Source organism: Diadema antillarum, unplaced genomic scaffold (assembly GCF_040938485.1).
Source record: "Diadema antillarum isolate AM-2024a unplaced genomic scaffold, OU_Dant_1.0 scf00000001, whole genome shotgun sequence".
Classification (NCBI taxonomy): Eukaryota; Metazoa; Echinodermata; class Echinoidea; order Diadematoida; family Diadematidae; genus Diadema; species Diadema antillarum.
The window spans coordinates 3,093,469-3,338,454 of record NW_027270890.1 but is presented as its reverse complement, the minus strand read 5'-3'; the positions used below and the strand labels follow the sequence as shown (position 1 = coordinate 3,338,454).

At 37.9% G+C, this 244,986-nt stretch overlaps 3 protein-coding genes and 1 long non-coding RNA gene across 4 annotated transcripts; all 4 read left to right on the top strand.

Annotated features, from left to right (window-relative positions):
• The first annotated feature begins 63,466 nt into the window (after nucleotides 1–63,466).
• Nucleotides 63,467–167,853, top strand: LOC139722349 (uncharacterized). The gene is made up of 25 exons (XM_071633687.1): nucleotides 63,467–63,503; nucleotides 64,563–64,694; nucleotides 100,479–100,955; nucleotides 104,104–104,223; nucleotides 104,804–105,022; nucleotides 126,168–126,284; nucleotides 138,919–139,044; nucleotides 139,784–139,912; nucleotides 140,494–140,610; nucleotides 141,960–142,082; nucleotides 142,842–142,964; nucleotides 143,711–143,833; nucleotides 149,565–149,684; nucleotides 150,303–150,419; nucleotides 150,784–150,984; nucleotides 151,414–151,590; nucleotides 159,725–159,829; nucleotides 160,642–160,761; nucleotides 161,785–161,880; nucleotides 163,335–163,457; nucleotides 163,805–163,900; nucleotides 164,443–164,562; nucleotides 165,787–165,885; nucleotides 166,567–166,689; nucleotides 167,819–167,853. Exons 1-25 carry the CDS (start codon nucleotides 63,467–63,469, stop codon nucleotides 167,851–167,853), a joined length of 3,375 nt encoding a protein of 1,124 aa, XP_071489788.1.
• A 4,934-nt stretch (nucleotides 167,854–172,787) lies between these two features.
• Nucleotides 172,788–185,588, top strand: LOC139722242 (uncharacterized). Its single transcript, XM_071633588.1, has 7 exons — nucleotides 172,788–172,950; nucleotides 173,841–173,933; nucleotides 181,958–182,050; nucleotides 183,248–183,340; nucleotides 184,173–184,265; nucleotides 185,104–185,211; nucleotides 185,545–185,588. The coding sequence occupies exons 1-7, from the start codon at nucleotides 172,788–172,790 to the stop codon at nucleotides 185,586–185,588; spliced, it is 687 nt and encodes a 228-aa protein (XP_071489689.1).
• A 482-nt stretch (nucleotides 185,589–186,070) lies between these two features.
• LOC139717634 (uncharacterized) lies at nucleotides 186,071–188,021 on the top strand. Its single transcript, XR_011709992.1, has 3 exons — nucleotides 186,071–186,180; nucleotides 186,563–186,721; nucleotides 187,937–188,021. It is a non-coding gene; the product is annotated as an uncharacterized lncRNA (long non-coding RNA).
• A 43-nt stretch (nucleotides 188,022–188,064) lies between these two features.
• Nucleotides 188,065–239,364, top strand: LOC139722132 (uncharacterized). The gene is made up of 34 exons (XM_071633483.1): nucleotides 188,065–188,080; nucleotides 188,670–188,768; nucleotides 191,102–191,269; nucleotides 192,611–192,751; nucleotides 193,953–194,066; nucleotides 194,554–194,646; nucleotides 195,592–195,696; nucleotides 196,165–196,257; nucleotides 198,887–198,979; nucleotides 200,705–200,839; nucleotides 201,420–201,587; nucleotides 202,782–203,039; nucleotides 203,472–203,705; nucleotides 204,410–204,508; nucleotides 204,853–205,014; nucleotides 205,786–205,926; nucleotides 206,395–206,496; nucleotides 207,071–207,223; nucleotides 207,998–208,138; nucleotides 210,443–210,604; nucleotides 212,163–212,306; nucleotides 212,782–212,880; nucleotides 213,599–213,706; nucleotides 214,575–214,736; nucleotides 215,412–215,552; nucleotides 216,296–216,403; nucleotides 216,834–216,935; nucleotides 217,483–217,641; nucleotides 218,057–218,197; nucleotides 219,228–219,326; nucleotides 219,961–220,059; nucleotides 220,635–220,790; nucleotides 238,431–238,571; nucleotides 239,216–239,364. The coding sequence occupies exons 1-34, from the start codon at nucleotides 188,065–188,067 to the stop codon at nucleotides 239,362–239,364; spliced, it is 4,485 nt and encodes a 1,494-aa protein (XP_071489584.1).
• Nucleotides 239,365–244,986: the final 5,622 nt, after the last annotated feature.

The window sequence follows — 244,986 nt, the reverse complement described above, 5'->3', positions numbered from 1 at the left end:
ATACTGCAGTTATAGAAAGGAGTTTAAGAATGTATGTACATCACAAATACTTACTTCATATCTACGAAAGATTGCCTGCCTTTTGTATAATTATTCGCATGGAAGATAAACGGTCATTCATCTGTAATATTTATGTGTTTGTTTGTTTTTTTGTCATTGGTTTCTCAACACTTTGGAACAAGTATTTACAGTTTCTGTGAATACTCTGTGAAACAAGTAAGTGATATTCAGTGTATATTGAGATTAACCTTTCGAAAGGATCACTGTGTCTTTGAATGATAAGGGTGTGTGTGTGTGTGTGTGTGTGTGTGTGTGTGTCTTTGTGTCAGTATATTATATTATATATATATATATATATATATATATATATATAGATATATATGTCCTCACTGGTTAAATAGCTTTAACGATATAATCCTGAAATGTCCGCAAAACATCCTTAATTAATACCAAACAAGGCTTGTACAGGTGCATCGATCCCTAATCAGGTAAAATACATTTCATTTGTTTTGATTTGATTTACGCGGCCATGTATCTTTAAACCTTTCATAGTCCTCCCATCCTCTTGCACAGGTCTGCTCCTTGTTCTTTCTTTTTAACCTCAGCAGTCTCCGGCAGCCTCCTCCTCCTTCTCCTCCTCCTACTCCTCCTCCACCTCCAATTCTATCCTTCTTTCTCGTCTGCCATTTCCTCCTCTTCCTTCCTCTCGCCTTTTTCTCCTTCCCTTTCTCCTTCCCTCCTCTTTCTCCTTTCCACTGTTTCTTCACTTTCCCTTCTTCTTTTTATCTTTCTATTCCTCATCCACTATCTCGCCTCCGTTTTTCGTTATTCTTCTCATCTCGTTGACTCGTTGGTCTTTCCTCCTACCAATCTGCCTCCATCTTCCCTCAAATTCCTGACAAATCTCACTAGATAAAGTCGACCCTCTGTGAGATAATAAACGATACATGTGTTCACAGTCCTAGGGGGCAGGCCAAGGAATGACTCGGAGTAAGGAGTAAGGAGGGTATAACAGATGATGTCAGTAGGTGTGTTTAACATACCCCACTCCGAGGTGGCAGCCGACAAAATGCGATGCACTCTGGATACAACATGTACAAAGTGTTGCGCTTTGATATTGGGGCTACCCCATCCATAATCTATGACCGACGTCACGCACGTAACCCAAAGTAGGTCAACTACAGTGGCTATTGTCTTGCCCGAGGGGTCCTTATTCCACTATCGTTGGGACATGGACAATCTGACCTCCCATTTCTTATCTACAAGGGATGTCCTACCCAGTCAGAGAAAACTACATTAACCTGTCTTTAAACAAGATACAATTTCTTCTGGACGTTTAAACATTGAAACGGCATTACGAAGTGATTACAGTGTGATGGCAACACAAACAAGGCTACAAACAAAGTTTCATAGACTGATTATTAAGTTAATTATCAAACACGGCAAGAGAGTCGCCATCAGTTAACGTTTAGTGTAATAGAAATTCCTGGCATTGACACGATGAACTTGGAACAACCGGCAACTAAAGATAGTTCGGTTAGTGTTGCTGCCCGGAAAGCAGTAGATGACAGCGTCGAGTCCCGTGGTTCCTTTTCCCAGTTGCGAATTTACAAATTTCATTGGTAAGAGGGAGACAAAATGAAGAAAATTCACCCCTGAAATGTGGTATCATCCAGTATACTTTTCCTTAATTGCCATAATAATATAAAATTTGAAACTGAAATCATCAAAACGTATATATATAGCATAAATTAATTTTTTTTAGTGAACAATATAATACTACGGTCTCTTGGAAACAAGAGATACATATTGTATATGAAGAATTATGTTCTTCAATGTCATGGGTAATCAATAAAGTGGTTTTTTTTTTGTTCTCCTGTTGCAACTTTCTTATCAAGCGATGATGATACATGGAATTCAACGGAATTCACACTTGAAAGGATTGTTCGATTTTCTTAAGACTTCATTAATAATGTTCAACCAATTTTTCTGCATTTGCTAAGTTCACATACATATGAGGAGTCAATTCCTCTTTATTGAGACTTGTGAATTGAGTGTTTGTAATGTATACAGGTTCATGCACTTTTTCCCTCCTTAGTTGCTAATTTATGTTCCTTTTAAGGGTGTCTAGACGCCAAATGTTACGTAACACGTCATGTTACATAACTCATCACTCACCTCGTGTTCGTAACCTTACCGAATTTGACAGTCGACTTTCATGCAAAACACACCTTAAACCCCTGCTTTGATCATATAATCTAAAATAACGTTATTATTGACAATTAACACACACACAAAAAAAAACGGAATCCTACGTCAATATGAGTGTGTGTGCATTTCCTGTCGTAATAATATTTGTGCTGCTTTTACGAGTTTCTAAGATCAAAGCGTTTCAACTTGTAACTCATAGCTTCATAATTGTTATGTGTTGTATGTCTGCTGTGGTATCTTCTCCCCTCCCCTCCCCCACCCCCCTTCATTTTCCTCCTTTCTTCAGTTCATCAAAATCGCCTCGTTTGTTTTAACTTTTCATCTATCTGGCGTGTCAGGAAAATGCATGTCAATTTCGAATGTCATATGGCGATTGTGACGTAGTAAAACTGGGGTCAAGAAACTTGGCTTATTCCGTTAGGTTACAATTACAAAAGTGTATACGCGTTTACTTATCGCTGTTACGAAAGCCTAGACGTAAAGCGTTTGTAATCATAGGTTCATAATGTCTTGAAATTCATGAGAAAATAAAGGCCATCTTCTTCTTCTGCCGTGTCTCACCTCGATCCATCAATTATTACAGCAGGAAACCACTGGGGAAAGACATTGAACAAGCTACATGCCTAATTCAGTGGATGATGTTAAAAAATGCATGTGGCTGGCATTGTTCATCATGGATCGCTTTCGATAGATTTCAGCTCACTTGACGAAAGACGCGGCCTAAGATCCAGCAAGGGTCAACCATTTGTAGACACTTATTTCACCCACGCCTTTCTAAACGAGTCAGTCTTTAGGCCTATTCATCTTGTGAACCGGAGACAGTCGTGTGCTAAACCGAGAAAATTGCAGAATTAGGTGATGTGGCTGCAAATATCAGAAATTTATTTTGCGTTTGCTGAGAATGAAAGCTTGATATCTGAAGTACCTATTCCCTCTCTATTTCGAACTTTAAAGCTGTTTTGAGAATCAAGACATGTTTTGTGAAGCATCTTACCATGCTGTTCTGCATGATATGTATACTTAACTATCGGATAAGAATTGGACGACTTCACGTGATGATTGACCATGTTGTCATCACGTATTCCCTTTTGAGAATATGAATTTATATTATGGTAGACAATATCAACAGGATCGAACAATAGAATAATACCAGAGTGCGTTCAGTAGAGTAAATAATTGTATTCTGTGAACTGCGAAAAAGAATCCAGAAGACCAACGATAAAGTCGCGGCGTATATGCTAATCGATGTGATTATCAAGAAAACTGATTCTCCGAATTGCAAGTGTCCTTAAAAGGATGAATATCATTGGTTGAGATGAGGATTCAGCTTTTCACTTTTTTTTTTCAAAATACTTTAGGAACCACTTCATGAAATGTCAAAGAGCGTACAATTCTATAGTAAGTGGAATTCAAAGTTTATATAATGAAACTGGCTTTAAAAGGCAGTGATATCCAAAAACAAAGTAAAACAAAGCGACCCTAATAAAAGGTTGGTCCCACCTTTTATTAAGAGGATGGCTTTGTTTTAGATATCTCGGCCATTTCAAAGCCAATTTTTCTCAAATAAACTTTGAGTTCATCTTAGAATTATTATGCTCTTACATATTTCATGAGAGGTTTCTCATCATCTCACAAAATTATAATTTTATCCATTATACTTTTAATTAATTTTGCCAGTTTCCCTAGTATCTGATGACAGTGACTGTATAATACATAGGTGGAACGGTTTTTTTTTTTGGTCATGCACTACTATCTCCGTGGCCTTTCATCAGTGTCTGAAGAAACAAAACACTTCAACTTTATATGAGGACAAGAAAAAGACTTACCTGTTTACCTGTGTACTCTCTAAAAAAATAGAGGGAAAATATTCACTCTTGAAGGAGTGAATACAAAAAAAGAGTGAATTTAGAGTGAAATTGGAGTGAATTTTGAGTGAAAATGTTCATTTTCACTCGTTTGGAGTGACCTCCGGGATCACTCGAAGATTTTGGAGTGACCTCCGGGATCACTCGAAGATTTTGGAGTGATCCCTGAGGTCACTCCAAAAAGAGTGAAAATGAACATTTTCACCTAAAATCCACTCCAATTTCAATCTAAATTCACTCTTTTTTGTGTTCACTCCTTCAAGAGTGAATATTTTCACTCGATTTTTTAAAGAGAGTAGGACCTGTGTGTATCTTAAAATACCAATTTTGAATCTCTTGGTATTTTTGTTTCTTTTGGTATTTTTTTTCTTTTGATATATCACGAAGCGCCTTAAGCATTTACTTATACTCGTTAATGGCGACTTATCAATATCACGAATTTTTATTATTATTTTCTTATACTTATATCGTTGTCATTGATATGAATATTCATATTAATATTCATAGCAAAAATGTCGTACAATAATACAGATGATCACCATTTTTATATTCTTTCATGTCATATTATATCATATCAGCATACAATGATCTAAAATTGTATTATTAGGCTCAGCAGAGTTTTCAAGACAGCTTGTAGATACGTGCATTATATACTCAGAGTACTTTGACAAACCTACTAGATCCTACACAACAGAACGAAAGATGAGCTTTGCTACGTGGAACATGCATCATGTTTTAACTTCAGGGTTTGAGACGTTATTTTCGGTTATACGTCCTTCGAGCTTGACTTGTTACTGGCAATCTCCGTCAATTACATTTCACACCTGTAAGATTGTCACACATATTGTATGTTTCGTCACAGACTCGTCATTATGATTGATACACCAACCCATTCTAGGTCTCGTGGTGGGGGTGGAGAAAATAATAACAATGATACATTAAAAAAGCGCATAATAAGCGCATGATTCTCTACGAACTGTAAAAGAAATCAAGTCGAACACAGTTTGCAAGACATAACGCTTACCATCTATGATTGATATAGTCAAACCTGCTTTTAGCAGCCACCTGTCTTTACAGGCATTATTTACCATTTGCAGACGAAACAAAAAAACTCAACTAAAGAGCTTCAAAATAGTTCTGAAGTGAATCAGGGATAGAAACAACCGATGTGAAAATTTGAATCAGTATCACTATAGTAATCAATGGTATTGTAAAAGATACAAAAATACAAACAATAGGTATGAAAATGTTTCCAGACTAAACCGTCTACGGCCATGGTTTATGTAGAAAAATAGTGATATCTCCTTATAATTTAGGCTTTACTGCGAAATTCTTATCATGGTAGCATGGTTTGTGATACAGCTAACCTACACATATGCATTAAATGTGATATCTCGAACACTTTTTTTTTTCATATCACTGCTCCCAATAGTAAACTATAAGTTTAAAATTCACCTGCACAACTCTTTTTATGTGTATCTTTTCAGAGCCCTCAACTCATAATGGAAATGTCCTTTAAGACCAATTTGAATGACATGGCAAGAAAAAAGACAGACAGTCAACTAGTACAATGTACAGTCAAAGTGTCATATAAACAAGACAAAAGTATAAAAAAACAGGAAATTCTGAAGTTCATGCTTACAGATAGAAATAAGACATCGCGAAAATGTCAACGCTGATCAAGCCGCCCAGTGAGTAGTGGTTTGCTTAACATCCTTCGAGTTTTCTCGGGTGCAGGTCACGAGAACCGACACCTGCGAGTCGTACAGCTCAAGAGTTATGCAGCCCACGAGTCATACAGCCCATGATTTCGACACTAAGCTAACAAGGCCCACGACACCAACACATTAAACCCCATGTGTTGTATCTGTCGAACTCGTGAACTGTTTTTACCTCAGTGTCGAACTCATGGGCTTTATTTGCCTATAGTGTCGAACTCGTGCGCTGTATGATTCGTGGGCTGTATGACTCGTGGGTGTCGGTCTCGTGGGATGACCCGGTTTTCTCTTGTGTAAACAAAGTTTCATAATTCTGTTTGTTTGACTTTCACTGTCCCTTTTTGTTAAACTTAAAGTGACTCAATATTTTGAACTGCAAAATAAGGTCCTACTTTTAAGAAAGGCGACAGATAATATGAATTATTGTATTTCTTTTGGAACTGCATGGTAACTATTAAGCCTGTAAAAATATATTCTTCTTTTTCTAATGAACCAAGATGTTGGTGTCTTATCAGTACTTGATATTGACAACATCGGGTGTTTTTTTTTTGTAGTTTCATGACTTGTTTGTTTTAAAACTTTACATTAAATACAACTCCCATGCGTTCATGCACACATAGATGAAGTAACGCACATTGCGCGACAGAAAACTTTCCCTTGGTCTAGCTGAATCGAAACAAAAAACCAAACAAACCAACAATCTGACGACGCTTGAAACTTTGTTTCGATGTTCCTGAAAGTTTTACCAGCTTTGCTCTCCATGTCATTTTTTCTTTTGGCTTTTGATTTGTTTTCTGTCTATCTTTTTGTATTGTTTGACACATTTGTTACGTATTCTTGTCAAGCGTCCGATCAAAGTGGGTTTTTCCCAACACTGCCATTTACTCTCATGATCACATTAAAAGTTCAATCACGAACTTGATTTCCGCACCGCTATCTCTTTTTTCCCTGATGTGTACTTATCACAGATAACAATATCTCTTGCTTTACTAGACTTACTGCTGTCTGCACAGTCGTGTATGTTCATCTGGAATATTCCGTGTTAATAAACGCCTGAATATTGTCCTCAGTCTCAAATACGCAACAGAGACATACTAAATAAATTTATTCTAAGACTCTTTTGCAGAATCTTTCAAATTCATTGACGATGTGAGGTGTAATTCGACGAAACCATTGGAAATGAATCGCTCCTGCATTTAAGTCACGTGCTTGTAGAGACTTCGCCGAAGTCAATCTTCATCAAATTGCAAATGAGATTGAGAGGTAGGCCCTCTCAGCCGTGTCGGACTTCTTGTCGGTTGTTCTGCTATCAAGTACTGATGGAAGTCTGCAATTCATTTTGGAGCCTGTATTATACAGACCCATAACGCATGTTTAACCCTCTGACAGCGGATACCATACACGGTCATAAACCCTTCATTAACTCCATGGGGAATTTTAAACTTTCACAGGCTGCGAGGAAAATACCAGCTCTTGAAACTTGAACATAGATGTTTACAATTTCATTGCATATCATTGCCTGCTGCCTATAGGTATATCGCTTTAAGCCTTTTTTTTTTCATAACTAATTATCCCAGCGGGCAATAATTATGAGATTTTTGTTGTTTTTGTTGATGTTGTTGTGGTGATGGTGATTGTTTTCGCTCAAACGTTCACTGTACGATGTCTTTAATAATTACATTCATGATGCGGAATCAAAATCATTGTGTTAGATCATTACCCCGACAAAACGAACTTCATTAACGAACTTAATTTCCTTCATGAAGAAAATTATATCGTTTAATTCTTAACGATGGAAGAAAACAAATAATTTTAATGACACAGATAATAACAAAATCATAATCTGGGATTTTTTTTTTCTTTCACGCATGAAAGCTTTATCTGGTTCTCTTTGTACCAAATTAGGCAAATACACAACTAGGGAGTATCAAACTTCAAGAACTTTTTTTTTTTTCTCTTCTTCCTGTCCTTTTAGTCCATTACTCTTTTGCTTGGCTACCTCTTCATACTGTGACAAATTCACTTTGAGCTTATATTCGTCCACTTTGTGCTTATTTTCGTCCACACTTTTCATAAACATCAAAATTACTGAGCTCAATTAAATTTGAAATTCTACAGCTACTGGAACTGTAATGACAAAGTGGAATATAGATGAGTAAGCACACACAAAGACAATGATCACAGAGACACGCACACATGAAAATGATAGACCTACACCTAAGCACAATAACAACAATTTTTATTTAATCAGCATAATTAACAGCATAGATATACGCTACAAAGACAGACATACAACTGACCCAAGAGATAAGAATAACAAAACAATGCATGGAAAACAGTCAACTCTTTATTCCTCTACAGAATCATGAAACGGCCTATGTGAGAATGAGATAAGGTAAAGGAGGAACAATGCAGACATTATTTATTTATGCGAACTGAGTTTACACCTCGTCGGCGATATCATGATTTACAAGTAGGCCTATACATTACCATAAAGTCCATTACGAAGGAGCCTTATAAGAATTCAAACCCTCTTCCACGTATTCCATGAGGCCCGCCACCGAAAGCGACAATACTTTGAGCGAGTACTGTCATGATTGCGAGAGAAAGAGAGAAAAAAATAACAAAAACAAAACAGAAACCCAAGTACTCCAACCCATGTAGGTGTAGAAATTTCACATTCAATAGCCAGACATGAGTGTTATTCTAGACACAGGCATTCACTATGCTTACCTCTTCAAACTGCATAAACTCGGAGGGATCGCGGCGTAGCTTGACCTGGAGTCCGATGCAGTATCACCAAACGCGGCAATTTCGAAACACACCGCAGCTGGGAGGAGAAAGGCGTAGAAAGTTAGAGAGCGCCAACCACACAAAAACCCCAAGATAGAACCGACCTACTGTAGGCTGATATCCGTCTGACTGATCGCACTAATCGACCAATGTCGGCTGCATGAATGACTCGAATGGTGCAGTATAGAGAGAAACTTGTCCGCGAATAGAAGTTGATGAATTTTGAAATGGCACTATCCCATTCGTTTAACTCCCGCCGGTCTCTGGTGCATGAGATAAGATGCTCAATACTTTATGAGTTCTCCGTTGCACCACCTCGATGGTCGCACACGCGGAATCCGCTCGTCGTGTGCAGTGGTAGCAAGGAGTCACTGGCGCACTATTATGAAGATATAATAAAGTACATCACAGTAGCGCAAGGGGACGCGATCATAGTCTCTGTAACGTGCACAGAGACTCCAACTCTCCCGTTTTCGACGGGAGATCTCCCGCCGAAAACCCATTTTTGCAAAATCTCCCGTTCTCCCGTTTGAGATTTAATTTCTCCCGCCCTGGCTCTTTGTCTCCCGTTGGAAAGGATTTCTTACATATTTCTATCGTATGTTGAAAAAATAAGCCTTAGATAGCACCAGAGAGCATCTAGAACCCTGGGAATTTCGCGCTTCGCACACATCAACTTTGAGTCTCCCGTTTGCTAGGGGTTTCAGGCGAGAGAATCTCCAGATCAGAAGGTGCTTGGGGTTGGAGTCTCTGCATGCATTGTCTATGACTTTTGTGCATTTTTAATACTTTTTACAAAAGAATATTTTTTTGTTAAGTATATATTATATAATGATAGCAATGACAGTAATAATAATAATAATGATATACATAATGTATTCATGTGATATAAATTATGTTGGCCCTATATGATAAAGTTATAGGCCTACATGTATGCTTACTGTATGTTTGTATATTATAATATGTAGATCAATACATAAATACAGTTACAAATGTATGTAAAAATCCTGACATATAGTAAGTATACTTGCTACCTTATAATTAATCTAAAATTATCAACATAACAGATTAATAGTCAATCACAAATTGGATCAGACATTGGGGAACCAATTTCGGAAGAATTTATCGAAAAAGAAAAAAGAATGAATGTCTTGATTTTGTCCAGCATGATTTTATCATCCTCATTACTCGTAATGCTTCCTCATCGAAAAGTGACATCTCTGATTTTGCTCAGATTAAGATAAATATATTAATTTTCAAATTTATCTATAAGGACATTTTAACTTGCAGTTCAAATTTATCTATAAGGAAATTTTAACTTGCGGTTCAAATTTATCTATAAGGACATTTTTAACTTGCAGATTCGTTATCGTAACACGCACATAAACGTGTATGTGCGTGAACTGACCTGATGTTTCTATCATCAAAATCATTAAAAATACAGTGTACTTCCGTCGTTTATTTTTTGTTATTTGTTTACATCGCTCACACGAATCGTTGTCTGTACTATAAAGTTAAGAATGTTATGATGTATTGTGAGATAGAAAGAGAGAGATAGAGAGAGAGAGAGTGTGTGTGTGTGTGTGTGTGTGTGTGTGTGAAAAGGTAAGTATACATGCGTACGATACAATATGTAGGCCTAATAATCTTAATTGCTATTGAAGAAAGTCTGACAGATCATTGAGTGTATGTTGATAGAATTCTAGTCAAACCAATTTGTGATCTGAAGTCTGCCTGTCTGAAGTCAGTCAGAATTTAAGTATGATAAAGGATGATGTGTGTGAACACATTTCAGACATCTAAGAGAAGAATTAGGGAAGAAAAGAAATTAAAGACACTCAAAATATGATATGTTACTATTTTTTAGTATTTTTTGAAAATAAAAAGTGTCTGAACTGCCTGAAGAAAGACTACGGACTACCCTCATAGAAGACTGTGATGAAGAGTTCTTTACGCAATCAAATATTCATTACTTCTGGGGAGGGAGGAAGAGGCGGGCAGTTTGTATTATCACGAAGAGGAGCCAGAGTACGTGCCCGTCTCACGCCTCAGCGGGACTAGGGCAATCAAACTCCCCGTGACTACCGGGGTGGTCTCCTGAGACAGGTCCGCTCGCCCACAATATTCCTCCCTCGATCGCACTGTTACGGTTGGAGATGATTTCCAAATTAGTGCCTTCCGCATATTAAGCACTGTACCTCCCATGTTTTTAACTTACCCCTGTTCTGGGGGAGGTTGGCCCAGATAACAGAAGACAACGTGCCAGCTAGTCAATAAAGAATCTAAAGAAAACACGGCAGCAAGGACGGGGAGGCGCGTGCACCCCATCATAACTCTACCGAATAATAATCTTTCTCGACTTCACAAGGCATAACACGTATGCACGTGATTGCATCACTGCCTAGCAGATTCTCATTTTGCTATGGCAGAAACATGCAAGCCCTGAATTACACTGTCACCCTCTCCTACTTCCACTTGTTTTCTTTCTCTTCTCCCTATCCCCTCCTTTCCTTCTCCATCTCTCTATATTATATATTTATTTTTTGTTAGTCCTGAACTTTCTCAAATAAGAGGAGGGAGGATAGGCGTGCATGAGTGGGTAGGAGCATTACTATTAGAGGCATTATCTAAAGTAACAAAGCCTGCAAGTTTCTGCTTCTGAAAACACCAATGACGTTTTGCGCAACCACTTTGCCAGAGTAGTAAAAGCAGTGGCGGATCCAGGGGGGAGAGCACCGGGCGCCCCCCCTTTTTGTTGTTAAAACAAAAGAAATAAAAAGAAAAAATGGAGGAGGGCTGCGTGTGACCCTTTAATTTTTTGATGGCGCCCCTCTTTACGGAATTCCTGGATCCTCCCATTAAAAGGGTTATTTTTTTCAGACCGCTGGGTGAGATGACACTATTCTCTCTTTCGTTCAAGCATATTTTACTGGGCAGTGATAGGACTACTGTTATGTTCCGTTTTGTCTGAAAATGGAAGAATATTATGTTGGATGACGAGCTCTGATAACTTCGCTGTTGAATTTAAGAAAATCGAGTTGGATATTTCAATCAATTTTCTACAGCTGGTATAAAGGCAGTCTCAATACTACCCAGGCAAAGCTAAGCTTCCATGTTTACATCTTGGTGAGGAGACATTAATGGACAAAACGTGTTGACAATATTAACAGAGAGCCCTTGCCCATGCTCTTGTACAGATAGCACTATACAGAGTCCGTCCCATATATTCGCCTACTTGACCTACTCTTCTTCCACTCTTCCATACATTTTCAACCTATTCAGTTCCTTTGACTGGTTACAAAACAAAAACCTACAGGATCCCAGATGTATTTTTTCTTTTACTTTTTTTCTTATTGTGCTGAGCCCTCACAATACTGTCTGTAATTTGAAAACGTTTCATTTTTATTGTTATTTTCCTTTAATTTCAACAAGGCCTCTTTAATCAGTTTAAACTTCTCAATGGAGCCTGGTTTTCTGATTCACCCATGCGGTGATTTGTATTTACTGCCAGATCTTCAAATTACTGTTGGAAAAAAACAACAACAACAACCAAAAACAGACTGTTGAAAAAGGGGCGGTGTTCCATTATATACATCCCAGAATTCATGGAATACTCAGTTATGCATGCTATACATATATTACTGATGGCACTATAATCTGTTTTGGTGCAAATGGTACAAGTCCCCCCCCCCTTTCTTTCTCTCTCTCCCTCTCTCCCTCTCTTCTTTAATGGAATGTGCTAAATTTACAAACTTTGTTTGTTTGTTTGTTTGTTTGTTTTTTTGCAAGGTCCGTCTATATTCCTTACAGCAGGCATATCATTTCAGTTCGCACTGATTTCAGGAAGGTCGACATATCTTTTTTTTTTCAGATATTATCTACGTTATGTGCATGTGGTAGCGCATGTTTCTGCGGGTGTGTGTGCGAACATTCATTCATATACGATTGTTTGATATTTAGTTCATGTACGTATATTTGAATTTACTTTATTGTTCCTTTTCACCTGCTTGTACAACCGAGTATTGTTACTTTTTAATAATTTTTCATTGTTTTGCAATATGGAAAATAAAATAATGAAATGAAACTCAGAACTCCGGCGCTTCTCTGTGACAATCCGGATACTTGTACCAAATATACCACAGACCTACCTCACAAAATATAGGCCTATTGCTATAATATACTGATAGTATATTGTATATTATACAGTTATAATATACCAATTATAGTGTATTGTATATTATACAATTATGATATGCATATAGGAAAGAGTGTTATGCGTGTAGAGAACGTAAAAGGTGAACGCACTCCCGCCCACACTTCTTCTGTCCCGTTTCCATTGAATAATACATGCCCAAGGGACTTATCTTCTTACACTGCTGGAGTCTACCCACTCACTATGATTTGTACGCCATTACTTGCAGCACAAATCTAAGTAGGCAGTAGAGGGCTGCACCCCGTGTAAAACTGTGGTAAAATGTCGTATCCCACTTACTTCATTTGACTTCATAACCTAGTGTCTGTTTTCATGTTTAACTTTCTTCTTTTTGACGTTTACATAAAGAAGATTTACCGGTCTCTTCTGTTTCATTTGACGCTTCCAGGATCGGAGATGCTTGCACTTTACCTTAGAGGCCGCTTTATGAAGATGGATTTCATGGAGCTGTTGTTTCAATTCCATTTCAATTCCAATCAAATTTTTGTTCCAATATCAAATTTTTTCGCAGCTACATTTATACTAGATCAAAGGTTTTACAGTACAAAATATATAGATATACATTTGAAATCAGAAGAGAAAATGAGATAGTGAATAACCTTATATGATTTTTTTTTTCGTTCAAAATTATTGTGTTATTGGTCAAGAGAGGCCCACTCTTTTACGAGGACAACACAACCAGGCTACAAATTCAACTGTTCATGTTCCAGATATAAGTGGAAATCTGGATTCATTATGCGCAAGCAATAAACAAGTTTGGATACAATTTCTGTAAATTATCGGGCAGGCTTCTTGGTTGCCTGGGATAGCATGTTACGCAATGAAATACAGAATTTTACGTCAGCGGCTGGAGTTTGGACAAAGTAGAATTAAACAAAACAAGGACTCTATTTTTAGGCGGGAATTAGAAGCAATGCCTATTCCCAAAAGGGCAAGTAAACACGGGCACATAAATTCGAATAACAGATTCGACGATTTGTAGACACGAAACACAAATGAAGGAAGTATTCTATTCCCTATTTGAGTCGCATGGCTCTCCAGGCAATCCCAAATAATAATCATGTTTGTATACAATATATCATTATGTTCGTTGAATCACTTTTGTAAGTGTATTCGCCCGTAGCGACGGCCATTTCCAATTTCCGAATCCTGAATGGAACATATGACATTTCCTCCGATGATGCCCGCGGTGTGGAATAAATAGCATCTTCTCCCTAGCCCCCACAGCTTTCTCCCACAAGTGGACCCCAGACACAATAGCCTCCCGCGGTTGTCCGATCCCGCGAGGCGTCTATTACGTATCCCGCGCCGAAAGAGTGTCATTATGTACGACAATCACAATGACAAGCCACTGTGAGACGGAGCACGTGACACGGTCACGTGACGACAATTGCAGGTTCAACAACCGTCGTACCAATAGTGCATGTGGCAGTGGCCGATATATAAATATTAATGTTAATGTCGGTAGAGACTTCCCAAAAAGATTCCACAGCGATGCGATGAATGATAACAACATCGAGATAACTAGATGCTGTCTCATGGCAGCTTTCACGAATAAGCGGCTGCGGCCTAAATTTCTAAATTGAACCACCTAGCAGTCAGTCCTCTGTTTTTTGTATTATCGATGTCTTTTAATGTCAGCTCACAATATTCATTTAGAACGGTGGTAGGTATCTTGAATTTCAAACGTTGAACTTCACACTAATGAGATGTTTATTTTTTACCCCTCCCCCTCAAAAAGATACATGAATTATAATTATACATTATAGATAAATAGTCATATTCGTTATGCAATTTACCCCGTCAATCAATTAATTCATACATAGGCTCTCTCTCTCTCTCTCTCTCTCTCTCTCTCTCTCTCTCTCTGTATATATATATATATATATATATATATATATATATATATATATATATATATATCGCATTATGATACGTGTATATACATACATATGAACAACGGTTGATCGATTTGAGTTGATTTGATTCTTTCCTTCTGATATGAGATATTTGCGATTGATACTGCTATTGAAGATAAACAATGATGTTGATGAAATATGGAATGTTTTTACTCATAACTTCAAAAATATTCTTTGTAGACTTGTTCTATAACAAGATACTTCGAGAAGTGAGTCATTACCTAAAAGTATTTACAATGTATTTAGCTTTATTTGATGATGAAATTACTGTGAAATGTTTCAAAATGGCGTTTAACTTGTTTTGTGATTAAAAAAAATGTGTATGATTATATACTGAGTAGGCTTTGCATCCATATTTATGTATACCAGGTACACTTTTACATAACCCATGTCCAAAATCGGATTTCCGCAGACGATGTGGTACAGTGTATGTTGTTTCAAACTCAAGTTCTGCATAACTTGATGAATGTAATTTGTGTTAATAATACTCCATTATTTTCATGATGCATAAATCCACGTTAAACTGCAGAGCTTTATTACAAAAAAAAAAGAGATAAGCTAAGCGCCATTTTTAAACATTTCATGATCAGATATTTCATAGAGCAACCTTTGCAGTAATACCCTACTTGAGACATAACAAGGAATATTCTAGAAGTTATTATGATTAAAAATATCCTGCTTTTTATTTTCTTTGTTTTTAACAGCTTTAATCATACATATCTCAACTTAACAAGAATGGTGTAAGCTCGTTTTGCGATAAAACTCTTCATTTGTATACGAATATTACACATACATACCAATGTTGAGACACATACATATATGCACACTTACATAGCATACACATACATTCACTTGAAGAGGAATGCGACAGGCTAGCTGCACATATACAAGACGCATATTACAAGAAATTTGGACGTAGAGAGAGAACACACAATTCAATTCAAGTCAATTCAATTTAGATTTTGTTCTCATATTCGACAAAACACAATACACACTTCACCTACTGTTTTTGTAACAAATGAATAATGTAGGCGATACATCATGGGATGCACATCAGGGTATTACAAAAGTAGCCTAACATGCTTGCGAAACTATACGCCATAAAATCATTTAAATGAGCAATATGTTATGTACGAAAAATAAGAGAGAAAGAAAGCTGGTCGCTACACCAGAAAAAGGACAAGCTTAATGCGAATTATATCTCAGCAGAGATGGGCTCACGTACAGACGCCTCGTTTGGGGGCTCGGGTCGAATGGAGCCGTGTTATTCCCAATTCAATTTTGTACGCCGTGAATTATGAATGAATACTAACTGATAATCCAGTGCCCAACCAGTCCACTTTAATCTCGCCGGATGATATCACATTAAAGCAGTCTGATTCGAACGTAAACAAGAGGCGCGTTTTCGTCCAGGACATTTTCTTGCAAATCATAACACTGCTTTCCTCTGCTTATTATCTGCATTATATGTATATATATATATATATATATATATATGAATATATATAATTATGATTATATATATAAAGTATGTATATGAAGAGTTTTGTCGCAAAACGACCTAACTCCATTCTTGTTACGTTGAGATATTTGTGATTAAAGCTGCTAAAAACAATTAAGATGATAAGAAAAAACAGGATATTTCTATCATAACTTCTAAAATATTCCTTGTTATGTATTATGGGATATTATGGGAAAGCTTTAAACTTGCTGTATTTGATAATGGGCTTTCTTTGAAATGTTTAGAATGACACATTTTCCAATAAATCTCTTCATATATAATTTGTATGATTTTATACGTGATACGCGATTCTATACACGATATCATGAGAACAATATTTGTATATTTTGGCAGTTTTGCAAAGCACGTGTTGTTTACAATTAAGTTTTAAGGTGAAGTAAAGAGAAGCGGCTGTTTTGATATTGTCATTCTTTAAAGGTAGGGGATACCTTTTACAGACCTCCCAAAATGCAGCAAAACATTAAATATGAACCTCAGGGGACTTGTTTAGGCCACTGCTGAGAAATATGGAAGTCAACAGTTATCTACAATTTGAATAATGCACAAAACTCAACTACTCAGTAGTTCTGTGTGTCAGCCACACTTAAGCCTTTTTGTTGCAGTCTTCTGTATTTTTTATCTATAAACACAAATCTAAAAGTATAAGAGCTGATGTAATAACATATAGAGTGTGTGGCAAGAATGTATATAGAAATGTTTGTAAGTTTTGATGAACTTTCTTCACAAAATATACATGATGGACACACATGCAGTGCATGGGTCTGCAAAGGTAGCCTAGTAATGTACTGGAATTTACGGTGAGCCCCGAAAAAAAATTCAATTCAAAATCTAACGGTCAAAAAAGTGTACTAAATGTTACCTTCCACTTTCAATACTTTATGGGAGTTTCTAAAATGATACTCTCTTCAACATACCACTGTATTTATACAACTCTTCATTTAAGGCATGCAAATGGGATTCCCTACCTTTAAGCCGTTCGTCTTGACATCTCGTTTCATCATTTTCATCGAAAAATTAAAGTCCTTACAAAAATCACTACTTCTTGGAAATGTTGTAATGAGACAATCAAGGCCTCTCAGTGTTCATTCGCCTTTATAAGAAATTATGTTCCTCCCATATACTGTTGAGAGCATCCAATCAACGAGACAGCGTATTGATTTGATAACACCAAAATTATTACACTGTACAATCTTGCTTGTTACGTGACAAGAAACACTTTGGCTAGCAAAGCTACGTACTATTAATAGTTTTGAAACATGAATACCACATACTCATTGCCAGCATTATCCCCATAAAGTATCAATATCAACCAAAACTATTATGATATCACGAGAGGAATAATGCTGATGTCATAATATCAATTAATTCATGCGAACGTTCATTGCAAACGATCAATAGAGTATCGTTAAGTTTTATTTCCATGATTGATTATATGTGCATGCATGCACACCGTGTACATACACATTCCATACATCCTTGACTGCAGTGACGGATCCAGAGGGGAGCGCACCCGCGGGCGCGCGCCCCCTCTTGATTTTTCGTTAAAACAAAAGAAATAAAAAGAAAAATATGGGGAGGCGCACGCCCCCTTCCCTTAAATTTTGTCAAGGCGCCTCCTCTTTACGGAATTCCTGGATCCGCCCCTGCATGATACTTTATGTATAGAAATTATGTTTTGCACGATTATATTCTATATGTGACACCAGTGTAGATTTCTGAGTCGTTAATAACGAATAAGTGATGTAGAATGAGAGTTCATCATTTTCAAATCATACATTCCCGCAAGGCGGTTCTCGGAGTCCAACTTCAGCGTCCATAAGAGAGACAGCTAACTATGTAACGACCTGTCAAGCGTGCATCTTACAGGTGTAATGAACTCCCCCCATCCTGTTTCTTTATTTAAAAACAAAACAAAACAACAACAACCAAACAAAAACAAAAAGATTATACCATTAATCTTGAGAAATCATAACAGTTGTGAATGCGCCAGCTTGGAAAAGAAACAGCAGAATAAAGCTACTGAGTGTTCTTTGTTTTCTTAGCAGAATTAACACCATTTGGAGAATATACGTGCTAGAGTGTTCTTCAAAATTTGAGTATCGTCAGCGTGATCGTTGATAGTATTGCTTTAGAATGAATATTTTGATAAGTGGAAAATGCCGTATGAGGAAACAACTTTATTTGCAGTCATGTTGGAGACCTGAGAACAGGGTTTTAGCTGAACACCCCCCCCCCCATATTTCACAAATCAGGAATAGAGTGACACAAGTTGGGTTACTTTGACATTTTCTACAGCTCACTGAATCTTTCGCCTTATTTGGCAAGTTTTTTTTTTTAATTTCTTTAATTTCGTAATCATGTACATATGTGACAACTGTAGAAGTGGTTCCTTCTAAAAAAAAAAAACCCAGAGAAAGTATAGAAGCTATAGGAGTATCTGCAGTAGGCTATTCCACGCTGTTCACAAGATTCTATGGCTGTCGTCGAACCTCTACAACAACCCTCTCCGACGGGACGAAACGAAACCTGATTTCCACGAAGAAGAAAAAAGTCATTACGCAGTGCATAAACACGGCATGCATAATAGAAGACTTGATAAACACTTCGGTCAATCCTCAAGTGATGAAAAAATCACCCAGCGGATTCCTATGAGTTCCTGAGGTTTCAAACGGATATCTCGTCTTCACCTTCTCAATAAATCTATTACGACAGAGAAGAGCATGGATAGGAAAGACAATAGTCGGAGGATGGAACGTCAGAAGAGCTTTACCTTCCTTCCCTTTACAATATCATTAATTTTGTCATTAAAGTCTGAATTAAGTCATAAAGCATCATGTGATTTATCTTTTATGATGTAATATGATCCTTAACGGCAACTGAATATAAATATTGTGGATTTTATTTTTAGTCAAATTAATATGCCTGGACATGACTATGACTTATGATTTATTGATTGTGATAATAACTTCTATTCACGTTTTACGATGAATAATTCAGGTATCATGATGTACGATTATGCCTTATGTTTAATTTTTGGTGAATTTCAATTTGCAACTTATGTTTTATGTTCATCATTAATGATATGACTTATGATAGTCATTAATATGGTACAATCAGTATGTCTATATCTACTTAAGATAGCAATTAAGACGAAGAATTTATGGTGGTGTATTTCATTCCATCATAATTAAAAGCATGAGAAGAAAGAAAAGAAGAAGAAAGAAGGTTCATTATTCTAAAGGTTCATTAAACCGAAAATGATGTAAGGCTCGTTATTTCGAAGGTTCCTTGGTCTGGGAGCAAAATAAGGTATAATCCCGAAAGGTTCACAGCTTCTTTTCATTTTCGGATCAACAAATCTTTATTTTATTTTCAAATTACTAAGTCTTCGGAATAACGAACCATATTTCTAAACCTCATTTCATATTCAGTTTAACGAGCTTTCAAAATACAGAAAATCACCCTGTCAGCGTATTTCATGCAGGTCAGACAAGTGTCAGAGGAGATGATGTTATGGCTGTACATGTCACCCAATTGCTTTCTTTTTGACGTAAGATGTAAAACAAAAAAGAGAAATAACGCTTTAAAAAAGTTGCCTTCCCCTTTTAAAAAAAGTCTTTTTTATTGTGCAATGATGACTCTTAAAGGGGAAGGTCATAGTGACCTGACCACTGAGGCAAAATATGTTTTTTTTTTTATCATGTCTTTGTGCACAAATCAGTGGGAGTCTTGTGAGTTTGTGACGTCATCACGGACCTCGGGTTATTTGCGTGCATGCATATCACTTTTTGATCATTACATATGGAATTTTAGAATCACATTTTTTTTTCTTTTGGCAAGTTCTAAAACTTAATCAAGCATTTGTTCTCTGTATACTTTTTCTCAATCCATCAAAGCTATAGTTGAAGATGGTGTGGAAATACACAACAGCTTGCTCTTTTGTAATTGCAATACTTATTTCCCTCGTGAGTCACTGCCAAATTTAGGGAGAAAATGTAATAAAGATTGTCTTTACAACTTGTGATAGAGTGCCCCAGAAGCAAAACATAACTCTATTTTGACTTCACCAGAATTAAAGGACACCCTGACCTTTACCGCAATGAGATCAATATGTCAAAAAGACCTTAATACTTCTTCCCTGACAATCACTAGACAAATTCCATGACCATCATAATAAGAAACACGCCCAAAATTCCAAGCACGAAGAAGACGTGGTAATCAACGCTGAGAGAAACACGCGACTAGAATGGCGATGGTCCGGAGCGAGAGAGAGTCCAACACACACGAAATAAAAGATCAGAAACAAACGGTGAATTCCTGGAAGAGAGAAACGTTTGGCCAAAGAACACTCCGCGTAGCTGCGAGCGGTGCGTCTCCGTTATTCATGGCATTTTAGATTCACCGGAGTTATGCCTATCTTATAATCTGACTATGAGGCGGTCATCGCTCTGCCTGCACGCACGCACAAAAGCGCGCGCCATTGCTGATGGCACGGAGTGAGGTACACTCTGGAAGAAAAACCATAAATGTTTCTCTTGAGATAATCAACACAGACTGCTACACATATTAAAGGAGACCTCCAGACGATTTTCAAAATTTTACATTTGAACAACTATGAATTAGTTATACTGAGTACAGAGTTCAGAATTCATAGTGATTGGGATGAGGAATAAGAATGTTTTCAAAATTTATAACAAGTTGCAATGAACAGGGATGATGACATGGCGGCCTCACCATACCAGATGCATGAGTTGGGGCTTAAGGAAGCAGAACAAAAGAAAAAGGATGCAAAGATTCTACACAGGTGAAATTGTTGAGCAAACGGTATTGTAACGGAATTACACTGCTGCATTTCTGGAATATGTGAGGCTCTATGTCATCAACAGTGTTCAGTATAATTTGTTCAAGATTTTTCAGAGTATTTGACCCCGTTTACAGTGCGGGGCTGGGCCGAGCCGCGGCCGAGCCCAGCCTCAATTGTTGGGCCGAGCCTCGCAATTTTGTCCGTTTACACTGCCGGGCTCGGCAGCGCTTTTAATTCAAACCTTTCAATATTTTGTCGTAGTGGCGCTCTGCTTGTAAACAAACGCAATTTGGTATAGTCTGGTTTTCAGACCCTTTGCCAACTGGATTCCGTGGCGACGAAGTCGCCGTTCGGGCAAAGGCCTTTGCCGAAGGAAAAATCCCTTGCAGGACAAAACCACCTTAAACATTTACTAGTTTTCGACGTTGAGGAGGTTAATATCCTGAATAACGAAATAGTACGGGAAGAGGGTTTGGAAGCCAGACTAAAATTGGCCGCACATTTGGCCCGGTTTGCGTTTACACTGAGAAAAGGCCGGGCTCGGCCGCGGCCTCCAGAGCGAGGCCAAATGCGAGGCCAATTTGGCCCCGCATTTGGCCTTTTGCGCGTTTACACTGAAATGAAGGCGGGCTCGGCCGCTGCTCGGCCGCGGCTCGGCCCAACCCCGCTTCAGTGTAAACGCGCAAAAGGCCAAATGCGAGGCCAAAATTGGCCTCGCCACCGTCGTGCAAGTAGAGTAATAAAGTAAAGAAGTTCAGGAAACTGGCTAACATTCTCTATAACATTAGTCTGAGAGTCTGAGGTGATAGAATGGATTACACCTTCACACACACACACACACAGCAGGGGAGGGGGCTTTGGCCACTTTTTTTAACCCCTGAAGTGTTATGAAAAAAGGAATGACATTTGTTTTTGCGCTGAGATGAGCTGAATACCTTACTTTTTTTTTTCTTTTAGCTTGTCAAGTGATGAAACCCGAAAGTGCCCCCCCCCCCCCCCCCCCCCCACACACACACACACTTTCGAAAACGTGGCGCCGGCCATGCACTTTGCCGCTGTACGCCGCTGGCCAATCGCGATCGTTATACAAGCTGTTCGATCGTCCATAGGACCCCAAGTCTTGTGGCCGTTAGTGATCTTTATAGTTCATAAGTTGACATCGAGACCTCTTACTAGTATACATGATAGCAAACTTTAGGAAAAAGACGGACATTGCATCGGCAAAACTTGAATTGGGAGTCTATCATGTCTTTGATGTTGCCCTTTCCCAGGCATCAAAAAATGGCTGAAATTTCAGTTTGTTTACAAAAGTAATTCTTCTCATCAAGGTTCTCTAAAATTCCCCTTCTGGTCTTGAATAATATATGTCTGTTTTTTATTTTTCTTTAATTGAAACCGCCAATATGGTAATTCCAGGAATGCTGTCTAATATCTTGGTTCACGCCTACGGAGGCGCCGCTTCGGAGGAAGGTGTAACATGGTGTTCGGGGGAGAACACGCATGTTATGCATTCGGCTTACTCGCATTAATGGACTCATAGCCCGTAACTATTCATCCATGATCTGAGTAAAAGCGAAGAGGAGCGCGACGAGACTAAAAGGTTAGAGGTCTCACACCTCTGAATGATTATAACGATAACCTTTTCAGACCGACCCCCTTTTATTTTTCTTTGCCGTAGTAAAGGGAAGGGGGTCTGGGTCGCCATGAAGAAAGAGGTGATGTCACAACTTATTAGTCTTCTTCTCGTCGTATGTCACAGTGTGCCTGGTTGATGCTAGCCTTTTGCAAAGGCGGCTTGCAATCATGGACTAGCATACTCGCGCGCACACAGCGATCGGATGGGAGCTCGCCGGTCGCGCGCTGCTGTGTGTGCGTGTGCTGAAATTAAAGCGAGCTGCCTTGCAAAAGGCTAGATTGATACTGTTTTTTTTTTTTTTTTTTTTTTTGACTGTTGCTAGTCTGTGGCCTGGAGCTAACCACGAGTAGGCAACATTCGCCCGTTTTTCTCGTGTGGTTATAGGAGGATCACTTCACCGGGTTAGATCCTTGCCCTTTGCAATAATGCATGAATGAAGTAAGATCATTAAAGAACAAGTCCACCTTCGTAGACTGAGTGAAGGCAACAATTTTAGGAGAACACATTAGTGAAAGTTTGGGAAAAATTCATCCGTTCAAAAGTTATGAATTCTTAAAATATCTGTGCAATCACTGCTGGATGAGAAGACTACTACAGTGTATGATGTCACATGCGTACAACGATATAAGGAAAACAAAAAGAGAACTTCACAAAACTTTACTTTTTGAATAGAGTGCACATTTCTTCGATTTGTTACTGACGTATAATATGGTAATATTATTCCCCCTGCCTCCTGAAAGAAAGAAGTCGAGTGTTCTTTTGTTATGCGAGAAAATGAAAATATGTTGATTTTTCTTTGTTCTTTTTTTTTTTTGGTATTGTTGTACACACGTGACATCACAAGCTATAGTAGTCTTTTCATCCAGCCGTGACTGAGCAGAAACTTCAAAAATGTATAACTTTTGAACGGATTGTCCGATTTTCCTCAAACTCTCACTGATGTCTTCTCTATTATTGCTGCATTCACTCAACCCACATGTCTATGAAGGTGAACTTGTCCTTTAAGGGCAGAGTGTGAAAGAACAGACTCTAGGATTCAAGACGATAATCAATGGACAGAAAGTACAAGCTCTGGAGAAAGTCTTTACTGAGAAAAGAGCTACACTTTGAGGTTTGGGTCTATTCAACTGCTTAATCCCAAACCAGTTGTGCTAAGCTTTGCGCTTTATAAGCCAGTTCGGAGTTGGCTTATGGGCACATTACTGGGCCGAATAGCCTTTCTTTTTTTTTTTCTCAGTTGGTTGGAACACTTCACTCGTTTTCAGAGCGACATACTGCATAAGCTTTACGTAACAATTTATGGGATTCATCAATCCTGTTCAAACAAAGAATGAACTTGCGTAGATGACCAGAATTTTCAAATGATTAACACTTGGGAAAGCATCCATTTCATTATTAATTTTGCATTGAATGTATTAACAATATCTTTCTATTGATATTGCCAAATGCCACTTTTGCAGTCAAGCGGATGTGCTGGCAAGCAGCATTTGTAAGGATGAGATGAATAATCATTATATCAAGGATTCTTATCCCAGGGAATCTAATAACCAACATGCTTGTTGGTACAAAATTGCTCTTTTCTGCTCATGCGCAATGAGAAACTCCGAACTGGCTTTTTCTCATGAACAGAATGTGAGCTCTTCTTGTCAACAGCTTATGTCCGAGATGTACATTAGATCTCGAAGTTCAAGTAATGAAATGAACAGAGGGGCAATTTGAGCCTTGCTGTTTAGTTTATAGGAGGGGCGCGACAAAGTCAGCTTTGGTTTAACTTATGTGCCCATCAGTACAAAATGACCTTTCTTTTTTCTCAGTTGGATACCCGGTATGCGCTTCACTCGTTCTCAAAGCGATAGAATGCATAAGCTTAGTTGACATATTTTGGAATTCATGAGGCATGTTTACACAGAGGATGCACTTGCGTAGACCGGGTGACCGGAATGGTCCATCAATTGACTTTTTGCGAAAGCATGCACTTCCTTATTTCTCATTGAATGTATTAACGATCTTTTTTTTTTTTCTGTTGATATTGCCAAACACCATTTTTGCTATCAGGTGGATGTGCTGGCAGGCACATGACTAGTTATAGGGATTACTTGAATAACCATTGCATCACAATAATACTTACCTCAGTGAATTTAAAAACCTAAATGCCCTGATGGTACAATTAGTGACCATTTTCTGCTCATGCTTAAAGTTGAACGCCGAACTGGCTCATTCTATTCTTACATTTTACGCCTACGCTTGTCCTGTCTTAAATGCTAAGCGAATAACGGGCAGAAAGCCTCGACACTAAACCGTGGTGTTCTTACGCAATCCGCATAGAAATCCCGGCTTGCATTATCTGTTGTCCACCCCAGTCTCTTGAACTTCATTCCGAGATTATTCTAGAAGAATTCTTGGTGTCAAAGTTCCTTTTCAGCGATGAGTATTAAGGTTTACCGACAGGTGCAAATAACTGCTACCACTATTCACAACCTGTTGCACAAAGAATCACTCAAACTCTTTGATTGTGGATTCGAGGGGGTAATTCTTTCTTTTGTGGGCTCTTGATCTGGACAATAAAGGGTTTAGTCTCCACGCCCAAGTCTTTTGCTCATCACCCAATATAATGTGGTTGTGCTGTTTTACACGCTGACCTCTCTAGATTTTAGAGAAAACAGCTGGCAATACGAGACTAGGTTACTCAAGAATCATTCATGCAGAACACTCAGAGTCAATAAAAGAGATACAACCCCCGGATGGTCGGGCGGAACTCTCTCTGATAGTCGCCATGAGTGGACGTGCAGAAAAAAAGGTCCCAGGCCACGCCATCGAAGACACACCCACAACCACCACCACCACCACCACCAGAGCAACCAAGGCAGCAACGACCAGTCTCCAAAATCTACACGAAACCGCGCGACATGCAAAGTATCCGCAGCCTCAACAAGCATCGTCTAGCTCATTTTTGCTGACTATACGCGTTAAGCCGAGTGATGGCGCTATTTAAACCCATGACTGCGATTCCGAAAGCAGCTGCAACCTTGGAACTTACTTCCCACGTGAACGAGGGGGTAGCAGTTCTCGGGATCGCGCCATCACTCGGCTTAACGCGTATAGTCGGCAAAAAATAAAAATAAAAAAAAAATCAATATTCCAATATATCAATGGCTATATGGAAAAGTCTCCAAGATCTTTGCCATTTTCATTAGAGAATTGAGCAACATTGAAGACAAACACAGCATATCATAATTTTTAGTTCCAATGTTCGACTAAAATTCTCCGTGAAACACCCCCAGAACAAAACTATAATAATCATTCTTTGGCTGTGTCTGTTTTTAGAATGATATAAAGAGATCCCTGATAAAGATGTACTCATGAACAGAGACCGTGAAACCGAAGGAGCAGGGGCTGCATTAACCCCCCCCCCCCGCACACACACACACAGACATATAGACACACACACACACACACACACACACACACACACACACACACACACACGTTTAGGGGTATGTTAAAAAAAACATGGGGAAACGGGCAAAAAATCCATACGGAGTTTAACAACATAATTACCATTTCTCTACCTGCTGCACAGCAGAGATACAGGTTACAGTCCCAATAATGCTTTTGTGACGGCTGCACCCCGATTGTGGAACGATCTGCCTCGGTTCTTCCGCATTTCCCCATCCCTTAATGTCTTAAAGAAGAATCTTAAGACTTTCCTTTTTAATGCTAGTCTGTGACTGAATTTGTTGTGCAGTGCTGTGAAACCAGTCATTGACTTTGTAAGGGCGTTTTATAAATGATCCGATTGTATTGTATTGTATAGTGATTGCAGACTCATGGTTATGATTATAATTATAAAAAATAAAGATATTGCGTTATCATTGATTAATTCATGTCATAGAAAGAGTACTTAAACATCGGCATTTGTTATCATATATCTTTAATCATCTCTGTTTCAGACCATATTTCTATTGTAGACTACATAGATATAATAAATGCGTGTACACAAAACCATATCCCTTCCACCGAAAATAAAGAGGAATGGATTTTTATGTCCTTCACACACCTTCAGGTTGCAAAACGAGAGTGGCAGCTGTTATGGCAACTGTCTGGTTGCCAAGTTGATTTTTTTTTCACCAAACCTCTCTTTTTGTGCAAATCTATAATTATAATTATATCCGCATACATAATATTACATTCATTTTTGTATCTTTACTTTTTCCCCCGAGTCTACATAGTCTTTGTGTCCAATAGGCGTTTTCACATCAGCCCGATGTTTCGCTGCGCGCTATTTTCTGACTTGGGAAATTAACCCGATCACGAAATAGCGCGCTATTTGATAATGTGAACACAAATTAGCGCGCTATTTGTATTGCTTTGGTCGAGAAAATTTCTTGAGTCCAACTCGGGAAATTTCTGAAATAGCGGGATAGTAGCGCGCTATTTGATAATGTGAATCGACTCGAGAAATTAGCGCGATGCATCCCATTATGCCTAACGTGTGTGATCCGATCGATCGAGGCAAACTGCACACAAATCATGAGGAGCTTTTGAAATTGCATACATTACACACATGCTCAGCTGTCGAATTAGCTCGAAAAAATTTCGGGCTAATTCTCTTCGGGCTGATGTGAATAAAAGATTGAATAGCGCGCTAATTCGCAATCGCGAAAAATATCTCGAGCTTGGACTTTTATCGGGCTGATGTGAAAACGCCTAATGAGAACCCTATTTTTAGTGCTGTAGTACCCCGCTTTATAATTACATAATCTGTAAAACATGACATATTCGCGGCATGAATTTTTCACGAATTGGAGCCGACGGCCTTTTTGCGGCATGAAATTTTCGCGAACTGCCACGGGCATTCAATGCATATAGTGTAAACAAGAACTTTCGCGTGCATTTGAAGAGTTTGTTCGCAAAAACCGATAAGTCCATATTTGCCAAATGGAGATATTTGCGATTAAATGTCAAGAAAAATTAAGAGAATAATAAGAAAAATTTTGCTTCTTTTGACCATAACTTCAAAAATGTACCTTTGTATGTAGTGACCAATACATCATCTAAAAGGTACTATTTTGTACTTTATGACAGAGATCGTACTTCAAAACCTTCAAAAATGGAGTTATCGGTTTTTGCAAACAAACTCTTCATTTTAATTTCGCGAATCTTGGCGCTCGCGAAATTAAAATGCGCGCGGACTCTGTACGCAGCAAACAGGATTCCTTTATTGAGGTCTTACTGGACTCTGACAGCAAATGTGTCACAGCGCCATCTCTTGGCGTAATCATGTTGCACGTTCCAAAAACTTTGAACCACTCACGAACACAGACAATATCATTACGTGATCGATGATTTGCAACACTTTTGGAATTCTGCCCAGAGAGGGAAAAAAAAATCGCTCTTGGAAAGTGTGCCAGTGCGATGTTTGCGAAGTGACGTCATAATCATCTCAAGAGATTTCATAATGAAATAACATTGCCTATTTTTGTGCCGTCTCCAGCTAATTTGTACTAGTTCATTGCTCTCCAGAATATCGTAAATCATGTTACTGTAATGTCTGTTTGTCGTTGTTATCATCGTGACATTGTTTACTTCTAGTTATATGGTTGAGAGAGATGGACCAGGGGACACACTTAGCGGGAAATGCAGATATTCTTTTTTTTTATTATGAAGGAAATAATAGTTCCAGAAAAATGATTGCATCAAGAATAAAAATGAATAAGTAAAAATAATGAAAAGAAACTAACAAGCGATTTAGAGAAAAGAAGAGAAAATCGAATGAGAAGGTGAAGCAATGAGGGAGGAAGAGAAGGAGGAAGAGAGGGAGGAGGAGGAGGAGGAGGAGGAGGAGAAAAAGAAGAAAAAAAGAAGAAGAAGATGATGATGATGAAGAAGAAGAAGAAGAAGAAGAAGAAGAAGAAGAAGAAGAAGAAGAAGATGATGATGATGAAGGGGGGGGGGGGGAGAAGAAGATGAAGAAAAAGAAGAAGAAGAAGAGAATAAGGAGGATTAAGAAAAAAAATATCTCATGGTTTCTGTATCAAAAAGACAATTTGGCACACCTGTGATGTGATGATGTAAGAATAGTCTGTGGAGACTTCCGTCTGTTTGAACAAAGATCCAACATGAGCCAGAGGTTCCCAGACACTCTGAATAATAAAGTTATGTGCATGGTTGAAAAAAAAAAAAAAACAAAAGTGAGCGACTCCCAAGTAGAGACAGCGCTCCCCCACCCGGGTAACCGCAGCAGGTGCGGGTGTCCCCGTGCGCACCGTACAGCTAGCCACCAGCGCTGCGAGCTACTCCGGATCAGGAGCGGAGAAAGGCTCTCCCTATTACCCACTACGAAATCGTAACAGTGAACGTCTGCATTTGGAAGGTAATGGTTGCAGCACCGAATTCTTCGAAGATGTGCGACCAACTTCTCAACATGTTCACTGTCTAATCAACGGATTGTTTTCCTTGGAGGATCTGTTATGAAACACGTCCTCAAGTATTCCTTTGACGTCTGATTCTGTGATTATACTGATCTTTGTGACATCATTTCTACCTACTTGCTGTGTTGAGTGTTTAGAGGAAAACTTTCCCCAGAACCTCTCAGGACATCACACAGCGGTGCCACGATGGTACTGCAACGAGTTTGATATTTATTCCGGGGTGTTCTCCAACCGTGTCGAAGAGAAGCGCGCCTAGATTATATGGACTAAGTACCACAGGACTTTTGAACTCGAGATATGCTCCAGTGTCCCAAGTCAGGTAAGATCTATAAACCTTTAATACTTTTGCAAAGAGAATTAAACTTCATGGTAACCAAATCACTGAAAAAGTGTAGAATGGCCAGATGGGCCTATAATAGGCATCCTATTGGTGGTTTCAAAAAGTCAAGCCAATTGCTCCAAGGACAGTGAATATCATCATTTATTGGCTCTAATTTTCAGTCTTCGTAATGCATGTGAACAAGCCTTTTTTTCATGAGTGTGCATATTAGTGGCAACATTTAAAGGGACTGTACAGTACTGGTTGAGGTGGGGATTCATGTTTTGAACATTCCTAATTGAGATTATGAGAAACCTCTTATGAAATATGAAAGAGCATGTAATTTTAAGAAGGATTCAATGTTTATTTGATGAAAATTGGTTTTCAAATGGCTGAGATATCCAAAAAGTTATAATACTAAGTAAAAGGCGACAGGCCACGCCTTTAATTAGGATCTCTTTGTTTCACCTTGTTTTTTGATATCTCAGCCATTTCAAAACTGATTGTCATCAAATAAACTTTTGATACCCCTTAGAATTGCATGCTCTTTGACATCTCAGAGTGGTTTCTGAATATCTCGCAAAATGTTGAAAGCTAAATCCTCACCTCGACCAGAACTGTACACACCCTTTAATGTATCTGTTAAAAAAACCTAATTCGTAATTGTGCATCCTAGTGAATTTTGTAACTGGTAGTATACAGAGAGAGAGAGAGAGAGAGAGAGAGAGAGTAAATTAATAGAATATATAAATATTTTCTCTCTGTGTATTCTGTATGAAGAGTTTGTTTGCAAAAACCGATAAGTCCATTTTTGAAGATTTTGAAGTACGGTATCTGTCATAGAATACGAAATAATACTCTTTCAAATGATATATTGGTCACTACACATAAAGGTACATTTTTGAAGTCATGGTCAAAAGAAGCAAAAATTTTCTTATTATTCTCCATTTTTTTTCTTGACCTTTAATCGCAAATATCTCCATTTGACAAATATGGACTTATCGGTTTTTGCAAACAAACTCTTCATATATAGGCTATATAATGTGTATGTAACAACCTATCAATGTGTGTGATTATGTGTATGTGTGTGTGTGTTGGGGGGGGGGGGGAGGCTGGAGGGAGCTCCTGGAGTCTCATGACCTTTCTGTCTATTTGCATCTGTATGTGTTGTGTCTTAGGTTTGTTGATGCAACAGAGAGTAGGGCCTATATAAATACTCTGATCACACCTTCTTAACTAGCATAGCCAAAAGGTTTTTTTTTTCTTTTTTTTCCAGTAAACCCGTTGAGGACGGTCCAGAGTATACTCGGGCAGGTGTCTATGGGAAATGTGTGTTGTAGTGCAAATCAAACCGTCCTCAACGGGTTAAAGTTAATTCTGTAAGGTGTTATACCATTGCTCTACTTTGCAGCAGAGTATCAGAAATGCTGATTCTTCATCTATGATCATACAACATATAAGGCATTGTACTTGGAACCACAAGCAAGAAAAATTTATGATAGGTTTTTTGAATGTCTATATCATTTCTTGTAGGCATTAGTCTCTAAGTAACAATGGCTGATTGGTTCTCTCTCATGAGTCTTGTTATAGCTGATTTGAAAAAGATGTTAAAACTATGATTCAAGGTTTTGCTGGTGTTATTCAAGGACAGTGATTCTTAGTGCATTAATCCTGTGTAAGGATGTGTTCAGTCACTCAGCTGTAACATGTCATGCATTTTTTTTTTTAGTATTTAGATATTTTTTCCTCAAACTTGATCTCATTGTATTAAGTAAAACTAGCCAACTTGCCTCAGTCCAAAGGAAGTTCTTGATGAAACAATGGGGATTAAGGGGATTAGATAATCTTTATTAATTGGCATTAAGTTTCTGTGCATTTATGCCAATTTTTTCACAAGGCCAAGTAAAGAGTGTTTGTGCCTTAGTTTCAGCTGTATCTTTCTTTCAGAGCACAGTCAAGGAATGATTTATTTTGCAAGACTTTCTCAAAACATTGACAAAGTTTTGTAAGAATGCAGAACTTTATGAAGAATCAATATAATTATGTGAAACTTTATTTTGGAAATCTTTAAGATGCACTGCATGGTGATGGAATGGTTTTGCTGCGAATCCTGAGTGTTGATAAACCTTGATGATCATGGTTTGGGACTGTTACCTGGGCAGATCCAGATATTCCATAAAGGGGAGGCGCCTTTGCAAAATTAAAGGGGGTGCATGCATCCCCCATTTTTTTCTTTTTATTTCTTTTGTTTTAAACAAAAATAAAGAGGGGGGCACCCCCCTCTGGATCTGCCACTGGTTATATCAACATGACAAAAGTCGGCCACGCATTGCCCTTGAAGTGTACATGGTGTAGATCGTTGGCAGGAGACGAGTGCCTTGGTTGCGTTAGACCCGACGGGGTTGCCAGCGGTTTCCTCTCCCCAAGAAAGTCTTTCCTTCCACTCCTTCCTGACCTCTCCGTCTCTGAGATAGTCTGACTAATGAGTGTCAGTCACCAGGCCTTGGGCAAAATAATCATAGTTATCTCTTGTTGGTGGATGGTAGAGGTTTTTTTTTTTCTTTCCTTTTTTTTTAGGGGGGGGGGGTGCGGGCTGGATATGACTTATAGCAAGTGCGGCCAGAAGATTGTCATTTAATTTGGCAGGTCGTGCTTTGTGACAGGACTTACACTTGACTCATGGTAGGTTGTGTATCGATGTAGAGCAACAGTTTTGGGGGGTTTATATTTTGTTACATGACATCATAGTCTCCTGTGGTTTACTGGTCAATTTGTGCAACTGTTTAAATTTCTCACCTTCCTTCTCTCTCCATTATCATCTTCTCTTCTCCCTTCATTCTTTCACTGTCTCTCTTTCTGTCCTTCTCTCACTCCACGTTTATATCTCATTTTGTATATCCAGCTATCAGAAACCATGCAATAACAAATGGCAAAACCAAGCAATAACATATGAAGTATGCTAGTTATGATATCTTTTTTTTTATTTTATGTTTGAAAGGTTGATTGCAAAGTGAACTAATTCCATTCTCGTTAATTTGGGATATTTGAAATTAAAGTTATAAAAAAGAACAGAAAGATGATTAGAAAATTTGGAAGAGTTTGATCATAACTTAAAGAATATGATATTTCTTGTTAAAATGTAGCAAGTCAGATATAACATGTATCCTTGGAAAGGTTTCATTTTGCTCTATGTGAAAATGGATTTTTACTTTGCAATCATGTAAAAATGGCACTTACTCCTTTTTTGCCATCAACCTCTCAATTTCCTTGTCTTGTTTCAGGTATATCTACATATAAACTTACATTTGTCTGTGACACTATCTATGTAATATATTGCATATGGTGCAAGATATAATCTTGACTTATGATCATCTTCTGTCTGTCTGTAAGTTGCCTACCCTGGAATTTTCTCTCACTTTTCCGGCAAAAAACACAAAGACCCTGAATCTTCGTGCGTATCATATAGACACCAGTTGTATTTGAACCATTACAATATAAACAGATTGTATCTTAATGCCATTTGTTCAGCTGTCTATCTCCCTCTGGTCTGTATTATCTGCCCGTTGAATGGATCGTAAATATTGGAGGAGTCTCAACTTCCGTCTCTCCTCAAATGACCACATCCTTCCTTTTCCTAAGGCAATCTTCCTCAGCACTCACTCAGTGTAGATTCTAAGGTCCTTGGTGACAAGTTACGCAAGGTTACAGAAGATTGGTGAGGTGAGGTAACGATTTTGCATAACAATTGTTTGAATAACATCTGCAAATTGCCTCTCATTTGCAGATCCATTCAATTAATTTTCATTAAAATTTCATTGCTGTAAAATTAGTGGCATGTGGTATACATCCACTTGGATGATGCGATGGTATGAGAAAATTGAACTTAACCCACTGAGGATGGACTGATTTTGCTACAACACGCATTTCCCATAGACATCTGCCCAAGTATACTCAGGACTCGTCCTCAACGGGTTAATGATAGACTTAACATATTTCTCCTCTTGCTGCCAGTTTGGTGTAGAAAATTTTAAAAAGTCTTTGCAATAAAAATTGTCCCAGCCATTCTTATTCAGATTATCATGGAGTGTGTTGCTGTTTTAATGATGATTATGCTAATCTAGGTCACATTATAGAGATATGTTATAAAATCGCTTCCTCTCTAATCAAGTTCATTATCGTAATTGAATCAGTTATAAATCAGCTGCTTACCACTGCGTAAGATTCTGTAATTTTTTTCTTCTAATTCTGCTTCCAGATACGGCATTGATAAAGTGCATTTTATTTACCTATCATTGTATCATTATAACTGATTATATAGGCTTTTATTCTCTAGCCTGAGAGTATGAAAGATTTTCTATTGATTGATTAATTTAAAATGTGCGTATCTGCTGTGGGCGGAGACATTTTTAGCTGAAAAAAAGCAAAAGCAAAAGAATCTTTATGAAACCATAGGGTCATTTGCAGTAAGACCTAACCTTATGGTATAAAGAATAGATTTGATATGGAATGCATAATTTGCTTACTAAGTATGCTATCATGAATTAATTAATACTAGCGGTAACACCTGCACAATAATTAGAGACTTGATAGATATTCTATATGTTTCAAACCTTTCTTCATGTACAAGTATACTTGCTAATGTCAAGAGCTAGTGAATGAAAATAATTCGGTCAGATCGTAGTAATGCTTGGGAGTTTCAGAGCAGGTGCAAGTGGTATAATGGGAGCCAATTACTGCCTGGATTAAAAGAGGTTAATCTCATAATCCCAATAAGATTACTTGTAATGGATTACAGAAAAAGAAGTTTAATTGCCTAAATGAGTGAAGGAGGAATGTGTTCTGAATATGATTCTGAAATTGATTTTTTCCCTCTCTTTTGTTTTGTTTCTGGTATTGCACAGGCTATGTGATAACATTGTAGGAATATAGAGTTAAATTTCCCAGACCCTGGCTGTCTATTTCCAGGGAGATTATATTCCAAATAGGAAATCATTTTGATGGGTGTCTGTAATACATGGACCATTACTCAAACTATGTTAAATTAGAATGGAACCTACTAGAATAACGAGGTACTGTAAAACTAAAAGACTGAGGATTTCAGAACTTACTCAGGAAAAGACTTTACTGCATGCTAGTACCTTTTTAATGCAAGTAAGTCAGTTAGATAATATCTAAGCAGCATAAAATGTATCTGTTGTAGTTATGTTCTTAAAGTCGGACGATCGTCATCCCTATTGGTACGTAAACTCCGAACGACCGAAGTTTGTGCATGCAATTGCGCAATGCCCGACTCGGTGCTGTATAGGCCTATCCATAAATGTGTGGGACAATGCTGCCACTGAGACACGTGTGTGTGTGCGTGTGTGTGTACGCATCATACACAAACATTGTGACCGCGAGCTGCGGTGATTGGAGGAGAGAGGCCAGAAGACGCGTGGCCCTTTTGGCCTCTCTTCATGTGCATGCGCACTGAGAGTGTGCGTCAATTCGGAAGCTCTCGTGGCTCACTCGGACAGCCATTTTGGGTCAGGAGATTTGTAGCACAGAACTCTTGTAGTCTAGAGTGTTGTTCGCTGACCCATTGAGCCAGCGATATTCTCATTCGGGGGTCACTACATTTGATACAGAATGGGGGAGGCAGCGTGTTGCGTTCGTCTCCGTGCCGCACACACCACTCGCCACGATTGGGTTCCTTTAAAAGAATTATTGTGGTGCTAATCACACTTTTCCTTAACTCCTTGAGGAGGAGCTGATTTTGATGTTAACTAACATGCATTTCCCGAAGACACCTGTTTACTCAGGACTTGTCTTCAAGAGGTTTTTTAACAAAACAATCTCCCCCTGACTTTGTACACATGTAGAACATAATGGAAGTGATGATGTCAATAGCAGGTGCCTTCACTTAAAAAGAACAAAACAAAACATTAAAGTTCTGGTCATTTCCCTATTCTGGATCAGCTAAGGAAGATTGACTATACTTGTGATGTCATAGCCATGTGACCAGAACAAAAGTCTCTATAATGAAATAGTTCAGAATATGCAAGTAGTCTTAGCTCCATCATTCAAAGGGACTGTGCAGTACTGGTTGACATAGGGATTCATGTTTTGAACATTCCTTTAAGTGAGATAATGAGAAACCTCTTATAAAATATGAAAGAGCATGTAATTGTAAGAAGGATTCAACATTTATTTGATGAAAATTGGTTTTCAAATGGCTGAGATATCCTAAAAAAAAGTGATAGTAATAAAAGGCGACAGGCCACGCCGTTTATTAGGATCTCTTTGTTTCACCTTGTTTGGGGATATCTCAGTCATCTTAAAACCGATTTTCATCAAATAAACTTTTGATACCCCTTGGAATTGCATGCTCTTTTACATCTCATAGAGTGGTTTCTGAATATCTCGCAAAACGGTAAAAGCTAAATCCTCACCTTGACCAGAACTGTACACACCCTTTGATATCTATTAATTTTAATAAGATTTTCACTGGTTTTAGAATCTTAATATTTTCCAGTACTTGATGTGTTAAAGTATTTTTCATGTTATGAACTGTACTCTACCACAATGTGGCATACCAACATGATAAGAAAACATATCTCATGTATTTTGAGGATACTCAAAAACATATCTCATGTATTTTGAGGATATTCTAGCTGTCATATAAATTATTTTTTTCTCAATATAAAGTGTGTGTGTGTGTGCGTATTGTACAACAGTGTATGTGTACATGCTAGCGATCTGCAGAACGATACTAATTATTACAGACATTATGGATGGAGAGACATGTATTATATGTATAGATACATATCAATGAATATAAAATACGTCATGCAAGTGCCCTTATTGAATGGAATTCTCTCAGTGTGGAGTGAAGTTTGGTGCAGAAGTAGATCTGGAGTGAAGGCTATAGGATGTCTCCATTGATTTAGACTGGAAATTATTGTACAGAAAGTTTGGTGAAGAAGCAGGTCTGTCTGGATTGAAGGCTAAGGGATGTCGTCATTCATTTAGACTTGAGATTATTGTAGTGAAAACTTGGTGAAGAAGCAGGTCTAGAGTGAAGGCTAAGGAACGTCTTCATTGATTTAGACTTGAGATTATTTAGAGAAAGTTTGGTGAAGAAACAGGTCTTGAGTGAAGGCTAATGGATGTCTCCATTCATTTAGATGTGAGATGGTGGTAGGTTCGTGGTGAGAGATGGCACACCCCCTATCAGGCAGGGAAGTGCTTCCTGAGATCTGTCCATTGCAAGCCAGGATACTTCAGCTTGTCTCTGTTGAGATAACACCTGCTATGGGTACAAGGTTCCAAAGAGGACCTACACTGTAGGGCTTATTTACACACAAGAGTTCTTGGTTTTTGGATCACAATGCAACAATAGATTTTAATTTTTCCCCGCTCACACATGGCAAAAAATAAAAAAATAAAAATATTTGCCTGCAAGCAAAGCACTCTGAATGTCCAGACTGCACATGCCTAAAACAATGGCTGGAGCATGACCTTGGGCACCGTCATCACGACAAGTAGTGTGGTGAGGTGCATTATGAGATCTAAAAAAAATCATGCCTTTTTTTCTGTTGTTGTTGTTGTTTTTTTTTTTGTTGCTTGCTGTACATGTAGGGATTAGTGTGCGATGCAAATTATTTCCACCAGGTTTCGTCAAAAGAGTAAGTCCGGTACAGTATGCCAGTATGGACTGTTTTTTGCCTCATAATCATCATAGCTAACATTAGTGATTGTTTTTGAGTCCACGCACAAGATTTACATGGCATTGCAAAAATAGATTAGGCCACTAAAACCCCTGTTTTTTATATTTTGCTTGTGTGTGATGAACAAGCCTTTAGTCTGCACCCTATTTGTGGGTGGCACCTCTTGTGTGTGTTGCACTCTGCTGGATGGTCTCACCTTTTGTCCTTGTTTTTTTTAATGGTTTTTTATGATATCTTCATGTGTATTGGATTTTTGAGTGATAGTATGATGTGTGTAAAGTCTCAGGTGTATTGTGTCAGGTGTATTGTGTCAGGTGTATTGTGTCAGGTGTATTGTGTCAGGTGTATTGTGTCAGGTGTATTGTGTCAGGTGTATTGTGTCAGGTGCATTGTGTCAGGTGCATTGTGTCAGGTGCATTGTGTCAGGTGTATTGTGTCAGGTGTATTGTGTCATGTGTATTGTGTCATGTGTATTGTGTCAGGTGTATTGTGTCAGGTGCATTGTGTCAGGTGTATTGTGTCAGGTGTATTGTGGTCCCAGGTAAACAGTGAGTAATGTGCCCTTTTCACTCCTTGATCTTGATTTAGTATTCTTGAGGGATGGTCAAAATGGGATTGTGTGCATGTTTGTCAAATGTCAAAATTTTATTTTTGTTTGGATCATTAAAGACCATGTAAAGTGTGAAGAAAACAGTGAATAAATTCCATAAAGCATCAGGATGTTTTACAGTCATCTAGAACTGACACCAGGCATTTAAAAAGTACGCTCTACCGAGCGTGAGAATCTCCTTCCTTACTTTCACAGTATCACACTTCAATTCAGATCAGATTGCTGTATTGATAATCATAAAAAACAGAAATATGTTCCATTTGATATTTCAATTTCAATTTCAATTTCAATTTATTTTCATATTTCTCGATGAAAAATTACATCAAATATAACAAAATTAAATGAAATACATGACATACAAAGAATATTGCAAATATGTAAAACATAATAGTGGTCGATCTGTTCAGTTTGGAATCTGTGAATGAATGCTAAAGAAATATGAAGGAACCTACTTAAAAGCGAGCTTGTTGAGCGTAGGTCCCGGTTAAAAACGAGTTTAAGATTGAGAAGGGGAGCACGGGTACAACAATGACCGGAACATAAGAGAAAAACAAAATAGAAAAGTACAAATATACAGTTATATAGCAAATTCTTCTGTAGTGCAGGTTAGGGATTGGAAAAGCCAAGGAATTCACAGAGAAAGCCATAGGCTTGAGGCAAATGTGATCCCCTTTGTAGAGTTAAATACATACAATCACAAAAAATATTGATGCAGGGTCAAATTCAAAATACTTAGTGAAAGTAACAGATTAAATGTGCTAATGATATGAAATAAATATGAAACATATGCTGCGACATATAAAAAACAATACATACCTACAGAACAAACAGGCAGATGGACATATACATTTGGTATAACTTAGTATAGATGTTATTAAAGAATACTGACAACATGTGAAAGTTTCCTATATCAACAGAGCCAACTATAGATATATTAAAGACTTTTTGGTTGCCAGAATAAAAATTTTACAAAGTACCAACTCATGTTTTTGTATTCTATGACAATCATAATGTACAAGACAGCTTTCCTAAGAGATTGATAATGCTGTAAGACTAAAGAATATGTTTGATGTTTTGATGAACTTCAAATCGTTAATACTTTACAAGCACTTTTTTTTTCAAAGGTGATTCTGAAAATGGTACTGTCATTCCCCCTACATTACCTATAGGTTGAATGTGTGACAGTTATCTCTTTAATTCAGTGATGACATTCAAACAGATTTTATCATTTCAAAGAAAACAGTCGAGGGGTAAATTGGCACGAGACAGACACTACACCTTTAAGTTTTGTCTATCAATATGACTAACATGCATCATGTGGAATTGTAATCTTCTATGTTGATGGAATGGAATTCTTGCAACTCAGTCTGTTACCCTGGGTATCTCAGAGACCCCATCCGCGTGGGAACATTCATGCGCATTTTAACAGGGCTGCCAGGAATGAAGTTGCGGAGCATCCAAAATGTGACGATCAAAGCAAAAATTATTGCTCGAGATTGTCTCTACCAAAGGTCTCCATGGAACTCTTTTTTCTATCTTGTTATTCTACTTGATACTCTTTGACAAAGTTTGAAAATTGATGTCAAGCGCCTGCATGAAAATATGTTGCCGAGCATCAGAAAAACATTGCGGCAGTTTCACAACAATAAACAACTTCGTTGCAGCCACAGCCTGAAGGTGGCAATCAGGGCATGGATTAATCGGCTTCGTATTGCGTGGAAAGTAATCATATTTCGCAGCCAAAGATTTGATGTGCTTTGAGGATATTGCTGTTTCTTGAAGAAGACAACGTTCTTGATACCGTTGTGATGATGCGCTAAAATGAGCCCATCCTACTGTACATGGTGTTTGTGTGTGTATTTGTGAGTGTGTTTATGTGTGTGTGTGTCAAAGTTTGTGTTGGCCTATTAGGATTTTCCTTCATGTTTATCACCCCCCTTCGTTTGGTCTTGTGACCTTCGAGGTCAGGGGCGTTTTGAAGCTTGTCACCACTCCAACTGTGATGATCTGTTAATGCTACATGACAAAAAGCCCTGCTCAGAGCACCTACAAGTACTGTGTGGTACCAAGGAGCTATTGGTGGTACAGACCCCTTCACACGAGAAATTTTTTCCAATGAATTAAAACCCATTCGTACTGGAAACAATTGCAGCATCAAAATTTTTGTTGATAGACTTTTTCCACTCATGCTTCACTTGAAAATTATGACGTTAGTGCATTTGAAAAATCTCTTTTTCAGTTTGCTTTGCACGCAATGTGCTTGTGACTCTGTATAAGCAACTTTGTATGAAATCATCCAAAGTACACAACATGTAAACCTGGATAAGATGGGGAATTCATGCAACAAACATCACAAGTGTTCTGTGACAAGGTGCTTCACCCCTTAGAAAATTTCACATAATGGTAAGATCGCACTCCGATCTTTGATTTATGGGGCAAAGTTTCTGGTGGCTTTTGATGCAGTTGCTTAGCAACTTTAATCATGAATGTGCTAGTGAATTTTGTAAAAACAGTTAATTTCCACTGTCAGTGAAAGTGATTCTTGTGTACCCTTTTGTTCCAACTTACAATAATGATGATAAAAAAAAGACTGTGTACCACATGCACCATGCCTAGCATGTATAAAAGGCCATGTTAACAAACCCCTTCTGCATTCACGAAATAACTGTGTAGCAACTACACTCCTCAGACTTTTCAAAGTGCTGTGTGACACTCAGCACTTCACACTTCACGGAGTTAAGACAAGGATAAAATTTAATCTTCTGTACAGAGGACGTATATTATGTGAGTGTGAAGGCCCAGGAAGTGTTTCACTCAGGAGCTCAGACGAACTACCTCACAGACTTAAAGCCGCAGTGTGGTTAGAAGAGAGCAAAGTTTCCCCTTTAACACAGTGAGGATGAGCTGAATTTGCTCTAACATGCATGTTTCCTGTAGACACCTGCCCAAGCATACAGTAATTAGAGCGAGTTTTCAACAGGTTAAAAAAGATTTCAAGAAATTGTTTTTGGCATGGCTACTTTTTGAAATGGCACCTATCCTTGGCAGTTTGTACAAGGGAAATATTAAAATATATGTGAATTTGTTTGAGACTGGAGTGGCAAGGGTGCTGTGCTTATACAGGCAACTCCCATTGTAATTAAGTCCTCAGGATGGGCTGTCTTCTTTGTTATATATATTTTTTTATCATAGCCAAACAATAAAGAATATAAAAATGTAGATGATCTAGTTTGAGTCGACCTGAACTAGTAGGCCTACTTGTAATGACAGTTTCATTATTACCATGTTTGTCATAATGAGCTAAATTTGCTGTCACATGCATATTTCCTGTAGACACCTTCCCAAACATACAGTAATTAGGGCTAGTTTTCAACAGGTTAAAGGAGATTTCAAGAAATTATCTTTGGCATGGCTGCTTGTTGAAATGGCTCTTTCCTTGGTCGTTTGTACAAGGGAAATATTAGTTGATGATAATCACTTCAATGTAAATTTGTTTGAGACAGTGTTTGCAAAGGTGTGCTTAGTACAGTGAGTTGACTCCCATTGTAAGGAAATCCTCAGGATGGGCAGTTTTCTTCATTATAGCCAAACAATAAAGAATATAAAAATATAGATGATCTAGTTTGGGACCAGAACTAGTAGGCCTACTTGTAATGACAGTTTCATCATTATCTTGTTTGTCATAATGGAATTTTTTTTTTCTAGACACAACAGCAAATTCAGGAAAATGTTGGTTGTCACACATTAACCCATTGAGGACGATTTCATTTTGCTACAACTTGCATTTCCCATAGACATTTTGCCCGAATATACTCTGGTCTCGTCCTCAACCACTTCCAATTTTTTGCAGAATTGGAAAATAAAAAGACTTGTTTAGTAACTTATAAATCTAAATATTTATACAAACCAGTGATTTCAGGTTGAGATGCAATTTGAAAGCTAGTTTCTATTCCGTTTTAATAGGAATGTCACATATTTCACATATTCATGCGAAATGTGACCCGCTACAACAAAAAGGTCCTAAAGTCGCGCACGGTCGAAGCCGTGGAAATCGAGTTTGAAGTCAGAGCATTAAATTTGGTCAAAACTTACGATTTTCTGATTTTGATATTGGAGTCTAACATGTCTTCTATCTTCTGTCGAAATTTTGAAGCAAAATGATTAAAGGAAAGACCAAAAAATAGCGTTTTTCTGAGCCATGTTTTTTGGCGTTTCAACAAAGCAGAAACTGGTTCGAAAATTTGGATTGAGCGCCACAGATAGGTTCCGCCCCTAACAACGACCAGAGTGATCTCATTGGTCAGTTTGCTGCTTGCTGCTAACCGAAGCGTGAAGCTCGCACACTGCCCAGTCGACTGGTGCGTGCGGGCGGGGTGTGCAGCTATGCTCCGCCGCTTCTCACATCCTGGTCACTGATTGGTTGGTGAGGAGACCGCCGACGCTGATGTGCTTGAATGAACTCTTCGGGGGTTGCTAGGGCTTACCTTCTATTGTCCAGAGGTGAAGACTGACTTGCGTGTCCCTTGATCGCGATTGTGGCGAAAGGAAGACTTTTAGGGCGCTTTTCTCGAAACAGTAATTTTCCAGATGTCTCGACATGCTCTCTTGTAAACATCGATATCTCCGCAGCCGATTATTTTTATAAAATGTGTTATATATCAATTTAAAGCAGAAAGATTAGGGGATTATATCATGCAATTTTCAAATAATCGACCTCGCCCGACTTTAGGATCATTTTGTTGTAGCGGGTCACAAATGATCTGTGATCTATTAGAGGGAACTGATTGGGACTGAACAAACTTCATCTGATTCTTTGCACAACTAAATGAAAAACATCTGACAATTTGAAGATGCATTTAGTAGTGTGTGAAATAAAAATAAAAAAATCAAGAATCATTTTCACACTTTTCTGGTCAACCAGAATGAAGTTTGATCCAAGATTTGATATATAAACTTTCATTAGTACCAACTGATACCTACTCAGAATGAAAGAGTATAAAGAAACAACTTGGCACTCTTTTTTTTGCCAACCTGGATAATTTTTGACCAAAGCTTTGACATGAACACCATCTCATAGCTACCAATGACACCTACTCAGGAAATATGGTAGGCCACTAGATGACGACTACCACTTGTAACCAACGATGTTCACGTGTCAAACACCTTTGCCTCCCCTGTTTTGCTTGTGTGTGGTGGTTAGTGAGCATGAGTAATATTCTGCACACCCTGTGGTATAATATTGTGTTATGTACTTTGCCTGCTTACCAAACCAACCACAAGAGCTCTCCAGACCAACACCCATCTGCAATTAATACTCTTGTCTGTCAGACATCCTACTTCTTTACTGAATCTCATTCAAGCTAGTAGCTACGTTCACACGCCAGTTGCCAAACTTGAAGTTTAGGTCGAAACTTAACTGTTGATGATTAGCACACCTAAACTTTAAGTTACAACTTACAAGCGAATCTCACTCGATGATTACACCGGAAGTGCAGCGTCTTTGCTAGCATGTCCTTATGCCCATACAAAATAGCGCAGCTGGAGGTTGACCCGGATGCAAACGAGTAGCGAGGTTCCCGCTAACTCACAAGCTCATTGATTATTAGGTCCACACGGAGCAAAACTGTGGGGACCCCCCTTGGCTCGTGGAGAGAGCGTACGCCATAAGATGTCTCGTGGTTCTAATCATCAATTACAGTAAACTTTATGATTGCTAACTTTCAAGTGCGTCCACACGGTGCTAAACTACAAAGCTAACCATCGAGAGTTACAAAGTTTACCTAAACTTAAAGTTTGGGAACAGCTTGTGAACCTAACTACTATTTTCCCTTTCTGAAACTTTGAAGTGTTACATATGATGTCAGGTTTTATAATCTGCCTTCACCCGTTGAGGACAAATCCAGAGTATACTCTGGCAAGCGACTATGGGATATGCGTGTTGTAGCAAAATCAAACCATCCTCAGTGGGTTAATTATCAATTGTTGAGTGCATGAAGTGTGACTGTTTTCTTTCAAATATTGAGCACTTGTGACTCTGGGTCAGACTCAGGACCATGACAAGAACCGAACAGTGAATTTCTAATCAAAGAAGTCTGTAGAAAGTGTTTGTGTCAGGGCGATCCATAGGTGCAACACAAGCCACTATGGGGAATGGCAGCAGAAACTATAACAGACATTTGAAAAATGGAAAGTCATTATGTTGCTTCAAGTGAATTGATACTTTCATGTAGAATTTGGAAGTCATGCTCACACAAAGTTATGACTTGCATTTTCTTGGTGTTATGAGCAGATGAAAACAAACATTTTGCCAGAATTCAAAATACATTTAAAGGGTGTGTACAGATCTGGTTGAGGTGAGGATTTAGCTTTTAACGTTTTGCGAGATATTCAAAAACTGCTCTATGAGATGTCAAAGAGCATGCAATTCTAAGGGGTATCAAAAGTTTATTTGATGAAAATCGGTTTTTAAATAGCCGAGATATCCAAAAACAAGGTGAAATTAAAGAGATCCAAATTCGTGGCATGTAGCCTTTTATCATAATCACTTTTTTTGACATCTCAGCCATTTGAAAACCAATTTTCATCAAATAAATGCCGAATCCTTCTTAAAATTACATGCTCTTTCATATTTCAGAAGAGGTTCTATCTCACGTAAGAATGTTATAAACCTGAATCCCCACCTCAGCCAGTACTGTACAGTCCCTTTAAACCATCACATTAGAAAGCATTACACAGATTATCTCTTGAGAAAATGGCTTGCACTGAATTTATGTAGTCTACTGATTTTCAGGAAGTGCTGGTTCTTCATTTAGTTTGTATCACATATCACTGTCTTTCACTCCTACTCTGATTTTTACACATTGTTTGTGAATAAAGTCTAGTGTCATTTGAAGTCCTCATTCAGAATATTCAAATATTGGACAAAGGAGAAACTTAGAATTCATATTTTATTGCTTGAAACATTATTTTGAATTATACATTTTGCCATTATCTTTTCACAGTGATGTATGTGTGTGTTTCCTTTGATTTTTTTTTCGTTAAACTTTTGTATACTATTAATTGTGCACAAAAATATTGATATTTGTAGATATGTTACTCCAAATATGATATGTATGATATGTTTACTGCAATATGTTGACATACTGAGCATAATATCTTCATGCTTGTTTCTCTGATGATACGATTGTCTGCTAGTATTTTAATGCAATGATGGATGTATTTTATTGAACAAAACTTTCTTTTACACCTGTATATTGTTGGCTGAGAGCCAGAAGGCCGTTTGTGCCATTTTGGGGAGTATTGAGTCATTGGTATCAGTCACATTGTCAGGCTTGCTCTCCTCTACAATTTATATTTTCAAAACCACAAGGGCATTATTTTACCTGATATTTGGAACAATGCTTATACAGCTGTAAATCTACCCACTTTTGATTGAGTAAACATTTCATTTCATGAAAATTGGTTATTTTGCTTTTATTAATGCTCAAATCTTAAAATTCACTAGTGTCCTTCTGCTTCTGAGCTGATGATATGAACAGTGCTCTCTTGAATTTAGTAAGCTGTGCATTGAATGTGCTTTTATTGAAGATACTCAAGAGTCTCTTCTTGTAATGGGTAATATCAGGCCAGCTTCCTGTTCAAACCCTGGTTGGGGCCTCCTCCTGGACACCATAGGATGATGACAAATTGTTTTATGCTGCTGTCAAAAACTTGGCAAAGTTCTTAGAGCTGCTTCCTCCTGGTTTTCTGTGTTTTCTCTTTTTTATTTTTGAAGATCGGTGTTCGATTTAGCTTTAATTTATCAGACACTGGTACTCTCACATTTAAGATGAATGAATTTGGAATGTGTATTCTTATAAAAATCATTAGATCATCTGTTTAATCAGATAATACACGACATGCATTAAAGTGTATGTGTCATAACCCAATTAAGTTGCTAAACATCTATTATTCTGGTTTAACATTATTGTCATCTGCAATTCCATTGATGTATGAATTGTCCCACTACTTTTTATCCACATTCTACTACAGGAAAAATAAAGTGCCCCCAGGGTATCATGCAAACACAATTGTGAAGAAATGACTTGGGAAGTTGAAGAGATATTTACAAAGCTTGTTTAGTGGTAACCATTACAAGGATAGGGCAAACTGATCATATCTTACATCTTGTGATATCACTGAATTAACATGTAGGTGAAATGTGCAAAGTTTGGTAGTCCATTAAATATATCTCACTTGAAAAATTCTTGAAAATCAGAAGTGGGAAGCCTAATTTAAGTGAAGGTTCTTAATGCACAATGTGCATTGATATGTTTGTTTGTTTGTTTGTCTGTTTGTTTGTTTGTTTGTTTGTTTTTGTTGTTGTTGTTGTTGTTGTTTTTTTTTTTGGGGGGGGGGGAAGGGGTCATGTTTAAATAATATTGAATCAAAATTTGATGACTTTCTTGAGGTGACTTAAGCTAACTTGATCAAGGGCCTGTGTCTGAAATGGCTGCCATAATGGAAACATCCTGTTAATTATACTTAAATTGGATTTTCTGAAGGTTTCACAAAAATATGTGAAAATCTAAAAACTTGTAGTGTCTCAGTCTCAATATACTGCCCCAGTAAAATGAAATAAGGTTGCCAACAGTTATGGGAGGATTTTGGTCACCAAAGTCAAAGCACTTTTACATTTTCACAAACATTTACAAATCATTTACTGGGCAAAACTATGATCTACCTACCATTATGGCTGGATTGTCCTATTCTTTCCTTTAAAATCTTTAGAATTCACAGTGAAAAATCCTGATTCCTTGGAGAATGAATTCCTTCTGACTGTGAACAGAATCCACCAGGTATGGGAAAGAAATGGGTTAACCCATTTGAGGACCAGCTGATTCTTGCTATAACATGCATTTCCCATCTATAGGCACTTGCCGGAGTATACTTTGGACTAGTCTTTGACATGTTTAGGAATAGAATAAAAGAAAGAAAAGAAAATAAAAGGAAAGAAAGAAACAAGAAAAGAAAAAGCCTTTCCCTGATAATTTATGTGTATTATCACTGAATATGATTTTTGTTTTGTGAGAATCAGAAATGTTTTCAATGTCATGTCAAGGACAAATCACTGTCAGGGACTTTAAAGACTACCCTCGAGGTCTTTGTAGAAACAGTTGTGAAAAAACCCAAACGACAGGAACACACTTGCCGCCAACTGTGAGCTGGTACTGTTCCCGTGCAAAGCGTTGATGAACCATTCATCGTTGTCATGGCGACGTGGCAAACTGCGAGAGTTTCTCTTCCTCGCTGTGTGTGAGTTAAGTCACCGAGGCAGGAAAATGCGATTACCCCTTTCCATGACGAGGACACCCCATCGGCGCTGGGGGTGATTCAAATCTTTTATCCCTCTGTACAGTTCTCTCTGCATTCTTCTGTGTCTTGAAATATTAGTAATAATGGGTAGTATATTGGTTTGACTTTCATTCCAAGGTCCAATGCTATTTTATTCATTTGATTAAAACCTTATTTGATATACGACTCAGGGTACAACTTTCTGGATTGTGAGTCATGTGCTATACTCTCTGCCCCCCCCCCCTTCTGTCTCGCACTCTTTCCCTCTCTCTGTCTACACATATGGATATGAATATATATTATGTGCATATGACATATATCCATCTATCAATTCATCTCTCTCTCTCTCTCTTATATATATATATATATATATATATATATATATATATATAAAAAGATAAGTAACAAAGCTGCAACAAAGTTCATGCTGTATTCACCAACGGTTTATTTCTTCACACAAATTTTCGGGCGTCTCGCCGCCCTTTCTCAAGTGTTGATACTTGAGAAAGGGCGGCGAGACGCCCGAAAATTTGTGTGAAGAAATAAACCGTTGGTGAATACAGCATGAACTTTGTTGCAGCTTTGTTACTTATCTTTTTATCTTGCCAACACGTGGACTACCTTATCAACATATATATATATATATATATATTTATACATATATATCATATCTATACCTATGTACCTTCTGTAAAAGTGGATATTTTCACGCGACTAATTTTTCGCGCTCAGCCGGGTAAGAAGAGTTTCACATGTTTTTAATTCTGCGGTATTATCCAAATCAAGACATCAACTGCTCAAGCATATGGCAAGGAAAAATATTCGTGAGCTTTTTTTTTCGCGCTAGCTTCTGGTTGCGCAAAATGCGCGAAAATTTCAACAATGTGAAAATTTCCACTTTGACAGTATCGCTACATGTTTATTTCTATTTATTTGTCTATGTATTGATCTAGATCTATCTTGCTCTGTCTACTTTATATGTCTGTCTGTCTACCTACCTATATTTTCATTATCTTTTCATCTGCCTATAATTATCTACCTCCTTTCTATCTATCTATATATCCTTTTTTACCATCTGACAGTCTGTCTCTATATCTACTTACCTATTGTATGTATCAATTTATTGGAATCACACATTTCCTTATGATAGTATGCATACATATCTGTATATCATAAGCATCTAATCAAAAGTAATTATTTGTTTTTGATTTGAAATGTAATATGTTTATTTATGGTGTTTGTGGTATGTGAGAGGAAAAGACCAGATGAGATAGCCCTACTGACAGCGATGGTGTTATGTTTCAACTGGAAATATACATCTGCGTTCACACGTCCATTTCCCCCTTACGGCTTGGTGACATGTGTTTCCTTCCCAGCATCCTTTCGATTCCAAACATATTTCTGAAAAGTAGCTAACAAGCTGCCGAGTGCCGCACGTCAATTCCAACCGCCTGAAAGTTTCATCGTTGATCGCAAAACCAGCCTGTTTGAGTTCACGAACCCCCCTGTCTGCGACTGTTGTCCCACATGTGTAAATGTTGAAGCAAGGCCACCCTATCATTTGTTGGGAAAGCAAAGTTTGTTTGTTTTTTTCTTACACTTCCTCTGTTCAAAAGGAATGGATTAAGTGTGATAGATGTAAACAAGGGGTGAATATCCTATGTAACTTTAGATATTTGTTAACAAGATTCACTTTGAGGTAAACTAGCTAAACTGTGAATGAAGCTGATTGCCAAATACCTACAATGTTTACCAGTTAAACTTTAAAGAAATAATATTTTTTTTAACTTAAATTACTATTTTTTTGCAAAAAAAAAGCAACGTGGAGTCATGACTGGACTGTTTCATAGTCAATCACTGTTACCATGAAACTGTAGTTATGCATATTTATGAAATATCATGTTTCATACATGTCTATTAAAGACAGGAAAGGAGAGTTTCATAAAATTTACGTAAAAACACAAGTAGTTGTCTTGTGGGTGAATAATTCCAGCCTAAGCCCATCCATGTACAGGGCAGTTTATGGTTCTGAGGAAGATTTGCGCCAAAGATCCAACTTTCAGAAAATATCTTCCTTAGTTGTAATATCAGAATTATTTCAGTGATGGGAATAACTGATATGTTTATTTTGCTTCATTTGTAAGAGGCAAAGTGAAATGTTGGATTATTTGCCCAAGCACCATACTGGGTATCACCATTCTGTGTAAAGGGATGATATATTGTTCTGGTTGAGATTGGGATTCTGATTTTAACTTTTTGGGAGATAATGAGAAACCACTATATGACATTGGAAGAGCATACAATTCTAAGAGGAATCAAAAGTATATGAGATGAAAATCGGCTGATTTTGAAATGGCTGAGATATAAAAAAAACAAAAAACAAAACAAAACACAAAGTGAAACAAAGTGGACCAACAAGGTATTAACTAGGACCATTTGTTTTGTTATGTACTAGAATACCTTAGCCATTTCAAAATGAATCGTGAACTCATAAATGGAAGTGATATAAATGTAGAATTTTAATTGTTGAAAGTGGCAGTAGTCAGTCACTTGACTTTGATGTCACCAGAATTCTATGCTGAGAGAATTTGCACAAATCATGATATTAGCTATACACTGGAGTCACTATATGCTGTAATTTACAATAATGTCACAACATTGAATGTCTTTAATGTCCAGTGAGATGATAAGAGATTTGTGGGATTTTAAATAAAAGAGAGAAATAATTACATTATTTTTATGTTTCATGAAGGTTTTTAAATTCTTCTGTGAGTTTAACCAAATCATTTGAGGAAAAGTTGGAATAACCATGAAACTGTGGCAGGAGTTATTCCAGAGGGTGACTTCTGTCCTGCATTTTGTGAGGTCTCGTTTCTTCAGTACCGCAAAGTTTGTTACTAGACAGGGAAAAAGAGATTCTTCAGTACTGCGAGCTTTGTTACTAGACAGGAAAAAAGGAGATGGCTGTGTTATTCTTGTCATATTTCTCTCTGGCGGGTTAATTCCAGACAACTCGCCAGAGGTCAAGGTAATTTGCCCAAGTGGATAAATTCAGGCCGACATCGACACCACCGTCTGGGTTTTATGTCATCCTTTGATGCGAGGCTACACCTGATATGGGTCCCTCGTTTGAAAGCAATTCGCTGCACTTGACTTTGTCACGATCCAAGGGGGTTTTCTTTCCTCTGTTTTTACCCCTTCCTTCTCACTCCGGTGTGCCTGCTGAGGAACTTGATAGGTGTGGTGTGGAAAGGCTCAACAAACTTTAGAATGATTGATGGTGAGAAGAAAACTGTTTGGGTTTTTTACAGCTGCAGAGGGTCAAAATCGTTTGCACAAAATCCTGATATGGCATATTTCTGAGCATTTGTGAATGACAACAGTTCTAGCATTCTAAGCACTGACATTTCCTGGTTCCATGAAAGCAACGATTGTACTTGTGGATTCCCAACCTGATTTGCGTTCCTCTTTTCTTGCTGTGTTATTGGTCCTGGGAAAATTCCATTTGTAAATAGACTATACAAGGTTTTCTGGACATCGATACGAAGGGAAAATGCAGCAGTTATAACATCTTTGCCATACATTGTCCTTCTTTATCTTTAATAAAGATATAAAACAGCATCGTGATGACATATTCATATTTTTGGAAATTAATCCACTTATATTTAGGTAAATGATTTTCCATTAAACCTGTAATTAATGAGTCAATTTCTATAAATGATATGATGTCTACAGAGTGTGAGTTATTACATCAGTTATGGAACTGATGAGGTGACACACTTCACTTTAATGCAGGTATATGAACATTTATGCAGATAAGCAACCAAAGTATTTTTTCTGTATCAATTTGACATTCAAAAACTTGAATTAAGTTTCTACTTGTTTTTGTTTTTGTGCAGCAAGTTAATTTGTTGTCAGCAATACATCCTTCATTGGGAAGGTATGCAAAAAATGTCCATACTTTAATGTCAGTCAAAGGACTTCTTAGGTGTTATTTGAGGATTTTGCTTCAAACCTCTGTCATCATAGCATGCATAAATGTGAGTATGTTTTAACCCGTTCCTTCCGCAATTCTCTGAGTGCCTTTTATGCCCTGAAACGAGATTCTTTTCGCCCGTCGACAGAGAGGCACACAGGTTGGTGATCCAGCTGTGTGAAGGCAGTCAAGCGGTTCATTGTGACCCCTTTCTACGGTCAACTACATGTGCCCGTGAACAATGGAAATATCGATCGGGTGCGAGGTATGAATAGAACGTGCGCTGATGAGCTCTCAGAATCTTTTATTCTACACAAAACCAGGTACCTTAATGAGGTGACTGGGGTCAGCGAACCTGCATTTCTAACTGATCTCAGCCTTGATCATTATGTACATGTTCGTACGAGTTTACAGAGAAACAACCAAAAAACTAAATCAGGAAAAGGTTCATAATACTGTAAACCCCCCTTTTTTTAAACAGCAGGAGAACAAATCCTGATAGAATTAACTCTGATCTTTTTATCAAACCCATTTTTGTGGGCATTTTAACACAAAGAAACATGAATTTAGGCCACTGAAGCAGGCACCCTTGTCTTCATTTTGGGAACCTGGTAAACCAGGTTCCCGTATATCAGTTGCTCCCACGGGAACCTGGTAAACCAGGTTCCCGTAAGGAACGGGTTAAAAACTGTCAATTTTAGGTTGCTAATCTATACTACTTTTACAAAATTACTGGATTGCTAATTTTGCCATTTGTCATAATACTCATTATATCCAATGATATTCTCCTATCTGAACCCATTGAGGATGAGTCCCAAGTATACTTGGGTAGGTGTCTATGGGAATATGTTTTGTATCAAAATCAGTCCATCCTCAATGGGTTAAGATATCTCATTGAATCAAACATTGACAAAGATAGGATTAGACGTAGACCTTTATGGACTTAAAGGACAAGTTCACCTTCGTAAACATAAGGATTGAAAGAATGCAACAGTATTAGTAGAACACATCAGTGAAAGTTTGAGGAAAATTGGACAATCGATGCAAAAGTTATGAATTTTTAAAATTTTTGTGTTGGAACCGCTGGATGAGGAGACTACTACAGCTTGTGAGTCATATGCGTACAACAGTATAAACAAAATGTAAAGAAAATTCAACATATTTTCACTTTTTTCGCATAATAAAAGAGCACTTGACTTGCCTCTTTCTAAAGGGAGGGGGAATAATATTACCCACAACATTTGTTGGTAACGAGTCGGGGGAATGTGCACTTTTTTCAACAGATGAAATTTTGTGAAATTCTCTATATATTTTCCTTGTATTGTTGTACGCATGTGACATCTAAGTTATTCACACACTGCAGTAGTCTTCTCATCCAGCGGTTACTGAAAAAAAACTTCAAAAATTCATAACTTTTGAACGGATTGTCCGATTTTCCTCAAACTTTCAATGATGTGTTCTACTAATATTGCTACATTCTCTCAATCCTTATGTTTATGAAGGTGAACTTGTCCTTTAAAGGCAGACGATCGTCATCCCTAATGGTACATAAACTCCGAACGACCGAAGTTTGTGCATGCAGTTGCGCAGTGCCAGACTCGGTGCTATATCCATAAACGTGTGGGACAATAGCTGCCACTGAGACACGTGTGTGTATGTGCGTGTGTGTGTACGCATCATACACAAACATTGTGACCGCGAGCTGCGGTGATTGGAGGAGAGAGGCCAGAAGACCCGTGGCTCTTTTGGCCTCTCTTCATGCGCATGCGCACTGAGAATGTGCGTCCATTCGGAAGCTCTCGTGGCTCGCTCGGACAGCCATTTTGGGTCAGGAGATTTGTAGCACAGAACTCTTGTAGTCTAGAGTGTTGTTCGCTGACCCATTGAGCGAGCGCTATTCTCATTCGGGGTCACTACATTTGATACAGAATGGGGGAGGCAGCGTGTTGCGTTTGTCTCCGTGCCGCACAAACCACTCGCCACGATTGTATGCCTTTAACATCTTATATCATCTCACAAGGAAGCAAATTATTTGATTGATTGATAATTAGAGGTCACTGGTCACAGGTACAATCTATGCAACTCAATCTGAAAGCTATATTTCTCATGATCAGTTGCTTTATTACTGTAGGAACTTGGCAAGCTGATAAATCAATGGCATGTACACATGATATGTAAAGGGTTAATAAGGAACAGGAGACACTGGTACTTCAGTCACTTAATCCTCCATAAGATAGGAGAGAGATAGAGATAGGATACAGTCATTGTCTAGAAATTAATTTCTTGAGCTGTCGGGAGTCACTGAACTGTTGGACGTTGTCCTCTCAGCGAAGCTAAACCAGAGCTTTGTGGTATGGAGGTCAGAGATCATTGAAAACCACAAGATTTTACAAACAGTTTATGTTTATTTTTTGTGGAGCTCTGTTTCCTGTAAAACTAATGAATTAAGATTCTGGAACTTAAATCATTCAGTATATATGCAGGATTTGCAAATTTTTGTTCATGTTACTTGATCTGTAGATGTATGGTACTTATGACATTTTTGGGAACTTAAAGGGAATATGCATGAATGAATGTGTGAATGAATGAATAAGTGGATACCGTAGATGAATGAAAGAATAAATGAATGACTACATGAATGTCAATGAAAGAAGTAAAGAATACCGGGTAACATGAATGAATGAATGAATGAGAGAATGAATGAATGAATGAATGAATGAATGAATGAATGAATGAATGAAAGAATGAATGAATGAATGAATGAATGAATGAATGAATGAATGAATGAATGAATGAATGAATGAATGAATGAATGAATGAATGAATGAATGAATGAATGAATGAATGAATGAATGAATGAATGAATGAATGAATGAATGAATAAATAAATGAATGAATGAATAAATGAATGATTGAATGAATGAATGAATGAATAAATGAATGAATGAATGAATGAATGAATGAATGATTGAATGAATGAATGAATGAATGAATGAATGTATGAAAGAAAGAATGAATGAAGGAATGAATGACTGAATGAATGAATGAATGAATGAGTGAATGAATGAATGAGTGGAAATAGGTAAAGCTTCTTTGGAATCAAGTCAATATCATACCACATGTAATTAAAAGATGTTTTCATGAGATGAGGTCATTGTGATAAATGAATGAATGAATGAAAGAATGAATGAATAAGTAAATAAATGAATGAAAGAATAAATGACTGACTGACTGACTGAATAAATGAATGAATGAAAGTATTAATGAATGAATGTCAGTGAATGAATGAAGGAATGAATGAATGACAGAAAGAATGAATTAATGATGGAATGTCAATGAATGAACAAGGGAATGAATGAATGAATAAATGTCAATGAATGAATGAAAGAATGAATGAATGAAAGAATGAATGAGTGAATGAATAAATGAATGAATGGAGATAGGTAAAGGAGTGAAGTCTAGATCATGCCACAAGTAATTACCAAATGTTATCAATGTGATGAGTGTAATTAGAAGATTTTATCCAAACTGCTCACTGGTCACATGTTTCTCGTTTCCTTGCCAACCACAGGGGCCCTCACGTGTGTCGGTCGTCGATGGGTGGATCAACGTGCTGTCCGGGATGGACGGTGAATCCAGGCAGCAACCAGTGTATCAGACGTGAGTGTCTGCTAGTCTTTCTTTAAGCCTTTCTCTTGTATTATTTTTGGTAGTTCATTTGTAAATAACAGTCAACCATGCCTAAGTTGACCTCACACAAGTCAAAAAAGTGGCTGGGTCAAAGAAAAATTATGCCCTGAATGGATGTAAATATATATCAATTCTGTTATGTAATCAAAAATTTGGTAAGTTGAAGTCAATTTTCTCTGGTACCTTTGAATTAGACCTCGAGATGAGGTTGAGTGTATAATTATGGTACGGTGTATTAACAAATTGTCCTGCGTTTTGCTGTCAAACTTGTTCTTCTGATCACCTGTACAGCTTTATTCCCAAAGACATTGCCTGGCAAAAATGTATATCAATAGGCCTATTTGTCTTGCCAGCTTTTCTTTAGTGGAAGTAGCACATGTGGAAATAGCCTGCGAGACGTGAGAATATTGGCCTTTGCTTTTCACCTGAGAGTGTATCTGTGATGCTTTTCTCACAATGTTACAATGTCTGCATGGAGTTTGCGGAGACACTCTAGAGTTTGCCAGGGACAGGTTTGAGGGTAGAATTTCTGTATTAAGTCATACAGCATTTAACCCTGGATTTTACTGCAAGACCTTTCATACTACAAGATTCACCCAGATTTGCCCAGGTGCATCCCAGAGAAATTTGCTATGTATGAAAGGGGTATTAGAGAGAGAGAGAGAGGAAGAGAGAGAGAGAAGGACTGCACTGTTTAATGAGTTCAATAGGTTCGTCTGCACCTGGCCATTAAAGGGATCGTAAAGTTTTGGTTGAGACCTAATTTCAGGTTTCTAACATATTTTTGGCGAGATAATGAGGAACCTCTTATGAAATATGAAAGAGCATGTAATTCTATGAGGAATTCAACGTTTATTTAATGAAAATTGGTTTTGAAATGGCTGAGATATCCAAAAAGAGCGATTCTAATAAAGTGTGGGACCCACACATTATTACGATCGCTGTATTTTACTTTGTTTTTGGATGTTTCAGTCATTCCAAACCCGATTTTCATCAAATAAACTTTGAATTCCTCTTGTAATGGTATGCTCTGTACCAGTACTATATCATAAGAGTTTTCTTGGTATCTCGCAAAAAGTTAAAAGCCCAATTCTCATCTCCACCAATACTGTACCATCCCTTTAAGGCCTTTGCGAGTCAGTGGTTGATTCAGCGAGGGCGCTGCAGTCATCACCAATGACTCGTCTGCTAATGATACCACTTCCCTTCCTCGTCACTCCACGAATATCTTTTCATGTCATCTCACGGCCACCTCAGTCCGAATGCAATTTTAACTTTTCAGGAGCAGAGTCAGGTCTTCCGCTTCCAAAGTCTGGTTCCCATTAATTGCAGTGGGCATTGAGCACTTGCTGTATGATTGCCAGAACTCCATTACGTGTGAAATCTAATTTTCCTAAATATGAAATGCTTGCATGTATCCGATGTCTCCACGAACTGAGTCATAGGCAAGTTATCTGAGGTCAACCAACATTGTACAATGATGCCTAATATTTTTGTCCTGGATGTAGGCTTACCAAACATTTCAAAAGAGGATCAGGATTTTGACTGGATATAGTTTCATATTAGCTCTGATATGTGATAATTTTACATTCAACTTGGCAAATGGAAAGCATCCTTTCCCCACTAACAATGAGTTAAAAGCAAATACTGACCCATGAATTCAACTTTGACAATTATAGGAAGTCAAAGTTAGCTAGTACAGATGACATATTACCGACACCAAAAATTTTTCATCTTTTTAACATTGATAGCTAGCACATAACTCAACCAGACTATGAAATACAAGTCTAGAGATCTTCTTATGTCCCTCTGCTTAAATCTAATTCCTGGAAGGCTTCAAGAAAAGGGCCTTTCCCTTTTTATTTTTGAGAATATTATGCTAAGAAGAATAAACAGGTTTCAAAGCAAAAAGTCACTGATAATTTCAAGCTCGATTAGACTTTATTTAAACATATCAATTAAAAGTATTGATAAAAATGTCATTAAACTATACTAAGGTATCAAATGTTAATTTCAAGAGTTATTTTGGTCTTCTATCCTTTCCTTTAATTTTTAAAGCAAGCATTGAATTTGCTGTTATTTAACCCTTCGATCATAGATGGACAAACAGTGTGAGAAATGTTCTCTGAGGAGAGAGTAAGTTGAAGAACAAGACCAGTTAACCCTCATGTACCTGGGTACTCTGTTCTTGTGAATGCCTGAGACATTGTATGCAGTTTGGTTGTCTCTGGTATTGCATGGGTTAAGCCAGGTAGGTCTCATAGCCACCACCAAGGTGAGCACCAAATATTTGGAGCAGACCGGCTTTGAACACACGAGGGAGCTATTGCCCCTCTTGAACTGCCTGCAAGGATTACCAACCCAACACATTGGAAGGGTTGGGGGTTCACAGGTGGAATGGTTTGCACCCAACGTGTGTGTGGACCGATCTCATTCCTGGTGGACCCATTCACCTACGAACCTACAATTAACCCCCGACCCCATAGAGACGGAATTGATCAAGCGGATGGGGTAATTGGGGATGAGTTGGGTCTAATGGTGGGAAAAAACCTGGCGGGGATGGCTACGTCGTGGTCTTCCATTCATAGTAACAGACCAGTGATGCATTCAGCAGGGAGAGTTTTGATGGTGGTAGTTATCTATCGCAAACGTGGATCAAATTTCTTGAGATGTCATCTGCACTGTGTTACCAGGGTGGCATTCGGTGGATAGCAGATGAAACTGGTAAAGCAGTGTGAAAAAAAAAAATAGCCTCGTGTTATGAGCACCTGAAGTATGAGAAAGCGTAGGCTTCAAATCATGAGCACAACTTCAGATGTGCTTGATTTATTGGATGTCACATCTCAAGGGAACAGGAAACAGCTCTGAAGCACTCTTTGAATGGAGATTGAGTACTTTGACATCAGCTGTAACTTGACTCGCAGGTCTTCAGACACAGGTGGTTGTCATGGCCACCACCAAATGATATTCATGACAAGATTATGACCCAACACCATCATAGTTTGGGGGGTTGTTCCGAGATGTTGGTCCCTCAAATAGGAACATTTTGTCTCAGCAATTAGTGCCACATGTCAAGGAATACAAACTAATATCATTTCCATGTTCCGTTCAAAATGCCTTAGAATGAGTGACAAGTGAATAGTAACCAGAGAGTTCCAGAGAAATTCATTTTTCATGAAAATTACACATTCCATCAATTTGATACTATGTCAAGAGTAGCAACTATTCCCCCTACTTTCTGAAAGCGGTTAGTCAAGTGCTCTTTCATTTTGCTAGAAAAGCTAATTTTTGTGGAATTCCCTCTATATTTTCTTTATATTGTTGCCCACACATACGTCATAACCTCTAGTGATCTCCTCATCCAATGGTTTCAACACCAAAAATTCATAACGTATCGATTGTCTGATTTTCCTCAAATTTTCACTAGTGTGTTCTATCAATGTTGCTGCTTTCACTCAATCCACATTTCTCTTTGGGTTCGGGTTCCCTTTAACCTGCTGAGGATGAGTCCTGAGTATACTCGGGCAGGTGTCTATGGGAAATGTGTGTTGTAGCAAAATCAGTTCGTCCTCAATGGGTCAATGCAAGTCTATACCGTATAGCGCCAACCTCCTCTGATTCCTAGTAGCAGAATTGCATTGACTTAGATATCATTTGATCCAGCCAAATGTAGGTAACTGGGGTCAAATCACTTTCTGGTACAGGTGTTGGGCAGACTCGCCCTGTCGAAGGCAAATTGTGAGGAAACGGAAGCAAAGTGGAAGCGTGCTCGACTTGGAAGGGCGGAAAACTGGCATTAGAGACGTCGAGTATGAAATATTTCTTGATCAGTGCAGATGTACTTTCTCGCTCTCTCTCATAGTATAAGTGAGGCAGTAACCTTTGGAGACGGAATCAAGGGATATCTCTTGTTACTCACATTGGAGCAAATATTACTTCATTATGAAAAGTCAGCAGTTACAAGAGTCAGCAAGATATGTGAAGTAAAAATGCCAGTGGCAATTTGCAAAAGTTTCATACCCTGAAAAAGATCATCATCTCCAATTCACAAATGTTTCTTGGTTTTATAGTATAGTAATTCCTTTCTTACATACCACAATGTTTAGCTCCCTGTAATCCTTGAGCTTTACCCTCTTTTCATCACCGAACTTTCATTCCATGAAATCAGTTCATTAAAGAGAGCTTCTCATAATCCCGAGGCACAAGACATTCTTACACCATGATTTTGTTTAAAGTCATATCAAAAGTAAGAATGTTACTTACAGTGAGTCTTTGTGCATTTAAAGGGTGTGTACAGTTCTGGTTGAGGTGAGGATTTAGATTTTAACGTTTTGCGAGATATTCAGAAACCACTCTATGAGATGTCAAAGAGCATGCAATTCTAAGGGGTATCAAAAGTTTATTTGATGAAAATCGGTTTTGAAATGGCTGAGACATCCAAAAAACAAGGTGAAAGAGAGAGATCCTAATAAAGTTATGGCATGTCGCCTTTTATTATCATCACTTTTCTGGATATCTCAGCCATTTGAAAACCAATTTTCATCAAATAAACGTTAAATCCTTCTTAAAATTACTTGCTCTTTCATATTTCATTAGAGGTCTTTCATTATCTCACTTAAGAATGTTCAAAACATAAATCCCCACCTCAACCAGTACTGTACAGTCCCTTTAAAGCCCCTAAAAGACAAGGAAATGATAAGAAAATATGGAATTTTCTAAGTCTTAACTTCAAGAATATTTTTTGTTATACACAAGTGAGGTATCACTGGAAAGGTTTTATTTGCTCTATCTGATGATGGACTTACTTGAAAATGCATTTAGTTCTGCCATAATATGCAAGTGCACAAATTTTCGTGAAAAAAACCCAAACAAACATGCTTATCATAGTGCTTTATTAATCTCTCTTGTATAGATTGTAGGGGGAAAAAATGTGAACCCATGTTGCAAGACAAAATAAGCTGTTGAAATCTTCTCTGCTTAAAATGTATGCAGGTCACTAACTTTCCCCAAGTATGGATCATAAAGGTTGTATGGATTTTTATATCAGTACAAGTTTCCAAGTTTTCGTACCATCATTTCAAGACCACCCTAGTCTGACATTTTTGCTGAATTGAAGAGAGCGTCACAAAATTCTGTCTGACATATGCAGTTTTAGATGGTAGTGTATATGTTGGGGTGGGGGTGGGGGTGGGGGTAGGTCTTTTCTGAGGGATATTTAACAAATCTTGCCTCAAAATGCGGTTTGTCATAATTCGGTGATACCTCCTGGCAGAACCACACCATGACTGTAAGTACAGATGCCAGGAATGTAGGGAAAAGTCTGAGAATTAGACTTGACAATGGATGGGATGCTGGGATGAGTCCCCGATGGAATTCCATTTTGGGAGAAGTGGGCTTTTGGGAGACTCCTCGATGAGTGATGTGAAGTTAGGATCAAAAATAGTTTTAAGGGAAAAACAAAATGAGTTGAATTCTTTACCAGTGTCTTGCAGATGGGGAAAAGGTGGTGAAACTTTTTGCTTTTTGATGCACTTTGAACCAAATTCCATATTTTTCAAATCAGGATGTTCGTGATGACTATGTTAATGTACAGAACTTTATTGTTAACAAACCACTCAGCAATAACGTAAATGAATTTGCGATCATCATTTATCTCAATGCTGCACACTGGCACTGGTCTGGTGGTCGAGGACCACTAAATCACTGTCGGACCAGTAACTTTTTCAGGAATGGTCCAGTAAAAAATAGAACAACTGGATAAGCATACATACTGGTCCAACATACAGGTTGGACCAGTAGAAAAAATGGGTTAATGTGCAGCCCTGTTTATCTATATGAATTTATAATTTTTACATTTGCTTTTATCATTGTAATTTTACAGAGATATGAAGTTAAAGGATAGTATTACTTCCTGATTTAGCAGATGGAGAGATCATAACCTTGATGAAATGAAACACTGAGTCTAGATATTTGGCATTTATTTCCTGAATACAAGATATCATTTTGTGAACTTTAGTGTTCAGCAATGGTAAAGATGGCAAGTAGATTTTACCTCCATTTAATTTTCTGATGCAGATACTCATCAATTTACAATATGACATCATTGAGGAAGAATGGTAATATCATGTTACTGTGCCAAGCAAGAGAACAGATTTAGAGAGTGGAATATCACAAGTAAGATTATAAATTAGAAACTAAAATAATAAGTTATGTACAGGAAGGAGAAGATAATTTCCCCAAAGATGTTGTAGTGGGAACATTTCCAAAACCAGAATGAGGAGAACTGAAGGTTTTTATTGAACCATTTATGACTGCTCCATACATTGAAAAACAGAAACTTTCCCATGTTTAGTCGAGAAGTGCTCATGTGCAAGCAAAAAGGAAACATCCAGGTGTTTTAGCAAGTATAGTATTCAACCTGCCAGGCAGTCTATGAGGGAAGGCAGATACCACATGACCAGAAACTGGGATAAAACTGGGAAGCCTAGGAGCAAGCATTTACAGGAGAAAATAATGGAATAAGACTTCAGAGTTTCAGAAACTCCATTTCTGAGGACTGTTTTCTGATTCTGGGTTTTCAGTCACATCTCAGTAGTTACTAGCAACTTTCAACAACAATTTAAAAGTTCTTTTTTTTGTGGAAGTGTAAATACCCATTTGAACTCCCTATCAGATGAGAGAGTTCTCGTATTGATATTCACCATAATATGAATATACGATGTATGGATATACAATGTTTTTTGTTTTTGTGCATCTTAATGTTGTGCAAATCAGAATGTTGCTTCAATATAGGACCTTTTTTGAAGCGATATTTTGAGCATCTCTTGGTATGATTATGCTATATCCAAACAACATTTTTTTTTTCATCTGAAAGCTCTCATATCCACAAGTCGCATGAGTAGGCAGGGCTTACTCACAGTACGTGCATAGGGCCAAACATCTGCTACAGATGAGTCCAGCACAAAGTATGAACACGAAGCGTAAAGTCCACTTAAAGTTTGTAACGCACAATGGAAAGACTCATACATATTCATGAGCTTCCCATGCAAGTTTAACTGAGTGCGAGATCTGAATGCTCCCATGCGATTATCGGATAGTGGGATGTTGTGTCTGAAGGAATTCAAATCAATACGCAGTATATCCGTATGAATATACCGTAAGTAAGTTGGTATGTCTGAAAGTGATATTGGTAAGGAAAAGAAAGAGCAAAAGTGGTACTGCATCTTTAAGAGATAAGGTATCATCCTGGAGGGAGTGGGGGAATTCATCATCTACCCTGGGAGCTTTTTATCACTCACTGGAAAATGAAACAAATTTCCATTCTAGTCTGAGAGTGCAGACCCAAGGAAGTTTAATCCTACAAAATTTTGCTTTTCTTCAAGTTAGGCCTAAATTCATATAAGAGCATCAGTAATATCTGGAGAAAAGTCCTAGACTTAATCATTTTCAAAACTTAACATAACTTTATGTTCATTCTTGTTTGGATTAGATGGCATGTTTTATTAGAGCTGCTAATGGTAGGACAGGAACTAAATGCAGTAAGATGAAATTGATAAAAAAAGAAGATTATGAAAATGATATTTTTGTATATTCTGTAATAAGGGACCTTTGGGGAAAAGTTTCCTATTTTTCTTTATACGAAAGGGTTTAATGAGGTAAATGCGGGATTACATTTATGTATTTTTTGTTGTTCTTCCATATTCCACATCTCATACAATTTTACATTCCATTTGATTTAAAAAAAGAGGGACAACACAAAATAGTTATTTGAGATGGACATAAAGAGATATATAAAGCAAATACGCATAGCACGTAAAATGAAAAACCCACTAAGAAGCCAAACCTCTTGAATGTAGGTTCCGTGGTAATGATTTTTCCTGTATAGGAGTGAGGCATTCAGAAAACTTGTTAGTCTTGGCAGCACATGTGGTAAAAATCACCGTACACAATAAATATCAGGAGCTTTGGGAGCGAGAAAAGGAATAGAAATAATGAAGAAAGGAAACCAGCTGGATTGGTGAGCATTGGTCTGTCTGACCTGTGAAATTGCTGCTGATGAATCAGAGTTTTTGTGATCTTTAAAGAATGACTAAACTACGCATGACGATTATATTGCGACTGATAACAATAGTGTCATATATTTTATGACCTATATAGATATCAATGTGTGATTGGTCAAAATGCAGTCACGTGACCATTGTCACAAGGATGAGTAGCGTTATATTTTCATAACATGACGTAAATTACGTACAACCATGGAATATAACAGCGACTACGTTTAATAAACAAATGCGTTATATCAGGAGGGGTGACGTCATAAAAAAACCAATTGTTATGATGCGCGCAACATACACAGAGACGCTTTGCACACACACACGAATGCAATCGCCGTGACCACAGTATACAGCAGCACACTACTGTAAAGCGTTAGCGGTGTAATATGTGTAGACAACACTTCATGCACAGCATACACGCGCTACAAGCGAGAATTGCGAAATTGCAACAGATTTGTTTTTGTCAAACTGTTAGCAGTGTTGTAACTGGTATGGCAGCTTGAGAGAGAAACAAACTGGTGAATGTGTTGGAGGCTATTATACTAGAGAGCCTACTACTCCCGTTAATGTTAGACAGTCGTGACAGGGCCAGAAGGCAAAGGATTTCCCATTCCGTATTACCACCGCCTGAACTGAGTAAGTTTCTTTGACACCGGTACTTCTATGCTACTAGCGCTGGACCTGGACCAGGGCCAGGTCCGTAGTCTACAGTTCATGTACCAGTGACTGCAGACAGAAGAGATTAGGCCCTACATTGTTAGAAAGTTCACATTCTCATACATCACCACAAACACTTACCTCAACAAGCTTGCTTTAGACCAACAGCGGCAGTTACGGTAGTCTTCTACAATTTAAAAAAAAATAATTTTACAACTGTCATTACAAAATCTAGCTGTTAGCTCTAACGTAACCGCTACGTAAATAGGCCCTCGCTATAGGCCTACGTATGATTGAATAGCGACTGTTCTAGGAATGCTCCTGCACGGCTATATGCCACGGAAGAACGAATTACCGATAGTAGGGCCTACGCGAAAGCCATCATAGTTATGGCTCGGTTTGGCTCGATTGCATACCACTAACAGTGCCGAGCGTTGTAACGCGCGTTCATGAATTTGACTTTGAATTTGAATTTGACGCGCTTCGGAAAAATATAATAATCCTCGACAAAAATATAACTTCCCGCGAGGATCTCAAATGTTATATTCCACCTCTGATAAGTCAATATCTGTATAATATCACTTTGAAGGGAAGAGAGAGGATTTGGTAGAAATTGAAACATGTGATTTGTGAAGGATTTCTTCAAATTGATTTAAAGTGAGAGAAGAGTAGTTTGCCACACCTACTTCTAATGAATGGAAAAAATTGCCTGAAAATGTAACACTATTTTCTTGTTTTCTCCTTCTTTTGTTTTATAATCATAATTTTCTAGTTATGATCATCATCATCATCAAAAATTGTCTGTCTGTTTGTTTTATCCCCTGTTCATTCAAACAAGCCTATCACATATTGTCTTTGGATGAAACTGATTATAGTAATAATTGTCATGATAATTGATATTATTATATGTTATTTTGTAAAGTGCAGTATGATATTTCACCTATGAAACAGGGTTAACATTATTTACTAGATATTGATTTCTTGATAATTGCACTGATTACAACCGTCATTATAATCATATCATTCATGTCATTGCTAATAATGAATTTGATTTTTAACAACTTTTCTTAAACACTGCACCTTCTTTGCTTCATCTCCATAGCTGTGTGTCGCGGTTCCTGCCCCTCTGGCGGTACCTGCACGGCGCCCAACAGGTGTACTCAGTGCCAGGACTCCTCCCAAGGGTACCAGTGTCAGGAAGGACATCCCAGGGTGTCAGGGGTCAACTACAGAGGTGAGAGGTCATCCATCTTCTCCTGTGCTGATCCTTTGTACTCCATCTTGCCAGTTTACCTGGGAGAGGAATTTACTGTAGATGTGATGTGATGTGGCATTTGCAGACATTCCAACTCTTCCGCTTTCTTTTACTTTGAGCTTGGATTTTTCAAATTCTAGTTGTATGTCTGCTACCACTATTACTGGATGAAAAGACTGGATGAAAAGACTACTTCAGCTTGTGATGTCACATGCGTAGAATGATATAAAGAAAGTATCATAAAGAAAATTCAACATATTTCACTTTTTGCACAAAGGAAAAGAGCACTTGACTTGCCTCTTTCAAAAGGCAGGGGGAATGATATTACTCTTGATATATGACAATTACAAGTGGAAGGAATGTGAACTTTCAAATCAAATCAATAAAAAAAAATCCTCATTCAGTTCTAGTAAGATATGGGTTAACTAAACACTCTTTTGATATGATAAGTGACTGGGGTGTCATAGACAGACAGATAGATACAGCTAACTAACAAGCTAATATAGTGAGATAGAGAGAGAGAGAAATGTATTTGGAGTACTCTTTAAGGAACAGTAACAGAGGAGAGATATAGCAAGAAAGAAAGAGAAAAAAATGGAGAGATGGTTTAATAGGTAGAGGAAAAGAAGAGAGGGGGGGGGGAGAATGAGAGGGAGAGATGAAGAAAGGTAGAGAAGGGGGTAGCAACTCCTGGCTGGTAGAGATGTTGATATAAGACATCTTCCTGCTTTGCTTAAGATCAAGGTAGAACACAGCATTGAAGGATTTATGATATTTTGGGATATGATCTGCTGCCAAGATGGATGACAGGTTGCCAAGGAGGGGGAAACACCCGTTACCATGGCATCCTTCATGGAGGAGTGATGGTTAGGACTTCTCTCAAAGACTCTCAAAGTAAATGCTTATAGTCTCTGCTCTAGACAACTATTAGAGCATTCAGTTCAACAGCCCATGAGTACTGTAAAACGAGGAATGTTCGCATGCATTTTGATTTCACAAATTTCATGAGATGCGAGCTTTGCAAAATTAAAATGCATGCTAAAGATCTTGTCTACACTATATGCATTGAATGTTAGAGGCAACTTGCAAAAATTTCATGCTGCAAATAAGGCCGTCGGCTCCCATTTGCGAAAATTTCATGCCGCGAATATATCATGTTTTACAGTATTTAAGTTACTCCCCATTTATACTGCACACTTAAGAGTAATCCAGGAGTGCTCATGAACCAGGCCCACTGAGCTCTGTATTATGAAGAGACAATCTGGTCCTGGAGCGCTCCTGAAGCACTCTAAACTCTATATGTGACCGTGCACCTCAAAACAAACATAAAGTCGCACACACTGATTTCGCGTGAGGACTGAAAATAAGTGAAATGGGTCAACCTAGCCGAACTTGACTTTTCATATTTTCTGAAAGAGCGGGTCTTCTTTTACATTATGCTAACATTTGGTATCATAAATCGGGCAGGAAAGTGTGTTTTTTTTAGCAGTTTATCTCGAACATTTTTGGTAGAATAGTGTGATTAGGCGTGTCTTTAGAATCCCTTTTTCATTTCTGAAAAACCTTGTCCTCACTCTTCACTTTCAACTCTGATAACTTTTGACAAGATAGTGCTATTGCTTTGAAAGTTGGCATTAATTATGGACAGAATGTGTTAATGAGGCATGCTTAATTTCCGTTTAATCTGATAATCCCTTTATTGTTGTTACTCTGGTGGTTAACTTCCTGTTTTTTGTCCCATTCATCGCACAGCCAGCACGGTTTGGTAAAGATTGAGCGCTTGAATAGACACTGTACTTCAGAGCCTCTTTTCTCAGTTCACACTTTTCCTGAGTTTGTCCTTTCTTTCCAATATTTAGATAGGTTAGGAGAGTCCATTTGATTTGAGTTATACATCATTTTAAAGCTCAAAGTCTGCATTTCCAGAATATGGTCTTAACTGAAAATTCATGTCTGGCGACTTTTTGTTTGTTTTGAGGTGCAGGGTCACATATAAGTGGTAACCAATGTTCAGAGCACTCCGGAAGTAGAATGCAATGCACACTGCACATACAGTTTGTATGTTATAAGTGCCTGTCATGTGTGCTCTCGAAGGTTACCATGACAGTTATGCCCCTCTCATCCACTGCACGTGTGGTCTCTGTATGAAACAGAACAGAGGAGGAGAACATAGAAGCATATAGTAAAGTTGAAGTGCTTCAGGGGTGCTCCTGGGCCTGAATTTGTGTGTGAATGGGGTATTAGTGTCACTGAGTCTGATACTTTCAACAATTAAGAGTCATTGCTTTGGTTTTTCTTTTTTGAAAGACTCAGAAAGACGTGCACAAATTTGGTTTTTGTATGACACCAGACAAAATGCAGGTGGTCCCTATATCCCCCACAACAACAACAACAACAACAACAGCAAATGGCTGGCATCAAATTATTGCTTGTACGGTATCATATCTTTGATTGCAATGTGAGCAATGAAACCAAAATGAAGGAGACCAATTTTGGTAGCATGGGGAAATGTGGGTGGTCCAATTGACTCGGTCTGTATTTGCTGCCAACCGGGGTACATTCAAAACCATGAAAAGCACCCGTCTGCCACCCATCAGCGAATGCATGCATTTCAATCCACGCTCATTGGTAACGGTTGATTCCACTCAAGATTCTCATGCAGCCATGTGTATTCTTACATACGTAGACATCAGTGATAGAGCTGTATACACTTACTGGGATTCTTGAATATATATAAACTGGGACCACCTTCTCATTCCATGAATTCCCACTACTATAAAAGTTGAAATTTTCGTGGTATTGAAATTTTCGCGCATTTTGCTCAACCACAAACTAGCGCAATAATAAAAGCATGACAAATATTTTTGCTTCCGATTAAAAACACACGAAACTCTTCTTTTCTAGCTGAGCGCGAAAAATTAGTCGCCCCCAAATATCCACTTTTACAGTAGACTAGGTTCTCATTCTGTGGATTCATCTAGATGGATGAAACAAAGGTCTGAAATTTGAGACTAATTATGGCTGGTCAAAGAAACCACGTCACAGAGCAAAGTGAACTGTGATGAAGAAGTCCCAAATTTTCCAGTTACAAAGTCAAGGTTTCTTTGAATCAAAATGTGAAATTTCTATTGACTATGACAGGTAAATTTCCCTGTGGGAATTACAAGAATATTTAATGCTGTTAATTCCATATAAAGGAATGAATGTGAAACCACTGAAATATGAAAGCAAAATGGATGGTATATCATCATATTTTAAGTGTTATTGTAACATCTGAAAGACATGATTTTAAAACTCAACAGGTATATGAATAATGACTCACATGTGGATAAAGTACAGAGTATCAAAAGGTCAGTACCAACTCAGTCAATAATGTCATTTTCCCGTCAAATAAATTTCCTGCTGTACATGCACCCTTGACAGTGATACAATCATTGTAGATATAGCTACAACCCTTGTATGGCAAACATATAGTGCATCATCGACAACGAAAAACATATAAATTGCATGGAATTTTTGCATTGGGACAAAAGTATAGTCAAAATATGTGCAGCTGACTAAATAAGTATCAGTCTAAAGCAAGAAGGCTTTAATGCACTGTGGTAATAGGAGTTACCACTTTCTTGCTCTTAACTGGTGCTATCAAGTTTGTGCGTCTGACAATTCTTTTATCTGTCTGGTTTGCAGATGCCGTGGTAAAAGGAGTTGCCACCTTCTTGCTCTTAACTGGTCGTATCAAGTTTGTGCATCTGACAGTACTTTTATCTGTCCGGTCTGTACGTGGATGCCACTTTCCACCATGTGGAAACACTTGCTCCCTTATCTGCCTGGTTGCTGACCCTCTATTGTTCTTTGATGCATGATGTAATGTCCATTGTAAAAGTGACAGAGACATACAGGATGTCTCTTGTCTTCTCTTGTCAATCTGGCTACATATTGTGATGAGATAAACAATGTGCAAAGAGAGAGAGAGAGAGAGAGAGACTCAGAGAGGAGGATAGATAGATAGAGAGAGAGATAGAGGAAAGGAGAGAAGGGAGGATGATAGATGGATAGGAGAGAGAGAGAGATAATGGGGAGATGAGGTAAACTTGGTTATCACTGATGATCTTAAGATTAAAGGGGCTGTACAGTACTGGTTGAGGTGGGGATTCATGGTTTTTACATTAAAGTGAGATAATGAGAAACATCTTATGAAATATGAAAGAGCATGTAATTTTAAGAAGGATTCAACATTTATTTGATGAAAATTGGTTTTCAAATGGCTGAGATATCCAAAAAAGTGATAATAATAAAAGACTACATGCCCCAACTTTATTAGGATCTCTTTGTTTCACCTTGTTTTTGGATATCTAGGCCACTTCAAAACCGATTTTCATCAAATGTGACCCTGCACCTCAAAACAAACAAAAAGTCGCCAGACATGAATTTTTAGTTAAGACCATATTCTGAAAGAGCAGACTTTAAGCTTTAAAATGATGTATAACTCAAATCAAATGGACTCTCCTAACCTATCTAACTATTGGAAAGAAAGCACAAACTCAGGAAAAGTGCGAACGGAGAAAAGAGGCTCTGAAGTACAGTGTCTATTCAAGCGCTTAATCTTTACCAAACCGTAATGGCTGTGCCATGAATGGGACAAAAAACAGGAAGTAAACCACCAGAGTAACAACAACGAAGGGATTATTAGATTAAATTGAAATTAAACATGCCTCATTAACACATTCTGTCCATAATTAATGCCAACTTTCAAAGCAGTAGCACTATCCTTTCAAAAGTTATTAGAGTTGAAAGTGAAGAGTGTGGACAAGGTTTTTCAGAAATGAAAAAGGGATTCCAAAGACACACCTAATCACACAATTCTACCAAAAAAGTTCGAGATAAACTGCTAAAAAATGCACTTTCCTGCCCGTTTTATGATACCAAATTTTAGCATAATGTAAAAGAAGACCCGCTCTTTCAGAAAGTATTAAAAAGTCAAGTTCGGCTAGGTTGACCCATTTCACTTATTTTCAGTCCTCACGCAAAATCAGTGTGTGCGACTTTATGTTCGTTTTGAGGTGCACGGTCACAAATAAACTTTTGATACCCCTTAGAATTGCATGCTCTTGGCATCTCATAGAATGGTTTCTGAATATCTCGCAAAACGTTAAAAACTAAATCCGCACCTCGACCAGAACTGTACACACCTTTTAAAAGTTCAGAATATTTTGACACATTCTAAATTTTGACAGGAGGAAGAAGGCTTATTACATGGAAGTAAAGCAGGGTAGGGGTTGATGGGGGGGGGGGGGGGGGAGGGGAGATTTGATGGAATATTGAAAGAAGGCTGAGGTTGTAGTTTATTGCTCTTTAATTCAAAACTCATTGTATCTAATTCTAGAAGTAAAATAAAGAAAAAAATAGAAAAGAAACAAACACAATGAAAAGAAAGTGGACAATTGAGCAATGTGAAGAATCATCAAATATCATGACAAAATTCTTCTCAGATATGATTAAAACGAAAAAAGTGAAAATATTCCAGGCAATTGTAAATCTTGATTGCATCAAATGGATGGGCACTTTGTAGTTCTAACCTAAACATTGCCTTGGCATTCTTGAAGACATTGCTGCAGAGCTCTTAAATTCAACACTCGGGCTTACAACCCAGTTTTTTGAGAGTGACATCATGATGACATCATAGTTGACTAATCGCGACAAAGTGGTTAGCCCGTCATGTCCTTGTCTGCAGATATTAGAGACTAAACTTTGATGACAATTAGACCTGTCATTCACAGGATAGTCTACACCTGGGAACGACCAGACGGAAAAAAAAAAATGGAAAAGTGCAGGAGAGCCTAAAAAAAGAAGGAAACCTTTAAATTCTTGAACCAAAATCAGGAGGTACTTGTTACAATTCCAGTTGGGGCACCTTAAGGCTGAACTGAAGTGCTTGCTTATGAAGGTGCATCCAGAATTCTTGCTACCCTCTCTATTATATACACTCAATGTGAGTGTACACCTGCAAGTATAAAGAATATGATGCATAATATACTACTTTACCAGCATGTTAAATACTTAAAGGGATGGTACAGTATTGGTGGAGCTTAGAATTGGGCTTTTGACTTTTTGCAAGATACCAAGAAAACACTTATGAAATAGTACAGAACATACCATTTTAAGAGGAATTCAAAGTTTATTTGATGAAAATCGGGTTTGGTATGACTGAAACATCCAAAAACAAAGTAAGACAGAGAGATCGTAATAAAACGTGGGTCCCACACTTTATTAGAATCCCTCCTTTTTGAATATCTCAGCCATTTTAAAACCAATTTTCATCAAATAAACATTGAATTCCTCATGAAAGTGCATGCTCTTTCGTATTTCATAAGAGGTTTCTCATTATCGCACCAAAAATGTTAGAAACCTGAAATTAGGTCTCAACCTAAAATATACGATCCCTTCAGCAGGTGTATCATTCTCATGAAGGACAACAGGTCAGGCTGGATTATTCCATGACTGATTTACTTTGTTATCAGATGATGTACATAGGGCCTATACCAGGCCTCGAATTAACCGACGGCCACCGACGGCCATGGCCGTCGGTGCCCCTCTCGTTGGCCGCAATGCCTTTTGTTTTTTGATCAAAGTTACGGCCAAAAAAAAATGTGCCCTTTTTCTTGGGGCCGTGGTGCCCTTTTAGAATGAAAGATATTATTTATGACGCATGATATGCCCTTTCTCAGAGTCTCTTTTTTAAGCTTGAACAACTTTCCTGATCTCAAATATCATACCTTCAGTTCACTCACGTCCCGATATATCTGATTCAAACTCAAAGTATCTTTCCGAGATACGAGACGACGTGTACGTACATGTACGCCCGACTGGCTTTTACCGTCCCGACTGCCTCCGCAGCGCAGCGGCCGCGAGTATGTACTAGCTAGGCAGCGCATATTCAGATAGAGTATGAAGAGTGAACTCCAAGTTCACCAAGAAAAAAGAAAAATCCCACGATGCCAAGGTGTGCCAAACTGGGGAATGGGGAGGGGTGGAGAGAGAGAGAGAGAGACCAATCAACAGAAGAAACCGCGCGTACTTGGCGCATTCTTGGAGGTCATGAACTGTCTGTCACAGACTAATCATAGCAATCTACACGCGCACGCAAATTCCTTTGCCTTGTGGTTTTGCCAGCCAGCTGTCGGAATGTGCTTTGAAGTTTCATGGCAGCCTGGCTGGCCTGAAAAGGTGTCGAGTTTCAATCAATACCTACTGTTGTTTTATTCCTGTTTAAAAAAATGTTGTTTCACCTGATAGAAACGCGGAGATCGGGAATGTGTTACAGCTGTAGGGAAGAGGTTTTTGTTGTGTGTTGCACTTTGTGTGTGTGTGTGTGTGTGTGTGTGTTTGTTTGTTTTTCTCGGTTTGTTTTTCTTCTTTCTTTTTTCATAAACACCAAACATGCCCTTTCCAATGTGGCCTTGGTGCCCCTCTGACTGACTTAAGTGCCCTGGCCTCTTGGAAAAAGTGCCCTTTTCTAAATGGCCGTGCCCCTCCAAAATCCTATTTCGAGGCCTGCTATACCCATAGTGAAATTTATACAACACCTCAGAATGATGTCGAATTGTGATTGGCCAAGAACATGTCACATGACATTCAATAGAAAATACCTATCAAACTCATTGAGAGTGACAGCCATACAATAGGCCCCTGGCATGGGCCTATAGCACGGCTCGAAGGTACTATAGCACGGCTTCGCGGGGGGCTACTAATGCATGGCCGCTCACAGAGTTCTGTGGCTCACACCCGTAGCAAAGCGCCAGCAAACTACATTGTACAGTGTACGTGCTGGCCGGCTGCGCTGCCGGTAAGTCTCACAGACCAGGCGCGGCGGAGTACTGCAACGTTAACGTGTACGCGCAGTTACTTTACCTAGCTAGTTGCATGTATTGCGGACTGTATACACCTAGCGGTACTGCTGTGTTTTTACTTTTGACTCTGATCTGCTACGTGGACCACAGTGATCCCAACATCAAGACTTCATTTCAAGTTGAGAAACCGTAATTTGATTATTTTTCTGTGTTTTTATACAAAATCATTTTCGGAAATAGACAAAGTCTAGACCTACTACTAGATCTACCGACATCTCAGATCGACCTAACAGTCAGGCCTAACTCGATCTAACGTTAGCGTAGAATGGGTATAGACCCTGTGGAGTTCGTGATTCCTGTGACTGTGTGGTCGAATCATGACGAGTGTTTGAAAGCAGTACACAGGGTGGTTTACAATTCTCTGCCTAATTGTTACATTTATTTTTGGGCCTTCCTGAGTTGGCGGTCACTAATTTTGTATTGTGATTGTGGACAAGGTGTTGTATAAAACGAATAATTTATGATTTTGTTCGTGCATTGGGGCACGTAATACCGCACTCGGCGCGAGATTCGCCACTGGTCTATTCAACGCGGCGCTACGCGCCTTGCTGAATAGACCAGTGGCTCATCTCGCGCCTCGTGCGATATTCGTGCCCTATGCACTCACAACTCATAAATTATTCGTATAATATAGCACTGCTCAGGGCATATCATGGTGATATGTTACCCTTTCACTTTGCCATTGATATGTCAATATGGTGATATGTCATCAAAGTTTGCAGGATCTGTCTAAAACTGATATCTGTTATCATGTGCTAAACCTTGTCACAGAGGAGTGAGACTGATAATTTAGGATAGTGCAGTGCACTGTTCAGATTGAGTCCTATATTCACCTGTTCCAAGGGTGTGATGTCAAGCACGTACTGTTGTATAAATGTGTTGTATAAATGTGTCAGGCCCAGCCTGATGTACAGTGATATGCACTTCTCTCTCTTGCAAGGGCGGACCTAGGAATTCCGTAAAGGGGAGACGCCTTTATAAAATTAAAGGGGGGGGGTGCATGCGCCCCCAATTTTTTTCATTTTATTTCTTTTGTTTTAAAAAAAAATGAAGAGGGGCGCGCACCCAATGTGCCCCCCTCAGGATCCGCCACTGCTCTTGGCTATAAAGTACCCAGCCAGTTTTCAATCAATAGTGAGATTCATACTGATGCAAATTAGCAGGATGCAAATCTCAAGATTTGTTTGGGAATCCAAATCCAAAGAAATCTTTTTTTTTTTTGAATTATCATAATTTGAGAAATGGCTCAATAATTTGCACCATGACTAGTGTGAGAAACACTGAAGTAGATAATCCTGAGATTTTTTTATTTGCCCATCATTTGAAATACACATCACAACTGTGCACAAACACAAGGGCAAGCAGTCACCAATCCGGTACATTTCAAGCATGGGCAGTTTGGTCAACAAATTAGTGCTATCGGCACTTAGATACAGTTTTTATTAAATGAATTACTTGTATATATCAGATACACATGGATGTTTCTGTCTATCTGAACAGGTACATAAAATCTTGATATATGGATTGTGATTGACACCCTGCTATTTTGTCTGTGTTGGGGTTATTCCAATACAAGTTCCAATTCAATCTTTATTTCCAATTCAATATAGATATAAAATACATGTGAATATGAGCAAATTGTACAAAAGTGTAGATATCAAAACATTGATAACATTGACAAAACAAGGAAATATTATGAAAAGGGAAAATCATGGGGAGAACAGATAGCATAGGTACATAAGGAACACAAGCTCATTAACATTGTGTGTAGTTAAGCAGAAAATGGTATGTGCGTAGAAAGGAGAACAGATAGCATAGGTACATAAAGAACACAAGCTCATTAACATTGTGTGTAGTTAAGCAGAAAATGGTATGTGCGTAGAAAGGAGAACAGATAGCATAGGTACATAAAGAACACAAGCTCATTAACATTGTGTGTAGTTAAGCAGAAAATGGTATGTGCGTAGAAAGGAGAACAGATAGCATAGGTACATAAAGAACACAAGCTCATTAACATTGTGTGTAGTTAAGCAGAAAATGGTATGTGCGTAGAAAGGAGAACAGATAGCATAGGTACATAAAGAACACAAGCTCATTAACATTGTGTGTAGTTAAGCAGAAAATGGTATGTGCGTAGAAAGGAGAACAGATAGCATAGGTACATAAAGAACACAAGCTCATTAACATTGTGTGTATAGTTAAAGGACAAGTTTACCTTCATAAACATAAGGATTGAGAGAATGTAGCAATATTAGTAGAACACATCATTGAAAGTTTGAGGAAAATTGGACAATCCATTCAAAAGTTATGAATTTTTGAAGTTTTTGTGCAGTAACCGCTGGATGAGAAGACTACTGCAGTGTGTGAATAACTTAGATATCACATGCGTACAACAATATAAGGAAAATATAAAGAGAATTTCACAAAATTTCATCTTTTGAAAAAAGTACACATTCGCCCGACTCGTTACCGACAAATGTTATGGGTAATATTATTCCCCCTGCCTTTAGAAAGAGTCAAGTCAAGTGCTCTTTTGTTATGCGAAAAAAGTGAAAATATGTTGAATTTTCTTTACATTTTCTTTATACTGTTGTACGCATATGACTCACAAGCTGTAGTAGTCTCCTCATCCAGCACAAAAATTTTAGAAATTCATAACTTTTGCATCGATTGTCCAATTTGCCTCAAACTTTCACTGATGTGTTCTACTAATATTGTTGCATTCTCTCAATCCTTATGTTTATGAAGGTGAACTTGTTCTTTAATCAGAAAATGGTATGTGTGTAGAAAGCCAGAATAGGCTTTTTATGTTGCTCATATGAATAAGACATATGACAAAATGACACTAAATGACATTAAAAATGACACTAACAGTGTCATTTTGCCATTCACAGAGACAAAATAGCAAGATGGTTATTGTAGACATCAAGCTTCCCAGAGCTTCTGTTTTGCCGTTTCTCCTACCTCCTCCCTCCCCCCCCCCCCCAACATCCTTTTCTCTCCATCTCTTCTCTAGCTGGTAGTCAGGGACCTGTCGTCCTCAATCTCAGCCAGGATGTATCTGCATCACTGACAGGAAGGAGATGGGGTGGGGGGGGGGGGGGGTGGGGGGTGGGGGTGGACACTAGTGAGGAGAGAGAGGAGAAATGCTGGACAAGATGAAGAGACGTCTATACATGCACACACACATACACACACACACATATGCACACCAAACAGATATTACACAAGCAAACATATAAGCCTATACAAACACATACATAATTATACACATTATGTAATCAGACACAAAAGGCATTAAAGTGTTTTTTCTGTTTTTTTTTCAGTTGAGAATTGTTATAAAGGAATTGTGCATTGTTGATTTTTCTCACATGCTGCTTATAGCAAGTCTCAGCCATCATTATCATAACTTTGATATGTTTCTCGCAAGTACATATTTGCCAAAGCAGGAGAATATTAATTCTGCAATCTGTGAACACAGTTAAAAGCATAATATGTAACCGTGCACCTCAAAACGAACATAAAGTCGCACACACTGATTTTGCGTGAGGACTGAAAATAAGTGAAATGGGTCAACCTAGCCGAACTTGACTTTTTCATATTTTCTGAAAGAGCGGGTCTTCTTTTACTTTAAGCTAAAATTTGGTATCATAAAACGGGCAGGAAAGTGTGTTTTTTAGCAGTTTATCTCGAACACTTTTGGTAGAATAGTGTGATTAAGTGTGTCTTTAGAATCCCTTTTTCATTTCTGGAAAACCTTGTCCACACTCTTCACTTTCAACTCTAATAACTTTTGAAAGGATAGTGCTACTGCTTTGAAAGTTGGCAGTAGTTATGAACAGAATGTGTTAATGAGGCATACTAAATTTAAGTTTAATCTGATAATCCCTTCATTGTTGTTACTCTGGTGGTTTACTTCCTGTTTTTTTGTCCCATTCATCGCACAGCCAGCACGGTTTGGTAAAGATTAAGCACTTGAATAGACACTGTACTTCAGAGCCTCTTTTCTCAGTTCACACTCTTCCTGAGTTTGTGCTTTCTTTCCAATATTTAGATAGGTTAGGAGAGTCCATTTGATTTTAGTTATACATCATTTTAAAGCTTAAAGTCTGCTCTTTCAGAATATGGTCTTAACTAAAAATTCATGTCTGGCGACTTTTTGTTTGTTTTGAGGTGCAGGGTCACATATATTACAATTTGCAGATGAAACAAAATGTCAGCTGTAGTGCTTCAGAATAGTTCTAAAATATGAGTTAGGGATAGAAACAACCAGTGTAAAAATTTGAATAAGTATAATCAATGTTAAGTATTGTTAGTTAAACAAAATGTGAACAATAGTTATACTGAAAATGTTTCTAGGCTAAACCGTCTCTGGTTATGGTTTAATGAGAAAAGTAGTGATATCTCCTTATATTTAAGGCTTTATTGCAAAATGTTTACATGTTAGGGTATTTTGTGATGCAACTGACCTATTCATATGCATCAAATGTGATATCGCAAACATTTTTTAAATCACTGCTCCCAATGGTAAACAGTATCTTTAATGTCGTTCTGCATCTTACTTTGATCTACATTAAACCAGAATACTTCAAAACAACAAAAAAGAAGGCAAAGAAGAGTATAGACACCTTTTGCAAACAGAAGGAAAATAAGTTGTAAATTCTTACTTATTTAGGTAAGGTTGTTGTTTGTTGCTCTGTTTCTTGGTTTGTTGTTTTTCTGATTGTTATTAAGGCTGTGCCTTCTGGGAAATCCCCTATAAACTTGAGGCCATTAGTCAAACCCGATGTCAGTGTCAAAATGTGTTTGGGACATCTTGGTCAGTTAAAGAGAGAAAGCGGGAGGGAGATTGAGAAGGAGAGATGGAGAGGGAGAAGGATAGAGAGAGAGAGAAACAAAGAGAGAGGGAAGAGAAAGAGACAGAAGCAGAAAAATAGAGAGAGGGAGGGAGGGGGAGAGAGAAGAGGGGGAGGGGGAGGGGGAGAGAGAAGAGGGGGAGGGGGAGGGGGAGAGAGAAGAGGGGGAAGGAGAGGCAAGAAATGGTTGACTCCCTCTACCACCACCTGTCTGTTCATGCCCCGCCCCCCTGTGTACATTCTCAATGTAAAACCATGTGTCTGTTCAGACTGTGTTATCTACATCTCACGCTGTAGTTGTGTATCATTCAGAGATATAAATCAACATATCTAAAGCGTGAGAACATTGTCTTGTTTGTGACAGAGAAAATATATATCTTTTTAATACTTGGCTCCTGTCTTCAAAAGAAGGGTCTATTTGGTGGTTGAGAAATATACTTGCTATGTTAAGAAAATTATGATTCCAAGCAAATCTTTTAAAATTCACCATTTGTGTGGAGTGGTAAGTGAAGAAATAAATATGAACAGAGGGATCATTCCACAGTTGGTGCTGTTCGTAGCAAATTGTCTGAAGTCATCAACCTCTTTGAAGTGATAAAACATCTATGAGGGGGAAGTTTTGGCTTTAGGAGGGAAATAATGTACTCTCAAAAGCAAAGTTTGTTATGAAATTTCTGTGAAAAATATCATGATTATAATGATTTGGTTTGAAGAGAGCAAAAAAAAAAAAAAAATAGAAGCATGCTAATGCAATCCTTTGCTGAATATACTATGTCTGTGTCAAAATGATATGAAAATAACTATATTCTTTGCAGTATTCTGAAGTTTTTTCTTTGCTTTTGTTTTTTGTCTTTGTTAAGAGTGTGGTACGGTACCCAGGTGATAGCAGCAGGGGAAGCCCACCATGCAGGAAATAGATTCCTCATGTTCACAAATCCGCAATAATCCAAACAGTGTTCCTTGATCCAATGCAGTATAGAATTCATGGGCTCATACTGGGCAACCTGCAAGATTATTTCAAACCAGTGGAGGAGTTTAAAGTGGGAGAATACCCTTTCATTCAAAGACCCAAGTTTTAGAAAACTAGCATTAAGAAGTACATATAATGAAACCTTTTTTTTTCCTACTGTATGAAAGAAGACTTTAAACCTTATAGTTGCCAGTAAGATGTGAGCAGGAAAACTTATTACAGTTCATTTCCATACCATGATCAATCTGCCATTAATTAACTCTTTATGTACCATGTTTGCACGCCGCCTCTGTCGACGGTGTGCCAAGTTCGCATATTCTGCTCAAACGCACAAACCCACCCAAACCAATCAATAAATTGCCAAATGCCACAGTACATTGAAAGTATTTTTTACAATAACATCCTGTCACATGTAGCTTGCATTTTATATGGTGATTGCCTTTGAAGCGATATTTTATAACAGTTATATTGAATTTGCATGTAAATTTTAAGTTTCTGTTACTGTTTTTTGTGCAGAAGTCATGGCTCTACAATATTGTAGCTAATGGTCATTTGAAAGAAAATGATCATAGATTTGTCATAAAATTTACATCAAAGCAACGCTTGACATTTTCTCTACAGCTTTGCTCATCACATGCCGAGGGTAGCAAAAATCTATGAAAGTTATATAGATTTGAAAAGAAAAAAATGTTTTCATAAAGCATAACTTCGATGCTGTCTCAGAGTATTGTGGCACAAAGGGGGTTTACACCACGACACATAAAAGAGTTAAAGAGTAGAGAGACATCACATGAATAGAATACTGAAAGTTCACTCAAAACTGGACTTTAACTATTAAAGAAGGATCGGAATATGACATTTTCCATGGTTTCATCAAAGACTGATATTGATCACAATATCATACAATGTATACTTATCAGCCAAAGTTATAATGTTATCCAGTTACAACTCTCTCATTAACTTGTGCTCAACTACCGTACATAAAAAAAAAAAAAAAAATTCACATCTTTAGTTGAATGAATATTTATATTCATTCATTCTCCACTCATTGGAAGGATTACTCTTTCAGCCATAGCTAAGGCTGATTTTCAAAGGGATTCTTGCCATACAGTAATAAGAACAACAATTATACGCTTAACATTTTGTCAGTGTGGGGACAAAGCAGAGTAAGGTGCATATAATTTTATTCACAATTGTCGACACAGAGAAAAAATGAATATGATGATGCAAATATCACTCAACACTAAAATTAAAATAGAATGTTTTCTACGATGAAAGTGTCCTGTCTGTTCCAATAAGCCAGTTCGTAGTTCCACTTTGCGCATGAGCAGAAAAAGGTCATTTGTACCAAAAGGCACGTTGGTTTTTAAATTCACTGAGATAAGCATCTGTCATATAATGATTATTCATGCAATCCTTGTAAACGTTGCTTGCCAGTACATCCACCTGACAGCAAACCTGGTATTTGGCAATGAATAAAAACATTTTTTTTTAATGCGTTAAATGCAAAACAATGAAATGGATGCTTCCCTGACGGTTGATTGATGGAACATTCAGGTCACCTGGTCTATGCAAGTTCATTCATTGTTTGAACAAGGATTCCATGAATTTTTACGTCGGGCAAGCTTACCGGTACGCATAATGTCTCTTTGAAAATGATTGAAGTGCCTAACCAACTGAGAAAAAAGAAAGGTCATTTGTACCAACGTGCCCATGAGCTAAGTACGAACTGGCTTATTACCAGTTCCTTTTCATCCAAGACTGACACTGTGTCTGAACATTGAGTGATGTTTTCCTTTAAATCCTAGTGAGTGGGATGGAATAGGTTGATGGAAAGCAGCAGCAAAAAGAATCAACACATTTTCACAGCTGGCACCCTTGTGAAATCTGTCCACTTTGTTCAGTTTTTCAAACTCTCCCCCAAGGTAGTCATGCTGTTGTGTCACATTGTGATGTAGTCTCAGCCGGTATGAAGCCGATTGCGACATTCGCAGCACGATGTTGAGGGGCTGTCGTATAGCAATCCCATCATCGCAGGGTGGTGCACGCTCCAGCTGATGGCAGCACTGCACCTGATTAAAGACTCAGTCCAGAGTGGTCAAATTCATGTTTCAAGTGTTCTGTACCTCTCTACCTCTCTCTATCAATGATTTTTTTTCAACTATTTTTATGAATCATAATTCTCATATCTGCCAATCCATACCTACTGTGAGAGCTAGGGTACAGGCAGCATTTCAAAAAATCATTTCATGTAAAAGAATATAATAAAGGATAAGATCATTTGTATTGTGCATTACTTTCCAAGCAGGTTTGATTCTCATAAATCTAATGTGCATCAGTAACTGAGGGCATCTATATATACAATATGCCTATTGACAACCCCCCCCCCAAAAAAAAAAAAAAATCACAAACAAACAAACAAACAAACAAACAAACAGACAAACAACAAGCAAAAAAGATACACATATAACATATAACTGTCTTCATGGCATTGCATGAAAGGAGTTTACACATATTTCAAAAACATGTCTGCAATACAATTTGCCAAGTAGCATGCTACTACTAAGAGTATAAAAATGAATTATGTATACTGGTGCAACCTTGTGTGGAATATCTTTATTACAATCATGATAAAATGATACATTAGTATCATTTGGCTGTGTAAATCAGTCCTTCACAATGTGTGATGAGCTGGTTTGAAGTCCCATCGATTGGGTCAAGACAATCTCACAATATCCTTGTTTGGATGCCATGATATCCTCCGCCGTTGCACCTGTTGAACACCTTCCCAGCATGCCCTGCTTCTATCCCAGAATTCCAGCTGTGAGTGTGATCCTCTGCCATGGTAATCGCTTCCACAATGTAACCCTTGTCCTATTTATGGCATCATGCAAATAGTACAGTACTTGTACCAAGTTTATTTTATATTATGCAATATAAGAAAGGGTAGTATGAGCTTTGGATTGTTAAATGTTAGGGTACAAAATTTCTGGGACTTATCAACTTCCGGTAAATTGAAAGCAGACATGAGGATGATGTTTTAAAAAAAAAGAAGACTATGAATTAATTTTGAACCCTGAGATATAAAGGCATCTCCCTGGTTTGTTCTCAGTTTCTAACGTTTAATATATCCCAGTTTTTAATCTTAGATGTTTTGTATATCATAACAATCTGTTTCTTGGAGTAAAAATGTCAATTATCTAGTGGTATTGTCCATGTCACTGTTGCCTAGCAGCATGTTGCCTAGCAACAGTAATATCATCATCATCAGCCATCCCCATTACAGAAGACTGGAGCCAGTGCCTGTGGTGGTCCAGCTCTCAGTAAATCTTGTGTATCAGCGGGAGGGACAAATTTTGTCAGCCAGGGTTCAACTTTTGAAAGAAGTTTGCCACTTTTCTTTGCCTTCCTTTCATTCACTATTGTTCCATCTTTAAACGGGGGGGGGGGGGGGGGGGGGGGGGGGGGGGGTCATTCTTTTGCCAGAATCAATGTTACAGATATTTTATCACACAGGTGAATATTGACAGGGACATGTAATGTGTGTGTGTGGGATTCAAAGAGATAGCAGGAGGGAAGTCAACCATGGTTCAAGACTTGTCTGAAGTTTGTTTTTTTTCTTTTCATTTACATTCAGTTATAGATCATGAATTTCTCTCTTGTTTTTTGTTTGTTTTGTTTTTGAGTAGAGAAAGGTGATACTTGTGCAGTTATATTCTTTCTTTTTTTCTGTGGGAATCAATGTTGTGGGATTTTTTTTTTTCTTTTGCTGCCGACAGATGAGCATTGTGGTAATGATTTGATATATGTGTGTGTCACAAATGTACACACTAGTAGTTATGTACACGTACATGTATGATGTACTGTATGCCTGGCTGTTTAATGTGTATGTACACAGGTGGACCAGATTAATGGAGAACATTCTATGTGGTATAGATATAGTACATACAGGCTGACCAGATCAGTGGAGAATTTTCTAGGTGGTATACAATGTAACTACACAGTACATGCATGTAAGAGGAAATACATTATAACTCACTCAATCTAGAATGATTTCACCCTTTCCAGAATTTTCTGGGAAGTGCTTACATATTTGGCTGAGTGAGGCACTGTCCCTGTAGCCCAATGTGATTGGTAGTTATTCTTGGTAATGATGTTTTGTACATAGTTAGGCCGTGAGTCATCCAGGTTTCCTGGAACTTGGACTGGCTAGTAGGTTGGAGAGAGTTATAGAATGTGCTAGAAGGGGGTGAATGGATAGTATATAAGCCAGAGAAATTCTGCAGTAGGCAGAGTACCCAACACCTCTGCTCTGAGAGTTACGTCACTTCTGGCTCTGAAGCGACTTGTTATAGTCAGTCCTGTGTTACCTGCTGACCTGTTATGTTTGTGGAGATAAGGCCTGGGAGACATTTTGCCTGCAGAGAATTAATGTGCCTTCATTGGACTCCATATTTTAATGTCAACGGACATTGCTACGGCAAAGCTGTGACGGGCTGGATTCCTAGCTGGACAATATAAAGTGAATCATCATTCAACGCATCGACTGGACGTGGTCGTTGGATTCTGCACATTTCGCTGGGAACATTATACGGTGGATCTATTGTGGACATATACCCTGGATTTATAACGCGGACTATTGTAACCTGTACCTCTGGAGTTACGTCAGAGGAATCATTCATCGGTGCATCGCGGATCATTCGTTTGTGCATCGAGCATCGTATTTGGACATTTCCAGGGATATTGCGTGTAATGCGTACGTAAGTGATTCCATTACTGACTTATATTTGTTTCTATTGATCATTATTGTACTGATGTGAAACCAATTACGAGTCTGTACCTACAATATCATTGTTAATAAACCGCCTGAACATCAGTTGATTGTTTCTTTTGTGCGATCATTCTCGGAGTGATTTTGGTCGTAACAAAATTGGGGGCTTGTGTCCGGGAATTGAATTTAAAGCCAAAATATAGAATTTGGAACGTTCCGGAATCCAGAACATTGGTACAGACAAAATACGAGTTGAGTTGATTGTTCAATTGTATATTGTGTGTAATACAGTGTGACAATGTCAATCAGTACAATGGATGTTCAGGCATTTGTTCAGAGGACAGATTTGTCCCTCAAAGATTTGCAAAGGTTACGCAAATGTGATTTGACCGCTGTTGCACAGCATTTAAATGTAGATGTTCCACAAGGTGCAAGAAAGGCAGAGATTCTTGACTTAGTAGCTGGTTACATGGAGCTCAAAGAAGAAATTGACACTCCAGATCGAGCTCAAATTTCCGATCAAACACGGCTTGAGCTTGCTCGATTGGAACTGGAGAAAGAGAAGATGAGATTAGAAATGAAGGAAAGGGAAAGGGCTAGAGAAATAGAAATGGAAATGCAGAAACTTGAAATGGAGCATCAAATGAAATTGCGTGAGATAGAATTGGCTCATGCACAGATTGTCGAAAATCATGAAAGGGCTCCCCCTGAATTTGATTTGGCCAAGAACATTCGATTGGTGCCAAAGTTTGAAGAAAACAGAGTTGATGCATATTTTGTGTCATTTGAGAAGGTGGCTAACAGTTTGAACTGGCCACAGGAATTTTGGCCCTTGCTCCTTCAAAGTGTGTTTGTCGGCAAAGCAGCTGATGTGTACTCATCTCTCTCTGAAGAGCAATCACGTGACTATGCTACAGTCAAGAAAGCAGTGTTGAATGCTTATGAGTTGGTGCCAGAGGCGTACAGACACAAGTTCAGAAATTTGTACCGCAGACCAGGCCAGACACATGTTGAGTTTGCTCGTGAAAAAGAAATGACGTTTGATAGGTGGTACAGATCCCTGAAGGTGGATCAGGATTTTGAAAACTTACGTGAGGTTGTTCTCTTGGAAGAATTCAAAAAGAGTGTTGCTTTCAGTGTGAGGTTGCATCTGGAAGATCACAAAGTGACAAGTTTGCATAAAGCAGCCTTTATGGCTGATGAGTATGAGCTCATCCATAGAAATGAGAACAGACCACCTGTCAGGAATTTCTCTGGAAATAAGAGAGACAAAAATCAGTCGAGCAACCAATGGAATGCTGGTTCAGGAATGTTGTCGGCACCACAGCCTCAATTTGACAAAGGGTCCAGTACAAGTGCAAATGTCATCAAATGTTTTCATTGTCACAAGAAAGGGCATGTAAAGTCACAGTGTTGGAAGTTGCAAAACAAAACAAAGAAGGACATGGGATTTGTCATGTCAAAAAGTGTCCTATCCGAAAACAGTGTCCCGTTCAGTGAAACACAGGCCATTGAAAGTCAATCTCCCAAATTCAAAGATAGGATGAAGCAGGTGGATGAGAGCTATCGTAGCTTTTTGTTTGATGGTGAGGTGACCCCATGTACTTCTGGTGAGGCAGGTAAGCCAGTGGTCATCCTGCGGGATACGGGGGCTTCTCAGTCATTGATGGTGGATGGTGGTATGACTTTTCCACCAGATAGTGCAGTGAATGCAAAAGTCTTGATTCAGACTGTTGATGGCAGTTATATGTCAGTGCCACTGTATAGAGTGGATTTGAAGTGTGACCTAGTTTCTGGTCCTGTTACTGTTGGAGTTGTTCCTGAGTTGCCCATGGCAGGCATTGACTTTTTGTTGGGGAATGACTTGGCTGGGGACAAGGTGGTTGCGTCTCCAGTTGTTTCGGAGAAACCAGTGGTGGTTGCTGAAACTGAGCAGTTGCAGGAGGAATTTCCTGGGATTTTCCCAGATTGTGTTGTGACTAGGTCTCAGGCTCGTAGAGCTGTTCAAGATGATGCGGATTCTGTTGATGTGGAGGAGAATTCCGGTGTTTGGTTGGCAGAAACCTTTTTCAAGGATTTAAATGATGGGGTTGCTGTATTAGGCTCCAAGGCTAACAGTGATGGGCTGTTTAGCAAGTCTTCCTTGGTTGAAGCACAGCAGGCAGACTCTGAGTTGAAAGGCTTGTCTCAGACGGCGTGTTCTGAGGCTGAGGCTGAAAAGGTCCCTGAGTGCTATTATGTCAAAGATGGCATTTTGATGAGGAAGTGGAGACCTCCCCATAGGCCAGCTGATGAGGATTGGACGGTGGTCCGTCAAGTTGTTGTCCCTCCTAGTTACCGCGGTGAGATCTTGAGGATTGCTCACGAGTTACCAGTTGGCGGCCATTTAGGCGTCAGAAAGACAAAGGATCGGATCATGAGGCATTTCTATTGGCCAGGGTTGAATGTGGATGTGGCTGAGTTTTGCAAGACTTGTCACACATGTCAGGTGGCTGGTAAACCACAGCATTCAGTGAAGCCGGCGCCATTGATTCCGATACCTGCGTTTGAAGAACCATTCAGTCGGATTCTAGTTGACTGTGTTGGACCTTTGCCTAGGACTAGGTCGGGTCATAAGTACCTCTTGACAATCATGGATATGTCCACACGGTTTCCAGAGGCTATCCCATTGCGAAATATCACTGCTAAGACTGTGGTAGATGCTCTAGTGCAGTTTTTCACTAGGTATGGGTTGCCCAAGGAAGTGCAGTCTGACCAAGGGTCAAATTTCATGTCAGGCATATTTCAAGAGGTGATGTATCGTTTGGGTGTGAAGCAGCTGAAGTCGTCAGCTTATCATCCCCAATCCCAAGGTGCGTTGGAGCGCTACCACCAGACCCTAAAGACAATGATTAGGGCATTTTGTGAGGAGTATCCCGAGGATTGGGATAAGGGCATCCCTTTCCTGCTGTTTGCAACGAGGGACTCCCCAAACGAGTCGACGGGTTTCAGCCCATTTGAGTTGGTGTACGGTCATGAAGTCAGGGGCCCACTGAAGCTCATCAAAGAGAGATTCATGACTGAGGATGATGAGGTCCACCTACTTGACTACGTGTCAAAGTTTCGTGAAAGGCTTTCCAAGGCTTGTGAGGTAGCTAGGGAACACTTGAAAGTGTCACAAGACTCTATGAAGAGAAAGGCAGACAAAAATGCCAAAGCCTGAATTTTCAATCCAGGTGACAAAGTTCTTGTACTGCTGCCCATACAAGGTGAACCACTGAAAGCCAAGTTCAGTGGCCCATACTGTGTCAAAAGGAAACTCAGTGATGTGAACTATGTGATCAGTACGCCAGACAGAGGCAATGATCAAAGGACGTGTCATGTCAACATGCTGAAAGAGTGCTATGACAGAAAGTCAGTTGGTGTGACATAGGTAGTGGATAGCACGGTAGAAGTTAAGGGTGAAAGGTTTTCACCTCAAATCACACATGAATAGTGTTCAGTTTATCCATTACTGATGTATGCAATTTGAGTTTGACATGATTGTATAAGCTCCGAGAATCCAAGCAATATCATTGTAAATGGTATTCATGAAAAGAGAACATGGAATTAATACAGCTATCCAAAAGGCATGTGATAGTATGTGATTATTGTAGCTTGACTTGGATTTTACCTCACATTCATTGTAAATAATAATGAGAAATTGTGAAGGTAAAAGAAACCCTTGCTACGGCAAGGCTTTCTTTTTCCCATGGGGGATGGTGTCACAAATGTACACACTAGTAGTTATGTACACGTACATGTATGATGTACTGTATGCCTGGCTGTTTAATGTGTATGTACACAGGTGGACCAGATTAATGGAGAACATTCTATGTGGTATAGATATAGTACATACAGGCTGACCAGATCAGTGGAGAATTTTCTAGGTGGTATACAATGTAACTACACAGTACATGCATGTAAGAGGAAATACATTATAACTCACTCAATCTAGAATGATTTCACCCTTTCCAGAATTTTCTGGGAAGTGCTTACATATTTGGCTGAGTGAGGCACTGTCCCTGTAGCCCAATGTGATTGGTAGTTATTCTTGGTAATGATGTTTTGTACATAGTTAGGCCGTGAGTCATCCAGGTTTCCTGGAACTTGGACTGGCTAGTAGGTTGGAGAGAGTTATAGAATGTGCTAGAAGGGGGTGAATGGATAGTATATAAGCCAGAGAAATTCTGCAGTAGGCAGAGTACCCAACACCTCTGCTCTGAGAGTTACGTCACTTCTGGCTCTGAAGCGACTTGTTATAGTCAGTCCTGTGTTACCTGCTGACCTGTTATGTTTGTGGAGATAAGGCCTGGGAGACATTTTGCCTGCAGAGAATTAATGTGCCTTCATTGGACTCCATATTTTAATGTCAACGGACATTGCTACGGCAAAGCTGTGACGGGCTGGATTCCTAGCTGGACAATATAAAGTGAATCATCATTCAACGCATCGACTGGACGTGGTCGTTGGATTCTGCACATTTCGCTGGGAACATTATACGGTGGATCTATTGTGGACATATACCCTGGATTTATAACGCGGACTATTGTAACCTGTACCTCTGGAGTTACGTCAGAGGAATCATTCATCGGTGCATCGCGGATCATTCGTTTGTGCATCGAGCATCGTATTTGGACATTTCCAGGGATATTGCGTGTAATGCGTACGTAAGTGATTCCATTACTGACTTATATTTGTTTCTATTGATCATTATTGTACTGATGTGAAACCAATTACGAGTCTGTACCTACAATATCATTGTTAATAAACCGCCTGAACATCAGTTGATTGTTTCTTTTGTGCGATCATTCTCGGAGTGATTTTGGTCGTAACAGTGTGTGTGATATTCCAAAGTGAATGTCTTCTCTGTAGAGTTGTTCAGAGAACAACAGTTTTGACATGTGTTTTTCTGCCACATGCTTTATCTGATAAGTGTATCATTTTATTTGTAATGACAACAAACTTTGTAATAAAAAAGACAACCTTCTTTCAAGGAGACATAGAGTCAGACTGTTAGTTCTAGAAACTCACCCAAGATGGAGCTCAGGGACCTTTATGCCCACAATTGTTGAAGCATGTCATGTGTACAGTCTAGGTATCTGTCTACCTCTTAGTTTATGGATGCCTTTATATCATCATATCTCTAGAAAGATGCCTTTTTATCATTTGATGCCATAGATTGTAAATATAATATTTTAAGACATGATGGATTGCCTTCTAAAGTTGTCAAGATTTTGATTTGTATGTGATGGCTATGAGAGTTAATGAGTTTCCATGATGATGACTGACCTTCAGCAAGGTGCTTGCAAGGTTGCTTTTTTTACAGAATCAATGACTGAATTTCAACCCTATGTTGCTGCTCAATTCAATTCAATTCAATTCAATTCAGTTCAATTCAATATCGGTTTATTCGCAATAAAACAAGAACATGCAGCTCAAAAGCTGAAATTGTTCATTTTACAAAACACATGTGACATTTAAAAAATACATTTGTTGAAATTAGCTGTAAAAAGGACGAAAGCACCGCACAAGTGGTGAAAAATGTTGAACAGTGTTAAATAAACGTAATTATAAACCATATAATAACCTTACAAAGCATGGACTGATTGGGTTTCTAAAACATAAAATGATTGAGTTTCAAAAAATATTTAACGTGAAATATTGTTAATATACACCACAAAAAATGTCGCTATGGCGACTGGCATACCTCCGCAAAAACGCATTACCCTCCAAAAAAGTTCAAAGCACGTCCCGACAATGCGTAACAGTAAAATGACATGTCTGTCACAACCCTGTTGAGTGCCAACCCCCTCCCCCCCAAAAAAAGAGACAAAACAAAACTAAACAAAAAACCAGGCCCAATATATATTACAAATAACCTGGTAACTTCTGTCATGTGATATTGAAGTTTGCATGCAGCAATCCCAGTCAGGTACTGTAAAATTTGTCTCTGCCTGAGGGGTTTTCAAGGCTCTACGTGGGCTTTAATGCCACACACGGGGAATTCGATGAAAATAAACCGCTGTTGAACAGTTGTACATCTGTCTTCTTTAATTTTCATCTGTCTGATGTGCAAGGCTTTTTATATCGCAGTCATCCAAGGTACAATTGTAGCAAACTCATCCATGCAATGTAGACTGAAAATTTTGTGGGTGTTGAGATAGTTGCTCCTGTAGGAAAAGTCATAAGCCCTTTTTACACTTGTGTTTCTTAACCTCGGACTTTCTCTGACCCATGACTATCGGTAGTCCCGTACCAATTTTTTCAGCTTTTTACACTGGCCAATTAGTCCCGTACTATCTCTTGTCCGGGACTAAGGAGAAAACTGACGTTTTTACACTCGTATTTCTTAGCCCCGGACTTTCCAAACCACATGAATATTCATGATTACGCTGTGCACTGTACACGTACACACGTACGTACACGCACGCACCGGCAGCACTTGATTACCTCGTTTCTGATTGGTCAGTGAGGGTCGGACTTCGTCTCCATCGCTTAGCCCAGGATTATTTTTTCGTTCTGTTTACACTCACTTGCTTGGCACCGCAATTGCGGTGCTAACCCTGCTATTTTGCAGGGCCAGATAGTAAGGTACTATCGGTGGGGCTAGCCCACTTTGGCAAAAACTAGTGTAAACAGAAAGTGGGCTAAGGATAGTCCCGTACCAAAGGTGGGGCTAAGGCCCCCCCTTAGCCCCACCGTTGGTACGGGACTAAGCAAAAATTTACAAGTGTAAAAAGCCCTTTAGTGTCAAATTCAGACTAGCTGCCTCTTGAACAGAAAGCAAGAAGCTAAAACCAACATTAAATGTGAGTTTATTTTTAGTGCAAACTCATCTGCTTTTCTTTTTGCATGTTTCTAAATTTTTTTTTTTCGTTTTGCCATTGTTGTATTGAAGTTGGTATTTTCATGAAAAGAAGAGGCATGAAATTCCAAGCTTGAACAACCAATGAATATGAAAACATCAACAAAGAGCATGTGTCTTTTTAATTCATTTTTTTTAACCCGTTGAGGATGAGTCCAGAGTATACTCAGGCAAGTGTTCATGGGAAATGCATGTTGTAGCAAAATCAGCCAGTCCTCAATGGGTTAAATACTTGGGACCTTAACTCCACATGAAGCAGTATCATTTTGTAAAATAAATGAAGAGTTTGTTTGCAAAAACCGATAAGTCCATTTTTGAAGATTTTGAAGTACGGTCTCTGTCATAAAGTACAAAATAATACCTTTCAAATGATATATTGGTCATTACATATTATAAAGGTACATTTTTGAAGTTATGGTCAAAAGAAGCAAAAATGTTCTTATTATTCTCTTTATTTTTCTTGACCTTTAATCGCAAATATCTCCATTTGGCAAATATGGACTTACCGGTTTTTGCGAACAAACTCTTCAAATATTATGTGTGATGTCAAGGCATTTATAGCCAACTGAATTATTGTCCTGTGCAGTGCAATCCAGTAAAGTCACAACTGATGTTTATTCAGACTCTAGTGGCAGACCTATTTCTTAAATCAGTATTTGAGAACCATCAGGTTACTAGCAATTATATTTATATATCTTTTTGTAAGAAGGATGAAAGTCATTTTGTAATGAGGACATACTTCTTCTTTGTTTTTGTCTATATATTTTTTTTCAAATCATACTACATTGAAGTACACAGTGGCTGAATTGCCTATCTTGCTAGATCAGAAACTAATGCTACACTACTTTTAAAGTTATTTCAATGTGAATGCACCTTCTGTATAACTTGTGATACACTAGTATTTCCCCATTGAAGAGTATACATGCAATTTTTCCAGTGACGAGAATGCCAAATTCATTTGTTTGTTTTTTTCATTCCCCCGCATGAGGCTGTGTAGTCATATGTTTTCTATCAACACTCACATGGTCTCAATAAATGGCTCAAACTAATTGCTGAGCGGCAGCATCTGAGTGAATTGGTAGCAAATTATTTTCTGACCTTAAAACAGCACTAGTGACCCCCAATTAATTTTTGAATTGTATCACTTTCTCCAGCAAACCCTGTATGTATCAGGCTTGGTTCAGGTTTAATGCAAACCAGCCTAGAATATCATGCCTAGAAATCGTGAAATGATTACATAAATTCGGTCACGGTCATATAGGCAAAACTTGGAAACTCTGTAACTCCCGACCTCTTGCTACAACGTGCATAGCCTACCTTTCAGGCTTTGCGCTACTTTCTATTCTGCTCAATCTTAACCTTTGACATGATTGACATTGGAATAGCATTTATTGACTTGACAGTTTACATTATTAGAGGCAAGCAGCCATTTTCCCAACCCTTGAAGTTGAATTCTTTATGATGTCAAATAGCAAACTTGAAACAAAAATAGTCAAACTCACTGAAGACACTGCTATTAAACTGAGCCTTTTTGTAAAAACAAACAAACAACCAAACAAACAAATACAGTGTATTAATGCATAATGAAAGGCTTCAAACTAATGATTTACTTTGTTATTAAATGTTGATTGGCCTTTTGCTGGTATGATTATATCTTTGCTAGACAAGAAGTTATAGAGATAGAGCAAATCAGAAAGAATGAAAAATGTAAAGAGTAAAGATATTGCAGTCCATGAAGATCCATTTCTGTATGCACTATCATTATTATCGTCAGATTATTATTATTTTTTTGCCTGTTTCAAATGGAATTGTGTCCATGTTAATTTGTCAAAGAGTAAATTGATTAATAAAAATCTTCCTCTTATGGTGATATGTCCAGAGACATGAGGAGGGAAGGGGAGGGAATACTCATGTACAAAATAGTCTTTCAATTCAAAACATCCTGTAAGGACTTGCAATGGACAGCAAAGGTTTTTTTTTTCTTTTTTTAATCTATTCCCCATTCTGCCCATTCTGTGAGTAAGCCATAAACATAACAAGAAACTGGATGTGTGCATTATAGAATACAACAAGTAAGAGAATTAATGCATGTGAAATAATGAGGAATCTACCTCCATAGAATCCTTGCTTGTTGGGTGTAGATTAATACCAGAAGCTAATTCTGAGGGTCTGAGCATAATGTAACATTATGGACATACGGGATTGTTTTTTGTAGAATGTAGATAGGCTGTTTAGTTGGAAATAATAGGAAGTTAGGATTGGTATAGGGTCATTTTGATGATATCATTCCACTAAGAGGCACTTCCAAATGGAATGTCGTCGACATCTTTTTAGGGTTCGTTGCAGATATTTCCCTCAGAGCTCCTTCCAGCTGGCAGCGGCAAAAAGACCCAGTATTGTGTTCAATACCATGGAATGGGAGGGCAGGCCTGATTTGGATAATTTTGGGAATTCCCGTAGCAAATTTTGCAAGGCTTTATCACTTCTCTGTGTTAGCGCACACACAGGTGAGGAATCTTCACCATTATCCATAAGCGTGTGCTCCGATGCACATTTTTGCTGCCTGGTGCGATTCATGGTTTTTGAGTGTATTCGGTGGGTAAATTGGGACCTCCAATGAATCCCCACGCCACTCGGTCTTTACAGGCATGATTTACCATTTGCAGATGAAATAAAAACCCAGCATTAGGGCTTCAAAATTGTTCTAAAATGTGACTTAGGGATAGAAACAACCAATGTAAAAATTTTAATTAGTATAATCAATGTTAAGTATTTATGTTAGATACACAAAATGTGAACAATGGTTACGATAAAAATGTTTCCAGACTAAACCATCTACAGTTTATTGAGAAAAATATTGATATCTCCTTATATTTTAGGTTTTATTGCAAAATTCTTATATGGTAGGATGTTTTGTGACACAACTGACCCTCCACATATGCATCAAATGTGATAACTCAAACATTTTTAAAATCACTGCTCCCATTGGTAAACAGGACCTTTCAGGGCTTGTTTTAGATGACTAGGCCTACCTCTAGGGCTCACTCCAGCTGACAATGTTTAGGGCTTGTTCCAGATGACTGCCGTCTTTAAACTTCCATCGCACCTGACTAACAGCGGAAGGAAGCAACACTGTGTCAAGAGCAAGTGTTTGCTTTATCTACAAGTGGGACTGTGGAAGGTTACATACGGTGCCCTAATCAATGAAGTCTGACATTACAAAGTGACGCAAAGCTTCTCGGGATAACCTTCTCTTATCCTTCTTGTGTCTTTGAAGTGAATCCATATTACTGCAATAAATGGAGTAAAATCACACAAGACAGAATATTTCATTAAAATTTTGCATAAATGAAGTCATTAAAGGGTGTGTACAGTTCTGGTTGAGGTGCGGATTTAGCTTTTAACATTTTGTGAGATATTCAGAAACCACTCTATGAGATGTCAAAGAGCATGCAATTCTAAGGGGTATCAAAAGTTTATTTGATGAAAATCGGTTTTGAAATGGCTGAGATATCCAAAAACAAGGTGAAACAAAGAGATCCTTATAAAAGGCGTGGCCTGTCGCCTTTTAGTATTATCACTTTTTTGGATATCTCAGCCATTTGAAAACCAGTTTTCATCAAATAATTGTTGAATCCTTATCAATATTACATGCTCTTTCATATTTCATAAGAGGTTTCTCATTATCTCACTTAGGAACGTTCAAAACATGAATCCCCACCTCAACCAGTACTGTACAGTCCCTATAAAATCTTGCATTCTCATAAGACTAAGAAAAAAAAAGGAATAGTACATGTGAAAATTATATGAGGTGCTTAGTTGCTAAACTATTCATATCAGCAGAATAATTTGGCAAGAAAGTTGTTTCTAATTTCATTGCAAGAGGAATGTAGTGAAGATTACTTGAGGACCATTCAGACACCTTGAAATTTAACCTGTTCAGGACTGCTTTCTTAGGCCCCTTCTGAAATTGACATAAATACGTTTGCTGACATATTCAGTACTGGGTAATTTTCAGTTTCCCTGGGCAAGTGGGCAAGTGAATTTGAAGTGTTTATTGCAAAGTGAATTAACTAAATTTCTAGTCAATCTGAGATATTTGTTATTAAACCTTCAAAAAAAAAGACCCCAGTGACAATGCCAAGAAAATATGGGATTTTTTTTCTCATAACTTTAAGAATGCTCCTAGTTATGCAACAAGTGAGGTACTGTATCATTGAGAAGGTTTCATTTTGCTCTGTCTGATGGTGCAATTACTTTAAATTGTTTAAAAAGGGCATTTAACCCATTTTGCAATCAAAATCTTCTTTTGTAACACCCAGCATCATGATGGGACTGTTCCATCTCTCAGCATGAAACACCTTTGACAACTGAGCAATTTACTTTTCTATCTTTTGTTTGCATTTGATTATTTTATTTAGTTTTTATGTCAGTACTTTTAATTCAAAGTTTACCGATGATCTAGTACATTCTTTTTATTTTGCAGACTAGCTGAAAAACATCCCTGACTGGTGACAACTGATTGACAAATTGACAAAATGATTTTTAGTGTTAGTACTGTGAATGAATAGAATGAGTTAATACAAATGAAAGAACAATAAGCTACTCTCACTGATGTTAGCTAGCTAGATGACATATCTGCAAAGATGTCAAATATTAGTGTGCTATCCAAGAAGAGTGCTGCTACCTTTAAAGGGATGGCATAGTATTGGTGGAGATGAGAATTCCACTTTTAACTTTTTGCAAGATACCAAGAAACCACTCATGAAATAGTACCGAGCATACTATTCTAAGAAGTTTATTTGATGAAAATCGGTGTTGCAATGGCTGAGGCATCCAAAACAAGGTTAAAAAAAGCGATTGTAATTAAAACTGGGTCCCACCTTTTACTAGGATCACTCTGTTTTTAATATCTCAGCCATTTCAAAACCAATTTTCATCAAATTAATGTTGAATTCCTCTTTGAATTACATGCTCTTTCATATTTCATATGAGGTTTCTGATCATCTCACAAGAAAAAAAAAAATGTTGGAAACCTGGAATTAGGTCTCAACCAAAACTATACAATCCCTTTAAACTGTGTTCATTTTCTTCTGCCCGACTAGCTGTCCCAGGAAACGTGTCCTGTATGGCCTGTAGGAAGTAGCATCCTGTCCCAGTGAATGTCTTCCTATTTCTGATAGTCTGCTGCCGTTCTTTTTTTTTTCTCTTCTCCGTCGGCTGTGAATGGGACGTCTCGTCAGGGACATTTCCTGTGTCCGAGCACGCTATTTATCTCCCGCCTCCCCACCGTAACAGAATATACTCCTCTGAACAAGGCTGACTAACGATATAGTCCAATTGATTTCGAGCTAAAACAGAGTTCTAAGAAGGGCTGAAAATGTATCTTCCAGCATTTGGAATTTGCTTGCAATACATTGAAAGGCTTTACCAAGAATCTTGTCTGGCTGATGGGATTTGCCAGTATGATGAGTTGTTCTAGAGTATTTGAAAAATAAAATTGTAGAATAATTTTGATCGTAATACACAACTATTATTCCTAAAGCACCCTCCCTTTTCAGTGATTGATAGGTAAAAGTTTTTTACGTGATGGTCAAATTGTGCCTAGCAGTAGTATTGAATCTTATTCAGCTAACAAGCTGTGTGCGATTCACTCTCATGCAGTGGATGCTGTTATGGCCCAATATATGTAATCAGTTATAAAACATCATGTAACAACACCAATCAGGTATGCTCTAAGATTGCAACACTTCTGACATTTTACTTATTCATCTATTTATTTATTTATTTATTTATTTATTCATTTTTTATTATTATCATTTTTTTTTTTTTTTTGGGGGGGGGGTTAATATTTCACATTTATGACATTAACCAACTGAAATTGTGTTAAAACAGCAGTATCTTACACATTTCTTATTCTTGTGTATGTCTCCATTTTAGAGAGTTGCCCCCCATGATTGCAGCATGGTAAAAGTTTGTTAGGTTACTCTTTTGTCCTGCTTTGAGAAGGTGAAGAGGTCACCTGGGATAGGGGTCACCAGGGAGGGCAGCAGACAGACCCCTCCCTCTCTCATGATGAGTAATGAGATGCGTCGATTGACATGTCTGGATGAAAGGAAAGAGAACTCAGCCAGATATTCCTTGGGATCTCTCTCCTCCAGTCTGTGATTGAGTGTTATCATAACCTCATCTGTTTCTTCATCACACTTTAGCGTTTCAACTGACCCTACCACTTCCTTTTCATCCCATCCCTCTCCCCTCAGTCTTTGGGTGCTTTTATCAACTCTTTTTCTCGGCAGAAACAGGTTTTCCAAATGGCTTTCAGGGAATTTTTATGAGATGATAAACGCAAAGCTGTTCTGATTATGGGGTTCAGAAGGCCTTTTTAAAAACCGCAAATTTGTGCTTTCCGAAACATGGGTCCGTTGCATAAAAGTTACCATTATGGTAACTTTGCCATCCAATGGTAACTTCCATGGAATTCTTGATTTTGATTGGCTGTTGAGTATTGCTGCCATGGTAGTTACCATTGTATGGCAAAGTTACCATAATGGTAACTTTTATGCAACAGGCCCCAGGTTTCCGAAACAGGTTTCCAGAGTTTCTAGAAGCCCTTTGAAGCAAGATAAACGCAAAGCTGTTTTGAAACGGCTTTGTACTGCGGTTGCAAACCATGCGCGTCAAAATGTGCAATGCAGCTGCGCAATGACAAGGCCAGTTTTTGTGTTCGCGATGAGTTGATAAATGCAACTATTTTGGAAGCCGTTTGTAAAGGGCTTTGGAAACAGCTTTGGAAACAGCTTTGGAAACAGCTTTTGAAAGCCGTTTCAAACTGGGGAAAGATGATAAACGCAGCCTTTGAGCATCTGTGAATAAAGATTTCTGGCAATTGAAACAATGAACTTGGAATATAAAAAAAAGAGAAACTTTTGTGAATTTTGAAAGGAGCCAAGATTCGCAAGAGTAAAATGCACTATCAAGTTTTTTTTTCCCCCTTTTTTTTCTATACAGTACATCGAATGCCAGAAGCAATTCGCAAAAGTTTCTTATCATGAAAAAGCCTTATTGTTTGAATTGGCTAAAGTTACATATGCCACAATTTTTTTTTCTGGTTTTACAGTAAGTGCTGTTTGCTCTAACTGGTGTTTTTCATTTGTGAAACTGAGATAACTATAGTCCTGTTCATAGTGAAGTAAAGTTATCATGGTAACATCTTGGTTAATAGGCGTCTTTTACATGCCAGCTCCCAAACTTTTCCCTCCACTCTTTGTTTCTTGCGTTTCGATGTGTATGTCATAAGGTAGTTTGTGTGTCATAAGTGTTTGATAGTGATTCAAGTGTGCAATTAATTATTGGATAGAGAAAGTATACAGAAGATTGGATCAATCATGAGACCAAAGATGAAGAAAAAATGATGCAGACATTTGCATTTTTTCCAATTTACGTTGTCCTTATAATGATCCACAGGTGGTAGTACCCGGACCTGGTAATATGGAAGGTTATTGGTTCAAGTCTCAGGCAGGATCTTTCTTTGCTTCTTGGTTGGTTCATTGTGGTATGAATTGAACCAGCATTCCTACTCACTGGGAGCTACAAGAAAAACCAGCTTTACAGACTTGGAACTTATCCCAGTTCATTTGAAATTAAAAGAGCCTGTTAGAGATGGTTCCATGATATTTGCTCCCGTGACTAAATTGCTGCCCTGAAGTATCTGCATGCTGAGCCAAACATAAATTTTACCCACAAATATCATAAACCCTAAACCTAATTCTGCATCAAACTAAACCAATAACCTTATCACAACCCTTACCCTAACCCTAACTCTAAACCTAATCCCAAGTCCTTGGAGAAAATAAGATCGGAAAAATTGTCACAAGAGCTATTGTCATGTCACTGTTAGAGATACCTTTTTGGTGAAAATACATATATAGTGAAGTACCCGCAACTCGTCAGGGGCCCGAATACCGTCACCCCGCTTAAATTTGTTTTGAGCGCACTAAACAAAAATTTATGCCCGGGACTGTGTTCAGTACGCTTGAAACTTGGCAGGGCTACCACAACCAAGCAAATTGTGGTGAATACCGAACAGTTTTTCATGAAAATCTGAAATTTAATCGGAATACGTGTTATAAGTATCACCACTGTCCCCGCACGCATCTTTTACGTGTATGTCTATGGGAGCATCACGGTCACCCGCACACGTCTTTTACGTGCTTTGTCTCTGGGAGCGCGGGTGACGAGTTGCGGGCCCCTTCCTTAGCGCGCAACTTTTTCGCATCGTTCGCGTTTGACGACGATAGCAGCAAATTTTCGATATCGATCAGTGAACTTGTGATTCCATTGGAATTTTCAGCATTTTTCCTGTATGTGAGTTGGATTTCATAGAATTTCAGTGGCGAAATGTGATTCAAATATGCGCAAACATTAACTATGACGAGGTGCGGGTCACCCAAGTACAGTTGTATATATATATATTTTTTTTCACCTACACGTGGACCCACTGGAATACACTCATGGATGCTAGATTAAATCATTCTCGGAAGAGATAATATCAGGTATACAGACAGGAAGACATTATTGCTTCCTCTACAGACTGTCAGTTCATAATCAGATTAGCATCCAAAAGCTGCAGCTCTCCATGTCATCCCTAGCTGGCACTCTGTGGATCTGCCTCTGGGGAGTTTGATAAAGGTGCATTCACTTTACCATGGTCTTAAAGGAGACCTCCCGATAATTTTCAGACTTTTACATTTGAACAACTATAAATTAGTTATACTAAGTACAGAGTATCAGAATATATGTGACCGTGCACCTCAAAACAAACAAAAAGTCGCCAGATAGGAATTTTTAGTTAAGACCATATTCTGAAAGAGCAGACTTTAAGCTTTAAAATGATGTATAACTCAAATCAAATGGACTCTCCTAACCTATCTAAATATTGGAAAGAAAGCACAAACTCAGGAAAAGTGTGAACTGAGAAAAGAGGCTCTGAAGTACAGTGTCTATTCAAGCGGTTAATCTTTACCAAACCGTGCTAGCTGCGTGTGCGATGAATGGGACAAAAAACAGGAAGTAAACCACGGGAGTAACAACAATGAAGGGATTATCAGATTAAACTGAAATTAAGCATGCCTCATTAACACATTTTGTCCATAATTAATGCCTACTTTCAAAGCAGTAGCAATATTTTTTCAAAAGTTATTAGAGTTGAAAGTGAGGACTGTGGACAAGGTTTTTCAGAAATGAAAAGGGGATTCTGAAGACACACCTAATCACACTATTCTACCAAAAATGTTCGACATAAACTGCTAAAAAAACACACTTTCCTGCCCGTTTTATGATACCAAATTTTAGCATGATGTAAAAGAAGACCTGCTCTTTCAGAAAATATGAAAAAGTGAAGTTGGGCTAGGTTGACCCATTTTACTTATTTTCAGTCCTCACGCAAAATCAGTGTGTGCGACTTTATGTTCGTTTTGAGGTGCATGGTCACATATAGTGATTGGGTTGAAGAATAAGAATGTTTTCAAAATTTACAACAAATTGCAATGAACAAGGATGATGACATGGCAGCCTCACCATAAAAAAATGTATAAGTTGGGGCTCAATGAAACAGACCAAAGAAGATGACATGCATACATTTTGCACAGGTGAACTTGTTAAGCAAGTGGTATTGTGATGGAATTATACCACTACATTTCTGAAACATGTGAGGCTCCTACACGTATGTCATCATCATTGTTCAGTGTAATTTGTTTAAGACTTTTCAGAGTATTATTTCTCTGCTCAAAAACCACAATAAATTCCACAAATCTATACATGGAGCTGTTGATTTGTGTAATACATGATGTGAGATTATGAAAATTGTCTGGAATGCCCCTTTAAATACTATGATATTTGGCACTGTTCTCATTGGCAAAATACTCTGATAATAATGTACCTTAATAATTTTCATGAAATACCATATTTCTTGTAAGCAGTGGGCATTTGGGATATCTCCACTAGCTATGAAAAGACAGTTAGCAAAATAAGGATTTTGATATGGTAAATGAATGATTGTATGCATGCAAACTTTTCCCCCTTTTCACCTTGTGATGGGAAAAAGTAATAGAGCTGAAAAAATATTAAAAATGCCATTAAAAAAATTGCTTTTGTGGTATAAACCCAGCAGCAGTTGATGTGTAATAATGACGATACCATTCTGAGAATGGTGTACCATGTAGGATTAGCTGAACTTTAATTTCAATGAATTTTGTAGCAGGAGAATGTGATTGTTTGATATGAATTTGAGTAGAGAAATGCCTTTTATAGTACTCTATTGTTAATGTACAGTGCAATTCATTACCCATATGTCCATGTTGTGTTTTTGCTAGGTCCATCATATACAGGCAACTGGCAGCTGGTACGACGTACGACAATCAGTGCCCCACAGTACGTATCGGGATACCAGTCCCCTACCCAGGCCAGAGGGGTAGGTGTGGTCAGTCGTGCTCAGGTGGTTGGTCAAGTGAACACAAGACCTAGGGACAGCCGGACAATAGTCCAGACCAGTGTCTTGCATCGTACTGGCTCACAGATGGTGCTGCCCAGCAGTGGCCGGACGGCGGCACTATCCGGCTCAGGGGCCTCAAGGATCCCGGGTGGACCAGCCATCTCTAGCGGAGTCCAGACAGCGGCCAGGACACAGAGAATCCAAGGCCGACAAGCAATCTCCCTACCTAACCCTTCACACACCTACAGCTGCTATGCCCTTGGCTGCCACTACAGGTGCAGAGTGTCCAGCAACGGTCAAGTCCAGTGCACCTGTCCACCAGGCTACATGCTCGGCGCTGACCAGAAAAGCTGTATTGGTATGTGACCACAATCTTCTTATTCAACAAAATTTGGAGGAGTGAGATTATGCTGACTTGGGTGGCTTAATGAAAGAAAAATTTGCTTTTAGGTGTAAAGAACTGTCGAGGTCTATTACTTTCATTTCTGATTTTTGACGTTGACTTTAATGATAGTGAGTGAATTGAAGCAGGAGGTATTTCAAGGTGAGGATAATGTTGCTAGAAGCACTTTTGGAAAAAAAAGAGGTGCTGAGGAATAGAGAGGTTTGTAGCAAAGATTAAAATTCTCTTGCAGGCTCTGTTGAGGATAGGTTGCTAATAATGAGAAAGTTAATGTGTGGAAGGGGCTTTTGTCTTGAGAAAAAAATAGTGAAGGAAAAATGCAGTAAGAAGTGAATATTGTGAAAAGGGGTTTGAGGTTTTCAGCTGGGTCTGTAGAAATGATAGTTAGGTATGATATTTGACCGTGCATCACAAATCCAACAAAAAGTCGCACACGTTGATTTTGTACGAAGACTGAAAATAGGTGAAATGGGTCAACCTAGCCATTCTTGAGTTTTTGATATTTTCTGAAAGCGCAAGTCTTTTTCTACACTCTGCTAAAGTTTGGGATCACAAAATGAACAAGAAATTGTATTTCTAGCAGTTTTTCTCGAACACTTTTTGTAGAATAGTGTGATTGGGTACATCTTTAATGAGTCCCCTTTCCATATCCTGTATAAAACACAGGATGTCAACCACCAGAGCAACAACAATGAAGGGATTATCAAATTAAGCTGAAATTGAGCATGTTCTATTAGCACATATGTGCTAATAGAACATGCTCAATTTCATGATTAATGCCAACTTTCAAAGCAGTAGCATTATCCTTTCAAAAGTTATTAGACTTGAAAGTGAAGAATGTACAAAAGATTTCAAGAAATGAAAAGGGGCCTCTAAGACATACCTGATGATTCTACTCTCCCCCTAAAAGGGGTTGTAGGAAAACTGCTGAACACACACTTTCCCATTCATGTCATGATCCCAAACTAAAGAATAATGTAGAAGAAAGATAGCTCCTTCAGTTAATGTGGAAACTCAAGATTGACTTAGTTGACCTATTTCACCTGTTTTGAGTCCTCACGTAAAATCAAGGGGTGCGACTTTTTGTTTGTTTTGTGATGCACGGCCACGTATACAAGTAGTTCCAGCTAGAGTTGATTGATTTTAAAGGCTGACCATGATTACATAGTAAATCAGATTTCTGTAAACCAGCTTTCATATGCAATTGAGTAAGGAGGCTTTCTGCTGAGACCATCTAAAGTTACGTTCAGACGGTAGGCCCTAACCTCGAGGTTAGGAAACCTCGAGGTTTAGCTCTTGCCCCCTAACTACGACGTGTGTCCACACGACGAATCGTAACCTCGAGGTTACGAAACTTCGAGGTTAAGCTTCTGCCCCCCGTAACTACGAGTGGGTCCCACTCGATGTTAAAACCACAAAACCGGAAGTTTAAGCCCACATTGCTAACAAGGCGTCTATTTATTCTTTAGTCCAACCCTGTCGGACTCGCTTACAGGTACTCTTTTTCTCTGTCATGATATGCAGAGATAGCACTGCACTGATGACTTTATCCCTTTATGAAGATATTCGTCGAAAACATTTCTTTTTTAGCGTCGGAGAAGAATATAGAATACAGTAGCGAGTTCGACATGTTCAGTTTCAGAGATCAAGCGCATGGGAAGAAAAGATGATGTTGTTGTGTCGTGCGTCATAGGTTTTTCACGTGTAGTGTATTTGTGGTGTACGTTTGGGAGGTTGACCCGGAAGCAGAGGGAAATTGTGGGGGGGCTGGAGTTTACGGCGAGGTCACTCTTAACTTCGAGTTCGTTGTTTTTTGTGTCCACACGGTGCTTAACTACGAGTGGGGACCCCCCGCGGCTCGTGGTTAGAGCGCTAACCATAAGATTTCTCGTGGCTCGAAACATCGAGCAAACCTCGAGGTTTGCTAACTACGAGTGCGTCTTCACGGTCCCTAACTACAAGCTCTAACCTCGAAGTTTCCTAACTTCGAGGTTAAGGGCTCCCGTCTGAACGTAACTTAAGTTTCTTGGTAGTGCCACTTATAGATAGTGGCTTGTGATTTGATAAAGCTTATTATAGGTAGCATCAGAAGTTCTTGAAAAATCTTATTCCTCCTCTGTAAGGTTTTTGTCTCGCTGGGCTCGAACCCATCTCTGGGCTGACTCGACCTGTCACAGTGACTTGGCCCCATTTCAAGTCATCAACTTACATCAAAACAACAACTCCCCCTCCCAATTCCTTTCCCCCTCCCCTTAATTCTCCGAGGAGAGAGAGAGAGAAAAAAAAAGCTGGTGAATAATCACAAACAAATGAAACTGATACTTGGAAGTGAGCTACTCAAGTGTGCCAAATTGTAAAGTGACTTCTGATTCTCAATGAAAATGTTTCTCAAAATAAATGTAAATTATTGAGGAGCACAAATATGTAGATGATGGAATAAAAAAAGATAGGGAGAGAAGAGTTTTATAGCATCCTCACCTTTCCTAATGTCATGACAAAACTGATTATCTATATTCAAACATTGTGTATCATTAAGGTGTGGTGAAACAATGAGCATTAGAATGGGTAACTAATCCCTATCCATTTACTGATCGCCTTAAGGAAATCTGCGCTGATCTATGGAGGAAGCAAGCCGATGGATGTGCCTACTGGCAAATGAATCACAGTGCAGTAAGAGTTAGGAGTATATGAGTGAACGCTATTTATTAAATAAATGAATGGTATGTAATGTATGTCTGTTCTGTCTGTCTGTCAGTATTTATGTGTGAATGCAGGGCTCGACATTACAGGAGGTCTGATGGTCTCAGGCCACTGAAGATTAATATAAGGCCTCCAAATTTCCAAAAAGGTTACCTTTTGATGGCCTGATTGGGCAGCTAAGAATGAAAATAGATTGGTATGCTCCCTGTATTTTGGGCCAATACACTTCTTTTTTGGGGGCCACTAAAATTTGTAATTCAAAGATTTTAGTAGCCCCAACAGAGAAAACATTTTGTGTCGAACTCTGATGTGTGTATGTGTGCGTGTGTGTGTGTTAGTATGATTCTGTATCCTTCACAGCCCACTGATATCAAGAATAATGATTGTGTTTGTCTCCTCACAGACGTCGATGAGTGTTCACGTTACCCCAGTCTGTGCCAGCAGAGGTGCCAGAATACACTTGGAGGATACCGGTGTGGCTGCCAGAGTGGCTTCCTCACTGCCAACCGGAGGACCTGCTCAGGTATGTGTTGCCATGGTAACGTGAGATGGAAGGATGACTTCCAAGTGGGATGGTCGACTGGGTGCATTGATATTCCCCATGATTTTTGTAATGCCCTTAATATGGTAGCTCTTCTTTTTCCCCTTATTTTTGCCGACTCATCTTCTTGTTCACTTTTTCAACTTCTTTTGTTCTTTTTTTCTCCTTTTTCTCTTTCTCCTTCAAGCAAAATATCTTTTGTAGAGGTGTTCATTTGTTAAGTGACGATTGTTTAGTAATCCTAAATTACCTTCAATTGCATACCATGAATCCATACTTTGTGGGGCATTTGGAATGATGCATTCCAGTACAGAACATGATGATTAGACCACAAGTTACACTATTTTCACCATATGCTGTATCCTTATTTTGTTTGATTAAAACATCTTCCCCAAGTTGTTTTGGAATATATACATTTTGATATCATTCATATTGCCCGTAATCATAGGAATTTTTAATATACAATCTCAAGAGAAATGTGATATATAAATAGAATATGATGTAAAATATATCAAGGAACTTAGAAATGAAATGAAATCATTTGTTTCAATTCAACTTACAGGGGGCTGCGCTGGCTGTTCGAATCCCCAGCCCAACCCGAGGCCCAACCCGAGGCCCAACCCGAGGCCCAACCCCCGACCCAACCCCCAACCCAACCCCCAGCCAAATCCCTACCCGTACCCCAACACAAACGGTAACGGCAACCCTCTCCCTGGTGGATCCACAAACTGCCCCCCTGGCTTCCAGCCCCAGAGGACAGCCCAGGGAGTTCGATGTGTTGGTAAGTCACTCAATGTCACCAGCCAGTCTGCAGCTTTGTATTGACAGATCTATACAAGTCTTTATGCAAATTAATTGCTGTATAATGGAAATAAGATAAATATGACATGGGGGGAGGGGGAAGGCCAAGCCCACCTTTTTTTCTGCACCATACAAAGGGATACAAAAGGTGTCACCACTTTGGGCCCCCACTTTTTTTTTTATAGATAGAAACCTTGAAGTGTGAGCAAGGTAAGGGCTTTGTTTGTTTGTTTTTGTTTTTTGCTTGTCAGCTGAAGAAACCCAGAAGTGGCAGCAGAAGTTGCGCTGAAGACCTTTTTTTTTTTTTTTTTGCTTGTTAGCCCATGAAACCCGGAAGTGAGCCCCCCACCCCCACTTTTGAAAACGTGGCACCGGCGGTGTAATATACATGAATATGAATATAATGATATATGATATAAATGTACAGACATGAGTACTTTGATTTTTTACCAATATGTGAATAAAGTGAAGAGTTTGTTCGCAAAAACCGATAAGTCCATATTTGCCAAATGGAGATATTTGCGATTAAAGGTCAAGAAAAATAAAGAGAATAATAAGAAAATGTTTGCTTCTTTTGACCATAACTTCAAAAATGTACCTTTATATGTATGTAGTGACCAATATATCATTTAAAAGGTATTATTTTGTACTTTATGACCGAGACCGTACTTCAAAAATCTTCAAAAATGGACTTATCGGTTTTTGCGAATAAACTCTTCAAATGTCTCATTCAAGGTCAATGTCAATAGTGTTCCAGGGCAAGGCTTGAACTCTAAATCTTCATTTCTGTTGCCTTCTAGACCACAACACCTTCACGTTTACCTGTGTAGCACTGTTTCAGAGAAAGTTGGACTTTGTCTATTGAAAATGAGTAGGCCTATATAACTAAAATAAGACCTGTTTGAGTTGTAACAGGAGAGACTTCTTAATGGAGAAGAAATACACTCATTCTCACAAATTCCTTACCATAGGCCTATCTATTCATCCATATGTAGGCCTATATCTGGCACAATTCAAAACAAAAATCTTGACAAAAAAGGTAACACAGGGATATGAAGAAGAGGGGGCATGGGATGGTGGGATGTAGTTGGCTTCAAAGGAATTGCCTTTATTTAGCTGGCAGACAAAATTGACAACTACTCACTTAGAGAGTATATTACTCCCACATCATTAATTGAATTTTCCTGTTGTTTCCACTCCGTGGTCCCTGCCTGCTACTCTTCCGTTGCTTTTCGTCAGTCCGTATCTTGGTTACATATATCATGCCCACCCGCCCCATTAGTTTTTCCTCCTCCTCTCCCAAACTGGGAACTAATTTTTTTTTCTACCTTGCATTCTCCCCTTTGCCTATCTCTGTGTATATACTCCGGTATCATATTCTAAGTTCCAATGTGAATCTCCCACCTCCCATGACAATGCAGAAACCTTTTTGAAGGAATTTAGTAATGTTCGATAAAACCATCATGAAATTCTAACTCTAAATCCCATGGAGATCATCATTCCCCCCCCCCCCCCCCCCCCCATTTATCAGGGTATTCATTATCAGTCTTAATATCTGTACTGGAATACTGGTTATTATACAATGAATTTTGTATTATTTATTGGAAAAGGGGAACAAGGACATCAAACTTCTACTCTGTCAGTTGGAAGTTATAGGGAGTCAAAGCAGTAGTGCTCACTTGTGCCACTGACATGGCTTTCAATTTATTCCAGGTGTGTTGCCATGGTGACAGGATGCAGTTTGGATTTAATTTGACGAAGGGTGTGCCTTTGGTTAACCTGTTCTATCCCTAGATAGCAATATTTGCTCCATTAACCTTGAATGAATGACAATAATTTCATGTCTTGTGGAGGAGAAGGTCAAGATGAGTTGAAGAAAAAGTATTTAAAGATATTTGGTGGACATAGGATGCAATGGTCTTTTTAGGGATTGACATTGTCTTAAGAATTTGATTTGTGCCAGTTTCCTTCCCATACAAATTTGAGCAATAGTGGTAGGGGAGAATAGATATGTCAATTTGTGTTGTTTACAGCCAGTGACTCAGCAGGTTTATCATTTCAAGATGTGTTATGTAGCCATGACTTCAGAGGAACTAACATCATTACAGACACCGCAACCTTCACATGCACACCCACACAGAGTCTTTCATTTATTTATTTAGTTTCTGTGAATCAATTTTGGCATCAGTGTAAAAAAAAACCAACTTCACTTTCAGGATAATATCTGTATGACTTTGACATATTCTCATGTCTTTAAAGATGTTTTAGTGTAACCATGGCAACATTTTATTTTAAAGGGATCGTACAGTTTTGGTTGAGACCTAATTTCAGGTTTCTAACATTTTTGGTGAGATAATGAGAAACCTCTTATGAAATATGAAAGAGCATGTAATTCTATGAGGAATTCAATGTTTATTTGATGAAAGTTGCTTTTGAAATGGCTGAGATATCCAAAAAAGAGTGATTCTAATAAAGTGTGGGACCCACACTTTCTTACGATCGCTTTGTTTTACTTTGTTTTTGGATGTTTCAGTCATTGCAAACCCGATTTTCATCAAATAAACTTTGAATTCCTCTTAAAATGGTATGCTCTGTACTATATCATGAGTGTTTTCTTGGTATCTCGCAAAAAGTTAAAAGCCCAATTCTCATCTCCACCAATACTATACCCATCCCTTTAATAGAAAGTTTTATTGTTGCCAGATAACTAAGCCACCAAATGAGTGATTTCACATTGCCCCCTTTCCCCAAACAGAAAATGGCAAAGTACACACATTCTTTTCTAGAAACAGTCTACCCTTTTGGCATTTGTCAACAATATGACTGAGTTGCTACAAGTGAGTGATTGCCACATGAAATGATGATCACAATATTAGATATAGAATTATGTATACGCTGTTATTTTCGTGTACAGATATTTTTGCGAATAACAAGGCCATAGACATTTTCGCGAGATGTTGTTTTCGCGAATTGACGCCGACGCTTACGTTAATGCACTATTGACAGGGCGCATGGAGACATTTTTGCGTGTTGTTAAATTCGCGATCCAACTGTGATTTGCGAAATTTGCGAAAATTAAACCCTCGCGAAAATAACAGCTTATACAGTACTATAATGATGGTGATGTTGACAATGATGGTGATGATGATGATGATGGGGATGATGACAGTAATGAAGATGATGATGACATTGATGACAATGCTGATGTCGATGATGATAATGGTGATAGCAATAGCAATAGTGATAAATGTGATACCGTTGGTAATAATGATAGTAGTAACAATAACAATGATAATGCTAATAGAAGCAGTAATAATGAAGGGACGATAATTGTGATGATGATGGTGATGATGAAAAGTTATGATTAAAGGGGATGGCTAGTAACTGATCAGTGGGAATCAGTGGGAATGCTGGCTGATGATTGTTCTAATCCTTATGGGATTCATTCAAGAGTACATTATATATCTATTGTTGTGTGAAAATTATTTGCTTCAGAATGGTCTCATATTCAAGTAATGGGCAGTTTAATGTTTCCAGGTTAGCATGCCTGGTCAGTGACAGGGCATTAAACTGCACATTACTTGAATATGAGACCGTTCTGAAGCAAATAATTTTCACACAACAATAGATATATAATGTACTCTTAAATGAATCCCACAAGAATTGGAACAATCATCCCTCAGCATTCCCACTGATTCCCACTGATCAGGTACTCGCCTTCCCCTTTAAAGGGGATGATTCCAGTGATGTTGATGGCAGTGTGATAATAACGGTGCAGAAACAGTTCAAATTTGAAGGCTAGAGTTCTTCCACTGAGTGAGAAAATAATGACGTCTGAAGAGACAGTGACCCTCAGAGTGAATTCAATCATCCTTGCTTTGTGTCAGCTCCCACAATTTGATTTGAGAGTGAATCTGTGACACATCCTTGTTGAACTCGATCGCCACCTCAATTTCCCCCAGCGATCATAAACCAGAGCACTTTGGAACATGACCTTTATTGGCAAGTTGTTGGATCCATCAAACTAGTGAAGGTGATTGGAAGTGAAAGATGTGAAATGGTACATGAAACAGACACGAACATCTTCAAAAAGTCCATGCTCTTTCTCTCTGTCTATCCGTCTGTATTTCTGTACTAAACCAGACTTTACAGGCTTTCACATTTACCAAGAATTTGTCTGTATCAAACATGTTTGTAAACACATTTCACCTCAATCAAGATTTTGTTTTATTTTTAATGTCTGAAAGCGAAATTAAAGCACACTTGTAACAAAAGGTTTCTCAAATCACATGTGGACAGTCATAGTCCTCTAGGAGCATTTTCCAATCAAGTTTTGAGTGATTGAGGATGGTCATTAGTCAACAGAATGGTTTGACCATTAATTATATGCTTGAGGATATTGAGCTGAGCTAGACCTTACATGTACTTTCATTTTGACTGGTGCAATAACATATGAATGTATGTAAGTATATCAGGAAGGATAGAATGGTGAGGAGATAGAATGGGAGCAAGAAGGGTGGTGAGGGATGGGGATCGATAGGGAAGAAAAGGGGAGAAGGGTGCAGAATATGGTCTGGTTGACTGACTATTGCTCTTGGCTTCAATGGAAAGATTTGTACATGTGCTTGGCTGCAGATAATCGAAGTTTTACAATAAATAGTCATTTTTGTGTATTCTTTAACAACTATTGAAGCCCCAAATTATTCATATTCTTGTAGTAGATCATAGATTTTGAAAACAAAAAGAAAGAAAGAGTGAATAGATGTACATGAATGAGGCGGTGCTGAGTATTGAGTGAAGACAATTCCTTTGTTGATAGCCTGCAAACATAAAACCAGAATTGAACTTAGCTGCCATCTTCAGCATTCATGAGGTCTCCACTTTCTTTGTCTGCTATGTTAGTCATGTCAGCTGCCTTTAGAATCCTGCTGGTTCTCTTGGATTTCTTTCCTTGCTTTTTTTTCAGTGGAAAGGGCAAAAAGGCATGGATACTTGGGACACACATTTTAACTAGCAAGTCAAAGTGGTAATATTGTATCAATATTGTCACATCACCCTTTCTATTGCCGACGGACAATTGAATCTACGCCCCACATTCTGTATTGTCTGCCGGCTGCTAAACTCTCTAACCCAGCACCGCTGCCTTGCAATGAGGGGATTAAGTTGGCATTATAGAGATTCTCACCATCGGTGTGAATCACAGCGTGTTACGGAGTTGCCCGGCAGGGCTTAGAAGCGGAGCGAATCGGATATTGAATTCGATTGCCGTAATCACGCATGAACATACAGTCTAGACTCCAGCTAGACAAAATTACAAACACATGTCTCTTCAGCCAATCAACCCGTGGTTGCTATACTGTTGTAAAGGAAACAGGAATTGTTGGATACAAGCTATCCATTCCTTTTATCTACTGCCCCTTGATCTGGATTGCTGTGAAGAATCGTTCAGGATATTTTCTTGACATTGAGTTGTCTCACTGTCAAAACTACTCAGCGGAAGAGAGGACTTTAATTACCACTTGACAAAACATTGATGATATTGCCTCACTTTACCTACAGGCTTACGTATCAGTAGTGATATTTTCTTTTCTTCTTTTTCAAAAAACTTTTTAAGCTATCTTGAAAGTTATTTCACTCTGTATCATTGTATCATATCTGGGACATGTTTCAAAATAATCATTAATGTCAGAATATTTTCAATCTTACATACTGCAAAAGTGGATATTTTTGCGCGACTGATTTTTAGCACTTGGCCGGATAAGAAGGGTTTCTTGTGTTTTTAATTCCATGGTATCAAGACATCAACTACAGGAACATATGGCAAGCAAAAATATTTGTGTGCTATTATTTTTGCGCTAGTTTCTGATTGTGCAGAATGGGCGAAAATTTCAACACCGTGAAAATTTGCACTTTTACAGTACACGTAACTAATGGTATACAGGGACTCCTGTTATAACGAAGTCCTTGAGACTGGCAGTTTTTTTTCGTTAGATCAAAATTTCATTATAACCAAACAAATAAACAATGAAACACATAAAGCAGATAATTTTGCGACCTGGATTTTTATTTCATTGTAACTGGAATTTTCTTGTTATAATAGTAGTGCACTGTGCCAGTACCACTCTTTTTATATGAATATCAGTCCATGAGATAATATGTCATATAAATATTACATTCACTATTTACGTCTTGGATTTCAACAAAGTTGTCAATTAGCAAGTGAAGTATACTTTAAAGCAGGATAGAGGTATGAGTCAGTTTATACCCAATAACCCAATTTGAAACCTGGACTGAAGTCAGTTGTCATTATGTTGAATCTGAGCCAAAAGAAGAGAGGCAAATTGGTGAAAAACCACCAGGTTTGATTAACGAGAATTTTCAATCTCTGCAGCAAGTGGCAATTTTTGGATTTCCGTTCTCCTCTGTAATTTGGTCCAATTTTTCCGATGAGAGATGTGTCTATTAAGAAGTCGGCAGGAATTTGATTTGTGTAATAGGGGCCTACAACTGTTTTCAGCCTTGGTGCTCTAGCATAACTGAGAAAAATTCTTGTTTTTTTTTATGATATCTAACATAAAACCATAACATTTGAAATATGTCCTCCTTGCAAGCATTTCAGAAGAAATATTTGTCAGTATTTTTACTGTAGAATATTGTTACCTGTGATTGATGTTCACACATGGTGACAGTTTGTAATCTTTTAAATAGTTTCCATATATTCGTCTAATTCAGGCTGCACAAAATGGAAACGAGATTGAGATGATTTCTTTTTTGTCTGTCCATACATCTCTGCATAATCTTTCAATTTTCTTGTTGCCATGGCAACATCAGAAATCAGAATGTAGTGATGACCTCAGATTTAAATGAAAATCAGTATTGTTGGTGGAGACATATGGCATAAAGTATGATTGTATGTATATCTTTTACGAAACCCGTACATCATTAGTAATAAAAATGTCCAATATTCATGCAGTAGTTTCATTATGACAGAAAAACAAAATGAAGAAATCTTTTACTTCATCATTATTTGTTTGTGCTCTAAAGTGGTTTTTGCGCAAACTATACACTGACCTTAACCAAGTTTTGTGGCTGAGCTAGTGACATAATGACACGTTGGTGTAACCATCAAGCCCAGACAATGCCGACACAATCTGTTTCCCCCCATCCTTGGCATCCTTGTATTACATGCCCTGCCTTGTGTAGCAATTCAGTCATTACTTCCCTTCTTAAGGGTATCATCTTATTTTAGACCAGCCCGGAAGAAAGTCAACTAAGGAAGGAAGGTCTGAACAAAAAAAAAAGCCTTGTCCGTGCGGTTGGATATTTCCCCCATCGCACACTGGACGGAGCAGAAATAGCTTGCACTACATTGCAGAGGGAGAGTGGTAGATGATCAGTTCTTGAGGTGTAAGGTTCCCAGAGACGTAACCACAACCTGTTTTTGTGACCTCACCAGTCTCGTAGAACTCCGGTCTGTATTTCGGAGATGGTGCACATTTCAGATCCTGTGTGAAGCTTAGTCATGGAAAACTTGTGGGGGGGGGGGGGGGAGCCAAACCCACAAAGGGACACCACAGCCTGTTTTACAAGGTTTCAAACAAGAAGATTGTTTGAACACCTACATGAAGCATACATGATGCACAATGACATGCAAAATTCTGTTATAAAACCTCCAAATACGTACCTTTGGTATGTCATTTAACACCTCCATCCCCTTTTATGATTGATATATATCATTCATTGTCTAGATGGATGGTACCAACATTTTCATTCCCCCCCCCCCCACACTTTTTGCAGGTCAAGTACAGCCAGATCTGGAATGTGCACTATATTCTGAGTAGAGATTGTCAGACCTGGCAATAAAGAAATGCCGGCCTGATTATGGCAATATTTCTGATGTCTTTGCTACCTCCAGTTGACTTGCTCGGGGAGAGTGAATTGACAAATTTTCAGGTGAAAGTGGACATCACTTTCTTAGTATTTCAGTGAGTCATTTTTGTTCTTTGTTGGGGGGGTGGGGGGTTGGTTCGTACTGCAATGAAGCCTAAAGCTTGTATGAGTGTAGACCTTGTATTTCTCCTACTTACAAGATTATTTTTACCAATACCACTGTAAATTTACCATTACATTTATTTTCATGTTAGGATAGATTTGTAAACCTCTATTGAATGTTTTACCTAATTTGTATTTTGCAAGTTTTGTATATGCATTTTTTCTTATTGTATGTTATTTTCCTGAGAAATATAAAGCAAATTTCAGTTAAAATTCAATGATGTAGAGAAAGAAATGATGACAACGACAATCCTAGAATCCAAGATTTACACTCCCTTTCAGGAGCTTACACTTGAAGAGTTTGTTTGCAAAAACCGATAAGTCCATTTTTGAAGATTTTGAAGTACGATCTCTGTCATAAAGTACAAAATAATACCTTTTAAATGATATATTGGTCACTACATAAAAAGGTATATTTTTGAAGTTATGGTCAAAAGAAGCAAAATTTTTCTTATTATTCTCTTTATTTTTCTTGACCTTTAATCGCAAATATCTCCATTTGGCAAATATGGACTTATCGGTTCTTGCAAACAAACTCTTCACTTCCTTGTAGGTTGAAGTTACAAGACTGTTTAGACTAAACATCAGGATGGGTGTGAACATTGATGACCGACCGACTCCGAAATTCAGTTTCTGTTCTATGGGACGAGCTAAGCTGCAGGAACCCACAGTTTGTCTTTGATGCGGTTGCCTCGATCTGCCTTGGATGCTGTAGCTGTGTCTCACAGTGGGCACACTGTTGCCATGACAACATAATTTGATGATAGACCAGGACAGGTGTCAAACTGAATGTAGCTAGTGGAGTCATCAACCCCATTCGTTGTATACCGATCACTGATCTCTGATCACCCTTGGCAGAGTCCTCCCCTCTTGAGTAGGTTTGACCTTCACCTTGACCCTGACCTTGTATGACCCCACCCTGGTCCACCCTGCCATGTCATTGATGGTTGTATGATTTGTGAGGCGTGGACATCACTTAACTCTTTATGTGCCATGGTGGAAACCCTCTGTGTGTCAAATCATTGTGATACAGCATCGTAGTCATGCCTTGAGAAAACATTCTATTTTTCAAATCTATGTAACCTCTATAGATTTCTGTTAAATTGGACATGTAGTGAACAAAGTTGTAGAGAAAGTGCCAAGCTTTTCTTTGATGAAAACTTTGTATGACAAATCGATAATTGTTTTTCTTTGAAATGACCAGTAGCTACATTACTGTAAAGGCATGACTTTTGCACACAAAACAGTGACAGAAACTTAGAATTTACACGCAAATCTATTAGGAAACACCGCTTGATAGTCAATCACCACATAACATGCAAGCCAGATGTGAGACGAACGGAAGCGCGAGAAAAGCTTTCATTGTACTGCGGCACTTGGTAATTTATCGATTGGTTTGGGCAGGTTTGTAGGTTTGAGCAGAATATGCGAAGTTGCCATGTCGTCGACTGAGTAGGACGTGTGAACGTGGCACATAAAGAGTTAAACACTCTTACAACATGGAAGCTGTTGGTACTTACTGAATTTACTGAAGCACTGCACAGCCCTCTTGGCAGTGCACCGGCCATATAGAATGTAATGCAGCAAGGGTGAGGGGGCTATTCACCCTACAGTAACCCAGAAATGATGGTAGCTCTGTTTTAAAACTGTTGATATGGTACAGGGATAGTAACCTTCAAACATAATTCTCTGCTACTTGAAGCAAAGTTGGTCTGGAGACCGTGCTTGTTATTATCATTAAAGATGTGAAACCTAACTCATACTATACCTAGAAAATAAGTTTTAAATATCTTGTCTTCAATGTAAATGGTTGAAGTAACTGGTTCTTGTGTAGCAGTGTAAGCAATAATTTGTAATGGTAGAATAGAAATTGAAGATACAAGTATGTAGGCCTACATGAAACTTGAAGCCAATAATCAGTTATTTTAGAAATTGAATATACTTCTAGTTTTAAACATCTAGAATATGTTGTTTCCTTCTTGCAGAGAGAAAGAGTGTGTGTGTGTGTGTGTGTGTGTGTAAAGGCTAATTTCACTAGTCCTAAAGAATGGGTGTATTGACCTCCACTGTTTGGCAAAGTTAAACAAAAGTATCCGTTTTTCTGAGGATGCCAAGCCAATCTTGATACAGAAATTCTGACAGGTTATAAATTGCTCCTTTACCTGAGCAGGTTGTTTTCTTCACAAGTTTTCCAACCATATATTTACTAAAAAAAATTGTTTTGCCTGGAAAATCTAATAAATGACAAAGTGAATAACTTTCTCTAATATGCAAAATGAGTGGAAGCACATGGTGATTGATTGTGTCAGCTTCTGTCAACCAAACTTACCTTGTTCTTCTTCTACCGATAAGAAACAACAACGTCAACAAAATGACCACCAGTTTGGTAACTGACCAGCCTACTTCCTACAAATTGTAGATAGCTGCTTGGTAGTCATGGTATTTATGACTCTTGTAAGACTTTGTCAAACAAATTTTGGACTTGATTTTGGTTGACATATTTCAGTAATCTCGCCCCCTGGGTATCCTTTCGCCTGCCACCTCGTATGGCGCCATCACCGGCTACAGAAGAACACAGTTGGCCAACACTTAAAGGGGGACATCATCACAAAGAATATGACTTTTTAACCCATTGAGGTTGAGTCCCAAGTGTACTCTGGCAGGTGTCTATGGGAAATGCATGTTGTAGCAAAATCAGTCCGTCCTCAATGGGTTAATAAATAGAGGTCAATGATATTTAACTTCTAGATAACTACCATGTGAGTATTTAGGTCATCAAATCCCAATTTTGCTTCTGTCTATGATAGTTCCATGGCATACCAGAACGAAACAATTCTACTTTTCAATCCATAATCAAGGCAGACTAGCTACCACCTCATTGTTGTTGCTGTTGTTATTTTTCTATATTACGAAGGATGAAAGATTTCTCAATACTGCACTTAACCTGTTGAGGACGGACTGATTTTGCTATAACACTCATTTCCCATAGACATCAGCCTGAGTATACTCGGGACTTGTCCTCAACGGGTTTAATGTCTTGGTGACGGGGTATACACAATCCTATGACTCTCCTAGGATATTATGTGCAATAGTAAGCTGAAATTCAAAGAGGCATTTTATAAAGTAAAGAAAAAAAACACACAAGATTGTTGGCATTTTTCATGTAGGCCTGCTGTTAGTTTTTCTGATATCTGTCATTCATCTCAACATCGGCTGAGGCAATTTTTTTTTTTTCAGTCTAGTCAGCAGTAATTTGGGACAGCATGGGTATGATACCCAGGCATTTTGATTGATGGTCAAAATATTTCCAGGATACAGGGGTATTTTTTTGAGGTCAAGTTCATCTTCTGTTCTGTCACGGAGTGCCGGAGACGAGAGGTTACACCCATCACATACCTCTCTCCTCTTCTACATCACTGACATCTCAAGATGTCTTCTTTCCATCTCATTTCTATTTTTCATTTCATTCTGAAACTTTTGCTGATGTATTTCTCCCATTTCTGAGGATCTCATTGCTAGTTCTGTTTGTCAAGGAAATTCTGAGAAAGTGAAGAGCTGCATGGGCCTGAGTTTGTTTGTTTGTATGTTTGTTTGTTTTTACCCTCTTCTGGGTTAATTTTTGTAGATGGGTGGATACAAATATGAATAAGAATATATCTTATTTTTTTTTCATATCTGATGAGGTCATGTACATACCTAATATACCTACATCACTCATTTTCTCTCCCTCTTGTACTCTTTCTATCCTAACTAAATCTAGCTACTTGTCAAAGCTCTCTGTGTCTCTTTATCTCTATGTTTTTCTCTCTTTTCATATTGTTATTATGCACCTTTGCTAGTTGTAGAGAGATTTACATTGAGGGATATAATTTGTTTATTGATAAAATGAAATGAAATATATAAGAAAGATTGGAGGTCATGATGTGTACTGTATAGACTTTGTTATTCTTTGAAAGGATTGAGTAACATGCATTATTATGAAAAATATAAGTTGCTGTGACTCATTGCATGATACAGCACTTCTCAAATTTGAGGTTCTTAGCTGGAGTCCATTAGCAGCAATGTTGGTGTTTTTAGACAAACTTTATTCTAATTGCTTTGTCCTCCAGAGGGAACTTTAAAGGGATGATAAAGTTTAGGTCGAGACCTGGCTTCAGGTTTCTAACATTTTTGATGTGTTAACCAATTTGTTACTGAATTCTGAAATGCCCATAGACTTAATATGCTGGCCACCAGGTTCCCATACAGAACAGGTTAATAAGAAATCTCTCATGAAATATGAAAGAACATTTCATTCCAAGAAGAGGAATTCAATGTTTCTTTAATAAAAATTGGTTGTGAAATGGCTGAGATATCCAAAACAAAGTGATCCTAATAAAAGTTGAGACCCACCTTTCGTTAAGATTGTTGTACTTTGTTTTTGGATATCTCGGCTATTTCAAAACTGATTTTCATCAAATAAACTCTGAATTCCTCTTAATTTCATACGTGCAGTTTTTAATCTCATGAAAAGTCAAAAGCTCAATCCTCATGTCCACTAAACTATACCTTCCCTTTAACCCATTGAAAGCTACAAAGTTGTCCTCTTGAGTGTACTCGGGCAGATATTTTTGAGAAATGCATGTTATATTGAAATCAGCTCATCCTCAATTGGTTAATGTTCAAGTCATCAGTCCTGTGATCCCCTTGCTTGTAGGCACTTGTGATTCCTTTCTTTGTCACGCTGTAAGATTTACCCAAACTCTATACAATCCAAACCAAGAGAGAAGGAAAGTTATGTTTGAGGTATAAGGGTCTGATTGCTGAGACCAGACACACTGTAACGCTTGAGTACCAACCCCGCTGGGTTGAATGGTATCACAATCCCTCCCAATCCACAAAATACTCTCAGGATAGGGTTATAGCTGGGAGGCATGAATGTACTTTCCATCTCACAAACGTAGAAAAACATAGCATTTTTGAAAATGTTTGAAGCCATCATAAGCAAGCTATAGAAATGATATGAAGTAATGGCTTAATCCCAGAACTCCCACAGTTCAATAACCTTACAGTGTATGTTTTTGTTGTGGCTAGTAAGAGTCATAAAGTTTCAGATTTGATTATTCTCTAAAAAGTAATGTTTTCCTTGCTTGGTCAGAATCTAGGATGCGGGATGCCTGTCTATGTTTGAGGAAGTCATTCTTATGATCATAATTGATTGAATCCACAGACAAGATATCATATTTATATCAAAGCCAGTCACTAAATTACTTCAGTCATGTTTTAACCTGTTCTGTACTGAATTCTGAAATGCCCATAAACTTGAGACGCAGGCCACCAGGTTCCTGTACGCAACGGGTTAAATCAAATTTATGTCCTTTCTAATAGTTTACTTCCTCCTAGTTTGCACAGGCTAAAAAAAAGAAGAAAGTACACATTTGTAAATAATTAGTGAAAAAAAAGAATCCCAAGAAAATGGGATTCCATCGGGATTTCGAACCCGAGACCTCCGGATTGCTAGCTCGGTGCTCTACCGACTGAGCTATAGAAAGCCCTAGTTCAGTGTTCGTCCCAAACCCTAAATTCTCAGTGATGTTAGAGTTAAAATGAATTCTTGCTATCCCTGTTTCCTATCAGATTCATCCAATTTCTCATTAATTAAGTTTCATAGTAGTAAATGCATTTTTTGAATTTGCAGTGTGTATCATTGATACCAAGCACACTCACTTCTACGCTTGTGGAGGGATGTGGAGAGATTTTGAGATCTCTTTCAATCTCTCTGGTATTGAAAGTCATAGCAAAATCTGTCTGCGCCATTTTTTATGCCCTAAACACTTTGGGTGCTACCACCTGCCAGAAAACATTTGAACAGATTCAATAAACACTAATGTCAATGGACAGAAAATAAACCCTGGTCATTTTGTATTTAGATTCTGCATACTGTGGTATAAAAATATGTGAAAAGCTAGCAAAAACAGTAAAATAATGTTGTTTCCTTCACGCATTTTATTTGATACACTTGGTGTCGTAACCTTCTCTAAACTAGATCAATATACCCCTGAAGGAGTTTTGGTTGTATACACTTTATTCTGGAGGGAGTGCATGCATTTTCTTTCAATATCTGCCCAGCCTTGGCCCAGCTCGCCCCAGAAACAGAGAAACAAGAAGCAACCCAAGAATTTTGGTCTACCCTTTTCCTGAATTCCGTCACGTTCTAACCATCAAGTCATTATTGCTATATAATTCGGGTGATCCGAGGCTCGCTGGCCGTACCAAACTTTCTACCAGACCCCAGAGGTGAAGTTTGTTTGTTTTTGTTTGTCTCTATGTAGGCCTATGCAAAAATGGAGGGGAAAAAATGGCCGCATGTTGACTCAGTATCCGGTGTCCCCCTAAAGTTTGAAAACATTTCTTTCTTTTCTTTTTTGGTAAACTACAGTTTCCTTACTTACATGCATGAAGGAATAATATCCTTTGGGCAAGTTGAGTCAACCAATACATCTGTTGTGAATTCTATTACTGTAAAACATGATATATTCGCGGCATGAAATTTTCGCGAATTGGAGCTGATAGCCTCTTTCGTGGCTTGAAAATTTCGCGAAGTGCCACTGGCGTTCAATGCAATAGTGTAAACAAGAACTTTCGCGTGCAATTTAATTTCGCGAATCTTGGCGCTCGCGAAATTCGCGAAATTAAAGTGCACGCGAAAATTCCTCGTTTTACAGTACTTGATAGGCATTAATGAATAAACTCTTCTTTTTTTTTCTCACTTACATTTGTGTATTTGTATCTTTGGTGTAGATAGTCTTTAGATCGTTTATATACATATTATTACTTGTACAAAGTCACCATATCATGCTTTTACTTATCAGTATGACTATGACTATTTCAGATGGTGCATGATTATTCGGTTACAGCTTGTTATTCCGAAGGTTCGTTATTCCGAAGGCTCTTCAGTCCGAAGATTCGTTATTCCGAAGGTTCGTTATTCCGAATTTCATTTTTGGATTAACAAATCTTCGGAACAACGAACCTTAGGAATAATGCCACCAATGTTCAGATTAATGAACCTTCTTCATTTTCGGATTAACGAACCATTAGGTATAGGGGATTTGTGTGTTTCGGATAAACGAACCTTCGGAATAACGAACCTTCGGAATAACGAACCTTCGGAATGGCAAACCTTCGGAATAACGAACAGCACCCGATTATTCTAACAAGAAGAAAGATAGCAACTTTTTTTTTTTCAGGTGCATTTCAAAGAGTATATCTTGTTCTGTGAAGACAGTGTCATTGAAGATATTATTAGAAGTATCCAAAGTGTTCTTATTATTTTCAAAGTTTTTTTTTCCAGGTTTAATCACAAATATTTCAAGTTGACAAAAACAGAGTTAACTCATTTTTCGATCGAATAATGTTTCATATAATTTATTCATGTGGCTTGACAATGCTTCAAATAAGTTTTCCCACAGTTTCAAAGTAGGATTTATTGCTCTCTCTCTCTCTCTTTCTTTTCCAGTAATTTCAAAATCATATCCAAGCGTGCTTACAATCTCTCCTGTCAGGGGTGTTGCATTCATATCTTGAAAAATTTCTTTACTTACAGAGGAAATTAGTATTTCATGTTGAACACTTTCTTAAACTCAATTACTGATCAATCGACCTGCCACTTTACAATGTGGTCAGCTCTGGTGTCACTCAGCCCTAAAATTGGCCCCCTTTTTACTTTCATCAGTGCTGTGACTGTAAAATGTATATTAGGATCTCCATCTGGCAGGGCATAGTGCTGATCAAGAGCAAAATATCCTTCAAAAGGTCACTGAGTCAAAGCCAGTTTGCCTGATGATCGTATATTTCCCCTTATTCTCCCTCAAAATCATCTGATCAGTTAAATGTCTTCATTGCAAGCTGCTGACTGACTTGGCCAATTTCCCATGTTGTATTCATTAACTCTTGAAGGTGTCTGGTGTGACTGTGCAATTTTAGCATCGTAGATTTCACAGAAGAAACCATCTAGAAATTATCAGGTTTGAGTATCAATGTTCATGGTTTTCAGCTTTTGATTTTATTCATTCATTCATTCATTCATTCATTCATTCATTCATTCATTCATTCATTCATTCATTCATTCATTCATTCATTCATTCATTCATTCATTCATTCATTCATTCATCCATTCATTCATTCATTTGTGTTTTATTTTCATATCCAAACAATATACATGGGTAATACAAACATCAAACTGATAGTATATTCTTGTAACATATAATGTTACACATGATAGTTTTAGAATTCATATTAATTGGCCATCAAATCACCTTCAAGTTTGTGGGTTAGCAGGAAAAGAGTTTTCATGACTGTGAAAATGTCCAGGGAAGTCTGACCGCCTGACTGTCTGACCATCAGCTGCATCCTTTGACTGCTTTTCTTGGAGAGACTTTGTGGTAAAACGTGGTTCCTGTGTCTGTGTCTCATAGTAGTTCTTGGAAACAGGAAGGGAAGACCTCCGTAACAAGGCTGATCAACCCTTCTTTAGAAACCTTTGTGTTTCTTCTTCATCATTTCCACAAGAATTTATTTTCTGTCCACAAAATAGGGTTTGCAATTGAAGGGTTCACATTCACTTTCAATCTACGCTGTGATAAAAAGGGATTATGATACAACGTAGAAACAGCATATTCAGGATTGGTTTATAATCATACAGTATTTCTCCTATAAAGAAAAAAAGATTTTCATATGTGTTTGTACTACTCTTTGAAACCATTCACAGAGACTCCAACTCTCCCGTTTTTGACGGGAGATCTCCCGCCGAAAACCCATTTTTGCAAAATCTCCCGTTCTCCCGCTTGAGATTTAATTTCTCCCGCCCTGGCTCTGTGCCTCCCGGTGGAAAGGATTTCTTACCTATTGCTATCGTATACAGTATGTTGAAAAAATAAGCCTTAGATAGCACCAGAGAGCATCTAGAACCCTAGGAACTTCGCGCTTGGAGTCTCCCGTTTGCTAGGGGTTTCGGGCGGGAGAATCTCCAGATCAGAAGGTGCTTGGGGTTGGGGTCTCTGCATTCATCAATGCTGCATTTTGAATTTTTTTTTAGCTAGTATGCATGTAATATTTGCTAACTGAGAGTTACTATTCCCAGTCAGATATTAATGGAAAAGTAAAAGTTTTACCCAAATTTGATAAGTTAGAAGCCATATCATTATTAATCTTTAAATTGTGACAAAGACAATAAGATGTTGGCACATGTCATAATACCAAAGACCTACCATATTCATCTTACTTTGAGTCTGATGATGTAGGAACTCCTTGTGTGCTGTGTGTATGTTAATCTAAAAATCTTCCCATTTTATTATCTTTCCAGTAGCAACTATTTTCTCCTTGTCTCTACCAAAGAATAAACTGAGGCATCATTATTCCTCTCCTTCTTCAGAGAAAGAGAAAGGCATTTTTTTGTTGTATTGCAATCAATGCTTAATTGGTTTATGCAAAAGCAAATGAGGAGTATAAGTTCTACACAGACAATGTATGTAGTCATGTGACCAGCTTGGCTGTTGGAGTGAGAAATGAGAGAGCATACACGCTGAGTACTGACTTTCATACGAGAATGTCTCATTCATCAACCCATTAGCTTCAGGGCCCAATTTCACAAAACTTGATATCAATAACAAGTTATGAAAGTTGTTATAAGCTATCTAAATTCTGACATCTGATTGGCTGAGAGCAAATTTGTCATAGAAATGTAGCAGTTGTTGCTGATGACAAGTTTTATGAAGCATGACCCAGGTTTGCGCTGAGTAGCCACTTCAAGATGGCTGCTTCATTCAAAACATCTATCTCTCTTTTTGATGTGAATTTTCCCTTTAAAGATGAAAAAGCAAGACAAATTAGGGAAAGAAATTTTGGGTTGTTTTTTTTTTTTTGACGGCAGTTGTCTACAGCTGTTTGTAAAGATACAAGAGAAGCCAATTATTGTCAAGTACTTCCTTGAGAAAAGGGAAAAATCATTTTCTTTGTGGGATGATTCACTGTAATTTGGCAGTTCCTGTCATTATGTGCTGCATGGATTCGGTTTCTAATTCTGTCCCCCCTCACTGCATTGGCACCTGCTCAAACCTCGTTGTCTGCCAGAAGTGTCTCGTCTTAAAGTGGACTTACGCCCCGAGCAGATGGCATGAATGTGGCAGGATTAGGAATGTGTGGGGAACATAGATGTTCAAGCATTCAAGTCCCTCCTCTCCTGCCTTGTACGTGTGCCATATTTGGTTGCTATTAATGTCAGCACCAGATTATGACCTGTATATGGATTGAAGAAAGTTAAAGGGGAGATACCTGAATTTTGGCAAGTACCCTGAATTGCCACAATCTTGAGGGTAAAACGATGGGATAAAATGAACATTAAAGGGAAATTTAATCCTAATAATATGTTGCTCTGCAAGGAGACAGAAAACTGAGATAATAAAGTCCGTTAAACTTTGGGGAAAAATCACTTTTTGTATGTGTTTTTTTCTCCATATTTTCAATGACCTACTTCTCTGATTTTTCTGTTTTTGTGCTATAAAGCAAATCTAGAAATCGTCTTCTCACTGTACATATCTTGTTTTCTTGAATGTTGAGGCATTTTCCATTTGCTGATTATCATGTTTAAATTTGTGCATTAATATCTATGAATATGATGAATACAATGGGAGATATGACCAGGTGTGATGATCCCATGACATCCCTCCCCCCCCCCCCTTGCAAAAAAGCAACCCCCCCAAAAAAAAAAAGATAAATAAATAAAAAAAGATTACAGCACTCGCTTTTTAAGTTTGTTTTTTTGTCGCTAGCTACTGCTATCACATTCTGCTAATGACGTTGACCCTCCATTAATTATAGAAAATCCTTTCATGATTAATTCTTCTCACAGCAAGCAAAGACTTTCATTATCAACTGAAGATCTCCGTATATAAATTTAGAATAATGAAAACATTGATCTATATAAAGCAGTAGAGGGCTTTCAGTTGTACCAAGAATGCACCAGAAGTTGTGCCCCTAATCAAGGCACTTTATCCTTACTTTGTAATCCTTTTGAGGGCACTGAAAGCCAGTGGCCTCATGGCCGCAGTTACTTGCTTCCAGGCATTTATCGTTTCCTCAGTGGCTACGTCAAACAGAATGTGATTCAATTAAATTAAATCTAATCTAATTTGATATAATTCGTTCAATTCAATTCAAATGAAAGTGACTCACATGGCTGTGTAAATGGTATGCAGAGACTTAATAATAAACTTTTGCATTTAGAGAAGTCAGTGAACTGATAGAGCCTTGGGGAAAAAAAATTCACTTTCATTGAGAACAATGTTGTATGATAGGAGGTTTAGCTTCCCCTAATTATGTCGCTTGATGTTTGGATCACACTTTTCCTTTGCTTTCTTCGTTTGTGCCACCTGTGTGTCTCATTAGCTGATGTGTCATGTTTTGAAAAAAGCAACAAGCAAAAAACGAAACAAAACAAAACATTTATTCGTTGCTTTGATCTCGATACAATATACAGCTGTGGTCTCTAGGATAGGAATTGGCAACCATACCACTTCCTTCAACTTTTCTCTGTCTTTCCAGGTTACCTACACCGGAAATATCGGATTTGCCCTTTCGATTTCGTTGTTTTTCCTTCATTCTCAATTATGAAACCTTCCTCTGCACACTTTAGAGAGAAAAAAAAGTGACTACAGTAATGTTATCTTTTGACATCTATTCCAATTTAAGAACAGATGGCTTATTGGCTGAGATAAATTTGTTAGGAATTTGACTGTCTAATGTGTGGGCTTTTGCCGGAAATTGGGTGTATAATTTCCCGTAGCAAACATTAACTGTGCAACAAAAACATGTTTTTCGTGCTTGATATATTAATGGCAAGTTCGTCAGTCATAACAATTCTGATCATTTCACAGTGTGCATTCCATACCATGTTCAAGTGAATGTTACCATATAACTAGAGTAATAATCAGACAAAGAAATTGGATGAAAATAGTATGGACATTTTAACTTCTCTTTCTTTGCCAATAGATAATATCTCTAATATACAGGTATGTAATGAAGCATTTCATTCACCTGCTTCTTCTAATGAGTTCCTCAGGCAAGAATTCACCCATTTGTTGCTGTGTAGGGCAAGCCACCAGCAAACCCTGTGGTTGTAAAGGGCAAATTTTGTGATCAAAGCATGCATACACTTTGAATACAGTACTGAAATGATCTATAAGTGATATTGGTCACAAGTACATATGCAAATTAGAAGAGATGATGTCAACACCTTATAACTCTCCCATGGTTGATAAGATTAATATGCAAATGAGGTTTCTGATCTTGAAATGATTTGAATCAGCTTAAAACGTCTCTCACATAGGTCATTATTTCTAGAGTTTGAAAAGACTATGGTGAATAAGTACATGATTGATAGCTCTCAAATTTTGTATTAACAGAGAGAACTGTTCTGGAAGTTAAGCATAATTGTGTCCTTTTCAGATAGGACCATGATTAAAAAAGTGTGTATGTATAATTGTTTGTGGGCATAAATTTTAACAAATATAAATGTGATTAAGACGCTTTCTCAAAAGAGTTGCGATGAATCTGTATTAATTTTGTTTGGGGGTTGCTTCTAATTTTCATGTGCCTTTCTTTGTATATCTGCATTGATGTATACATTGAGTCATATGTGACAATGAATGGTGCTTGTGCATCAATAAGATCTACATAATAATTATGTAGAAAAAGAATGATGGACTTTTTTTCTATGATGTAATAATGACTTTCATGTGTTTGTATTGTTCTTTCTGTGCCCTGTTCACATGGGAACGAGCACACAAGCTCTTATTGTGAACAGCAGAGCTGTGATGAATTATTTTTCATTAGATTTTTGCCCTTGATTACAATTTTTATGTGTCTGTCTCTAAATTGTATTTGCATTGATCCGTATGCATTAGGTCATATGGGATGATAAATGTTGTTTGTACCTTAGCAAAATTTAAACCATGCCGAAAAGAAAAATTATGGCTGTATGTCAATATAATAATGATGTCCGTGTGCTTATGTGTTTCTTCCTTTACCGTGTTCAGATGTGAACGAGTGTGCAAATTCTCAGTGTGAACAGCAGTGTCTGAACACAGAGGGTGGCTACAGCTGTGAGTGTGGGCGTGGCTTCACGCTATCCTCAGACAAACAAAGGTGTATAGGTAAGCCACAGAACATTGACTTCTACCAATAAACAGTCTCCATGGGGGAAAGTGTATTAACAGAAACAGGTTTAAAGGGTGAGGATTATAGATTATTTATACCTTTTCCTGCATGATTTATGTAGATATTGATGATATAGATGATGTTTTTCTGTGTTTATGTAGGCAAAAACAACATTATGTTTTCATTGTTTGTGGTTAAAAGTATATATGCATTTATACAGACCTGCCCCCTAGTATGCTTGTACAATGTTTTGTATGGTTTTTTTTAATCAAAATTAAGAAAATATATGTTTTTTATGATTTTTTTTATTAAGAAGTTTGACATACTGTAGTATGCTTTAATAGTGTGTGCAATTTTTCTGTTTGTAATCCAGAATCTGATTTTTGCCTCTGAGGTTGTGTGTCAGTTTTATTGTACATTAGTATAATATTTAATCTATAAAAGAGATATGCAACTCTCTTCATATGTATTGAGGATAAAAAGAAAAATTATACAAGTAATTCATGATATATGTACAAATGAAATATATCATACTTTTTTTTCTATTTCTGTGTACAAACATCGTGAAATTGGATTTCCTCACAACTTCCTTCTCATTGACAGAAGTAGGTCAGAGTGTCTGGGGGAGAAGAAAGGGGAGGAGGATTGAGAAGGGGGAGGGTTGGGATGGAGAAAGAGGAGGGGTGGAGAAGGGGGGAGGGGTAAATAAGGGGAAGCTAATATGAAGAAGGGAATAGAGAAGGGGTGGGGTGGGATAGAGAAGGGGGAGGGGTGGAGAAGGGGGAGGAGTAAATAAGGGAAAGCTAATATGAAGAAGGGAGTAGAGAAAGGTAGGGTAGGATAGAGAAGGGGGAGGGGTGGAGAAGGGGGAGGGGTAAATAAGGGGAGGAGAAGGGGAAAGGTGGGATAGAGAAGGAGGAGGGATAGCAAAGTGGGAGGGTGGAGAAGGTGGGGTTGAGAAGGGGAAGGGGTGGAGAAGAGGGAGGGGTATAGAAAGGGAGGAGGCGGTAGAGAAGGGGAGAGGTGGAGGTGGGGGAGGGGTTAAAAAGGAAAAGGGGTGGAGAAGAGGGAGGGGTGGAATAGGATAGGGATAGCTTCACCAGCCATCAGGCACAATGTTTGTCACAAATCCCAGGCAATACACTCTATTAAAGTTGGCAGCGCGAAGGTTGGTAGCTTTTGCAGGTTTTTGCAGTTTTCATAATTTTTCATTCCATTATGGCAATAAGGGTGAGACTGGCATATTGTGTCAAAGTTGAAAACAATGTATTTCTCACTTTTGCAAATGAAGAGAAGTTCAAATTTTCTGATCGCATTTCTCGAGTTGTTGCTTTTATCAACTCTATTGTTAGTGAATTGGGAGACCTTGTCACTGCGCAGCTCCATTGTGCAGTTTGACCCAAGGAGCAGAGATGTGTAGTTGACAGTGGTTAGCATGGACAGGTCAGAGCTATAAATGCATTTCAAAAGGACTTTTCATTTATCAACTCTACACAAGCACGTTTCTGGTGCAAACATGTTTGCCATCACACTTTTTTTTTGCTGTTTGTAGCCCCATAATCAAAACAGCTTTGTGTTTATCAACTCCCCAAAACTCCCTGAAAGTTGTTTTGAAACCATAATTCTGTGCGAGAAGTGAGTTGATAAATGCACCCTCGGTTGTCAGTATTGCCATTTTGCCTTTCATAACTGCATTTGAGTGAAATGGTGAAATGAAATATTGCGCATTCAATCTGGAATATATTTTGATCTTCCATTAAATGTGTTAAATATAACATTATAGGAGTCATTATCATAATCATTACTAACCTTAAACTTGTTTCTATTTAAGACCTCCCTAAATGATGTTGTTAGTGTTGCCATTTTGCATTTCATAACTGCATCGGAAAGAAATTGTGTAAGGTCAGAAATAAACCAGTGCACACTTAGTAATCATGCACCGGCTTGATTAGCCAATCAGGCGGTGAGTTCACAAACCAAATCTGACAGCCATCTTTGACCTTCCCATTTTATCAGAAGTGGGCCGTCAGCTGGGAGGACAAACTTGACCCTTTGAATGAGGCAGAACCTGTCACATCCATGCCTCTGAGATTTTGATAGTGGTTCCTGTGCAAGCCAAAGGCACTAGTAATCTAACTTTGGTCAACTTCGCCTGAGTTGATGTGGCAAATAATCAGCTAAGGCAATGAAAAGAAAAAGTCCCAATTTTGATTCATATCCTTACATATGTGATTCCTCTGTATGCGCAAAAGAAATATCACTTATAAGTTGATGCATTATCTTCAGTCCTGTCAAGTTGGCCTAAGCAATGTTTACTATATATGGGGAGGGGGGGGGGGGGGGAGAGAAGAGTAAAAAAATGACACTATCAGAAAAAAAAAATCTTCCTTTTTCGCCTTATATCGCTAATTAGTAGGGACTTTGTACATTTGCATCCCAAGTTAGAGCGACCTTTCCATTGTAGATTAAAAGACAGGTTTTTAGAAATTCTATGTTCTTGCATTTAAAATTATGTCCAAATTGGATACATAGCAGTAAATGCATATTTTCTATTAAAAACAATACAATACAATGTTGATGAAAGGCAATTTATCAGCCAGTTTTAATACAGTTAATTTTTTTAGCAACTCTTAGCAAACAACATGCACATTGCATACTGGGGTTTAATGAGCTCATCAGTATTTCCAAATGGACAGCTGATGTTAGTTTTGGTTTGTGGAGTAAAGGTAGTTTTCCATTTTGATCAGAAAGCATACAAGCACTTTTATAATTGTATCAAATATATCTGCTATCTTTGGTGAGTTCAAAGAGATTGATTTTGGGAAGTATATCGCAGTAGCAAATCTTTGGAAGGAAATAGGTAATTGTGGAGAGCGATAATGGCTTCCCAAATAAACATTGGATGCATATCTTGATCACTTATTTTTACTTCATGGGTTAAAAGTCGTTTGAAGCCATTCCATCAGTACTATGTCAACAGACAAATTGAGATATTTACCAAAATTGTGATGTAGTAATGTTGAAAATAACCATCATTGGTATTTAGTACATCATTAACCTGAAATCAGAAGGATGTTACTGCTATTATAAGGTTTTTTGAATACTTTACCAGCCTAGAGCACGAAGAATGTTAAAGGGACTGTACAGTACTGGTTGAGGTAGGGATTCATGTTTTGAACATTCCTAAGTGAGATAATGAAAAGCCTCTTATGAAATATGAAAGAGCATGTGATTTTAAGAAGAATTCAACGTTTATTTGATGAAAATTGGTTTTCAAATGGCTGAGATATCCAAAAAAGTGCTGATAATAAAAGGCGACATGCCCCAACTTTATTAGTATCTCCTTGTTTCACCTTGTTTTTCGATATCTCAGCCATTTCAAAACCGATTTTCATCGAATAAACTTTTGATACCCCTTTGAACTGCATGCTCTTTGACATCTCATAGAGTGGTTTCTGAATATCTCACAAAACGTTAAAAGCTAAATCTTCACCTCGACCAGAACTGTACACACCCTTTAATGCTGGTAGATTCAAAATGTTTTGAGTACATGGACAGCTTAGAGCCAGAAAAGTCCTCTTGCTATTCAGAGTTTGTTGATACAGCATCAGCTGGGGCCAGAAGAATGGTACTACCATTCAAAATCTTTTTGTTTAGTACATCAGCTGAGAGCAAAAAGGGCATTTGTGCTGTTAACTCATTTAGAACGAGTCCCGAGTATACTCGGGCAGGTTTCTATGGGAAATGCGTGTTGTAGCAAAATCAGCCCATCCTCAATGGGTTAATGATGTTTTGAGTACACCATCAGCTTATAGTAAGAAGTACATTATTGTTATTCAAAATGTTTTGAGTACATCATCAGCTAAGTGCAAGAAGTGCATGAACACTATTCATGTTTTTTTATTCATGCTTTCAGCATACAACTGTTACAAGTGTAGCTTTAGAGCCAAAATAGCATTACTGCTGTTAAAGAACATTGATTACACCATGTACATAGAGCCAGCAGGACATACTGCTATTCAAAGGTGATAGTGTTCCATCTCTTTTGGATTTCATAGTTCAGTTGTAATCATGAATGCATAGTGGGGGCGCTGTGGCATTGTGGATAAGACTCCCGGCTCCCGATCGGAGGACGGGTCCCGAGTTTGAATCCCACCCAGTGCTTACATCCTTTAATAGACAAGATGCTTTTACCCACCATGTCCCTCTGGACCCATGTGTATAAATGGGTACCTGGCAACACTAGGGTAATAATGATCGCAGGGCCCTCTGGTAGAGCGGTGGCAACACTGCTACCGTAGGTAAATAAGATGTTATTATTATTATTATTATTATTATTAATATTATTATTATTATTATTATTATTATTATTATTATTATTATTATTAATATTATTATTATTATTATTATTATTATTATTATTATTATTATTATTATTATTATTATTATTATTATTATTATTATTATTATTATTACAGTGAGTCTTTCTCTGCCATGCCAGACTTTATGGTAATTAACAATTTTTAGGGTACTTTTATTTGGAACATAAAGGCAGCATTTACTGTTTGCTGACTGTAGCATATCTCTACTTTCTTCATGAAAAAGTTTCTGTACTGAGAGATCAGAAAGATGAAAATGACATTCAATACTTATATGTATGTATTTGAAGAGTTTGTTCGCAAAAAACCGATAAGTCCATTTTTGAAGATTTTGAAGTACGGTCTCTGTCATAAAGTACAAAATAATACCTTTTAAATGATATATTGGTCACTACATATAAAGGTACATTTTTGAAGTTATGGTCAAAAGCAGCAAAAATTTTCTTATTATTCTCTTTATTTTTCTTGACCTTTAATTGCAAATATCTCCATTTGGCAAATATGGACTTATCGGTTTTTGCGAACAAACTCTTCATTTGTTCACACTGTAAAGATAAACTGTTTGAGGTAGCAGTAGAGATCCTACATTAGTGGAATCATGGTGGGTGAATGCAAGACATGTCTAAGTCTCTAGCAGAATGTGAACTGGGCCAAGTTTCTGCCCTTCTGGAGTCAGGTAGCGATGCAATCAGTGTGAGTCTTCCTGTCTTGATCGAGATCTGATTTGTGTCACTGACTTCCTGTGTCATGATTTATATACCTTAAAGGTAGAATCAGCTTTTAACAAATCCACTTCAAATATCAACATCTATGTCCCCATTTCTCATAATCGTTTACAAGAAAAGAAAGAAGGTAAATTAAAGTTAAAACCACTCAAAATCCTATAATTCTTATCCATCCTGAACCCATTCTGGATTCTTCTATAAAAAAAAAGAATGAGAAAGAAATAAAACTGATTAAGATTCCAAAAAGCAATTACTCTAAAATATTACTTTAATAATGACATCAGATATTTGAAATAATGATAAGTTTTGAATGCCACTTTAACCATTACTATAAATGATCACAAATAACGATGAAGACAAATCCCGAGAATACTCAGACAGGTGTCTATGGGAAATGTGTGTTATAGCAAAATCAGTCCATCCTCAATGGGTTATTCATAATCCAGTATGATCACTGCAATGTTGGATCAAAACTGGCTACAATCTTCCTGTGAGATCGTATGACCTTTATAGTTATGTAAACATGTGAAGAGTTTGTTCGCAAAAACCGATAAGTCCATTTTTTGAAGATTTTTAAGTACGGTCTCTGCCATAAAGTACAAAATAATACCTTTTAAATGATATATTGGTCACTACATATAAAGGTACATTTTTGAAGTTATGGTCAAAAGAAGCAAAAATTTTCTTATTATTCTCTTTATTTTTCTTGACCTTTAGTCGCAAATATCTCCATTTGGCAAATATGGACTTATCAGTTTTTGCAAACAAACTCTTCATGTACAGGTGTCTTTTTACTATTTTGTATGACTCTTGAATCCTTTTTATCATATGAGAAATTTCTTTATTAATAGAAAGCCATGCTTCCTTTGCATAGCTAAATGATGTGAATCCTTTATAGGAATGGTAGAGCCTAGGAACATGTTTATCAAAGATTTTTGCCATTGATGTATAAAGTTGCAATGGTTGTGGTTGCCATGGTACCATCCAGGAAATAACCAATCAGCTGTGGGCAGTCAAATGATTGCTATAGCAACTGCAATTACTTAAAAATTCATAGTGATTAGCATCCTTTCTAGATGCAGTAGGGCTGTTGTACAGATAGGTCCCTTTTGTCAGTAGCTGCAGTTGCCACGGAGGCAGCCAGGAAGTAGCCAATAGGCTGTAAGCACTTCAGTCATTGCCATGGCAACTGCAGTGATTGCAGTTTACTATAGCTGTGAATCTTGTAGTGACACATGTCCCAGATATGGATGTATATAGTTCTCTCTTTTTTTGTTCTGATATAAAAGAAAATGACACATAAAAAAGATATAACCAAAGTGGTAAATAAATCACTGTTTTGTTTGTCACCCTTGATGTACTGTGAAACATCATAAAGAGATTTGGAAGACAGCATCTTTGTAGACCTAGTAAAGTCAGCCACTTAACATGTTAACCGGTTGAGGACGAGTCCCGAGTATACTTGGGCAGGTGTCTATGGGAAATGCATGTTGTAGCAAGATCAGTCCATCCTCAACGGGTTAATGATGAACTTTGTGGTCTGTATATGGGGGATGACTGTTGTTTCAAAGCATAGCACTCAGGCAGAGAAAATATGAGATAAAATTTGTTTTCACTGTGACATAAAGGTGAGTCACAGTTCTGTAGGTATCATACCACAATGGCAAAAACTTACCTATCAGCTGTTGTTAGTTATCGTTCGTAGCCATGTAGTGAGTAAACTGAAGATTTTATATGACGCATCTCTGAGCCTGGTTGGGTGTATTGTATACATTGCACACACCCGTAAATGCAGAGGCTGAAACATACATCGAGAAGGTGACTTGTTGAAACTTAACATGGTGCCTTGTTTGATATTATGATGTACTTCTATTATCTACCTACAAGGTGCCTTGTTGAAGATTACAATGTGAGAAAATGCCTCATTGAAACTTGCCTATGAATGCTATGTAGGATTGGAGGGCAGAAAGTTGCCTAGTTGAAACTCACTTCATTTCTTTTACAGCCAAGAGGGCACATAGGTTCATACTTGTTAAAACTTGCCAAGGCACCTTGTTTAGTATCTGAGATGGCAAGTTGACATGTTACAACTTGCCTTGTTAATGTACACCATATTCGAGTTGAGAAAGTGACTTACTTAAACTCACCTTAGTAGCTTGTTCACGAAGAGAAGATGGGAAAGGCAATTGTTCAAACTTACCAAGGCATCTTGTCAGGATGGAAGGTCAAAAAGTTTTGAGAATTAGATAAAAGCACAAATATCTTCAGTGACTGTCATAATTTGTGTACTTTTTGCAGATATTTTTTTGCATACTTTTTGCAGATATCATAATTTTGTTAGGAGTGCAGTGCTCTGTCTACCATATCTTCATATGGGCAAAATATTTGCAATAGTACTGATAATTGTCATATCCAACCTCTTGTACAGTAATAACTATGAGGCCATGTGGTAATTCACATGATTTTACATTTTACATACGGTACTTCATGAACATATGACACTGCCCAGCTCAAAATCCACAAAAAGTCACAAGTTAGGATTCTCTGTAATCGACCAAAATATGTTATTTGAGTCGACCGACACTAATATTTTAACTTTGTTTTATGGAGGGGAGGGGGGGGGGGGAATCTTTTGTCAACCAAATGTCAAAGTTTGGCAGCTTAAAACAAAACTGAAACCAGATATTAGCATTTTTTTTTTTTTAGGGACAGGCACTTTTTTTACTTTGAAATAGAGTATATTTTCATTGATGATTCTGCAAAACATGTCTGAGTGACTCTAATCTTTAAATATTTTTTCCCATGAATATACACCATCTAACTCTCTCTTTATATTGCAGTCACCTTTTGAATGGGTTAGAATGATCCATTTTTAAGAAGTTGTGTATCATTTTGAAATTTGGTTTTGATCTTTTAAACCATGTACTAGAAGAGCTGAAATTCATTTTGTGTCTACTTTATGTGGGTTTTTAGCTGGGCAGTGTCAGAAATCATGAAAAGATGCCAAATTTGCACTTTTTTTCAGAAGGGTGGGGGGTGGAAGTTCACTCTTTCCCAAACAACTGTGGAATGAATCACATTTTCTTTTAATATAATCAAGTACAATTAAAGATCTGATGCTTTATCAGTCTCAGCAATCAGATGGGTCACTCTTTGCCAACTTCCTGTATCATTCCAATGTATTCAGTAGGCCCTACACAGGAAGAAGCTATCATGATTGCGCTTGAAATATATTTTTGAGTTAATAGTTACATTTTCTGTTCCAGTCAACAGTGAAATTTGTCCTTTTGATACACCTCAACCAGCAGTATAACAACTTAGTAACGGTTGCCATGGTGCCCATATAGATGACACTGTAAATCATGAAGGAAATGTATAATGGGTTACAATTTATAGAGATTTAACCCATTGAGGACAGACTGATTTTGCTGTAACACATATTCTCCACAGACCCTTGCCCTAGTGTACTCGGGACCGTCCTCAACGAGTTAATACTATTTTTACTTGTAGCGAAATTGAACTTCTGAAATTGAGATCTTGAAAGTTTGTGCACGACGTTATCTCTCGAGAAGTGAAAAAACAAGCATGAAGCTGTAGACATTGCCTTGAGACGTACTCACTAGGTGGCACGTAGGCGTCACAGTTGCTGCATTGCTGTTCAGTTTGTTGCCAATTTGCTGTATGATTGATGTGAACAAATACCAAAAAAGTATTGTGTATCAATTTTTGAATTTCTTCAGAGGAAAAAAAAAATCAATCAACAAAGGAAGGACATACATTTTTTGTTGACCTTTGCTAAATATGCTTTTTCAATATCATCTTGTAAACTTTCATCCATTCCACATCATCAAACCTAAAGTGATGTTTGTTCTCAGACCACAAAGACTGCAGCTCATTGTTTGACACACCTATGTCTCCCTGGGGCTGTCATCAAAAGTTTATTTCATTTCATGTATTTCACTTCCAACAATGCAAAACATTTGCATACACAAAATAACACAATATCAATACAATGTAGTAACAAAGAAAAATATGTGACATTTTCATACTACGCATCACAAAAGCAGATGAAATTGAATTAAAATTAAAGTTGCAGGAAATGCAGGAAACGTGCTTGTATTTTGCAGTCTCCTTGTGGACAAAATAACTGAATAACACCAAGGAAGTAAGTTGCTAGATATATAGTGCACACACATACAGACTTATGCAAACAAACAAACAAATAGACTGACAGACAAACACAAGTATCAAAGAGAAAGAGAGAGAGAGAGAGAAAACAGAGTGAAGGAAAAGAAGGAAATCCTATTGTGAATACTTCTCAAACTTTTTTTTTTGTAGGTGTGATATGGGGGGGGGGGTATTTGTGGGGCAAAGCTGTTGTAACAGTAGGGAAGGTGTTAATATTGACTTATGTCTCAGACAAGATGAAAAAAATAAATGACCCCCCAAAAAAAAAAAAAAAAAAAGAAAAAGAAAAGAAAAAAAGATTCCACCAACAACTCTAATTTGCTGTGTTTTTCTCATCAGCCTAGTTTACATAAAAGCAGTTTTTATAGGTCATTGCATTTGTTTCAGTTTTTAATGAGATGTGAGAGAAATCGATGGCTATGTGTTGAGCAAGACTTGATGGGAGAAAGCCAATGCTTGACATTTTCAATGTAAGATGTAAAAATTCTTAGCAGATTAGAAATTGTGAAGGGTTACTGTACTTTTGATTTTTACTCACGTTATCCATCGGAGCACCTGCCATGCAAAAATGTTGTAACATTATAATGAATCACGCAGTGTTAAAGGTAACACACCTCCATTGTTGGCCTTTCCAACTTCCTGCCAATGAAAACTGGCATCTCTGTTACTAGAACTAGTTTGAGTGATATTTTGTGAGTGTTTTCATGAAGTGGAACCATGTATGCCATAGCTTTGTCAGCCGTCACTAGTGGCTTGAAGGTGGATAAAAATTTTGGCATGTGTGCAAATAGGGTATAGATGCAAAATGTTATGATAGAATTATTAGAATTTACCTCAAACAAGCCCGACCTGTGCTTATTCTCAAAAACTTATGCATGGCTGAATACGGTCACCTTTGCACATAGTAATTGGAACATTTTGCATAGTGTGAATGCCCCCCCCCCCCTCCCGCCTTAACCTGTTAAAGATGAGCTGATGTTGCTACAACAAGCATTTCCTGTTGCAGGTTAATAGATAACTTATTTCTTACCACTTGCCCAGTTGGACAAAAGAATGTCCAAAAAATATACGAAAATGATATTGAAAATCACATGTATTTCAAGAACTTGATAAAACATAATCATTTGAATAAACAGCATACATTGATGCACACCCTCAGGCACACTGGAATGACAAACTTAGTTGGAGTGAATGTTATTGCACTAGAACTTCTTCATTTTAGTGTTGGAAAAATTTCTGAAATGAAATTAGTGTATTGCATCACTAAATAGTCACTATCTTTGGGCTTCTGTGTGGCTGAATTTGTGGGTTCAAAGCGGGAAAAATGAAATAGAGATGGCATCAAAACTTTTGCTTACCCACATTGGGCAAGCATTTTTTTTCATTGTTCCAAGTCATTTGCTCGGCTTTGCTGTTAACTTGCCCAGAGCACGTGGGCAAGTGCTTATGAAGCACCCTGCCCACAGATGCCTGCCCAAGTATACTCAGGACTAGTTTTCAATGGGTTAATGCAAGGAGAGTACACAAAGTGCCATGCACCTGGTTTTGCCTTGCTTCTGTGGGCAAATAATTGATATTTCCTGTCACTTTGAGCACGTCAGCTCTGAAGGATTCCTTGACGATCGGCAAATTGGCAGCCACTTTCTTACTGATGATACAAGCCCTAATATTGATTCCCCCCCCCCCCCCCCCCCCCCCCTTACAGCCAGTGCTCTTTACTGCAAGATACTCTGCATATGTGATAATTAGGCACAAAGTCATGTCATACTAAGATAAGCATAACACACTCCTTTCAATGTTCTTGCCATATTTTCATAGTTGGTTATAAACTCCCTGAGTGTACGGGCAAGATCATGAAAGCCAAATTGCGAAATGGGTCATCACTTAAAAGAGAAAAAAAGTTATGAAATTCCCAGATGGAAAGTGTGTATGGCATGCTGTCATCATGCAGGAAGGGAATGAGTTTGCATTTTGTCTTAAAATTATGTCTCAATGTGAGTGTGCATACGACATACAACCAGTACACATCAACCCGTTGAAGACAAGTCCCGAGTATACTCGGGCAAGTATCTATGGGAAATGCGTGTTGTAGCAAAATCAGCCCATTGTCAAAGGGTTAATGCTGTCTGATATATTGGTCTTCCAATTGTTGTGCAAGATGGGTATGCTGTGATGTACAATTTAACGTCGCTGGGGCGATAAGACCTCGTATCTACAACATGTCAAATGTTCAGGAGAGCCAAAAAACATGGTGGCCAAAGCACTGTGGCGAATGGGATGGCCTTTCCTTTGACATGCCATGGTGGCTTCATTTTTGGAGTAAGACAGTTGGGAGTTGGACAGGACATCACTTAACCCATTATTTGACCATTAATCCAAAAAATTCATTTTCACCAAAATTGCAGATACAAGGTCTTATCACCCCAGCGACGATAAACATCCTACAATTAGTAATTGTGACAATCTCCTCTTTCCTTTGTCTTTATATTCCTCCTCTTTTTTTTCTTTGTATTCCTCCTCTTTCCTTTGTCTTTATATTTCTTCTCTTCTCTTTTTCTTTGTCTTTCTTCTCTTCCCTTCTCTTTGTGTTTCCTTGTCTATTTGTCTGTCTTTCTGTCTCTCTGTTTCTATATCTCCCCACTCATCTTGGTTTGTTCTGTATTCTCATCTGTCTTCACATGTATCTTTCTAAACTTCCCCTCACCTGGCTCCTTCTCTGTACTGTCTGTTTGTCTGCCCATTTGTCTGTCTGTCTGTCTGTCTGTCTGTCTATCTTTCCCTCACACAATACTCTCTCTCTTTCCATCTCTCTATGTTTGTATCTATCTATTTCACATATCTATATTTCTCCCTTTCTGTTTTTTTGTCTGTCTGTCTGTCTCTTGCACACACTCCCCCTCTCTCTGCCCCTCTCTGTTACTGTTTGTTTGTGTGTTTCTCTCTGTCTCTCAATTACACACACTCAAACACATATACATAAATATATTCCTTGCCTCCCTATAATATTCTCTCTATGTCTGCCTGTCTGTCTGTCCATTTCTTTCTACCTCACACACACACACACACACACACACACACACCCCCACATATCTCTCTGTTTATGTCTGTCTCTGTCTCTCACACACTGTCTCATCCCTGTTCTGTCTTTCTGTCTCTCTACCTCACTCTCACACACACACACATTCTCTCCCTGTTTGTCCTTCCATCACTGTATCTTTGTCTATCTGTCTGTCTGTTTGTCTGTCTGTCTCATACTCATGTTCTCTCTCACCCTGCCCATCTCCCATCTCCCATCTTACCTCCTCCTCCTCCCCTCCTTGTATCCTCCTGGTGTCTAGATGTTGATGAGTGTAGACAGAGCCAATGGCAACCTTGCCACCACGGCTGCCAGAACACAGCAGGAAGCTACCGCTGCTCCTGTCGTCAGGGCTTCAGACTGCATAGCAACGGACGATCCTGCATTGGTAAGAGATGGGAGGGGGTGTCTCACATCTTGTGATGGTACTAGAAAATGGGGATTTTTAAACAAAACAAAACAAAAATATTGGGAGATCTTAATGATTTTACATTAGTCAGGGGTGGATCCAGGAATTCCATAGACAGGGGGCACCTTTACGAAATTAAAGGGGGGACACATGCCCCCATTTTTTCTGTTCATATCTTTTGTTTTAACAAAACATAAAGGGGTTGCGTGCCAGGTGCGCCCCCACCTGGATCCACCACTATTCGTGGCAAATTCTATAATCTATCAATTTTTCAAGAGTTTGTTTGTTTCATTTTTTCATCGGAGAAAGATGACTGGAAAGCCCATATTCAGCTGCACTACCTGGTCATCCATGGGGTCCAGTTGAATGTGAGAGTTGTATCTCTTTACATATGGATGTGTTGCATTGTTTGTAGGCCTCTAAGAAGTCCAGCATGTTTGTCCACATGCCACACAAAGTAGACAGGAAGGTGACCACTATGGACAGGTGACCATTATAGACAAGTTAGTAATTTTATTGGCTCTTTAGTGGAGATGTAGACGTTTCCCCTATGGGCTGGTTTGTGCTGAGGAAGGTGTCTTATTATTGGTGTCTGTCATATGGCTATTGTTTGGTCTGTACACATCTACCAAAGATGTGTTATGCTAGTCTATATAATAGTAATGAATCGCTACTTGTGAGTTCGTCCAATACACTTGGTGTCATGTGTTCTGTGTAGATATCGACGAGTGTAGACAGTCATCCCTGCAGAGTGTCTGCCATCACACGTGTCTTAACACCCACGGCAGCTACCAGTGTCAGTGTAGGCCTGGCTTTGAACTTCAGGAAGATGGCATGACATGTGGAGGTATGTTACACCTACATCTTCATCTACACCTACACCTTCCTTGGTGTAAAGGTTGAATTGTTGTTTTGAGTGCAACGTGTAAAGATGCAGTCTATGTGTTTCATGCACCAACAATTTTGATGGTCACTTTTCATTCAATCTTAAATGATGAGTATCAATAGTATGTATGCACTCAAATTACATTGAGTTTATCATTTGTCATTGTAGGCTGTCATATTTATGAATTGTGTCTCTTGTGTTAAAAAGTACTAACACGTATGTCATAGTGTAAAGTGAGTTGTACGAATGTGGGAAGCACCAGTGATTCACTACTAGTGTAGTGCTCAGGTACTCCAGTGCAATACACCTGCAAAGTACTGCAGTTGGTGGTACCCACATACAAAACTTAACTTAACTGTTTGTTTTTTTCTACAAGATTATCTAATCTTTACATGAATGTACAGGACCAACCAGCTTCTCACAGACATTGAGTTCAAGCTCTTTTGATATTTGAGATTGCCGACTAAAACAGAATCAGAATAGACATCTCAAGAATTTTGTCTTCTGATTATTTTCTTAATGCCTCTCTTCTCTCCCTTTAGACATTGATGAGTGCGCCAGTCGACCTCACGGCTGCACAGGAAAATGCATCAACACGATTGGCTCGTTCCACTGCAACTGTGCCAAAGGTTACTCCAGCATCAGTGGACGGTGTATCGGTAAGGGAGACAGCACCCTGGTGTTCTCCTAATATTCAGTCTCCTCCTGCATTTAGATATGCCGTAAATTATCTTCAGGGGCTCACCAGCATGTCTACAGTGATTTGAGGAGTTTTTGGATGAAGAAAATATAGCACACCATTCTAATAGCTATATTATTGGCAGAAAAGCCAGTCCTACCAACTTCATGATATTTTGTCCAGTTGTCTTATGATACAAGTACATGTATCTTCATCAAAATAAAGTTTGGATTCTCATTATTGTATCATAATAATATTGACAATGATATCCTTTTTCCTTTTAGTTGCTCAAATAATGCTAGTATACCACAAATTATCATAACTGTAGAATTTCACAGTGTAGAAATGCTTGCACTTATCATGTGAGTAGATGTCACATTTGAAACATAAATGCCAACTTATTTTGTCCACATGGATTTGTCCCAGTTGCTTAAATCATATTGATTATTAGTGAAGTTCAACTTTGAATTATGCAGTATTCCGATTTGATCAGATACAGGAAAAAATGCATTGGTTATCTGATTCCACAGTACCAGCACCTATTGATTAATGCAGTAAACCTTGGATGCATTTCTATGTACAGGGAAGTGGTTTGAATTATAGAGAGTAATCATTACTAAATGATAACACTGTTCTTACACATTAATTCAATCATAATGGATTAATTGCACCTTTCTTAAACATTGCCATGATAGATTGATTACACCTACCTTCTTACACATTTATATTTTAATAATAATAATAATAGTGAGACTCTTATAAAGTGCACGTTTCTACCTAAAAAAGATACTCAAGGCGCTATAGAACAGAGTGTGTGTGTGTGTGTGTGTGTGTGTGTGTGTGTGGATAATAATGTTGTAGTCCATGAACATATTTTTTTTCTGTAATTCTTGTTTGCTTTATTTGTACTATTTAATCTACACAAGTCATTAATGATGGCACTCTGGAGCGGTAGGAGACTACACACGGAAGATCATAGAGTGTCATCAACTCTAAATTGTTACAACGGTATCACAAAAAATAATAAGACAATAAACCAACAAACAATAGGCCTATATACGTACACATACTATACATACAGGTATACAATATTGTCAATTTAAATTGAAAATATATGTCTTGAGATTCTTTTTGAAACCATCAATGGAAGATGCTTCTCTAAGAGATTTTGGTAGGCCATTTTTGTATCTACATTTTGTAGATTTACATTTGTATCTACTCCATGACTGAATTGCTCTTTTCTATTTTTTTTCTTCCAGACGCTCAGCGCTTAGAAACATTGTAATAAGTGCTCTATAAATGATATTTATTATTATTATTTACCATTAGATGTAAATGAATGTCGGACAGCCAACGGTGGATGCCAACACCTGTGTATGAACACAGAGGGAAGCTATTTCTGTACGTGTAGGACTGGATATTCCCTCAGCCAGGATTCTAGAACTTGTTCAAGTGAGTAAAATGTGACTTGATATTACTTCTGCATCAAAGATACACAAGGAATATTATTTAGATGTCATTCAGTAATTGGACCTGATGTTCCTGTATCAAGACCTTTGTTTCCCTCACTGAGAGCTTAATCTCTGTTTGAAGTACTGTTTTTTATTTTTAGGTTCTGAGATTTGCTTTCTGTGTATTACATTTGGAGTGCACATTTGATATGTTTCAGAACATGATTTTGTATATTTAAGTTATTTCCAGAATAACTGTTGTGCAGACAATATGTTTCATTCTGCAGGATTGACCAATTCCAAATGTTACTGCTATATCATCATGATTTACTTGTTGATTGTACACTTTTTTTTTTTACTTTGAATAGAAATGTTTGTCAATATATTTTTTAAATAATTGTGTTGATTCTTATTTACCGCACAATATGCCTTTATTAAATGAAACCATTGGTTTCTGGTATCTTACTTTAAAGACCATGAACCACGATATAGCCTCTCTTTCTCTCATTCTCTCTCTCTTTGTTGTTTTTCTCTTTTTCTGTAAAAAATATGCATAAGTAATAAACAGAACTGCCACTTAATGCACAAAAAGAAAAACATGTGCTCCTGTTGTTTTGTTGAATTGTATTTATGTTACAATGAATTCTCATCTTTGGAAGAAACTTACTCAACAAATTATGACTGTCATATTTATGATAGCATCTCTCTCTCTCCCCCCTTAATATGTTTCTCTCCTTATACCACCTCTACTCACATAAAGGTATGAATGCCTGTGACCAGTATGGCAGTATCTGTGAGTTTGGCTGTGATGATGTGGATGGTTCCTTCCGGTGTCGCTGTCCACAGGGATTTGAGCTCCATGGCAACGGGCAGAACTGCATCGGTGAGTGAAAGGGTGTGGCAGAAGATGAGGTGACACACCTATTTGGACCACGCCCACTTAAAACCATGCCCATAAAGACCATTCCCATTTATACCACACCCATTCAGACCAAACACATTTTGACTACACCCAGTTAGCCTGTACCCATGTCTTCCCTTCTGCTTTTGATTGATGATACCGAGACCAATGAGCAATCATCTTCAAATAGAAGACTTGTAACCAGACACAGCATGTAGAAAAGACAGTAGAAGAATACTTTTGGTTGACTGCGGAGTTATCATGAGTCTTGTAAATTTGAACAGATGAGAATTTTTGTATACTATTTCATTAACATGAGATTTTTTTTTTACTGTGCTTTCTGCTATGCCACTGTATCATACTTTATGCTATATGATTACATGACATTTATTGTTTCTCAGTGTATACTGCATATCAATCCAGAGGATGTATAGTGTACAGTAAACATTGAACTATACAGTATGAGAGAGTAACTTACTGTTGTCCATATTCCCAGGATCTCTATTAGTACATGATTACCTGCATCCCCACTCCTTTGAGCATGTGATATGGTCTTGCATACCTTGTCATTTTGTGTTACCTGTGTTTGTGAGTGTATAATTGTCTTGATTCGATCATTTGATATCAGAGAATAGAACACACTTACAATAGAAATGTGACTCTTTAATGCGCAGAGAATTGGTATGACCATTTTGTTGTAATAATCCCTTTGTTTTTGTTTATGGTAGATATCAATGAGTGCACACTGGAGAGAGGTCTGTGCCACTATCAGTGTATCAACACCAGGGGCTCCTACCGCTGCCTCTGCCCACCGGGATACGAGCTGGGTCTAGACGGCAGGATGTGCACAGGTGAGATGGATTGTGGGAAGGCATTAGGAACGAAGGAAGAGATTAACCCCTTACATGCCCAGGCACTTAGGCTGCAACTTGGTTTATTTTGTTTCATCAGCATGCAGTTAACTCCTTAAAACTTTACCTGGTTGTATTAGAGTTCACCAGCAGACAGTGAGACAATGTGGCCTTTTCCAACAGGAAAACCAAGCAGGGATTGAGGGGGATAAGATAATCTCTATTCATTAGCAATTAGTTATGCACATATCTTTCCCAAATGGCAGAGTAAGCACTCAGCAAGATGCTTACCTCAAATGTGTTGATTTGAGATATTTGCGATTAAAGTTCCTACAGAAACAAGGAAAGTATTTAGAAAATATGGAATATCTTTAATCATAACTTCAAGAATATTCCTTTTTATGTAACAAATGGGGTATTATTGAAAAGGTTTTATTTTGATCTATCTGATGAAGGACATACTTTATTCTTTTAAAAACGGTGCTGAACTCTTTTTGTGATCAAACTCTTCAAATTCAAACTCACTCTCAGAATTTTTTTGATTAATTTCAAGGTTGTCATTGTATTGTATTGTATTGTATTGTATTTATTCAGACAAATCAAAAACAACATGTCTAGGGGTGCAAAAAAAGGTACGAATACCCATGCATGTCTGCACCCCTGGAGTACATCATCACAAAATTAAACAAATTAAAAATTATGATTGGAACATTGAAATACAAAAATCGAAATACATATAGGTACAAATATAATACAGTTATTGTAAAATGACAATGAAATCAAACTCTGGCCTTCGGAACAGCAATATATTGCACAAAAAATGGGTAACCAGGATAAAATGTAAATAAGTGATATCGCAAGAGAGGAATAATCATCTAAGACAACAAACCATATTGCAGGGTATACTAGCGGAATATTAAAACATGGACGAATACATAAAAAAAGTCTATATCATAGTATATGCACATTAATATTGCACCGGACAGAGTAAGGTTAAAATTCATCAAATGAGACTTATATGATATACATGATACATTGTAGAATGAATTCACATACATAAAAACTGTCTTAATAAATATTTAAAGCGAGAAAGAGATGTACTGGCTACAATGTTACTTGGCAATGAATTCCATTCTTGTGAAGTCTTGAGATAAAAAGAACATTTGAAATAATCAGTTCTTGCAAACGGGATATATACTTTCTTATTATGATCATTTCTACCAAATCTGTTCTCTCGTGTAATTCTTTGTTGTCCAGTATTCACTATATCATTTATCATTTTGTAAAACATTATAAGTCTGAAATACTTACGTCTTGTAATTAATTTCGAGAAATGTATCTTTTGCAACAACGTATCATAACCTGTTTCCCAGTCACGAAACAATAATCTAACAAACCTCTTCTGAACCCGCTCAAGTACGTTAATGTGAGATAATCTGTATGGATCCCATGCAGCAGCACAATATTCTAAACATGGACGTATAAGAGAATTATATAAACTGATTAAAACATGTGAGGGACAATGTAAAAAATTCCTTTTTATGACACCAATAATTTTATTACATTTAACATACGTTTCATTACAATGATCGTTCCAGTTGAGTGTTTCATTGATAATTATTCCTAGATATTTTTCTGAATGAGTTATACTTAATTTCTTTTCACATAAAACATAATCATAATCATATTTTGTCCTTTTCCGTGACATTTTCATAATCTTACATTTATTAACATTAAAGTCAAGATGCCATGTCTTAGACCATTTACACAAAGCATCAAGATCTCCTTGTAAATCGTCACAGTCTTCAAGTGAATTAATACACCTATACAAAATGCAATCGTCTGCATAAAGACGAATATTGGAAGATATATCATTAGTAATATCATTTATGAAACATAAAAACAAAATCGGACCAAGGATGGTTCCCTGCGGGACACCAGACTTAACATCAACCCAGTCGGCACATTCCCCGTTGAGCACAACCCTCTGCTCTCTATGTTCTAGAAAATTCATGATCCATTTCAAATTGGAGTTTACTACACCGTACCTTTGTAATTTAATTTCTAAAAGACTGTGCGGAACACTATCAAACGCCTTGGCGAAATCTAAAAAGACGATATCCACTTGGGAGCCTGAGTCCATCGCACTTGACCAATCGTGAATAGCTTCGATCAATTGTGTCTCACATGAGCGCTTTTCACGGAAACCGTGCTGACCGTCACACAATATGTTGTTCACTGACAGGTGATTAACAAGTCGACGACACACAATCTTTTCAAGTAATTTGCACACAATAGAAGTCATAGAAATTGGACGATAATTATTTGGGTCGTTCTTCTCACCTTTCTTAAATATAGGGCAAATGTTAGCTCTTCGCCAGTCAACGGGCAGCTTTCCCGAGGACAAAGATTCATTGAATAATTTACATAAGGAACTGGCTAATTGTTCAGACCCTTCTTTCAATATTTTTGCTGGCAAGCCGTCTGGTCCTTGGGATTTACTGACATCAATATTCTGTAATAATTTACGTACTTCAGCGACATCACAAACAATATTTTCCATGACTGGAACACAAAAAAACAAATCGTTTAGTTGGGGATGAGTAAACTGGGAATCATTGAATGTAAACTGAAACTGTGTATTTAAAATATGTGCAATCATTTTGTCATCTGTTACGTGAGTTCCGTTTACTACCAAAGATGATATCGTCTTTTGTTCAATCTTCTTTGATTTAACAAACTTCCAAAATCTTTTCGGATTTTGCTTTATATCCTCACATAAGGTATTACACATATAATTCTTATATTTTTGTTTCAACAGTTTCTTAGCTTCCCGTCTTATTTGTGAAAATTTTTCACGGTCATTCTTAGCGTTCGTTGTTTTAGCAATATCATATAACTTCTTACGTTTTTTAAGTATTTTCTTCACTTCTTTATCAATCCATGGTACGTAAGAACCAATAGTTACATTGCGTTTAGGTATGTTTTTCTCAACTGCATCTAGTAGACTACTCTTCCATATTTTCCAATCGGACTCAATGTCATTACATGATTTACCGTGCATTTGCGATTGTAACAGATCATTTCTATAAGAATCAAAGTTAGCTCTTGAGTAAAGATAAATCATCCTATGATTCTGATTCATTATCTGTGTGTTACAAAGAATCTTAAAAACAATAGCATCATGATCACTTATACCTGAAATAATTTTCACATCACTTATCATAGTTGGATCAGTTGAAAATAACAAATCTAGTGTATTACTAGATGTTATTGTAATTCTGGTTGGTTCCGAGATGTGTTGATAAAAAGAATTCATTTCTATTATATGTAACATTTGATCAGTCAACTGAGAATTGTCCAAATCAGTAACAAACCCGTCTGACCACTTTAACTGTGGGAGATTAAAATCTCCTGTCAGAATAATTTGCTTATTTCTCTTACCATTTTCGGTTATATGTGACAGAGATTTTTCTAATTCATACATATTGATCATACAACTATTTGGTGGTCTGTAGAATACACCTAAAAACAACGATTTCTTATTTGGAGAAGACATTTCACACCAGAGTATTTCACAATTTGTTTCTAAATCTTGGCGATGCGTTACACATATCTCTTGCTTATGAGCAATAAGTACACCACCACCATGTCTATTTCTATCTTTCCTTAACACGCTGTAATTTTGTGGAAAAATTTCAGCTGATATAACGTCACACCCCAAGTGCGTCTCAGTACAAAACATAACATCGGGATTTTCAATTTCTATGATTGCCTGTAATTCTTCCATCTTATTAACAACACTTCTCACATTCAGAGATATACATTTCAAGGTTTGATCAACATTATATCTACACTTATCAGAACTAAAACATTTCATACTTTTATCTGTTCTGCCTGTCTCTCTGTCTTTACCCTCATGCCGTGCATAGCATGACCCATGAACAATCTGACGGGCACTCTCTTCTTGGCCGACAATCTAGAATGGACAAAGTTTCGCTTTGTGTCCATATTGCATACATCGACTACACTGAAGTTGCATACCATGGCGACATGACTGCGACCTGTGATTGGGCTCTCCGCAATTTTGACAGCCGAGCGGGACTCCATGGTAGCTGGGATACAACTGAAGGGGTGGGGCACGGAGCACTGATGCGTACGATGGTCTGTCGAGAGCGTAACTGTAAGGGATGCGTTGGATGTCGGTATTTGTGCGCTTTTGGAGTGGCCGGGTGGGATGGTACACGCGAGACGTCGTGGGGTGGGGTGGCTGGTTGAGGTGATACATGTGATGGTTGGATGGGCCGTGGGGAGGAGGACCTTGGGGAGGCGGGTGGGAATCGAACCGTTGCTGTCGGAGGGGTAGGTTGGGTTGAGGATAGTATGGATGCGAGCTCGGTTGACTGGGAGGTCCGTTGCTGAGTGGGGGCGTGGTTGTTGCTGTGGCGAGATGGCGGCTGGGGGGTGGTTGACGATTTGGGGGCATCTGACGAGAAGTTGACGGATTTTGATGGAGACTTTGTTTATCTGTTCGTAGGGTTCCTGGAGGTGTCGGTGGTTCACTTGAGGGGGGTGCAGTTCGGGGTGCGGCTGATGCAGAAGCCTTGGGGATGTCCAACAGGGCATCAATAGCGTGCTGCACTTTACGTAACTCCATTGTTAGGTCGTCGACTCTTTGAGGCAGGCATTTGCATTTCATACAAAGAGGGCCAGAAGAGTCACGGGGAAGGGCGCACAGTTGACAAAGGCGATCTCTCGGCTGGTGAACTGAACTATTGTGAGACGACTGGTCGCTGGCAGTAGAAATGTCACTGTCCTTCTCAAGTACAATGCGGGTGCGGGTGAGGACAAAATGGCGGACTATAACCGGATTTAGCTCAGGGTATATCGCACCCAAGTCCTTTTCGATGAGGTTGTCCTCAAGGTCGGTGTCGGTCTCGATATTGAGAAGGCGTGATAGGCATATTATTTCCAGTGCCTTTCTGGTACTTTGGACAGTTACACCCTTTGGTAGTTTAAAGGAAAAGTTGCCAGATCCTGGTATCCCCTTGTACTTGTTTGATTTAGGGCCGGACACCATGGTTTCAGTTTACTGGAACGTAGAGTTTCAAGTTCGACACGGCACACACAGGTGGGACTAACGACCGACGAATGTGTGTGAACGGTATGTGGGTTAAACGAAATATGTACTTACTGTCGGTAACAGTAACATCTCACTTGGTAATCCATTTCGTGGTTGAAGCAAAATTTCAAGGTCAGTGATATTCCCGGGAGGTCCACATTTAGAGAGTTTTCTGCTGGTGAGATGACAAGTCCGCTTTTCAGAGTTTTGACGCCTAGAAACTTGTTGAACACCTTAGAAAGTGCACCTTAGAAAGTGCGTGCATCTTCAAGCTATGAATGCTTGTTTGACAACAGTCTTCTGCATTCACACTTTCAATACATGTGCTATAATTCAGTCAGATCATAATGATTCACTATATCCCGAGTGGTTCCCAATTGATGTGTTCTCTTATTCTTTTCTTTAATCTGTACACGTATATCTCAGTTATGTTCGGATGTACACACTGTATGTTCTATTGTCTTGAGAACGATAAGAAATGACTGTATTTCATTTCTAATATATATTATATGCAGAAAATTCCCAATAAATTCATTTCAATTGAATTGAATTGAATTGAATTGAAAATGACATCTTCCATTATTTTCTCAACTTTTCTCTGTGGTTTAGATGTGGATGAGTGTCAGCAGGAACACGGATGTCAGTTTGGATGTGAGAACACAGCGGGTAGCTTCAGGTGCACCTGTCCACCTGGATTTGAGGGTCTTGATGGGTACGCCGAGTGCCAAGGTAAGATTGCAAGCATTGGACTGATTATTTGTATGTCTGTTTGAAGGTTTCCATGGTGGTAGAATGTCTACTGGTAGGTGGTTTCATGGTATACCCCAGAAGTACCCTCCCAGATAGGCTTACCATGTTTTGCTGAAATTACAGCAAAAATGTGAATAGGGAGAATGGAAATGAGCAAGTTGGTCCTGGGACTTTCATTTTTGTGATTTCACTGAAATTACAGCAAATCTATTGATGTAAGTGGGGTATTGAGATTTGTTGAAAAGCAAAGGGATTGTCTTATTTTGCCGTAATTTCAGCACTTTTTTATCTCGTGGACTAACCTGTAAATATGTGGAGAACTTGTGTTATGAACGGGAATTAAAAAAAAAAAAACTTGACAATGCTTGAATTTGTCATTTTCTACCAAACACTGTCTTTTATTCTTTCTTTGATGTGAGTGTGGTTCTATAAAAGACCTACTCAATTCTTATTTTGTGGCAAGCATATTGCAGCTTCCTGAAGATGGGTGATGAAAGTTTGTGATACCCTCTTTGTATTGTCATGAATTACAACACAATTGATAACCAAATGTCTGTAACTTTCTAGCCCAACATCATATTTCCTCTCTCACTCCAGCTCCTAGTGAGTGTGCTGCAGGGCTCTGCTCACACAGGTGCATCAACACACCGGATGGTTTCCGCTGCATGTGTCCCCAGGGTTACCGTCTCCATGACAACGGACGGCACTGCGAAGGTATGACATTCCAAAATATTTTGTCTTGCTTGGTTTTGTATTCTTGCTTACGAAAATGATAGTGGACAGTGATTTTCTGAGTCAGTAGACTTGTTGCCCTAGGCAGTATTTGTGTGCATGTTATGATGATGATGACGATGTTGTTGATGAGAATGATGGTGATGATGATGATGATGACAATGACAATGACAATGAGGACAGTGATGATGATGACCATGATGATGATTATGTTGATAATGGTTTTGATGGTAGTGGTGATGATGATGATGATGATGATGATGGTAATGATGATGATGATGCCTTCACACTCCTATTGAAATAAACAATATAGAAGCTTATGTGTGTATGTTCTTCCTACCACCAGATGTTGATGAATGTGCCACGCCCACTCAAGGGGGATGCCAACACGAGTGCCGTAACACCCTTGGTAGCTTTGTCTGCTCCTGCCAGGAGGGCTACATCCTCAACGTGGACCAGAGGAGATGCGATCCTGGCCCAGACTGTACCACCTGTGACAACTGTCCCCGGGGTGAGAGGCTGAACCATGAGAGTGGAGTCTGCGAAGGTAAGAACATGAGAGTGCCAGAAGGGCACTATTGCGTTCTAAGATTTGAGCATAAATAAAAACAATACAATCAATTTTCATGAAATAAAAAGTTTATTTAATCAAAAGTGGGTAGATTTATAAGCATTTTTCCGAATAAAGGGCAGAATAGAACCATTGTGGTTTTAATTTCGGATATTTTATAGAAATTAAAGTTAATTCAAAATTTTCACCATCATACCAATAACTCAATACCCCACAAAATTGTGATAAAGCCCTTCTGGTTCTCAGCCGCCAATATGTACAAGCGTTTTTTACCCTTGTCATCATAAGAAGACATGGAATGAAACAAATTTCAAACTTTTTCCCATGATAAAATGAAATGCGCAATAACCTATACACCTGTTTTAAGAAGAATTAGATATCAAACTATATCATTTGTCCTTCCAGATCTAAATGAATGTGACCTTGCCAATGCCGGTACCACCCTCCCCTGCCGGGACCCCCGCTGTCCCAACGGACCTGAGCCCAAGTGCAGCCACATCTGCATCAACACCCAGGGAGGCTACTATTGCACCTGTCCCCGAGGGCAGACCCTCATGCCGGATGGCCACACCTGTTTCGAAGGTTGGTGGTTCAAAACCCATCATGCTTGCATGGTTTGCGGGACTGATGTGTTTTGGCCTTTTGTCCCATTTTTTGGCCCTCTTTTTTTTGCCTTCTTGGGCATGCTTATTAACAGTCATTGCTTTAACTCCTGTCCCCGTTATGTTTTGATGAAGTTGATGAAATACCACCTTCATGGAATTATTCAGAGATTGACCCCATCGTAAAAGATAAATATTCCAGGGGCGGGTCCAAGAATTCCGTAAAGGTGAGGTGCCTTTACATGATTAAAGGGGAGGTGCCATCCCCCCCCCCCCCATTTCTTCTTTATATTTCCTTTGTGTAAGCAAAAAATAAAGAGGGGGCGTACACCCTGTGCGCCCCCCTTTAGATCCGCCTCTGAATATTTCTCGTATAGATGATAGAAATTTGCAGTGTTACTACCTGTGTAAGCTATCTTTATACCATTCCTGCTGGAGAAGGGTAAAAAAGTTTGCTTTATCATCATTAATAGCTTAGACCACAGCATTTAAGTGATGTGTACAAACCTTGTCTGTTTCTTCATTTAACGTAACCCACATAACATGTGATTGCGCTCATTGCCTTAAACACTTTCATGATCTACAAATTCCATTGTGTTGGCTCTTGTTCCCTCTCATTCAAAAGATTGTGAGCAAAGGCAGAGGTAATAGCAAGGGTATTTGCATAACCCTGTATTCAAATACTTTGATAAAAGTTTTGTGAATTCCATTACTGGTCTTTGCGAGTCATACATTTGAAAGTCTGTGTGTATTCCACAGTGCAGAGGAAAGGTTTGTGCAATTATGTAATTATGTGTACATGTACTGTACCTAACAAATTTCCTTCTCTATTGTTCATTACTACACACATATATAATATTTATGAGAATGCATTTCATAGGCCACTTCATAGGCCCTTCATAGGCATTTCTTTAAGAAGTCACAAATTCTGAGACATACATCGATACATGTAGTGTCCATTTTCACACTTCTGTTTGCCTGTACAAATAGAATCACAAAGTGTGTCTATATATTTGTTTATTTAAATACTTATGACACTTTCACCATATGTTATTTAAGTTATGTTATTGTAGTCAATGTCAACAAGTCCTTGAGTTCATGCATCGATTATCATTGTATTACTGTTAATTTGTTAATGAAAAAAAAAACCTATACTTTATAGATACAGTGTACGTATATCCCACATCAGAATTTAGAATAATATATGAAAGGTGTAAGAACAGTTAGTTACCTACATTGTACATGACTTCCACAGTTCACACCTCTACCAACAGGATACAGAATAAAGGGTAAAGAAAATCGGCAAAAGGTGTTAAAAACAAACAAACAAACAAACAAACAAACACAAACAAACAAAAAATAATATGCTATTCAGCATGTAATTATTACTTTGTAACAAGCTCTCATGTTTTACCTGTTAAAAAACATGTCCCAAGTATGTACTAAATGTTGAAAAAAAGTCATTTTTTGGTTGGTACTTGGTATAAGGTTATTATGCAATTATTACTTTATTTGTAGTTTCAGGCACTAAGTAGGTTCTAGCCCACCATACATGTAATGTGTTAAATTCACAACTTTACTTGTGTAGGCAGTAGATGGGGTGAGGGTGTGGGGAAAGCAAATTATTTGCGACATCACAATAATGCAATACAAATGTCAGATTCCAGACAGAAAACTTATCTGAATTAATTGAGTGTACATCTTAAGGTCACAAATATAATGGTAGACTTCCAAATTTTGTCATCTCCTCTATCATGCACTTGCATGTTCTCCCATTGTAGGAGTTTTCTATTTCTCATACCCCCTTTCCTTTGAGGTAAAAATAGATTATATACTCAGATGTCCCTATCCTGAATTCATTATATTTAATATCTCATGCTTTTAGTCGTTAGATCCATTGTTCTACATTTTCAGTCCTCAGACATTGTTGTCATTGTCTGTCTGTGTAGAAAAGCTGCTATTAATGTCATGTCTGGTCTTGATGAGTGTCGTATGTGACTGTGCATCACAAAACGAACAAAAAGTTGCACACACTGATTTTGTGTGAGGACTGAAAATAGGTGAAATGGGTCAACCTAGCCAATCTTGACTTTTCTGTATTTTCTGAAAGAGCAAGTCTTCCTCTATATTTTGCTAAAATTTGGGATAATGAAACAAACAGGAAGGTGTGTGTTTTTTAGCAGTTTTATCTCTAACACTTTTTGTTTAAAAAGATAGTGTGATTAGGTGTGTCTTTACAGTCCTTTATTCATTTCTTAAAAACCCTGTACACACTCTTCACTTTCAACTCTAATAACTTTAGAAAGGATGATGCTACTGCTTTGAAAGTTGGCACTAATCATGGACAGAATGTGTTGATAAAACATCTTCAATTTCATCTTAATCTGATAATTCCTTCATTGTTGTTACTCCAGTGGTTTACATCCTTTTTTTTTCCCATTCATCACACAGCTGGCACGGCTTGGTAAAGATTAAGCACTTCAATAGACCCTGTGCTTCAGAGCCTCTTTTCTCAGTTCTTACTTTTCTGAGTTTGTGCTTTCATTCCAGTATGTAGATAGGTTAGGAGAGTCCATTTGATGTGAGTTAAATAAATCATTTTGTAGCTTAAATTCAGCTCTTTCAGAATATGTTTTTAACTGAAACTCCATGTCTGGTGACTTTTTGATGGTTTTGTGATGCAGGGTCACATATGAATAGAATCTTTGAATCCACTCTCATTTCATGGTGTGTTCATACTCCTTGCAGGCATTCATTGAAATGTTTCATCATATCATGGTTTATCCAAAGAGTGTGATTTGCCTCTCACTTTCCACATCTTCAGCCCAATGTTATATCATGCCCTGTTCACATTCCCCTCATAAGATCATGCAGTGTCTGTTTCAAATCATCATGCTGTGTTCATACATGTCACATCATCCATCATGTGCACAATCGTCTCTGCTGCTTTGAGCATGCTGCATGTCTTACCGTCGATGCTTGTTTGAACACACTACACACACGCAGTACCCAGAAACCCGATGTGTAGCCCAGCCTGTATGAACGGGGGTACCTGTCGCTATGCCCCACACTGCTCCGACAAGCCATCTTGCCCCACAGCATGCGCCTGCCTATGGGGCTTCTTTGGCCCGGTTTGTGAATATGGTGAGCACCCCCGTGAATTGTACACAGTCTCATTGTGAGTGTATGACAGTGCATCATGTGGTATCCATTCTCCTCTGTGATCTCTATAGTCATTTCCTGTACAAATGAAGGCTTCCGTGCACATGTTCAATGTATTCATGTATAGAGTGCAATAATGTATGTTTTGTCATGTAGAAAATGAACACAGGAACCCCACCATTTTTGTTTCTTTACAGTTTGGTAAGTATATGCCCAATTTTGTGCATATGAGATTTGTAATTGCATGATTTGCAGTTTTTTTATTCTATAGAACTGACAAGTATTTCCTAAATAATCAGAAAGTGTAGCGCATTAATGAGTATAGAAATCGTCATTGGAGAGCATTGTGAATAGGAGAGGAGAGAGATAAGAGTAACTGATGATGAATTTAAACAAATTCCACCAATTACATGATATCACATTCAACAAAAACTTTTGCACATTCGTAATGACATCTGCCATATCTAAAAAAAAAAAAAAATGTCCACCAATTTATCACCTCAAAGACCTTCATTTTCACCTGCTTTCTTGTCTGCCAGATATAAGGATTGCATCGGATTAAGTGCAGAGTAATCAATGAAATGAATGTAACAAATATCAACTAGTGAGCTCATCAAGCAAGTCTTTTTGCAACATCATTTCTCCATCAGAGCCAAAAGGACTGATGAGTTTTTTTTGATCGTATATATTGATGACTGCTTTTTGTAATTCATGACACGGTATCTCCCAGGCAGTTAAATCATGATAAACATTATGAATAGCCCTGTCATAGACTCGCATCAGCCAAGATATACTTAGGACTGAGTCTGAATGGGTTTGATAGCCAGCCAAGCCCCTCCCACAACCCGCACAGTCTACTCGTTCTGCGAGACTGCATGAATCAACGGAGGAAGTTTGTTTCCATGCCGAATGTTCAAGAAAAGGAGGACAGGCATGTGAGAGCTGGCCCCAAAAAGAAATCGGGAGAAAAAAAATAAGAAAAAGTGAGAGTTTGCTGCTCCCAGGGGGATACATTCCTTCCTCAATTAGAGAATGACACTACAGGAAGTGTGGCTTGAGTTGGAGGCATTTCTGCCCTTGTCTGATCAGGGCCGATGCCATCCCAGGTTGCCATGGCGACCACATCAAACTTAAACGTTTGGGAGAGACGGGAATTGACTGCGGAGGAAGCCGGGGGAGAATGAGAGAAGATGGGAAAATAGGGAGATATCCAGACAGAAGAAAAACACATTTAAATTGATGGATAGTGAGGAGGGATAAGGAATTTGTCACTCTTGAGATTCAAGAATGCCTTCTGAGCCATTAAAGGACATGTTCACCTTATGTTGACTGAGAGAATGCATCAATATTATTAGAACACATCAGTGAAAGTTTTAGGAAAATTGAACCATCCATTCATAAGTTATGAATTTTTGAAGTTTCAGTGCCACCATCACTGGATGAGAAGACTAACTACAGTTTGTGATGTCACATACGTAAAATAATATAAAAGAATTTATAAAGAAAATGTAACATATGTGACCCGCTACAACAAAATGATCCTAAAGTCGGGCGTGGTGGATTATTTGAAAATTGCATGACACAATTCCCTAATCTTTCTGCTTTAAATTGATATATAACACATCTTATGAAAATAATTGGCTGCGGAGATATCAATGTTTAAAAGAGAGCATGTCGAGACGTCTGGGAAATCACTGTTTCGAGAAAAGCGCCCTAAAAGTTCTCCTTGCGAAGCAATCACGATCAAGGGACACGCAAGTCAGTATTCACCTCTGGACAATAGAAGGTAAGCCCTAGCAACCCCCGAAATGCTCATTCAAACACAGCGTCGGCGGTCTCCTCACCGACCAATCAGTGACCAGGATGCATAGCGCACCCCGCTAGCATGCACCAGTCGACTGGGCAGTGTGCGAGCTTCACGCTTCGGTTAGCAGCAAGCAGCAAACTGACCAATGAGATCACTCTGGTTGTTGTTAGGGGCGGAGCCTACGTGTGGCGCTCAATCCAAATGTTCGAACCCGTTTCTGCTTCGTTGAAACGCCAAAAAAACATGGCCCAGAAAAACGCTATTTTTGGGTCTGTCCTTTAATCATTTTCCTTCAAAAATTCGACAGATGATAGAAGACATGTCAGACTCTAATAATATGTCAAATTCAGAAAATCTTAAGTTTTGACCAATTTTGATGCTCTGACTTCAAACTCTATTTTCACGGCTTCGACCGTTCGCGACTTTAGGACCATTTTGTTGTAGCGGGTCACATATTTTCACTTTTCTAGCACTTTTAAAGAGCACTTGGCTTGCCTCTTCCATAATGCGGGGGGAATGATATTTCCTTAACATACATCAGTAACAGGTTGAGGGAATGTGTACCATTTAAAAAAAAAATGAAATTTTGTGGATTTCTTTTCATATTTCCTGTATGTCATTCTACGCATGTGACATCATAACCTGTAGTAGTCTTCTCATCCAGCAGTTACTGTGAAGAAACTGTAAAAACTCAAAGCTTTTGAATGGATTATCTGATTTTCGTCAAACTTTCACTGATGTCTTCTACTAATATTGCTGCATTACTCAATCCACATGTATGTGAAGATGAACTTGTCCTTTAAGTACCATAGTTCTGAAACTGCTGGTTTGGTAGCAACATTCTAGTGTACTGTAGGCAGTGCATGCCTGTATAAACCAAAAATCTCCCTGTGGACATGGTAGGAATCACAGCTCACATAATCAAAGTTTCAATATTTAACTATTAACTACTGAGGGTCATTCACCCTTTAGTGGGCTACCTTAGTGGATTGGCTTTGATATCTGAAAAGTGATAAGTAATAAATAATAAATACAGGGGGGCATTTCATGAAGGAACTTGCCGGATAAAATGTCCGACAAGTCAATTACATCAGACAAATTCAGAGAAATCAGCCAATCAGACTAAAGAATTTCTCAAAACTTGTCGGATATAATTGACTAGTCAGATATTTTATCCGACAAGTTTCTTAATGAAATGCCCCTCAGAGCACCTAATCCCTCTATTTAAAGCTCATGTTGTGTTATCATGGCCTTCCTGTTAGACTTATGGGCAAATTTGTACACCTGAAAGGACTTGCTAAACCGACAATTGGGTCATGTTTGATGGATTACTGCACACTGATGCAGAGGTTTGGCACGTCATGTTATTTCTATGTGCTGGGCAACGTAAAGAAGTTCATGTGACATAGAAAGCAACTGGTCTTTGATGTGTGTGAACAATATGTCAGTGATGAATTTACATGTACCAAATTACAAATTTCAGAAGGGAATACATTCTACCCTAAACGATGATAGAGTCAAGTGTGCCCAATGCGGGATGGACATGACTAATTTATCGGAAATTGGGAACAAGTGCAAGCAAATCACTCCACAGAAATGCAAATCACATTTCACTCTACCTGGCTGTGTATCAGATTTGATTTCATTTCAATATATTGCTCTTATTTAGATCTTCTATTCACATTCACAGCGACTGTTGAACATAATTGATAGAATTCTAAATCAGTGCATCTGTTACATTATGTTGGCGTAATAGTAGTGATATTAAACCATATTTGTAATGCACATAATACAATATTTCTAAGTGCAAGGGGAACAGAAGAAAGGATAATAGGGGAAAACTGAGAGATACCAAAGAAATATATTAAAAATACTAAATTACACATAATTAAAGATGAACATGACATAGATCGTATGTATCAGTAAACAACCAGGTGTTATGATTAGGCCTATGCTCAAAACTCGATGAAAGTGTTGATTACTATCATGCTTTCAACAAAATGTTATGAAATGAAAAGGCTTCTCCTTTGCTTTGAACTGTGCAGACATATACTAAAAAGATATGATCATATATACAATATGCCAAAGTATGTGGTCTGTTTACCGTTTCACTGTTCACAGTGTGTGGGAGATGCATTTATATCAATTCCAAGTCGGCAGCACACGGAGGAAAAGATATATAGCCCACATGTTTGGCATATCAAACGGAGGCCACAGAAATTACCTCCAAATTGATTTCACCGTAGGAGACCAAGTGAGATGATATGTTTGATGGTACAGATGTGAGACTGCGTGCTTCCGAAAGTCAGACACAGGACGATACGTTGACTGTACATTGAAACGTAGAAATGCCATATTTCAAGAGCAGTGCTGTGCCTCTTTTTAAATCTTCAGATACCATGCCCTATGGATATCATATTCCTCCCAATAGAGTTTGTATATGATACACAAAGTTTTTTTTCAAACAGGTAGTTAATTGACCATATGAATGCCAAAGATATGCATTTAGAATGATTGAGAGATAGTTTAAACTGTAATAAGCATCTAGAGATTTTAGGGTAGTTATGATTTCATTTCTCTGTTTATCTTCATCATTCCTTTGCTTCTGGATTGACAATTACCAAAAAAAAAACAACCACACACAAGCAAATATATGACGAAAACAATCTTACAAAACAACTTACAAAACCAACAGTCATGATTATATGAATGATGATTTGCATGGTTGTTATTATTATGAAATGAATTTAATGATAATAATAATAGTAATGATGATAATAATGTTGATAATAGTAATAATAATAATAATAATAATAATAATAATAATAATAATAATAATAACAATAATAATAATAATAATAATAATAATAATAATAATAGCAATTAGAGGTAGAAGTAGTATCATCTTTTTTCATTTTCAGTATTTGTAGAGTAATTCATCTGCTATTACTATTTGCTCACGATACCCTGCATTAAAGCCCATAGCCTACGTTGTAATTACAACAATGATAAAATAAAAGATACAGAAATTAATCATACACAATGTGTTTCTTTCGTGGTAAATTACTCCTGTGTAGAAATGATTCATATTTGTAGAGACTGCATTTGTAATCTGTCCTATGTGTGCCTGTCTTTGATACACCAGGAGAAGGCCAGTCAAACTGTCAGCCCCCCTGCCTTAATGGAGGCTCCTGTGTGGAGGGGCGCTGTGTGTGCCCCTCTGGACTAACAGGGCGCACCTGTGCCACAGGTGAGTGGTGGTAAATCTTCATGGCTGTATACCTCATAGAACTGAATTCCTTAGCACAGACATATGCTTTATTTCTACCCTCTATTAAACAAGTTAAAAGGTACGTATCTGTATACTGTGGAAATCAAATGGGAGAGCAAAGAAATCATTTCTTACTCTCTTTTTGTGCAAAGTCATACAGTACATTTTGAGAACTCAGGAATCTGCTTTAAAATGTTAAAGGCAATAGTTTGGTTTGATTCTTTTTATGGATGTTGTAGCAGATATTAAACCAAGCAAACTTGTAATGTATCTGATTTATGAATTTGCAGCATAATTCTACATTAATAGAATTAGGACATGAGAGTTGGAATATCATATTACCTTCTAGGTGCAAAGGAAATTAAAACAAATGTATCTGGTTTATGAATTTGCAACATAATTCTACAATAATAGAATTAGGACATGATGAGTTGGATTATCATATAACCTTCTAGGTGCAAAGGTGATTAAAACAAAATTTGGGAAAATGTATCCCTTTGTGTTCTCTGAGTGGCAATTAGCTCAGAAAACCCCGTAACATTTTACACAGCATCCAAAGTCCCTGGCACAGAATGGATTTTAACGGCATCTCTCTAGAATGGGATCCAATCTTGCAAAACAAGTGCAGTATGCAAACTATCCTATCATCTCTATTTCAGCAGTATGATTGTTTGACGATGTAGGAAGCATTTTTTTTTTATTTCTCAAGGGAAGGACTATTGAAAGCTATTAAAAAATGATTGAGGTATACGCGTATCAGTTCATTTTTGTTATGTGGTTGTTTGTTCCAGACATCAACGAGTGCCTGGTATCGGATCAGTGCCAGTACCAGTGTCAGAATACCTTTGGGAGCCACACCTGCATCTGCCCCCCTGGCTCCACCCTCAACAGGGACGGGGTCACCTGCAATGGTGAGTGGACAGTCACTTGTTACTTGTTGCAGGAATTCCATTCACAGCTCCAAGGAAGCTATACCGGGATGCAAATTGTGTCGTGTGCCAATGGAGGTGCCAAAGTGACAAGGTTGTGCATGTCTCTCTTATGTACAATAAAAGCGAGAGTGTCTGTGCAAGTGAAAACATTGGTCCCTTTCTACCAGCATGTAGAACCCAGCAGGAGGTTGCATCTTGTTGATGAAGGGCAGTGCTACCTCTCTGAATATGGCTAGGTTTGGAGTGAGTACCACAGATCCTGGTAAATTACTCCATAGTCAATTGACCTTGGGAAAGTTGCAAATTTGAATGTGTCTGTTGTAGCTTTGGGTGTGACATATTTGGCTGGGTGGTCATGTCTTCTGAAGTAAGTTGCTTGGATGATACCCTGAGGAAAAGGCATGTCACACCCTATTCAGACTGGTGGACTCCGCAACTTGGTGTAATGCTTGCTTGAGCCATGCAGAATGAATCCAGATTAGCCATTGCCCTTCTAGATAAAGTAGTTCCATGAAAAGTGGTCTTCTTTTTCTAAAGTCAAGATGCAAAATGGAGTTTTAGATTCTTCTAATAAAATAATGGATCCGAGTTCTTGTTGAGTCATGATAAAGATGTAAGACAAATGTTGATAGCACTATCAAAAGTGATAACAAACATCATCTGATTTGAAAACTGGAACAGATATTAGGACTTTCATGCATTTTACACACTCCTGAATTTGTGCAATAGTATTGATATAGACACATATTTTCCTTGACATATTGGTATATGTACAGAACATGATACTCTCATCTTCAAATAAGAACAAGTGGAGTTAAATGAGATTAACCCAGTTTAATAGAAAAATCAGTTTGGAGAAAGTTTCCACTTTTTATTTGCCTGATCACTCTACATTGTGATATACACTGCATAGTTTATAGCAGTGCTTCAAACCCTATCTTGTGTTGTCTTATCATATCTTTCTTGAACAATAATCCACTTTTTCTCTCTCTCTCTTTGCAGATAATTCATGCTTCCCAGGTTGTATGAATGGGGGAACCTGTAACAACAGCAGATGTATTTGCCCCAAAGGTTATTTTGGACCTACATGTTCAGAAGGTCAGTGTTGATGCACCGGGATAAATGTGGATGAGAAAAACCTTTTGTCCTTGCAGGGAGGCAAAAACTCCTTCAACAAAGATAAACATGAAGTTTTGGAAACTCAATCTTGTGCTCATTTACACTGACATCATGACAAAGTCTACAAATGTATTTCATTAGCCACTGAAGTTAGTAGGCCTGAATTAAGTGGGAGTACTAAGCAATTACCACATTTGGGAAGAAAAGTGCTGCTCGTTTTAAATTCAAAACATTTTTTGAAAGAATCCTATAGCAGAGTTGCTGTTGAAATTCAATGGAGGTTATAATGTTTCTTTGTGATCAGATTCATAAAATGAAAAATGGCCCAGTTAATTCAATTGGTATGTTCTTATTGACATTTTGTTAGCCAAAGATTCTCTTTTCCAAAATATGACAGCTCATTTTTGCCTGTAGAGTGCCAAGGCCAACCTCATTTATGTAAGATTAATATCCTGCTTTGTAGAGTTGTGAAAATGTTATAGATTTTCTTGCTGTTGTCAATGATTTCTTGATGATATGATGAAAGTCTAATTTTGTAAGAATCTTTATTCCATTAGAGTTGTCTGTCTTTATAGTCTAGAAGTTAAACTAATACATCATAAATGAATCAGAACATATCACAAGATGTTAAGCATTATCCTGTTTTCGAAGCAACAGTCTTCCTTGCAATTAGTCATGGCTGTACGCCAAAAATCATTTTAGGACAAGATGAGTGGGTTGAAATAAAGAGGGGTATTCTAATGAACGTGTGTGCAGGTGAGTGTAAACAGGAAATTGCAGTTAAGAAATGATTCAAAGGAATGTTAGGAATATTATTTAAAGGATTGGGTAGAATTCCTTTCTTTCCTTATCGTCAAAGTGAATAAATTCTAGGTAGGCAGCGTATGGAGTGGGCATTATGTATGGACATTTGTGTATGTAAAGTGCTTTGAGAACCAATCCGTGAGTTGAATTGTGCTTCATTATATTATTATTATTATTAGTAGTAGTAGTAGTATTGTTGTTGTTGTTGTTGTTGTTGTTGTTGTTATCATTATTATTATTATTATTATAATCATTATTATTATTGTTATCATTATCATTATTACTGTTATCTCTATCTTCACAAGATATCTCTTGGAGATTAATATCACGTCAAGTTCCATCCTGGAACCTTAGACTTCCAGTACTTTTCTCAGGATTCGTGCCGTCCCCAGCAATGCTGCTTTTTGGAGCGTTTGCAAAAAAAATTATCATTATTACTATTATTATTGTTATTATTATTATTATTATTATTATTATCATTATTATTATCATTATTATTATTATTATTATTATTATTATTATTATTATCATTATTGTTATTATTATTATTATTATTGTTGTTATTTTTATGATGATGATGATGATGATGATGATGATACTTCATTGTGTTTTTCTCTTCCATTGTAAAGATATCAACGAGTGTCTGAATCAGAACGGAGGCTGTGAGCACATGTGTCGGAACACACTGGGAAGCTTCGTCTGTTTCTGCCCCCTAGGGTCCAGACTTAACGCAGATGGACTCACATGCACTGGTAGGGGGCGCCCTCTTCTTTTTTAATTTATAATCTTATGTTTTTAGTCTGTGCATGTTACTTCTTGTAAAGAATATCTTTTAAATGTATGGCAACTTGGGAAGGTAGGTCAGAAATGATAATCCGTTGCATTGAATAACTCTTTTCAAAAATATGGATTTGGATATTAGAAATTTGTACTTGAAAGAGTGGATTTCTATGGGTATTAATAGGCCTTTTACATGTGCATTGATAGGAGTTATATGTGGTTTTCACAAATGTTCCACCTATTTGATTTTATATGTTGTTTTGATTTTGTATGAAATTTTGGTTTGCTATTTTGTTTATTTGTTCATTTGTTTGAACAGGTATTCAGTGTATTCCACCATGCCAGAACAATGGGACATGTATCAACCAACGCTGCCAGTGTCCGGCTGGTTTCCAAGGCAGTACATGTCAGATAGGTATGAACTAGGCCAGCACATTTCCCCCCCCCCCCTCCCCCCATCATCCCCCTTTCTTGATGCACTTTCACTTTTGTCCCCATGTGCAGTTAGAGGGGAAATTCAAAGATGAAATTGGAACAAGTTCCAAATATATTCAGATTCGCTGTTTTTTCAGACGTACAAATAAGTACAAATCTCTGAGTTTTATAATTCCTACAATATTTTAGATCACACCTAAATATCACAATCTATATTAGCAATCCTACATGTACACTACAGCTAAATTTTGCACATTGAATGCATTGGAATTGTAATATTTTTTTCCCAGTGTCATATAAATGCGAGTAAAGCTTTCAGCCTCTTGTATTCCTTTTAGATTCTTGTAAAACGTTAGGTTTTAGCTGTTGCAGCTATCACCTATGGATAGCTGGTGTACAGGATATTTGTTTTTCTTTACAAGAAAAAAAAGATACAGTTAATACCATTGTTACATATGTGACATCATATTTTGATGTCCCTTCACAATTTTTATGGTTTTATCTTTGTCAATTTCTCATAAGATGTCAACGAATGTACAGTCTCGGACATGAGTCCTTGTAGCGTTGGCTGTGTCAACACCTACGGGAGTTACCGCTGTACCTGTCCGGCTGGGTACCAACTCGGTGCTGATGGCAGGTCATGTAAGTACATTATGTGGTCTCAGAATTGGAAGTATTTATATCACAGTTTACTGCTTTATTGTTTGCCCGTGCTATCCATATTGGCTTACTTGGTATTTTGATTTTTTGAAAGCCAATTTTTCATATCAGTGGGAAAATTTACCTGCCCATGTATGTCTGCACACATATATGCCAACTAGAAAGAAAAACTACAGAATAAGAATTTAGTCTACATCTACACTGTGAAAGAGCTATCGGGTAAAATAAAAATATGCAAATACTCCCTGAGATTTTATGCATTTGTGACCCGCTACAACAAAAGGATCCTAAAGTCGCTGACGGCTGAGCTGAGAAAATCGAGTTTGAAGTCACATCATCAAAATTGGTAAAAACAATTGAATTTACTGATTTTGGCAAAATTTAGTAGTCTAATGTTTTGCCTATCATCTGCTGAAATTTTGAAGCTAAATGATCAAAGGAAAAGCAAGAAATCAGCATTTTTCTTGGCTGTGATTTTCCGACTTTCAACGTAACAGAAACGTGTTCGAAGATTTGGATTTAGCGTCGCAGCTAGACTCCGCCCCTAGCAACGAGGGAGTGATCTTATTGGTCAGTGTGTGGCATCCTGATTACTGATTGGTCATGCGTAGACCGCTGGCACTGAGCTTGAATGAACATCACGGAGGTCGCTAGGAGCATACCTTCTATTGTCAAGCGGTGAAAACTATCTTGCCTCCCCATGATCATGATAGCGTCGGAAGGAAAACTTTGAAGCCGTTTTTCTTGAAACTCTGATTTCCTCAACCACTTTTCATGTGCTAATAAAATCTTCGATATCTATGCAAGCGAGTACTTTTATGAGTTGTGCTATATATGAAATTAAAGTAGAAGAGTAAGAGAATAATGTCATGCCATTTTCAGAAAATTGTCCTCCCTGACTTTCAGATCCTTTTGTTGTAGCGGGTTACATTTGTTCAAATCCATTTTACATCATGAACCAATGATATGCACACACCACATTAAGGTTAATTTGTTCCTAGTACACTGTTTTAGACTGGCTAATTCCACAGTGACAAGTGTAGGCATTTCTGAAATTGTTTTGCTTTGTCAGGCAATTCCTTGATAGATCCTGTAGTAATGAGAACAATCAATTACTCCCTAAGAGCTTTAGAGTACAGAAGAAACTTATTTAGTCATTGGTAATCAATGTCAATGATTTCTTTGCTTGATATTTGCTCTTTTCAGGTACCCTACCATGTGAAACTGACTGCCTGAATGGAGGGGTGTGCAACCGAGGGGTGTGTGACTGCGCCCCTGGATTCACTGGCAGAGATTGCAGTCTAGGTACTCCCTGTTTGTGTTGTTCTGTTTTCTTGTCAGTACAAATCTAGGAGGTCAAGATCAGATTGGTCCTACAGTTTAAAACCAGATAGAAAGATTTGAATTTAAAAAAAAAAAAATCTAGAAATTTGTCTAGTCCCAGCTACTCACTTTGATATTAGCCATATTCTCTGACTGCTAGTTTGACTTTTTTTCCATCATACCAAGTAATTATTGATATTAGAATAAGTCTGAAAAGAAGTTATGAAGCTGAATATTGATTATAGTCTGAGTAACTCTCAGGAAGGATATGTTATATTGAAACCAGTAATAAATCAAAGACGTGCTCACAAAACCTTTCATTTTAGGGTTCACACCTTAGACCAGTAGTTAGCTATTATCACAAATGTTTTAAAGATTGAATCTCTTTATGATAGCTGCTGTTACATTCATGTGTCTGTGTATAAAGGATTGATATACATATATATATATTTGTTTTTGTTACACCTGTATCAACGCCATTTACCAACTTGTAAGTTGTTTAGAAGATATTTCCATGTATACCGATGCTATCAATGTGTGTGCATTGTGTGAAGTTGGGAAGAAAAGTAAAAACAGGATGTAATGATTGCCTCTCTCAATGGTTGTGTATTCCCCTCTTCCACTATTCCCTTTTTATCTGTCTTCCCCTCCCTTTTCCACCAGATATTGATGAGTGTGTCACTGGGATTAGTAAATGTCCATCAGAGTGTCAGAACACGTTTGGTAGCTACCAGTGTTCCTGTCCAGAAGGCTTCCAACTCTCACCGGCTGGAACTGGATGCATCGGTGAGTTCTTCAAACAGAGTATGGCTCTTGAGGACAGATGCCCAATATTTTATTCTACCCATTACCATGAAAGCCTTTAAAAGTCACCAGGCTTTGAATTTATGATTTCGGTATTTTGTTGTTTTTATTTTCTGGGTTTTAAAGGTTTCTGATGGTATGTGATTAGTTTTGCATGATTTTCAAAAGCGTAGCACAGAAGTGCTTTGAAAGGTGGCCAAAAAATGTGGAAGTTCTATCAGAAAATAGACTTTGCAGTACAATGCAGTTAGCATGTAAGAGATAAGATTTTTAAATACAATAGGTCAAATTAAATCACAGACAGTAATAGACCCTATGTAACAGAATACAAAGTATAGTTATATATTTTGGATTGTTTGTGTGTTTAGTTTTGTAATAATGATAATAATAATAATAATAATAATATTAATAATAATAATAATAATAATAATAATAATAATAATAATAATAATAATAATAATAATAATAATAATAATAATAATAATAATAATAATAGTAATAATGACAATGATGATGATGATAATAATTATAATAATAATAATGATAATGATAGTAGTAGTAGTAGTAGTAGTAGTAATAATAATAATAATAATAATAATAATAATAATGATGATAACAATTATAATGATAATAATAATAATAATGATAATAATAATAATAATAATAATAATACAGGGTACTTATGATACGCCAATTCCACATAACTAACATGCTCAAGGCGCGGTAGAAGAAGTGAGTTATGAAATACAAACATCTTTACACGAACATGCACATGAAGATATTACAAACACAATGTGTATAAAAGTGTGTCAGATAATATCAATGTGCTATAAACATATCTTCAGTATTATTTAATGTTGACCTGTTGAGGATGGGCTGACTTAGCTACAACAGGCATTTCTCATAGACACTTGCCCAAATATGCTCGGGACTTGTCCTCAACGGGTTAAGTGAGAACTTTGATAATGTCATTTCAGAACAGAAACAGCCTGCTATAAATGTTCACAATGACAGCTAAAAGATGTGACCAGTTATAGATGGAGAAATGCAGTCTTGTGGACGTAATCGAAAGAGCAAACAGTGTTGGGTGGTCATTCAAATCACTTCATAGAATCTTGCCTCTACTCAGACAGGATACCAGTGTGATGAAGGAGAAAAGAAATCATACTCCTGTTCAGTATGTTTACAATCCAATCTGCACTCTGAAAGAATAAACATATGTGACCGTGCACCTCAAAACGAACATAAAGTCGCACACACTGATTTTGCGTGAGGACTGAAAATAAGTGAAATGGGTCAACCTAGCCGAACTTGACTTTTTCATATTTTCTGAAAGAGCGGGCCTTCTTTTACATTATGCTGAAATTTGGTATCATAAAACGGGCAGGAAAGTGTGTTTTTTAGCACTTTTTCTCGAACATTTTTGGTAGAATAGTGTGATTAGGTGTGTCTTTAGAATCCCTTTTTATGCCTCCGCAACGAAGTGGCCGGAGGCATTATGTTTTCGGGTCGTCCGTCCGTCCGTCCGTCCGTCCGTCCGTCCGTCCCGTTTTGTTTTTGTCAATATCTCAAGAACCGTGTGGTGGTTTTACATCAAACGTGGTATGAGGGTATATCCTTGGGGGATAATACTTTGTGTGGATTTTAGGGTCACAGGGTCAAAGGTCAAAGGTCACAGGTTATTTTGTGAAAAAAAATGGAAATTTCATGTTTTTCTCCATATCTCGCAAATGGTTCAAGGTATCTTCATGGAACTTAGTATATATGCTTGTACCGATGGGCAGTGATTATCTAGGGAAGTTGGGGGTCATGGGTCAAAGGTCATGGGGTCAAAGGTCAAGGTCAACTCCTCAAAATATCACTACTTTCCTTAAAATGCAATATGCCTGAAGGTTTTTTTTTTTTTAAACTTGATGTATGGCATGTATTACCCAATGTATATTTTTGGGGAAGTTTCTTGCCAAAAGGTCAAAGGTCAAAAGGTCAAAGGTCAAGTGAAAGTGCTAAATTGCACTTTTTCCTCCATATCTCGAAAGTAACTCGAGGTATCATCATGAAACTTACATATTCATGCATGTTCAACCTAACAGTGATTCTCTTTGGAACTGTGAGGTCAAAGGTGAAAGGCCAGGTTTAGATAATGCTATTTTCCCATTTGATACTGAAATTATACTTTTTCTCAATACCTTGAAAATTACTCAATGCATAAACTTATAAAAGGGTCAAAAGTCAAGTAAAAATCATCAGTTACCCAAATACCTGCACTCTGACATTTTAATCATTCATCCAATTGAACCTAGTTCTAGGAAAGTGAACATTCAGCACATTTGTGTCAAACCTGTCATTTTAATATTTTGCCAATTGTGTGAAACTGTCATCACACATTGTCAAGACATTGTACTATAGGCCAGAACCATGCATTATGGCAGAGGCATATCAGTAGCCGTAGCGATATATCTAGTTCATTTCTGAAACACCTTGTCCACACTCTTCACTTTGAACTCTGATAACTTTTGTAAAGATAGGGCTACTGCTTTGAAAGTTGGCATTAATTATGGACAGAATGTGTTAATGATGCATGCCTAATTTCAGTTTAATTTGATAATCCCTTCATTGTTATTACTCTGGTGGTTTACTTCCTGTTTTTTGTCCCATTCATCGCACAGCCAGCACGGTTTGGTAAAGATTAAGCGCTTGAATAGACACCGTACTTCAGAGCCTCTTTTCTCAGTTCACACTTTTCCTGAGTTTGTGCTTTCTTTCCAATATTTAGATAGGTTAGGAGAGTCCATTTGATTTGAGTTATACATCATTTTAAAGCTTAAAGTCTGCTCTTTCAGAATATGGTCTTAACTAAAAATTCATGTCTGGCGACTTTTTGTTTGTTTTGAGGTGCAGGGTCACATACTGTATCATGCGAAAAGACTCAGACTGTATGCAACATAGTGTTCAGTTCATATCACTCCAATCAGGAACTGATCACTCTCAAAATCAAATTGATCAAGACAAGTAAATCTGCAAAACCTGAAAACTCATTTTTGGGTTCATGATACCTGTAATAGTTATTTTGATGAATGATTAGTTATCAAATTGTTAGGACCAATGCAAATTACAATATGTAATTCACCATTACACTCATACATTACAGAAATGAAATTCAAATGGTAACAATAAATGCAGGCACAGACAGGTACATCCACTCGAATTGCTGCATGTTCCATGAGACATTTTGTTGAAGAAATGGTAAAAACATGTTTTTTTGCCTCAATTCCCAGATGAGAATGAATGTGAGACTATAGGTCAGACATGCTCCTTTGGGTGCACCAACCTCTTTGGTAGCTACACCTGCACCTGCCCCCAGGGCCAACAGGTCGGACCAGACAAGTTTTCCTGCATCGGTAAGACTGAGTTCCGCTCCCCTCAAAACCTATCACATGCAGTATCATTTGTTGGAACTTTATCAAGACTGAAAACATTTCTGTCACCTTTGATGTAGCTAGAAAAAGTATCCAGAGTGTAGAATTACATGGAGAAGAATACAATGAGGAGAAGTTAAGAAAGTATGAGAAAAGGCAATTGAATTTTTTTCTTTAATTTGTGAAGAGTGTTTCCATTTTGTACATATTTTTCCTCAAACGCTGCCACCCTTGTTATTAAATAAAGTGTGTTTAAGCTGTATACAGGTGTACATGATGTAGCATGCCCGTAACTGGAGGGATTCAGGGGGTTCCGCAGAACTCCCCTGGTTTCCAGCAGCCTAAAAAATAAAAGAAATAAAAGAAAGAACCCCCCCCCCCCCCAATTAAACAAATGAAAAGGGGCTTGTATAGGCATGGTTAGAAAATTGTGCTGAAGCCCTTTTTTATGCCTCCGCCAACGAAGTGGCCGGAGGCATTATGTTTTCAGGTCGTCCGTCCGTCCGTCCGTACGTACGTCCATCCTGTTTTGTTTTTGTCGATATCTCAAGAACCGTGTGGTGGTTTTACATCAAACTTGGTATGAGGGTATATCCTGGGGGGATAATACTTTGTTTGGATATTATGGTCACAGGGTCAAAGGTCAAAGGTCACAGATTATTTTGTGAAAAAAAAAGGTTGAAAATTCATGTTTTTCTCCATATCTCGCAAATGGTTCAAGGTGTTTTCATGGAACTTAGTATATATGCTTGTTCCAATGGGCAGTGATTATCTAGGGAATTTGGGGGTCATGGTTCAAAGGTCAGGGGTCAAAGGTCAAGGTCAACTCCTCAAAATATCAGTACTTTCCTTATATTTATGCAATGCCTGAAGGTTTTTTTTTTAAAAACTTGATATATACATGTATTACCCAATATATATTCTGTGGGAAGTTCCTTGCCAAAAGGCCAAAGGTTAAAAGGTCAAAGGTCAAGTGAAAGTGCTGAATTGCACTTTTTCCTCCATATCTCAAAAGTAACTCAAGATATCATCATGAAACTTACATATTTATGCATGTTCAACCTAACAGTGATTTTCTTTGGAACTGTGAGGTCAAAGGTAAAAGGTCAGGTTTAGGTAATGCTATTTTCCCATTTGATACTGAAATTATACTTTTTCTCAATACCTTGAAAATTACTCAATGCATAAACTTATAAAAGGGTCAAAAGTCAAGTAAAAATCATCAGTTCCCCAAATACCTGCACTCTGACATTTTAATCATTCATCCAATTGAACCTAGTTCTAGGAAAGTGAACATTCAGCACATTTGTGTCAAACCTGTCATTTTAATATTCTGCCAATTGTGTGAAACTGTCATCACACATTGTCAAGACATTGTACTATAGACCTATTAGGAGAACCATGCATTATGGCGGAGGCATATCAGTCGCCGTAGCGATATATCTAGTTTTTTTTTGCTTGTCAGCTGATTAAACACGAAAGTTGTCCAATTTTTTTCTGATTCTGGCCCCCCCCCCCCAAAAAAAAAAAAAAAAACAAATCCTAGTTACGAGCCTGTGTAGATAGAGAACAGAAATAAAACTTTCCTTGTTCAACCCTCTGTGGCCTGACTGACAACCACTATGCCTCCCTGTCCCATGCAGACATCCCTTGCCCCCAGCCGTGTCAGAATGGAGGTCGGTGTGTGAGGGGCGAGTGCCAGTGCCCCATCGGATTCATAGGAGTGGACTGCAGTCAAGGTGAGCTTCTCTTTGCATCACTGTTTTTTCTTTTTCCAATTTAAAGGGATCGTACAGTTTTGGTTGAGACCTAATTTCAGGTTTGTAACATTTTTTGGTGAGATAATGAGAAACCTCTTGTGAAATATGAAAGAGCATGTAATTCTATGAGGAATTCAACGTTTGTTTGATGAAAATTGGTTTTGAAATGGCTGAGATATCCAAAAAAGAGCGATTCTAATAAAGTGTGGGACCCACACTTTATTACGATCGCTTTGTTTTACTTTGTTTTTGGATGTTTCATTCCTTCCAAACCCGATTTTCATCAAATAAGCTTTGAATTCCTCTTAAAATGGTATGCTCTGTACTATATCATAAGTGTTTTCTTGGTATCTTGCAAAAAGTTAAAAGCCCAATTCTCATCTCCACCAATACTGTACTATCCCTTTAACCCATAAAATTCTTTGAGAATTCTAAGTGTAGAAATCAACCTTGCATCATTATTTTGATGCCTCTAAATCATGCTGCATATCAATCTCATATATGGAAAAGATTAAATCAAACTGAAGTTCAGTGGATCTTCTCAAAACAAAATCAGAATGAAATTTATTAGAAATTTCCAATTTGAGTAAAAAACAAGATCTTCTGTCTTCTGAAATGCATTGCCAATTTGAAAAGAATAATCAGAAAGCTTTTAAAAATGTCACAACCAAATAACAAAGAGCTGAAAAAAAGTTTTTCCTTTCCATTTGCAATACTAGCAACAATCATTTTAATTATGAAGAAAAAAAATCACTACCAAACTGATTATACAATATTGTATACATAGCAAACATGTTAGTGCATGTTAGGGATTTACAGAACAAATGTATGTAATGATTTGATATCTCCTTCTTTGTGTGTATTGCATCTCTCTCTCTCTCTCTCTCTCTCTCTCTCTCTGTGCATGTCTTTCTTTGGCTCTGTCATTATTTCTATCGTTTGTTTGTCTACGTGTCTGTCTGTGACAGAGCGTCCATGTGACCAGCCATGCCAGAACGGAGGAATCTGCTTCCAGGGGGCGTGCCGCTGTTTGTCGGCATACTCAGGGGAGTTCTGCCAGACCAGGGGTAAGTCTACTACCATCCTCAACCAGTAAAATGGTTTCATTGTAAGCTATTATGAAGTCATAATAGGTCAATTATTTATCATAAAAAGGCATTTCAGTTATGTGTAGACCCATTCACACACAGAAGAGTCTTTGGTTCTTAGATCACTTTGCAAAGATTTATTTTATTTCCCATCATTCACACATGGCCCAAAAGCATTCGGCTGCAAGCAGAGCGATTTATAGTTCCACATTGCTCATACCTAGGTAATGACTTGAGTGCGACTCCAGACACATTTCTGTGTGTGGACATAATTTGTTTTTTTGCCTCATTGGATTAAAACATTCAAGTTTTCTCATGTGCCATTCACATTTACTGTGCAAAACAAACTGTCATGAGAGATTTAAAAAGATAGATACGGAAGATTGGGTTTTACATCACAATAGTCAACCATTTTGGGGGTCCACACATAAAAGATAACTGATTTTGTATCATGTTTGAAAAATCTTCAATTTTTCATACCAGTTGTCAATTGTTTGTCTGTGTGAATGGGCCATATGTGACATAAAGTCACAAAAGAACAATCTATTATGTACTGGGGGTGAGATCAGCTACAGCTGTGTGGTCAGTTACATGGGAAAGATCAGTCAGCAACCTAGATCACATCATAACATTCCAGCAGTTGCCTTGAAAGGAATTTAGACACTAGACACTAGACACTCTGTGCTCCTTTGAATGTTTCTATGACAGATATATGGCGCCATACAAATGCTGTGGATCATCATCATCATCACTCTGTTTTGGTCTTTTTTTTATTGAATAGGTGTGAATCAAATGTGAAAACTGCAATTCTTAAACATGCATGCACAAAATAAATGTCCAGTTTTTTTTCCCTGTGATGTGTATTGCAGTATGTGATCCAGCCTGTATCAATGGAGGTATATGTGAGGATGGAATCTGTCAGTGTCCCTCCGGCTTTGATGGGCTGTTCTGCCACGAGAGAGGTAATGGAATATCCCATTTTTTATCTGTTTTCTCAGGGAAGAAAATGATACAGAAAGAGATGGGGGGGGGGAATCTTGTAGTTAGTATTGTGTGAACAGCCACAGTGGAGACCGACTGCAAGATTCTGACTAATTACTGAATTTTCTCCAGTGCTTTGAGAGCTGGATAAGCAGAAATATCAAACTACCTTTAATCATAGTTGTGAATTGGCTGCTGTGCTTGCAAGTGCTCCTCGGGTGTGAAACCACATAACCAGGGGTTGAGATTAAGCTGCCTTATAGTCTTTGGTGACAGGGAAAACTCCCTTCTTACCACTGCATTAGTCAGTTAGGCTTAAGCTGTCTCACTTGATTGATGCCTTCAATCTTGATTGATGTGTACAAGGTGAACTAACACCTTTAATGTCATGATAATCATTATTCAGAGTGCAGTGTTGTGCTCTATTTAGTCTGGCCCCTTGACTGTGAGAAAAATAATCTTTTAATGATCCTTCTATTTTTACTTGCTCTCCTATCAAAAGTTTGAATTCTCATTCATAAATCCTCTATAGCCTGTGTGCTCTAAAAGCTGCAAATATATCCATAGAGTGAAATCACTTATCTGCTCATTGATAATCGTCACGTTCTGTTATTGGTTGAAAAGTGAGCTCGTGTAGTTAATAGGTACCAAATGTAATTTACCCCCGCTTTGTGCCTAACCTGCCAACCAATGTGTGTGAAGGCTTAGCTAGAGAAAATGAAAAGATGAAAAAATACAAAAGCCATCATATCATTAAAAACTTGCAAATAATTGATAAATAAAATGATAAATGTGATGTAAAAAGTTGTTACATTCAAATGTCTTACTGCAATGTACAGTGTTAATACCCTCTGTTCTCTCCCCTTAATCCCTTATTATATTCTATATGTTTTGTTTCCTTGTTGATATCTCTGTTTATCTCCCTACTTGATATCTCTCTGTATGTTTTGTTTGGTTTTTTGTCATATTCTATTTTCAATATATCTTGTGATTGTCCCTGTTTCAATATCTCTTTTCTGTGTCTGTCTCAATCACATATGTGCAATGTGTCTTTCATGATGTTATGTGTCTGCATTTGTTTTTACCTCTTTGTCTGACTTGGCCTCTCTTTCTACATTTCTCTCTATAAATTGATCTTTCTCTTTGACACTATGTCTTTCTCTATTGTTTACATATTTCTCTCTATCTTTATCTATCTATCTATCTATCTATCTATCTATCTATCTATCTATCTATCTATCTATATATCTATCTATCTATATATCTATCTATCTATCTATCTATCTATCTATCTATCTATCTATCTATCTATCTATCTATCTACATATATACCTTTTTGATCAATCTTTCTGCATATTTCTATATCTATATATCTATCTATATGTTCATTTGTATGTTTGTGTATCTATCTTTCTCTTCATATGTTTGTTCATATGTTTTCCCTATCTTCCTATCTCTTTATGCCTGTGTTTATCTGTCCAGTGTGTGACCCTCCCTGTATGCATAATGGACGTTGTGTTGGTGGAGTGTGTCAGTGTCAGCCGGGATTCACAGGGAAAGTTTGCCAGGATCTGGGTAAGAGACAGGTGGAAGGGTTAACCCATAGCTTCCAATGACTGACAGCTTGAATGTACATTAACACTTTAATCAAAGACCTGGTAGTGTAGGGGTTCATGGGTGGTCCGATTCATTCACTCCCCACCTGGGTACATTCGATAACCAGGGCACCGTTTCATGAAAGTTGTCATCCCTGACAACTTGTCAGTCTCTGACAATCACCATACTAACAGTCAGTGACCAGAGCTTCTCAGCCTATCAAAACCAAGAATTTTGCTGAGATTGTCAGAGACTGACATCGTGTCAGGGCTGACAATGAAATGACACCAAGGAATAGCAACAATCAGTGCATATGCTCATCGGTAATGGTCCACTCCAGTCAAAATTCTTTGGCTGTATGTGTACTTACGCAGAGATCAGTTAGTTACGGGGATTCTCAAATATATCCGAGCTGGGCCAGCCTTCCCACTCTATAGCATCTCCATGCTACCAGGTCTTTTAAAGGTTTCCACATTGTAATGCACTTCATTTGCTGTTTGCAGCAAAAGGAATAAAGTGCTGTTGTTTTTCTTTTTTTAATACCCCAACTCTTTCTCCCTCTTACCATCGCTGCATGTTGCTTCCTTTTCCTTTTCTTGTCCTGTCTTTTTCCTTTTTTCATTCTATCTTCTGAAAGTTACAACATTCTGTTTATAACTAATATTTGTCCTAATTCAATATGAAAAAATGGGCATATTACCAAGACTTAAAAAAGCATCACTTTCTGTGAAATATAATACAATTGATGTAATGTTGTGCATTATCAATCCAACTTTGTGCAAGAAACTAAATCTGTTTCTGGTTTCTCCATCTCTTAGAGGAATAAGAAATCATTCTCCAATTTCTTGTGATGAGAACATTTTGAGAGGAATTGACATTTATATTATGATATTCATGAACTGATATGGCAACTGGATTCATGGATGATTAAATGACTTCTTTTTTTCTTTCCTACTATGCTGGCATTCAGTAATCTGGTACTGTTTTATTTGATTTCCATTTGAGTGTGAAAAAATTACCAGTGTGTGCATTTACATTCTTGTTTTTGTTTCTGTTGCAAACAAGTCTACTACTGTATGTCTTTCCAAGTTACATTAATAGTCCAATCACCACACAGAATGGATGGCATATCTCCTTTTAGAGTGCCAAATGAGCTTTAGATATCTTTTGGCAGTTGCTTATGTGACAGTCATTGCAGAAATAAGCATCTTTTAGAACATTCTTTAATGTAAGCAACACATAACATTTGTTACGTCACTTTGTTTAGCACTGGAAATACAAATATTGCACAGTGCTGTAAAATAAAGATTTTCAGATATAAACTTTCAAAGTACTGTCTTTTAGTTTCAAGTGAATTTTGTCAGTCAAAGTTAGATTGATGTTTGTTGATTAGCACAATTGTTTTAACTTCCTAACTGCCTCTAATGCTTGCTAGAATATTTTGCATGCCTTATGTTGACTATTAATCACAAACACAAAACTTTGTGGTGCCATTTCCCTGTTTAACTAACTTAACCATTAATACACTGTGTCTCATCTCAGGTTTCTTTATAGTTTTGTAATGTCTCTGTCACCATGTGTCACCCTGTGCGTGACAGTGTACGTCACCCCATGCGTGACCGTGTGCGTCACCCCATGTGTCTGTCTGTCTTGTCCCCACCCAGAGCTGGAGTGTGAGCGTCCTTGTGCCCATAGTGGGCGCTGTGTTAATGGCACCTGTGAGTGTTTTGTGGGCTTTACAGGGCCGTTCTGTGAGGAGCCAGGTAAAATAGCAAATGATACCACCCCACATATGACCCCACCCCACCCCATTTCTATATATATAAACATCTGGGCCCCATTTCATAAAAGATGTTAGAATAGCAAGTCTTGCTAGAATAGCAGCTTCCCGTAGCAACAACCAATCAGGAGGCTGGATTCTTGTTGCTTGCCATTCCAGGAAGAGCTGCCTTCAAAGCAACGTTTTATGAATTGGAGCCCAGATCGGGGAGGGGATGTTAAACTACACATCTTCAGTTAGTCACTTTATATATTTAGTACACTCAGGTATTACTTTTCCACACTGAGACTGCAAGAATCTTATGAAAAGATCCAAATTTATATACATCATCCACACTTTATTTGATTCAAAATCATACTAGTATTGCATCATGTACTTGTGACAAACAGTAGTTTCTTGAATCTATGATCTATAAATGTATAATCTGGTCCCATGAAATTTTGTATATACAATGCACAATATCTATGAATTTCAATATACATCATGGTTGTTTTCACAATGAATCTCTATGTACACTTGTAGAATTCATTTCATCTGGAATATATCTATCATGTTGTGTTCTCTTTGTTTTTTGTCTATATTCATGTATAAACACAACATTATATATGTTGTAGTCAAAATCCTTGATGGTATGTATTACTTCTTTACTCCTCTCTTTAATGTTCAAGTGTCAGTGCTGTTCTGTAGATATGCAATCAAAAAAACAGTGCATGCTTTCAGCAACATGTACTTTACATGTTTTGACATAAATTCATTATAAAAATTGTATTCAGTGAAGCTTTGAAATTCTACCCACAAGGTCAAAGTGGACACAGTTTTCTTGAAGGGATGGTATAGTTTTGGTTGATGTGGGGATTCAGATTTCATTTTTTGCAAGATTATTTGAAACCACTTATGTAACACTAAAGAACATACAATTATAAGAGGAATTCAAAGTTTATTTCATAAAAATTGCTTTTGAAATGGCTGAGATATCCAAAAATGTAAAACAAAGTAGTCCTATTAAAAGATAGGTCCCACCTTTTATAAGGACCTTTTTGTTTCTGGGTATATCAGCCATTCCAAAACCAATTTTCATCTCATGGACTTTTGATTCCTCTTAGCATATTGTATGCTCTTTCATATCTTATAAGGGGGGTTCTCATTATCTCACAAAAAAAGTTGGTAACCTGAATCCCCATCTTAGCCAAAACTATACTACATGTATTCCTTTATTAAGAAAGGGCAATGAAAACTATGCTGTAGGGAAACGTGTACAAATATAGTACTTACTGTACATCATAGCATTATGCTGGCAACACCACATACAATATTATTGTTTCAGAGCTTTAAGCCATCTGTGTACTTAAAGAGTTTGTTTGCAAAAACCGATAAGTCCATTTTTGCCAAATGGAGATATTTGCGATTAAAGGTCAAGAAAAATATAGAGAATAATAAGAAAATTTTTGCTTCTTTTGACCATAACTTCAAAAATATACCTTTATATGTAGTGACCAATATATCATTTAAAAGGTATTATTTTGTACTTTATGACAGAGATCATACTTCAAATCTTCAAAAATGGACTTATCAGTTTTTGCGAGCAAACCCTTCACTTGTTGCCCTTCACACACCCATGAGGCTATTACACTGACACATGCACCCATGAGGCTATTCCACTGACACATACATGAGGCTATTACACTGTCACATCCATGAGGCTATTACACTGACACTTTCATGAGGCTATTACACTGACACATACATGAGGCTATTACACTGACACTTTCATGAGGCTATTACACTGACACATACATGAGGCTATTACACTGTCACATCCATGAGGCTATTACACTGACACTTTCATGAGGCTATTACACTGTCACATCCATGAGGCTATTACACTGACACTTTCATGAGGCTATTACACTGACACATACATGAGGCTATTACACTGACACTTTCATGAGGCTGTTACACTGACACATACATGAGGCTATTCCACTGTCACATCCATGAGGCTATTACACTGACACTTTCATGAGGCTATTACACTGACACATACATGAGGCTATTACACTGACACTTTCATGAGGCTATTACACTGACACATACATGAGGCTATTACACTGTCACATCCATGAGGCTATTACACTGACACTTTCATGAGGCTATTACACTGTCACATCCATGAGGCTATTACACTGACACTTTCATGAGGCTATTACACTGACACATACATGAGGCTATTACACTGTCACATACATGAGGCTATTACACTTACACATTCATGAGGCTGTTACACTGACACATACATGAGGCTATTACACTGACACATACATGAGGCTATTACACTGACACATACATGAGGCTGTTACACTGACACTTTCATGAGGCTATTACACTGACACATACATGAGGCTGTTACACTGTCACATACATGAGGCTATTACACTGCAACATTCATGAGGCTATTACACTGACACTGTCATGAGGCTATTACACTGACACATACATGAGGCTATTACACTGACACATACATGAGGCTATTACACTGACACATTCATGAGGCTGTTACACTGACACATACATGAGGCTATTACACTGACACATACATGAGGCTATTACACTGTCACATCCATGAGGCTATTACACTGACACTTTCATGAGGCTATTACACTGACACATACATGAAGCTATTACACTGACACTTTCATGAGGCTATTGCACTGACACATTCATGAGGCTGTTACACTGACACATACATGAGGCTGTTACACTGTCACATACATGAGGCTATTACACTGCCACATTCATGAGGCTATTACACTGACACTTTCATGAGGCTATTACACTGTCACATACATGAGGCTATTACACTGACACATCCATGAGGCTATTACACTGACACATTCATGAGGCTATTACACTGACACATTCATGAGGCTATTACACTGATGCACAAACTTGCCCAGTGACACTTCCTCTCTCACTGCTGTCAGACTTACACTTTCACACACCTGTGTAGTCAATGTGTTTTGTGTTAGTGTTAGTGTTGCTTTGAAAACAATAGTGTAGGATTCATTAGTATTACATGGTTTCCAAACATGTGTCAATCCTTCACTAACTATGTATACTAATCAAAGCATGTATACTTTGCATTTGCCTGGAATATGTATGTCTCTAACATTAGTGTCTGTAGCATTCTTTCTGTGTAGAGCCCAATACATCTAATGCTTTAACTCAACAATTATATCACTTTTGACATCTTGGGTAATTCACTACACTAACTCTAATACTTAATCATTGTTGTAGTTATGTACTAATTTCTGAATTATGATATTCTACATTTTAGGAAATCAATGTTATAAAACTTATTAAAGGTGTGCTGTATTGTACCAAGAAGACATTTACATTAGATATCTCATTTTTCAAAATAGCTAAAAGAAGACTTGTATGTGGTCTAGAAAGTACATTATCACTTTGTATTTTGTTGTTGGTTTGCACTGTTTAAATAAAGTGGATATTTCTCTATCATTTATGGTGTAATGGTACACATCATAAAATAATATTAGCTGCATTTTGATATACAGTTGAACCTCTCTTATCCGACCTCCCTTTATCCGGATCTCTCTATTATACGGACGCAATCTCGCCGTGATTTTTTTTTTTTTTAATAATTACGGGAGGAAAGGGGGATTCCCAACTCAATCTAACAATGGCGACCTACAGTCGACTTTGTTGAGCCGTGATGATCGAATTTTGAAGCGTAGTTTCGTCGACTCGTACTGTTTATTTTCAAGATCTACTTGATACATTTCTTAATAATTATTTCAGTAAATCATCCCAAGAATTTATAAAAGAAAATGATTTCATTCTTGCAAACACGAACCTCTATTTTGTAACAATGGAAAGGTTGCAGTATACACATTACTACATGTGGTACTACAATGGGCTACATCAGTACATGTGTATGTATATATACATGTATAAAGCATTGAGTCTCCCATATCCGGCCAAATCCCTTATCCGGATGAGCCCCGGTCCCGACTTGTCTGGATACGAGAGGTTCAACTGTACACACTCAAGGCAGGGTTTCACCTGTTGTATGGTATCATTAATTCAGAGATTCCAACCCCGAGCACCTTCTGATCTGGAGATTCTCCTGCTCAAAACCCCTAGCAAACAAGAGACTCCAACTTGATGTGTACGAAGCGCACATCACGACTGCAAAAGTCCCTTGCAGCCAGGGTCCAGCTTTAGCCTCAGACTTTTTTTAACTTACGAGGGCACTAAGTAGATGATTCAATGATTCATATCATATATTTTGGTTTGATACAAAATCATATCATAATTATATCATATCATATGAAGACAGATGTTTTAGATCTAATGATGCTCGACCTTGAATCCCCTTGGATTCATCAAAATTTAATTCCAGGTTTTAAAAAAGGTGTTTTGGCGGGAGAAATTAAATCTCAAGCGGGAGAACGGGAGATTTCGCGAAAATGGGCTTTTGAGGGGAGATCTCCCGTCGAAAGTGGGAGAGTTGGAGTCTCTGTTAATGGTGCTCTCTGTGCTTGTTGTGTGTGTGTGATCAAGTTTATATCACTGGTATCACTGGTGTTTGCCCCTCCCTCCCTCCTCCAGACTGCATTGCGCCCTGTCAGAATGGAGGCACCTGTAACTTTGGCACCTGTGTGTGTCCACCAGGCTTCGGGGGCACAGCCTGCGAGATGGAAAGTGAGTATTAAGCCTATCACTCCTACTAGCAGAGGAGTCGTGTAGACTGGCAGTATAAAATTGAGACTATGGTTGTAAGAAGGTTAATCAATGCCATGCATTCAACACTTGTTGGTAGAAGGGGTTGGTTTCCTCAAGAATGGGTTTCTGTGGCAAGGACATTCATCACCATGTGTGGCAAGTCTATGGATCACATGTCCATGAAGAGTCTGCAACATTCAATAATCTTATACATTATTGATGCTAGGCTGATATGCACGATCTTCAGTACTTGCTCACTGTTCCCAGAAGCGATGTCTACGCTCATAATTTTATAAACAGTATCATAATTGCTGTGCCATAGAATATTGCTTGTGAATATATATTCTTTACGGATGAACGTTGTATGCAAGTATCTCATAGAGTAATTCATTAAGTGTATCAAATATTTGAAGACCTGAATATAAGAACGACCCAAGTGCAATTTTTGGCCAAATTCAGTTTGACAAGGGAAATTGTAGCTTATGCATGGACTCATCTTGTGTATAAATGATAAATCCTAAATACCCCCGAAAGTGCCTGAAATGAATGAGTTAAATCTTATATTAATGTAAGAATGAAGGACTTGGGTCATTCTTACATTCATATAATAGCGCCCTCTCTCAATCTTCTCTCATCTCTATAGCAGAATATCATGTATATGAATCAAAGAACGACCCAAGTCCATATGAATCAAAGAACGACCCAAGTCCACCACACAAAATGGCCTCTCCACAATTAATGTAAATGTTAATTGTCATAATAATATATGTTCTAATTTGTATATACAATGTTGCCTTCCCATCACAGTTAAATAGAATATTATTGGACAAATAAAAAAGATATGAAGGTTTTTTTAGTTTACTCGAAATGGTCTTCCATGGACTTGTGTCGTTCTTATATTCATATACTCATTTGTTACTGTCATAATGTCTATGAACTTTACAGTGCCCTTCTCAGCTCTTCTAGTGTTCTCCAATATGCAGACTCTTGTCTCCTGTTTTGTTTAGTTTACATTTCTCCTTTGATTTGGTCATCATCAATTTGCTTTTTTTTTACTTTCCTACTCCCATCATTTTCAAGACTAGCTCCTCATGTACATAGACATCTCTGTAAGTGTATCTCTCTCACTCACTCACTCCATCTCTCTTTTCATCACAACAATTACCATGTGTCCAGCTTGTACCCCTGAGTGTCTCAACGGAGGCTCGTGTCTGAACGGAGAATGTGTATGCCCTTCCTTCTTCTCTGGACCTCAGTGTGAAGACAGGGGTGAGGATTACATAACCTAAGCACCCCATTATCTTTCTTTGCTATTGTTTTGTTTTATTTTCTAATCACGAGTGTCAACTCGATGGAATGTAATTGTTAGATGCATACTGTATGTCTGTTTGATATTTTTTGTTAGCTATGTTCAAATATTACTGTTTTAATCCTTGAAAAAGTAGTCCCAATATGTAAAGTAGTTTACATTATAGTTATAGGTCTTTGGACAATGTGTGTGTTTGTTGGTGTTGTTATCTTTTTTGTTTCTGAGGGGAACTGCAATGTACCAGCTAAGCTCTCACGTAGTCCCCTCCATTTTCAGCAGCCAATCTATTTACCCATTGTTTTTACAACATTGATTAATTCTGTAAGACTTGGCTAATATTGTTTCTTCTAGTATCACTCCACAAGTCAAGCATTTGATTTTTTTTATACTCATATGATCATTCTATGTTTATGATTGTGTGTATTTCTTGTTGGAAATGGAAAATGATGAAATGAAATGAATAAAATTTGCATTCTTATGAAATTAACAAAAGTCTTCAGCAGGTTAGGAGGTTTATGGCAAGAAAAGATCCCAATTTGAGCACCATAATCATTAATATTGCTGTGAAAATATGATAATGGTAAAATCAAAGCTTATATAGCCATTAACACATAGTGTGTCTGTCTATAATGCACTCAAAAATGTTGCTGTACAATGGGCACTTGTCACAAGTATTTTTTGGTTGAAGCAGCTTATCCTTAGTTTTGTCAGAAAAAGATACAGTATTCTAAAAGGTATTTTCACACAAGATACGTTTGTATCCATGTTTGTATGTTTGTTTGTTTGTTTCAGAATGCAGGGCAGCCTGTATGAACGGTGGTGTCTGTCTAGATGGTGTGTGTGAATGTCCCTATGGCTACCTGGGAGAATTCTGCCAACTGAGACGTAAGAAAAAAAAAATCCATCAACTTTCCCTAGTTGCAAGAAAAGTTTTTTTTTTAGAAATTAACAGAAATGTGCATTACCAACCAGTATTTATATTATGAGATCCCTTTATATGATTACTGTTTTACTGAGTTTGGCTCACATTGCAAAACAGTTCATGAAAAGGAACAATTAATCACCGACATTCGTGTTGAACTGCACATCCAAATAAATCTGCAGCTAGAAAGCTCATGAATAATTATCTGTGACACTTAAAATTTGATCCATATTGACAGGAAAGTTATGTTTGACCAAAAAAAATATATGCATATTTATTTCATTTTATACATCTGACACATGACAAGACTCTCCATAGCTTACTATATAAATACAAGCATTAGCTGATTTATACTAGTGTGTATACTGTTGCAAAGCTATCTTGCTTGTCTTTAGAGTAAAGTATGAAGACACCATAACTCATGTGCTTTGTACTTTTGCACGGTAATAGATTTGCAAAGACGAGTTCTAGATTATGAAGCCGTTTGTGAAGAAGAGTTTGTTTGCAAAAACCAACAAGTCCATTTTTGAAGATTTTTCAGCACGGTTTCTGTCATAAAGTACAAAATAATACCTTTCAAATGATACATTGGTCACTACATATAAAGGCACATTTTTGAAGTTATGGTCAAAAGAAGCAAAAATTTTCTTTATTATTCTCTTTATTTTTCTTGACCTTTAATCGCAAATATCTCCATTTGGCAAATATGGACTTATCGGTTTTTGCGAACAAACTCTTCATATGACTACCTGTAAATAATACACTGTCACTCTCCTTGGTTCATGTTTTATTCACCACCAGTTGCTGGGTGTGACCAGAGACCTTGTCAGAATGGAGGCACCTGTGTGAATGGCACCTGTATGTGTCTACCAAGCTACTCTGGTCCATTCTGCTCTGTCTTCTCTCTGGGTAGGTCCCCCATGGAGCAACACCTTAACCCGTTCAAGTCTAGTCCCGAGTATACTTGGGCAGGTTTCTATGGGAAATGCATGTTACAGCAAAATGAGTTTGTCCTCAGTGGGTTAAGATACTTGATTGCGATGATTCCTCTTGACTGAATGATAATCAATTCAAACAGCTTCATATATAGTTATCCCGTGTTTTATGTCACTTCAACATTTTACCTGCATCATAAACTGTTAGTTTTGAACAGTAAAGTTAAGATGAGGATTTTGAGTTTAAGTTTGTTTGCAATGCTGTGATAGCTGTATGATCACCCCTGTATGTACTCCCTGCCAGTAGTATTGCAACAACCACCAACAGATTCCAACAATGATTACAAATGAGAATGGTAAATATTGTCTTTAAACAATGTCAAATACTGGTGGCATATACATATTTGTTAACAAATAATTCTTGTAAAGCAAGATATTTTCACAGTTTGAAATTTTTGTGAACTGGAGCCAACAGCCTTTTTCGTGGCAAAAAGTTTTCAGGAATTGCCACTGGCTTTCAATGCACATAGTGTAGACAAAAACTTTCACATGCCTTTTAATTTCGTGAATCATGGCTCTTGCAAAATTCATGAAATTAAAATGCATGTGAACATTTCTGCTTTTACAGTATATTTTTTTATGTATGTGCTGAATAAGAAGTGAATGATATATCAATTTCGAAATAGTATGTCCAGCTCAAAATATTTCTCAAATTAGTTATCCACATAGTGTATTCTTAAAGCCATAAAATGTTGAAGTCATGTGGATATAAATTTTGTGTACCTGTACCTTGATTTTTATCTCCCTCCATGTCAAAGTAATGATGTACTGTATTTTTTTTTAGCTGCCTGTGATCCGCCATGCTACAACGGAGGCATCTGTGTGAACGGTGTCTGTGAGTGTGCCACGGATACTGGAGGCCAGTTTTGTCAACAGACAGGCAGTAAGACATACTCACAGAAAATATTTTGCTAATGTACACTATAGTAATGACAGGTAGTGTAACTGCATGCATTGCAGATTGATGCTTTCAAAAAGAAATAAAAAAGTTGAAACATATCATTCTTTACAGTGTATGGATTTATGTTAGAGTATTTGTTAGTATTTTTCTTCTGTTGTTACTGAAGAATAGCTTTTAGAAAATTTGCATTACCAGGGCTAAAAAAAATAGCTGCACTGAACTGAAGTGATGCTGGTATTCTTTTCATGAGCATAAGTGGAATACGTGTATTGTTGTTTTTTTAGCATAATGTTGTTGAAAATGAAATCAATAAATGATCTTAATTGAACAAACTTGATGAATTCTTTATTTCTCTACATCCTAGACTTGGAAGAGTTCACAATCCACATCTACCCCAGCCCCAACAATGATCACATGGTAGGGAAGACGGTCGGCTTTCTCTGTGAGACCAACTACACCCTGACCTCTGAGAGCCCCCAGTGGTACGACGCAGATGGCATTGCCATCCGTAGCAGGGAGGAAGGTTAGTGGTTCAAATCCTTGTGTGGTTCAACACCAGTTATGTTTCTCTCCTGAAAAGAAGTTGAAATCATTCAAGTTTAAATCACAATGAAAATATTTTCAGTAAAGCCTTGATGGTGTTGTAATGATGTGTTTGCTAAAATGTTGTGATATTCCAAAATTGAAATACTCTATAAAAAGTAATGAGTAGTACATTTTCACCTTCTTCACGACCACATTTTATTGAGTAAGTATCATTCATTCTATTTTACTAGGTTACATTGTAGGCTCTGTGGAGAAAACGTACCTCATGAGTTATTTTTAGAGGGGATCACACACTTTGTAGCAACAGGGTAATTCACCTGTCTTTCTTATTTCATAAAGCTACTATTACAGATGTCCCAAACAAAGAATCTAAATGTTTTCCATTATGATGTATGTTCATGTTATTGCATTCTTCACATGCCAACTTCTGGCACAGTTTTGGTATACTTTTGGAGCACATCCGGACGTAGTCCACTTTTGGCTTGGTACAGTTCAATACTATAAACCGTAGGAGCATTCAAGTGCTCCTCTGGGGCGGGTACGATACAATTCGGTACGCTTCAGGAGCACCCGAATGCACCCATAGACAGTAACAGTTGTACTGTATACGCTATAATTTTCGCGTACATAAATTTTCGCGAATTGCCGATGTCACACATTTTCGCGAGTGGTTAAATTCGCGATTGGGAGACCAGAGAAAATATGAAGTGGCAAAGAAAGTGTGAATTTTCAACTTACTAGCATATAAGAATGATACTAGTTATACACTGCATGAAAAAGACTTGCCAAACTCTGCGAACTAGTAAGTTAGAATTCAACATTTTTGAAGTGGTTAAGTCCATCGCGCTAAATTTCTGACGAGTGGTCCCCTTGCGATAATGGATTGGCTCTCCACAGTATTCGTAAGTAGACGTGGACGTGCGTAAACAAGCTTAGCCAGTATGGTCTGTTCCGTAAGCCGTGACATGGTATTCTAGTACTGAAATGTTCGTATCATCAAGGCAAGGGATTCATTTTGGAAGGTAATATTTTCGCGTGTTGTTAATTTCGCGAATAGCTCCTGACTCGCGAAATTCACGAAAATAAAACCCCCGCGAAATATATAGCGTATACAGTATTTTGGCATATCGGTATCTGCGCTGCAGTAGGTGATATGTGATTCATTTTGATGCATCATCTCCTTTTGTTTCAGCACCAGGAAGTCGGGTCTACTACTTGCCCACTTCCCAGAATGCATCATACCTGGTGGTCAATGAGCTCAATGAGAATGACAGAGGGCGCTATGTATGTGCTGCTGGACTCAGCTTGCGTGTGGCTATGATGCTCGTGGTGTACGGTAAGCAGACACAAGTCAAAATATTGAACGAAGAGGAAACCATGTGATCATTGAGAAAAAAATATTTCTTTGTTTCCAGCGTCTTGCTATATATCATGTATTGATGCAGTCTGATAATTGTTACTGTTTATGTAACTGTCACTTTTTTGTTTGATTGATTAGCTGAGGTTTTTGCAGTCTTGTCTGACGGATGAATGATAATCTCCAACATTGTATGAGTTTGTTCTCTGTAATCAATCTCGTGCTTGTACTCTAGTTTGGCTTTTCAGGGATTGCAAGATTATATGTAATTGAGATTCCAATTTTACATGTGTAAAGGTAATATGCAAGAAATAAATGTTGTGGGAATAGAATTGAACTTCACCTTTCTGGCCATATTTTTCCCCATTCAGTTCATCCTTATGAAAATTTTGGGAGAGTCTGCATATAGTAAGAAAACAGGATCTACCATGTGATTGCTTGTATAGTTACAGTGCATGATTGCCTTCATGTAGGGATGCTCATAAACACCTGCCCAGTCTCAGTGCTGCAAACTTTTAAGAAGAAACAGTGACTCATGATTTACTTAATTTTGCTTTTTATCTCGTAGTGCCTCAGTGTATGGAACCCTGTCTTAATGGAGGAACCTGTTTCAATGACATGTGCATGTGCCGTATGGGATTTGAGGGGCCGCGGTGTGAAATTGAGCGTAAGTCATCACCGTCCGTCTACATTGGATTGGTGCATGGGTTTTTCATTACTGTGATGATGCCAGATATGTTTCAAAGAAATTATCAATGATGATGTGTTTTCTCAGAATTTAGGTCATCATAAGTGGCTATTTTGCATGTTTTTTTTTTTCATTCTGTAAAATACTTTTAGATGGACTCGAGAGAGATACACTTGTAGATCAAGTTACAGGGGCGGATCCAGGAATTCTGTAAAGGGGGGGGGGGGGCGTGACTAATATTTCTGGTGGCACTTCCAGGTTTCATTTCATTGTTTTTCTTTTTATTTCTTTTGTTTTTTTACGAAAAATAAAGGGGGGGGGGGCGTGCGCCGGTTGCGCCCCCCTCTGGATCCGCCACTGAGTTACCATAGTATGCTCACTTTGTCACACGATTCTTGAGTGCTACGCTTGCCTTTGAAAACGAAAGACTTTTATGTCTCACTTCTCATTTTATTCCATAATTCAGCAGTGTAGGCATAACTGCTGGCTCTATTTTTAGAGCAGATTGTGAGCATAATGTCATAGATATCACAGTTCTTAATAGATGCACTTGGAATTGAAAACAAATACTCAGGTCAAGGATGAGAACAGAAATTTAAAATTTAAGTGTTTCAGGGTTGCTACAGTATATTTGCAAGGGAGATAGTTGATATTACATTGAGAGTAATACGTACAAGGATGATAACATTTTTCAATGTTTTTCCTTTGTCACTTCTAATGTAATATGTTTCAAGATATTGTATATTTTGAGTTTTACATGTATATGTTGACTTGATATACCTTTGAAAAGCTGTATTGTAACCATGAAGTTATTTTTGTTGATTATTTTGTGCATATTGAAGTGGTAAAATGAAAGCTGAATTTATTTAACATTTATACTCTCTTTGTTTCCAACCTAATTTCATTTATTACAGTGGATCGGTGCCCAATGTGTCTGAATGGAGGACAGTGTGTAGACTACAAGTGTGTGTGTCCTGAAGGATTCGTTGGGACCATGTGTCAAATAGCAGGTTTGTCTCTAGTCTATGTTAGACAATAGGGAGCTTTAGATTTTGACGTGCGGTTGTTTGAGACGACGAGTGCGCTGGACGTTATCCTCTCCCCTGCGTCGTGTTGAAAAATAGCTTTAGATTATGCTGGGACGCAATGTATAAAAAATAAAACTGCGCCCCCATATGATCGGTGCATGGAGTAGTCCTCTACGTTGGAAACTGTGCCGATGTAAAAATAGCCCAGTACGCGTAGTGAAAAACTCAGAGGACGCAAGCTAAAAATAGATCGACTTGACGCGCGCTTCTGCGCACGCTCAGAACATGTTTTTTCCCTCTGAACATCCACGCGTCTATAATCTAAAGCACCCTAATTTTGGGATTGAGTACTGCAAATGTTTTCTTCCATAGCAGACCCTGTCTTTTCTCTTTTTTCTTCCATTGTTGTCTTCATACTGTATCAAAGATGAGGATGTAAAATCCTTTGCATTCATTTGCATTGAAACAATGTTTGGTGTAATGTTTGCAAGCCACGTGATATTTATACATGACTGTACACCTGTTTTAGGTATAAAAATAAATGTTGGTGAACTACTCTACATAACTTTATGACAACAACCATCCGTGATGACCTTTTTGAAATGGCTCACAATGATATCATCCCTTGTCAGCATACAAATTATGAAAAGGATGAAAGAGTTATTGAAAGTAAAATATATACATTGTAAGGGTTGTTAACAGAGTAAAGTATGAAACTGAAGTGATGGAATGATGTATTATTTCTCACTGCCCATTGTGTGAACAGACAAAGCACTTTGTACCAGTGATGTAAAGAGACATTGTTTGGCCAAATTGTCGACATTGAGATGCTTATATATTTTAGACAAATGGATGAAGTTTTCTGCACAGACACCTTGTGTCTCTATAACATCACCACAAGTGAATTTCTAAGGATTTGTGATATCTTTGTCAGGGATCGACATTACAATGTAGCTTTTTTCCGTCATGTGCCCATTGGACCAGTAGAAATTATCAATTTTCAAATGTTTACTTGCCTCAAAGAAAAACTTGTCTGCCCAAAATTGGAGCCAATGTATTAATTGACTTAAGGAGTGTCTGATTTTCAATTTTAACTTGCTCTTACTGATTAGCAGTTTAATATTTTCATTTGCCTGTCATATAATTTTACTTGCCATGGGCAAGCACGCAAGTGCATATGTCAAGCACTGCTTATGTTCCTAAGATCATTTAATTCTGATGTTGACATGCTACTGCCAAGCTGACCATAAAAAGTCACCTTCATCACCTTCTGTTTGCACAAAGTTGGAGAAGACTACTACATCCGATTGACCGTACCCTCAGACCAGTCCCCAACGGTTGGCAGCATGGTGACCGTCATCTGCGAAGTGGTCGGCTGGTCAAGCTTTGGTGGCATCCCGACCCCATCGTGGATCCAACCCAGTGGGGCTACTGTAGTAAACGGGCTGGATGGTCAGTAGGAATTATCTCATGACATAATTCTGTATTGTGTAATCATGGGAGAAACAATTTAACCATGGGCCTGTTGCCTCAAAAGGTGCAATCAAAATAAGTCAGGTATCAGTCAATGAGAATTGAATTTTCAGAGACTTTATATATGATTTTCTTACTTAAGTTTAATCTCATTTTTTATGCAACAGAGTCCTGTCAACATAAACGTAAATTACGTATCAGGCCTATACAAATCTATGATATAGTACAGTGGACTTCCATTATAAGGAAGTCCTCGGGACTGGCAGTTTTCTTTCATTACATCGAAATTTTGTTATAACCGAACAATCAGGGGTAAAGATACACAGAACAGATAATGTTGCGGCCTGAATTTTTACTTCGTTGTAACTGGAATTTCATTATAACGTGTTTGTAATAACGGGAGTGCTCTGTAATGAAGTAGTAAAAAGTATAGTAGTAGTGATGTAATAATGAAACTTCTGCTACTTATCACTTATTCTTATTTTTTTATCAGTATCGATGTAATAGTTGCCACTCTTATTCTAAGGTAGTATTATCAACTTAGATTTATCATTATAAAGAAGAACAGTACTATTTCAGCATAAATATTTCAGATTTTGTGTTTTGAATTCTGCAGTTATTTAGAAGAGTTCATCAGAATATACAATACGGATTTTCCTGACATTTAAATGAATATACATGTAGGAAGTCACAGGATTGCATGCTAGCTGCACTTACGCATGTACAATGTTCAAATAATGCATTTCAGAACATTCTATACAGTCTCTATACTTTTAGGAACTTATAAAACATTTTCTTGTACAAAGACTTTATAACTCTTACGTTATATACAAATATATAGCATCTCATCTTTCTTTCTGTTTTAGTTTTAATAGTCAGGGAACAGAATTCATCTCTCATTAAGTCTGTCTCTTTATACAATAAATAAAAGAATTCAAATAATGGATATTAAAATGTATTTTCAACTTATCAAGATTGTGTCAACTTTGATATGAGAACACATTATGAGTTTCAGAAAGTTGGCAAAGAACTATTTGCATTGACAGCAATGAGGCTCATGTGTGAAATGCGTGGAAATATCATGGTAAATCCTTTTCCAGTTTGCTGTATTTTGCCATGGAACTTTCACATTGTTCCATTTCATATTTCATTCTTGTATGTGTATCTTCAATAGTACCATTTCTTTAATATATTTATATATATTCTTAACCCTCTGCTTGCCACATTGTGTTACCTGCCAATATGTTTGTATGTGAGAGTTGTGCACCCTTGACTTATCGACACAGAAAGAGTTAACATGCTTTCTCTTTCCTTCTCTAGACAAGGATGCTCTGATGCGAGGCCCAACTGTAGAGGTCCTGTCGTCTACTGCAGCCAGACTGACCGTGGTCAACTTCCAGCCATTCCTGTCTGGAAACTACAACTGCACTGTGGGTGACCAGGTGGCATCCATTTTGCTCAGTAAGCTGCATTTGATTTTGTAACACTGCGCTCTAGTGGTTATACACCCTACAGACATAGTACTTCAAAGTTCATCATATTCCATGACCTTGAGCCTGCTCTAACAAAGATGTTTGTGATCATCTTTTGTCGCAAGTTTTGCAATAGCTACCTATCACAAATGACTCATTGGTTGTTCAGCCAGTTGCTGCTTTTATAGTATCTGCAGTTATTGCAGCGTACAATGATCGTAAACTTCTTTATGAAACTCACCCCAGGAATACACAGTGCAGCTCTAACAGAGATTGGTAATGTAATGCGAGCCAGGCTCTCAAAAGTCCTTCCCTTAAGGAGGGATGAAAAAATTCTTACTACATTATTTACCAACCACGGCTAAATTTTCATTCATTCCCCTTTTCCATTATCACAACAATTTTGAACAATTAGTTTCATAATATATGCATTTTTTTTTGTAATACATTGTATATTTTGTTTTCTTTGAACCTTTATCAACAACAAACATGTGTAATTGGAAATAAAATTTAATTTGAATTGAATTGAATTGGATGAGGGGATGGCTTGCACATTGCACTTGTTCCATCAGATTGGATCTTATTCTAGAGGGATACCATTAAAACCCTGTGTGTGACAGAGATATTGGACAATGTTGAGGCCTACACTGCTTTGGGGTCTACTGTGCCAACCAGCACAAGGGTTAAGAGATGCATGAATGATTAACCATTTGTGTTCCAGAAACTTTGGACAGTATGTAAAATGCTATGGGGGTTTCTATGCAAGTCCGGACTCAAAGCACACAGAGGGATAAATGAATGATATAGTATTGGTTGAGGTGAGGATTCACCTTGTAACTTTTTGCAAGATACTTTATAGAAAACACTCTATGAAATGTTAAAGACCATACAACTCTAAGAAGAAATAAATGTTTATTTGATAGAAATTGATTTTGAAGTGGCTGAGATATCCATAACAAAGTAAAACAGAATGAATCTAATTTATTAGGATTGTTTTGTTTTGGATATCTCAGCCATTTCAAAACCAATTTTTATCAAATAAACGTTCATTTCCTCTTAGAATTGTATGGTCTTTAACATTTTTTAGAGTGCTTTCTCACTATCTTACAAAAATAGTTGGAAACCTAATACCCTATCTTGACCAAAACTGTACCATCCCTTTAAAATGTTTGCCACACCTTGTTCCTCAGCCCTGGAGTGTTGGCCTGAGTGTCTGAATGGAGGAACATGCTTCAATGGAAAGTGTTTGTGCACCAATGAGTTCAGGGGAGAGAGATGTGAGGTGCCTCTCAGCAGTCTGACCCGTAAGTCTCTCAGTGATTTCAGTGATTTCATCTATGCATAAGATTTTGTTTGTTTTTTCTGTAGTTTGTAGGGCTTCAACATTTTTTTAATAGGGAATTTGACTGTAATGGTAGATGGAAAATTGTAAGTCAATTGCACAATTCAATTGTCAACAAAATTTTGAACCTTGTAGAAAACAAAGTTTTTTTCCAGTTTGTGTGTATTGCTCTTTTGTCAAAATATAGAATGAACAAATTTGTCAGAAACTTAAAAATATATGTTAACATTGTTATGTAATTCATACAAATTGTAGGCAGTACAGTACACATCTACATGGTTTAAAGTATCTTGTTCATATTTAGGCTGATGAGGATAATACTAGAAATGTAATTGGTATGTGGTCCTTCACAAATCTAGACCCATGACATAGAATGAGGTAATTTGCTGCTTTACCAGTCCACCATATAAACTCTGAGTGGTCTTTGGAATGATCTATTTGATCACCAGAGTGTCTGATACCATGCACCAGTGGAGGAAGCTGTGTGGGAGGACAGTGCTTCTGTCCCGAGGGATTCCGTGGAGAGTTCTGCGAGATGGGAGGTTAGTTGCCTGATGATATTGTCCACTTTTTTTTCAGCCTCAGTCAATATTAATGCTCAAAGTGATGTTACTACCGTTGTCAGTCAGAGCATCATGATTATCTTCATTATCTTTATCATAACTATCATCTCCAGGAGATTCAGTTTCAATGTCATTATTATCTCTGCCAAGGTAGAAGGTTATCTTTCCATTACTTTTTGTCTGTTTGTTTGTCTGTGTGAAAAATAACTCAAAAATTGTAAACTGATTTGGATGAAACTTGTAGGAGAGGTTGAGAATGACGCAAGTAACAGTTGGTAAGGTTTTGGTAGTGATCCGGGAATTTTTATGGATTTTATGATGGATTTTCTGTATTTTAGGAGGTAGGGTCAATGAGCTCGGGAATTCAAACAGCACGTATTTGAGGTTTGCATTGAGTTGATGACGTAACAAAAGGCTTCTATATTGTGAGAGTGAGCTATTTTCCAGCATGCATATGAGTAGAAATTACTGATCTCTATGGAAGAACAAGCTGGTGGAAAAAAAACTGCTTGGCAGAGGTCTGCGCTCTCAGACTGCTTTTCTAGTTTGTAATGTTATCATGTTATTCATAAACATCATCGTTAGTCTTGTCAATCTTCTCAGTGTGATTTCTATACAGTTTTATGCAGGTACATTTGTCGCTAAATAGATCTTGATTTGAACAGTAAATCGCAATACTTGTCAGTACTTTGATTTTAAACATTATCCTACTATTTTCATAATCGCATTGCATCTAATTCTACGGTCCTAATAATCCAGTTGTGGTCCTCACATGATTTTTTGTCATCATCACCATTATCGCCGTCATAATATTGTCCTTTTCTTGACATCATATTCATTGTTTAAGTCGCCTTAATATGTCCATCATAGCCAAGAGACTCAAAACATCAGTGTATGATATAATTCTCTCATCCCATGTTGTAGAGCCCGAGAGGTCGTGTCAGCTGCCCTGTGTTAATGGAGGAACCTGTGTGGATGGAATTTGCCAGTGCCCTGATGGCTATGTGGGATACTCCTGTGAAATTCCAGGTACACACTGTCACATATGATCATGTGATCATTCAGTAAATTACAGCTGAACATGTAGACATTTCATTTCTTACCCATACCGGCTTTTCGATAAATCTTCATAGACTTCTTGTGTCTTAACTGGGCTTCATTCTGTTGTAGTTTTCTGCTGTGGGTATCTCAGGTTCTCAGGTTGGCATCGGGGGGGGGGGGGGGGGGGGGGGGGGTGGGGGGGGGGCTATGATGTATAATGTCTAACAACTGCCTTCCATGTGACCCTGTAAGCTTTTTTCTCTTTTTTTTTAACCCAATGCTATGGGGTTTTTCTGTGTCAGTCAGCACTTGAAGCACACAAAGTATTAACCCGTTGAAAACTAGGCCCGAGTAAACTTGGATAGGTATCTATGGGAAATGCTTGTTATAGCAAAATCAGCTCGTCCTCAATGGATTAACAATGTTTGTGACTTTCTCTGTGTATTTGTGCTCCAGTGTGTTACCCAGACTGCCTGAATGAGGGGGTGTGCTACGAGGGCCGTTGTCTCTGCCAACAAGGCTTCGAAGGAGACCGATGCGAGTTTGAAAGTGAGTACCGGTGTAACAACCAATAAGATGTGAACATCAATACTGACGATATGTTTGCTGTAAGGAGTTATTTACTGTTGTATTTCTTCACAGTGTGTTTTATTCCTTTCTAATCATCACCATCATTTTCATTGTCATTTTCTTCCTATTCTTTTATTTCTCTTTTGCTCATATCTCCTTTATTGCTTCCCCTTTGGATCTTTTTTTTTATTTCTTTCTTCTCAAACTTCATTCCATTTTCACAAATGATTTTTATCATCAATTGTTGGCTTCTTCTTCCTTCTATATTGTTCTGCACGTTGTCTGTCTGCTTCTTCATTCTATTCACTGATGTTTTGTATAGCCCTCTCCTCCCTCTTCCTTTTCATTTCTTCTTTCATTTCTTATCAGCCATCCAGGTCTTAACCCTAACTTACCTGGGCAATTTAGCAAGCTTGAATTCCTGGGGGGGGGGGGGGCATTATGGCCCCCCCTTCAGATCTCGGCCGTTGATCGTGCGATCGCCGCAAAATTTTGCGTGAATATAAAGCCGGATGTAATCTACAAGTCTGTTATGTTAAATTTTCAAAAAATGTGCATGTTCTATTTTAAATTAATTAATTATGCAAATATATGCAAAAAACGTCATTTTCATCTGTAATTGGCTTATAAAAGCTTATGGAATGCTGATTTTTTTGGTGTTATTATTCCTAGTGACATTCCAAACATTTGTGCATAAAAAAAGTTCAATATCAAAATTCATTTCTTATGTTTTTTATTATTTTATCATTTTTTTATGTATTTCTTTGTTTTTTCGAACTTTTGTTTTTGTTGTTTTTTTCAGCAGAATTTGTCATACACATCTTTAGAAGCATAATTCTACTAAAATAAATTTGTTTCAGCCATTAAAACTAAAAATATGAATCTTTATATGAATTAATTGAAAAAACACAATTTGTATTGACTTTGTACACAAAATCATGTTTTTGAGCAATTTTGGGGTTGACGAAAATTTTTTGAAGGGGCGTGGCTTCGGATCGGTATGCCCGGGCGCGACAAATTTGGTCTCAAAAGTTGCGCGAGACTTGAAAGTAAAAAGTCAGCGAGCGGCGCGGTCAAAAAAATTTGCGCGGCGGAACGGTCGCGGAATTCGTCGAGGGGGGGCCATTATTATTCCTTCTTTATGTTAATGATATCATAAATACATCCTCTCTTCTCTCTTTTGTTCTATTTGCTGATGATACGAATATATTTTATTCTCATAAAGATCTTAAGATTTTAAATGACACTTTAAATATTGAAATTAGTAAAGTATCAAATTGGTTTAAGTCTAATAAACTTTCTTTGAATATAAAAAAGACTCATTTTATTCATTTCAAACTTCATTCTCATAATGAAGATACGTTGATACATATTAACATTGATGATATCCCATTAGAAAAGAAAATGAATTCAAAATTTCTAGGAGTATATATAGATGAAAGTTTGACTTGGAATGAGCATTTACATTATGTTACAACGTGTATTTCTAGAAATATAGGGATAATTTCCAAGCTGAAGTTCTTTCTTCCTCGTTCAACTTTATTTCTATTATATAATTCCTTAATTCTCCCATATATAAGTTATTGCAATGTTGTATGGGGCACTTGCGGCTCTACCAAAATAAATTCTATATTTAAATTACAAAAGAAAGTTATACGTATTTGTACAGGATCGCATTTTCTGGCTCATACTGATTCTTTATTTCATGAGCTTAAAACATTGAAGGTTTTTGATTTGAATATTATTCAAGTAGCAGTAATTATGTTCAAATATATACATCATCAACTTCCATCATCGTTTGATAACATGTTTAGGTTCAATACTTCTGTCCATTCGTACCCTACTCGTATATGTAGAAATTTCCACCTTTTGAATCCCAAATTATTAGTGACACACAAATCTATAAGACATTCGGGTCCGGATATTTGGAATAATCTCCCGGATAATATAAAGTCTTGTTCAAGTATTTATTCTTTGAAAGCTTCACTTAAACGATATTTGATACAATTATATTCTCTAAACCAATTGAGCTAACAAATATTTATAGTATAGATTGTCATCTTATTGTCAATCTCAATTTTCTTCCTACAACTGCATCTTGCACTCTCACCTGCAACTGCACTGCACTCACCTGATCACCTTCCTCCAAGAGAGTTATGTCGTTGGATAGTCATTTTATGAGGCCTCCATCCATTTCAAGCTTAATCGCTTATGATGGTGGTCTCCTGCATTCAATTATCTCTGCTGTTTACTGAAAAATACTGTATATTTTATTTTATGTTTCTGTGTATCTACATTGCTCAATGCAATCACCTATGTGAATCTATTTATGTACTGTTATCGATTTATTTCACTGCACTTGTTATTCTTTGTCTTTGTACTTTTTGAAGTTTGCATTCAAATTGCATCTGATTGAATGCAGAAATAAAAGCAAACAAACAAACAAATTTTCTTTGCAGATACTTTTGTTATCAATTCAGATAGCAGTCATATCTCTGCCAGCAAAAATCATGTGAATTTGTGTCATGTTGAACATAAGTTTGGATTCAGAATCGCTTTTGAACTTCCATTCGTTTAATGGGTTTTTTTTTTCCTATTTTCATTGCAGCATGCTACATCCCCTGTGCCAATGGTGGCACATGTGTGAACAGGATCTGTGAGTGTTTGCAAGGCTTTGGTGGACCGTCCTGTGAAACTTCATGTGAGTGGCACTTTACCTTCTTGTTAATTGATCCTAATAAACAACCTGTAGTGGAACACTGTGGTACAGTGGATAAGACCCGAGACTCATAGATAAGAGATGAAGGGTTCAAATCCTATGTAGTATATAAAGCTTGGATGAAATGTTTTACCTATTCTGCTGCTCTTGATCAAGGTGCACTACTGAGTACCTGACAATACTAGAATAATGATCATGATAAAATTGTAGAGTCCCTTTGGGGAGCATGTCTAAAACTACCTTGCTTAAACTAGACCTTTGTTATCATCCTTGCTACACATGCTCATCTGTTTACAATATTATTGATATACCAAACAGTCTGTATCACTTTCAATATTCATGTTTATCAAATTAATCTGCAGAAAGTCATTTATACTTTTCTGAATTGCATTTGCCTACTTGCCAACTCTACCGCATTTGGCGATAGACTACCGCTTTTGAATGATTTCATTAGCATTCAAGCTAGCGCTGCTCGCATAGGCATCCTGGATTCTACCGCTTTCTCAAATGAAAATGTTGGCAAGTATGCATTTGGGATAGTCTTCACAAAGTGTTTTGACACAATTACAACATTGTGCTGTAGATGCAAAAGGTGTTCTTTCCAGAAACTCCTGAAGCACTTCAAAAGTTTGCCCACACTCAAACATCAATATCAGCTGCTCGTCTCAAGCCTGTACATTTGTGACCCTGCACCTCAAAACAAACAAAAAGTCGCCAGACATGAATTTTTAGTTAAGACCATATTCTGAAAAAGCAGACTTTAAGCTTTAAAATGATGTATAACTCAAATCAAATGGACTCTCCTAACCTATCTAAATATTGGAAAGGAAGCACAAACTCAGGAAAAGTGTGAACTGAGAAAAGAGGCTCTGAAGTACAGGGTCTATTCAAGCGCTTAATCTTTACCAAACCGTGCTGGCTGTGCGATGAATGGGACAAAAAACAGGAAGTAAACCACCAGAGTAACAACAATGAAGGGATTTTCAAATTAAACTGAACTTAAGCATGCCTCATTAACACATTCTGTCCATAATTATTGCCAACTTTCAAAGCAGTAGCACTATCCTTTCAAAAGTTATTAGAGTTGAAAGTGAAGAGTGTGGACAAGGTTTTTCAGAAATGAAAAGGGATTCTAAAGACACACCTAATCACACTATTCTACCAAACATGTTCGAGATAAACTGCTTAAAAAACACACTTTCCTGCCCGTTTTATGATACCAAATTTTAGCATAATTTAAAAGAAGACCCGCTCTTTCAAAAAATATGAAAAAGTCAAGTTCGGCTAGGTTGACCTATTTCACATATTTTCAGTCCTCACGCAAAATCAGTGTGTGCGACTTTATGTTCGTTTTGAGGTGCACGGTCACATATAGAGTGAAGTAATATGCAATTTTTTTAGGAGATGCCATGGTGCCAGTATTTGAGAAGAGTATCACGGAACAGACAGCTGGTGGTGATGAAACAATTAATCTGTGTCTGTATCACCAGTTATGGTGCAATGAGAAATTTTGAGCTTATAGGAGTATGCAAAGTCCAGATATCTTGATCTCCAAGAAACCTATTGCCCACACAGAGCTCATCTTTGTTAGAGGCTGAACTCAATACAGTGATATTTAGATTTTCTTTTTCTGAGCGCTCTATAGTGTGTAGCTTGTATACCAGTGATGCCCTCTTTTATGCCATCTTCTCATCTGCGTTTCCATAGTGATCATCATCCCAGGCCAGCAGGTGGTACAGCAAGGCACCCCTGCCACTTTTACATGCATCTATGAGCAGGACGGACAGGCCACACCCGTCTGGTATGGTCCGGATGGGAATGTAGTTCCTCTCGTTCAGGCCTGTAAGTAAACCATACACAACCAAAGCCTATTTCCACCCTCAGCATTCATGTAGATACAATATATATTGCTAGATATTCATGGTTTACTACATAGCTTTGAGTGCTTGAGTGTGTCTAGTTTTTTTTTTTTTTCCTTGATGAAAACTTACTTTGTATGTTGGCTGTAGAATGGGAATATTGGAAATGGGCAGCCAGAAATCCAACAATATTGAGATAGCAAAACCCCAAAGCACAGCCTCATTTAGTAAACATGGGTTTTGAAGACCACTTCTGTACATGAGGCATGTGTGCATAAGGAATTTATGTGTAGCTTGGGAGCATACAGGTGAGAAGTTACATGCTCCCAGTTAAACTTGCAAAAGCAGGTGTGTAATGTTTTTGACATTTATTAAAAGATCTTTGAATCAAGCTAAGTAGATGGAGACTTCTAAGGTAAAACCCATTGATATTAGTCTCAACTTCAGACAAAGTCATCACTGGAAGGAGACTTCTAAAGTTAAAGACTTTATGAGACTAGTCTCAATTTCAGACAACTACAGTACATCACTGAGTTGACCCTATTGTATGTTTGTCCTTCCAGCACGTGGTGATCTGGGCGCTGGTTACAATGTCTTTGTAGAGAGGCTATTTGGCCAGGGTGTCCGACTGACCATCAGCAACATGAGGAATGACCTCCAAGGGATCTATGTGTGTGAGTACGGCGGGATCATCAACACGGTCAACGTCACATTCACCATCAACAATGGAGGTAAGAAAAGGAAATCAGTTCTCCCATATTTTGTGAGAATAAGTGAAGAGTTTGTTCGCAAAAACCGATAAGTCCATTTTTGAAGATTTTGAAGTACGGTCTCTGTCATAAAGTACAAAATAATACCTTTTAAATGATATACTGTATTGGGCACTACATATAAAGGTACATTTCTGAAGTTATGGTCAAAAGAAGCAACAATTTTCTTATTATTCTCTTTATTTTTCTTGACCTTTAATCGCAAATATCTCCATTTGGCAAATATGGACTTATCGGTTTTTGCGAACAAACTCTTCAAGTGTTTGTGACAGTGGTAGTAGTTAAAGCATTGGGCAGTGAAGGGGATAAAAACTGAGCACTGGGAATCACCTAAGAGCAAAATTTTTTTGTCTTCTCTTGACAACCCCCATTCAGATTTTAACCAATTGAGAAAGAGTCCCGAGTATACTTGGGCAAGTGTCTATGGAAATGCACATATCTGTAGGGGTAGGAAAGGCTGAGGTATGTGTATGCAGAGTGTACACTATGTAGATTGCAGAGTGTAGACACTGTGCAATTAATGTTCTGCTTTAATATACACTCTATACTATGTTTATTTGATGGAAATGAAAATAGATTTGAACTTCAACTTGAACTAGATTGCTATTAGAACCAGGGACCTTGCTACTGAGGACCGAAACATTGCAAATTTTTATCACAAAGGTACCACGTCTCACTCATTCTTCAGGAGGCTTACTGGAAAAAAAAATAGACTCATCTCTACCTGTTCTGACAAGAAAGTAGGCAAATTCTCCTGATTTGGAAAACACAAATACATGTATCTCCGTGATTTTATTTGGTATTCTCTTCTCTGACCTTGATGTGTGAAAGTGAACAGCCCTACAATGGTACCTGTAGGCTTACAGGTGAAAAGTGATATTTTGTATGGCGCTTAAGAAGTTATTAGTGACATTGTACCATCTTGGGGAGTTAGAATGAGGTTGTATCAAATTTAGATTTTGTTTTTAACCCGTTGAGGACAAGTCCCGAGTGTACTAGGGCAAGTGTCCATTGGAAATGTATATTGTAGCAAAATCAGTCCGTCCTCAATGGGTTAAGCTCAGATGGACATCAAGCCCACTGCAGCGTCTCATTTTCCCCACGAAAGTTTTGGAAGAGAGCCCTTTACTCACACTTGACTCCTCTACCACTCAGAGTCAACGGTGTCACCGATAGAGAGAAATACCACCCCCCTGATCCTCATCACCACCGCCCCACCCATTGCTGCTCCTACCACGCCCGCTCTGGAGGTAACGCCCCAGCCAACCACACCCAGCCCAGCGTCCTGCTCACTGATTGAGAATGGCATGTGTGACGTCCTACCCTACCAGTACGCCTCCTTCCCAAATGCCTTTGCCAATGATGCCGACTTGGCGGGTTTGTTCACCACCACCCTCATCCCATTCATGTCAGGTGAGTAGAATTAAAAGAATTTCTTTCCATTGCAACTGATTAACAAATTGCCCTTCATCAATGTAAAAAAGCACCAATTATTCAGTCTACTATTAGTAGACACCACACACTCTAAAGAAAAAAAATCATTGGCATACATACTTTGGTTGGAAACACTGAATAATGGGTATTTATTTACGTTGGTGAAAGGTAATTTATCAGACGCTTTACAATAAAACTTGATGCAAGAATTTATTTATTTGAATTTACACACACACACATGCAGAAGCATACCATCTTGTTAAAAATCAACTTATGACTTGATTGTCTGTATTAACCGTTTTGAGGACGAGTCCCGAGTATACTCGGACAGGTGTCTATGGGAAATGCGTGTTGTAGCTAAAATCAGCCCATCCTCAATGGGTTAATTATATGGATGCTGTCTCCTTTCAGAGTGTTCGGCCAATGCGACCTTTGCCCTCTGTTACCTGTTCTACCAGCCGTGCGACCCGTCCTACGTGATGTGCGCTGACGTCTGCAGCATCGCCCAGAGCGACTGCCCACCCTTCCTCAGCCAGGTCCTGACCGTGCTTGGTTTCCCCGTCATGGAGAAGGTTCTTAGCCTGTGTGCCAGTCTGCCGGACACCAGCTGCATACAGCCAGACCGCAAGACCCCAACCGATATCAGTAAGTCTGAAGTCAGCCTTCTGTAATGACGACACAGAAATGAGTGCATAGGTGTCTGGTGTGTATATCATCATCTCCCTAACTTTGCTGGAGAATGACTATCTTTAGTTGCTAGATTTGGGTGGTGGATTATGTATAAAGCAGCCATTTCATTTGATAAGGATGAATGGCTCTAGAGATATTACATTGTAGCTGTTCCTCTTCATCTTGTTGATGAGCATAACTTTAAACATTTCCATGAAGTCTTTCAAAAGATTATGTATCATGTAAAATGTTGATATCAAATCCCCCTTTCTCTTTTTATCTCTTTTTCATTTGTATGTGAAATGAGACCTTTAGGTACAGCCACTGCAGTCCTTTATCTGGAAAATTGATCTACTCTCTTATACTGTATAAGCTGTGATTTTTGTGAGGGTTTAATTTTTCGTGAATTTCGCGAATCCTTGTTGGACAGTGAATTTAACAACACATACGTAAAAACGTCGCCCATGTGCAGGTGTAGTAGTGCACTTATGACAGCATTGTGTCAATTGGCAAAAACAACATCATGCGAAAATGTTCACAACCTCGTAATTCGTGAAAATAATTGTATGCGAAAATAATGGCTTATGCAGTACTAGTTTAGTTGTCAAAAGCAGTAAACATGTTTTCTGTTGTGAAGGAAATTGTTGGACTTATTACTCTCATGACCTTTGACCCTTCAGATGTTGGTTGTCAGGGAGAATGCTTGAATGGGGGTCACTGTGTCGCAGGGCGGTGCCTGTGTCCCACAGAATTCACGGGAGAATTCTGTGAAACACCAGGTAAGTTGGAATTATCACCTTTTCTTTCATTTCTACTCAGTTTAAACTTGGAAAATCATGGCCCAGAAAAAAAAAAGAGCGCAAATTTCTTGTCTTTCCTCTGATCATATAGCTTCCAAAACTCGGCAGGTGATAGGGAGAACATGGGACTACAAAATTATCCCCCAGAACAGAAAGTCGATGGTTTTAATCAGTTTTGATGATCTGACTTCTAACTTGATTTTCTGGCCTCAGCCGTTATCGACTTTCGGATTTTTGACATGGCGGGTCACATATGATGATCGTTTTTCATGTGGCCAGCACATGTTGATTCCCTTTCACCTCTTCTCTCACCCTGCCCACAGCTTACCTGACAGAGTTTGAGATATTGATCCTCCCAGACTACGAGGGCATCCCGTACGAGGGCACCAACCTGACGGTCATCTGCGAGGTCACCCCGCCCAACATGCTGCAGTACCCGATCTGGACCGGAACCAATGGCCAGCAGGTCCTACCCAAGCAACCAGGTAGGGTGCAGCATGTCAGACCTGGGCCCCAATTCATAAAACTTGTTATCAGTGACAATTTGTCATTTGTTGTTGCAAGCTACTGAAATCCTTGCATCTGATTGGCCGAGAGCAAATTTGTCATAGAAATGTTGCAGTTGTCACGTATGACAAGTTTTATGAAACGGAGCCCAGGCCCTCCTTATTGCTAGTTCTTGCTGACTTTATCAACCTACATACACTCACTGTGGGCACAAGATGCCTCTGATACCCTTTATTTTACGTACACATGGTCAAATTTTGGAGACAGATTTGCTTGAAAAGAAAGCTTTTGCTTGATTCTCAAATATTCCCTCTCTATTATGATCCCTACATATCTGTGAGAAAGTGGAAAGCTTGATTACAAAACAAGTCGACTCTGTTCTTATTAAGTTGAGATACATGTATGTGCAATCAAAGCTGCAAGAAAAAAACAATGAGAAATATGTAAGGTGTATTTAGCAGTTACAAGATAAAACGGTCTATTTGTATAAATTTTGTAATAACTCTGGACTAAAATAAGCATTTAAGATGAAATTTTCTAAAACATTTCTTTTATGTATATATATTTATAATACATAACATCACAAGCCATTCTCTTTACAAACACATGAGGCAGACATACAAATATACCAAACTGTAAACCCGTTTTTCTCCGAAGTAACATTTCTCAAGATAGACCCTTTTACTGTGTATTTGATAATGACCTGAAGAATATTATCCCTAATAACAATTCATTTTTTTTCTCACCAGGAGCGTCGGAACGTATCTATGTAGACCAGGTGTCAACCACCACTGCCCGGCTGGTCATCAAGAATGTCCAGGCAACGGATGAGGGAAGCTACTTCTGTAATGTCGGGGTCCGGTCAGCTCCCTACACCCTCTTTGTACTTGGTCAGTCTTACATCTTGCATCCTCCACTGATTACACCTTTAGGGTATATCTGTATCTGTGACAATATTACTTTTTTTTCATATTAGCAAAAGTTACACCTCATCCCAAAGTTAAAGATTGAATGTACAATGTAAGTCCATTCCCCAACAGTGATTGGTTGAATGCCAAGGAATAAATGATGTTAACCCGTTGAAGACAGGTCCCGAGTATAGTAGCTTGGCCAGGTGTCTATGGGAAATATGTGTTGTAGCAAAATCAATTCATCCTCAACTGGTTAAAGACCTGGTAGTGTAAAGGGGAGAGATGGATGGTTCAATTGCATCAATATTCATTGGCTGGCCACTAGGATACATTCTTTATAGAACATATAATTGAAAGATGCTTAGTTAATTACCGATTTACATACTTAGTTGTTCCAAGGAAATGTTGCCCCAGATTTGATCAGAACTTCTTGTTTTCTCACCTTAGTTCCTGACTGTTTGCTTGATCCATGCCTCAATGGTGGAAGCTGCCTTGAGGGGACTTGTCAGTGTCCCATTGGCTACCGAGGCCCTCGTTGTCAAGAACAAGGTAAGTTTGATAGCCCTGTCCATCCTTGTCATCCTCACAATACCATGAACATTCATACTTATAAATATTCATAACTATTTTCTGGTATCACTATGTGATCAGATAGATATACTAGTTTTGTATGTTATCACTAGTTCTTGTCTTAATACAGAGTAAATATTCTTATCAATAATCAAATTTTTATGTGTGTGGGTCTTGGTTGTTGGTTTTTTTTGCTTCTACAGGAGTGTATATTCTCTTTTTCCTGCGATAGTCTCAATTTTGATATTCATGCTATAAATCTCTTAGGGTATGGTTGTCCTCTCTGCACACAGGAACTACTAAATTAGCTCCCAACCAACAAGCAGAAATAACTGAATTCCTTTGAATTGATGTAAGCTAAACTGGATTAGATTAAAGTGAATCTATTTCATTCCAAGTTTACATAATATGATTAAACTTGACTAGAGTGTAAATTCAAGTAAATTTCAGTAATTTAGATTACTTAAATTTAGTCAAGCAATTGTTTGATCAAATGAAATGCGATGGGATAAACTACACCAAACTAAAATACACCCTTCTGTTGAATCTACAGTGATCACCAACTATACCATCACCATCATGCCCAAGCCCACCAGACCCTATGCCATCGGTACAGAGGTCAGCTTCCTGTGTCAAGTTGCCGGGGGGCGTGCCACACCTGTCTGGCTCCACCCCCTTGGTTACGCCATCCAGTCCCGCCTCTCAGGTAAGATGAGTTCAGTTTTCCTTTGTTCCTTTTTAGTGAACATAATGTATGCTGTTCATTTTGTCCTTGCAGGCATCTTACAGTTTATTAGAGAATAACAATCTCAAGCAGTTAATAGTGGCTTATCTTATGAACTCTTTTCAAGTCTACTATAATGTGTAATATGTATAATAGTGTACCAGTAAGACTGTAATTTATTAGCCAGGAGAAATCATTGATTTCCGTTAAGTTCATACTGGTACATAATCTTCACATCAATTTTGACATCAGTTTCATTGTCACAATACAGATATAGATAGTGGCATATGAGGCTTGTACTGTATGTGTGTAAATATACATTGTACAATGTAACCTAGAGTTTCATAAAGTGTACACAGAATCATGAAGCTTTATTCCCAGATCCTTTATCTGTCTACTTTTTCTTCTGGTTTTGTCTGACACCTGGGCCCTGTTTATGAAGAGCTATGATTGATTATATAGTTGATTTCTAACATAAGTCTCTGGCAGCCTGTGTGTTATGGAAATTTATAATCGATCATATCATTTGATAAAACGGGGCTCTGGCCTTATACACATGAATCAATGACAAGTGCCAGAGTGTGTAAAAGTTTTGACAACACTTGTCAATTGCGGCAGATGCCAAATGTTCCTAGCCGCATTCTCCCCCCCCCCCCCCCCTCGTGAAAAGGAAGAAAAACCATATAAAGAAAATATTTATGTCCAGACTTCACATCTTCTGTCATTCAAAGTCTGAGAATGTTTCAAACCTCACAGGTTCCAACAGCAGGAGTTTCATCGAAGTGACCAGTGACTCGACCGTCCGGCTGGTGATCACTGACCTTCAGCCAGAGGACAGTGGACTTTATCTCTGTCTGGTGGACACCAGCTTTGAGGAGCTCAACATTACAGTGGAAGGTGAGTGACTGGGTAGCCAAACATCCTCTCTTCATTTCATTGACATTTTATTTTACCAATGCCCAATCAGCAAAAGCTCTTTTTCAATGGGGCTGTGAATCAATGTACATGAATCATGTTAACATGACAAGAAATGATTTAGAGAAAAACAACAAAAACATCAAAATTTGTTGCATTACATCAACAAAGTGAAAAGTTAACATAATAATTTTCATAACACAAATCTACACAATTAATTACGGAGTGTGCACAAATATAAAAGAATATAAATTGTAGATATAAACTAATATCTGAAAATAAAATTCAATTAAAAATAATATACAAACCAATAGCAAGTTTTTTTCTGTTTTTTTTTTTTTAGAACTGACCCAGAAAATATTGTCGGCCCACCCTCCCTTATCATCTACCCCCCTCCAAACATCCAAACATCCAATTTATTTATCATTTATGCCTAAAAATCCCTTGAAAAAATATAAATGTAAAATCATATTCAATGCTTCAAAAAGTATATCCATATGACTCTTGAAGAGCTTGATGGGGACAGTATCCCATAAGATTCACCCGTTAAGGATGAGTCCCAAGTATACTCGGGCAAGCTACTGTGGGAAGTGCGTGTTGTAGCAAATTCAACGGTCCTCAATGGGTTTAAAGAGAATGAAATCAAGGTGGATTGAGTAAATTTAGCAACATTAGAAGCAGTTACATGTCAGTGTAAAGACTGAGGAAAATCGGACAGTCAGTTCGAAAGTTTTGATTTGTTTTGAGTTTTAGTGCAGCCATCATAGGATAAGAAGACTACAACATTTTGTGAGGTTATGTTGTATGTACAACAATATGTGACCGTGCACCTCAAAACGAACATAATGTCGCACACACCAATTTTGCGTGAGGACTGAATATAAGTGAAATGGGTCAACCTAGCCGAACTTGATTTTTTCATATTTTCTGAAAGAGCGGGTCTTCTTTTACATTATGCTAAAATTTGGTATCATAAAACGGGCAGGAAAGTGTGTTTTTTGGCAGTTTATCTCGAACATTTTTGGTAGAATAGTGTGATTAGGTGTGTCTTTAGAATCCTTTTTTCATTTCTGAAAAACCTTGTCCACACTCTTCACCTTCAACTCTAATAACTTTTGAAAGGATAATGCTACTGCTTTGAAAGTTGGCATTAATTGTGGACAGAATGTGTTAATGAGGCATGCTCAATTTCAGTTTAATCTAATAATCCCTTCATTGTTGTTACTCTGGTGGTTTACTTCCTGTTTTTTGTCCCATTCATCGCACAGCCAGCACGGTTTGGTAAAGATTAAGCGCTTGAATAGACACTGTACCTCAGAGCCTCTTTTCTCAGTTCACTCTTTTCCTGAGTTTGTGCTTTCTTTCCAATATTTAGATAGGTTAGGAGAGTCCATTTGATTTGAGTTATACATCATTTTAAAGCTTAAAGTCTGCTCTTTCAGAATATGGTCTTAACTAAAAATTGAGTATATGAATATAAGAACGACCCAAGTCCAATTTTTGGCCAAATTCAGTTTGACATGGGAAATTGTAGCTTATGCATGGACTCATCTTGTGTGTAAATGATAAATCCTAATTACCCCCGGAAGTGCCTGAAATGAATGAGTTAAATCTTATATTAATGTAAGAATGAAGGACTTGGGTCATTCTTACATTCATATAATAGCGCCCTCTCTCATCCTTCTCCCATCTCTAAAGCAGAATATCATGTATATGAATCAAAGAACGACCAAAGTCCATATGAATCAAAGAACGACCCAAGTCCACCACACAAAATGGCCTCTCCACAATTAATGTAAATGTTAATTGTCACAATAATATATGTTCTAATTTGTATATACAATGTTGCCTTCCCATCACAGTTAAATAGAATATTATTGGACAAATAAAAAAGATATGAAGTTTTTTTTAGTTTACTCGAAATGATCTTCCATGGACTTGGGTCGTTCTTATATTTATATACTCAATTCATGTCTGGCGACTTTTTGTTTGTTTTGAGGTGCAGGGTCACATATAGAAGTGATGCAAAGAAAGAGCAACATATTTTCCCTTTTCAAGCATAATGAAAGAGCACTTGACTTTTTTAATATCTTTGTTTCTTTCTGAAAGCAGGAGGAATGATATTACTCTTAACACATAAGTTATTAGCAAGTCAAGGGAGTGCATACTTTAATCTTTTCTTTAAAAATGACATTTTGTGGAACTATCTATATGCTAATGTGTTTGATATGTGTTAGTGTGATCATTTTGAAACACTCCTGTGTGTATGAATTGCCCTATTCCCAGTCGGACCCAGCTTCAGTCTTGTCATCACTCCTGGTTTCCATGGCAACCCACAACCCGGAGCCAACCTGACATTCATCTGTGAAAAGTCTTGGCAAGATGGGGGAACATCCGTACCTCTGTGGTACAGTCCGCAGGGGAACCAGATTGCACCAAGACAAGTCGGTGAGTTACCTCTCCTTGATATAATACTAAGAAAAAAATTAATTTTCCATGGATGGAGAGAGCTGACCAGTGAAAGAGGAGAAAATTGCTAGAAGTGACTCGGGTTAGTGACCAACAGCATCAAAATATTTGGGAGAAAAATAATGCAGGGAGTTTTGACAAGCTGCAAGGAGATCTGAGTAGTCCAGACTTTGGAAACTGTTTGGTTTGCATAAATTGGTAGATAGATAGATAGATAGATAGATAGATAGATAGATAGATAGATAGATAGATAGATAGATAGATAGATAGATAGATAGATAGAGATAGACAGATGGATAGATAAATAGATCAATAGATAGATACGTAGATAGATGGTTAACTCTTTATGTGCCATGGTGGAAACCCCCTGTGTGCCACATTATTCTGAGATAGCAACATAGTCATGCTTTGGGAAAACATTCTGTTTTTCAAATATGTGTTAGTTCTATAGATTTTTGTTAGGGTGGTCATAATAGTGAGTAAAGTTGCAGAAAAAATGCCAAGCTTTGCTTTGATGAAAATTGTATGACAAATCCATGATTGGTTTTCTCTCAATTGACTTGGAAGTAAACTACTATAAAGGCATGACTTCTGCATGCAAAACAGTGACAGAAACTTGGAATTCACACGCAAATCTAGTAGGGAGTGCCGCTTGTTAGTCAATCACGACATAAAATGCAAGCTATATGTGAGAGGAACAGAAGGGTGAGAAACGCTTTCATTGTAAGGCGGTATTTGGTGATTTATCGATAGGATTGGGCGGGTTTGTGCGTTTGAGCAGAATATGCGAAGTTGGCACGCCATTGACTGAGTTGGACGTGCAAACGTGGCACATAAAGAATTAAGATGTAAGAGCTGAGGCAGAATGGAATGTGATGATTAAAGTACAGTTAGAAATTAGCCCTTTGTGTGCTGAAAAAATTGTTAATTTGCCAAACTTTTTCGTTATCATGCAATAATTTGTCCTTGACCTACATGTAGTTTTAGACTAGCAAGCCCACTCAGGTGTATCAATCAGTCAAACAGGAAGGCTATGGTGACGCAATAGGGATTAGGGGGATTAGGTAATCTCTATTCTTTGAGAAAGCACTTGTATTGTGCATGCAAATCGATGAGCAATGTGCAGTAAGGGTTTACGTCAATCAAACTTTGCTCACAATTTACCTTTTGTGATTTTTTGGGGAAATTTTGTGAAATAAATGGCCTAATAGCAATGAGAATTCCTAAAGCATAAATCTGTATTACTCCCATACATACATCTGTAGAACTGTAAAGCAAGAGTGAGTATTACCTACTGCAGGGCTGTAGCAGGTAATACTTGGTCTGACCTGTATGTCGGACTAGAAGGTACCTAGTTTTTCCAATTTTTTACTGGTTCATTCCTAAAGAAGTTACTGGTCTGAAAGTGATTTTTACTGATCAGCGACCGTCGGACCAGTGCCAGTGTGCAGCATTGCCTACTGGTTGTTCTGATGCTCCCGTGGATCTACAACTGGCCAGTGAATATCAATTATTGTTTTGATTGATGAACTTTCAGGAGGAGGAGGAGGCCGTGTCTTCACCCAGACCCTCTCCCTGTCGACTGTGATGCTCCACATCATCGACGTCGGAGAGAGCGATGAGGGGATATACACATGTCGCACCCCGCAGGCCACTGCTTCTCTGGATGTCACGCTCACTGGTGAGTCACTTACTGCTACCAAATCACAAGGCTCAAATCCTGATATATCTAACTGATCACTAATCTGAAATTATTCATCCAGGAATAACATTATGTTTCAGACTTCAATGACAGAAACATTGAATTTTCATCATTTTTTGTACACGATCAGTTGAAAGTTGTGAGAGTATGACATGGTTAGCTCACTCATTTGCATATTCATATCCACTGTAAAAGAAATATTTTCAGGAGAAACTAGCATAACGTCAAGATTTAATAATTTCCTTATTTTTCATACAATTTCAGTCAAATTTTTACTGTTAAACTCTTCAAATTTTACACTTTTTTATGAGACTAACTTATTTTTTGGACTGGAATATAAAGGTTTAAGCATTCTCTTGTTGAAAATTCTAACCTTATACAATGTTATACAATATGACTGCAGATTTATTCCTTGATTGAATTAATCTGTTCTCCCCCCTCCCCCCATTCTCAGTACCATCATGTCTGCCTGAATGTCTGAATGGCGGACACTGCCAAGCTGGTGTTTGTGTGTGTCCTTACGGCTTCCAAGGGGACTACTGCGAGAGAAGAGGTGTGAAATTATCTTTGATTATGTAACAAATATTGAACATAGTACTTAGAATTCACTGTGTGATCACATTATGCTAATCATACACTGTTTGTCTGTGATGAAATTTAATGTGTAAATGTTTGGAAAGCAGAAAAGGACAACTGCAACTGCAGAATTGAAAGTTAATGATTAACAGTTTGTATTTTGATATTTAGAAACACTTCTTCAGTATGAACAAAAGTGCGGCAAAGAATTTATTCTCAACTCATATTCATTGCCTTTCATGTTTGACACATGAGAGATTGACTGCATTTTGTGCAGAAGGATGCAGAGTTAAAGTGGCTGCAACTGTGCAGAATAAGTTTGGTCATTATTAGATGTCAGTTGGAAATGAATATCAATAGCTTTAATGTCAATACTGTGATTAAGTTGGATCAATTGTAAATTCTGTGGTTTGCTTTAGTATCAGACAATATAATCTGAAGACAAAACATGTATTACTCAGCAGTATGAAGGAGACATTAGTGTAATATATTCAAGATCAAAATTTTCCAGGCTAAGTCATGGTTTATAACCCATTGACGGCTACTCTTTAGCACACTCATGTAGGTGTCTACTCGAAATGTATGTTATAGCAAAATCAGCTTGTCCTCTATGGGTTAAGGTAACTGAAGAGTATAGATAAGGTAAGACTGCATGAAATTGAAATAATTACTCTTTGAATTCATTCTAAACCCAGATCCTGAGGCATTGTGTCTACGTGGATTCTGTCTGAATGGAGGAACATGTGACTATAACCAATGTCAGTGTCTCCCGGGTTTCTTTGGAGAAAACTGTGAAAGCAGAGGTGAGACTTAATCATCTTTCTGTCAGTAAAATAGCATGGACTGTTTTCAAGGATGTGATGAGCTTATTGCATATCATTGTAAAATATTGCTGTGACTGGCATACTAAAAGTCCTGTTTGCCTTTGGGAACAGTGATTTAAAAAATTTGTTCAAGATATCACAAATGATGAATATGTGTAGGTCTGTTGTATTACAAAACATCCTACCATATAAAATTTTCATACAAAAAAGTCTAGAATATAAGGAGATATCAGTATTTTTCTCAATAAACCATAACTGTAGATTTTTTTTCTGGAGACATTTCTGTTGTAACGATTGCTCACATTTTGTGTATTTATCGATTATGCAGATTCAAATCTTTACAGTGGTTGTTTCTATCTCTAACCCACATTTCAGAACTATTTTAAAGCACTAATGCTTTTTTTTTTTCATCTGTAAATGGTAAATTATGCCTTTAACCATGTCTGTGCTTGGGACCTTGGACAGTGTATATGATACTTTAGACTATGGAGTTTCTTGTGCCATTTGGCACTCAAAATACACACCATTTCTTTGCAATCCATGCTGTGTTCTTGTTTGAGACTGTGTTTCATTTGTATACCCATTTTGAGGGAAAATTCTTTCTAACATTTTCTTGAATGCTTATTTAGCTCTGGACAAAATTTTTACTTTGTAATTTGATTAGACACAGGGGAAAACTAGTTTATGTTCTGGTGTTCATATCACTTATTTATTCATGGAACATTAATCCTCAAACAAGTTATGTAATCCACAATTAGAAACCAAAAACATACATGACTGAGAAATATGAATGTAGGCCCTATTGTTAATATCTTCATCTATTCTGTGTTTGCTGTCCAACTTACAGTTGCAGCTGAGTACAACATTACCATCAGGCCAAACTTCATCAACCGGCCTCATCTTGGGCAGGAGGTGGTGGTGCTATGTCAGGTGCAGGCTGGTGGGCTGTCTTACCCCCAACCCGCCTGGCTCGGCCCCAACGGGAATGTCATTCCTTCTCTCAGACCAGGTATGGAGTCCTCATTTCTTACCACTTCCCTCTGATGTAGTCACTGTGCATTGTTCAATCACTGGCATTCCTACTGAGGGCACCTGCAGTATAGTAGATGTAACAGACTCTTGACTTTCATTCATTCATTCATTCATTCATTCATTCATTCATTCATTCATTCATTCATTCATTCATTTGTTCATTCGTTCATTTGTTCATTCATACATTCATTCATTCATTTATTCATTCGTTCATTCATTCATTCATTTACTTTTTCCATTTCCACCAGACACATAAAAATTTTGACCAAGTTGCATGCCTAAATTATGTTACAATGTACAAAAAAGTCCAGAATTTATGAGTTTGCAAAATATTTAAAGTATACAGAAATGCTGGATTTTCAAAAGATGGTCTCAACTTCAAAACCTGCTTACATCTTTGGATGAGTATTTTTTAGGGGTTTTTTTAATATCATTTCAAAAAGTTCCATCTTCTATCTAGAATATAAAGCAGTTTGACAGCATAATTGGTTTATTACAGTATACACTCTATGTGTAGGGTCAAATTAAGCATTATATTATAAGCCTTAACTTTAGAAATTCAATATTGATATGCACCTTACGTTTACAATTTACCTTGTAATAGTGTATGAGTGTTAACACTAAACACCCTGGTATGTCTCTCCACCTAAAGGCACAGCTAGCCGTGTCTACACCAGTATCCAGGGACCTAGCACCACTGCCCTACACTTCCAGGGCCTGCAGCCAGGGGATGTTGGTGTCTACACCTGTGAGGTGGATATGAACATGCAGACGATCTTAATCACCATAGATGGTGAGTTTTTCCCCAAGAGAAATCATGACAGGGACATTGTCTTAAAACCTCCAATTAGGATAAAGCAATGTGTTTTCATATTCTGTAGTGTATTGCTGTTTTTGTTATATTAGTTCTACTTTTCCATTGTCATGATTTCTGTTGTCAATATTCTTATATCAATGTATTGTCATGATATTATTGATATTGATACTGGTAGTACAAGTTTGGTTTGGTTTGGTTTAGTTCATTTGGTGTGTTCCTTCATATATTATTTTTCTTCAGCATACTTAAATCCTAAGTATGAGGGGAAAACACAATATAGGAAACTGCATTCATGAGTAGAGTGCTACTTGGACTGTGGCTTTAACAAATATGCTTATGTTGCTTTTACTCTGCCATACATACATTGTACTCATGAGAAAAAAAAAGGCAGAAAAAAGTCATAGCAGTGGTATCATTTCTATTTTTTTTTTCATTACAGGCATTGCTCTTTGCATTGTTTTCAGTTATGAAAAGAAGATATTAAGAACACTGGGATCTTGCAAGAAGAATTTATGAGTTGGTAAATAGAGATTTATTATTGATAAGTATTAACTTATGCAGGCACCATATGTGACATGTTCAAAATTAAATATGTTAGGCTATCCTACACAACAATGTTGATGTTGGCAGTTTTTTTGTGTGCATTTGTTTTTCTTTTTTTAATGGATATGTTACTCAGTGAATGTTGGTGCACTAAAGTGTGTCATCTCTGTTCTCAGCCTTCCCACCCAGTGAGTGTATCCCACCCTGTCTTAATGGAGGAACCTGTTTGGATGGAGTCTGTCACTGTCTGGACCAATTCCTAGGAACTCAGTGTGAGGAAGAAAGTAAGTACGCCAGGCATAAAGATGTGTGAAGAAAGTGTTAACACTTTACACAGTGTGTGGCAGGTTGTCAGTGTTTGGATCAATTCATAGGACATAGCAAGCACACCAGGCATGAAGCATTGTGTGAAGACACCAACTCTTTACAAACCTGTGTTGGTGTAGCTTGCTTTGCACGCAAGAGAAAGTAGCAGCCACATAATTTCAGATACAAAAGCAAACTGATGATGAATGTTCATGTGCTTCAGCTATACATCAGTTTTACTTCACTCTTTTGTGGGATTTTACATCAGATATTGTTAAGGTAAAGAAGAGGTTTAGTCTGCATGTTGTGCTGAAAAGCTTTCCACGGCAACTGAGTGGAGGTCAACTGCCAAGCTGATTGGGTGTGTGTGCATTGTGATGCTGATATTCTTATTCATCTTTTTTTCAGTCCCTCAGCCGTGCAACCTCCCGTGTCAGAATAATGGAATCTGCTACGATGGACGCTGCCACTGTGCGACATTCTTTACTGGACAGTACTGCCAGACCAGAGGTCAGTGTCTTTCTTCTCACAGGGGCATATTCAGGGATTCTGTAGAGGGGGGAGGGGGAGTGCAAAAAAAAAAATTCTGATGCAACTTCCGGGTTTAATCAGCTGACAAGCAAAAGAACAAAAAAAAAAGAGGTTCCTGTGCAATTTTTTTCGTTACTCATGCCACTTCTGGGTTTCATTGGCTGACCAGCAAAAAAAAGGGCTAGTTTCAAATTTTACCTATGTTTATATGCTGATTTCACTTGTATGGTAGCCATTTTGTGTTTAAAAAAGATTCTTCTCCTTGAATTGTATAACATGCTGAGTAGATAACATTTGTTGTTTATTGATATATGGTCTCCCGGGATGAGCCATGAGGGATATAGCACCCTTCCTTCTGTTGTGTGTATGTGTGGGTGTGTATGGGGAGACACTTCACTCTTCATTATATGAAGAGTGTGCAAAAAGGGGGTTGGTGGGTTGAACCTGCATTTAAGAGCAAGATATATTAACAGTTAGGTGTGCATTCACCGTTCATTCAAACCTGTCGTTTTGATTCTCTGTGCAGTGGGAGCCGACTTTGAGATCGTGATAAACCCAGTGACCTTTGACCCTCCCAGCGTCGGGGACAATGTGCGAGTGACCTGTACCTACATCGGAGGGTCAGGGAACACTCAGCCGACCTGGGTCAATCCGGAGGGAGAACTGATCAGGAGAATGGACCAAGGTGGGACAGAGACAAAGACCCAGCCATTTACAGTGGAGGGCTGGTCTCGGGTCCACCCGAGGCCCCCCTACATTATAATACTCGGCCCCGCATTTTCCTTTGTTTAATCTGCCTTGTCAAGCCGTACATGGGGAGTGAAGTTTCATTTTACATGTTCTTTTGTTCAGCATAGTGGCACTCTACATACATGTAAACATTTTAACGTTTTTAGTGATCTCTACAGTACAGCTGAGTGGGTTTGGCCACGCCTTTGGGTCTGCTTGCATTTACCTCAAGAAATTAGCTGTACATTCCCAAGCAAACTATTATCCGGCTAAAATTTGCAAATACAATAAAGCATGTATTATTCTTAGGTTCTTTTTTAGTGCTTCTTGCTATTGGCTGATTGAAGAAACCTCTCCTCCCTGCACTGTAGGTGGCAGCAGACATGTGTCTGTGGAAGAAGACTCTTCAATGTCAACCACCCTTGTCATCAATAACATCATTGAGACTGACTCGGGCATCTACACATGTTTTGTTGGGGAGGCAGAGAATGAGTTTGACATTACCATCAGGGGTAAGTGTTGTAATGCAGACTTTTCTGAAGATTTCTCACAGACCTAGAAGAGTGACAGTCTCCTGTAGGTAACCTGTTACACAATCCTTTGAACAATTATTTCTCTTGTAACTATAGATCCTCTTGAAAAATAATTTTACTTGTAATTTATCTGCAGAACAAAACCTGTTTGATGCTCAGTGGTTGTAAAACCATGAGAAGTACAAGCAATATTTTGATGCTCAGTGGTTGTAAAACCATGAGAAGTACAAGCAATATTTTTTGGCAAAATCTGTGCAAAAAGAGACATCATAATACCATGATCTGTTATTCCTAAAGTAAATCAGTACTTTATAGAGCAGCGAAGTTTTCTCCATCACTTTCTTTTTTCCTCATTTATAACATGATGGGTGATGAACCATCAGGCATAGCTTTGTAGACTATAGAGTGTGTTTTTCAAACATTCTTGTACAAATTGTACTCAAGGGAAGTATAAACAGATGGAGGAGCAGAGACTGTGAAGCTTCAAAAAGGCAAAAGCAGCTCTTAGATTGCATTATCAGTTCCTTAGTTCTGAAATAGCGCATATATTGTTGTCATTAAGACAGACTCAGAATTTGCCCATGTTTCAGTGTGCATTGCTCTGAGAGCGAAATGCTGAATGTACAAATGATTTGCCTCCTGAGGGGCAAAGGAATACATGTAGAAACATATAGACACATTATGCAGAATATATGAGAGCAGAATAAATAAGTACATAAGGATAGAACATTTAGAGACATGAAAGAAGGATCAGACAGTGTACAGTCAAACCTGTCTATAGCAGCCACCCGAGGGAAACAACAAAAGTGGCCGCTATAGACAGGTGGCCGCTATAGACAGGTTTGACTGTATGTGGAGTATAAGTGCCTTTGAACTTGTGAACATATGAATATTTGCCACTATAGGGTAGTGAATGTATGAAGAAACATTGAATGATCATCTTCAACCTTTTGTGATATAGGATTAGAGGTTTGATGTCCATAAAACTGTATGAATGTTTGATTTACAGAGGCAGAGTGTGTTCCACAGTGTCAGAACAATGGACTGTGTAGCATGGGGATGTGTATGTGTCCTGAGGCCTATGGAGGCATCGCCTGTGAATACCAGAGTAAGAACTCTTCTTTATTTCCACCTCATTATATCCACATTTATTTACATAGAATGTACTCATGTACTAACCTAGGATAGACATGTGTATTCATAGATAGTGTATATTTGTAAATTGTGAATATGAACAGAGATTCTCATTAACTTGTTTGTGCCAAAGGACTGTAAAAGTTTTATATGATCACAGCAATGCAACTTTTAAAGCATTTTCATTTGCTATCATGGGATAAGTATGTTACAATGATATTCTCACTTTGAATTCTGATCAAATATCACATTACATACTTGTATCTCAAAGATAAATATGTATTTGACATGTATGGGCTGCTGGTTTGATACACTTTGTATGTCTCAAATGCTAATAGCGAATAATGATAATATGTCAATTTATGAAGGGCAAAACCTATAGACATATATTCTTCTGCGCTGCAAGAGCTTCTGACGCACTTAATAATGATAATAGACAATTTGTAGAATAATGAATAGATGTGTTTTGAGTTGTGATTTAAAGCATTGAATGAAACTGTATCTACAAATGTATCATATACATAATGCAAGTTAGATTGTCATTGAGATGTTCACTCCCAAGAGTCATGTGTGTCAAGTATTACTATACTGTTCATGTTCCTTTTCAGTCACAGACTGTGACTACCCCTGTGCTAATGGAGGCACCTGTGACAGTGGTCGCTGCATATGTCCACCGGGCTTCCAGGGTTCTTTCTGCCAGATCAGAAGTGAGTATGTGGGTTTGCTGATGGGTGTATTATATCTATATGTTTATATGCTTATATGTTTATATATTTATATGTTCATATGTTTATATGTTTATATATTATATGTTTACATAGTTATATGTTTTTATGTTTATGTGTTTATATGTTTATATGTTTATATGTGTGTATGTTTATATGTTGTTATCAGTATTGGCATGTTGGTAGAAGTTATGGCTGGTTGTGTGCATGTTTAATTGTGTTTTAATGTACTTTTGTTCTCTTGTGCAAATGATATATTATGTGTGCATAGATGTGTAATAAGACAACTACTCAGCTCCAGATGTAGGCCAGTTTTGAGATGGGTCTACAGTACATATGTAAGATCCAAGAAGCATGTTTTGGTTTGTTTGTTATTTTGTATGTTTGTTTTTGTTTATTTATTTGTTTGGTGTGTAAAGTAGGTGTTGTAAAACATGCATGTCAGTATGGTTGAAACAGGCAGTTTATCTCAATATCCACTCTTATCGTATGCTATAACCCTTGGTCCAGGGTTTATATTATGCTCTGTTATGTTCTGTTCTTGTGTCTGTCCACAGTCTATGAGAGTGAAGGAGTACGGATCGTCATCAGACCACAGCCACCTGTTCTACCACCGGTGGGGAGAGACCTGCAGCTTGTGTGTGAGGTGGAGAACCCTGGACCTTTCCAGAGACCAATATGGCTGAGTCCAAATGGACAACCAGTGGATCAGGGTGAGAGAAACGAATGAATTCTTTTAATTTAATTCCTGTTATAGTGTTCATTGAAATTTAGAAGACAAAGAATTATAACAGCATCTTTGCAGCCTGATGTTGTCATGCTTACTTGATATACCTAATTGACCTAATATAAACCTGTTTTATATGGCTGAAGTGGAAAACATGTAACTTACAATTGTATGATATGCATTTCGTGAATTAATTGTTGTTATGCGTAGTAAATTTGACTGGATGTTTAGGGTTACCTGGGATGGCTTGGGACAGAGAAGGGTACATCTTACTTTAAAACATTAAATAGTTTAAATAGATTAGTCTTTCCATTTTTAAGTCATTTTTTAAATTAATGTTGATAGGAAATGATGATACTCATTCTAGTGCAGCTTCTGTATTGTATGAAAATACATGGTTAATGTGGTTTGTACATACATGTAATATGTCGGCCGTTGATCGCGCAGTCGCCATGAAATTTGGCACGTGCATTACCTGTGGCATAATCTACCGAGCTATACAAAAAGAAATGGAAATTTTTGTCATAATAATTAATTATGCTAATATATGCATAAAATCATACATTTTGCTCTAAATCAGAAATTAAAGCTCCTAGAATCCTAATTTTTGGTGAAAACATTCTTTGTAGCATTCTTAACAATGTACTTGAAAAAAAGATTTGGTATCACAATCAATTTCTTATGTTTTTTATTGTTTTATGAATTTCTTATGTATTTCTTTGTTTTTTCGACCTTTTGTTTTATCATTTTTTTTCCGCAAAATTTATGACAGAACCTATTTCAAGCATAATTATGCTAAAATTAATTAGTTTCAGCTTATGAAAGTGAAAATAATCATATCTTTATGAATAAGAAGAGAAAACTCCATTTGCATAGACTTTATACACAAAATCACGTTTTTGAGCCATTTTCGGTCTGACAGGCATGTATAAAACATTATGCAGCGTCGTAACGGTATGTGCAATTTTCGCGAAAATGGTGTCAAAAGATGTGCGAGACTTGGAAGTAAAAAGTCAGCCAACGGCGCGGTCAAAAAATTTCGCACGGCGGAGTAGTCGCGAAAAATGTCGAGGGGGGGGTTGATTCAACCCCCCCCGGCCTTTTTAGGGTTAAATGATATATTGGTCACTACATATAAAGGTACATTTTTGAAGTTATGGTCAAAAGAAGTTAAAATTTTTATGCCTCCGCCAACGAAGTGGCCGGAGGCATTATGTTTTCGGGTCGTCCGTCCGTCCGTCCGTACGTCCGTCCGTCCCGTTTTGTTTTTGTCGATATCTCAAGAACCGTGTGGTGGTTTTACATCAAACTTGGTATGAGGGTATATCCTTGGGGGATGATACTTTGTGTGGATTTTAGGGTCACAGGGTCAAAGGTCAAAGGTCACAGGTTATTTTGTGAAAAAAAATTGACATTTCATGTTTTTCTCCATATCTCGCAAATGGTTCAAGGTATCTTCATGGAACTTAGTATATATGCTTGTACCGATGGGCAGTGATTATCTAGGGAAGTTGGGGGTCATGGGTCAAAGGTCAGGGGGTCAAAGGTCAAGGTCAACTCCTCAAAATACAGTGCCGACCGCGGGAAACGTCACGCTTTTCCGAGATCTGGACGAGGCCACTGACGCGTATCCCCGCGGGTACCCGCGGGTATACGCGTTCAGTGGACGAGTCCATCCGCCCGCACGGATAATCCATCCTCGGGAATTTGCGTCTCGATTGACGCGGGTTGGACGAGGGTGGACGAGGGTGGACGAGGGTATTCAAGGGCACATTCCCGTTAAGCTTTATTTTGACCGCTCAATCAAAATACATTTCATGGAGTTCCGACTTTGCCCATTTTCATCAAATTCCGGTTTCAGGGGCTTCTTTTCGATTTAATCACACTCTGATGTCCACTGCCTTGATTGTTCGCTACTTTCTAAAGAAGTACACCTGCGGAAGTTGTGCACATGCGTTCATCACTCAAGTATCAATAATTATTAGAACATATCGACATCGGTTACGATCATCTCGCTATTCACGACTTTTAACGACCTGCGCCACCAAAATTTCATTGCTGAAAATTCGGTGGCCCAATCGGGCTACAAAAAAAGTCGGATGTTTGCCTTTACTTTTGAAAATGAACAGCGGTAACAGTCGGCTCCGTAAGACGCAAAAATGAATGTCGCATGTTTACTTTTGATTTTAGAAATGAATCACGGTGACATTTGACTCCGTATGATACTGGAATAAATACCGAATGTTTGCTGTGGCGTTCGGAAGTGAATGATAATATTCAACTCCGTAAGACGATAAGATAAATGCCGGATGTTTGCTCTTACGTTCGAAAGTAAATAGCAATAACATTCAGCTCCGGAAGATGCTTGAGTAGGCTATATGTCGAATGATCCCTTTGACGTTCGGAAATGAATAACAAAAATATTCAACTCCGTACGATGATAAAATAAAAGACGGATATTTGCTTTTACTTTCGAAAATAAATAGCAATAACATTCGGCTTCGGAAAATGCTAACATAAATGTCAGATGATTGCTTTTACGTTCGGAAGTGAATAGCAGTAATATTCTGCTCCATACGATGCTAAAATAACTGTTGGATGTTTGCTTTTAGATTTCGAAATGAATAACAGTAACATTCAGGTGCGTTCGGTGGTAAAATTAATGTTCAATGATTGCTTTGATGTTCGGAAATGAATAACAATGACATTCAACTCCGTATATACGTTTATAAAATATACAATGTATATCTGATGTTTGCTTTTACGTTCGGAAGTAAATAGCAATAACATTCAGCTCCCGAAGATGCTAAAGTAAATGTCGAATGATCCCTTTGACGTTCGGAAATAAATAACAAAAATATTCAACTTCTTACGATAATAAAATGAATGACGGATGATTGCCTGTACTTTCGAAAGTAAATAGCAATAGCATTCGGCTCCGGAAGATGACAAAATAGATGTCAGATGATTGCTTTTACGTTCGGAAGTGAATAGCAGTAATATTCTGCTCCATACGATGCTAAAATAACTGTCGGATGTTCGCTTTTAAATTTCGAAATGAATAACAGTAACATTCACCTGCGTTCGATGGTTCGGAAATGAACACAATAATATTCAACTCCGTATATACGATGATAACATAAATGTCTGATGTTTGCCTTTATGTTCAAGAGTAAATGGCAATAACATTCAGCTCCGGAAGATGCTAAAATAAATGTCGAATGTTTGCTGTGACGTTCGGAAATTAATAACAAAAATATTCAACTCCGTATATACGATTTTGCGTTCGGAAGTGAATAGCAGTAATGTTCTGCTCCATACGATGCTAAAATAACTGTCGGATGTTCGCTTTTAAATTTCGAAATGAATAACAGTATACATTCAGCTGCGTTCGATGGTTCGGAAATGAACACAATGATATTCAACTCCGTGTATATGATAACATAAATGTCATATGTTCAAGAGTAAATAGCAATAACATTCAGCTCCGGAAGATGCTAAAATAAATAACGCATGTTTGTTGTGACGTTCGGAAATGAATAACCAAAATAACTCCGTATATACGATGATAAAATAAATGTCTGATATTCGGTTTTACGTTCGAAATATAACAATAACAATCAGCTCCCTTCGACTTTCGGAAATGAATGATAATAATATTCAACTCCGTACGATGTTTAAATAAATGTCGGATGCTTGCTTATAATTTATATTGCTATGTACTTTCGCAAATAAATAGCAATAACATTCGGCTCCGGAAGATGCCAAAATGATTAATGTCACATGATTGCTTTTACGTTTGGAAGTGAATAGCAGTTACATTCTGTTCCGTACTATGCTAAAATAAATGTCGGATATTTGCTACATGTGTATTACATTTCGAAATGAATAGTAACATTTGGCTGCGTTTGATGGTAAAAAACAAAACAAAAACAAAACAAAACACACACACACACACAAAACTGTCTGATGTCTGCCTTGACGTTCAAAATTCGGCCCCGTACGATATGATGAAATAATTGTCAGATGACTCATTTCACTTTCGCAAGTGGACAACAGTGACATTCGGCTCCGTACGATGATAAAATAGATGTCGGATGTTTGCTTTTATATTTGGAAATGACTAACTGTTAAATTCTGCTCCGTATACGACAGAGCTGCCAACCTTTCGAAGCACAAATTAGTACTCAGCAGCTCCAAAATTCGTATTTTCCACCAGAATTCGTATTTTTTTCAATCTCCCTCTTTTTGCTATGAGGCCTACAGGCTCTAAACATAACGTTATGACACATGCCGAAGCATCCAGCTGGTCACCAGCACGATAAAGATTCTAAACTACGCAATGTTCAGCGTTGATTGATTGCTTTCTCGCAATGTGTACAAGTGCAAGTTTGTACCTCCAAAATCTTTCTGGGCTGATTATGGAAGCTTCCATTTTCTAGCAGGGGACGGGGAATGCTTGATCTTCTCAAGAGAGCTTCTGTGTGAGCGGATGCAAAACTCTGTTCTGTGTTTCCAATTATGTACTATCAAAACATAATCATGCGTTGTTTTCAGGCTTTTTTCATTTTATTGGATTTTAAACATCAGTATTTTTCGAAGTATTCCAATTCCTTTTCCCCTGACTGGAATCGGAAAGTCTGCTATAACGATGATCGCAAAATGCCGCGCTGTGTGTGGAAGCGCCGATGTGGTGCAAACACGTGGCTTCATTTTCAAGTTTAAATGAATGCGCCATGTGCTCCTGTCTATAAGAGGTTACTGCAAGTTCGATGGATCGAATGCGCCATAGCTGAGCTGAGCTGAATGGCTTGTTTACGGTAAACATGCAATTTACGTTCGATATGAAGAAATCATTACGTCTTTCACGAGGGAAAAACACACAAAACAAACAAACAAACAAACAAAATACACCCACGAACGAATGTTGATAGCCAAAACTTTGAAAAGTAATAAGCAGTTTTGATGCGCGTGAACTGAAATTAATTGTCATTACACGTTGTATTTTGCTGTCTAACCAGGTGATGACTGCATCTCATTGGACCTTCTCGTAGTGAATTTGTCTGGGCATACGAGACCTTTCATGTATTTCTGTGATTGCATTTTTAATTGACTAAATAATCAATCCTTTTGTTATTGTTCAGGGAACATTAGATATTCGATCAAGTACACTATAATCGACTCTTCGATGTTCCCTATTATGCGCCAAAAGAAAGGCTATAGACATAGAACCATGATATCTTTGGAATTTTTCCTTTAATTCAACTAATGAGCTGGTTCTTCGATCGATATTTCCAGGATACTTACACGCTGTTTATTCCAATGCGCGCATTCTTTCGTCTGGCACGCACCTGGGTGTGGCACCTGCTTTTGTGGAAATTTCCACAAGGGAGAGGGGTGGGGTGTCAAGTTTCTTCGAGCCGAAGAGACTGCATACACAATCTCTTCGCTTTTATTTATTGTCATTCGTGTTTTCGCCTTATTCTTTGCTGATATTGAACATTTAGATTTAACTTTACGAAAGTTGCTATAGCACATGGTTCGTTTTGTTGTGAGGTGTACGTAATTTCTTTTTTTTTTAATCATTCTTGAGAGGGGAAAGAAGAGTAAGGGGGAAAGAAGACTAGAGGGAAAGGGAAATAAAACAAACGTCACGTACGCTGAGCATTCACAGGAAGCCGTCTTTTTACACCAGTCACCAGCATAGTTATCATCACTATCAGACATCACTCAAGATCATTTTAGCCTTTTCCTATGATCAACATTAAGAAACACGCATAATCCCTCGAGATAAATACCTGGGAAACTCAATAATAAATACAAAGTATCAACACCTCCCAACAACACAAACATTTAGAAAAGACAGCAAATAGCACATCGAAGCGACTGGGATCAAACTCCGTCGCTTCGATTGTGCACAGCGAAGCGGAGAAATCGCCGTTACGAAAATAACAGTGCGAGACACTAAGAGAATTACGTTTAAATACTTCAAAGTATAAAGGGAACAGATAAAGTGATATAAAATGTAAGAAATCGTACTAAACGAGGTGTGAGAAACGACGGAAATAAAACGAAGTTTAGTAGACTAGTAAGCTTAGGCCCTAGCAAAAGTTTTGCAGCACCGAAAGCTACGCGAAAATAAACACACATATAAAACTCGGTATTGCGACGAGATCCTATGGGATCAAGTCAATAAACGATACAAAACAAAGGAAATTGATTCATTTTGACGGGAAAATAGTTTGTTATAAGTATTCTGTTATATGAGATCTCCTTTAATAGGCCTAGAAATAATCGAGTTTCCACGATACTCTGGAAAGAAAGTTCGAACGCTTTTCACCTGCACATATACTGCAGAGGGCAGTGCACATCAGTCATCAATACACGAACAGAAACTCACCTCTACAACTTCCTCGCAGAAAATGATGCAATAGCGTTATAAAAAAAAACAGACAACACTCTAAAAATCATTTCGTACTTGGGAGGCAAGGGACAAGAGGATGAAAAGAAGAGAAAAAGAAGCAGACATTGCACAACGGGACGCTTTCACCCCGCCTCATACGGTACTGTAGTGGCAGCTGGCTAATTGGGATACCACGGCGATCCATGTAAACATCCAGGGTCCGTGGGCGACAGGGATTCACGCGCGCGAAGTTCTGTTCGGTGTACACAGTACGCAAGCAGCGATATGCGTGTGCGCACATTTTTCTATTCAGCGCTTTCCACATACGGTGCGTACGCGTTGCATCGATATCCCAGCTGAATACAGATAACATGGCACATGCGACGTGCGTTTGCTATATTTTTACCCATTATTTTGCCCCACTGTGAATTCGTACTTTCTAAGGACGTTTTCATATTGTCGTATTCCCTTCGATTTTTCGTATACGAATTTTTCGGAACGGTTGGCAGCTCTGGTACAATGCTAACATAAATAACAGATTATTGCTTTCACATTTGAAAATGATTAATGGTATACATAGGCTCAGTATGATGCTTAAATAAATAGAGGATGTTTGCTTCACATTCGGAAATCAATAAGGGTAACATTCAGCTCCATAAGATGCTAAAATGAATGTCGGTTGTTTGCTTTTATACAGTGTATTTGAAAATGATTAACGGTAATATTCGGCTCCGTAAGGTTCTAACATACTATAGTAAATGTTGGATGATTGCTTTTACAATCAGAAATGAATAGCGGTAACTTTCGGCTCTTTACAATGCTAAAACAAACAATCTGGAAATGCTCCCACTTTCTCATCCCAAAAGTAAGCTATGACCACCTAATAGCATAGGCATCAACTTTTATAATTATCTATAAGCCTATTTGCTAAATCTTAGAATTCAGAATAATGGTGATTGAGATGATCTACTTTTGTATTCATTTATTTTAGACATGGGTACCTGTCACGTCAGTAATGCTTAATAATTGTTTTTAGTAGGACCGATTTAGTTTTTCCTATGTTTTTCTTGATTTTTTTGGCCACCAAAAAAAAAAATAGAAATCAATGATTTTGGTGGTCAAAAATAAAAATTAGTTTGGAGCCCTGCGATATCATTGGGCTCATCATTACTTAATCTTTCCCATGATACGCTAATATTTATATCATCAATCTGCCGACGTCATCCGACAATTCATGATTCAAACCTTTTTTTTTTTTCATCGTCCGTAACCCAACTTTGAACACAGACAGGGTATTCTTTCTCATTCTAGAGTAATGAAGGAGCGCACTTTCGGCTGTGATCTAAGTCCTATTATCATCATGAGTTCATGTCGCCGTTTAGTGATCTAAACTTCAGCTTTGCTGAACTGTCTTGAGCAGGAAGCGAAAACAATGGCTGGACTAAGGAACCTTCGTTTTTAAAAGGGGGAAATAAACAACACTGAAACCGAACAAGCCGGCCGAGCATTGTTTAGGTTAACCACGCGTGGTGATAATCGCGCCCATTGATCGCTCTGTCCAGCTGGCTTAACCCTATTCTAACTGGGAGGAGTTTTTACTGGGGGTGACCCCCCCCCCCCCCCCCCCCTTCAGATCTCGGCCACCGATCGCGCGATCGCTGCGAAATTTTTCCTGAAGATAGAGCTGGATGTCAACTACAAGATTACATGGTCATACAATAGAAAAATATTGCCTTTCTATTTTTAATAAATTGATTATGCAAAGTTGTGCATGAAATCATATTTTCACCTATAACTCCATAAAAAAGACTGAAGTATTGCTAAATTTTTGTGTCAAAATTCCTCAAGACATATAAACCAATTTTCATTTAAAAATAAAGCACAGTCAAAACCAATTTCTTTTGTTTTTTATTGTTTTGTTAATTTCTTATGTATTTTATTGATTGTTCGACCTTGTGTTTTCTGTTGTTTTTCAAAATTTGTTGCAGGCACTTTTTCAGGCTTATCTACACTATATAGAATTGATTAATTTCAATGGTTCAAAGATGAAATACTATAATTTATATCAATTTAACCCCAAAAACACAATTTACATTCAATTTGCACACGATATCATGAATTTGAGCTGTTTTCCGGTTGACATGCATTTGCATAACATTACGTAACTTCAGAACGGTGTACTCAGACGTCGCAAATTTGGTCTCAAAATATGCGGAAGACTTCAATGAAAAAAGTTGTGAAACGACGCGGCAAAATCTTTGCGCGTTGCAGAATCGTGACGCGAAACGTGGGGGGGGGGGTCAATTTGACCCATTTGACCCCCCCCCCACCCAGTTAGAATAGGGTTAAGAGTATGCATATTGACCAAAAATAGTCAGAGGGATGCTAATTTACTCTTACAAGCTATCGCTACTATTTAAGTTGAAAACTGGAACTTTCTGAAAGGTTAAAGATGATCGTAAAATCAGTTCTGGCTACAGGATTTTATAATAATTATAATAGCATACAACATGTACCAAGTTTTCATCGTTTACCTGTCTTATCACTCCAAAGCAGTTCAGCTTAACTGTTGGCTTATAGAAGTGATCATCAATCGGTAAGGATTAGTCAGATGAATTCATGAATTCACTTTATGCATCACGGCTAATCGAACTATTCAACATCGTTGAAGTAACCATACTTTTTTATTTTCATAGTTCAAACTATTTCTTAACATTTATATGCAAAACGAAAGTACTGTACACGTTTTTCAAAATGCTCAGATGTAATGAGTCAATTCCACAAAGATTGCATTACAGCAACCTTTACTGACCTAAACAAGTTTTCTATAGAGCTATCAGTTCTATTATAATGGCATTCTGATAACTTCGACTGCGTTTTGAACTCGTACCGAGCACAGCATTCAAAACAACGGGTTCCTCAGGTCCTCTTTAGGTACTGGTATACTTGCTAAAAGCATTCTCTTTAGCTTCCATTGACAACAACATGCCATGGGAGGAGAATGGAAGCGATCAACTTTCTCGGTAAATGAGGCTTTTCGTATATAGCACACATTGCGTGCCTCTTTCTTTTTTTCTGTTTCTGTTGTTTCAAACTACACTGCAGCCGACACACAACACAAACACACCAAAGTTTACATTCAGGCAACCGTATTTTGGTATTGGTTAGAATCGAATTATATCTGTCTTGTGATTGGCTAATTATCTGTAGCAAAAACAAAACAAAACAAAACAAAACAAAAACAAAACAAACAAACACAAAAATGCTGAAAACTGCTTATCGAATATCAGTGGCGTGCCAAAGGATTAAAATGGAGTCTATACTCTAAAGGGGCCTGAGCTTTTGATTCCAGAAGAATCTTCGTCAGAGGCAAAATGATAATCAGGCAGGGAAAGCAATCACATTATAAAGAAGTTCACACAACACGAACAGTCAGGGACAGGCTAGGGACACGGAACAAAGAAAACAAAAGGAGAGGATGGGAGGTCATGGGCAAGGAGGCCAACAGGTGAAGGGAGGGGGATTAAAGCAGGAGGGTGGATAGACAAAAGGCATAGGAGGGTCAGTGATAATCCTGAGTGCCATGGGGGTGCATCCATTTAAGAATGAATTTTCTCACACACCCAAGCTGTCGCCATTTATGTGTGTGCGATGAAGCGTTAACGCCGTCGCTAAGCAGGACTGTTGCATCATGGGGGGGGGGGGGGGAACGGGTTGTGAGCTTGAACATAACCTGAACTTTAAGGGCGATTTTCTTTTTTTTTCTTTTATGACTTCTAGGGATGCGGAAAGGGGTTGTTTTATATATTATTGTAAAGATAAAACTATACAATGTATGTAGAATTCAAGTATTTATATATACATGTGCAGACATGCCTAAAATTTCGTTTACTGCGACATACGCATTTCGACCGAGCGCATCACGACCTGTATGGACTACGCACATGTATTCTTTTATCTTGCGCTCTGCTTTTGTGGGAATTTCTTCAAGCATAGGTGTCAGGTTTTCCTACGTTACGTCTGCGGTCATTAATTCCATATTTGTTAGTTTGTCTGCTTTCTTATTCTGTGTTTTATGCATTTTACTTGAACTTAAAGGTCTAGACATTTCGTTTGCTAAATGCACGCGAGTCACGTTGCATTGTATGATGTATTTTGTTTCGTTGACCATTCATGAGAAGCGTTTCTTTGAGCAAACTCTCTTTTCACACCAAAATCACTTATAGAAGGTAGTCATCCACATTGGTTATCAAAATAATAATTCCGTCATTTTCCTTTCGTTCAGAAAGAGGAATCAGAATTCTCAACACGTCATCCACATTGGTTATCAAAACAATTCCGTCATTTTCCTTTCGTTCAGAAACAAAAATCTGTTATTCTCAACACGTTATTACAAAAATTACATCTCACAGCGATAATAGGGCCTACTAGAACCAACTCATCGCAGCAAAATGACACATTACGGTTACGAGGACATACACAATGCTTGAACAAATTACTTTGCTTCAAAATGTAGAAACAGATGAAGTGACATAACAAGAGAAAGGGCGCACCGAAAGAGGTACACTGTATCAAGATCAACTAAGATAAACTCTAACAAAACAGAAGAAGAAGGAGGAAACTATTCCCCCCCCCCACACACACACACACGTACACACATACACACAAACGAGTAGATACACAAAGGTCATATGTTTACCTTTGGGAGCAGTGATTTAAAAGATGTTTTAGATATCACATGTGATGCATAATAGGTCCGTTGTGCAAAGCATCCTACATAATTTTTTGTAATAAAGCCTAGAATATAAGGAGATATCAGTATTTCTCTTATAGATTGTAAAGAACCTTCGGAATTAGGACCTTTGTTTCATTTTCGGATTAACGAACCTTCGGCATAACGAACCTTATTTCATTTTTTGATAAATGAACCTTTGGAATAACAAGTTACAAACCTCATATTTTCGGATTAACGAACCTTCGGAATAGCAAACTGTAACCGTTCACATAGTGTACTGTATTTTCGATCATACGGATTCAATTTTTTTTTTCCAGCGGTTGTTTCTATCCCTATAACTCACATTTCAGAACTATGGGGGTTTTGTTTCATGTACGTGGTGAATTAATACGCCTTTAACGCAAGAGCAAAAACATGGGAAAGTTTGAATGCTTTTCACGTGCACATCGTCACATAAAGAGAATCAGGTGCTGACGGACCATAGAAGTGTCTCAAAATCAATACTGCCATGCAGCTTGCACCAAAATCACAATTCTGATAGGTATTATCCCGTAACAGGGGCGGATCCAGGAATTCCGTAAAGTGGGGGCGCGTTTACAAAATTAAAGGGGGGCGCACGCACCCCTCCCCCATTTTTTTTTTTTTTTTACATTTCTTTTGTTTCAACAACAAAAAAAAAAAAAATAAATAAAGGGGGGGGGGGGGGGCGGGCGCCGGTTGCGGTCCTCCCTGGATCCGCCCCTGCGTAACCAAGTAAGTTTGAGAGAGAAAAGTTTGAGCCAAAAACACAGCGTTGACAAGTACTACCACAAATTGCATTTTAAATATGGTATATAGTACACAGTACGAGAAAGTATACAGCACGAGATCTCTAGTTTGATTTTCATTTCGCTTCGAATAGTAGACGAGCAGTGACAATCCGTCAAAGTGCAAACTACAGCTAGGGCCTAGCGGCACAGTTTACAGGTCTACCTTCTGTTCACTGCATGGTACACATAAACAAGAACAAAAGCGTTTTCTTCTTTTGCATGTTAGCATGGGGACGATAGTGAATTAAGTTCACCAAGATTCAATGTTTGTAAACAAGAAAGCAGCGCGTAGCAAAGACCTCAGATCGTTGTTATAGCACACGTGCATCTATTGTGGTAACATTTTAATCAACGCACTAACACCATCTGAACATACTGAACGATCATGACACACAATCACTGTGAAGGGGAAATGTTCAGCAACAACAAGAGCACGAGTATGTAGCCTACCATATACTGTACGCGCATTCATTCCGTGAGTGCCAAATACAAGCTAGAAACACACGCAATAAAGAAACATTGCAAGTTCATGAACTGAGGGACCTTTTTTTTTTTTGTCTTATATCTTAACAAGATAAAGACGTTGTGATTTCGGGTGCTGTTCGTTATTCCGAAGGTTCGTTATTCCGAAGGTTCGTTTATCCGAAACACATAAATTCCCTAAACCATAGAGGTTCGTTAATCCAAAAATGACATAGGGTTCGTCATTCCGAAGGTTCGTTAATCCGAAAATGAAATAGGGTTCGTTATCTCGAAGGTTCGTTGATCCGAAATGATATAGGATCCGAAATGATATAGGGTCCGTAACGAACCTTCGAAGTAAGTCGAGCTTTGTTTCATTTTCGGATTAACGAACCTTCGGAATAACGAACCTTATTTCATTTTCGGATTAACAAACCTTCGGACTAAAGAACCTTACTAACGAACCTTCGGAATAACGAGCTGTAACCGTGATTTCATATCCAATTTGTTTAATTGGACCTTTTAAAAGCTATGATTGTATCGAATCATTGAAATGAAATTTAACGGCCTTCTGTCCGCCGTATCAAAAGTGTGATGATAAAGGGGATGTGCGCATTGTCATTCGAAATACATGTAACTACATGTAACTCTACATTTAAGTAATTAGTCTGATTATTATATAGCAACTAATTTTGGGATTGATAGTCACTACTGACAGTTTTTATTCTCGTAAACGGCACCTGTCAATCTCACAGGCGTCAAGTCGAAGCACTCACACGTCATGAATTGACCATAACGTAAAAACGACAGAACTCTACACACAAGAGTTCTGTGATAAAAACACGCTGGGCACACAAGATGAGTATGTTAGAACCACATGGCGCACTCACTGCTGGCAGGGCAAGCACGTGCTTTGCTCATCGAACTGATCGTTTTTATAGCGATCATAATATCGCTGCACAGCAGAGATTCGTATTCCAATGCACAGTAGGCCTACTCTCTCTCTCTCTCTCTTTCTCTAAAAAAAAAAAAATGAAAACATTCACACTTGAAGGGGTGGATACATTTAAAACGGAGTCAATTTAGAGTGAAATTGGAGTGAATTTTGAGTGAAAATGTTCATTTTCACTCGGAGTGACCTCCGGGATCACTCGAAGATTTTGGAGTGCTATTGATGTAGCGCGATTCCGCTGCTTAAATGCATTCAGTTTTGCTCATAATCATTAATTTCATCCTTCTTTTTTTTTCTTGGAAAGCAAGCACTCCTTAAAGAGGGAAAACCCCGATTGGACAAATTGCGACGTAAACATGCATTGACATAGTTATGTGATACGTATAAACAATTTATCATGAAATGAGAGAAGGGTACCTACAGTACATGTATCCAAGATAAACATTATGCATGCACGTGTAGTACCACTTCTCGGGGACTCGAGTGAAGTTAAACGCAGCTTTGTTGATTACATAATGCCACTCTGGTGGTTTCGCCATACCCTTCTCTCTCTCCTACGTTTTCTTTGTTTTCTCCCTCTCTTTGTCTTTTTTTTCCCCCTACAAATCGTGTACTTTAAGAATAGACAGACGGTGTTAAACTTCAACTCAAGTGGCTTCTTAAGATCTGCGCCTCTTTCATCCATCTTAGGGACCGTGACACTATTGTGAATGACACAATTAAAAGCATCACACAAGGACTTTCACGCCTCGTTAGACCTTTAAGACTCAGATCTTTTTCTTTCTTTTTATGTGTGTGTGTGTAGACGTGGACGCCATTGGGAAATATCAAGCTCGAGACAATAAGTGGCCACTTACAATATAATGACCGACCGATGTTGAAGGTAGATTAAATCAGTAACTAAGTCAGAAATTGGGGAACCAGTAAATAAATAGGCAGCGATCGACACTTCGACGGTTTGCCAATCTAATGTGCAGCGATCGACGTCGAAAGTGTCAATCAAATACGTTATTTACGGTCGACGTCGAAGGTTGATAAAATCAGTAAGCAGCGATCGATGTCGAAGGTTGATAATCGGATGGGTGCTGTTCGTAATATTCCGAAGGTTCGTAATTCCGAAGGGTCGTTAAATTCGAAACACACAAATTCCCTAAACCTACAGGTTCGTTAATTCGAACGTTTGTGGCGTTATTCCGAAGGTTCGTTATTCTGAAGATTCATGAATCCGAAAATGAAATTAACGGAACAATATACCTTCTGAATAACGAATCTTCGGACTAGAGAGCCTTCGGAATAACGAACATCGGAATAATAGCTACCGATGTGTAAGGTTGATGAAATTATTAAATAGCGACCAATGTCCAAAGTTGATTAGGTCATACCGTCCGACGTTAGTGATCGAGAAAACTATAAAGTAGCGGCTGATGTCGAAAGTTGATAAAATAAGGACAATTAAATCAAATAGGTATAGCGTCCATAATGTCGAGATCAAATAAAATTGAGCAGCAACGAAGTGTCGAAGGTTTATGCAATCAACTTGGTATCGCACGACGTCGAATGTTAAGCAAAATTATCTGATTTATCCGACATTTGTTTTAGCATTGTAAAGAGGCTAAAGTTACCGTTATTCATTTCTGATCGCAAAAGCAATCATCCAACATTTACTAGTATTTTGACACCTTACGGAGCCGAATGTTACCGTTAATCATTTTCAAATGTTAAAGCAAACAACCGACATTCATTTTAGCATCTTACGGAGCTGAATGTTATCCTTTTTCATTTCCAAACGTGAAAGCAAACATCCGCTATTTATTTTAGCATCTAACTGAGCCGATTGATACCGTTAATCAGTTCCAAATGTAAAAGCAACAATCTGTTATTTATTTTAGCATCGTTCGGAGCAGAACATTACCGTTATTCATTTCCAAATTTAAAAGCAAACATCCGACAATCATTTTAGCATCGTACGGAGCCGAATGTTACTGTTTTTTCATTTTGAACGTCAAGGCAGACATCAGACATTTACTTTACCATCAAACGCAGCTGAATGTTACTGTTCTTCATTTCGAAATGTAATAGCAAATATCCGACATTTATTTTATTATATGGAGCAGACTGTTACTGCTATTCACCTCCAAACGTAAAAAGCAATCATCTGCCATTTTCTGGGCATCTTCCGGAGCCAAATGTTATTGCTATTTACTTTCGAAAGTAAAAGCAAACACCCGACATCTGTTTAATCTTCATACGGAGTTGAATATTAGTGTTATTAATTTCCGAACATCAAAGGGATCATTCGACATTTATTTTAGCATCTTCCGGAGCTGAATGTTATTGTTATTTACTTTTGAACGTAAAAGCAAACATCCGGCATTTATTTTTATCATCGTACAGAGTTGAATATTATTGTTATTCATTTCCGAACGTCAAAGCAAAGATCCGACATTTATTTTAGCATCTTCCGGAGCTGAATGTTATTGTTATTTACTTTTGAACGTAAAAGCAAACATCCGGCATTTATTTTTATCATCGTACAGAGTTGAATATTATTGTTATTCATTTCCGAACGTCAAAGCAAAGATCCGACATTTATTTTAGCATCTTCCGGAGCTGAATGTTATTGTTATTTACTTTTGAACGTAAAAGCAAACATCCGGCATTTATTTTTATCATCGTACAGAGTTGAATATTATTGTTATTCATTTCCGAACGTCAAAGCAAAGATCCGACATTTATTTTAGCATCTTCCGGAGCTGAATGTTATTGTTATTTACTTTTGAACGTAAAAGCAAACATCCGGCATTTATTTTTATCATCGTACAGAGTTGAATATTATTGTTATTCATTTCCGAACGTCAAAGCAAAGATCCGACATTTATTTTAGCATCTTCCGGAGATGAATGTTATTGTTATTTACTTTTGAACGTAAAAGCAAACATCCGGCATTTATTTTTATCATCGTACAGAGTTGAATATTATTGTTATTCATTTCCGAACGTCAAAGCAAAGATCCGACATTTATTTTAGCATCTTCCGGAGATGAATGTTATTGCTATTTACTTCCGAAAGTAAAAGCAAACATCCGACATTTATTTAATCATCGTACGGAGTATTATTGTTATTCATTTCCAAACGTCAAAGGGATCATTCGACATTTGCTTTAGCATATTCGGGAGCTGAATGTTATGGTTACTATTTTACTTTCGAACGTAAAAGCAAACATCCGGCAAATTACTGATACTTTTCAAAAGGTTTTCGCGGATCGATTTCAGCTAATTTCCTTCATGTAGCCGATGGTTGACGGGAGAGTTTGATTTTCATATCATTAATTCCGCGCTGGAGCGCTCGGGCAAATGCGGGTGTTTAGACGAGCGTGAAAGTGCGGGCGACTTCCCTCGTCTGTACGCGTCCAAACGCCCGCGTATTACCTAGTACGCCCGGACGAAAGGGCTTCCCGCATTTGCCCTAGGGGTTTTCGTGACGTTTCCCGCGGTCGGCACTGTATCACTACTTTCCTTATATTTATGCAATGCCTAAAGGTTTTTTTTTTTAACTTGATGTATACATGTATTACCCAATATATATTCTGTGGGAAGTTTCTTGCCCAAAGGTCAAAAGGTCAAAAGGTCAAAGGTCAAGTGAAAGTGCTGAATTGCACTTTTTCCTCCATATCTCAAAAGTAACTCAGGTATAATCATGAAACTTACATATTTATGCATGTTCAACCTAACAGTGATTCTCTTTGGAACTGTGAGGTCAAAGGTCAAAGGCCAGGTTTAGATAATGCTATTTTCCCATTTGATACTGAAATTATATTTTTTCTCAATACCTTGAAACTAAATGCATTTAAACTTATAAAAGGGCCAAAAGTCAAGTAAAAATCATCAGTTCCCCAAATACCTGCACTCTGACATTTTAATCATTCATCCAATTGAACCTAGTTCTAGGAAAGTGAACATTCAGCACATTAAATGTGTCAAACCGGTCATTTTGATATTTTGCCAATTGTGTGAAACTGTCATCACACATTGTCAAGACATTGTACTATAGACCTATTAGGAGAATCATGAATTATTGCGGAGGCATATCAGTCGCCATAGCGATATATCTAGTCTTATTATTCTCTTTATTTTTCTTGACCTTTAATCGCAAATATCTCCATTTGGCTAATATGGACTTATCGGTTTTTGCGAACAAACTCTTCAAATATTTAAATGTCAGATGGTGGAGGTACATAGCTATTGTCTTGGTTTCTTTGTCCCTAGGAGAAGCGGCACATATCAGCAGCCAGCACCTGTCGCCCACGGCAACCCAGCTCAGCATCCGCATGGTGGAGAGAGGAGATTCAGGCATCTACACGTGTGTCATTGGTTCCTACACCAGCTCCTTCACTGTCATCATTTACAGTATGTATCAAGTCTGATTGATAGTCCCATGTACCACTTTTTTTTTTGTGAGGCTAGTAGGACATGAATGTTAGATGTACTGTAGGTACCTATGTATGATATATAGTGCTTAGACATCTTATCAGAATGAACAGTGACAAGTAGATATTTAAATAGTGCTATTGTTGTTGTTGTTTTGTTTCGTTTTGTGGTTTGTTTGTTGGTTTGTTGTTGGTTTTGGTTTTTTTTTGGTTTTTTTTTGGTTTTTTTTTTGTTTGTTTGTTTGTTTTTTTTTGGGGGGGGGGGTAATGTAAAGGTAAGGACTGGCCAGAGTGCAGTATGTTCACCTCGATGAATCAATGTTTCATGTTCTCCAGTAGGCCCTAATCGAGACTCCTTTCTCATGTACTAATACTGTATAATTTCAAATGATTTAAACAATGTATATTCACATGAATTGAATTGTACACTTAAAAGTGTGGTTTCTTTGCATTGATGCAGAGTCACACCAACATTTTTCTTAGCCGAGAAGAAATTCTAGTCAACTCAAAATCAGAGGACAACACTAACATACAATATGAGCGCTTGATGTGCATTTCTTTTTTTACCTTTCTTACTGTAACATCACAAATCATGAATTTGTATCATTTTGTGCTTTACCCTAGAAATGCCTTGTGTGCCAGACTGTCAGAATGGAGGAACGTGTTCAGATGGGATATGCCTCTGTCCACCAGGCTACTCTGGGCCCCAGTGTGAATACAGAGGTATGGTGACATGCAGTGGTGCTGTGGCAGTGTCGATTAAGCCAATCTAGTCTTGGGCGAATATCATTGGAGAAGTATGAAAGCGGTAATCTGAATTTTAATGTATCATTTAACTGGGTAGAGATTAGTTGGAAGTAGTAAAATTCAGTCAATCTGCCCAAATTAGGAAGGAATTTTACACTGATATACCATTCTGAATAGGAAACATATACTTGAGTCTTTGTCAGTATGTTACCAAATTTGAGAGCAGCGATAGAGTTAGAAATTCAGATGGTTTTGAAAAGTTTTAAACTGCAAAGATTGCTATGAACAAAAAAGTTTCAAATTGAACAAAATATTTTACCTTGTAAAACATAAATTATAGAGAGTAACAGTGTTATTTTGGTGAGGGGAAATAAAGGAATACATCTCTGAATATAAACAGAATAGGAAGCAGGCAGATGAACAAGCAGAAGGGTCTGGAGATTAAATTCATCTAATGTTATTTTTATGTCCCATGCTTCTCTCCCAAACATGACAAAACTTCAGAATGCATACCTGCTTGTATCAATGGAGGTTCCTGCCTGAATGGAGTCTGCCAGTGTGATATGGACCATGAAGGACAGTTCTGTGAAAGTAAGCATCCTGTTTTCAGGAAATCATCCATTCACTAGTATTTATGTTGCTTCCGAGATTACTAGAATTCCTATTGGTTCAAAACAGGAGCCAACCAGTTCCCGTAGACACCGGGTTGATTTCTCTTCCATTGTTTTCATTACCCATTCCTCTTTTGAGGTAAATCCTCTACCAATACATTAACCAGTAACTATTCTATTATTGGAGCCCTCTGTCAACTGGACTAAATTTTCATCTTGCTGAACATTACATGAGCTTTCTTTAACTCTGTATGTTTCAGGCACTTGCCATGCTTCCTCAACAGCATTCAGTACCATGTAATCCATTCAAACTATACCAAGCTATAAAGTTAGCAAGCCCATTAACCCGTTGACGACGGTTTGATTTTGCTACAACATGCATTTCTCGTAGATGCTTGCCCAAGTATACTCGGGACTCGTCCTTAACGGGTTAAGGTGTAGCAATGTGCCTCAGTCCAACAGGAAGGCCATGTTGAAACAATATGGATTAGAGGAATAATAGGTAATCTGAATTCATTGATATTTAGTTTGCAGACATCTGTGCCAATGTATGGCAAACAAAGCACTTTCAGGGTAAAAAAAATCATAGCATGCTTACCTGTGCCCATTCTTATGATCATGATTGGTTTGATTGTACTTAGCAATATGTTATGTTGCTTTCTCCATTCAGATGTAAAGAAACCAGTGACCATTCGGTTCACACCCAGCAACCGTGACCTCCCCCTTGTCGGTGACGACCTGACCGTTGTGTGTGAGATCATTGGAATGACCGATCTGACCATCCCTCGCTGGGTTGACCCCTTCGGGAATCCCGTGGCTGAAATCAATCAAGGTATCAACTTCAAATCAGCTTCAGTAGCACAGTGATTCAGAGTGATACGATAGCTGAAGCAATGTCTAGCTTCAGATTTTAATTTCTGTTATTACCCTGTAAACTTCCATAAAATTTATTTCATTACCATAAGCTCAATTTTAACATACGTTCATATTGTACATGTAATTCAGGTAAGAAATCCCCTTATAAAAGTTATGTACAGCACTGTACAAATCCTCATTATTTTTATTACTCATTATTACTAAGACTATATTATGTTTAATTATATTGTAAATGAAAGGAATTGTCAGTGATGCCATAAAGAAAATTAATAAATCTAATTAGATCAAATCAAATCAATCAATCTGATCAATTACTACTGAGTGCATTGAATGTCCCCTATGATTAATGCAGGCAATCAGAGAGTGGGAGTGCGGTACTTATCACCAACATCGACTGTCCTGGTTCTGAACAACATCCAGACTTTGGATACCGGTATCTACACCTGCTCCCTGGGCCCCCTCACCAGCTACTTCACCATCTCCATCTCCTCTCAAGGTGAGGTCAAGGGTCAAGGTCAGGTCAAGGGTCAAGGGTTGAGTTGATGTGGCCTGAGACTCGCAGACATTCAGTCATAAGGTCACTGGTTCAAGTCTGCTGGAAGCAGTGGATTATGCTTGTAGCCAAGGCATCTTTACCTCATTACCTGGTCCTTTAGAGGGAACTTGAAACCACTCTTCCCACGGTAGCTTGCTTTACAAATGTGGTTTCCTCAGTGGTCACATGAAATAGACACAAACACACAATCACATGCAAAACTTTATCAGGTCTCAGCCATCAATCTGATGTCTTGTTTATGATGTACCACCAAATGAGATGATATGAACCTTTGGAAAATAAAGAGATTTAATATCTAATGAAAACTTTTGCTTTAAAAAAAACATTGATTTGCTGACCTTGAACTAAAACTCAAACTTTCTCTTGTTAATAGCACAAATACCATAATATGAATGATGCAAGTGGATGAATAGTAAGAAATAAACTGGATACTTTAGGTGTTGTTTATATTTGCATGGAAATTAAAAGCTAAAATCAAACATGAAGACATGTGACCTTCCTTGATCTTATTAAAGAATTAATGACAATGTACAGTTGTACACCATCATTCTTGCATGTAAACTTTACATTGAAGGAAAACATGTCAGCACCCATTCTACATGCACCTTTCAACTAAGGAGACAAAGTCATTGCTCAGTTCCTTTACTTTGCTGGAAAAAAGAAATCATGTATTCAGTTCAGATGTGAAGGTATCGAGGTTGTTGCAATTCTAAAGTGGGATTGGTAGAGAGTTCCACAGACATGGTGCAACCAAAGAGAAGGCTCTATCCCCATGTGTTTTTATGCCTCCGCCACGAAGTGGTGCCGGAGGCATTATGTTTTCGGGTTGTCCGTCCGTCCGTCCGTCCGTCCGTCCGTCCGTCCGTCTTTCGGTCCGTCCGTAATGAATTTTGTGGACAAGGTAACTATCAAAACCTGTTGAGGTATCCTAATGAAACTTGGCATGTATGTGTATTAGGGGGTGAAGTTGTGCCTATCAACTTTTGGGTGCACGTGCTCGAGGTCAAAGGTCAAAAGGTCAAGGTCAAATACATAAAATTTCACTATTTCCACCATATCTATGCAATGCCTGAAGATATTTTCTTGAAACTTAGTGTATACATGTATTACCCAATTTAGATTCTCTGGTGAAAGTTTGGGTCATGAGGTCAAAGGTCAAAGGTCAAAAGGTCGAGTAAAAGTATTAAAACGTCTTTTTTTTTCTGTAAATTTGAAAATTGTTCAAGGTATCTTCATGGAACATAGTATATACATGTACTGACTGGCAGTGATTATCTAGAGAATGTAGGGGGTTCATGGGGGTCAAAGGTCAAGTGCAACACTTCAAAATTTTACTATTTCACTCATGTTCATGCAATGCCAGCAGGATTATTTTTTTTTTTTTAACACTTGGTGTATGCATGTGTAACCTAATAGAAATTCTCTGGAGAGTTTTTTTTTTTTCTTTTTCCTTTTCTTTTTTTGCCTCAAAGGTCAAAAGGTCAAAGATCAAGTGAAAGTGCTGAACTAACTTTTTCCTCCATATCTCGGAATTGGCTCAATTTATCGTGAAACTTACTGCATATTTATGCATGTTCTACCTGAAAGTGATTGTCTTATGAATTTTAGGGTCAAAGGCCAGATGAACATGGTAACAATTTACTATTCAGTACAGAAATTGCACTTTTTCTCCAAAGCGGTACCATGAAAATTACTCAATGTATAAATGTATGTATGGGTCAAAGTCAAGTTAAAGTCCTTAAATCCCCAAAATACATGCTCTCCTATTCATCCAATTAAACCAAGGTCAAGGAAGGTGAACATTCAACACATTTGTGACAAACCTGTCATTTCAATATTTTGCCAGTTTTGTGAAAATGTAATCACACATTGTCCACATGTACTATCTAGACCTATTAGGAGAATCATGCATTATGGCGGAGGCGTACCAGTCGCCATAGCGACATTTCTAGTTAATTTTCTTGACACGTTTATATTTCTTATGTGAAGTGGACTGCCAGTATCCTTGTAATAATGGAGGAAGCTGTGTGGGCGGCCAGTGTGTGTGTCCTGAAGGCTTCGAGGGGCTGCGATGTGAACGCAGAGGTATGTACTCTTCCTTTAACTTGGCATAATCAGGGGCTAGAATGCAAAAGTCATCTGTATTCAAATGTGCCTCTTTTGATGAAGAGCTGTGTTATATTCAGTATTTTTTGGTATACGTGTTACAATCCTCTCGTCTGTGTTTCCAGTACCCCTGTTTGCATGCAAGGTAAATATTAGCTTCATGTTCCCATCAATAGTCATGTTTAGCTACTCATATTCCCATCAAAAGTTGGTTTTTCTTTGGAGTTAGGATAGTAGTTTTTTAGTGAAATCAAGTTAATTCGATGTTTTGCAATCTGTTGATAATTGTTATCAAACATATTCTTCATCATAACCTCATGTGTATTGTCTGAGGTTTACTGCAATTGTGTGCATTTGATTTCTGACTTTTTGCAGTCGGTCCAGATTACGTCATCACTGTGATTCCCCCACCCAACCAAGTTCCTCTCATTGGTAATGACGTCAGCTACGTATGTCAGATCTCCACGTCCAGCAACTATCCTCGCCCCACCTGGACCTCCCCAGGGGGTGTGGCAGTCCTACCCATCGGACAAGGTAGGCTTTACCCCATTGCTTCCCAGAACTGGGTATGCTATGTGTTAAGGCTACCAGGATTATCACATCATAGAGACTATGGGTTAATAAAGGAGTCAGAGATTGAATGTATAATTGATGATTGGAGCTCTACCGGCATATATGTTGTTTCCCTCCCTCATGTGCAACTGAGGTGGAGTAATCCTTCTCAAACACCCTCAGTGGCTTTGAACAAAAAAAATGCAAATCTTCACTTAATTTCACAGTACAGCAACTTTAACAGTTTTATAATTATTCACTGAGCTAATTATTTATCATAACCAAAATGCAGTAGGACTGTCTATTACTAGCACCACATACTTGTATCAAATCCACATTTAATTTTTCCAAACCACATGAACCACTGCAAGTTTGGATTTGAACAATTGACCAATTGAAATGATTGAGTGATTGTTGTTATCTCTGTGTGTGAAATGTTGTATGGGATGCATTTTCAGAGAGAGAACATAGGCCTGTAACCAAGACCGACAATTATATCTGTCAGTGAAGTTAACCCATTGAAGACTAGTCCCAAGAATACTGAGGCAGATATCTGTGGGAGATGTGTGTAATAGCAAAATAAGTCCGTCCTGAAAGTGTTAATCCTCTGTGCTGAATTCATTTCATACACATAGGCGGTAATGACCACATCAATGTCCAGTACCTTAATGACCACACCAGCCGCCTCATGATCCAAGACTTGACCCCCAATGATAACGGCATCTACACTTGCTACATCGGAACTCTGACCAACTCAGTGGTCATCTCTGTGGAGGGTAAGCTCCTGCATCCCTTTGCCTATTGTTCGACTACCAGTATGATTATTGTTAACATGGTGGTTTTATTCATTATCAGCTCTGGGTCCAGGAGGAGTTGAAACTACTCAAATTTCAAGATTGCTTAGTTAAGAATTGAAGTTCAGCATATGATAGTGAAGAATTGAAGTT

Bases quoted from the DNA above. Each gene is read 5' to 3' on its own strand.
- LOC139722349 (XM_071633687.1), top strand. From the start codon at position 63,467: ATGCTACTAGCGCTGGACCTGGACCAGGGCCAGGTCC. The intron at 142,083-142,841 runs GTGAGTAAAATG...ACTCACATAAAG, and splicing joins GGATTCTAGAACTTGTTCAA to GTATGAATGCCTGTGACCAG. The intron at 164,563-165,786 runs GTAAGTACATTA...TGCTCTTTTCAG, and splicing joins CGGTGCTGATGGCAGGTCAT to GTACCCTACCATGTGAAACT.
- LOC139722242 (XM_071633588.1), top strand. From the start codon at position 172,788: ATGTCTTTCTTTGGCTCTGTCATTATTTCTATCGTTTGTTTGTCTACG. The intron at 173,934-181,957 runs GTAATGGAATAT...TCCCTCCTCCAG, and splicing joins GCTGTTCTGCCACGAGAGAG to ACTGCATTGCGCCCTGTCAG. The intron at 184,266-185,103 runs GTAAGAAAAAAA...ATTCACCACCAG, and splicing joins AGAATTCTGCCAACTGAGAC to TTGCTGGGTGTGACCAGAGA.
- LOC139722132 (XM_071633483.1), top strand. The intron at 195,697-196,164 runs GTACACACTGTC...TTTGTGCTCCAG, and splicing joins ATACTCCTGTGAAATTCCAG to TGTGTTACCCAGACTGCCTG. The intron at 219,327-219,960 runs GTAAGAACTCTT...GTTCCTTTTCAG, and splicing joins CATCGCCTGTGAATACCAGA to TCACAGACTGTGACTACCCC.